The sequence below is a fragment of the Neomonachus schauinslandi genome, chromosome 1 (assembly GCF_002201575.2).
Source record: "Neomonachus schauinslandi chromosome 1, ASM220157v2, whole genome shotgun sequence".
Lineage (NCBI taxonomy): Eukaryota > Metazoa > Chordata > Mammalia > Carnivora > Phocidae > Neomonachus > Neomonachus schauinslandi.
Window position 1 is genome coordinate 163,617,394 of NC_058403.1, and position 215,196 is coordinate 163,832,589.

General features: G+C 48.7%; 17 protein-coding genes across 53 annotated transcripts in view; 7 read left to right on the forward strand and 10 right to left on the reverse strand.

Annotated features, from left to right (window-relative positions):
• Positions 1-7,553: 7,553 nt before the first annotated feature.
• Positions 7,554-11,287, forward strand: PRRT3 (proline rich transmembrane protein 3). The gene is made up of 3 exons (XM_021695161.1): positions 7,554-8,574; positions 8,787-8,942; positions 9,528-11,287. The coding sequence occupies exons 1-3, from the start codon at positions 7,554-7,556 to the stop codon at positions 11,285-11,287; spliced, it is 2,937 nt and encodes a 978-aa protein (XP_021550836.1).
• Positions 11,288-12,284: 997 nt separating this feature from the next.
• On the reverse strand, positions 12,285-20,184 carry CRELD1 (cysteine rich with EGF like domains 1). 3 transcript variants are annotated; one of them, XM_021694974.1, is made up of 11 exons: positions 20,036-20,184; positions 19,644-19,836; positions 19,328-19,410; positions 16,853-16,963; positions 16,429-16,520; positions 15,543-15,719; positions 15,363-15,458; positions 14,375-14,458; positions 14,073-14,168; positions 13,733-13,867; positions 12,285-12,923 (listed from the first exon to the last, which is right to left on the reverse strand). In XM_021694974.1, the coding sequence occupies exons 2-11, from the start codon at positions 19,815-19,817 to the stop codon at positions 12,709-12,711; spliced, it is 1,263 nt and encodes a 420-aa protein (XP_021550649.1). In that variant the 5' UTR covers positions 19,818-19,836; positions 20,036-20,184; the 3' UTR covers positions 12,285-12,708. The 3 variants fall into 3 exon arrangements, with proteins under 3 accessions (XP_021550649.1, XP_021550650.1, XP_021550651.1); XM_021694975.1 differs by lacking the exon at positions 20,036-20,184 and having other exon boundaries at positions 19,328-19,339; positions 19,371-19,410; positions 19,644-19,746; XM_021694976.1 differs by lacking the exon at positions 15,543-15,719.
• A 447-nt stretch (positions 20,185-20,631) lies between these two features.
• IL17RC (interleukin 17 receptor C) lies at positions 20,632-32,220 on the reverse strand. Of its 15 annotated transcripts, none has more exons than XM_021695053.1 (19): positions 31,875-32,220; positions 31,564-31,585; positions 31,214-31,366; positions 30,897-30,971; positions 30,696-30,805; positions 29,628-29,739; positions 29,245-29,289; positions 27,399-27,538; positions 27,115-27,174; positions 25,306-25,360; positions 25,038-25,219; positions 24,891-24,941; positions 23,983-24,028; positions 23,698-23,819; positions 23,389-23,448; positions 22,816-22,864; positions 21,506-21,601; positions 21,375-21,413; positions 20,632-21,279 (listed from the first exon to the last, which is right to left on the reverse strand). In XM_021695053.1, the coding sequence occupies exons 1-19, from the start codon at positions 32,049-32,051 to the stop codon at positions 20,660-20,662; spliced, it is 2,214 nt and encodes a 737-aa protein (XP_021550728.1). In that variant the 5' UTR covers positions 32,052-32,220; the 3' UTR covers positions 20,632-20,659. The 15 variants fall into 15 exon arrangements, with proteins under 15 accessions (XP_021550728.1, XP_021550723.1, XP_021550732.1 ...); XM_021695048.1 differs by having other exon boundaries at positions 23,389-23,511; positions 23,983-24,031; XM_021695057.1 differs by lacking the exon at positions 29,245-29,289.
• A 34-nt stretch (positions 32,221-32,254) lies between these two features.
• Positions 32,255-43,882, reverse strand: IL17RE (interleukin 17 receptor E). Of its 2 annotated transcripts, XM_044921108.1 has the most exons (17): positions 43,666-43,876; positions 43,305-43,320; positions 42,610-42,729; positions 41,693-41,790; positions 41,286-41,445; positions 41,051-41,190; positions 40,117-40,185; positions 39,147-39,213; positions 38,022-38,197; positions 37,888-37,935; positions 37,748-37,805; positions 37,440-37,588; positions 35,343-35,411; positions 34,792-34,843; positions 34,609-34,707; positions 33,517-34,092; positions 32,255-32,558 (listed from the first exon to the last, which is right to left on the reverse strand). In XM_044921108.1, the coding sequence occupies exons 1-17, from the start codon at positions 43,786-43,788 to the stop codon at positions 32,512-32,514; spliced, it is 2,067 nt and encodes a 688-aa protein (XP_044777043.1). In that variant the 5' UTR covers positions 43,789-43,876; the 3' UTR covers positions 32,255-32,511. The 2 variants fall into 2 exon arrangements, with proteins under 2 accessions (XP_044777043.1, XP_021550741.1); XM_021695066.2 differs by lacking the exons at positions 41,693-41,790; positions 42,610-42,729; positions 43,305-43,320 and having other exon boundaries at positions 37,440-37,805; positions 43,671-43,882.
• Positions 43,883-44,619: 737 nt separating this feature from the next.
• On the reverse strand, positions 44,620-52,028 carry JAGN1 (jagunal homolog 1). Of its 2 annotated transcripts, XR_006541213.1 has the most exons (3): positions 51,804-52,009; positions 49,544-50,069; positions 44,620-44,680 (listed from the first exon to the last, which is right to left on the reverse strand). XR_006541213.1 is itself a non-coding variant. In XM_021695047.2 (2 exons), exons 1-2 carry the CDS (start codon positions 51,890-51,892, stop codon positions 49,607-49,609), a joined length of 552 nt encoding a protein of 183 aa, XP_021550722.1. In that variant the 5' UTR covers positions 51,893-52,028; the 3' UTR covers positions 49,116-49,606. The 2 variants fall into 2 exon arrangements, 1 of the variants encoding a protein (XP_021550722.1); XM_021695047.2 differs by lacking the exon at positions 44,620-44,680 and having other exon boundaries at positions 49,116-50,069; positions 51,804-52,028.
• A 3,378-nt stretch (positions 52,029-55,406) lies between these two features.
• On the forward strand, positions 55,407-55,812 carry LOC110584911 (intraflagellar transport protein 20 homolog). Its single transcript, XM_044916480.1, has one exon. The coding sequence runs from the start codon at positions 55,407-55,409 to the stop codon at positions 55,737-55,739; it is 333 nt and encodes a 110-aa protein (XP_044772415.1). The 3' UTR covers positions 55,740-55,812.
• An 8,202-nt stretch (positions 55,813-64,014) lies between these two features.
• On the forward strand, positions 64,015-77,496 carry CIDEC (cell death inducing DFFA like effector c). The gene is made up of 6 exons (XM_021695088.1): positions 64,015-64,069; positions 64,334-64,411; positions 65,567-65,720; positions 72,626-72,784; positions 72,874-73,058; positions 76,835-77,496. Exons 1-6 carry the CDS (start codon positions 64,065-64,067, stop codon positions 76,995-76,997), a joined length of 744 nt encoding a protein of 247 aa, XP_021550763.1. The 5' UTR covers positions 64,015-64,064; the 3' UTR covers positions 76,998-77,496.
• A 3,773-nt stretch (positions 77,497-81,269) lies between these two features.
• On the forward strand, positions 81,270-88,230 carry RPUSD3 (RNA pseudouridine synthase D3). Of its 2 annotated transcripts, XM_021695041.2 has the most exons (9): positions 81,270-81,382; positions 81,702-81,841; positions 82,689-82,733; positions 82,864-82,963; positions 83,714-83,821; positions 83,902-83,986; positions 84,209-84,332; positions 86,713-86,852; positions 87,642-88,230. In XM_021695041.2, exons 1-9 carry the CDS (start codon positions 81,282-81,284, stop codon positions 87,831-87,833), a joined length of 1,035 nt encoding a protein of 344 aa, XP_021550716.1. In that variant the 5' UTR covers positions 81,270-81,281; the 3' UTR covers positions 87,834-88,230. The 2 variants fall into 2 exon arrangements, with proteins under 2 accessions (XP_021550716.1, XP_044772422.1); XM_044916487.1 differs by lacking the exon at positions 82,689-82,733.
• A 1,185-nt stretch (positions 88,231-89,415) lies between these two features.
• TTLL3 (tubulin tyrosine ligase like 3) lies at positions 89,416-115,808 on the reverse strand. Its single transcript, XM_044921118.1, is given in 15 exon segments — positions 89,416-90,168; positions 90,171-90,300; positions 90,303-90,428; positions 90,625-90,851; positions 91,839-91,983; positions 98,903-99,338; positions 100,549-100,792; positions 103,563-103,711; positions 107,539-107,734; positions 109,020-109,118; positions 109,856-109,970; positions 111,921-112,018; positions 112,160-112,328; positions 115,160-115,251; positions 115,451-115,808. Coding segments are annotated over 15 exon segments (2,670 nt in total). The 3' UTR covers positions 89,416-90,082.
• Positions 115,809-118,506: 2,698 nt separating this feature from the next.
• On the forward strand, positions 118,507-119,510 carry LOC123324046. The gene is made up of 2 exons (XM_044912711.1): positions 118,507-119,447; positions 119,495-119,510. The coding sequence occupies exons 1-2, from the start codon at positions 118,507-118,509 to the stop codon at positions 119,508-119,510; spliced, it is 957 nt and encodes a 318-aa protein (XP_044768646.1).
• Positions 118,599-129,866, reverse strand: ARPC4 (actin related protein 2/3 complex subunit 4). Its single transcript, XM_021695263.2, has 6 exons — positions 129,612-129,866; positions 126,094-126,212; positions 124,771-124,882; positions 123,112-123,207; positions 122,020-122,190; positions 118,599-119,547 (listed from the first exon to the last, which is right to left on the reverse strand). Exons 1-6 carry the CDS (start codon positions 129,612-129,614, stop codon positions 119,542-119,544), a joined length of 507 nt encoding a protein of 168 aa, XP_021550938.1. The 5' UTR covers positions 129,615-129,866; the 3' UTR covers positions 118,599-119,541.
• Positions 129,867-130,002: 136 nt separating this feature from the next.
• On the forward strand, positions 130,003-141,029 carry TADA3 (transcriptional adaptor 3). Of its 3 annotated transcripts, none has more exons than XM_021694953.1 (9): positions 130,003-130,505; positions 131,209-131,441; positions 132,769-133,019; positions 133,139-133,244; positions 134,503-134,644; positions 134,735-134,838; positions 136,048-136,157; positions 138,457-138,642; positions 140,496-141,029. In XM_021694953.1, exons 2-9 carry the CDS (start codon positions 131,235-131,237, stop codon positions 140,686-140,688), a joined length of 1,299 nt encoding a protein of 432 aa, XP_021550628.1. In that variant the 5' UTR covers positions 130,003-130,505; positions 131,209-131,234; the 3' UTR covers positions 140,689-141,029. The 3 variants fall into 3 exon arrangements, with proteins under 3 accessions (XP_021550628.1, XP_044772427.1, XP_021550629.1); XM_044916492.1 differs by having other exon boundaries at positions 130,091-130,120; XM_021694954.1 differs by having other exon boundaries at positions 130,296-130,331.
• A 12,191-nt stretch (positions 141,030-153,220) lies between these two features.
• Positions 153,221-164,376, forward strand: CAMK1 (calcium/calmodulin dependent protein kinase I). 4 transcript variants are annotated; one of them, XM_021694891.1, is made up of 12 exons: positions 153,221-153,337; positions 155,385-155,499; positions 157,889-158,020; positions 159,473-159,547; positions 159,633-159,771; positions 160,591-160,717; positions 160,812-160,887; positions 161,579-161,691; positions 162,282-162,360; positions 162,457-162,544; positions 163,881-163,998; positions 164,107-164,376. In XM_021694891.1, the coding sequence occupies exons 2-12, from the start codon at positions 155,417-155,419 to the stop codon at positions 164,187-164,189; spliced, it is 1,113 nt and encodes a 370-aa protein (XP_021550566.1). In that variant the 5' UTR covers positions 153,221-153,337; positions 155,385-155,416; the 3' UTR covers positions 164,190-164,376. The 4 variants fall into 4 exon arrangements, with proteins under 4 accessions (XP_021550566.1, XP_021550568.1, XP_021550567.1 ...); XM_021694893.1 differs by having other exon boundaries at positions 159,633-159,714; XM_021694892.1 differs by lacking the exon at positions 153,221-153,337 and adding an exon at positions 153,508-153,519.
• An 89-nt stretch (positions 164,377-164,465) lies between these two features.
• Positions 164,466-169,251, reverse strand: OGG1 (8-oxoguanine DNA glycosylase). Its single transcript, XM_021694894.1, has 7 exons — positions 169,145-169,251; positions 168,469-168,716; positions 167,704-167,883; positions 166,090-166,271; positions 165,115-165,265; positions 164,929-164,978; positions 164,466-164,657 (listed from the first exon to the last, which is right to left on the reverse strand). The coding sequence occupies exons 1-7, from the start codon at positions 169,249-169,251 to the stop codon at positions 164,550-164,552; spliced, it is 1,026 nt and encodes a 341-aa protein (XP_021550569.1). The 3' UTR covers positions 164,466-164,549.
• Positions 169,252-171,323: 2,072 nt separating this feature from the next.
• On the reverse strand, positions 171,324-184,637 carry BRPF1 (bromodomain and PHD finger containing 1). 7 transcript variants are annotated; one of them, XM_021694952.2, is made up of 13 exons: positions 183,977-184,637; positions 179,608-180,567; positions 178,416-178,578; positions 177,867-177,998; positions 177,342-177,470; positions 176,230-176,539; positions 175,577-175,897; positions 174,974-175,258; positions 174,322-174,469; positions 173,610-173,746; positions 173,389-173,507; positions 172,886-173,040; positions 171,324-172,166 (listed from the first exon to the last, which is right to left on the reverse strand). In XM_021694952.2, exons 1-13 carry the CDS (start codon positions 184,573-184,575, stop codon positions 171,983-171,985), a joined length of 3,642 nt encoding a protein of 1,213 aa, XP_021550627.1. In that variant the 5' UTR covers positions 184,576-184,637; the 3' UTR covers positions 171,324-171,982. The 7 variants fall into 7 exon arrangements, with proteins under 7 accessions (XP_021550627.1, XP_021550626.1, XP_021550625.1 ...); XM_021694951.2 differs by having other exon boundaries at positions 175,577-175,900; XM_021694950.2 differs by having other exon boundaries at positions 177,324-177,470.
• Positions 184,638-188,973: 4,336 nt separating this feature from the next.
• CPNE9 (copine family member 9) lies at positions 188,974-207,612 on the reverse strand. The gene is made up of 21 exons (XM_021695190.1): positions 207,545-207,612; positions 206,961-207,001; positions 206,800-206,846; positions 206,584-206,687; positions 206,049-206,085; positions 205,825-205,827; positions 205,470-205,546; positions 201,736-201,799; positions 201,517-201,620; positions 201,166-201,270; positions 199,527-199,568; positions 199,133-199,208; positions 198,971-199,024; positions 198,498-198,559; positions 197,712-197,758; positions 196,630-196,811; positions 196,244-196,371; positions 191,907-192,009; positions 191,254-191,311; positions 190,809-190,882; positions 188,974-189,159 (listed from the first exon to the last, which is right to left on the reverse strand). The coding sequence occupies exons 1-21, from the start codon at positions 207,610-207,612 to the stop codon at positions 188,974-188,976; spliced, it is 1,662 nt and encodes a 553-aa protein (XP_021550865.1).
• Positions 207,613-208,961: 1,349 nt separating this feature from the next.
• The window catches only part of MTMR14 (myotubularin related protein 14), a 46,898-nt gene continuing 40,663 nt past the window's right edge, over positions 208,962-215,196 (reverse strand). For 5 of the 7 annotated variants that reach the window (XM_044921130.1, XM_021694929.1, XM_021694928.1 and 2 more), the window contains 2 exons: positions 212,459-212,614; positions 208,962-209,563 (listed from right to left, as the gene is read on the reverse strand). In XM_044921130.1, the coding sequence (XP_044777065.1) occupies positions 209,380-209,563; positions 212,459-212,614 (340 nt within the window). In that variant the 3' untranslated portion in view covers positions 208,962-209,379. The remainder of the gene's footprint in view (positions 209,564-212,458; positions 212,615-215,196) is intronic. The other 2 variants (XM_044921137.1, XM_021694931.2) reach the window with 1 other exon arrangement.

The following is a 215,196-nucleotide window of genomic DNA, read 5'->3' on the forward strand; positions in this document are numbered from 1 at the left end:
CTTGGTGGTAATCAATAGGTAAAAATCTAAAACTGAAAAAAAAAATTAACATGAGCAGTACACATCTGGCACTTAGAGAACAGATACAAAAACCAGAAGAAATAATCAGAAATACCAGAAAGAGTTGAAAGGAATTGGAAGTGAGAGGGAATGGGATAGGGGACAGCTGGTTTTAAAGTATATACCAGATTATCAGATTTACTAACACAAAAAGTATCTTTTTAAAAGGTTCATTTAGCCGATATCCATGGAGGTTAACATCTGAGAAAGAATGAGTTAAAACTTGGGCGCCTGGGTGGCTCAGTTGGTTAAGCGACTGCCTTCGGCTCAGGTCATGATCCTGGAGTCCCGGGATCGAGTCCCGGGATCGAGTCCCGCATCGGGCTCCCTGCTCGGCAGGGAGTCTGCTTCTCCCTCTGACCCTCCTCCCTCTCATGCTCTCTGTCTCTCATTCTCTCTCTCTCTCAAATAGATAAATAAATCTTTAAAAAAAAAAAAAAAAAAAGAATGAGTTAAAACTCCAGGAACCTTGAGGCTGAATTTGGCAGGTTTAGTGAAAGAGTGGACCTGTCCACCTGCCCCACCCCAGTACAGGACAGTGGGCACAGAACAGAGAAGGTTCGCCAGGCTGCACCCTCTCCCACCTGTTCTGCCTTTTGTTTCTTTGCTCATGCCTGCCAGGGGCCAGCCAGATGGAAATGCCAGCCAACTGTCCTGGGCATGTCTAGGGAGGGGGCTTCAGCATTGCCAGCCACAACACCTTTGCCTTTTCCTTCGCTCTCCCCTTCCTTGGGACCTCCCAAGGTACTTTTGGGTGGGAGCTCTCAGCAACTCCCAAACCCTGTTGAAGTCCCTTCAAAGGAGAGTCCAAGTTGGAGGCCTATTTTCATAGACACACAGCAGGGCCACCTCGAAGGCCTGGGACGTTCATCTCACCACCTCCCCTCTCGGAGGTGCCTCAGGGGCAGGATGGTGCCATCAGTATTAAGAGTGCTGGTTCTAAAGTCAGATTTAGAGCTTGGCCTCTTACTTGCTGTGTGACCTTGAAGAAATTACTTAAGCTCTCTGAGCTTCAGTTGGGCAACTGTAAAATGGAGAGCATAATAATACATAGGTTGTCGTGAGGACTTAAAAAGAATAATGCATGTAATAAGGTGTGTAGCATAGCCCCTGACCCACTAAGTGCTTCGGAGACGGAGCTACTGACCATCTCCCGTATACTTAAATCATCCCCCACCCATCACTGCCCTCCCAGAGTCTCCAGGATGATGCCGGCAGCTGCTTTTGGAGCCAGGATACTCCCCACCTATACCTGGCACTCCATGTTCCCCACTTATATTCACCTCTACCCCCAGCCAGTCTCCTCTTTCCAGAGGATCAGCTTTCATCTTGGCCTCTGGCCAAAGGGATCATAATCTCTCTTGCCTTCGTTTGGAATCTTAAAACCCCTACCAATCCATGGTTTGGAAACACAATGGGATTGGGGCTCCTGTCTCTAAAGAGAGCAAGCCGGGAGCAGCTGGATTGTCCTCTGTGGACTGGGGGGTTGGGCACTGTCAGGCCAGTAAGACTTTGCAGGAATGAATGGGTAGTCCTCCTTGGGGGAAACTGAGGAAGGGAACCAGGCCAGCTCTGAGCCTGCTAGGGGAATCTCAACATCTCCAAAGAAATCTCACCAGAGAGCTCACAGGAGGCAATGAGAGGAGGGATCTGGACTCCTCAGCTTCTGTAGTGGACCCCTAGAGCTACCCTCCCTACAAGATTGCCCACGAGGGAGAAGGAAATTAGGATGTTACCAGGAAGAGAATTGGATCTTGGGCAATGCTAAAAAAAAAAAAAAAAAAAAAAAAGGCCAGTTATCTATTATATATAGAACCAGGATCCAGATGACTTCCCACAAGATCAGAACAACTGACTAGATCTAACAAGAGAAAAAAAACAAGAAACAAATGCTGAGTCCTACACTGAGGATCAAGAAACCAACTGCACACAAAGAAGTAGGGAAGACCTAGTAGATCAATACAAGGAGGCGGGGAAGACCTAGTAGGTCAATATTGGGCAACAAAGGGATGTGGCTGCCAGAATCTTAATTCAGTGTGAGGCCCCCATATTAATGGAGGAGAATCTAGGAAGGGAGGTGAAAGTCCAGCTTTGTTCCTAACTGGGTTCAGTTCCAAGAGTTATACTTTATTTTTTAAAATATTTATTTATTTATTTTAGAGAGAGAGAGCAAGAGCAGGAGGGACAGAGGGAGAGGGAGAGAGAGAGAATCTCAAGCAACCTCCATGCTGAGCACGGGGCCCGACCTAAAATCACGACCCGAGTTGAAACCATGAGTTGGACACCTAACTGAATGAGCCACCCAGGTCCCCCTTCAAGAGTTATACTTTAAGTTGGACATTGTTAACCAGGGAAGAAGCCAAAAGAGGAGAGATGTCACAATGGTGAGAGCCCAGAATCCTGTCCTTTGAGGAAAGGTCAAAAAACCCTGGAGGGTTTGGCCTGGAGGGAGAAAATTCTAGAGAAATGAGAGGTGTCTTTATAATTCTGAAGGGGTTCCCACAAAGAAAACAGTAGAGCTGGTCAGATGATAAAGTGAACCGGGAAAAGCCCAATCCTTCTCCTAGAGTCCAAAAAGCCTGATTCAGCCTCTGAGCATGCTTCGACCTGCAGCATGTCAGACACAGCTGAGGGCTGGGTGTTGCTCTTCTGTGAGACCCAGAGACCCAGGCAAGTACTGGGGGGTAAGCTCAGCTCAACCTTAGGAAGAATGTCTTTCTTTTTAAAATGATATTTATCATTCCTGTCTCTGATCACAAAAGAAATACACAGTTGTGTAGAATACTGGTAAACAGAAAAGCGAAATTAGATAAAATCACATCAACCACTATTTACCTCCTAATAATTAGGAATAGGATAGATAGGTAGGTAGGTAGATAGATGATAGATAGATAGATATTAACAAAAATGGGATCACACAAATAATTATCTGAGAGGATTTAGAGAATCACCATGTAAAGATGTATGTGTTGGTATGTAAGGTTGGTATGTAAGGATGTTTATTGCAGTATTGTTTCTAGTAGAAAAAAAATAGCTGTCAGCCAGCTATATCCCCTGCAGTAGGGGAATTTGGGAGTTTGAGTAAATGACAACGCACCCACACCGTGCAGCACCGCGTGGCTACTTGGAGGAAAAGGGTGCAGGTAATACGTATGTATTACTTTCAGAATCTTTCCAACATATATTGCCTAAAGCAAAAAAAATACTCAAGTTATAGGATAATATGCATAGTATGGTCCCATTTTTGTGAAAAGAAAGACATGCACATGTATGTTTTTAATTAAAAGAAGCAACATGATGCTAACAGCAGGCACATCTGGGGAGGCCGACTTGAAGAGGCCAAGAGTAAGACAGTGAATGTGTTCCTTGAACATTTCTGTGTCACTTAACTCGGGACAATCAGCATATATCATTTTTATATCAAATGACTGAAATTTAAATAAATAAACAACAATCTATCCTGGATATTTCTCCATGGCGTTAAGGATTTTACATCATATTTAATGACCACATCTATTCCTTGTGTAGATTTCTCTTAATGTTATTGAACCCAATCGTGGACATTTAGTACATCAGGAGCTGTCCAAAGAGGAACCAAGGACATTTGAGTGTCTATCAGACCTGAAAATGTGCAGACTCATAGGTCTAACCATACCATAGGTAGGAAATTATCTGATAGATACACCTAGTGCTTGTGCACGAAGAGGTCTATGCAGGAATGGTCCCTGCTTTATTATTCCTGCTAGCAAAAGACTAGAAACAATTTACATGTCCAACCTCAGGACTGCATCAATAAAAAATTACAGGCTGACTATATGCTTCAGTTCTCAACAGCAGATACAAGAAATAAGATGGATCTGTAGAAATTTACATGGAAAATGTGCCAGGATATTTTTCACAGTGAAGAGAAAAAAGGCAAGTTACAGAACAGTATGTACAGTATGATCTCATTTCTATTTAAAACGTATATGTGACTGTGCATTGAAAAAGATCTGAAGCTACCTCTGAAACTAATTTAAAAAAGTAAAATAAAATAAAGAAAAAGATCTGAGGGATAAACAGCAAGCCGTAGGTAGGATTTCCCTATAGGTAGGTATGTGTGTATGTATCCCTATATATGTATGTATGTATGTATAAAGGAAGTGAGCTCCACGTCCCATGGGGTGTGCAAACCAGGATTGGCTGTCCCTTATTCAGGGATACTGCGGAAGGGATTTCCAAATCTCTCGGAGGTACCTCGGTTCCCCTCTTAGCCCTGAGAATCTGTGTGAGAGGGGAGTTCGGGACTGGGAGAAGAATCCACCCCTAAGGGGAAAGGGTTAAGTGGGGATGGCGTTCCTGTGGGCGGGCTCCGCGATCGGCAGCGCCGGGCTCTGTTAGCCAAGTCTGAGCATCTCGGAGGATGCGGCGCGGCGAGCGGCTGCAGGGACGCGCGCAAGGTGAACGCGGGGGCTGCCGGCGCGACGCCCAGGTGAGGAGCTGGCCCAGGGAGGGGGCGATGGCGGGGCCCAGGCAGGGAGCGTGGCCGGCAGCCCCCTTTCTGGGCACGAGTGCCAGGGCCTGCACCAGCTCCCACCCCCACCCGGGACACTGCGGGAAGGCGCGGAGCCAGCGGAGAGAAGCCAGAGGAGGAGAGGTAACCCGAGATGGACCAGCTCCCGAGGCTGCCCTGCGGCGGCCCTCACCCTGCCCCCAGGCCGGCCTCTCCCCAGTCCCTAGGGCAGAGAGATACCCCCATCCCTCACCCCACCACCCAAAAAATCTCTCCTGTAGCGGGAACCCAGGACTGGGCAGCCCCGTCCTTGTCCACAGATGCCTACATCTCGTTTGAATTGCGGGTGGTGAGCAGATGGCATATGCTTATTGAAGGCCTAATCAACTGTCTCCTCTGGAAAGCTTTTGGACCCCCTGTTCAAAATGAGCCATTGCGGGTTTCACAACGCCTCGTGTGGCCATTCGCTGGCTGTGTGACCTTGGGCGATTTGCTAAACCTCTCTGAACCTCGCTTTCTTCCCCTATGATACGGTTATACCCACACCTGCTTGGGTTTGGAGGGTTGGATGAGATGGAGGACATGCAGCTAATCTTAGCGCAGGAGCCTAACTGGGTAAGTGCTCAACACAGGAGCACTATTATTAACCAGGACATGTGTTAGTGGCCGTTCAGTCCTTCCTCCTCAGCTGGCCCCAACTCCTGACACCAACTGAGGCTTCTCTGCGGGTCCCCAGCACCTAATTTGGGCTAGGAGCAGAGCATGGGGCTCAGTGAACATTTGAGAAATGAACTAACAAGACTTTAAGGCAGAATCTAAACTCAGTTTGGGGGATGGGTTTAAGAGATCTTTGAACCCCCTGAAATTGTCCACAACCTTTGATGAACCTGGGCATTTCCTGGAGTTTTCATTGGCTTCTCAAGGTGCATGTGAACCACCAAGGATGAGGAGCCAGGGAGCTCTGGGCACACCTGCTTCCCAGAGAGAAAAGGAGCAGGGCTTCTGCTCCGAAACACACCCCGGCCTCTCTTCTCTCACGGTTGCTGTGCTCCTGCCCTCTGTCTCCTAGCCATCGGGTCCCTTCCAGCCTCCCTGGCTTAACTAGGGACTCTCGGGAAGAGGAACCTTTAGGGGATATCTACCTGGGGCCAGGCATATGCAGGGGGCTGGAGATAAGAAATAAAGATGCAGATGCAGCCCTTGAGAAGCCCTAGGCCAGTGGAGGAGACAGGAGATTACATTATGTGGCCAGAGTGATGGGAAAGGGTAGAGGGGGTGTCAGGGAAAGAAATGTCTAAGCTGAAAAGAGCCACCATCATATCTTACCTGGATTTCTGGACTGGCCTCTCTCCCCCTTTTAAAGATCTTATTTATTTATTTTCTTTGAGAGAGACAGCGCGTTTGTGCATACGAGTGGGGCAGAGGGAGAGGGAAAGAATCTCAAGCAGATTCTGTGCTAACCACGGATCCCAACGTGGGGCTTGAGCTCACGACCCTGAGATCATGACGTGAGCCGAAGCCAAGAGTCAGACGCTTAATCGACTGAGACACCCAAGAGCCCCTCTTACCAGACCTTGTTGCCCCCATGCTTAACATCTGCATTGGCTTCCTGTGATACTTAGAATAAAATCCAGGTGCCTCCCTGTGGTTTACAAAGCCCCTTGTGATCTAGCCCTACCTTCCTGATTTTATCTCCCTCTGCTACTTTCTCTTTCATTTGCTATGCTCCAGCCACACTAGCCTTTTCATTTCTTGAATTCACTCGTTCATTCTGCATCAGGGCCTTAGCACTTTCTGTTCCCTTTGCCAAATACTTTTCCACCATATCTTCAAATGGCTGGCTCCTTCTTCTCATTCAGCATCTAGCTTAAATGTTACCCCAGAGAGGCCTCCTGCTACCCACTGTGTAAAGTAGCCCCCCATCCGTCTGTCTCTTAACCCTCTTTTATTTTCTTCATAGCTCCCCTTATTTAAAACTAGTCATTGTCTGTCTCTTACCCTAGAATGCCAGCTCCCTGAGGGCAGGAATCTTGTCGGTCTGTTCACGGCTTTATCCCCAGGGCCTGGCACAGAGTATGCGTTCAAATTATTTGTTGAAATAGTGAAGGGGGCTGGTGGGAAAGAAAGCTTTCTGGACAAAGGGAAAAGTAAAAGGGCTCTAATGCTTATTAAACCCCTATTATGGGCCTGGCCTATAATGTGTTTTGTTAGGTAAGTTTTGTAAGAGCTCCTTTGAGTTAGGTACCCATTTTACTGATGGAAAAAAACCACAATTTGGAGAGGTGAAGTAACTCACCCAGGAAATGGCGAAGCTGGGATTCAAACCCAGATCGCTCTGTCCCTCTCCCTCTCCACCTCTCTGATATTTGAGCCAGGCCTTTGAGAATAGGATTTCAGAGGGCATCTGGGTGGCTCAGTAGGTTAAGCATCCCAGAGTCCTGGGATCCAGCCCCACATCGGGGTCTCTGCTCAGTGGAGAGTCTGCTTTTCCCTCTGCCCCACCCCCTGCTTGTGCTCTCTCGCTCTCTCTGTCAAATAATAAAATAAAATCATTAAAAAAATAGGATTTCAGCCAGTGAAGGAGAAGAGAAAGGGCATTCCAGGCTGAGGGAACAGCAGGAGCAAAGGATTGGGGCATTGAACAGCCCAGTGGGTATTGAAGGATAGGTGAGCAGCCTGGTGTGGCCTTGGAAGGCTAGGAGAGGAACTTATATTCTTTCCTGAGGGTGATGGGGAGCCATTGAAGGTTTTGAAGTAGGGCAAGTGGCATGACCAGAGATGCAGTTTTAAAAGGTCACTCTGGGCAGCATGAAGAGGTTGAACAGGAAGGGGCTGCGGGAAGGGGAGTTTCTCGTGTCTCTCTTCTTTCTTTCCCACCATCCCTCTTGGGGCAGCTGTGGGCACTCCCAGTGTTCACACGTCATCCCCCTTCTCCTTGTTTCAGGCTCATCCAGAGAGGACTGGACGTTGAGTGTTCTGGGCCCAGGCATCAGAGTGGACCATGGCTCCTAGCCCGTGGGGCCGTGTCCGTGGCCCCCTGCTGCTGTGCCTGCTGCTGTCCCAGGGGGCTGGCCCTGCTCTGGGCCAGGGCCTTCCCAAGCCACTTGAGGACTCGGAACCACATCTGATCCCAGGAGACCACCCCCAGGGCCCTATGGGCACAGAGCCCCAGGCCCGCGACTTCCTCTGGGAGAAGTCCAGGGATGAGAGCCCCTGGAACTCCAATGTTCCCCAGGCCCCTGCCGAGAAAGTACCCGAGGAGCCCGCAGACTCTCCCCTTGGCCCAGCCCTGCATGGACCTAAAGCATCCCACAGGACTCAGAGAGGAGGACTCCCAGTAACTGATGACCTCCAGATGGCTCGAGGGTCAAGTTCTCATGGCTGGACAGGACCTCCTGACTCACAGGAGCCTATAGAGCAAGAAGCACCAGCCCCCCATCCAGTAGGCCTCCCCCATCTCACTTTCATCCCCATAACTCCCAGACTCCAACTTAGGATAGCCACAGTTCCTCCCTCCCCAGGGCCAGAGGAGCCTGGAGGCCAAGTGGAGCAACGACCACCTAGAGATGAGGGTCTGGTGGACAAAGCCATGATCAGAGTCTCAGAGATATCCCCCTTAGAGCACCAGGGCCCTCCTCACACTCTTGCTCCCCACTTGGGAACTACCAGGAGGCCAGTGCTGGAAGAACAGGGTGGGGGTGAGGACTTCCAGGAGGCAGCTCGAGGCCCCCTCTTCACCCAACAGGATCCAGCGGTCCCTCATGTTGGCTTGGTATCCCCAGCTGAGGTGGCATCCTCTCAGGAGCCTCGGTCCCAGCCACACCTGGTATTGACCAAAAGCCTTCCTCCTGCTGAGGAGCTGCCAGTTGAGCTCCCCAAGAAGACTGGAGGTGAAGAGACCTGGGAAGTCAGTCTTCCAAGCCCCTCGCCCAAACAGGCTGATCTTCCTGATGTTAGGGACTCACCAAGACCCCAGCCCTCAGGTCCCCCTGCCACAGAGACACCTGATGGGTCTAAGCCAGGTGGGTATCAACGTGAGGGTGCTGAGCAGTGCTGGGAGGGGGCAGTGTTACAGGGTAACTGGATGCCCCAGTTTCTGTGTGACCTCTGGTCCATCTGGGTACCATTTTCCTCATTCTGGCAAATGAGGGTGATTGTGCCTCCCTTTTGGGGGATTAGACCTTGGGGACTGCTGGAAGGTCAGGCAAAGTGATGACTGCTTTTGTTATTTCAGAAATAGCAGCAATGAATGGAGCAGACCCCATCTCCCCCCAGCGGGTGAGAGGAGCATTGGAGACCCCAGGTACCCCCAAGTCCCTCATCCCTGGCCCCTTGGACCCTGGCCCAGCTACAAATCGAACAGAGAGCCCTGTGGGGGCCCTGCAGCCAGGTGAGGGCATGGCTAGGGGTTTGGGAGACAGTGGGTACTCTAATAACTAAAAACCTGTGTGGGGTTTATGGAGGGAGTGAATGGGGACAAACACCTGCTTAAAGGAACTGGCCAGGACTTCCTTCAGAAAACTCAGGATAAATAAACTAATGCTCACTGGGTACTCTGGGACAAGTCATTTGCCCTTTGGGGGCTAGAATATTCTTAAATGTGACTTGGATGTATTTAGTGCAGTTTCTCTAACCCCTGCAAATCAGTGGAGGAGATTTTTTAAAATTCCAATACCCAGGCCCCATCGCAAGGAATTCTGATTCACTTGGTCTCCAGGTGATTCTAATGGGCAGCCAATGCTGAGAACTGCTGGTACATTATTAGTACAAGCCGTAGGTCACATCGTTTAACATTACTGGGTGTTGGGCACTATGCTAAACACTTAATCCTCCCCACAACCCAATGAGGTAGGCGCTATTACCATCCCCATTTTATAGATGTGCTTAGAAAAGTTAAATAACTTGTCCACCATACTAGAGAGTGTGAAAAATCAAAAGCACTTTTCAAAGGGCTATTTTGATATTGTTATTGCAGATGAAGCCGAGGAGTGGCCGGGGCGTCCCCAAAGCCATCCCCCAGCACCCCCAGTCCAGGCCCCCTCGACGTCACGCCGGGGCCTCATTCGGGTCACCACGCAGCGCGCCCTGGGCCAGCCACCCCCTCCGGAGCCCTCAGCCAGCTCCGTGGCATCAGCCCCAGCCACCAGTCCCCCGGCCAATGCCACCGCACCCCCTCTGCGCTGGGGTCCCCTGCGGCGGGTGCTGAGCTTTTCCTGGGAGCTGCACGTCTATGGGGTGGGGGTGCTCTTCCTGTTGCCCGCATTGTTGGCACTGGCCTCCCTGGCAGCCGCCCCTGCGGGGCCGCGGCTGGCTCTGGTGGCGGCCGTGCTGGTGCTCCTAGCATCTGGGCTTCGATCTGCCTACATGCTCGCCGACCCGTACGGCTCTCAGGCACGGCTGGGCTTACGCGCCGGCCTGGTACTCTACAACCTGCCCTTCCCCTTGCTGCTCACTGCGCTGGCGGCCCTGACCCTGCTCGGGCTGGGCGCGGGGCTGCCACAGCAGCTGCAGAACCCGCTCCTGCTGGGAGCGTTGGCGTTGGTGCACGGCGTGGGGTTGCTGACTACTGACCTGCTGTCGGTGAGTCCTGCGCTCAACCTCCTGGCTCAGGGCTTGTCGTGCGCCTGGGGCGCGACCGTGTCTCTGGGCACGCTCTGCCTTTGCCGTCGCCGCCTGCTGGACGGGCCTCGGGGCTGGGATGCCAGCCCGGGCCCGCGGCTGCTGGCCGTGGCGGGCGCGCTGGGGCTGCTGGCCAGTGGCTTGCAGCTGGCGGCTGCGCTCTGGCTATACCCGGGCCCAGGCCGGGTGGGTCGCTTTTCGTGGGCCTGGTGGGGCGTCCACTTCTGGCTGCGCCTGCTGGAGCTGACATGGGCCCTCACCCTGGCGCTGGCCGCTGTGGCCGCCGTGCGGCCCCGGCCGCCCACGGAGCACGCTTGCTGGGCGAAGTTGCTCCGCCTGGCGTGCCCCACGCCCTCGGGCAAGAGTGAGGTGCCTGAGCGACCCAACAACTGCTATGCGGGGCCCAGTGGCGTCGGCGCAGGCGGCTTGGACATCAGCAAGAGCCTCCTCCGCAACCCCGCGGAGGGTGGGCCGCCTGCCACGCCCAGTTCAGGCGCCTGGGGCTCGGCTGCGTCTTTGGGTCGCGGCCCCCAGGGTGGCCCGGGACTGTCCTGCAACAGCGTGGGGCCGGCGCCGTCGATGAGCGAGCTGGACCTGCGGCCGCCATCACCCATCAACCTGAGCCGCAGCATCGACGCCGCGCTCTTCCGAGAGCACTTGGTGCGAGACAGCGTATTCCGGCGCTGCGGCCTGCGCGGTCTGGCCTCCCCGCCGCCTGGGGGCGCGCTGCGGCCGCGGCGGGGCAGCCACCCCGACGCCGAGCTCGACGGCGCCGGCTCTTCGCTCCTGCGAGGCCGTTGCCACTCTCTCAGCGACGTGCGCGTGCGCGGCCCGGTCCCGCCACACGTCGCCGAACACCCTGGCCGGGCGGCTTCTCGCAGCTCCATGGACAGCTTTTCCCGGGGCTCGCTCAAGATCAGCTGGAACCCGTGGCGTCACGGGCTGTCATCGGTGGACAGTCTGCCCCTGGATGAGCTGCCCAGCACGGTGCAGCTACTGCCTGCCCCAGCCCCTGCCCCGCCCCCCGCCCGGCCCGGGGAACCTCAGAGCGAGGTCCAGCCTCGCTGCAAGCCCGGGGACTCCCGCAGCGCCTCCAGTGACACCATTGAGCTCTGAGGGGTCCAGGAATGCAGGACCAGGGCCCCACCCTCGATGGCCATATGGCGTGGCCCATTGGGACAGAGGAACATTTCAAAAACTGGCATTCCCGGGCTTCCACCTGACAGCCACCCCTGGAAACAGCCGGGCATGAACCTACCCCCGTTCTTTTGTTTGTTTTTTTTAATCTTTTTTTTTTTTTTTTCCAGCGGGTATTTTGCACAGAGGCTGTGACTTATGCGGAATACAGGGTGGACGTGCATGGATTTGGGTGTGGGATATGGGGTCCATGAACCCCCAGACACCCCTCCAGGCTCCCCAGTGTGGAGAGATGAGGCTTGCTTGTCCAGAATGACCTTCCTCTTTGTGCCAAAGAAATAAACCCTTAGGAGTTGGCTCATGCCTCCCTCTGGCCATGCCAGGATCCTGTTCAGAGAAGAGGTAGCAGTCCCCACCCTCCAGCAGTCCCAAGTCCTGTCTGTGTATGTTGGGGAGGGGATGACTTAAAAAGGAAAGCTACACCACAAGTGTAGCTGCCGTCTGTCACCTTACAAGGCTATTCCAGTACCTTTGGCCATACGCTGTGCTGACCCTGGGAGGCTTTTGGAGTAACGGCTACCAATATTTCATAGCACATCTGTCTGTCGTGCACTGTCTTCAGCTCTTCACATCCATCATCTTACTTCTCATATTAAGCCTGAGTCGAAAGCATTACCATGCCCGTTTTATAGATGGGAAGAGTGAAGTTCAGAGACAAAAGTCATTTGTCCAGGGTCTTTTGGCAAATGATAGCTGGCACTGAACCCAGGAAGTCCCACTCCAAAGCCTGGTTCCTCCATCCCCCTTCTAACACTACTTTAGGCCAAGCCTCTCTGTCCTCCCTCTACTGCTCATCCGTCAGGATAGCCCTCAATTTCCCAGGGTTTTCAAAAGTTTCCCCAAGGGCAGGGGCTCTCAGTAGCTCAGGCCCACCCATGGGGAGTAGGAGGCAGGCAGTGAGACTGAAGCGCCTCTCTTTTCCAAGACCTTTATTTCCTGAGATGAATAAATAACCAGTGGCTGAGGGGCAGGGCGTGAGTACGGGACAGGAGCTTGTGGCATGCTGCTGGCAGGAGGGGCTGTGACGGGCCCGCCCCTGGAGGGAACCCCCCTCATCCTGGGCAGGGGCCAAAGCCCATCAGCAGCCATCGCAAGGAGATACTTTTTAAAAATTCACACATGTTGTGAAGCCCGCCCACTTCCCCCAGGCCAGGATCTCATGGCATCCATATTTAGAGCTACTTTTTCACCCCAAGGGCCTCACCTGCCCAGGCCTGGTGGGTAGGGGGTGCTTACCCCGCTCAAATATAAAGCAAGCTGCCTCAAGTGTCCAGGCGGGAGAGAGGCCTGACCTCTGGGGACAGCCTGGATCGGAGGAGATCCTGCAGGTGTGGCAGGGATTATCTGCCCTTGATGAAGCCCTCCAGCACACGGTCACTGCGCTCCGACAACCAGTAGCCAGTCATGGCCGCCACAGCCCCAATGAAGATGGCGGTGAAGACCAAGTCGCCCTTGGCAGCCAGTGTGGCCAGCGCACAGATGATGACCCCAAAGAACATCTGCTGCAGCACCACCAGCTCGTCCTCTGTCATCTCCGAGAAGAAGCCTGCTGACTCTGTGAAGAACAAGAGAAGCACCTGTTACTCCTCTCCTATTCCTGGAGCTTCCCACATACCTCATCACTGCTGCCACATACCTGCCCGCCTGGCGCACGATGTCATTCACTGCTGAGAACAACTCCAACAGGGGCAGTCATCCCTATCTCACTAAGTGGGACACTGAGGCTCAGAAAAGGAAAGAGGTTTGCCCAAGGCCATGTGGTGGGCAAGTCAGGACAGAGCATGTGTACTAGGCCCAGCTCCAGAGCCAGACTGCCTGGCTTGGGACTCCCAGCTCTGCGACCTGCTTGTCATGTGGCCCTGGGCAAGTTATTTCATCTCTCTGCATCCTAGTTTCCGCTGTGTAAAATGAGGATGAGAATAACGCTAACAACACTGGATTTGTTTTAGAAGTGAAGGACGTTAATACATGCAACATGCTTGGAATAGCATCTGACACACGGTGAGAGCTGTGCAAGTGGTACCTATTGTCATCACTGTGATTGTCCTTCATCTCATCACACCTACGGCCTGCGACTGCTCTCAGCAGCCCAGGGCAAGGACTGGTCCCACTGGACAGATAAGAATGGAGGTAGGGAGATTTGACACCAAGTGGGATTTTCTTTCTACCTTGGGAGGTGTGAGGTGGCTAAAAGTCAGCCTGGAGATAAGATGTAGGGTTTGGGTCTCAGTGCAGCCTCTCCGGGGCGGCGTGGCCGTGGGGATCGGGCAGGGCCTGTGGTTGCCTGGAGAAGGGGCTTGCCTGCCTGCCCCCTGGATGAGCACCTCCCCTCCTAAGGCTTCTGGGGGCCACTCGGGGGCTCACCTGGGATCTGCTCCTTCACACAGACGCCCTCGATCTCTTTGTAGCCCTCGGCACAGACACAGCGATAGCTGCCCTCGGTGTTCTCGCACTGCTGGTTCTCTCCTGGACACACCTTTGTCTCACATTCGTCTACATCTGGAGGGAGGGTGAGGCGGGGTCAGGCCCCCACTGCCAGGGTCCCACACACAGCAGCCCTGACTCCCATCTCGCTCACATCCAGACACTCCAGACAACATTCCACCCTTCCTTCCCCTGCCCGGTCCATATGCCCCCAGCCATTCTCAGTTCGTGGTGGGCAAGGCACTGCCTGGTGTCTGTGCCCCACTGGCAGGAGACTCACCGAGACACTTGGAGCCCACCTGCTGGTAGCCAGGGCTACACTTCTTACAGCGGCCTGGCCCTGCCCCCATGCAGCCCAGGCAGGCCTTGGAACAGTCTGGAGAAGGAAGAGGAGAGAAAAGGCTGAGAGCTGCCCTTGGGCCCAGTGTGGATTATGGAGGGGGAAGCCCTAGACCAGAAGAGGTCGGCAGTGGGAGGGGAGGGGATGGGTCGGTGCCTGAGAAGGGAGAAATTCAGGGGGAAAGGCATGGAGCAGCTCCTCCTACCCTCCCCACACCCCTCCCCTACAGGATTGGCACTTACCTCGGCACTCATAGGAGCCCTCCGTGTTCACACAGAACTGGTCGGCTCCACAGCTGGCTCGCTCTGTGCCACACTCGTCAATGTCTGCAGAGAGGCCAGCAAGGTGGGAATTTCAGTCCCTACTGCAATGGCAGGGAAGCTGAGGCAGCGTTGTCGGGGAGTGGACCCGCCCACACTCAGACGGTGGGCCCGAGAGCGTGGGCTGTGCGGATGCACGGATGCCACTGGGCTTCGGGCCGCCCAGCCAGAGACTGCGTTTTCCAATCTGCCTCAAAGCTAAGTGTGGCCTGAACCTGAGTTCTGGCCAACAGGATGTAAACAGAAGTGATGTGCTCCACTTTTAGCTCGGCCTTAAAACTACAGAATTGGACTCCTCCATGCACTTTCTTCCCTTTCTCACTTCCTGAGTGTCAGGTCTGGGAACATGGGGGTACCTGTAACCCAACCTCGAACAACAGAAACATCCCCAGGGGATGACCACACAGTAAGACAGGAAGTACTAGGTCCCTGAATGATTGTAACAAGCAGAACTTCCCTGCCAACCTGGACCACTTGTTTCGAGACTGTGATAGGAGATAAAAATAAACCTCTATATTCTTTAAGCCACAGTCTTTGGTGATCTTTTTGTTATAGCAACTTAGCCTTTACTCTCGTCTATATAAATAGCAGGACAGAGACCAAACCAAGTCTTGAACCCAGGCTTCCTGATCCCAAGTTAAGTATCTTCATTTTCCTGGCTAATCCTTTCCTCAATTTTCAAGACTCGGCCGAAGTGGTACCTCCTCCAAGAAGCCTTTCCTGATTCCCCACCACCACAGAGCTGGCTCAGGGACATCTCTAACTGCACAAAGATGAGTCTGTACTCTAACTGCCTGCCTTTCCAACCAAGTTGAGATCTCCATGAAGATGGGGACTGTGGTGGTCTAGCCCAGAGATGTGTGTGTTGATGGGGACCACCTCCCCACACCTAGGGCCGGGCCTCACTCACCTACACACTTGAGGTGATGCAGGGCCCAGCCCTTCTTGCACTGTAAACAGTTTGATTCCTCAGGTCCAGAGCAGCGGGCACAGGGGCCAAAACAAGCTGGGGGCAACGGGGAAAGTGTGAGGATGCGCAGACAGGCACCCCATCTGCTCCTGCCCAGCCCCGCACCTCTTGGCTACCTACCCGAACATACCAGATGGCTGGCGTTGCGCTCGGCCTCAAAGTAGCCGAGGCCACACTGGCCACAGGCCTCGCCCCCGTAGCCGGCTTGGCAGTCACAGTGCCCGCTGCCCCCTCGCGTCCCTTCCCCTTCACACTGCCCGTAGCCACCGCAGGGCTTCTCTGCGCCCCCAGGACAGGCTGTGGGCAGACACCAAACCAGGTAACATCACAAATACAATCGTGAATACAGAGAATATTCCCCCATATCATTAAACATTTTTGGGGAGGAAACTTAATTTTCATGGCATCATAATACTTTGTGTGGCACGTTGTTAACCAATACCCTCCTGTGGAACAGATTATTTACAGATCTTTCCTTTTAGAAAGACTGAATTAATCATCTTTGTCACTAACTCCCTTTTTTGTTTGTTTTCAATTTATTTATTTTTTATTCTTTGTGTCACTAAGTGTTTATCTGAAGCTTCCAGAGAGATTTTTCTAAAAGGGGCTGGTAGTAGGTACAGCTCCTCCCTCAGGACTGTGTGTAGAAAAAGGTGACAATGGGGGCTTCAGAGCAGCACCTGCCTGTCCCCAGGGAGGTCACCTTAGTCCAGGGGATGGGCCTGATCTGATCCAGGCATGGGAAATGGGGGTGGGGGTGGGGGCATTTCTCACAGGCATGATAAAAACCCCAGTCCCATCTGACTGTCTAGCCCTCTTATCTTTTTTTCACAGCCATTCCCCCCTGATTTGCTCATCTCAACAGCCCTGTGAAGCAGGTAACTAACGTCCAGAGAAATTATCTGAGCAACCTGGGCTCACACAGCCAGCTATGGGACAGAGCCAGGATTGGATCCCTGGCTTTGGCAGTCCCCTCTCATACCCCGAGAGGAGCTTGAAAACTCACGAAGGCAGGAGGGCCCGAAGGTGCCTGAGGGGCAGCAGAGCTTCAGGGAATCTGAGCAGAGCCACTGGAAGAGGTCTGGGGCTTCCTGCTGCCTGAAGGGGGTGAGGGTGGGGTGGGGATGACAGTAAGGGGGGCTGAGACCGTGCCAGAGTTGCTGCCCAGCCCCCAGCCTCCCAAAGAATCTGTGATACAACCCACCTTGGATAGAAGACCCATAAGGCTACCTGACCAACACCCTCTCCCCATTGGCAGAGGAGTAAACTGAAGCTCAGAGTGAGAACCTGGATCCCCCCACCAAGTCCTTAGCAGATCTAGGTTTGGAAGAAGGAGCCAAACCAGGACACAGACCCAAGCATGCAACCCCCTCCTTTACCATCAGGCCCTGCCTGTGGCCCCCTCCCTGGGAAGCCCCCCAGCAACTCACTTGTGAAACCACCAGCTCTCCACCAGTTCCTCACTCAGCTCCAGCAGGCGGTGGCACTCAAAGTCCGACTTGCTGCACACGCTCTCGAGCACCTCTACCAGGCGGGTCTCGCTGACCAGACAGGTTGGGGTGATAGGACTATGTTCTACCCCATCCACCACCCTCCTTTAGGGTCTCCTCTCCCACCCCCCTCATGCCATGACATCAAAGGGAAGGCGAGAGGGCGTACTGATTTGGGGAGTCAGATACTGGGTTTGAATCTAGTTGAGTGACCTTGGGCAAGTCACTTAACCTCTCCTGAACCTCTGTTTTCTCATCTGTAAAATGGAGACAATATCTGCCCTGCGGATTTGTTGTAGGATACGTCAGTTCCTGCATTTGCACAATGGAATATAATACCCTTGCTGGGTATATGTGATTAAAAATACATCACATAACAAGTGTTGGCAAGGATGTGGAGAAATTAGAACCCTCCTACGTTGAAGATGGGAAAGAAAAATGGTGCAGCCACTGTGGAAAACAGTTTGGCTTCCTCAGTAGGTTACACATGGGATTACCATATGAATCAGTAATTCCACTCCTGGTTATATACCCCAAGGAATGGAAAACAGGTGTTCTAACAAAAACTTGTACACAAACATTTGTAGCAATACTATATACAATAGCCAAAAGGTAGAAACAACCCACATGTTCATCAACTAAAAAACGAATAAGCAAAATGTGGTAAACCCATACAATGAAATATTATTAAGCTTTCAAAAGGAATGAACTACTGACATATGTTCTGTTATGGACGAACCTTGAAAACAATACACTAAGTGAAAGAAGCCAGACACATGTAGATTCCAATGGAATCAGCAAATCCACAGACACAGACAGCAGAGTAATGGTTGCCAGGGGCTGGGGGAAGGGGAGAATGGGGAGTGACTGCTTAATAGGTAAGAAGTTCCTTTGTGGGGTGATTAAAAATGGTCTGGAATGAGACAGTGGTAAAGGTTGCAAAACACTGTAAATGTACTAAATGTCTCCAGTGGTAAATTTTACGTTATATATATTTTACTACGATAAATTTTTTAAAAATACATATATACATACACACATATATTACGTATTTAAAGGGTCTGGCATGTGCCTGGCATATAGGAGGAGAGGACTTAAAAACCAAACAAACAAAAAACAGGAGCCATTATACAGCTAGATGTGCCCTTCGGGTTATCCTTGGCCATTCCCCTCATTCCTAAATGAGGAAACTGAGGTCCATTAAGGGAAAGGAAAATGACCAATGTTACATAACAACAAAATCTTTTGTATCTAGTGGGCATCACAGTTTAATCCTTACCACAATCCTATGAAATAGGCAAAGCAAGTATTAATATCCCCATTTTACTGATGAGAAAACTGAGGCTCAGAGAGGTTAAGTGACCTTCCCAAGGGTACACAGGGTCAGAACTGACAACCAGGTCTGTCTAACTCCAAATCTTGCTGATTCCTTCTTAACTTGACTTTGAAGAGCAGGAGGGCCTAGGACTTAGGCCTTTCATCTCATGGTCTCATCTCATCCCATGGCTTTATGCTAATGACTCCCAAACTCGCGTTTCTAGCTCCTACTTTTCCCCTGAACCTCCGACACCTAAATTTAACTCTACTAGGCTGTATAATGGACATCACAGCCCAGTATGTTCAAGAACACCTAATCCCACCCCCCGCCAAATCCTCTCCTGCCTCACCTTCACCCATACCAGAAAACATTGCTCAGGCCCAAAACCTAGTAAGTACTTGTTATTCTTTTTCTCTCCTACCCCATAATGATTCCATCATCAAGTCCTATCAGTCCAGCTGCAAAATATACCTCGTATCTGACCCGTTCTCACCATGCCCACCACTAGACACCACACTAGCTCCCAAACGGTCTCCCTGCTTCCTCCATTCCAGCCCCTATAGCCATTTTGCTATATCGCAGTGAGTGATCTTTTAAAGGTAAAAATAAGACCACATCACTTCTCTGCTCCAAACCTTCCAATGGCTTCCCATTACACTCAGAACGAAATCTAAACACTGTTCTGTGACCTTCCAGGCACTCTGGCTTCATGTTCTACCACTCTCGTCTACTCAGTCCCAGCCAGCCTCTTCTCAAATACACCAAGCTCAGTCCCGCTCTGTCCAAATCCCTTCCCTGTCACATAGCTTGCTTCTTCACTTCAGGTTTCTGTTCAAACGTCACACCTTGAACTCCACGCCCCCCCCACCATTCTGTAGTCTACCCTGCTTTCCTGTTCTTCACTTGGTATGACATTATTTATTTACTTATTCACTGTCTTCTCAACTAGAATGTAAGCGCCGTGAAGATGGGGTTTTGCTTGCCTTATTTACTGCTGTACTATAGATGCTCAGTGATACTTGAGAGTCTCTAGGCTCCCACCAGTAGAGCGGAGATTGGGAGGTGAGGTATACAAACCCACCTCTCCAGCCCCTTACCTGTCTTTGTATTTGGACAATTTCTCCTCCTCCCAGGCAGTATTTCCACCTCCGAAGTTGTCCCGGATTGTTCTCTCCAGGCCCTGGAAATGGAGAACATGAGTAATAGCTAAGTACAGTGCCTGGCACATTCTAGCACTTCAGTATTTCACTGACCAGGGGACTGAGGCACAGAGAGGCAACCTGCCCAAGGTCATACAACTAGTAAGCAACCAAGCTGGTACTTGACTCATGCAGACTTGCATTCCACAACTCCTCTCAAACCCCTGTGCTATCATGGTTCAGCCATCTCCCACAAGGCTGCTGGTGCACCCACCTTGTTGAAGCTGTCGACCAGTCCCCGGCAGGTATGACATGGGTGCAGCTCAGTTGGCGGAGAAGACTGGGGAGGCGGAGAGGATTGGAGCCAGACGGGGCCTGGGAGGCTAAGGAAGAGACTCAAGCCCCAGAGCAGAGGTGGGACCAGGCCCCTCCGGGGCAGTGAGGCCATCTTTTCCCAGGCTGGGAACCTGTAAAGGGAATGGGAATGACTCACTGGAGGAGCCAGGTGAGAAAGAAGAGGGTTGGTTCGGGGGTGCCGCGGGTCTGGGAGCCCAGATGTGTGTTATTATAAGGAGGCTAGACTTGGGGGGACAGCCGGGGGAGGGGAAGTGGTGAGGAAGGAGCCTGTTCTGCAATTCCAAGACGGGAATAAGTTATCCTCCTCACCGTGGGAGAGGTGGCCTGAATTCTTAGCAAGGAAGAAGTCAACTCATTGTTTTAAAGTCTGAATATGGGTTATTAGGGCCAGGATCAGCGGAATTTGGGAGAATGGGTCAGAGTCCAAGCATTAGCGGAGTAGAGGCCGGATGGGCGGTCTCGGGGGGAGGAGTCCGGAAAGGAACCCGGGTCTAGAGGGGAGGAGCCCGGATCCGGATATGAAGAGAAGGGGGTGAGGCTCACGGCCGGCAGGCTGCAAAAGCGCGGCCGCTAGCAGGCAGGGGAGGATCCAGACCCGCGTAGGCTGCGTGGGAGGAAGAGACGACCCACCCAGCCCGCTGGCGCCGACCGCTCAGTCTCCCCAACGCCGCAGCAGCCGCTGCCTGCGTAAGACGTGCCGCCTCGGGCGGCTCCGCAGCCTGGGGGGCGGGGCCCGCCCCCCAGCCAATGGTGGCAGTCCATGTGCCATTGCGTCACCTCACGTCAGCCACCCGCCGGCGGTGCCGGGCTGCACCTGTCCGGGTGTTAAAGGGCCGCGGGCGTCGTGCTAGGCCTGCGACGCGGTCACAGACACATGCGGGAGACACGGGTAGAAAAATAGCGTCTGCCTTTATTCGAGTCGTCTCCCCTGCCTCACGTGCCATCCCGCGTGCAGTCCCCAGGAGCCCCGGGAGCCCCGGGAGCCTGAAGCAGCTGGTCCAGGGCGGGCTGCAGGGCCCGGGACACTTGCTTCGCCCTCTCCCCGAGCCGCCCGGGACGGGGGGCGGCAGGCCCCTGCAGGGTCCCCAGGAAGTCGGGCAACTGGGAGGGCAGGGAGAAGACCGGTACGCTGCGGAAAAGGGCGGGCACGGCCTCCGAGTGGAGCAGTCCGTCGAAGTAGGCCCCCACGTAGCGGCCGGGCGCCCGGCCCTGCAGGAAGTCGGGCAGCACGCAGCTCAGCGAGGCGGCAAAGGCGTCATGCGGGCCGTGCGGGGCGGACGCTGCCGCCCCGTCCTGCAGCCACTCGTGGCACAGCGCCACGGCCCCGGGCGAGAAGAGCAGGACTACCACGCCGCCGTCCTGCAGCGTCTGGCGCCGCTGCGCGTGGAACCAGGCGAGGGGTCCCTGCGCACTCAGTTCACGACGGCTCCAGAGGTCCACGGCCACCCGCAGCGGCAGCTGGCACAGCGCCGAGGCCAGGGCGCCCACCAAGCGCTCGAAGCCCGAGTCCTCCGCCGAGTAGAGGAGCAGAGCCGCGCGGCCCCTGGGGGCAGCTGCCAGAGAGAATAGAGGGGAAAGGAAGACGTGAGAGGGCCCGAGGCCCGGCCCGCTGGGGGCGGCCCCCCGCCCGGCACTTGCTCACACTCACCCCCCGCGCGGAGGTCCTCCTTCAAGAGCCTCAGCCACCCTGTTAGGGGAGAGGGGCGGGGCGGCCCATGAGTTCCGCCGCCACCTTCTCGAGGGGAACTCCCAGCCCTGGGGGGGTCGGGAAGTGCTCACCTTTCACGTGGTCCTTTTTGAAAAGGAAGAGAAGGAAAAGCACAGAGGCCAAGAGTAGGCAGGCCAGCCACACCAGGGCCCAGCGCTGGTGAACGTCTAGGCGACCCAGGGGAGAGGACAGCCTAGTTAGGTACCTCACACTTTCAACCCACTTCACGAAGGAGAAAACTCATTTAAAAGATCTCTGGGGCTGCCATGTGGCGACTGAACTGGCTCAGAGGAATATGGAAAGATTTCTCCCAAATCCACAGCATATAGTGTCAGAGTCAATATATGGACATAGATCCATCTATTTGGGTGAACTTGGACAAGTCACTTCACCTTTTGCCTCAATTTTCATCTCTGTAAAACTGGGTTCACAATAGTACCTACTTCATAGGGTTGTTGTGAGGACTACATATATTAATACACACAAAGCACTTATGCTGGGCATAGTAAGTGCTCAAATGTCAGCTAATATTGTCTCCTGAGCCTAGGGTTGCTGGGCCTTTGACCTCACTCTCTTGATGACTCCAACAGCCTTCTAACTGGAGTCCCTAACCTCTTTTTTACCTCCAAGTCCTTCACTACATGGCAGCCCCAGAGATCTTTTTAAAATACAAATCTGATTATAGCCTTTCAGGAAACTCCCACTGCTCTTAACATAAAATCCAATTTCCTAGGGGGCACCTGGGTGGCTTAGTCCATTAAGGGTCCGACTCTTGATTTTGGCTCAGGTCAGGATCTCAAGGTTGTGAGATCATGAGTGTGGACTCTGCTTAAGATTCTTTCTCTGCCCCTCCCCTCTCTTTCAAAAAAAAAAAAAAATCCAATTCCTTGCATCGGCTCCCAAAGTCCTAGATGGCCTTCGCATCCTTGTGATAGAGGTCTGCCTTCTAAGATCCTCCAGCCACCCTGGCTACCTTGGAGTTCCTCAAAAAAACATCTCTCCCCCCTTCACCTAGCTCAGCCTTCAGAACAGCCAGAACCTTTTCCTGGCCTCACCCCACCTAAATCAGTTCCCCAGTATATGCATTTATGGATTTGGACACTTTATAGTGAATGCTTCAATAGCTCACATTTACTCAATGTAAGTGATTGTTTAGCTAATGTCTTTCTAGCCTTCTATGGCTGCGGTGGGGACAGGGATTGTGTCTTTTTGGTGATGCTTGAATCTCTGTAAGCTCTCTTCTTGGTTTTTGAATGAAGGAAGGAATGTCCCTCTGATTGATCTGAGCCAGAGAAGGACAAGGCCATTGCACGTGCCCTGTAGGAATGTCTAGATTCCAGCTCTTGGTACTGAGGGGAAGGGCAGTTCTTGTAATACTCACACTTGTCCATGGGGCAGGCCCATAGTGCTCTCAGGTCATCTTCCCACAGCTGTAAGACACAAACAAAACCAAGGCCACAGCCCCAGAACACCCACCAAGTTCTGGCCAGCCTGATCTCCAAATTCCCAGCCTCAACTATGCATACTTCACACACATACACACACACACACTGTAGGTCCCTGCAAGCTGCTCTGCCTTTGATCACGCTATGCCTGCTCCATGCCAGATCTGGCCCATGTGAAATCACCCTTCCTTGAAGCTCTCCCTGGAACCCAATACTTAGCACATATGAATTTGGTTATCTGTTTACTGTTTTCTAGCCAGCAGTGAACAACTTGGGAACAGGAACTATGCTTCTTCAATTCTTGGCTTCCCCAGGGCTGGACACAAAATAAGCAGAAATAGATGGTGAGTGGGTACTAGAGGGACAGTGAGGAGGCCCCTGCCTAGGAATAGTGAGAGTTTCCCTGGTACCTTCAGCTAGGCACAGGAAAAGATGGAAGAAGTTAAATACAGAGTTTTAGGCCTATTGGCCCTGGGCATTGGGGCAGGGCCCTCCTGCCACCTACTCACCTGCAGACACTGGCCTGACTGCAGGTCTTGTAGTAACTGCTCTCCAAGGCGAGCAGCCCTCTGCCAAGCCAAAGGGAGGCTGTCACCTAGGGGCACCACACTTAGGAGACCATCAAGCTGCAGCTGAGCAGAATAGTGGTGGGGAGGGGCTAGAGACTTGTAAGAGGTCACTAAGAACGGGGTCTAGGTCTGAGTCACCCCCACATTCCCAGAGACCAGCACAGGGTCTGGCACAGAGGAGGGGAAATCTGAGGCCAGGCTTGAGATGGAACTGGAAAGGTACATGGAGGAGGGTCCCCTCATCCTCACCGTGGAGGCCCTGCTGAGTAGTGGGGTGCAGCCACTGGGCTCCAAGGCACAGAGTGATCTGTTGTCCTGGGGGCCTCGTGTCTCTACCAGCAGCATATCATCCTTGAGGGCCCCAAGGGAGTCTGGAGGGGTGAGAGCCCATTCTGAGTGAGACCCAACTATGCTGGAGGCGGCCACTTGCCCCCACCCCTTCCCATGCCTGACCTTCACCCCCATGAGGTGACTCTTCTAGGGTTCACCTCTATTGCAATAGCCCTGCCCCAGCCTTCCCCAGGCTTCACTCACCAGCCCACAAGCACTCCTGTAGCTGCAGCTTCTCCCAGCTGCTCACCTGCTTAGAAGGAGCCAAGGTTAGGGGCACAGGGAAAAGCAAGAGGCAAGGCCACAAAGAAGAGAAGAGAAGGACAGTAAGGGGAGGCCTCTCTGGCCGGGGTGGGGGGGGGGTGGGCGCGGGGTTCTGCATCCTGGACCTAATGTTAGGCAGATCAGGGTTCAAGGCTAGGTGATTAAGAGATGCTTTGTTTTTCTCAGCCTCAGCCTTGTGAGGGCATCTGTGCTAATGAGTCTTATGACCCTACATTAGCTCTTTTCATGTCTGGCAAAGCACTTCCTACACTCTTTCTCATCTAACCACCCTCACCAAGAGGCCTCATCTGACCACTCCACTTGGATACTGTATTATTCACTCAGTCTGAGTCTTCCTCCACTGTTTTCTTTTTAAGATTTTATTTATTTGTCAGAGAGAGAGAGCACAAACAGGGGGAGTGGCAGGCAGAGGGAGAAGCAGGCTCCTCCGCTGAGCAGGGAGCCCAATGCAGGACTCGATCCCAGGACCCTGGGATCGTAAACTGAGCCGAAGGCAGACACTCAAACAACTGAGTCACCCAGGCCCCCCTTTCTCCATTAGAACATAAGCTCTATAGGGTGGGAATATTTATTGGTTTTATTCACTACTGTGAAGTAGTTACTATCATCCCCATTAAACAGATGAGGAGACTGATGTTCAGAGTGGTGAAGTGACTTGCTCAGGGTCCCACAGCACTGCTAAATAAATAGTACAACTCCCAGAGGTAGCCCATAACAACTTTGCTCCAGTGACCCAAGGATAAATTGGGTCCAGAAGACAGTGAATTATCTGGGGGGGTCCACTTGGGGTCCTGCCCCTAGCCCAGAGCTCTTGTGCCCCTTCTTACCTGGACACAGAGGTTGGGGTGGGCATTCAGCAATGGCAACTGAAGTGTTTTCTGTGGAAAAAAGGGTCATGGGTGAGGTCAGGAAATGTGCTCCCCTGAGCTCCCCTTCCTTTCCTGATGCCAGGAGCCTCCCACCGCTTCACTTACATTTACAGTGACATTTGCTCGGGACAGCGGTGGGACCAGCGACTGGCAGGGGCCGCCGCCTGGTGCCTGCCAACACAGAGTGGCCTCAGCAAGCAGTGAACAGGGTGCATTTAGCTGCCAGCCCCGGGGGGGCAGTAGCCTCAGCCGGGCTGCACGCCAGAGGTTCCTGTGTGCCCGGGGATCTGCAAGGAAAGGGCTGGGTCACTGAGCGCCCAGCATGTGTCCACCTACACCATTCCCACCCTGGCCCCAGCCCTGGTCTTCTCACCCTCCCTAAAGGGGCAGAGGCTCGTCCTGACAGAGTCAGGCTCTAGAGGCCACACCTGGAAAAGAAACAGGGTTCTATTAGTCCATTCAACCCAGCTGACCCTCCAAGAGTATGTGCCAGGCCCTCTGCTAGGCACTGGGGATGCATTCATTCAACTAATATTTAATCAACACTTGCCCGGTCTTTCTGCCCTTTGTAAAGCCCTAGAGTTGCACACATTTATTTTTCCAGCAAACCCTATACCAATATCTGGCAACACCTTCATTCAACAGACCTTTAATGAGTACCTACTCTGTGTCTAAGCACCATAGTAGGCAGTGGGGATGTTGATAAATCCACAGTCACTTTATGTGAACCTACTATATGCCAGGTACTGTGCTAAGTGTTTATATACATATATAAATATAGTAAACTATATATATATAGTAACCTATACCCGCTGTGTGGGGCTCGAACTCATGACCCTGAGATCAAGAGTCACATGCTCTATCAACATGAACCAGCCAGGCACCCCATTTCTTTCAATAAACTTTTAAAGCACATCTATTCTGTGTTTAGCCCTGTGGTAAGCAGTAGAGATAATACATTAATCTATTCAGCAAACTTTTAATTAAGACCACCTACTATGTGGCAGGCATTGTGCTTGGCAGTAGGGATGTTTATATCAGAGCAAACATTTCATGAACATCTGTTATGTGCTCTATCACAGTGCTAGTTAGTAGAGTTTCATTCATTCATTCATTCTTTTAACAGACTTAATTAGCACCCACTACATGCTAGACATTGTGCAAGTTTCTAGGGGAGTTACTAAATTTGAATTAGGTATTATTTCCTTGCCTTCAAGGAAATTACAAAGTAAGGATAAAACATGTATAAATTAATAAACTGATCACTCATTTATTGAGCATCTGTTGTGTGCAAGAAGAAATGAGACAGGTGCCCAAATAAGAAAGGAAGTGATAAATGAACAAGAAAAGACAGAAGTGCAAGAAGATTGGAAGACAGGAGAGGCCAGACAGTTGAGGAAAAGCTTTGGGAAAGAGGTAACATTTGAGCTGGAAGGATTTGGTTGTATAGAAAAGAAGTGAGGGCATTTCAGGCAGTGGAAATGACAGGCATTAATGTCAGAGATAAAATAGATGGGACCTGATCACCATTTAAATGTGCAATCAGAAGAGGAAAGACAGGTGCCTGGCTGGCTCAGTTGGTAGAACATGCGACTTCTGACCTCAAGGTTGTTAAGTTCTAGCCCCACGTTGGCTGTAGAGATTACTTAAAAATAAAATCTTAAAAAAAAAAAAAAAAGAAGAAGAGGAAAGAGCCAACATATAGAAGCTTGGATACTTCCTTTTCTAACAGTCCTATGAGGCTGGTATTGTTATTTCCATTTTATAAATAAGAAACAGGCTCAGAGAGGTGAAGTGACTTGCACAAGATCACACAGTTAGCAAATGGCAAGAGTCAGGATTCAAACTGTCTGAGTTCACAGCACATGCTCTACTTTCCAGAAGAGTACAAAGAGGCAATTGGAGGATTAGGGGAAGCCTTCAAGGAGGAGGTGGCATTTGAATGGGGCCATGAAGAACAAGTAGGAGTTCTGTGGCTAGAGGATCAGGAAGAGCATTCAGAGACTGCAACAGGCAGAAGACAGGACAGCAAAGGTCAGGAAAGGACTAGTCACCTTAGGGAGCAACAGTTCCGACCTCAAAGAGGAATATGGAGGATGGCAAGACAAGGAGGGTAACGGCCACCCCCCTCACCAATTCCCCAATCCCCTTCCCCTGGCACCTAGCTGGACTCTTCTCTTACCTGAATACAAAGGCAGGGAAACAGGTCTGTGTGGTTCAAAGTAATGTTCTGTGGCCCGGTCTGTGGGACAAACAGGAGGCGAGAAGTTGGAGAAGATGAGGAGCAGGAAGGCCGGAAGCCAAAGTTGAGGAAACCAGGCAGGCAGCAGTGCCGCCACCAAGGTTCCTTGCTTGGGGTGTGGGTCGCTATATCCTCCTCAAGGGTCCCCTCTGATAATGCGCTCGCATCCTTAGCATGGGCCTCAGCCTAGAGTGGGAATGGACTTGGGGAGGGGGAGGCCTCACCAGGTTGCTGTGCCACCAGGGTTTTGTAGGGCCCTGGACCTGGTTCCAGTACAGGGAGAGGCCAAAGTGCTGCTCCTCAGAGACGTCCAGCACCAGGTGCACATCATCGCCATCGGCAGACACACTGAGCCAGGGCAGGGCTGGGGGGAGGCAAAGAGAGGGGGACTTCCTTCACCTCTTCTGCATACCCACCCCTGGCCATGCCCCTCCAACTGACCCTTTAGTTTCCTTCATATCCCTGAGACTGGAAGACCCCTGGAGGTGAGAGCCTGTGTCCTCATCTCTGACCAGACTTTGTCCCTAGCAGCCAGCCCAGTATCTTGACACAACTCTGCTCCTTCTGCAACCAGAAGGATCCTGTAACCACTGTAAGATATATCATCCTCCTCTGCTCAGAACCTTCTGATGACCCCCTGCCAAATTACTCCCAGAGTAAAAGCCAGAGTCCTTACAATGGCTTGCGAGACCCTACCCACTCTAACCTCATTTCCTAGCACTCTTGTCCTTAATTAATCTGCCACAGACACGCTGTCCTCTTTGCTCATACTTAAACACACCAGATATACTCCTGCTTCAGGCCCTTTGCACTGGCTCTTCCCTCTGCATATGGAATGCTTTTCCCTCAGATACCCACAGGGCTCCTCCCATACCTCCTCAGGGGTTTGCTCACCAGAGGGAAGCCATCCCTGACTGCTGCAACCCCCAACTCCCTTATCCTCCTTCCTTTCCCCAAATCTTCTCCATCACACTAGTCACATCTTATTGCATAGTTCACACCTCCATGTGTTTATTGTGTCCTCCATCACCCCTATCCTGACTCTGACTCTCATCTAGAATGTCCTCTCTGTAAGGCAAGGATTTTTGTCGGTTTTGTTTATTGACTTATCTCCAGTGCCTAGGATTATTTCTTGGGCAGAGTAACTACTCAATAAATATCTGTTGAATAAGTGAATCAGTGTCTACTGAATGAATGAAGACACGAGATGCATGATGTGTATTTGTGTCCTCAAAGCTCTGGTGCTGAGTAGTCTCTAATGAATTACCAAAGAGGCAGGCCAAACTTAAGGAACCAAAAAGGAAATAAAATTGAAAAAATTTAAGAGTTTGGGGTGCCTGGGTGGCTCAGTTGGTTGGGCATCTGCCTTCGGCTGAGGTCATGATCCCAGGGTCCTGGGATCCAGTCCCACGTCAGGCTCCCTGTTCAGCGGGGAGCCTGCTTCTCCCTCTGCCTGCCGCTCCCCCTGCTTGTGCTCTCTCTCTCTCTGACAAATAAATAAAATCTTTAAAAAAAAATATTTAAGAGTTCAAAAACAACACTGCTTATATCTTGATTATATCTTGATAGTTACGCAAGTGTATACATATGTAAAAATTAACTGAGCTGGACTTTAAAAGTAGTGCACTTTACACACTTTTCTGTATGTGTATTATACCACAGTAAAAAAGAAAATACAACACGAAAAATGAACAAAGCTAAAATAAAATTCAAATAGTGCCTGGGAAAAATCATCAGAGCCTTGACTTTCCTAGCCCTTATTTTATGGTTTAATATTATTTTTATTTTGATATATAGTAGATAGTGGGGTGTACCATAATCTTGACAATACTTTGGGCCTCTAGATGTCCCTGGTACTAGTAAATACATTTGTTATAAAGAGTGAGAGATTCACCTTCATATTCCCAACGCCTGGCACAGAGTAGGAGCTACTGCAGATGTGTGATGAATTAATGAGCGCTATGAGCATCTGGATTGTGGCAAGCCCAGACCTGAAGCCACCTCCAAGGGTCCCTCACACTCCAGACCCTGCCCCTCCCTCCTTCCAGCCCTACTGGCCATAGCCCCTACCCCAGCAGCTCTGGATGCTGTCCCGGACTTCAAGCCCCTTGCAGTCTGAGGAGAGATCACAGAAAAGCCTCCAGTGGGGCTGGGGGCCAAAGAAAGAAGGGGGGCAATCCAACCCATGGGGAGCACTGGGAAGGGCTCCTTGTCCCTTAAATACCACCCCATCTATCTAGTGCCCAAAGCACCTTCCTCAGGCATTGGGAAGCAATATCACCTGGGGAGAAGAGACAGAGGAACAGATTCTGGGGAAGATGGGAGCTCAGGCCCCTGCCTATGAGTGGATGGGACTAGGAAGGGGGTGAAAGCAGAATGGCAGTGGCCAGAGGAGAAAGAGACTGGTGGGGAGGGGCAGGACTTGGGGCCCCTGAGGCTCTGGGGCCACTTACCAGGCAACTGTTGTGTGAGGTTGAGTTCCTTCTGGTACCTGGGCTGAGTGTAGGACCAGAGTCGCACCTCAGCCCCCAGAGCAGCCTCAAAGCAGTCAAATACTACAGAACCCTGTGAGGAAAGGAGTGGCGGAAGGCTGGTGGTATAGGGCTCAGAATACGGGCCAAGGGCTCTGAGCTTCTCCGTGGACCACTCCACTCACCTCCTCCCCCAACCAATGACTCTATACTGTAAGGCCCGAAATTCTCCCACTAGTGTTTCCTTTAAAAGCCCCTAGCTCTAAAGCACACACCCTCAGTAGGGGTATCAGCTGCGCAGGGATAAGGGCCGTAGCTATCTGAGTCCCTGTCCCCACCCTTGTTGTCCCACATCACGTGGCCAAAGCTAAGGTGATCAGATACCCCAACACAAATGTGGGACACCCCTTCCCACACCCAATGCCTCAGTGGTCCTCACAACTACCCTTTGAGGTGGACCAGCAGATTTTCTCCCATTCTACAATTTTCCAGGCAAGAGGAGATTGGCTGGGAGCTGGGGGCAGGAGGGGAAGTCAAAGGGTTTGAGTGATTTGGCCCAAGTGGAGCTACATCTTCCAAACACATGTGGCCTCCTGAAGTAGGGAGAAGCCCCAACACCCCACACCACAGTCAACACACAGGGCAGACATGGTATAGCAGGAAGTCCAGAGAAGTGGATCCAGCCCACAGCCTTCCCCTCTCCAACCTCAGTTTCTCTCTCTGGAAAATGAGGGTAATAATAATGCCTAGTTCATGTGTACCTCTGACGATTACAAAAGAAAGGGAGAATGAAATCTCCTGAGACCCTTCAGTGCTGGGCATTACATCAGCTGTTTTACACATACCAACTCATCTTTTCCTCACAACAGCCATATGAGGTAGGATTATTCTTATTCCCGTTTTACAGACAGGAAAACAGAGGCGTAAAGGGCAGAAAGGGCTTGCCTACAGCCCTGCCAGAGTCAGCACACAGACATAACACGCACACGAGAGCACTTCAGGACGTCATACTTAGAAAACGGCTACTGCTACGATTATTATTTCGCATACCACAGACTGACCAGGCTGCGCGAGGGCAGCACGCACTTGCACCTCCAGCAGGACGCAGCGGGCAGTGGGGTAGGCCTGGAAGGAGAGCACCACTTGGGCCTGGAGAAAGGCTGTGAGCAACAGGGCGGGGCACTGGTCAGGCTCCAGGGCCGCAGGCAAGGCCCTGGCTTGGGGCAGTTGGGCCAGCCGGGTTCTCCTCACCGTTCCTAGGCTCCTCAAGCTCCGGATCAGCTGCTATTCCAAACTTGTCCTCATCTTTAGGCTCTTCCCAGTGCCCTAGAAGGACCCGAGAACAAGGCCCAGGTCAGGCCCCAGCTCTGGGCCGGCTTTGGGCTTGGCTTCCTTCCTGAAAGCCCAGTGCTGAGAAGCAGGGGCCAGGCCGACCTGGGGGTCCTTTGGCCGGTGTTCTCCAGGAGAACACTGAGGATGCACAGGACCGCCTGACAGATTCCCCAGTCCTTGTGCCCATCCCAGACACGCTGACATGTGCACATACAGTTAGGGGATGACCTGCTCACCATGCACAGCCAAGTGGATGGCCACACGCACGCAGAGGTCACAGTCAGTCTCCTGGTGGCACCTCAGCACCAGCTCTGTCTGCAGGCGCGTGGGCACCAGCACAGGGCCCGGGGCAGACACGATGCTCCCAGGCAGGCAGAGCACGTCACCATCTGTGCACGAAGGGTGGGGTGGGAGCTGAAGCTGTTCATCATCCAGAGGTTAGTTGCACCTGACACCCCCAGAGGGCCAAGGAGCTTTGGGCTCTTTCCTGGGCTGAGGGTGGGTGGTGGGGGCAGAGAACTGGAACATCTCCCCTCCCTCCGCCAACCTGGGCAGTTCTTTCCTTTCCAAAAGTACGGCTACTCACCCCAGAGGTGGCAGGAAAGACCCTGGGAAGGAGGTAAAGACGAGTCAGAGTTTATGCCACTGAATCTAGCCATTTTTTCCCTGCCTCGTATATCTGCCCACCCTTCTGGGGCTCCCCATTCAAGCCCCTCCCAGGAGAGAACAAATCCAGCTCTTGCCCCCTCCCCATTCTTCTCTTATCCCACAGCACCAGACAGACCAGCCAGGGCAGTTCTGGTGGTAGTGACAGTGACAGGAGCCAGGCTAGGGCCTCCGATAGGCAGCAGACTGAACCCTGAGCTGTCCCCAACCCTCCCAGTACCCCAGACTTACTGGAGAGCAGCGGGCAGTGTCCTGAGGCCCCATAAGCTTCTCCAAAGAGAGGACCATGGGGCTTCGGCCCAGTGCCAAGGACAACAGGAACCAAGGCACAGGCATCTTCCAGGTACCAGGAGGCACCAAGGCCCAAGGCCCTGTCCTGCCCCCCCCAAAGGGGGGGGCAGACACCATACCTCTGCTCCCACTCAGCCCCAAGCCTGTGGGCACGAGGGGCCGGAATCCCTCTTCAGCCTGGGGTCCCAGTGCGGGCTTGAGCACCCCCTCTCCCGGGAGTCCTGAATCCTGTCCCCGTCCAGCCGGAGTGCTTTCGGTTTGGCTCCCGGCAGGCAGCTGGCTGTTCCCGCCCCGCCCTGTCCCTCCCACCAACACCAGGCCTGGGAGCCAGCAGCCTTGGACTGGGGTGGTGGCCTCCTCTCCTTTCCCTCTCCTCCTCCTCCTTCTCCGCTGACACCTGGCTGGGAGGGGCCCCCGAAGAGGGTGGCGGCATCACAGCTGAGTGAGGGAGCTCTTACTCACCTTGGGAGTCCCTAAGGAAGAGGGCCTGGGCAATGCTGGGGCATTTCCACTGCCACCATGAATCCGGGATTTTGGTGCCCATTAGGTTCCCTCATACAGGGCACCCCCGGTCCCTTCACACATCTGCCCTGGGACTCAGTGACCCTTTATGGGACAGGAGCTCTAAAGGCAGGGACAAAGGGTATCAGAAAGTGGACTTTTCACCACTTCCTGGCCTCTGCTCAAGTGTGGTAGGGAGGGAAGGAACTCAGGACTCAGAGCCAGGCAGACAGGGGTCCCATTTGTGCTGTTGCCATGGGCTGGCTGCATGTCAAATGGACCTTTCTGAACCTGTTCACAGTGAGGATCAAGATTTCCAGGTCCTCCTTTGCCTTTTCAGAGGCTTTGCTTGTGAGAATGTGAAGGATGTGGTTGTGGGTGTGGACATGGAAGACTGGAGCCCACAAACAGAGGCATAACAATCCCCAGGCAGGGCTGTGCTGACCCCTCCTGCAACTCAGTACCCTGGGCACCCTAGAGAAGCACACCGTGTCTCTTAGCTTATCCATTATGTTGGCCTTTATTCATTTTTCTTGACCTTGGTTTCTACTGTCCCACCTCCGCCCTGGACACCCAGGGCCAAAACCTCTTTACCTGGGTCAGGCTCCCTCCCTCCCTCCATCCCCTGGGCAGGGCTCCAGTCCGGGAAAGCAGTATCCCTGCCCCGCCCCCCACCAAAGGGGTTTTCTCCCCTCCCCCCCACCCCCACTGGAGTTACGCCTCACTCAGAATGGCCATCGCTCCGGCCTCCCCTACCTCTGTCCCACACCTCTCTAGCTTGGACTGGAGCATGTGCAGACTACTCTTCCTGGAATTTTGAAGAAAAGAAGTGGGAAGATTCCCCCACCCCCAACAGAACTGGGAGCAGTGGAGCCCTCAGTAAACAGCGACTCTCCCTGCTGGTTCCGAAAGGGTAAACAGGAGGAAGAAACCAGACACGTAGGGAAGGGTCTGGGACAGCGAGGGAGGTGCTCTGCTCCCAGGCTAGCAGACAGAGCATAAGGATTTTTGGCCAGTAGTCCTGAGGAGGCACCCCAAGGATTCTAGGGTAGAAGGCTCATTCAGGGGATCCAGCCAGTACCCCTACGCCTGCCTCTGCTCAGCCTCGGTGGGCAAAATTTGGCGGCCTCGCGTTCCAGCCGGTGGCACAGCTCCAGGCGACCCCGCAGGCAAGGCCGATCCCCGAGGCGGCCTCGGCTGGTGGCTTCGGCGGAAGGCCGTGCGTCTAGCGCCCGCAGCAGGCGTGGCAGGTCGCGCAGCAGGCGGTAGCGGGGCAGGGCGCGCAGTGGCGGGGGAATGTCGCCCTTGGCACAGAGGCGACTGAAGTAAGCCAGCAGTAGCAGGGGGCGCGGGGCGGCGCGGAGCAGGGCGCGCAGGGGCGCCGAGTGGGGATCCCGGGCGCGGGCTGGACTGGGGCCGGCACTGCTCCACAGAAGCAGCACGGTGCCCCGCTCCCGCGCCACGCGCGCCCGCGCCGCCCACAGCCACGGCAGCGGGCCCACGCGCGCCACGCGCGTCCCCTCCCACAGGTCCACGATCACGTCGCGCCCGCCGCCCAGCGCCGCCCGCAGCAGTTCAGCCAGTGCTCCCACCAGGCGCCGCTGCGCCTCCGAGTCCGCCACGTGCAGGAGCAACACCGGCCGCGCTCGGCCAGGGCCTGGGGGCGGGAGCAGCAGATGAACAGGGTGGGGGGCTAAGGGAGAGCCCAGCACTTCCCCTCCTCTACTCCACCCCCATTCTACCCCTCCTCCCCGCCTTGGGGCTAACTCATCCGGTGCCCCACCTGGTTCCTTATCTGCACTGGGGGTGAGTACCCAAGGCAACTTTAGCCTATAGGGTGTCTTTGGCCTAATTAGATAAAAGCGCCCGGAAGGGGCCAGGTCTAGGGCGCCAGGCTTGGCGGGTGCAGCGCCCGCTGGATTTACGCCTTACTGGTCTCTTCCCAGAGACCATGAACAGTGAACCATCTGCTCAGAGGGACTTTTGCTCTGCCTTAACCACTCCTGACCACTAGGGGGCCTGAGGCTCACCACCTTGGGTAGCAGAGAGCCTGCCGCAGCAGCAGGGGCATGGCTCTTCCGCAAGGGAGCCTAGGCAGGGGAAGGGTGGGGGGGCAACTAGCTTAGGCACTGGGCAGATCTGAATCCTCAGGTTACCCCCAGAGTGAGCTTACCTGACAGTGGGCGCCGGCGGGTGAAGACCAGAACAATGCCCAACAGGGTGGCGAGGGCCAGCACTGCCAGGATCAAGAGCCCCAGATGTCTATGAGAGACTGAGTCAAGCAGGGTGAGGCCAAGCCAGGCTCCTCAGGGCCCAACCTCCTTTTTATCCCACCCCTCCTCTCCCAAGAACTCACCATCTGGACACAAGAGGTGCTTCCAGGAAAACTGAACATCTGACCTCCACACCTGAGGGCACAGAGCCCCCCCACTGTGAGCCAGGGTAGCCCCTCCTCCCAGGGGAAGTTGAGTGGGGACAGAGAAGGGGAGTCCCCCTAGATAGGGAATTTCTCCAGCGCAGGGTTTGTGTTTGGTCCAGCTCTGGCTGGGCACACAACAGGTCAAGAGTGGCAACCCAAAAAATAAACTTGAAGTTGGCCAGGGCGTCCATGAGGACCGGGAAGGCACAGGCCCTGAATGAAGTAATCAGATGCCACTGAGCTCAAGCGCATTGTCACCATGCCTGAATGTGGACACAGAGTACCAGGTTTTCTGATTTTTCCAGGAGAAGCCAGAAATCAGCTTTTTAAAATATGACCTCTCCAATATTTAAATGGTAGCAACTCATTCCAATTTCAAACACCATGCTGGCCAAACCAAACATTTTTGCAGACTGGATTTGCGCCATCTGCCACCTGTAGAGTAGATGCTAGGGGGCTGTGTACAGAGTGAGGGCAGGATTCCTTACCAGGACACAGCTCCCTGGCTTCAGGAAGGGAATGATGAGATCTAGTGTCACTGGGCTTGAGCCCTGAGTCTGTGGGAACAAAGAGCAGAATGACTGTCCCCATAGAGTCAAATCTGGCTCTGTCCAGTCTGAGTCTTTGCCCACACTCTTCTTCCTTTCTACCCTACCCCCCTCACCCAAATCCTACCCAGGCTTAAGGCCAAGTGTCACTGCTGACAAGAAACAAGTCTTCCGGGATGCCTGGGTGGCTCAGAGGGTTAAGCATCTGCCTTCAGCTCGGGTCATGATCCCAGGATCCTGGGATTGAGTCCCGCATCGGGCTCCTTGCCCAGAGGGGAACCTGTTTCTCCCTCTGCCTGCTTCTAGCTCTGCCTTTATTTATTTGAGAAAGAGAGTGAAAGAGCACAAGCAGGGGGAGAGGCAGGCAGAAAGAGAGGGAGAAGCAGGCTTCCCACCGAGCAGGAAGCCTGACGCGGGGCTCGATCCTAGGACCCAGGGATCATGACCTGAGCCAAAGGCAGACGCTTAACAACTGAGCCACCCAGGCGCCGCCAAAATAAATCTTAAAAAAAAAAAGAAGTCTTCCCCCTGCTTCATTCTCAACCATCCCACTGATCATTCCCAGATCAGGCAATCAGGCACACATCAACAAACATGCTCTGGGTGTCTACTTTGCGTCAAGCCCTGAATAAGAACACACAGATGTTGTCTCTGTCCTCCAGCAGCGCATAAACCAAGGAGCCTAACTATATAACCTGCCTTCCTTCTCTGTCCCGCATATCTGAAGGGATGGCTTGTTCACTGGAAAGAACCTAAGTTGTGAAGTCAGACCACAGTTTAAAAAGTCAGGTTTAACTATTGCCTTTGTGGTTCCTAGCTGTGTGATCTTTGTATGTATAGGTTCTCTCCCTCCCTGACCCTCAGTTTCTTCATTTGTATATGAGGACTAATAATCTTTATTTTACTGGGTTATTGAGAGCATCCCATGAGAATATGCATGTTAACACCCTTTATCATACACAGTGCAGGGTGTATTCCTTCAGTAGTAGTAGTTATTATTACACTGTGGACTCCTTAAGGGCAGAGACTGTGTTATATACTTTTCTTGTATCTCCCAGGGCCTAATACAGGGTAGGCACAGAGTAGGGATTCAATAAATGCATGCTAAATTGGACAGAATTGATCGCCATCTATATACAGGCAGGATATGGCTCCATCCTATGTTCTGGGTGTTGGTTAGGGAGTTGACCAGAATCTCCATCCAGCAGATGCTAACGCAGTGACTCTCAAACCATGGCTGAACTCAATGAAGGTGGTCTTCTCCCAGCTCACAGAAACAAATGAGTCCATGGATTTAGCTCTCAATTTTAGGTTATCCCATGGGACTTTGTCTTAAATCTTAAGCACGGCTTGGTGTTAAATCTTAAACATTCTTAAACATTTGCTACCACCTATCTGCTTGGGAGCTCTCATAGAATGCAAGACAAATAAGCAAGCTACAAGTGAGCGTTTAAGAAAGAATTGGAAAGAGCTAGTCATGCTTAGTCAGATTGGCGCTGTGGTTTGACGGATATATTTAATTGTGGTTTTTATATCAGATACACAGAAGAGAGTCTGCTAGTCAAACTGTTCTTAGTTCACATAATAAAGTTAAATCTGTCAGTAGTTCACAGTATTCTGCAAAGAGCACCTCAGCTTCCAGGGGCTCTGCTTCCCAAAATAGTCAGGGAAAGTCTGCCAAGTGCCTTGTGGAGACAAACAGGAACACAGGGGTAGAGGAAAGCTGGGTTCAAGAGAGGGCATTGGTACAAAATGTGGCAACAGACTGAGTGGGTCAGAGGACAGCTGGATGTGGGACGGCCAGTCTCTTGCCTCTGTTTATCTCCTGTAAGTTCAGAAACTAAAAGGATTAGAAACTGCTCCATGGAAGGCCTCACTGACTGGCAGAGGAACGAGCTGAAAAAAGGCTGATCAAGTAAATAAATAACCAGATGATATAAGTTAAATATTTGCTGGCCTCCACTTGCTGTGCTCTGAGCAACAAGGGGGGGGGGGGGGGGGGGGTGGGGGGTGAGGGGGGCCCTGGCTAGGCCATACCTGGCTGATGCTGTACACAGGGTGCACCAAGCTGTCCTGCCCCAAGCTTGGTTGGCTCCAGGCAGCACTGAAGGTGGCGTGAATCCTTGAGGAGAAGTGAAGGACCAGCTGCTGGGCCTGGGTATCCATGCTAACATTCCAGGATGGGGCTGCCAGGGTGGGAAAGGGCATCATGGGAGACATTCTGTTTGCAGGAGGTGATAGGAGCTGGGCTGTAGTTGCCAGAGAAATCAGAACAGGGCTCCAGTCTGGCTTGGTCACAGTTGGGTAAGGGTTCAGTGGTGGAAGGGGGTCCCAGCCAGGGTCACTTAACGGCTCACCAGTCCGGTGGGGGCATTCAACATGGCTGCTATTTCCAAACGAGAACTGAGAAATCCAAGAATGGCAAGTCAGCAAGCTCCAGGCACCATCCATACCCCTCCCCATTCACTGTCACCCACGCTTGTACCTTGAAGCAGAGCTGGGGGTGCAGGTCTACGCCCTCCAAGACATACCACTGTGGTAGGAGAAGGGGGTTAGTCAGGGAGCAGGGCCCTGGACCCCAGCCCTGCCCACTCAAGTCCCGGGGGGGGCCTGTCTCACCCCCTCTGACTCTTGAGCCGTGGCATTGGGGAGGTCTTCGCAGATGGTGTGCCAGCCCTGCCTCTGGCAGAGGGAGGCCTCCAGCTTCAGCGGGCAGCGGAGGGTCAGGGCCATGACCATCTGACTGTGCTGGCTGTAGTCAGTAAAGTGCACTGACTTCCAGAAGTCCGAGCCATCTGGGCGGGCGGCAGGCAGGGACAGAGAGTGAGGCCCGGGGAGGCATGGGCCCTGCTTTGGCCTCAGCGTCGTTTTGCATCCCCATCCCCGGGGGCACCAGGGGATGACTTTGTGAAGGTGCCCAGCACGGTTGCTGGTATGTCTAGGTATCCAATAAATGAGCATGCCTTCTCCAGACCTTTTATGACTTTTCCACTTCATTGTCTCACCTCCTTCCTGTGCCTCCATTCTGGCCAGCTCTCTGCTGTTCCCCAAAGTCAAAATCTGCAGATCTTTGCTTAGGTTCTTCTCAGAACCAGGGATGTTCCCCTTGCTACTCTCCTTTAGAAATACTGCCCCTTTTCTGAGCCCACCTCACATGTCACCTCCTGTAAGAGACCTCTGATCAGACCGCCTTCATGGGCTTCTCCCTTTGCTGAGCTCATGGCCTACAGCCCAGTCCTCAATTCTAACAGTGCCCTGGACTTTAGGCTACTTTGCGCTATTCATTTGCTGTGTTTCAGGGCCCTGTCTCTTTAACTTGGGGATGACAACATGCACAGAGCATTTCAGACATCACCAGCCACTTTCACATCCAATATCGATTGCAAGCCTCATCAACGGTTGGAAAGTAAGGCAGGGCAGGTATCACTACTTTACTGATGAAGAAACTGAGTTTCAGAGAAGAATAAGTGAGATGTGACCCCAGGACTTTGGGGCCATCCTCTTAGGACACTACCTCCTGGGTCTCATATTCCTGAACCTCTCACAGCGCCTAGTACAATGTTCAATACTCTGATTTATTGGCAGGTGATTGGTAGATACGGTAGCCCTTTCCCCCAACCAGCTCCAGGGAAAGTGCGTGCATGCCTTCTGGGGGCTTCCTCCACAACACAGGTGTGCAATGTGTGTGCGCGTGTGTGTAAGAGAGACTGGGAGAGGCTGTGAATGCACATGTGCAGCACTTACAGGCTTCAGGCCAGTTCCGGAAGGGACATTTTTTGCGCCTCATGGTGTCCTCTTGCAGGTAGGATGCCTGGGGGGACAGGGGAACAGTCGGGGAGGGTCATAGGAAATTCTTCTCCTCTATCACTCAGACCTGAAACTCCTGGCTTGACCTCGCTCTGATGCAAGCTGCCCGAGCCGGTGGGGCATGGAGGACGGGAAGCTGTGCAGGGTGTGGGCGAGGGTTGGTGGGGCATGACCAGAGTCTAGGAGCAAGATCAGTAAATGGGAGGCTGGGTCCTCTTCTCCCTCGACAGGAGAACCTATCCTCCCCAGAAAGAGGGGAGGTCCACATTCCTCCACTTTTAGCTTCCCTGGCTTCCCACGGAATGCCCTGTATGGACCCCTCCCTCTGGGCCGCCCAAACACCTGGGGGGTTGTCCACCCCGGCAGCTGCTCCCTGCCCCACGTGTCCTTTTGTACCTTCCCTTTTGTCTCCTCCTGGTCGACAAAGTCCCCTGCATTTTCTGTCTAGTCCAAAAAAATCTTAATGCTAGGCCCCTCAGCTTTGTAAGGAGTGGGAGACTGCCATTGAGGGCTCATGGGGATGAGACTTTTGGAGCCATACGGGACGTGGCAGTAGCCACACGTGCCCTCCCCGTCCCCCCCTCCCCCCGTGACTCCTCAGAACACACAGTGAAGGCAACTGTGTATTCTGTCTCTGTGGGCTGAGGCCAGTCTGAACCTAGGAAAGCTGGGTTCGGGTAGGACTGAGGTTGGAATCACCCACCCAAAATATCTCATGTTCAGCAGGACACTTCCATCTCTGACCCAGTGTGTGGCTCACAGTCAAGCTGGTAGCCATCTTCCCAAGCATCAACTCAACACCCAGTCTTTTTAAGACCTGACTTACTGGAGATACGGTTGACCAACTGTGCCTCTGGGAGACCTAGAAGTGGAGCCATGGACAACCCAGACCTTTTCCTCTGCTCACCTCTATGCATAGACAGGGCAGAAGGAATTCATAAGGCAGTTCTACGGCATGGCCCCCAGACACAATTTTCTGTTGACAAAGGAGCAAAAGGAGAGAAGAAATGCCTGATAAAGAGCTTAGGCACCCTGGACAAGGGCAGTAGGAAGCTGGGACCTTGGCCAACACACCCTATTTTTCCTCTTATCTGAGAAATTTCCTTTTGGGGTGGGAGGGCGTGTCCCTGGCTCTGTAGTCTATTATTTGCTCTAGGTATCTCAATATATGGAGTGGGGAGAGGGAGAGAATAGGGAAAGGATGATACATTTATGGAGCCCCTACTGTATGCCAGGTAGGGTGCTAGGTGCTAGAAGCATTAACTCAACTAACTGAACGCTAGCATCACAGTGATCTTCATTTAGAAATGAAGAGAGCTGAGAGCCTCTGAGGTACATCTCAGTCCCTGCAAATGGTACCAACCACATACCAGGGCATCTACAGCAACTGGAGGTTGAAGAGGGGTATGAGGCCTGGGCTGAGTGAATGGGGAACATCTCATTCTCTGAGGGGCTGCAGCAAAAGGAGGGAGATGGAAGGGTACCAAGACAGATGTGACCGCTTCTTGGGGGAACTGAAAAGCCTTCTAAATGCAACCAGGATCTCGCTGAGGGTCTTCTCACTGGGGATATATGCTGTATTCATTTCTCTGCTAGGCATTCATGGTTGCTCCAAGTCTCTCTTTGCCCTTTCCCTTCCTCTCCTCCTAGGTGACAAGGACCCCTGCATTTTCTGTCTAATCCAAAGAAGGCTTAATGCTAGGCACTTCGGACTTGTAGGGAGGTCTTAGACAATGACTGTCCCTCTCTGGGCCTTAGTCTCCCCATGTATACAATGGGGAGGTTCTTTTTGCTCCAGAACTGTGTGACCTGGCTTTTTAAAGGGAGACAACACTCCATACCTGGGAGTCGAAGGGACTGCTCAGCTCCTCACATTCTAGTACCCACTGGTGACAAAGACGCACGCTGACCTCAGGTCCCGGAGGAATGGTCACTTGAATAGCCCGTGCCTCAGGCAGCAAATCAAAGGAGAACTCGGGCCCTGGGGAGAAGGGAGACCTGGTAGCCTTGTCTCTTGGCCTAGGCCTAGGCACCAATACTTGGCTGCACCCATCTCTGGTCACACCCTATGCCTACCTTCATGCCTTTGTGAGCTGGGTCTGGGGAGACCTTCCAATGCCTTTAGATCTGAAGGTTGGGTCCTTTTAGAGCGCAACCCCTTGTGAGAGATGTCTGGGGAGGAGACAGCGATGTGATGACCCTTCTCAGACAGGCAACAGCTACTCAGCAGCTTCCTCTGTAGGCAGAGAACATGGTTGGCCTTAGGCCAGGAATCAGGCTTTTATTCCTGCTTCTGGAACCTGAGGCACCACAGGCAAGTCACTCAATCTTTAGACCTTGCTTTCGCTAACTGTGTAATGGACAGAATAGTCTACTTCATTGCCATGCTTTCTACCTTTCACGTGGCTAGAGAACAAAACAAGAGGCTGGGAATGAAAGGGTTGTGGGGTGGAGGGCAGGGCTGGAACTGGCAGGGGGAGTACCTGAGCAGATGTTGGCATGTTGTGTCTCCTACAGAACCGGAACTTATAGGACTTTTTGTATTTCTGCACCAGGAGGTGGAACCAGCCCTCCCGGAGGCCTGTGTAGGAAAGGACATATTTACTATCCAGCCCTTCACTGTCCCTCTCCTACCTGGAAATGTGGCCTGATGTTAGATAGTAAGTCATTTCAGATCATGGAGCGTAATGGTATCAAGTTCTTTAGTCTTGAAAGTTATGATACAGCCAAAAAAAGATTAATTCCTTAAGTAGAGAAAAAGCTATATATACGCAAAAGTGTCCATTGTAGCACTATTTACAACAGTGAACAATTAGAAACTGCGAATTCTTAAGCAGTGTTTGGACATTTAGCATGTGCCAGGCACTGAGCTAGGCAATGAAAATACAGAGTTGAATAAGAAAGATCGGGGCGCCTGGGTGGCTCAGTGTTAAGGCGTCTGCCTTCGGCTCAGGTCATGATCCCAAGGTCCTGGGATCGAGCCCCGCGTCAGGCTCCCTGCTCAGTGGGAAGCCTGCTTCTCCCTCTCCCACTCCCCCTGCTTGTGTCCCTCTTTTGCTGTGTCTCTCTCTGTCAAATAAATAAATAAAATCTTTAAAAAAAGATCTTACTTTGCAAATAGAATGTAATAATAGTAAACTCATAGAACTAAAACAATTTAATCTCAAGCATCCATACCAGTGGAAAGGAGAAATACCTTCACAAAATGATACAACTGAACCCATGAATATAATTCGTGGTATGCTATTTTAGGGTGACCTGTCTCTGTTGAGGTTGACAATAGGAGAGACATCTGTTCTAGTATGATAAATCCCACTTTCCTCAGCCTGGGCTTCCCCCCCCAAAAAAACCCCTAATTCACATCTCCACTGAGAATAGCCCAAAGGGCTGTTTTTCATACCTGAAGGATCTGACACCAGATGCAGGCACAGATAGGGGCAGAGCCAGAGCTGAGCACACCAAGGCTTTAGGGACACAGGAAAGGCCAACTGGGTATGGCAAGGAATATGGGCAAACCTTCCTGGGAAAGAGGAAAAGTAAATCAAATGGTAAGGTCCAAGGAGGTCCCTCCTGCCTCCGACAAGGTGGACTTGAAGCTGAGATGTGTGGCTTTGGGCAAGTTACGGACTGCTCTAAGCCTCAGCTTCCTTGTTTATAAAGTAGGACTGTTGTCAAGATCAAGTGAGGTAACGTGTGGGAAAATGATTTGTAAATCAGAATGTACCATTAGGTATGAAAGATCGTTGTTGTAGCACTGACAGGAGTGAGGAACCAGTTAAGGGCGAGTGCCTAGAGGTTATCCTGTCTCTCCTTTAATCCTCCCCACAGCTTAGGGGAGGTGCAATCATTTCTACAACCCTGCTCTACCCCTGGGAAACGGGGAGTCAGAGGGGCTAAGTGCACTGCCTTCAGCTACATGTGGAGTATGTGGTGGAAACGCAATGCAAACCCAGGCTTGTACTGATTCTAAACCCTGTGTTTTTTCCTTGATATGCTACTTCCCAAGTTGGGAGCCAAAAATTTGAATGGAAAGTTCGCTAGGGATCTGGAACAAAAGGGACGCAGAAGAGAAGCAGGGCAGGGAATGAGACTCACCAGTGAGAGTGTCTTCCTGAAGGCACAGGGCCCAGTAGGGGCAAGAAAGGAGAGAAGAATTATTAGTAGGGATTCCTATGGGGGTGGGGGATTCTCCCTGGGGTCTTTGCCTCAAATCACCTAATTCCAAGGCCCATAACCTAATAGCCCATCCACTCTGGCTCTTGTCTTCCCAGCTCGACCCTGCCCAGGCCCTCAGCACACAAGAACCTTGGCTACCCCTTCAAGACCAGATAGAGGACACACTGGGGCTGCTACCAGGGCACAGGGACTTGGGAAACATGAGAGGACAGGCAGAAGAGTGCGGAGCTTTACCAGCCTGTGGCAGGGAGATGTCCCTACTGGGCAGCGGCAGCATTACCTTACCATGTGGGAGGCCAGCAGACAGTGGGTGCTCCAGCGGGGCAGGTAGGGGCAGCCAATTCCGGCCGAGGCAGAGAGGCCAATGAGGAGCAGGAGGAGAAGCAGGAGCGAAGCTGCCCATCTGGGGCTCCCCATGGACTTCCGTGGGGTCAGAGCGCCCAGAACATGGCTGCACAGCCCGAAGGTGGGCAGCGGGCCCTTGCTGTGCAGCTGCGGGGAGGGCAGCGAGCAGGAGTCTTCGTCTCTGCCTGCCCTGCCCCGCCCTGCCCCAAAGCTCCTCCTCGATCCTAGATCCTAACCAGCCAGCCAGGCCACATTCCTTCTTCTCCTAGTGGAGGGACAGAAGGACGGTTGCCCCCCAGAAAGCCCTACTGCTCCCACTTGGAGGGCAAAGGGCTCCTGCTCTGGCAGAGAAATAACAGGAAAGAGGCCAGCACAGGGTTAGGGGGATGGAGGGCTGTCCCCACTTCTTAACCCCTCCTACTCCTGCGACACCCTGCAGATCTGACCCTCCCACTAACGCTCTTGGACTTGGAACTTCGTTGGAGATTTGCTTCATCCCCTCACTTAGAGAATTAACGGAACTATTAAGCACTATTCTACAATGGGGTCTGGAGACAGAGGTGACTGAGGCACCGTTTAGAGTTGAGCAGAGCAACAAAAAGTCACTGTAGGATGCACATAAACCTCACATGCCCCCATATGCATCCTACTCCCCACCTGGCTGAACCTCAAGACTATAGCCCAGCTTTCTGTCTCCACCCAGCTCTTCTGGGCAAAGGGCTCCATGCCAAAGGGGCCTCCAGCTTCAAGGATCCCCTAATCACTACCGTCTGCTCAGGAAGCCCCAGAGCACATAGCTGAGCCCTGGAGCTGAGGGAGCAGGCCCCACGCACTGACCTGGTTTCCTGTGGTTTCCGATGCTGACGAGGCTCCAGGCTTTGTGGGGACCCTCCCCATCATCCCACAGCTTCCTCCTGCTCATGGAGCGTTTGAGCTGCTTCTGTCCTTACCTTGGTGACACACATAGAAAGCAAGTTTGGGGCACACATACGGGTTTAAGTCATTTTGATATTGTTATTGTCCCTCTGCACCTTTCAGTAGCCTGGTCCTAGCCTCCCTGAAGCCAATTCTAGGTCCTCAGTCTTCAGGTCCACTGTCTGAAGACCCATCGTACTCATTATCCTAGAAATACCCTCTGGCTTTTGAGTTCCTTAGAAGATAAGGACCCTTTCCTATTCTTTACGTTCTCCAATGCCTAGCAGTGGATGTCAAGAAATAGGTGGTTTTGTAGTTGAATAACTGTAAATAATGGTACGTTTCATTTAAGCAGCAGTTTATCTGCTTCACATTTTACAAGCACTTTCATGTCTGATCCACCTAATCATCTTATGAGACAGGTAAGTGAGAATTTTTCTTTTCATTTAGTAAAGAGAGGAATAAGGAAGCAGAAAGAACAGTGACTTTGTCAAGGTCTCTAGCCCAGAGACCTCCAATTCTGCCACCTCTCATAGTTCATTTCTCTTTCTACCAACCTATGGTTTCTTTTCCCACCGCCTCACCTCCTTCTGCTCCTGGGAACCCAAAAGGCTTTGCCTGGCACAGTTCTGTGTTTTGGCCTCGGAGCCCATCACTTTGAAAATAGATCAGTAAGATACAAAGGAAGAAAAGGGTGGTCTGGCCATACTAAGAATGGTTAGGGACTCTTCCCCCTCAATTTTACCTAACCCACAGTGGTTTAGATCTACATAAATAATGCATTTTTCAATGCTGAGGGCATGAAGTGAGAAACTTGGTTCCATTCTAGAATACTTCTTTCTTTTTTTTTTTTTTTTTAAAGATTTCATCCATTTAGGGGCACCTGGGTGGCTCAGTCGGTAAGCATCTGCCTTCGGCTCAGGTCATGATCCCCGGGTCCTGGGATCATGACCCAAGCCGAAGGCAGACACCTAACCAACTGAGCCACCCAGGCATCCCTAGAATAATTCTCTTTCTTGACCTCTTGTATTTTCTGATCTGTCACTGAAAATATTTCCTTAATTGCTCCTGACCCTGGCTAAGGTATGGTAGGAGAAGCAGAAAAGAAATAAAGTGTCCCACATTCACACATACAAAAGAAAAAAAGAATAGAAAGGGAAGAAAATGAGAGCATAGAAAAGGAAAAGGAATTAAGGAGAGGAAGAAAGGGGGAAATAAGAGAGAAAAGGTTTGTGCTTTATTTATTGTCTTGCTGGTTTGCCTATTGATTGTGCCTATTGATTATTGATTGGGGAGCCTAAAAAAAGATTTAGGGTAATTAATTCTCCAGGCAAATTCAGGCACATCTGGGAAAGAGTAGGGAATCAGTTCAAGATTTGCTAAACTCTTACTATCAGACTGGAGGCCATATGCTTTGCCCACTTATCCCATTTTATTAGTACTACAACCCTTGAGGTCAGTCTTTTTAAATCATTCTACAGACTGGAAAACACTAGGAAGTTTAAGTAACTTGTCCAAACACAAAAATGGAGATCTGGGACTCAGCACCGTGTGTGCCAGAACATACTGCTTGGGGAGATCTGTGAGAAGTCAGAGGGTTTGTGAGCCCTAGAGTCCACAGAATTACTAGATTTAGCAGTGCAATGTAGTTGGCAGGGTTAACAATGTGAAGGAAGAATTTGGAATAGTTGAAAAGAACAAAGGGAAAGTAGGTCTTATGATAGTGAGTTAATGGTTCAGACTCCCAGACTAGTAGGAACTGTTTGGCAAGAGTCAACAAGGGAGGAGTATCCGTGGCTGGAATTCAAGGTAGCCAACTGTAATAAAAGCCAACTGCAGCACAGAGGCCCTGTCTTTTTGGAAGATGGCCGAAGCCTATCTTACCTGTGGTTTGTGTCTGAACAAGCTAACCCAGACTTCATGCTCAAATAACCTTTACTTGGGGACCAAGCCAGGAGCTCAGGAAGTCTTGGCAGGCCCCTGCACATGCTCAGAGAGAGAGCACACTGTGGGGGCCTTGGACAGCTGTTTTTCTTGAGCCTTACCCTTACGTGGACTCTTGTCAGACCATGCAGCAGCATCTCTAGGCTCTTTCTGTAACAGCTGATTCTTAAAGTCTCTTGGGGCAACTGGGCCTGTTAGGGCACCTTAGGCAGGAAGGGCCAACACATTAGACCAATGTAAACCAAGAGTGGACCAAGTGTTCCTTCTTTACTTCTGCTCTTCCAGTAGGGATCAACCTCCAGAATTCCAAGGCAAGAGATTATGCCTAAGAGGAGATAGGGACTCCCAGTCTGAAAGGGGAAAGTTAACAATGCTCATCAAGGGAAGGCATTTTGGTATTTACTCAGCACCTGCTATGTACTCGACTATTCATATACATTATTTAATCCTCACAATCTCAGTAGCTACTATGATCCCCGTGTGTCAGATCAAAATCAGAGACTCAAGTATCTTGCTTAAGGCAAAAGGCAGAATTCCAACCTAAGTCAGTCTAATATCAGAAGCTATATTCATTCCACTCTGCCACACTCCCTTTCTCACGGACTAGATGCTCTTTAAGAGTCCCTCCAATACCTATAGTCTAAATCTGCAAACATGAGGGAATAACCATTCCTCATATTTATATAGTGTTACATAGTTCACAAAGCACCTTCATAATACTTCACCTTATTTGATCTTCAAAACAATCCTGTGAAATAGGCAGTGTTGATTTTAGCCATATGATTAGGTGTGCTGGTACTCGAACCCGTCTTCCACCGTCCAAATACACCATTCTTCCCACTAAATCAAGATCTCTTTCAAAGGGGATCTTGTTTGCTTCAGGGAATGTAGTGTTAACACTGAATGTTAACACTACAACCATGAAGCAGGAAAAAAATTATTGGAAAAGCAGAATCCCAGTAACCCAACAAGGAGAAAACTAAAATAAACCAAATGGCTTTTTTTTTTTTTTTTTGCATTGACAGTAATTTCCATAATGGGTCTTCAAAAGCACTCTAAGACTGTAAAGTATCATTCCAATAATCAAAGAAAAGTTTGACTTAAACAAAAAATTATTTGCATCCCAATACTTTGAAAATTAGCAATTTGTGCCTGGTGCACATAATTCCATCACTCACACATTTCCATCTGCTTTCCTGTGCTCTCCAAATTCTACCCCTGCCTCAGTCTAATTCTTTCCTCTGTGCAATACATCCTGTCTTCGGTCTAGAATAGGACAAGTTACTTCATTCAATAGAGTGCACACTATGCATCAGGTACCGAGCAAGGGGTGAGGAAAAGACATCAACAAATAATTGTCAATAAGAGGTAAAATAAAAATGTCACACGGATTCAAAGAACTCTTACTCCTTGAATGGAAGCAACCGGAAGGCTCCTGAATTACCATATAAACTGAATCTTGAAGGATAAGTAATAAAGGCATATAAAGGTCTAAAAGGGAAGTTTTTAAACAAACTGGGAAAACATGAAAGTGATATGGGGATTCATGAGGTTCTATTGACTGAGAGACTGAGAGTATGGCAAGACAATGTAAGACTGGTGTGCACTGAAATCACACCTCGGAAACGTCTGAGAGATTAAGGTATTTTGATTGTTCAAAAAACAATGGCACCTAGTAGAGATTTGATGATGATCTAGAACTGTGCTTTTGGTATACTCACTTGCACACAGGGATGCAGGAAGAGGTATGGGTATGAGGTAGAAGACAAGGCGTTAAGTCTGGGACACACGGAGTTTGAGATGAGTCAGGACATGTAGAGGAAGAGGTTTTCCAGTATAAGCACTGCCAGTATCTAAGAGTGACCGAGTATATACCTAATGTTTATAGAATAAAAGGACTAAAAACAGACAAACAAACAAAGATGGCTAGAACTCTGGACAGGACAGAGGTCTGCAATTAGAGATCTGGACATCATCCAGAGACAATAAAGTCAAGTGGACAAGAACAAAGGGACACGCATCTTTCCTGCAGTAAACATTTACTGTGTCAGACTTTTAGATGTGAAAAGGGACTTGAGTTCACACATCTCTTTCCCACTTCCATTTTTAACTTATCTGCTCCATGCCATTAGATACTGTGTTTATTAGTTCCTTCACATGTATATCATGTTTCACCCAGATTACATGCAGGGATACTTTAAAATTCTTTTGGATACCATATTATTGGACACATAAATGACAATTTGTTAACACTGAATGATAAACATGAATATCCTAGAAGAGCCCATAACCCAAGCAGGGTAAATGAGAATGGACCATTTTACAGGTGGAGAGATTAAATGTATGGCCCATGGTAGTTTCTGTCAATCAGCCTCAAGGCTGCTGCTATGACTTAGGTTCCCTACACCCAGTTCACTTCTCTACTGCTACTTCCAGGTTTCTTGGGAAACTTCTACCTACCTCCTTGCGTCTACGGCCACTCAGGCAACATACCTTTCACAATTTATCAAATTCCAACACAAAGCACAGGGTTGACAAGGCAGTTGTAATTTTATTGAAGTTCTTTTTAATTAAAATGCTTTGCAGTAGAGACCACAGCCTGCAGGGGGAGCCTCCCAAATGTTTCCTGCCCCACCACCTACAGATTGAAGTAGAATTTGATTTATTCCCTATCTCTTTCAGTCTTGAGGGCTAAGGGGTAATGGATGGAAGCGGAGAGAATGACCAAGAAGAGGCAAGGATGAGACTCCGTCTTAAAGAAAAACCCTGAAGGGCCTCAACTTCAACCAGTTGAAGTTTGCTTTATAGTTGTTGATCACCCAGTTCCAGCCAACCAGGAATAAATTAAATATAGTTTTGCCACCTCAGCTGGTGGCAACAGGAGCTTTCCAGAACGTGGGCCTGGTTTGCACTAGCTGCCAAAATCACCAACAAGTTCAGAACAGCTCCTCTACCTTCTCACTAGGCTCAGTAAGAGGCCCAGGCTTCACCCCACAGAATAGTCCATCAGGCAGGCTTCATTTACGCTTCTTCTCCTGTGTGCTGGTGAACCAAGAGTCTAGGAGCTTCTTGCTGTAGTATAACTGCCAGGCATGCACTTGAACCGCCAGCACCAACACCAGGTACATGACAGAGACGGCAGAAAAACCAAAGAGGAAGCGGTAAGCCTTTCCATGGCGGTAGAGCTGCTGTGCAGCAGGGAACATCTCCATGCTGCCATAAATGAGGGGAGCTATGGAAAAGAGCCCCATGCTGATCATGGAGAGCACCAGGTAGCTAATGTTGTTTCGAGGGAAGGAGAGGAGGCCCAAGAGAGAGGGCACAATGCTCAGCAAATATGGGTATTCCCACTGATAGGGCATGGCCACCTGATCATGTGACAATAGCCTCAGGTGTCCCACGCTCATCTTGGCAACCAGCAGCAGCCATATGACCAGATGCACGTAGATCAGCTTCTTGATTTCATACTTGAGGGTCACACTGTGGGGCAGAGCAGAAGAAGTACCTTTCATTCAAAATTTTCTGACCACCAGCTATATGCCAGGCAATTATACTGGACACTGGGTTACAAACATGAGTAAGATATAGTCCCTGCCTGGACGCTTGGGGACAAGGAACAAAAGAAAAAATAAGGGGTGTCTGGGTGGCTCAGTCAGTTAAGCGTCTGACTCTTGATCTCAGCTCAGGTCTTGATCTCAGGGTTGTGAGTTTAAGACCCGCGTTGGGCTCCACACTAAGCATGGAGTCTACTTAAAAAAATAAAAAGAAAAAATAATTAGAAAATGAACTGGAAGAGCTCTAGTAAATATAGGTTGCCAGATATATGAATATCACAGGAAGGAGTAATCAGTTCAGCTTAGGATGGGATGTCTGAGAAGGCTATCTAGAGGACAGGGATATTTGAGATAGGCTCTGAAGGGTGGGTGGTAATTATCAGAGGTAAGAGCATGCAGGCAAAAAGACATAAGCATTGTGTTCCAGGAAAGCAGGTGGTGTGGCAGGAATACTTTGTAGTGGGAAGGGAAGAGCAGAATGTGAAGTTGCAAAGAGTGAGTCAGATTAAAGGCAAAAGAGTAACTCAGTGCTGTGTTTAGAGAGATGACTTTGATTGCACCGTAAGAATATAGCCTACAGGAAGGAGATACTGGCAGCAAGGAAATCAACTCAGGCTGCCCGTACTTCCCAAGCTAGACTAGATTTTATAGCCAAAGCAAGCACACATATTTCTCTCATTATTCTAATTCTCTCAGGTCCTAAATGTATTCTCTTCACACCCCCGAGGGCAGTTTCTGCTCTGGACAGTCATCAAAACACTTGCTTGGGTTGTGATATCCTCTTAGGTGGGGGTCTAAGGATAAGAATGAAATGAAGATCCAAAGAGCTTGTCATTCTTCAAAACTCTGGAAAGATGTGAAAAACATTCTGGGAGAGTTTGATGGATTTAAGGAAAGAAAATCTTTTTTTCAGTATTTTTATTTTAAAAATATTCATTATAGAAAATGAGGAAAGGTAGGGGGGGAAAGCCAGTCACCTGTAGACTTCATGATCCATGAAGGCAGGGACCAGTTTTGTCTTTTTTAAAGAAACTTTTTTTTATTGAAGGTATAACATGCATACAAAGACCAGATCTGTTTTTGCTTACTATTATATCCTCAGTGCCTAGCACAATGCCTGATGGGTAGAAACTCAATAAATATTTGTGGAACGAATAACGAAGTTGAAACACCCCTTACATGGGAGTGTTCCTAAAATTCATTTTAGGCGAGGAAAGGCTGGACTTTATGGTCCACATTCCCCAAAATGGCCCGAAATACAACAGCTACCATGTATTGGGCAGACCCTTTACACGAATTACTAGCTCACTAATTCTTCCCCAAACCTAAATAATGGATTGCTCTTCCCTTCACAGATGAGGAAAGTGGGTTTCGATTAAAAATTGGGTTTCCGAGGTCACAGCAAGGCCAGCATCGCTCAAGACTCCAGAGCCTAGGAGGCAGGGACTGGACCCTCCCAAGGCACAGGGCGGATCACGGGTGGTGCTTATGGGAGCGAAGGGGCTTCCCGAAATTGGGGACAGGGCCTGGGCCGTCACGGGAGGAGGTGCGCGAGGGCCGGCTGGGTGGGTAAGACCCCGAGGCCAGGCCTGTGTCGCTTTCCAGGCCCTCCGGGCTCTGGCTGGGGAGAGGCCTCCGTGCTCCTCGCCTCACTTCATACCTCATCTGGTAGTGCATGGCGACGCGCTCCCGGTGCTGAAAGTCGCTGCCGTCGGTACCGGCCGCTCGCGGGCCTGCCCGAGATGCCATTATCCCCGCCCAGAACCCCAGAGCCCCTCACGCCGACCCACTACCGTGCCGAGCTGCCTGCACACCCCGATAACGCCGACTCGGCTTGCCACCCTAACAGCCGCGCGATTCGGTGAGGCCAACTTCCGGCCTCTCTGTCTCAGGCCTCTCTGTCTCGGGAGGACCGACTCTGTGGTCACGCCCTCGCGCACGCGCACGTGCACGCTCTCGCGGCTCCGGCTTATCTCTGTCGGTTTGGAGTGCCCAAGAAATTAATCCGTCCCAAGAAATTAATCTGTAGGGATGGCATCTTTTTGCTTTCTGACTGGACCATATCACTTAGACTGTTGAGCACTTTCACCTTCTTTTTTTTTTTGTAATATTTTATTTATTTATTTGACAGAGAGAGACGCAGCGAGAGCAGGAACACAAGCAGTGGGAGTGGGAGAGAGAGAAGCAGGCTCCCGGCCGAGCAGAGAGACCGATGTGGGGCTCGATCCCAAGACCCTGGGATCATGACCTGAGCCGAAGGCATACGCTTAACGACTGAGCCACCCAGGCCCCCAACACTTTCACCTTCTTAAACTCTATTATGAGTTCAAGACACCGCTGTCCCCACTTCACAGATGGGGAAGTGATATTGAAAAGGGTTCTGTAACTCTCAATAGGACACATGATTGACCCAGTCTCAAAATATCTCCCCATGGGTTACTTAATCATTGCAAAGAGAAAATGGTAACTTTACAGTGGAGAAACCTGGGGTGCACTCCCTTAACGAAGTAATCAAAGTTAACTTGATCAGTAACGAGACAAACTTGACATCTGTCTCCTGTTACACTGAAGACACAGCATCACTTCTGTGATATTTCTGCCAAAGATACTTAATTTAACCTGAATCTAATCATGAAGCAATGATAGATAAATTGAAGGACTAGACTGTATTTTTAAAAATGTCAAGGCTATGGGGGTGCCTGGGTAGCCCAGTCTTTTGTTATCTGCTCAGATCTTGATCTCAGGGTGGTGAGTTCAAGCCCGTGGTGGGCTCCATGCTGGCTGGGTGTGGAGCTTATTTAAAAAATAAAAATGTCAAGGCTATGAAAGAAAAAAGAAAATTATGGGGTGCCTGGGTGGCTCAGTCGGTTAAGTGGCTGCCTTCGGCTCAGGTCATGATCCCAGGGTCCTGGGACATGTTGGGCTTCCTGCTCAGCGGGGAGCCTGCTTCTCCCTCTCCCTCTGCCTGCCGCTCTGCCTGCTGCTCTGCCTATCTGTGCTCTCTATCTCTATCAAATAAATAAATAAAATCTTAAAAAATACACAATTTTTTTCTTTTCTTTTTTTAAAAGATTTTATTTATTTGAGAGAGAGAGAGAACAAGTGGGGGGAGGGGCAGAGGGAGAGGGACAAGCAGACTCCCCGCTGAGCAGGGAGCCTGATGCAGAACTCGATCCCAGGACCTGGAGATCACGACCTGAACCGAAGGGGATGCTTACCCTACTGAGCCACCCAGATGCCACGAAGATTGCATTTCTTAAATAATAAGACTTGAAAGTCTAAATGACTGCCTGATCCAAGGGCTGCAGGATGCATGTTGTGTTAGCAGGCACGAAAACAACATTAATCTCATTATACATCTCTAGCAGAGCTCTTGGGTGACCAGGGGCATTGTCAGTGAACAGTAACATTTTGAAAGGAATCTTTTTTTCTAAGCAGTGGGTCTCAACAGTGGGCTTAAAGTATTCAGTAAACCACATTATAAGCAGACATGCTATCATCCAGGATTTACTCTTCCATGTACAGACCACAGTCAGAGTAGATTTAGTATAACTTTTAAGGGCCCTGGGACTTCCGGAATGGCAAATGAGCACTGGCTTCAACTTCAAGTCACCAGCTGCATTAGCCCCTAACAAGAGAGTCAGCTTGTCCTTTGAAGCTTTGAAGCCAGGCACTGACTTCTCTCTAGCTCTGAAAGTCCTAGGTGGTATCTTCGTCTAGTAGAAGGCTGTTTCATCTACACTGAAAATCTGTTGTTTAGTGTAGCCACCTTCATTAATGATTTCAGCTAGATCTTCTGGATAGCTTGCTGCAGCTTCTACTTGCTGCTTTATCTTGCACTTTGATGTTATAGAGATTCCTTAACTCTCATGAACCACCTCTGCCAGCTTCAGATTTCTCTTCTGTAGCTGGCTCACCTCTCTCAACCTTCACAGATTTGAAGAGAGTTAGGGCCTTGCTCTCGATTAGGCTTTGGCTTAAGGGAATGTTCTGGCTGGTCTGATCTTTTATCCAGACTACTAGAACTTTCCCTAGGTCAGCAGTAAGACTGTTTTACTTTCTTATCATTCCTGTATTCACTGAAGTAGCACTTTTACTTTCCTCCAAGAACTTTTCCTTTGTACCCACAATTTGGCTGTTTGGTGCAAGAGGCCTAGTTTTCAGTCTGTCTCAACTTTCAACGCGCCTTCCTCACTAAGCTGAATCATTTTTAGCTTTTGATTTAAAGTGGGAGACTTGTGGGCGCCTGGGTGGCTCAGTTGGTTAAGCGGCTGCCTTCGGCTCAGGTCATGATCCTGGAGTGCCCGGATCGAGTCCCGCATCAGGCTCCCTGCTCGGCGGGGAGTCTGCTTCTCCCTCTGACCCTCCTCCCTCTCATGCTCTCTGTCTCTCATTCTCTCTCTCTCAAATAAATAAATAAAATCTTAAGAAAAAAAAAAAGTGGGAGACTTGCGATTCTCCTTTCACTTGAACACTTAGAAGCCATTGTAGGATTATTAACTGGCCCAATTTCAATATTGTTTAGTCTTAGGAAATATGGAGGCCTGAGGAGAAGGAGGGAGATGGGGAGAGAAATGCCCATTTGGTGGGCAATCACAACACACAACGTTTGTCAATGAAGTTCTCTGTCTTATATAGGCATGGTTCGTGGTGCCGCCAAACAATTAAAATAGTAACGGCAAAGATCACTGATCACAGATCACCATAATAAAAAAATAATAATGAAAAAAATTGAAATATTGCAAGAATTACCCAAATGTGACACCGAGACATGAAGTGAGCAAATGCTGCTGGAAAAATGGCACCGATAGACTTGCTCAATGTAGGGCTGCCACAAGCCTTCAATTTATGAAAAATGCAGTATCTGTGGAGCTCAATAAAGTGAAGCACAGTGAAGTAAAGTAAGCCTGTATCTGTCTCCTCCCCATACACTCTCTAGAACATCTTTTCTTGCCCTCTGGAAATTCTGCTGACCCTTTAGAATCCATCTTATTACTCCAGCAAAAATCACCTACTCTGACATCAGCTCCCACGGCTCCTGCTCAGTAAGTTGCAGTGTTTGTTAAGCCTGGTTTAAGACCATCTGTAATAGAATCACCCAGGATTTTTTTTTTTTTAATCACCCAGGATTCTTATTAGAGGCATATATTTTGGTGGCAGCAGCTGAGGCCGGCGGGTGAGGTAAGATGCGGCTGACCCGGGAGAGAAGCCGCTGCCGGATTCAGCCTGCGCGGTAGCCCACCGCCACATGGGGTTGGCAGCTATGGCCAAGGACATCCTCAGTGAAGCGGGGCTGCACTTTGATGAGCTGGACAAGCTGCACATGTTGGACCCTGAGGTTACCCAGCAGACCATAGAACTCAAGGACGAGTACAAGGACTCTGTGGGAAAAATTGGCCAGTTTCAGAAAATAGTTGCTGGTTTACTTGAGCTTGTTGACCAACTTGCAAAAGAAGCAAAAAATGAGAAGATGAAGGCCATTGGTGCTCAGAACTTGCCCAAATCTATAGCAAAACAGAGAGAAGCCCGACAGCAGCAACTGCAAGCGCTGATAGCAGAAAAGAAAATGCAGCTTGAAAGGTATCAGGTTGAATAGGAAGCTTTGTGTAAAGTAGAAGCAGAACAAAATGAATTTATTGACCAATTTATTTTTCAGAAATGAACTGAAAATTTCATTTTATAGCTGGAGGGCCAAAAAACAAAACCAAACTCAAAAAACCTCTGTACTATTCCAGTGACTTGACTAATGACCCACATATGTCCTGAGAGATAGTGTGTAAGGAACGCAACATCTCTAAAGGCGGTAAACAAATCTGGGGGAGCTTGTTGCAGATGTCCATGCACATCTGCTTGTGAACACCCAGTGGCCACGGTGGTCCAGGCTTTCACCTCTCGGCATTCTTAGCCTGAACTGAGCAGTCTGTAAATGCTGATCCTTTTTTTTTTCTTTGTAAATTCACAAAGCTTTGGAAAGAAAGAGCAATAAATTATTGTTTAAAAAAATAAATAAAAATAAAAGCATATATATCTGGGGGTACTTAGGTGACTCAGTCAGTTAAGCGGCTGGCTCTTGATTTTGGCTCAGGTCATGGTTTCAGGGTCCTGGAATCGAGCCCCATGTGGGACTCTGCACTCAGTGGGGAGTCTGCTCGAGGATTCTCTCTCCCTTTCCCTCTGGCCCTCCCCTCATTTGTGCATGCACTCTCTCTCTCTCTCCCAAATAAATAAATAAATCTTAAAAAAAAACCCACATGGGGCACCTGGGTGGCTCACTTGGTTGAGCATCTGTTTTCTGCTCAGGTCGTGATCCCAGGGTCCTGGGATCGAGCCCCGCATCGGGCTCCCTGCTCCGCGGGAAGCCTGCTTCTCCCTCTCCCACTCCCCCTGCTTGTGTTCCCTCTCTCGCTGTGTCTCTCTCTGTCAAATAAATAAATAAAAATCTTTTTAAAAAACCACATATATTTCTGGGCCTTACCCTTACCCAAATAGATCATTCTTCAGAGTTGGGCCTGAGACTATTTTTAATCTAAAATGTTGACTAGGTAATGCATTTATGTGGTTTAGAAATCAAACAATATAATAAATTTATGCACAATAAGCACATGAAAAGATGTTCAGCACCATGAAAAGAGCCTGCATCGGGCTTATTGCTGGGTGGGGAGCCTGCTTCTCCTTCTGCCTGCCGCTCCCCCTGCTTGTGCTCTTTCCCTCTCTGGCAAATAAATAAATAAAATCCTTAAAAAAAATTTGTACACAAACGTTCATAGCAGCATTACTTATAATAGTCAAAAAGTGGAAACAACCCTATATTCATCAGCTGATGAATGGATAAAAAAGTAGCATCTCCATAAATGGAATATTATTTGGCAATGAAGAAGGATACATATTACTGCATGGGTAATATTACGCTAAGTGAAAAGCTAGTCATAAAGGACCCCATATTTTATTATTCCATTTATATGAAATATCCAGAATAGACAAAGTTATAAAGACCAAAAGTAGATGGGGCGCCTGGGTGGCTCAGTCGGTTGGGCGACTGCCTTCGGCTCAGGTCATGATCCTGGAGTCCCGGGATCGAGTCCCGCATCGGGCTCCCTGCTCGGTGGGGAGTCTGCTTCTCCCTCTGACCCTCCTCCCTCTCATTCCCTCTGTCTCAAATAAATAAATAAAATCTTAAAAAAAAAAAAAAAAGACCAAAAGTAGAGTAGTGGTTGACAGGAGGAAATAGGGAGTAATTGTAATAGGTATGCAGTTTCTTTTTGAGGGTGATAAAAATATTATACAATTATATAGTAATGATCATTGAAGAACTTTGTGAATATACTAAAAACTATTGAATTGTAGATCTTAAAAGGGTGAACTTAATCGTATGGGAATTATATCTCAATAAAGCTGTTATTTTATTTTTTTTAAGATTTTATTTATTTATTTGAGAGAAAGAGAGAGAGAGAGAGCAAGCATGAGCTGGGTGAGGGACAGAGGGAGAAGCAGGGATCCTGACGCGGGGCTCGATCCCAGGACCCTGGGATCATGACCTGAGCCGAAGGCAGACGTTTAACAGACTGAGCCACCCAGGCTCCCCAAAGCTGTTATTTTAAAATGCAAATGGTCACAGGGAAGGGCAATAATGGAAAGGTGTGATCATTTACAGCAGCAATTTGTTTTTGTTTGTTTTGTTTTTTTTAAGTAGGCTCCATGCCCAACATGGGGTTTGAACTCACAACCCCAAGATGAAGAGTCACATACCATACTGACTGAGCCAGCCAGGCTCCCCTAGAGCAGAGATTTGTAACTGCTTTTGTGCCATGGACATCCTTGGCAGCCTGGGGAACCATTCTCAGAATGAAGTTTATTTTGTTTTTTTTTTAAAGATTTTATTTATTTATTTGACAGAGAGAGACACAGAGAGAGCAGGAACACAAGCAGGGGGAGTGGGAGAGGGAGAAACAGGCTTCCCGTGGAGCAGGGAGCCCGATGTGGGGCTCAATCCCAGGACCCTGGGATCATGACCTGAGCCGAAGGCAGACGCTTAACAACTGAGCCACCCAGGTGCCCCCAGAATGAAGTTTTTGAATGTACAAAATAAAATATATAAGATTACAGTAAAAGCAAATTGTATCAAAATAAACTTCTCCAATTTAAAAAAGTATAGGCAGTGAAAACTCCTCCTCTCAACTCTGCTCCCCATCTTCCCAGGTCTCAACCCAGTCCACCCGACTCCACCCAACCAAGGAAACACTTTGTGGGTTTTTTAGTGTAGTTGTATGTATTTCCAGAGTTTCTTTAAGCACATACAAGTAAATGTAAAGTTATATTCTTATTTTACTCTTTCTTAAATACAGAGGGTACTGTATTATACACACTTAAAGACCTTGATTTTTTGTTTCCATGTAACAATATATCTTGGAGATTTTCCCCAGATCGGTACATAAAGAACATCCTTACTGTTTTTTTTCTTTTTTTGCTTCCTAGGTTTATTCCATTATATGAATATAAGATAATTTATTTAACCTGTCTCTCTTGTAGGACATTTGGATCATTTCCAATATTTTGCTATTACAAACAGCTTCAGTTAATAACCTTGTATACGTATCATTTCATTCATGGGCAAGTAGATCTATAGTCTGGAATCCCAGAAGTGGTATTGCTGGGTCAAAGAATATATGGTGTCTGTAATTTTGTTAGATCTGGACACATGGCCTTCCACAGAGGTTAGATCAATTACATTCTCACCAACAATGTGTGGGTGCGTCTGACTCCTTGCTTTCCCACAGCTTTGCCAACAACATTTGCTAGTCTGATGAGTGAAGAATCACATCTCTGCGTAGTTTTATGTCGCATTTCTATTTCTTTTTTTTATTTCTATTAGTGGGATTAAATGTCTTTTCATATGTTTAAGGATCATTTGTATTTCATTTCCCTGAACTATGTTCATATCCTTTGCCCATTTTTCTATTTGTGTTGTTGGTCTTAGTTTATATATAGAGGAAGGAAAACAGAATGAGGAAGAGGGAGAGAAAGATAGAGACAGAGAGAGGGAGAGAGGTCGGGAGAGAGGAAGAGAGGAGGAGAAAGAGAGAGAGAAGATCAGCATCTTGCCTATTTTAGGTGCAATATAGCTTTCTTTTTGTATGTCATTTAACTCTGCTCAGGTATGACAAGTTGAACATGCAGAATACATTTTTTTTTTTTAACTAGGCTCCATGCCCAGTGTGGAGCCCAATGAGGGGCTTGAACTCACAACGCTGAGATCAAGACCCAAGCTGCGATCAAGACTCAGACGCTTAACCGATTGAGCCACCCTGGTGCCCCCAGAATACTTTTTAAATATAATTGAATGCATAATCTTTTCTTTTATGGCTTCTCAACTTCAAGTCATAGCTAAAGTCCTTCTCCACTCCGAGGTATCTCAAATGATTTCTAGGCACTTTAAGGTTTGAAAACCATGCTCAGACATCTGCCTCTCCCACTAGAATATAAGGTCCCCAGACAGGGACAAGAACTGAGTCATCTGTGTCCCCAGCAGCCCATAGTGCCTGGCATAGTGTAAATGCTCAAGAAAATGCTTGTTGAATAAGTAAATCCCAACTGGTTCAAAACCATCCTCTTCTCCTAAGTACTGCGAAGAATCCTCAGGTTCATGGAGCCCCAAGGCAGATGACCTTTGGCTTTAGCCTGCAGTTATCTTTTTTTAAATCTGTGTCTGCTTCCCATGATGCCTTGGGAGTTCATCATCAGGGCCTGACTGCTTCTGAGTCATCCACTGACGCACAATCACATGTTAGATGTTCAATAAATGTTTGAAGCATGAATGTCCAAGGGAGGGGCCCAACCTGTTCCCCAGAACTTCTTTTCTGAAGTATTTGTTTGTACTTCTCTTCTGGCTCTTGGACTGCCTTCAAGTTTAATGACTTGTGTTGCTGTCTCCTAACCCTCCTCATTCCTATCCCAGATCCTTTGCACTGATGTTTCCTTTGCCTTGAATGTTTCCCCAGGACTTCAAAAGATTGGCTTCTCAGCAGTAGGATTTAGCTCAAAGCTCACCTCCTTTGAGGCCTTGCCTGAACCCACAAGCCAATGTATTATCATGCCACTTTGTTTGGTTTTTTTCCTAGAACATCATTATCTGAAATCCTTTTGTTTATTTGCATATTTGTACAAGATCTGAGTTCCCCTCTGCCCTAGGAATGTCAGCTCCTTGAAGTGTGGGACAAGGCTGTCTTCTTTCCCGCTGTATTCTCAGCCCCTGGGAGGGCTGGCACATAGTAAGTGCCTAATAAATATTTGCTGAATGAATGAATGATGGCTGTCTGGGAGCTTGTCCGGGGGGGGTTAGATATTGATAATAGGGGCACCTAGGTGGTTTGATTGGGTGTCCGACTCCTGATTTCGGTTCTGATTGTGGTCTCTGGTTCCTGGTATCGGGCTCCACACTCAGCAGGGAGTCTGCTTCTCTCCTTCTCCCTTTCACTTTCTGCTTGCTCGCTCACTCGCTCACATGCATGCTCACTCTCTCTCAAATAAATAAATCTTTAAAATAATAATAATAACAATAGTGATTTATTGAGCCCAAAGGATGCACTAAATTCTGCAGCAGGTACATTTCATGATTATCTCATTCAACCTTTATGACAACCCAATGGGGTAGGAGCTATTTTTAATCCCTATTTGTCAGATTCAACTGAAGTTTAGAAGAGTTACGTCACACAGCCAATGCTAGACCTCTGGCCCTCAGAGTGGGGTTCCTAGCAGTCACACCTTTAGGATCACCTAGGAACCTCTTAGAAGTGGTTTCTTAGGCTCCACCCCAGTCATACTGAGTTGGAGACTCTGGGGTGGAGCCCAGCAATATGAATTTTATCAAGCTCTCTAGGTGATGACACACAGGATGAAACACCTTAAGGTAAAAAAAGATGAGCTTGAACTCTTTTTTAAAAATTATTTTTATTTTTATTTTTTTTAAGATTTTATTTATTTATTTGAGAGAGAGAGAGAGAGTGAGAGAGAGCAGGGTGAAGGCCAGAGGGAGAAGCAGACCCCCGGCTGAGCAGGGAGTCTGATGCGGGACTTGATCCTGGAACTCCAGGATCATGACCTGAGTCGAAGGCAGACGCCCAACTGACTGAGCCACCCAGGCGCCCAAACTCTTTTTTTTTTTTTTTAACAGCTTTATGGATCACTTATAAAAGTAGAAATAAACAAATAACAGCTTTTGGGGGCGCCTGGGTGGCTCAGTCGTTAAGCGTCTGCCTTCGGCTCAGGTCATGATCCCAGGGTCCTGGGATCGAGTCCCACATCGGGCTCCCTCCTCGGCGGGAAGCCTGCTTCTCCCTCTCCCACTCCTGCTGCTTGTGTTCCTGCTCTCGCTATCTCTCTCTCTGTCAAATAAATAAATAAAATCTTAAAAAAAAAAATAACAGCTTTTTGGAGATATAATGCAGATCACCCACTCTAGTGATCAAGTCAATGGTTTTTAGTATATTTTCAGTGTCGTACAACTGTAGCCAAAATGGACTGTGATTAGATTAATTGATTAGAACCTTTTTGTCTCTCCTACAAGAAACCCCATCACTCCCTATTAAAATCATTCCCCATCCCTTCTTCTTCCCCAGCTCTAAGCAACCACTAATTTATTTTGTCTTTGTAGTTTTGCCTGTTCTGGACATTTCATATAACTGGAATCATATAAATATGTATGTGATCTTTTGTGACTGGCTTCTTTCACTTTGCATGTTTTCAAAGTTTATCCGTGTAGTAGCATGTAATCCTTTTATTGACAAATAATATTCCACTTATGGATATGCCACATTTAAGAAATCCGTTCATCGATTGATGAACATTTGAGTTGTTTCTGTCTTTTAGCTATTGTGAATAACACTATGAACATTTGTGTATATGTTTTGGTGTGGACATATGTTTTCATTTCTCTTGGATAATGTATACAGGAGCAGGATTGCTGGGTCAAGGGTAAGACCTTACACTATTAACCACTACACATTTCAGCTAGCCTTAGTCTCTACTATTATTAAATAATTATATTATCACACTCATATTCACTTCTACCTATGAATTATCTCTGTTGTAACGCCCTTTACTTTTATTTTTTTATTTTTTATTTTTTTTAAAGATTTTATTTATTTATTTGAGAGAGAGAATGAGATAGAGAGAGCATGAGAGGGGGGAGGGTCAGAGGGAGAAGCAGACTCCCCGCTGAGCAGGGAGCCCGATGCGGGACTCGATCCCGGGACTCCAGGATCATGACCTGAGCCGAAGGCAGTCGCTTAACCAACTGAGCCACCCAGGCGCCCCCGCCCTTTACTTTTATTATCACAAGTCCTCACCTCAATCCCCTAACACAGAAATCATTGTCGCTGTTATACAGGTGAGAGAAACTGGGGCTCACAGAAGTGGAGGCAGCTTGTCTACACTCAGTGAACTCTAATGCAGCTGGGACCACAACCCACATTGTGCCTGTTTTCTGTGCCCTCTGTGCCTGATATCACGTCCTGAGCCATACCCTGTCCCAAAGCTTTCGAAACTTGCCTCTTCCCCTCCTTTCGGACCTTTTCTGGAAGTTAGGCTGGCCTGAAGTCCCAAGGGTGAGAGCTACACACACTCACTCCCCATGCTCTTTACCCCAGCTGGGGCTGGAGGCCAGGGGAGGGGCTTCCCTGGGCGCTGGAAATAAAATGGAGGGAGGGCTGGGCTGTGCTGGGCAGTATCTTACTGGAGTTGTCTTACTGGAGGCTGTGAGGGGGAGGTAAGTGTTTTGTTTTGGGATTTGGGGGGAGGGGGCTCCTGGAGAGCAGGTGAGGTGGGCTTGGCATGGGGAGTGAAGAGTGAGGCTGAGACAAGCGGACTTGGGTAGTGCTAAGTGAGGGAGTTCACAGATAGGCTAGCCTAGGAAATTCCCCAAATTGTTAGAAGGAAAGAGTGCTTTTACCCGACTGGGAAGGGGGTTCCTTGTTCCATGACCACTCCCTGAGCTCCCTGCCTTGTTCCAGGCCCTCTCTGTACTGGGAATAGAGAGAACATCTCAGGGTGAGGCACCCAAGGATTGGTGGGGCTAAGGCAGAAACAGACACTGAGGCACGCTTGGCTTGGAAGTAGGAAGGGCAAGACGAAGGGGGAACTGTGCGAGCCATCTAAAAAGGCTTTCCAGAGCCTCTGCTTCCTTCGTTTATAGTGTTCTTGTCCGGTCCGTGTTGTCGATGTAAAACTTTTCTCATCAGTAAAAACTAAATTAATTAATTAATTAATTAATTAATTAAAATAATAAAAGGCTTTCCAAAGAGTGGAAAATAGTGAAATTGGGGCTTCAAGGCTGCATATGTTTAGCCCTGAGCTGGAAGAGGTCACTGCAGGCGGTGAGAGCTGCCAGCGCAAAGGCTTGGAGCATGCAAGAGCTGACGCAGAGAGGTTCAAGGAGAGAAAGCGGCAGTTGCGCCCAGGTATCAGCTATCTCTGCATTCAGGATGGTTGCCAGTAGCCATAAGCCACAGTGGCTATTTCAATTTAAATTAGTTAACATTAAACAAAGTTAAAAATGCAGCTCCTCAGTTGTACTAACCACATTTCAAGTGCTCAGTAGCCAATGAAGCCTAGCAGTTCTGGTACTGGGGAGAAAGGATATAGAACATCTCCAACATCCATCATCACAGAGTCCCTTTGGCCAGTGGGAAGCCTCAGAAGGGGTCCGGATTGCTTAAGGACACAGGAGAGAGCCTGTGTGAGCCTGGCCTTTGAGGTCTCTGGGCTATAGGTAAGGAAACAGTCTCCAGAAGAGGGGGGATGATGTGACTCACTTCCTGTCAGCATAAAATGGACTCTGCCCCCAGGGACAGGACCCAACCAGGCAGGGCCTTTTCAGCCCCAACTGGGGATCCCTGATCAGTGTGACCAGAGCCAGAGTCAGAGAAACATGGAGTGAGTAGTCCTGGGGAGGGAGGAGCAGCCGCTGAGTGAGGCTGAGCGTGGGCCCTGAGGGGGTTTCCAGCTTGGTCCCAGTTGGCATGTGTGGGATTGGACCAGAGAAGGGCTGGAAAGGTGTGTGTGGGAGTTGAGAGGAGAGACCAGAGTGGAGTTTAGCTGGATTGGGGGGGGGGGGAATGACACATTTGCACTATGTCAAATGATGAGTGAGAGGGAGCCTTCTATTCCTACCCTAACTAGCTTTCTGCTTCCTTCCAGGTCCAACACTATCCAGGTGACAAGGATGGAATATGCCATGAAGTCCCTTAGCCTTCTCTACCCCAAGTCCTTGTCCAGGTGAGGAGAGCCAAGGGTGGAAGCAAAGGAGAGCTACTTGTGAGCTGTAAGGCAGATCTTTTCAAACTTCAATGGGCTCATAAGTCACCTGGGCATCTTGTTAAATGCAGATGTTGATTTAGTAGGTCTGGAGTGAGACCCAAGATTTTGCACCTTTTTTTTTTTTAATTAGAGAGAAAGAGAGAGAGAGAGCAGAATGCTTGAGCGGCGGGGGGGGGGGGGGCGGCAGAGAGAGGGAGAGAGAATCTTAAGCAGGCTCCACACTCAGCGCAGAGCCCAAAGCAGGGCTCAATCTCACGGCCCTGAGATCATGACCTGAGCTGAAATCAAGAGTCGGAACACTTAACCAACTGAGCCACCCAGGCACCCACATTCTGGATCTCATTTAAACCTGATCACAACTTTGGGAAGTGGGGATTATTATACCAAATTAATAGATGGGGGCACTGAGGTACAGAGTGGGTGCTCTCAATCTCCTAGCAAATGGGTAGTGGAGCCAGGATTCAGGCTTGGGTCTGACTCAAAAACCCAGGCCCCTTCACCCCTTCATTTCACTTTACAGGTGGGAAGAGAGAGGCCAAGAGAGGAAAGTGGTACTGGGGGAATGTGGGATGTGTCCCCTACTCATCATGATCAGTGCCAAAAGGCAGCGTCAATGCTACTTCAAAACTTATTGGACATTTGAGGGGCACCTGGGTGGCTCAGTCGGTTAAGTGTCTGCCTTTGGCTCAGGTCATGATCCCAGGGTCCTGGGATCGAGTCCCGCATCGGGCTCCCTGCTCCGCGGGAAGCCTGTTTCTCCCTCTCCCACTCCCCCTGCTTGTGTTCCCTCTCTCGCTGTGTCTCTCTCCGTCAAATAAATAAAGAAAATCTTAAAAAAAAAACTTACTAGACATTTGGAATCCCAGACTCCACCCAGACCTACTGAATCAGATTCAGATCCCCAGAGGACATATATGTTCACTAAAGTTTGAGATGTACTGATCTAGCAGTCTTTGAGTAAGACTAGTAAGACTTAGAGCAGGCCTGGTGGGTGGTAGAGGAGGAGAAATATGATGAGCTCAACCTACAGGGGTAGGAGAGTCAGTTTCCTGCAGTGGGGTAAGGGCTAGGAGGCAGCAGACAGCTCATTCTAATGCTCCAAATTGTCCCCAGGCATGTGGCCGTGAGCACCTCAGGGGTGACCCAGGAGCTATTGTCCGAGTCCAGCCCGGAGGCCCCCAAGGCCCGGCCCTGCAGAGTAAGCAATGCTGACCGGAGTGTGCGGAAGGGAATCATGGCGCACAGTCTCAAGGACCTCCAGCACAAGGTGAGGGTCAGGACTGCCCTCAGCACAGCCCAACCCCTGGGACCGTGGCTGAGAGCTGGCCCTGCCAGCTACCTCTGTCCTCTGGGTCATGAGCTGGGAGTTCAGCCGGGATGGAGCGCATGAGTTGGATGGTGAGAAGATTTCCTTTCTGATGCCAGCCCGAATGAGTTGGTAGTGCCTGCCTGGAGTGCTGTTCAGTGGATTATTGACAGGGGGAGGCAGTATATTGTCATCCTATACTAACAGTAGGCCAGTGGTATTTTCAGAGTATATTTTTCTTATTGGGAGGACGCTTAGGTTCCCTTTTCCATTGTACACACACCTGGAAGTTGGGGAAATAGGCGAGATTTTAGAGATTCTCTTCCTCATCTTCTCCCTTCAGCCAGGGCAGGTCTTCAATCCATCTCCTACACTGGCTTTCCATGGAAGGCTTTGTTAATTGCTGTGGAAGATTTTCTTCAAACTATTGATCAGGTAAGCTTCCAGAGCAGGAAACCAAAGACACACGGCTCTTGTGGATAGCAGTTAATAGCAGTCAAGAATGACACCCTTCCCCATTTCCATGCTTCCTCTCTCCCATTGCGTTTCCTACAGCCTCATCTAATCTGGTTCCGTATTAATCTTGTGCCTCACTGCCCCATTAGCTTGTTAGCTAATAAGCTCCCTGTTCCTATGCAAGCCCAGTTGTCTGGCACAGATCATACATTTGGGTTAGGCTTCTGATTACTAGAGTCTAGAGTTTAACATATAGAAATCATAGCTGACCTAAACCTCTATTCCAGAGTCCCTCCCCTGTTTCTGTGAATTAGGTCTGTTTTTCTTTGTGAGAGCCCATTTCCCCTCTTGTGAGGCTTGGGGCTGGACACACCAATTTCTTATGCCCTGAATCAGAAAGTCTCTTTTGCACTTGAGTCTAGACTTGCTAGTGTTTTTCACCTGAGGTCTGACGACCACCTCCTGTACCAAAATGGACTTGTTGCACATGACTTCCCAGACTGCACTCCCTGGGACTGATTAGGTCATGAGTGAGGCTCAGGAGTTGTCATTTTCAGCAGGTTCTTCAGGAGATTCTTATCCACTGAGTTTGGGGACCCCAAGTTAGAGTCCTAACTCCAAAGGATGCAGGGAGGAACAACAGTGAGGGTCCATCTTTCCAGCATGGAACAAAGGTTAAAGGTGAATCTCGCCTGTCGAGCAGGGAGGACATCAACCTGTGTAGACTGCTTTTCCAAGTTTGGCAATATAAGGAAAGGAGCAGAGAGAGTGAGGGAAAAAGGGCAAATTGATATGGTTGGCAGTGACCAGATTATTAGTCCCTTATTGGCCATGGCAAAGAACAGAGGGGATTCATTTTAAAAGACCACAGTAAACCTTTGGAGGATTTTTTTAAAATTAATTTTGAAAGAATCTCAGACTAACAAAAGTTGTAAGAACAATACAAGACTTCCTAAGTCACTTGAGAGGAGGTTGCCAACCTGATGCTTCTATTCTTGGATACTTCAGTGTGTCTTTTCTACAAACAAGAATATTCTCCTATATAATTGAAATTACAACCATCAAAATCGGGAAACATCCAATGTTACATGACTACCATTTAATCCTGAGACTTCATTCAAGTGTTACTAATCATCCCAATAAAGTCCTTAATAGCAAAAGGATCCAAGTCAGGATTGAGTATTTTATTTAATTGTCTCTTTAGTCTCCTTCAATCTGGAACAGTTCGTCAATTTTCCTGAACTTTCATGGCCTTGACTGTTTTGAATATTATAAGCCTCTTGTTTTGTTTACTGTTCTTCAGTTTGGAATTGCTTATTTCCTCCATTCAGCCTGTATATCTGGCAGGAATATGATAAAAATAGGTTGTCACTGCCAAATTGCATATGATTTTGATTTGTCACATTGCTGTTTAACTTTGATTATCTGAATAAGGAGGTATATTCAGGCTTCCCTATGTAAAGTTACTATTTTTCCCTTTGTATTAATTATTTTCTAGAGAGGTACTTTGTATTAAATATACATCTCATTCTGCATCCAACTTTCAATTTCCTCATTTACTTATATCAGAAGGGATTCAAATATTCCTATTTTAATGGGATATGAGGATGGTAACAGATTATTTATTGATGCTCAAATGGTCCAAGATTTAGCCAGTGGGACTCCCTTCAGCCCAACTACTGTCCTTTTCCCATGTCCCTATCATTCTTCAGTGCTTTCTGACTTTCAATCACAACGAGGTATTGCAAGCTCATCTTGTACTTTACCTGCCCCAGCCCTTTAATTGGCCATTTTTCCTAAGGAAATCCGCTTCATTTTAGGGGAGAATGGTATTCAGAAACCAAGATCTGGGAGTTAGGTGTGTTCATTGCTATTGATGTGTTGCTGATCCCAGAACTTTACTGAAGGATTTTAAGCAGAAACACATGCTCTCTAGTGAATCCAAGCAAGAAAAGTAAAGTGAGAATTCTATGATCCCAAGATAGCTAATGATGTGGTTGTGAATGTCCTAAATAGTCTATCCTTATATTATCACTTACTTAAATGAGGTTATGTAGTATGCTGCCTGATTTTTCATTCTCTAGCATGAATGGGTCATGGGTCTCCTTCCATTTTATTATTTTTTTAAAGATATTTTTTATTTGTTTATTTGACAGAGAGATAGAGAGCACAAGTAGACAGAGTGGCAGGCAGAGGGAAAGGGAGAAGCAGGCTCTCTGCTGAGCAGGGAGCCGGATGCGGGGCTCGATCCCAGGACCCTGGGATCATGACCCGAGCCAAAGGCAGCTGCCCAACCAACTGAGCCACCCAGGCGCCCCTCCTTCCATTTTATTTTTTATTTATTTATTTATTTTTAAAGATTTTATTTATTTATTTGACAGAGAGAGAGATAGCGAGAGCAGGAACACAAGCAGGGGGAGTGGGAGAGGGAGAAGCAGGCTTCCTGCCGAGCAGGGAGCCCGATGTGGGACTCGATCCCAGGACCCTGGGACCATGACCTGAGCCGAAGGCAGACGCTTAATGACTGAGCCACCCAGGCGCCCCCCCTCCTTCCATTTTAATCAGTACAGTGTTAATTTAGTAAATGCATATTATAGATGATGTACTCTTCTAGGTAACTTATAGCATTTCTTGTAATCACAACCCTGAGGTAGTTACTACTATTTTCATTTTCTAGAAGCAGAAGCCAGGTTCATTCACTGGGATCTAAACCCAGGCTGTCATCTCATACACTTTTGCATTTAACCATTGTGAAGACTCTAAGACTATACTTGCCTCAACTTTTTGGATGATGAAACGAGTTCAGATTCATGAGATAACTTTCCTAAATTCAGAATAATAATGTAAGGGAGCTAGAATTCAAACCCAGGTCTCTTTAACTCTAGAGTTACACTATCCAATGCAGTAGTTACTAGTTACGTGTGGTTACTGAACTCTTGAAATGAGGCTAGTTGAAACTGAGATGTGCTTAATTATAAGTTACATACAGGATTTTGAAGACTTAATATAAAAAAATGTAAAATCATAAATTTTTATCCTGATTTTATGTTGAAATTGTATTTTAGATGGAATTAAATATATTACAAGTATCATGCAGCTATTAGAAAATTTAAAATTACATATGTGTGATACAGAGCATCTATGAAAAACTCACAGCTAACAACATACTCAATGGGAAATTCTGAAAACTTTCCACTTAAGATCAAGAATGAGATAAGGATATCTGCTCTTGCCACTTCTATACAACATGGTGCTGGAGGTTCTAGCCAGGCTAATTAGGCAAGAAAATAAAATAAAACGCACCCTGATTGAAAAGGAAGAGGTAAAACTATTCCTATTTGCAGCCAGAAAACCCTATAGAACACACACACACACACACACACACACAATAGCTAATAAATGAGTTCAGCAAGGTTGCATGATATAAGGTTGCAAGATATAAGATCAATATACAAAAATCAATTGTATTTCTATACACTGGCAATAAATAATCTGAAAATAAAATTAAGAAAATGAGGGGGCACCTGAGTGGCTCAATCGGTTAAGCGTCTGACTCTTGATCTCAACTCAGGTCTTGATCTCAGGGTCGTGAGTTCAGGCCCTGTGTTGGGCTCCATGCTGGGTGTGGAGCCTACCTTAAAAAAAAATTAGTGATAATAGCATAATAGCATCAATAAGAATAGAATGTTTAAGAATAACTTTAACAAAAATATATGACTTCTAGATTGAAAATTAACATTGGTAAAATAAATTAGATTGAAGGAAGACTTAAAGAAGACCTAAATAACAGACAGACAAATGTGCTCAAGGATTGAAAGACTTTATGTTGTTAAGATGGCAATACTCCCCAACTGGATCTGTAGATTCAATGCAATCTCCATCAAACTTCCAGCTACTCTTTTTGTAGATATTGACAAGCTGATGCTAAAATTTATATAGAAATATAATGGACCAAAAATAGCTAAAACAATCTTGGAAAAAGACAAAGTTGGAAGACTTACACTTCCTGATTCCAAAACTTAATACAAAGCTACAGTAATCAACTCTGTGGTATTGACATAAAGAAAGACAGACACACTCTATTAGTTTACTAGGGCTTCCATAACAAAGTACCATAGACTAATAGTTAAACAACAGAAATTTATGTTCTCTCAAATCTGGAGGATGGAAGTCTGAGATCAAGGTGCTGTCAGGGTTGGTTTCTTCCGAGACCTCTCTCCTTGACTTGCAGGTGGCTGTCTTCACATGTACATGGTCTTCCCTCTGGGTATGTTTCTTGGTCTCTAATCTCCCCTTCTTATAAGGACACCAGTAATATTGGATTAGGGCCCATCTTAATGACATCACTTTAATTTAATTACCTCTTTAAAGACCCTATCTCCAAATATAGTCAGATTCTGAGATCCTGGGGCTTAGGACTTCAATATGTGAGTTTGGGAGGTATACAATTCAGCACATAATACATACAAATCAATAGAATAGAATTGAAAGTCCAGAAGGAAGCCCGTGTATCTATGGTCAATTGATTTTTGACAGGAGAAAGAATAGTCTTTTCAATAATTGGTGCTGGGACAATGGAATATCCATATGCAAAATAGCAAAGTTGCATCCTTACCTCACACCATGAACAAAATTAAGTCAAAATGGATCAAAGAACTAAATGTAGAGCTCAAACTACCAAACTCTTAGAAGTAAACATAGATATAAGTCTTCATGACTTTGGTTTCTTTGATATGGCGTCAAAACACAAGCAATCAGAGGGAAAAAAAATCAAACTTCAGCAACATTAAACACTTCTGTGTATGTTATCAAAAAAATTAAATGACAACCTACAGAATGGGAGAAAATATTTGCAAATCTCATATATGATAAGGGTCTAATATCAAGAATATATACAGAACTCTTATAACTCAACAATAAAAACAGAACTCAATTAAAAATAGGTAAAGAGGGACACCTGGGTGGCTCAGTCGGTTGGGCATCTTCCTTCAGCTCAGGTCATGATCCCAAGGTCCTGGGATCGAGTCCACATCAGACTCCTTGCTTGGCAAGGAGCCTGCTTCTGCCTGCCTCTCTCCCTGCTTGTGCTCCCTCTCTCTCTCTCTTTCTCTCTCTGACAAATAAATAAATAAAATCTTTTTAAAAAAATAAAATAAATAAAAATGGGTAAAGAATTGAAATAGACATTTCTCTAAGGAAAATATATAAATGGCTAATAACATGTGAAAAGATGTTCAACATCATTAGTCATTAGGGAAATTCAAATCAAAACTACTTCATACCGACTAGAATGGCTAAAATAAAAGGCAGACAATAACAAGTGTTGATGAGGATGTGAAGAAATTGGAATCTTCATCCATTGCTGATGGGAATATAAAATGATGCAGCTGCTTTGGAAAACAGTACTGTAGTTCCTCAAAGAGTTAAACATACAGTTAATTGTGTGACTCAGTATTTTCACTCCTAGGTATATACCCAGGAAAACTGAAAACATATGTTCATTCACAAACTTGTACATGAGTACTCCTAACAGCAGTATTCATAATACTACAAAAATGGAAACAACCCAAATGTCTATAGCAACTGATGAATGGATTTAAAAAGTGATATATTGGGGCACCTGGGTGGCTCAGGTAGTTAAGTGTCTTCCTTCTGCTCAGGTCATGATCCCAGGGTCCTGGGATCCAGCCCCACGTTGGGCTCCCAGCTCAGCAGGGAGCCTGCTTCTCCCTCTGCCTGCCACTCCCCCTGCTTGTGCTCGTTTACTCTCTCTCAAATAAATAAATGAAATCTTTTTTTAAAATGTGGATATTATTCAGCCATAAAAATGGAATCATGTTACAACATAGAGGAAACTTGAAAACATACTGAGGAAAAGAAGTCAGTCTAAATAGACCACATATTGTATGATTCCATTTATATGAAATGTCCAGAATAGGCAAATCCATAGAGACAACCAGTAGAGGTTGCCATGGGTTGGGGGATGGGAAATGAGTGCTAATGGATAATGGGTTTCTTTTAGGATAAAGAAAATATTCTGAAATCAGATAATTGTGATGGTTGTACAACTTTGTGCATGTACTAAAAACCATGGAATTGTATACTTTAAAAGGGTGAATTTTATGGTATGTGAATTGTATCTCAATAAAAATTACATATGTGATTCCCATTATATTTTTATTGGACAGCACTGTTCTAGAACATAACCATGAATCCAGGTACCAAGAAGGACCATAATATAGAATCTTTGGATGGTGATCCCACAGCAAGAGCCTGGGTTCCAGTCCCATTTCCCATAGATCCTTATCCACTTGTTCTTTCCCTGGCAGTTGAGATGATGTAATATGGGTCTTCCTCGTGCTCTGTGTCTGCATGGGGATGGCAGAAGCATCACTGATCTTATTCTCCAGGTCCGGGACACCCTGATGCTGGCAGACAAGCCCTTCTTTCTGGTGCTGGAGGAAGATGGTACAACTGTAGAGACAGAAGAGTTTTTCCAAGCCCTGGCAGATGACACAGTGTTCATGGTCCTCCAGAAGGCACAGAAATGGCAGCCCCCATCAGAACTGGTGAGTTCCCACCCATGTAGTGGGGAGAACATTGGGAGCCTGGAAGAAGTCCTTGGGAGGATGCCAACCACAGCCTTGTCTTAATACAGGGTACTAGGTACCAACTTGCCCTCTCCCGTAAGCCTGCCAAGATTGATGTGGCTCGTGTAACCTTTGACCTATACAAGATGAACCCACAGGACTTCATTGGTTGCCTGAATATGAAGGCCACTCTGTATGGCACATACTCCCTTTCCTATGACCTGCACTGCTACCGGGCCAAGCGCATCATGAAGTGAGTGAATTGGGATTAGCTGGGGATAGGGTGGGTATTCAACAATGAGGGAGCCCCTCTCTGCTCACATGGACCTCAGCCTTCTAGGGCCTGGGACTAGTGTTGATTCTGACAAAGCATGACAGCTAACATTTGTCTAGAACTTTATGGCTGAATTAGTGCTTTAGCATATGCCAAAGGGATACACATACTCCTCCAGGTGGAACGGGGATATATTATTTTTCTAATTACCTTCCACTACAACAACTATTTTTTTTCACCTAAAATAGTAAGTTTTCCTAAGTAGTCTTCTAACCAATTTTTAAAAAGTGAACATACATCAAAGATTTTATTGAACTCATTAATTAAGGAGAGAACCAGCAAGAAGTTACAATCAGTTCAGAGAATTCAAAAACCCACCAATACATATAGGTCCATCAAGAATGCTGAGATAAGGGGCTCCTGGGTGGCTCAGTCGGTTGAGGGGCCAACTCTTGGTTTCGGCTCAGGTCATGATCTCAGGGTGATGGGATCGAGCCCCAGGTCGAGCTCTGCCCTCTGCCTAGGGAATCTGCTTGGGATTTTCTCTCTCCCTCTGCTTCTGCCCTCCCTCCTCCTTCAAAAATAAATAAATCTTGAAAGAAAAAAGAATGGGATAAATTCATAGATATGAAATTGGATATTTCTATGTGGGTGGGAGGGATGAAATAACTGTCCTTCTATAGAGGGAATTAATTTGCATGTCTGTGGACAATAGTCATTTGTATTATCTAATGAACTTCTTTTAAGCTTTTTACTTTACTTTTGAAAGTGTAATCAAGTAACACAGGAAGCATGAGAATATGTTAAATGATAAGACAAGGACCATTAGGGTGATGTTTCCCAATTTCAGCCGCTCCACTAGTGCTCTAGTGAATTCTTCCCCTATCAGGTGGATGCAGCCACTGAGGCAGAGGCATCCAGCTATTCCAAAGCCACAAAGCTAGGGAGTAGCAGGGCACGGCCTCTTGCCAGTTTCTTCTGACAGATTCTACTCCTCCCCAATTGCTTCATTTAGCATCTACTGAGCACCCACTGTGTGCCTGGCCCTATGATGTAAGCTAAAGATCCAGAGATAAACAAGACGTCAGAACAAGCTGCACAAACCCTCCAGTACCTTGATGAATGCTGGCACATAGCAGGAATTCAAATCATTGTAGAATGAATGAAGATGCATCTGATCCTTGTTCTTAGAGGCCTTCTGAGAAATCCTGCCCAGGGTCCCCAATGTTCTGCCAGAACATATGTAGCTAGAGTATACCGAACCTTCTTGGCTTTCTTTTTCTTCTTCTTTTTTTTAATCAGTTGTGTGTGTGTGTGTGTGTGTGTTTTAATATTTTATTTGTTTATTTGAGAGAGAGAGCACAAGCAGGGGGAGCGGCAGGCAGAGGGAGAAGCAGGCTCCCCATTGAGCAAGGAGCCCAATGCGGGACCTGATCCAAAGGCAGACGCTTAACTGACTGAGCCACCCAGGCGCCAGCCCCTTCTTGGCTTTCTGAGTTTCTTCTGTGCATAGCCAGTCTGGAGATGAGGGACCTGGGGTGTGTGGTTCTGTTTGCCAGAGATGACATCCAAATGACAGCCTTGCGCCTCGTTCTGTGGCTAGAAGTCCCATATTCCTCCTATACTTTATCATGTCCCATCTTGATCTGGGCTTGCTGCCGGTAGTTTTCTTTTTTTTTTTTTTTAAGATTTTATTTATTTATTTGAGAGAGAGCATGAGACAGGGGAGGGTCAGAGGGCGAAGCAGACTCCCTGCTGAGCAGGGAGCCCGATGCGGGACTCGATCCTGGGACTCCAGTATCATGACCTGGGCCGAGAAAGCAGTCGCTTAACCAACTGAGCCACCCAGGTGCCCTGCCGGTAGTTTTCAAATTTCAAAATCTAGAGCAAGAAGCTTCAGCCTTGAAACTCAGTGCATTTAGGGGAAGTACGACTCTCAGACCTAAACACAGTAGACATGTCGGTATCAAAAACACAGCAAGCTGGAGTAGGTGTGGTGACGTCGTGGTGTCAGCTAGTTTTATTATTACTGTTGTTGCTGTTGTAGTAAAACATACATAAAATTTACCATTTTAACCATTTTAAAGTGTACAATTCAGTGGCCTTAAGCACATTCACAATGTTGTGCAACAGTTACCACTATCAATTTCCAGAACTTTTTCATCATCTCAAACTGAAACTCTGTCCCCACTTTCCACTCCCCCTTCTTCCAGCCCCTGGTAACCTATGTGCTACTTTCTTTCTCTGTTAATTTGCCTGTTCTAGATATCTTATACAGTACTTGTCCTTTTGTGACTGGTTTATGTCACTGAGCATAATGTTTTCAAGGTTCATCCACGTTGTAGCGAGTGTCAGAATTTCATTCCTATTTATGGCTGGACCGCTGGTTTTAAGCCTCAGTTCTGTGATTTGAGAAATGGGTATACTTTTCAAGTATAGTCTCTAAAATTTTAAAGAAGGGGTGCCTGAGTGGCTCAGTTGGTTGAGTAACCAACTCTTGGTTTCAGCTCAAGTCATGATCTCAGGTTTGTGAGATCAAGCCCCTCATTGGGTTCTGCACTCAGCGGGGTGTCTGCTGGAGATTCTCTCTCTCCCTCTGCCCCTTCTCCCACTCATGCTCTCTCTCCCCCCACCTTTTTCTCTCTAAAATAGATAAATCTTTTAAAAAATAAATAAAATTTTATTTTATTATTTTATTATTTTTTAAAGATTTTATTTATTTATTTGAGAGAGAGAGAATGAGAGAGAGCACATGAGAGGGGGGAGGGTCAGAGGGAGAAGCAGACTCTCTGCCGAGCAGGGAGCCTGATGCGGGACTCGATCCAGGGACTCCAGGATCATGACCTGAGCCGAGAAAGCAGTCGCTTAACCAACTGAGCCACCCAGGCGCCCTCCACCAGCTACTCTTGACCCCACATTTTGCCCTACTCATCTACCGATTAGGCTCCCAGTGAAGTGACCTTATGTTGTTTCAACCTCATAACCCTGTGAGCCATCAAAATGGTAATGATCTTATTTGATAGATGGGAAAGCAGAAGCTCAGAAATCTAGTAGTTGGTCAAGCTTCACACAGCCAAGAAGACCCGATTAGAACTCTGGCCTATCTGATTCAAGTCCTAGTCTCAGTACGTTGCAACACAGGGCATGGGGATCTTCATGTCCAGCGCCCTGAAAATTAACTAGACTACACATGACTTGGAAAGGCCTCAGCATCTAGAACAGAGGTCATGAAGGACAGCGCCATGGTATGGAGGTTAATGTGGCTGGCCCAAAGTAGTACTTTTACGAAAAGTAAAGGTCTTATTAAATGAGCTTGAACTTTGCATGAGAAAATAGCGAGGTTATGGACATCTCAGTGAAAGTACAATGGCAGGCAATGCCTGTAGACCCTTTCCCATTTGCCGAAGGAGGGCAGCATCCATTCCTGTTGACACACCGCTCTACGGTTTCTGAAATTATGGAGGGGAAGACATTTTTTTTATATATATATATTTTTAAGATTTTATTTATTTGCGTGAGAGAGAATGAGAGACAGAGAACATGAGAGGGAGGAGGGTCAGAGGGAGAAGCAGACTCCCCGCTGAGCAGGGAGCCCGATGTGGGACTCGATCCCGGGACTCCAGGATCATGACCTGAGCCGAAGGCAGTCGCTTAACCAACTGAGCCACCCAGGCGCCCGGAGGGGGAGACATTTAGAGGATGCAGGGAAGGATTTTCTTTGTGTTCTGACTCTAGTGCCTTTTTCTTCCACCCAGGGAATTTCTTCGTTGGGTCCTCTTCAGCATGCAGACCACAGGCCATGTGCTGCTTGGCACCTCCTGTTATATGCAGCAGCTCCTGGATGCCACAGAGGGAGGGCAGCCCCCTGAGGGCAAGGCCCGATCGCTCATCCCGACCTGTCTAAAGATGCTGCAGTGAAGGCTCCAGTCCTTGGAGGCACTCCCCAGGCAAAGACTAGACTGTGGCCCCCATGCTCAGCTAGTAGCACCACAAACTGGCAGCTAGACACTTCTTACCTCGCCACGCCTTCCTCACCCATGCAGGACCATGAAGGAAGAAGGCTTCCTAGGGGGAAAGGCTAGAAACCTGAGGGTTCTTAGCCTGGCCCAGCCCTTCCTGTCCAGGGTAGCTTAGCTGACCAAGAAAGGTCACACCAGTAGGCTAGGCACGAAGTCTGCCCCTCAGCTACTGTCTTCATATGCTCCCCACCTCCTGGCCTCCCAGCCCTAATACTCCTTTGTGAACCACCAAGCCCACTAGTGTATGACATTAGAGAGCTCACATTACATTATTTATGCTGATACTTCTTTGCTTGTGTTCTTTGGGGGTGAGGGTGGGACTCTGTCTGGAAGGTTGGAAAGGTGTAAGGGAAGAGAGGAATCTGTTATCAAACCATTTTTCAAAATGTGGGGTTACAGGAAACAGGACTTTTTCTACCAACAAAAAAAAATTTTGATTCTGGAGCTAATGTCTGCTCAATCGGAGACTTGAGCAGACCATGTAATCAATACGATAAAGGACAATAAAATCTGCCTACCAGAAGGACTTTGAATGGCAAGGTGGGACTAAGGCACTCTTCTACTTTCTCAGTGTTACATTTTATTACAATCTTTTAAGCGTTTAGGTGGGAAAGGACTTGCCAGGCCATAACACAACCCTCCGTCAGTGCTCTCCCTAGCTTGCCAGAAGCTTATCTTTCATGTTCAGCACTATCAACTTCAGGATTTCAAAATGAGCTGTTACTTAGCCACAAAGAATATTGGTTTCTCATCAGTGAGAGCTGACATTTTTCGATCTAGAGCAACTCAAACAAGATAAGCAGGAAAGGCCAAGTTTGTAGGTGACTGTGCTTTAGTGCGTGACTCTCAGATTCAAAAACATGTCATTTCTGCCCCTGAATAGAAAGCCTTTTTGGGTTTTAGATACAAAGTCCTGTGTTACCAAAACTAGAGTCTGGAAAGTTACTGCTGCTGGCAGCTGATCCAAGCCTGCGGCCATGTGTGGGAGGAGCTGCAGAGCTAGCAAAAACAGACTTTCTATTCTGGGCTGTCTCCTGCTCTTGCATTTAAGGCCAGAGGCCTGGCTCAGTGCTCTCCTGGCTCTGTGGGGTAGGCCTTCCCTATGGAGGCATGATGTTTACATCAGCATAGAAGCTCCTCCTGGTCAACACTTGCAGAGGCTGCAGCCTACCTGCCCACCACCCCCCGCCTTTTTTAACATTTATGTATTTTTTTTAAGTAAATGCTACACCCAGTGCCCAATGTGGGGCTTGAGCTCACAACTCCAAGATCAAGAGTCGCACGCTCTACAAATTGAGCCAGCCAGGAGCCCTTATTTTTTTTTAAGTTTCTTTTAAATTTTTTAAAAAGATTTTACTTATTTATTTATTTATTTGTCAGAGAGAGAGAGAGAATGTACAAGTAGGAAGAGTGGCAGGCAGAGGGAGAAGCAGGCCCCCCGCTGAGCAGGGAGTCCGAGGCGGGACTCAATCCCAGGACCCTGGGATCATGACCTGAGCCGAAGGCAGATGCTTAACTGACTGAGCCACCCAGACGCCCCTTTTAAAATTTTTTTAAGTAAGCCATCTGCCCCTCTTGTGAAGTTAGTCACAAGTTAGTCACTCACAAGCTGAGTTGGGCTGGGGGTCCAGAAGTTTGGAATTTGTCCAAACGTCCCTCCTCCTAAGATTCAGAGTTTCACAAGTGAGTCTTAAGTGACTGACCAGGGTCTCTTGGCACTGAGCCCTCTCAGCCTACAGAAAATTAGGTTCTTTTCTTCCAGGAACTTGGGAGACTGACCAGTTGTCAGCACTGAACAGGATAGGGCAGACTTTGATGAGGCTGGGATATGAGAAAGGAAAATTCCAGAGAGCATAGGACCTCAGGAGAGCCAGAGGCCAGTCCAAATGGGGGAAAGGCCCTCCTGTGGCCAAGTGCCATAGTGGAGGAGAGGTCTGGTGCAGTTAAGGCACACTGTGTTCCAGCCCCTGGGCCTTAGTCTTTCCACTTTTGCTCAAGCTGGTACTTGCGAAAGCACAGGAGGCCTTTCAGAAGAGGGGTTCTAAAACGCCGTGGGGCCTTATGACAAAGCACAGTACTGTCTGAGCCCAAAACAGGATAAAAACCACTTGTATTCTTGCCAAATATCTTGCCAGATCTGTCTCTATTTGTGTACATCTACTAAAAAATTGATTGTTTAAGTCTTTGAATTAAAAAAATAAGTTTCTTGAGGTATAATTTACATACAATAACATTTTCCCTTTTAATGCATAGACAATTAAATTTGGGCAATGTTTTGTTTTGGTTTTGGTAATTTTTTAAAAGATTTTATTTATTTATTTAGAGAGAGGGAGAGAGAGCACGCACACACACACACACACACACACACACACTTGGGGGGAGAAGCAGAGGGAGAGGGAGACAGAATCTCAAGCAGACTGCACTGAGCATAAGCCTGATTTGGGGCTTGATCCCACGACCCCAAGATCATGACCTGAGCCGAAATCAAGAATCAGATGCCCAACTGACTGAGCCACACAGGCGCCCCAGTTTTGGCAAATCTATAAAGTTATGTAACCACCATTTCTAGCATACTGAAAAGTTCCCTTATGCCCTTTCTAATCCCCATCCCCCAGCCACCCCAAGCCCCGGGCAACCCCTGACTCTTTTCTACCAATATAGTTTGCTTTTTCTAAAATGTCATGTAAGTAGAATCATATAGTCTTTTTTAAAAAAATATTTCTACTTATTTTTATTTTTAAAAATTTGTTATTTAAAACATTTGATGAATCATACAGTCTTCCATATTTGGCTTCGATTTTTAAACCAGGTTTGCATGTGTGCATGTAGATGAAATATATCAATGAGATTTAAAAAAACCCACAATTCCAAAGGGTAAAAATCATTATTCATCTTCTCACTTCTGATTCCTTCTCCAGAAGCAAACATCATCTCATTTTTGTGAGTCTGTTCAGAAATGCAGAGACATAAAATGTATAATAAATATATATGTAAATCACATACACACACACATATGCATCTTCTAGTCACACTGTCCTTTTCTTTCCTTTTTTGCTTTAATATATATTTGGAGACTGTTTCATATCAGCACCTACAGACATACACATTCCTTGATTAATGGCTGTGTGGTATGGATATGTTACAACTGACTTAGCCAGTCCTTTGTTGATGAATTTAGGTTAATTTACATTCTTTTCCTAATGCAAACAGTGAATTGAAAGTTACAGTGCTCTTAGTAAATAAGTAAAATAATATACAGGTTGCATGTAACTTTTGTATAGTTGTAATTATAGGATAGAACCCATTTTGTTCCTTGCTCTCTCTCTCTCTTTTTTTTTTTTTTTACATAACATCTCATTTCTCTTGTTGTTCCCTGCCTCTGCCTCCCCTCCTCCCAATACCTTTTCCTCCTGGTGAATTTCTATTCGTTGTTCACAGCCCTTCCATCGCAACGCATGCTGGGACTAGCTCCTCTCCCTTCACCCTCTCAGCATCTGCGTAGGGTTTAGCAAGGTGGGCTGTGATGCTGTGATCTGTGTGCACTCGGTGATCTTCTTGTGGGCAGGGCCTCAGTCTTGTTGATTTCTGTGTTTCCAGCTCAAAGATGCCAGGGTCTGGCATAGAGTTAGCATTTAAAAAATGTTGACTCCGTGATGTATTAGATTTATTTCCCCTATAGAGCTAACCTAGGACAGTATGTTTCCAGTTTTGAGATTTGTTTTGGTTTTGTTTTGATAAATAATGTTGTAGTGAATCTCATTCTCCCTCTGGCCTTCTCCTTTTGGATTGATTATGCACCTGTCTTTTTTTGTTTGTTTGTTTTGTTTTTCCTTCTTCTCAATTTGCCTTACCCAAAATTGGGCACAACGGTGGTTTTTTGAAGTCAGAGGCTCCTACGAATTGGAATGGTAATCAGAGTACCTTAACCTTTCGTTCCTGTTTTGTCTTAAGAGAGGTCCTCTGATCCCGAGTAAATTCCTTCTCAGCTCCGTGCCTCAATTTCCCCAAAAACACAGACGTGAGGTAAAGCGTTTTCTTCCTGGGCGAAGGCGAAGCTCCGCCTTCTCAGGGCTCTGAGCCCGCCTGCTCGCTATTCCGGTCGACAGGCAATCTGACCAATCAGCGTGCTGTAGCCAAGCGGGTCAGCCCTTCCGGACACACGTGCGTTGTCGCCGCTCGGGAGATGAGTGGCTGTCGGGGTCTGGGCCACGTTTGGGGTGGTTGGCGGCGGGGGCCGGGGGTCCGCGCAGCGCCCGAGGCCGCAGGCTTTGGCACCGAAGCCGGGTGATTACGCCTCCCTCCGCCGCTTCGTGTGGGTGGGACGGTGGGGCCGGGTAAGGTGTGTGTGGGATCTGGAGTTAGGTAGGCGTGGGTGGGTTCTAATCCCGCCGCTACTGTGTGACCCTGAACTACTCACTTGGTTTCTCTGAGCTTCAGTTCCCTCCTCTGCAACATGGGGCCAGTTGGTCCTGAATTTTCGGGAAGCTCATCCAGGCATTTTGAGGCATTTGTAGGAGGTGACAGGATTTAAGGTGTGTGGCGATAAGAATGGACACACCTCAGGAAACAGTGATCTCCTTGTTGCTTACCCCACCTTTTCCAGGCATCAGCTGCGACGTCGAGGATCCAGGAAACGGTCGGGGCCCCTGGGGGACCAGCCGTTCCCGGGGCTGCTGCAGCTAGAGAACCTCAGTCGGGAGGGGCTGGTTGATGTGCTGAGGGCAGCCGTAGTGGACCAGAAAGGTGAGGGGTGGGAGGGGCAGCTGCACAGACATCTGGGAGGGGAGCCTGTGGCTCAGAGCCTTCTGGGGCTGACTGGGCTCCCAACCAAAGCCTTTGGGGGTCATATCCTGGTTCTGTCTCCCACTAGTAGTATGACCTGGAATCAGCCACGTAATCTGTCTGAGCCTTAGCATCATGGGCATGGGGATGTGAGGGTGCAAATAGAGCCTTGAACATAGTAGGCACTTGCTAATAGGAATTGCTATAATAAATTATTTATGGACAAAACACAGGCTTTGAAGTCAGATCTAGGCTCTGTAATCAGCTTACTGTGTGACTTTAGGAAAATAATTTCTGTGAGCCTGAGTCTCCAGTGATTTATTAATTTTCTTAACTATTTATTGAGCATAGGTTCTATTCCAGACACTGTTCCAGTTATACAGTGCTGAACAAGGTAAATATGGTTCCTGCTCTCAGGGAGCCAATGTTTTAGTGGGAGAAATGGATTAACCAGGAAATAAATGAACAAGGTACCTACTACTGATCAGTGCTATGAATAAGACAGGGTGTTATACCTGTGTGGCAGACATTAGATTGGAGATTCAGGCCTCTCTGTGGTAGTGACATTTGAGCCAAGAGGATATGAAAGAGCCAGACAGGTGAAAATCTGGGACTGAGGAAAATCAAGCAAGTATAAAAGGCTAAAGTGGCAACAAGCTTAGCATATGCCAAGGACTGAAAGAAGTTCAGTTTAGGGTGTGGTTGATAATTCATGTCTGAGAGTTGTAGTGGGGCCAGTTGAATTGAGAAAGTATAAACTCTAACTGCTGCTTTTGTGTCACTGATGCTCACATACTGTATGTTCTAGGACCTCTCGTGACACTGAATAAGCCACCGGGTCTACCAGTGACAGGTATGGGCAGGGGGCGGGAATGCAGTGGAACAGGATTTGATGGCGGGATAATGAAAAGAAGGAGATGGTGGCATGAAGCCAAAGGCCTCTGAGAGCAACTTGTACTTTTCCTTCTTTTTTTTTTCCCCAGGAAAACCAGGGGAGTTGACGTTGTTCTCGGTGCTGCCAGAGCTGAGCCAGTCCCTGGGGCTTAGAGATCGGGAGCTCCAGGTTGTCCAAGCATCTGGGAAGTAAGTGGTGGGGGGGGGGGGGGGGGGGGGGGGGGGGGGAGCAGTGGGTGATGGGAAGGTAGCCCGGCAGGCCTCCATCTTGGGTGAGGGAACAGTTGCTTGGAAATAGGCTGAGACATTTTTCATAGGCTGGTTTGGGATAGAGGAAGGATGCAAGGAAAAGGAGGGAACGGACAGATCTGGGTTCAAATCCATATGCACAAACTGTGATCTTAGGCAAAGCATGAAACCTCACTGAGCCTCAGTTCCTTAATCATAAAATAGAGCAAATCATACCTATGCTCAGTGTGCAGTCACTTCTCCAATCCCATAATCACGGCGGGCATTGCTAGTTGATCCATGATATTCTTTCCTCTAACTGCCATCAATTAGAGCTAGTACTGGAGATGAAATATTTCTGAAATTCCACAAACTCATAGGCTTGTGGGGGAGTTTAAATATTTATGAGCCAGTATACACAAAATTCCTACTATAGGGCCCTGTGCATTGTAGGCATTCAGCAGTGGATGGTAATCGTTACGACATTTGGCTTTAGCTACTTGGGGACCAGGGGAGAATGAGAAACCTTTAAATTATGTAGTCTTATTGTCAAACATGAGGAAGTCTTACTTGTTTCTCAGGAGGAAGTCTGGGTTATAGTTCTGGTGACCACTTGGCCTTAAGCAGATCTGTGTTCCTTCCAAGGGGTCTCCCTTTTTTGTGGGTGAGCCCAAGGGACTTTAACTTTTGTGATTTATCCTCTTTCTCCAGAGAGACTTCTGGGCTTGTACTCCTCTCCAGCTGCCCTCAGACAGCAAGCCGCCTCCAGAAGTTCTTCATCCACTCACGGAGAGCACAGAGACCCACAGCCACCTACTGGTGAGAGGTGCCGGGAGGCTCCTGGGGAGTAGGGGGGTCCTGGCAAGCCGCCTGGTGACCTCCTCCTGCCTCTCTCTCAGTGCTGTCACTGATGGGATCCCAGCTTCTTCTGAGGGGAATATCCAAGTCGCTCTGAAACTGGAACACATTGATGGCATTGATCTAGTGAGTCATGATCTGGGAGGGAACAGGAGGGGACTTTCCAAATATATTATCCCTACAGAGGAGTCAAGGGTATAGACTTGGGGTGGCTGGCTCTCCTGTCCCCTAAAATAGGCAAGTGACCACTGCTTATACTCTGGCTCCATCTTTTGGGAGGAGCAGAGAGGGTCTGGGTGTAGCTCCAGATGTGTGTGAAGCTTGTTCATTCTTGGGCTGACACTACAGGTAATTCCAGTGAAGTCCCCATCCCGAAAGGACTTGCAAGAAGGTGTCAAGAGGACCCTCAGCCACTTCCATGTGGTGGCCAGGGGCTCTGGCTGTGCCCTGGTCCAGCTGCAGCCACTGACAGGTGGGTCTGGAACCCTGGCCAGCCTTCACAACTGTATTTGGCTGGGGGAGGTAAGGAGGGTGGGAGGAAGGTGGTGGTGTTAATGGCAGCTTGGGGAGCATTTGATGGATTCCAAGGGTATAGCCCAGCTAGAGGAGACAGCGCTTCTGCTGCCAGTCTGATCATCATTCCTTTGTAGCCCATCTGTTTTCTTCTCTTAGTTGTTGGTCTCAGGATCTTCTCTTTGTCTTTGGTGTTCTGTGGTTTCACTGTGCTGAATCTAGGTGTGTGGGCTTAGTTTTATTTATCTTGCTTGGAATTCACTTTGCTTCCTGAATCTGAAAATTAATATGCTTCATCAATCCGAGAAAGTTCTTTCTCTTCAAATGTTGCACCTCTTGCATTTTCTCTATTCTCTTCCTTTTGAATGCCTAAGAGATGTGTCTGACCTTCTCATTCTACTTACTAAGTCTCTTTTCTTTCATATTTTTCATTTCTTCATCCCTGCTGCATTCTTGGTAATGTCTGTCTTTTTTTTTTTTTAAAGATTTTATCCATTTATTTATTAGCGAGTGAGCGAGAGAGAAACAGCATGAGAGGGGAGAGGGTCAGAGGGAGAAGCAGGCTCCCCGCTGAGCCAGGAGCCCGATGTGGGACTCGATCCCAGGACTCCGGGATCATGACCTGAGCCGAAGGGAGTCGTTTAACCAACTGAGCCACCCAGGCGCCCTTGGTAATTTCTTTAGATCTATTTTCCAGGTGAATAATTTTCTGTTCAGTTGGATCTAATCTGCCAGTTCAGCCCACCTGTTGACTGTATTTTTCTTTACTTGTAGAAGTTCTGTTTGGTTGTTTTACAAGTAAAAATGGCCTTATATAGCATTTTTTTTATCATATTATTTGTTCAGCTTAAATATACTGATACTGTATTTCTACATTTTCATTGTCTGAAATTCTGGAGGGCCTAATCCTATGATGTTTCATACTGACTCTCACACTTGGTAGATTGTTTCATTGCTCTGTGATTCAGGATTGTGAATTCAAGTTCAGCTGGGCCTTTAGCTGTGGAAAGCTTCTGTTGCCTCACTGTAGGTAGGGCCCTCGGGAGAGGTTCTGCCTTTGCTTCTGCCAAATGCCCCAGAGCTGTCACTGCTTCAGGATCTCCTTAAATATTAATGTCTTGGTTGGAAGTTCACAGATCACTCTGGTATTAATTTGGGTCCCAAGCCTGTGTGAGATCAGGCTCATGGTTGTGAATTCTTAGAGGAAAACTTCTTCATTCCCCTCGTCCACACCTATGGTGATCATCTGCCTTCATCGGTGGCTGGCTTTTTCTCCTGGTTCACCCCTTCACTGAAGATATAGCCCCTCTAGGATTTCATTTGGGTACCACGGCCTCAGCCCTGGCCCCTAGGTAGCTATTTAAACCGAAGACCCTTGGATACCAAGATTTGCAGCATCCCTAGAATAGATGAAACGTTGGCTCTTGTGTGCTGTGGATTTGTTTTCCATTGGTTTTGATCTTGGGGACCTTACTTTCCTATGCCCGGCTGCTATTTAAAAGGATGATTATTATATTTTTCTGGTGTTTCCAGGTGGTTTATAGAGAATTTTTAGATTATCCAGTCCACCATATTGCCAGACATGGAAGCAGAGCACAGCTCCTGGGTTTGAATCCCAGCCTATGGTGCTGGGCAAGTCATTTCTTTTTGAGCTTCAGTTTTCTGTGTATAAGATGGGAATGCTGATAGGACCCGCTTTATTGGGCCTTATTGGGCTGCCATGAGGATTAAATTAAATTAAATAAATTTACATATGTGAAGGACTTTGTACCATGCCTAGCACACCATAGCCCCCCATTCCTGTCTTTGTCAAGTTTTCCAAAAACCTGTTCAAATTGGGGTAGGCCAAAAACAGGGAATGTATTGGCTCCCCTAACTTAAAGTTTAGGTGTGGCTACATCTAGAGGCTCAGAGGATGTCCTCTGGAAGCTCTTTCTCCATTTCTTCTTGCCTCCTGCATGTTGGCTTTTCCCTCCCACAGGCTCTCCTCTGGGCAAGGTAGAGATGGCCAGGGGCTCTGGCAGCTCCAGGCCTGCACCCCACCAGTTTAGTACCCTAGCAGGAAAAAGCATTCCTTATTTCCAGTAGCTTCAGCAGTAAATTTGGGCTTGTATCTCTTCATGCGCGAATCCCACAGGCCAGGTGGATTGATGGTTATGACTGTGCTGACCTGGTCGTGCACTTGGAGGCAGGGGCAGGAGCACTGACCTCACTGAAACCACATGCCTGGGGAACAGGAGTGCAGTGGTGGTGTTTCCCCAGAGGAAAGGAGGAGGGAGGATCCTGGGTGGGACAGAAAGAGCAGCTGCCCACCATCTGTTCTGTCTCCTGTCCCCCAGTGTTCCCCAGTCAGCTGCAGGTACACCTGGTCCTGCAGCTCTGCCCTGTGCTTGGGGATCACACATACTCGGCCCGTGTGGGCACCGTCCTGGGCCAGCGCTTTCTACTGCCCGCTGAGAGCACCAAGCCCCAAAGACAGGTACCCACACCCACCGATCTGCTGTTTCCAGGGGTGGGCTGTGGGGTGAGGATGGGCAGCACCTTCAGACATTAGCTGTGAAGTCTGGGACTGAGTGGCAGTCCTCTTGGCTTCCAAGGCTATCCATAGGCTTTGAGCAAGTAACATCCCCTCTCTTAGGCCTCATTCTGCCCTTCTGTTCAATGAGGGACTTGAACTGGCTGATTTCTCAAGGCCCTTTTAAATCTGTTCTTTAAGTCCCTGGTATAAGGGCTAAACGTAACTGTGTGTGTGTGTGTTAGGGTAACTCTATCTGCTCTAACAGAGTAACCCCAACGTCCCAGAGTTTAACACAGTAGTTTCCCTCCACATTAAATCTAATGAATGGGGGTGGGGCAGGGGTGGGCTTTACTCCAAGCAGTCACTCAGGGATCCAGGCCACTGCTATCCAGCCAGCCCATGAAGGGAGACAGTGCAGTGCAGGTCCGTGTGGGAGGTTTTCACGAGCCAGGTCTGGAAGTGGCATATACTTGCCCTCCTGTTCCATTGGCTAAAACTATCACGTGGCCTCACCAAACTGCAAGAGGGACTCAGAAATGTTTAGCTGTGTGCCAGGTGGGAACTGATTTGGTGAACCCTAGCCAGTCTCTGCCATAGTGTGACGGTATGTGTCAGTGTGTGTGTAGAGAAGAAATGAATAAGAAACTATGGACATGGAGGGAGGGAGGAAGTACCTGCCTTACTTCCATTTTGGTTAGAGCTGGTTGGAACTCAACCTGGCTGAATGCTGACACGTCTCTCCCACCCCAGGTTCTGGATGAAGCCCTCCTCAGACGCCTCCACCTGACCCCAGCCCAGGCTGCCCAGCTGCCCTTGCATCTCCACCTGCATTGTCTCCATCTTCCAGGCATGAGGCCTAGGGAGGCCCCCATGAAGCTTCTGGCACCCCTGCCCCCTTATTTTTCCAGGACCCTACAGTGCCTGGGGCTCCACCAACAATAGTCCTCTTTCTGTTCCTTCTGTTTCCACTGGAAAGCAGTGGGGATGGGGTGGGGGGTGGGGCGGAAGGATGAACCTATGGTATCAGGCTTGAGGAGAATGCAGTCAGTGCACAACATGCACTAAGGCCATGCTTTAAGGTCCTGGGCTCTGCATTCGGACAAACCTAAGCTCAAAGCCTGGTTAGGCCACTTGCTGTATGGTATCAGGCAGATGACTTCATCTCTCTGGATGGGAGTTAATAAAAGTACCTACCTCATAGTGTGGTTTTGAGGATTTGCTGAGAAAGTAAACGTTTATCATGGAGCATGCTTTCTGCTGAGTTCAATATATGGTGTTTTTATTTGGCTGTTTCCCAGTTCTAGCTGAGAGGAAATGTCTGATTTTTTTGTTGTTTAATTGTGGTAAAATACACATAGCAAAATTTACCATCTTAACCATTTTTAAGTGAACAGTTCAGTGGCATTAAGTACATTCACATTGTGTTGCAACCGTCACATCCCATCATCTTGAAGAACTGAACCTCTGCCCCATTAAACACTGATGCCCCATCCACTCCTCCCAGCTCCCAGTAGCCGCCATTCTCCTCTGTCTCTACGAATCTGACTACTCTGGGGACTGCATGTAAGTGAAGATCTTAGATCTTTTACTTGAAAAAATTGTGAAATATATCAAACATACAAAGAGTACATAAATAGCTCTGTGATTTAAAGAATAATTACAAGGTGACACCCATATAACCACCACTCAGGGCACAAAATAGAAACATGCCTCTCCTTCCTTGTTAGGGTAGCAATTCTCAACGCTGGCCGTATATTAGAACTCCCTCAGCGAAGCTTTAAAAAAGCCCCTTCCTACCCTGGGATTCTGCACCCCAAAGATACCAATTTCATCAATCTGGGCTGGGGATCCTGACATCAATCTTTTTTAAAGCTCCTGAAGGGGTTCTATTGTTCAGTCTAGGTTGGAACCCCCTCCCCTGACTTGGGAGCTTTCCTTGCTTAAGTTTTTCCACATACATACACATCCCTAAACAATATATTTTGTTTTGCCCAATTCTGAAGTTTCCATAAATGGAGTCATGCTATATATGTATATTCTTTTGTGATTTGTTCTTGTTCCACACTGTGAAATGCATCTGTGATGCATGGTGGGTTTGAATGCCTGTGCATGACTATACCAGTTTATCCATTCTACTGTTAATGTCATCATTCAGCTGTTAGCACAACACTGGTGTGAACCTGCTTGTATGCATTTCCTGGTTCAATTATGCAAGAGATGCTGTCAGAGTATATGTATCTTCACTTGACTAGTGTGTTAGTTTCCCAGGACTGCTGTAACAAAATTAGCACAACCTGAGCAGTTCAAAATAACAGAAACTGATTTTCTCAGAGATCTGTTTGGAGGCCAGAAGGCTGAGATGAAGGTGTCGACAGGGCCGTGTCCTCTGAAGCCTCTAGAGATGAATCCTTGCCTCTTCCAGCTTCTGGTGGCTGCAAGCTTTGACTCATGGCTGCATCACGTCAGTCTGCCTTCATCTTCACGTGGTCTTCTTGTGTCTGTGTCTTCTCTTACAAGGACACTTGTCATTGGATTTAGGGCCCACCTGGATAATCCAGAGTACTCTCATCTCAAGATCTTTAACTTAATACATCTATGAAGACCATTTTTCCAAAGAAAGTTATTCACGGGTTCCAGGCAGATGTATCTTTTGCGGGGAGAGAGGCTACCATTCAACTCACTACAACTAAGAAATACCAAAGTTTTTCAGATGGGTATGGCTGGTTGGGTATTTCCTTTCTAGGTGACCATGGCCCCTTGCTGAGGAAGGGACAGACCAACTCCCTCTGGAGAAGGGCTGGTGTTTAGGCAAGGTCCATCCTTCCCCCATCTCATGTTGTAAATCTGATGCCCATTAGATGTCACTCTGCTGCCAGCCCAGGTTCTCCCCTGGGCTTGGGGCTTGGAGATCTCCCAGTGGTGAGCAGTCTGGCAATATGTCCTAGCCTTCTCACTGCCACATGATCTTGGGCAAGCCATGTCTCCTTGTTCAGACTCCGTTTCTTCATCTACAACGTGAGGCTTATCCCCCAATCCAAGATCGGAGATGCCAGAGAGTTCCTGCATAGAAAGCCCCATGTCTGTCACTAGGGGGTGGAGTTCTGGCCCTTTGCTTTGTGGAGAGGTTGCTGATGGCCTCCACAGCTCTCATTCTGGACCTTGGGGTTTAGGGCCCCAGCCTACCCTCTTCTTCACCCTCCAATAGAAATGGAGCCAAGCCCAGGATACTTCACTTGCTCCTTTTTATTTGGCGTTGCATCCAGGATAGGGGCAGTGAGGACCGAAGCAAGGGCTTTTCTAGCCTCACGTCCCCTATGCCCCCTAGCCCCTGGTATGCACTGATAAAGGGCAGGGGTCCTGGAAGGCTCAGTGTCTTCATGAGGCATGCCTCAGCCTCGGGTTTGTCACAGAGTCTGGTCTTGAACTTGCCTTTGGCCTTGACCTTCCTGTGGGTGCTAGGAAGATTTCCAACTTCAAAGGGTAGAGGCCACAGGCACCTCCAGGATGGGAACCACGAAGGCGCTGGGGAGCAACAGCCTCGGTGTGAAAGGGGGGAAGAGGTGGAAGAAATGATCAGGAAATATGTTCAGGAAGGGGGTTCTGAGGACAAAAGCCCTTCCCCTGGGGCTACAGCCAGCCTGGGACTTGCCCTTGCCTGGGCCCTCCAGCCCTGACCCCAGAGCCCAGGATTCAGCACTGCCCACCAGGGTGCCAGTCACAGCTCAAGGCCCACCTTTCTTGGTTTCAGGACGCTGGATGCCAACTTGAGCTCAGGGTTAGGTGGGAAGGAAATCAAAACCTTGGCAGTAGGTAGAGTCATCAAGGCCTTGCCTGTGGTCGACAGGGCCTTAGAGCCCACCAACTTGCTGTGTTGCAGTCTGAGGACCCGCCCCTGGGATCGGAGCACATGGGGAGAAGACAGCCGGGCCTTGGTGTGGAGGCTGGGGAAGTGGTAAGGGGCTGTGGGAGCAAAAGGGGCTATGAGGGCCTGGGGAGGGTCCAAGGCTAACCAGCTGCCCCTCAAGGAGAGCGTGGAGGGTGGGGAGGTGGGGGAAGATGAGGGCTGGGGTGTGAGATGGCAGGTGGAGCCCTCCCAGTTCCTCCTCCAGAGGCCGTGGGAAGAACACAGGATTTGGAGTCCAACAGACCTGGGCCTGCATCCCAGCTCTGCCCCTTCTGAGATGTGCAACCTCGGGCAACTTCCTCAAACTTCCTGATACCTCGGCTGGAAAATGGGGATAATAGCACCTACCTTGCTAGGTTGTGAGGACTAAAGGAGCTGGTTAGGTAGCGGCAGAGTGCAAACTGTTAAGTGCTGTACAAACATTAGCTCCTTCCCCCCAGAGGCAACTTTGCATGGAGGCAAAGGCAGAATACTGCAGCAGGAAAAGCTTGGGCTCTGGAGAGAGATGGGCCTGAGTCCTGGCATCTGAAGTAAGTCCAACTGCCTTGCGGGGTGGCTACTTTGGAGGGAACAATACTCATTTGGTCATGCATTTTTTAAAAATGCTTTTAAGTGGTGGCTTTTCCTTGCTACTGGTGTCTTTTTGGTGGGGCTATGGTGGGGGTGCAAATCCAGGTGGTTAGGAGGGGGGGCTTGGAGAGCAGGAAGAAATTGCCTTGGGACCCTGGGGTGTTTTGGGGGAATGGTCTTACCCAGGGCCTGGGGGTTCTTCAGACTCAATGGCAATCTATTCAAGGGGTGGGGTTGCCTGTCCCCACTAGCAAAGGTCATGGTGAAAATGCAGCCCATCCTGGTGCTGGGGGGCTCCCACTTCCGGAGATTGGGGTTGACCAGGGCTGTGGCACTTTTCGCCTTGCCTTTCTTCCCCTTTCCAGGGGCCGAGGTGGTGGCAGTGGAGGCTGGCTTCTCAGTGTGCCCCAGGCTCCTGGCCCCAGCAACTTTCCTAGGAGCTGACCTGTGGGTAAGGGTCCCCGAGTCCTTGCCTTCCCCAGAGCCTCTCTGGGTCAGCAGGTGAAGGAGTGCTGGGTGGACCCCCATCCGCCGGTGACACATTGCCAGGGGCTTCTTGATGGTGGAGCCCTCTACTAGGAGCCGGATACCCACATACTGGGGTACCTCCACGGCAGGCTGTGGGAAAGAAGAGGAGATGAGGCCTGTTCAGACAGTGATGCTGGAATTGTAGGCCCAGAAGGAATCAGGGCAAAGATGGATGGAATTAATTTCTGGGCTAAGAAACAGGAAGCCCACCTCTGTCCTCTAAGGAGTCTGGCTCCGTTGGCCTGAATCAGTACCTAGAAAGTCACAGAGCCCCTGGGATTAGTAACCCAGTGGAGTTAAGGAGTCTTAGCCATGCTACCACCAGCACCTCCTACCCTTTGCCCTCCCCTAAGCTCTCCCAGCCCCTGCTGGAATGTGAATGTCTCTGCTCCACAAGCCACTGGGGATGGACAGCTTCCTGAGTTAAGCCAGATTCTCTGCAGACAGAATTTGAGTTATGTCACCTAGACAGATAAGAGGCTTGGAGACTGCCTGGAGCCCTGCATGAACCCATTATGGGGAAGCAGAAATTAAGAGCCTTAATGAAGGCATTCGACTAAGAGAATGAAGTAGCAAATTTGCAGAAGGAGGCAGAGAAAAAGGTTCAAGAGAGGAGCTCCTGTATGACTTTCACAATTTTCACAATATTAAGCCAGCTGTACATCCTGTAGCTAGGCTCCAGGAGAGCCCCCTGTGTCTTGCTAATGACTCCCTTTAACCTTGAGCTACTTTGAGTTATTTTCTGTGTCAACAAAGGATCCTGATTAGAATCTATCTAAACATCAGAGTCACTTGGAGCTTGTTAAAAATACAAATATCAGAGCTCCCGCAAAGCCCAACTGATACAAGAGGCAAGAATCAAAACTGGGTATCAGAACAGGGCAGTGAAAAGGATAACAGGAAAATGTGTCATGTGCACACAGCCTAGGCATCACTTTACAAAGTAAGTGATCATTGCAAAAGGGAGGATCCAACTTACAATAGAGAGATCTGGTAGCCACCACCTTAACCCCGTGGCCAGACTTAGCATCACTAATCAGGAGACACTCCAACAGTGTGTGCCTTGTGATATCACATGGGGCACCCAGCATCACCTCTCAAGTGTTCTTGCCAAAAATGTTTAACCTGAACCTCATCAAGCTGTTTGGCCTAACTTCTAGTTTATAGGACATTGAGATAACAGAAGAACAAGCTAAACAGCACCACGAAGAAAAAATCAGATAAATCCAGAATGTGGGACAGTTCTACAAAACAACCAGCCTGGTCCCTTCAAAAGATCCAAACAAACCATGGGGAGGGGGGCGGGGGGAAGCAGTGCCGCTGCTCTAGATTAAAAGAGATGAAAGAGCACCCAAAGGAATACAAACCTGTAATAAATGTAATCAAGGAAGTGAAAGACCTGTACATTGAAAACTAAGATACCGACGAGAAAAACTGAAGACACAAATAAATGGAAAGATATTCTGTGCTCATGGATTGGAAGAATTAATGTTCCTAAAATGTCCACACGACCCAAAACAATCTACAAATTCAGTGCAATCTCTTTCAAAATTCCAATGGCATTTTTCACAAAAATAGAAAAACAATCCTAAATCTTATATGGAACCACAAAAGACCCTGCACAGTCCAAACAATTTTTTTTTTAAGATTTTTATTTTTAAGTCATCTCTACACCTAACATGGGGCTCAAACTCAGGACCCTGAGATCAAGAGTCACACACTCCACCGACTGAGCCAGCCAGGAGCCCCCAAACCAATTTTGAGAAAGAAGAACAAAGCTGGAAGCATCACACTCACTGACTTCAAACTATACTACAAAGCTATAGCAATCAAACAGTATGGTACTGGCATAAAAACAGACACCTAGATCAATTGAACAGAATACAGAGCTGCCCAGAAATAAACCCACACATACAAGGTGAACTAATTTATGGCAAAGGAGGTATGAGTATTCAATGGGGAAAGGACAGTCTCTTCAATAAATGGTGCTGGGAAAACTGGAAGCCACATTCAAAAGAATGAACCCAGACCACTATCTATAACACACATAAAAACCAACTCAAGATGGATTAAAGTGAATTTAAGACCTGAAACCATAAACCTCCTAGAAGAAAACACAGGCAGTACTAAGCTCCTTGACATCAGTCTTGGCAAGGATTTTTTGGATTTGATACGAAAAGCAAAGGTAACAAAAGCAAAAATAAACGCATGGGACTACAGCTAACTAAAAAGCTTCTGCACAACAAAGGAAACCATCAACAAAGTAAAAAGGCAACCTGCCAAACAGGATAAAATATTTGCAAATCATATATCTGATAAGGGGCTAATATCTAAAATATATAAAGAACTCCTACAAGTCAATGGCAAAAACACAAATAATCTGATTTAAAAATGGGCAGAGGATCTGAACAGATATTTTTCCAGAGATGACAGACAGATGGCCAACAGGCACATGAAAAGGTGCTCAACATCACTAATCATGGGAGAAATGGGATATCACCTCACATGTGTTAAAATGGCTATTTTCAAAAAGGTAAGAAACAACAAGTGTTGGTAAGGGTGTGAAGAAAAGGGAACCCTTGTGAGCTGTTAGTGAGAATATAAACTGGTGCAGCCCCTGTGCAAGATAGTATGGAGGCGCGCCTGGGTGGCTTGTTGTTAAGCGTCTGCCTTTGGCTCAGGTCATGATCCTGGGGTACTGGGATCGAGCCCCGCATCAGGCTCCCTGCTCCGCGAGAAGCCTTCTTCTCCCTCTCCCACTCCCCCTGCTTGTGTTCCCTCTCTCGCTGTCAAATAAATAAATAAGATCTTAAGAAAAAAAAAATAGTATGGAGCTTCCTCAAAAAATTAAAAATAGAACTACCACACGATCCACCAATTCCACTTCTGAGTATTTACCTGAAGGGGAAAAAAAAATTACTAACTTGAATAAATAATCTGCACCCCCATGTTCATGGCAGTATTATTTACAACAGCCAAGACATGGAAGCAACACAAGTGTCCATCAATGGATGGACGAATACAGAAAATGTGTCTGTCTGTTTAGCTAGCTAGCTAGCTAGCTATCATGGAATATTATTTAGACATAAAACAGAAGGAAATCTTGCCATTTGTGACAAAACGGCTGGGCTTTGAGGGCATTATGCTAAGTGAAATAAGTCAGGGAGAAAGACAAATATCTCATGATGTAAATTAAAGGTGGAATCTAAAATAAAAACAAAAACAAAACCCAAAACTCTGAACTCATAGATAGAGAACAGATTAGTAGTTGCCAGAGGCAGTAGGCAAAATGGATGAAGGGGGCCAAAAGGTACAAACATCCAGTTATAGAATAAGCAAATCACAGGGGTGCCTGGGTGGCTCAGTCAGTTAAGCGGCTGACTCTTGATTTCGACTCAGGTCATGATCTCAGGGTTATAAGATTGAGCCCCTGGTCAGTCTCCGTGCTGGGCATGGAGCCTGCTTAAAATTCTATCTCTCCCTCTCCCTCTGGCCCTCCCCACCCTGCTCTCTCTCTCTCCCTCTCTAAAAAAAAAAAAAAAAGTAAATCATAGATGTAATGTACAGCATCGTAACTATAGTTAATACTGTATTGCATATTTGAAAGTTGCTAAGAGAGTAGATCTTAAAAGTTTTCATCAGAAGAAAATAAAATTATAACTATGTGTGGTAATGGATGTTAGCTAGACTTATTGTGGTCGTCATTTCACAACATATACAAATATCAAATATATACATATACAAATATTGTATACTTTAAGTGAATATAAGACTGCATGTCAATTACACCTCAATAAGAAAAAAACTTCAGAGAGATCTAAGTCCTTTAAAGCAGCGACAGATCTTTTAAGCATTCCAAGGCATACCTACAGGTCTTATGTTTAAATCTTTAATACATTTTAAGTTAACAGGGAGGGTTATAGGCACTCTCTGTTAACAGCAGGGCTTCTGTAATTGTGAGGGCTGTTGTCCTACAGCAGCCTCATAGGAAGAAGAGTTCTAGGATTTGTGGATATGGATTTTGTGTAATAGAATAGATTATAAATTGATACCTAAGAAACCCACAATGTTTTTAAAATCCACTTGAACAGAAAGGGACAGATACAATATGAAATGAAAAAGGCTTTTGTATCCCCAAATTTCTATGAGCAGGTAACAGACTAAGAACTATTGAGGATGTTCATGGAAAAGGAAGGATGATTCAGGGCTGAACTGAGATCCCAATGGATGGAAGCAAGAGCCATGGAGAACTCCTAGGAAGTAACAATGGGTCTTAACAGCAAAACTGGAAATATGAGCAAGGCTAGATTTCAGAGTTGTTATGGACCAGTGCTTCCTGTGTACCTCCTACCCTGCCTCAATGCCAAGTGTGTATCTTGATTATATGTTAGTTTAAAAAACAAAAACAGGGGCGCTGGGGGACTCTGTCCACTGAGTATCTGATTCTTGATTTGGGCTTGGGTTGTGGTCTTGGAGTTGTGGGATTGAGCTCCGCATCAGGCTCCGTACTAGGCTCCGCACTCAGTGCAAAGTCTGCTTGAGAATCTCTCGCTCTCTCTCTCCCTCTGTCCCTCCTCCTGCTTATGCTCTCTCTCTCTCTCTAAAATAATTAAATTCTTTAAAAGATTATAAAAAACAAATAAGCTATAAAATTTTGGGGGGACAACTGGGACATCTGAAAAATGCAGATGTATAATCCCTAAACCAGACATTTCAGATCAGTCTCTGGGGTGTGGCTTCCTGACACCTGTATCTTTGGAAAGCTTGCCAGGTGATTCTGGCCTCTGAACCAGCATTTGGGAACCATTGTGCTAGAACATTCCCTTCTCCCTTGGTTTTGTCTTATTTTTCTGCCCTTATATTTCTTCACTTACGTTTGATTTTTAAGATTTATTTATTTATTTGCCAGAGAGGGAGAGCAAGTGCATGCAGAAGCAGACAGAGCGGTGTGCAGGCAAAGGGAGAAGCAGGCTCCCCGCTGAGCAGAGAGCCTGGGATCATGACCCCAGCAGTGAGCCACCCAGGCACCCCATGTTTTTCTTTTTAAGATTTTATTTATTTAGATGGGGCTCCGTAGCTCAGGGGTTAGAGCACTGGTCTCGTAAGATTTTATTTATTTGCCAGAAAGAAACAGCACAAGCAGGGGGAGAAGCAGGCAGAGGGAGAAGCAGGCTTCCCGCCGAGCAGGGAGCCCGATGTGGGACTCGATCCCAGGACCCTGGGACCATGACCTGAGCTGAAGGCAGCTGCTTAACCGACTGAGCCCCCCAGGCACCCCTCACTTATGTTTTTTGAAACCAAAGTGTCGATATTAATTTATGAACAGTAACGGTGACAAAGACCAGGACACTTGGGTCATGTGATCTGCACGTTCTCTACCTGTGGCCAAACTTTGGTAGAAGCTGAATCCTAATCAGAATGATATTTAGGATTAGGATACTTAATTTAACTGCCACCAGAGATTACTTGCAGAGTTCAGAAACCCTTGAAATTGGTTTTCTGACTGATTTTTAAAAATCTTATTCTAGGGGCGCCTGGGTGGCTCAGTCGTTAAGTGTCTGCCTTCGGCTCAGGTCATGGTCTCAGGGTCCTGGGATCGAGCCCCACATCGGGCTCCCTGCTCAGCGGGAAGCCTGCTTCTCCCTCTCCCACTCCCCCTGCTTGTGTTCCTTCTCTCGCTGTGTCTCTCTCTGTCAAATAAATAAATAAAATCTTTAAAAAAATAAAAATCTTATTCTATTCCAATAAGTAGACTCAAATCTCTTTCTGGAACAAGGGGAGTAAAATTATTACAAAAGTAGTAAAACAACAATAATAATAATAACAACAGCAGCAGCAGCAGCAGCAGCAGCAGCAGCAGCTTCCACTGACTCTTACTGTATTTCCAGGCATTATATGTGATGCCATCGTCAAACACCCGACAACCTTATTAGGTAGTAACAATAGCTAAAACCTGCAGCATTGACTATGTTCGGGCATTGTTCTGAAGGGCTTTACTTACGTCAACTCACTTAATTATCACAACCTTATGAGGCAGGGACTATCTGCAGTCCTGCTTTACAGATGAGAAAACTGAGTGCCCCAGGGGTCAGGAAATTGTCCAAAGCCACACAGCTCATAGTTACTGAGCAGGAATTTGAACCCAGGGAGGTTTTGCTTTTAACACTTTGCTATATGACTCTCCAGAAATATGATCCACATGTATATTTTTGTTGTTGTTAGTGTTACAATTTTTTTTAATTCCCGTGTAGTTAACATACAGTGTTATATTAGTTTCAGGTATACGATACAGCAATATAGCAATTCAACACTTCATGTATCACCCCGTGCTCATCACAAGTGCCTTCCTTAATCCCCATCACCTGTTTCACCCATCCACCACCCGCCTCCCCTCTGTAACTATCAGTTTGTTCTCTATAGTTAAGAGTCTGGTTTGGGGTTTGTCTTTTTTTCTTCCCTTTGTTCGTTTTTGTTTCGTTTCTTAAATTCCACATGTGATGAAATCATATGGTATTTGTCTTTCTCTTACAGGCTTATTTCACTTAGCATTATACTCTCCAGCTCCACCACGTTGTTGGAAATGGCAAGATTTCATTTTTGTGGCCGAATAATATTCCACTGTATATACCACATTTTCTTTATCTATTCATCTATCGATGGACACTTAGGCTATTCCCATAATTTGGCCATTGTAAATAATGCTGCAATAAACACAGGGTGCATGTATCCCTTCAAATTAGTGTTTTTGTATTCTTTGGGTAAATACCCAGTAGTGCAATGACTGGATCGTACAGATGATCCACACACATTAACTCATTTTCATGCTTCCAAAGCCTATGAGAAAGATGGTAATGGCATCTCCATTTTACAGATGAAGAAATGGAGGCTCAAGGTTAGAAGTGGCTGTACTGAGTCACTGTGGCAGGACCAGAACTTGAACCAGTTCTGTCTGACTGCAGTGCCCTGTGTTTCACTAGAGGGCCGCCTGGAAGAGGGGGCGCCACCTCACCTGCTTGTAGATGAGCTCAAAGGCTCCTGTGTCACAGCTGCGGTCTAGCCGCCGGTCGATGACCACACGCAGGGTGTCGGCTTGCACGCCTGCACAGAGCCGGGCGGTGACAGCAGTGGAGGGGGCCATGGTGGGGCTGGCATTGATCTCGATCAGCCAGGGCTGGAAGTCCTCACCAAACACGAAGTCAGCACCGTAGAGCTCGAAGCTGGCCTTCCGACACTGCACAGTGTCCTGGGAGGTCTGCAGGGCATGGATCACTGCAGCCTTCATGCCAGGCACGATGACAGTGGCCCAGGCGTCTGGGGCCCCCATCTCCTGCAGGTGCGCCTGGAACTTCTGGCTCGACCACATGTTGTCTGAGGGCAGCAGCGGGTGCCGATGGCATGAATTCTCCAGGTGCTTCTGAATGGAGTTGTTGCACAAGTGCACTGAGCTGGGGCAGAGAGCAGAAATCTGGGGTCTGGCTCCCTGTGCCACTCCCACCCAAACGTGGGGAGGGCAGGCAGAACCTGGAACCAGCCCTGGGCCATCCCAGACCATTCACCTTGAGATGGGGCTCTGCGGGGAAGCACAAGAAGGACAAAGGTCTGGGCCCTGCTACATTCTTCTAGGGCCAGAACCAGTCCCATCCCTCTGAGGGCACCCCCTACGGGGCCACAGTATTACGTGCTTTAGTCTCAGTTAGCCCTCCCACTGCCTGGAAGGTACAAAGGTGGGTAGGAGTGTGGGCCCTGTAGTCAACAAGACTGCTCAAAACAAAATCGAAAACAGAGACAAAAAACAAGACTGCTCGAGGCCTACCTTCACCACTGACTAGTTGTGAGATCTTTTCACCCAAATGCTCCTTCACATCTGTAAAACGGGGGTGGTACTAGGACCCATTTCACTGGGTTTTCATGAATGAGTGAGACAATATGCATGAAGTGCTTAGCAACTGTCACATATGAAGCATTCGGTAACCGATAGCTATGAGTTTCATAATACTGCCTCCATTCTTCAGATGTGAAAAATGAAGCTTCAATAGGTTTCATGTGACCAAAGTCACACAGCTTAGCAGCTGCAGAGATGGAATTTGAACCCAGGGCTCAACAAGGCTTTTCTCTCACCAACCCCCCGCCGAGTTAACGCTGCAACTTGCCTTTCTCCTTTTGCATTTCTCCTGAACCGTCTTACCCTGCTCTATGTTCTTTTTTTATATAACATATACCATCTTTCAACCTATTAGATAATTTTACTTATTACGTTCATTGCTTATCTATGAGTAACAGCATTAAAATGATGCCTTATGAGCATAACATACTTAACATCACTCATTATAAAAGAGATAAAATTAAGATAACCATTTTCTACTTAGAATGGCAAAGATAATCAACATTGTTGGGTAGGATGTAGGCAGACACATTTCATACTCGCCCAGCTTATGTGCGGGAATGTGAACTCTTGAGAACTGGGCTCTTATTTTGGTCACTGCTGTATCCCAGGTGCTTAGAACACCCTTGGTAGGTATCTGTTGGATGGATGGAGGACCTGACTGCCTGCAGAGTCTGTGTTTGGAGCCCAACATGGCACTGGGAAACCACCTGTTCCTTGTCAGCTCCCAAGCTAGACAGGGGAGCTCAGAGGAGATAAGGGATATGGCTCACTTGTCAAGGTTCTTCAAAGAAAAGGGCTGTGTGGAGAAGCGGATGTAGCTGTCACGGTAGAACCACACGGTAAGTGGGTTCCAGTCGGTCACCAGGAACCACTGTCTCAGGTCAAATTTGGTGCCAAAGATGAGCAGAGGCCGTTCAATATACTTCTGTACCACCCACTTGCCGTCCTTCATCATCATGGGGTTGCCATCAACCAGCTTCAGCATCTCCTCCAGGTGGTCCATACACATGATGCCTAAGGGGGAAACAGGGTGGTCAGGGATCAGGTCAGGCTTGGGCTAGGAGAAGGGCCAAGGGACCACGGACAGCTCATCTTAAGCCCTCATCCCTACAGAACCGATAGGGCCAAGTAGGTAAGGCTGCTTCCCTCAGAACCCTGTTCCCTTTGGGAAAGCTGAGGATCTGCTGAAGATTAAAACATTTTTTTTTAATTAACCACTTCTGTTTGATTGAAAAATAATATATGCACAGATAAAAATTCAAACCATATTGGGCTTTTTAAAAAACCATGTGCATATATGACTTTGATTAGTTTTTTCCCAATAATTAACAGAATATAAAATAACAAAAACAAAAAGCAGGCAGTACAAAAGGGTATACAATAAAAAATACTTCTTTCCCAGAGGCAGCCAACCGCTGCTTCCAGGTCCGACATATATCCTTCCAAGCTATGGGAGAGTCTACATGCCTTGCTTTGATAGGATTCTATACATCTGAACATGTTAAAGATTTAGAATAGTTCTTGACCCACGGTGAGCATTCAGCAAATGTTAATTCCTACCATTATTATTAGTTATCTGTAGAACAAATTTCTAGCTGTAGATTTGCTGGCTCCAGGGATATGTACATGTTTTCATTTTATATTACCCAAGATGTTCTACCAATTTGCACTTCCAGCAAAAGTGTATGAGATTATGTATCTGCCCACATCCTACCCAACACTACTGATTATTTTGGCTATTCTTCTAGGTAGAAAATGGTTATCTTATTTTAATTTTATCTCTTTTATAACAAGTGACATTAAGTATCTTATATTTATAAAGCATCATTTTAATGCTGATAATGATCAGAGTCATGTGGCAAACATATATATTCACAAATCAATCTCACTCCTTCATTCTTTGGTCCCCAAAGCAGCCCGATCACCTGCTAATGACACAGAGTAGCCTATGCCTGGTTCCCAAGCCAGAGCCTTTCTCAAATGGCCAGAATGATCACCAAGATTCCCAAGAACATGATGCTTGTGACCTTTTTTTTCCCTTTAAGATTTTTTTTATTGGGGAGCCTGGGTGGCTCAGTCAGTTGTCTGCCTTAGGCTCAGGTCATGATCCCAGGGTCCCACGTTGGGCTCTGCACTCAACAGAGAGTCTGCCTGAAGATCCTCTCCCTCTGCCCCTCCCCCCACTCGCGCCTGCATGTGCGCGCGCACTCTCTCTCTCTCAAATAAATAATCTTAAAAAAAAAAAAAACAGGAAGACTGTCCATAACAATAAGCTAAAAACAGGGAAAAAAAGGCAGATCTAGATATACTGAAATGAAGTGATCTCTAAGATTTATTGTTAAGAAAAAGAAAAATGCAAAAAAGAAATGAGTAATACTCATATGAGTAATACTCATTGAAATGAGTAATACTCAACTGATATGGAAAGATATAATAAATGTGATAGGATATAGAATAATATGTTGTTTAAAATAAAACACACATGCGCACACACACCCTCCCTTTCCCTCTCTCTCCTCAAATGCATAGAAGAAAGCCTAGAAAGAAACACACCAAACGGTTAATAGTAGCTATCTCAGTAAAACCAAGAGTAGCTTTTGCTTTCTTCTTTCTATGTGTCTGTAGTGCCTGGTCTTTTTTTTTTTTTTTTTTTGAGAGAGAGAAAGAGAGAGGGTGCACATGCACGCGAGAGCAGGATGGGGATGTAGAGGTGGGGGAGAGGGAGAAAGAGAATCCCAAGCAGACTCTGCATTCAGCACAGAGCCCAATGTGGGGCTTGATCTCACGACTCTGAGATCATGACCTGAGCCAAAACCAAGAGTCAGATGCTTAACTGACTGAGCCACCCAGGCACCCCTGGTCTTTCTTTTCTTTTTTTTTTAATAATACATATTTTCATAATTGGAAGAAAACCACACAAGTATTTTCAAGGTAGGAAAAGAAAAGACCAACATGCTGGTTTGAAGTGACATCCTCGAGAGGAGTGTCCCACAGTGTCTGTACCTTTCACTTGGACATGAACAAACTCATCCAAGAACAGTATTTGGAAGAATCTGGACGTCTGTTTTCCACATCTTGCTAGTCCTTAATCAGATTTTTTAGGCTGGGCTAATGCAGCTCCCCAACTTGCTGGCTCTCCTGTTATAATTCCACTCCCTGGGCTGAGCAGCCAGAATAACAGCTAAAAATTATAGCACTTACATAGCAGTTACTACATAAAAGCACATATTATACTTACTTAATCCTCTCTAGTAGGTAATATTGGTTCCATTTACCAAATGATGAAATGAGGTAGAGAAGAGGTTAACTATCCTGCGCCAAATCTTACAGATAGAAGGAGGCAAAGTTTGGGCTTGACCTGATGTAGTCTGGCTCTCAGCATCCCAAGGATGCACTGGTCAAATCAGAGAGCCCTTAGATGACAGCCTACTGCACACGAGTATCACCAGACACACCTAACGCATTAACCCAACTCTGAAAGCAGGAGAGGAGACGACACTCGTCACAGCAGCCAACGTTTATGGGGTGATTACTCTGTGTCAGGCACCACGGTGAGCTTTAGACACACAACCTCATTTAATCCTCACCTCACAGGATGAGGGAACTGAGATTCAGAGAGGTGATGTAACTTGCTCAAGGTCACACAGCATGTTATAGTAGCAAAGCTGGGATTCAAACCCAGGCAGTTTGGCCCCAGTACAGCCTGCACTATTAAGCTCCCTGGCCTCTAGTTGGAGAGGCAGGCTGTAGGGTGCTGGTGTAGGAAGCAGGGGCTGACTCCCACCTCGTCCTCGGGACTTGGCTCCCGGCTTCACGATCCAGATGTTGCGATCTCCTTCCATGTCCATCTGGGGCACCACAGCCCGCAGCTGCTGCAAGATGTCCTCACAGCGCTGGACCTGAGCGTCGAGGTGCCTGAGTTCTGCCCCCTCGCTGTGGGGAGATGATGGGACATGGGCAGGGCTGGGCCTGGCGGCAGCCTGGTGCACAAGACAAGAGGAGACACGAGACCACCCCCCGCCCCCGGCCATGGTCCAACCAGCCGGGATCATGCTTTTCCCCAAGAAACGCAGATAGGTCTCCTCCAAACCTCCACCCCACCCTCAAGCTGCCCCCCAAATTGTAACCAGCCCAGGGCGCCGTCTGAGAGTGCTGGAATAGGAGAGAAGAGGGAAAATTCCACATTTTACACACTGTCCCACTCTAATACTCCACCTTCTGCCACCTCCCTTCTATTACAATAAAACTGCCTTGGCAGAATTTAATCACACCAGCATCTGATGATGAGGCACCACTACACGCCGGGCACGGTGCCAGGGGCTTCACATATGTTATCATTAATCCTCTCTATGGCTCTGCCAAGGAGGTATTACTGGTCCCATTTTGGGACCATTCAGTGCCAACTGAATGGGAGAGTTCAGGGACTCGCCTAAGGCCACATATTGAGTTCAGTGGCTGAGCCAGGATGCAAACTCTGTCCTGCCTGATCCCTCCACCCACAGGTGCTTTTGGGGGTTCATTCCCCTCCAAACCTGGACCTGCAACTGGTTGACAGATGGGTCCCTTCCTGGTCTAATTCTTCCCAAGCACATCTGTATCACACAGCCCCTTGGCTTGTCTCTCATCCCAACCACCCCACACCTATGCTTATTTAGCTGCTGTCTGTTTCCCTTCACTGGAGTCTAAGCTCCGTAAGAGCAGGAACGTTGGTTAGCGTTTCCCCTCCCCCAGCAGTATACCTGGCACTTTTACATGCTCTCGACAAAGTCTGTTGACTGGATGAATGGTTGCCCGCCTCAGCACTGGGCTGTACAGATAAGGGTTCATGGACAAAGAGGGACTCTGTTCCCTATAGGACACAAACGTCCTGACCTAAACCAAGTCACGGAATACCTCACACGGCAGCCTCCTCCACACCCTCCCATTCCTCTCCCTCTGACTGAACAGGCAGGAAGCTTCCCTTAGATGCTAATCCCACTTTATATCTTAGCCTTACGAATGTTCCAGCCATGAAGAACTTCCAGTTCTCATCCTGAGGAGGCAGGAGCACCCAGTGAGCAGCACCAGGAGTAGAGAGAGCAGCCAGATGGAGGGGGCTCGGCAAGGCCTCTTAGGAACAGTCGCACCTGCTCCCTTTTCTGTGGGCCACGGCATGAGAATCTACTCAGTAAACCTGTGGTTTGGCCCAGGAAAGTGTCATATGAGGATGGCAGGGGCATGTGCAATTTGAAAAAGTCTATTAGATATGACAATGTGATTTTTGTATTTAACAAAAAAGAAAAAAGCAATCAGTGTTTTTGCAGGAAGTCAATCTTGATAAAAGCCTGGCTGGTGAGTCATGGATTTGTTTCAAAAAGTTGAAAACACAGCAGTAAATATTGAATGAATTAACAAAAGTTAATGATCTATAACTTCTGTGAGTGAACCACTTAACGCTATATATGTCATATCATGTAATTAAAAAAGATTTTTTTTAAAGATTTTATTTATTTATTTGACAGAGAGAGAATAAGCAGGAGGAGAGGCAGAGGCAGAGGGAGAAGCAGACTCACAGCTGAGCAGGGAGCCCACTGTGGAACTCGATCCCAGGACCCTAGGATCATGACCCGAGCTGAAGGCAGATGCTTAACTGAATGAGCCACGCAGGTGCCCCTAAAAAATATTTTTGACTGGGCGCCTGGGTGGCTCAGTTGGTTAAGCAACTGCCTTGGGCTCAGGTCATGATCCTGGAGTCCCGGGATCGAGTCCCACATTGGACTCCCTGCTCAGTGGGGAGTCTGCTTCTCCCTCTGATCCTCTTCCCTCTCGTGCTGTCTCTCATTCTCTCTCTCTCAAACAAATAAAATCTTTAAAAAATATATATATATTTTTGACAAATGTCCCCAAGGCAAATTTTTTTTAAGTAAGCTCCATGCCCATCGTGGGGCTTGAACTCACAACCCCAAGACCAAGAGTCACATGTTCTACCGACTGAGCCAGCCAGGCGTCCTTATATGATGTGATATTCTATGTAATCCCGACCTTTGAGGAGTGCCTATGGCCCTCTGGAACTTGCCCCAATCTAGGAATACAAAGGACTCATGTTCTTTACACTTAATGTTCTAACTCAGTCTTGATAATTCTTAGTTTAAGAAGGGTAGCTTTTTCTGGTACTTTTCTGGTAGTTAAGGGGAAAGTATAAGGTCATCTAGTTTTTAATTTCTAACATTTAAAAAAATTACAAATGAGGGCGCCTGGGTGGCTCAGTTGATTAAGCGACTGCCTTCGGCTCAGGTCATGATCCTGGAGTCCCGGGATCGAGTCCCATATCGGGCTCCTTGCTCAGCAGGGGGTCTGCTTCTCCCTCTGACCCTCCCCCCTCTCATGTGCTCTCTCTCTCTCATTCTCTCTCTCAAATAAATAAATAAAATCTTTAAAAAAAAATTACAAATGAATTATTTATCAAAGATGCAGGTTTGCTCAGTATGTCATTCATTCAAAGTTCACTTACTAGTTCTTTAGTCTCCCCTATAAAAATCATTAAGTCTGCCCATTCCTTTCTTTCTTTTTTTTTTTAAAGATTTTATTTATTTATTTGACAGAGAGAGACACAGCGAGAGAGGGAACACAAGCAGGGGGTAGTGGGAGAGGGAGAAGCAGGCTTCCCACAGAGCAGGGAGCCCGATGCGGGGCTCGATCCCAGAACCCTGGGATCATGACCTGAGCCGAAGGCAGACGCTTAATGACTGAGCCACCCAGGTGCCCCTGCCCATTCCTTTCTATTACCACGCGGGCTGAGGCCCTTAGCACTTCCACCTGGCTTGTGGCAAGCCTCCCCACTGAGCTGTGTGCCCCTTGAAGGCAGGGACTACACTTCATTTCTGGAGCCTGACACCATGCTGGGCACATAGGAAGTGCTCAATAAATGCTGGGTGTTCTCCTGGCTTCAGAGTGCTTCTCCCTTTCTCTCTGCTGCACACCTCTGCTGAATCGAATCCCAGTCTCGACTCAACTCCCTTCCTCTGATCAAGAACATTTTCCCAAAGTGTGTTCTGAAAATACAGCCCCCCAGGATGCCTGTGGTGGGGCGGGCGCTGGGGTAGTTTATCCTGAGGTCTACAGGATAAACTGCGCACGGTATCTCTCTTGGAGGTTAACGCCACCCACAGGTTCTGAAAAGTCCGGCGTCAAGGAATTAACTTTGCTTAACCTGATGTTTTCCAAATGCAATTGACCACAAAAGCCTTTCTTTCATAAAATTGATTTCTGCCCTGCAGAACTAAGCATCCTCTGTAACACACTTTGGGAAACACTGGCCTCCAGGATAAAACCTAAACAACTTAACAGATTCTCACTTTGTGAGTGAATACTATGAGTCTGTGCTGCGCACATAACACAAATTATCCTGTCTAATCCTACCTCTGAGGCAGACATCATTTTAAAATCTATTTTGCATGTGAAAAGTAAAGCTCAGAAAGATTAGTGACGTTGCCAAGGTCAAAGAGCCTGGAAGCTGCAAAGTCAGGACTCTCTGACGGCGCAGGCCATGATCTTAGTCATTATGCTAAGCCCAGATTCCGGAAGAATGGTTTGGAACCTATCATGAAGGCAGTGGGAGTCCCTGAGAGTTCTTGAGCAGGAGCAGCAAGGCAAACAAAAGGGGGAGGCCTGGGGAGGAGAGTGGGGCTGCATTACATATGCATCAGCTCAGAACACAGAAGCCCCCTGAGAGCAAGGGGAACCTGCCCACACCCCACAGTCCTAGCGGCAGAGGTACTCACTGGACCACTTGGTAGTAGCGCTGGAGGAAGACGGACCAGCCCTCAGGGCTGAGGTACAGCGGCGCCTCCAGGTCCTTGTCGATGTCCATGTGAGCCAGGTTGCTAAGGTGCTCCTCACAGGCGCACAGAGCCTCATCCACAAACTCTGGGGACACCATCACTGGCTTTTTCTCCTGTTTCTTGGGCTGTTTGTCTCCTGAAGATAGGAAGGGGCCTGTCACTAAGCGACATGCAAGGCATATAACATGATACAGGCCACAGCCCCCACTGCTCCAAGGCCTGTCATTTACCCGAGGCCTTACCTTGAATACACCTGAGGCTCAGCACACACCTGTATCCCCTACTGTCCTGGGACCTGTCACTTACCTGAGGGTTTGTTCTAAATTCCCCTGTGACCCTAGTACTCACCCTTGGCCCCCACTATCCCAGGGCCTGTCATTCACTTGAGGTTCCACCCTAAATGCCCCAGAGCTTCTCAGCTCTTGTAGCCCCAGCACACACCTGCAGCCTCTCTGTTCCTGGGACCTCTGACACACCTGAGGCCCTTGTGTCCCTGATCCTGGCACACAACAGTCTTCTTTGCACCTGACACACCCAGGAGACAGCAATGGAGAGATCTCTCTCTGGAAGAGGCAGGGATTTTCCTCTATCCAGTAGAGCTGTCCCTTACTTCCCTGAATCCATGGCTGATAGGCCCTTGGATTATAGGATGGGCACTTTGAGGTAGGAACTAAGTGCAGAGACAGAAAGGAAGAGCAAGCAATAGGTTGGGCCAACATGCAGTAGGGGATTCTCTGTGTCCCCCTCCACAAAGCACAAGGGGTCCTCAGACCACATGGAACTACATGGTTTCAGTGCTTCTTCCTCATCAGAGATGTGAGCTCCCCACAGGCAGGGATGGACCATGTCTTCTTAATCTGTCCTCTCTATAGTGCTTGGCCACATGCCAGGCCCATGGAGGGCTGAATGATGCAGTGGATGATTAACAAATGGGTCAGAAAACAGGTGGGTGGGTGGTTGGGACAGAAGAACAGATGAGTGGGTGGGGTGGAGGATACATGGGTGGTGGACAGGAGAACTCCTAAAAGCAGGGGGATAAATGGGTAGGTGGGTTTGTGGGAGAATAGGTAGGAAGGTGGGGGCGTGGACAGATGGATAAGGAGTGTGGAATGTGGAGCTGAGAGAAGGTAGGTGAATGAGTAGATCAATAGTGGGGGGATAGGTGGGGTGATGGGTGAATGAATGGATGGATGGATGGGCAGGTGAATGTGAGCTCAGTGGGGTAGGAGTAGGTCAGTAGTAAGGTAGATGGATGAGTAGATGTATGGATGGACAAGTGGGTGGGTAGATGTGGGGATGGGTGGGTGGGAAGGGGTGATGAAGGAGATGGATGTGGCTAATACATAGATAGCTGTATAAATAAACAGATGGATGGGTGAGAAGATAAATAGGTGGGGAGTGGAGGTAACCAGAGTACTTACCTGGGGACTCTTCCTCTTCTGCCTGGATAGAGTATGACTTCCATTCGGACTTTACCACCAGCTTGAGAACGTTGCGGGCAGCTGTCAGCCAGAAGTCCTCTGCTCCCGGGGCAGGAGATACCCTGCTCAGCCCCTAGGCTCGAAGCCTGTTCTGGTTCCGGAACCTGATCATAACCTGCCCCATTTTGGATCCGGAACCTAACTACCTTCCGACTCTACACTCTGGGGTTAGAACCTGGCTCCTGTTCAGTTGTAGAACCAGGCCTAGAATCTGACATGGCTCATATTCTGCCTTCAGAATCTTGCCTAGAACTGTCGTCTCATTTTCCCCTTCTGTTCCATATCCACTTTTGATACTCTAGCCTGAGAACCAGATCTGAGCACAAAACCAATGTCAGGTTTGGAGATGAATTTAAACCTAACATCTAATCTGAACACAAATTCTGACCTGAATTTAGAACATGTTCTGAAGTTGGAAACTATTCTGCCTTAAGAGCCCAAAGTCTAGAGCCTTTTCTAGATTTGGAACCCAATCTAGCCAATGGAATTTGACATAGGCCTGGAACACACTGTGGACTCCAAACTCAACCCATTGACCAACTTTTAGAACCTGCTTTAGAATGCAATCTAAGCTATCTAAGCTCTTCTGAAGGTCCGGGTTGACCAAGCTAGGAAGTTCATTAAGGGAGGCACATTAGGGAAAGGTAGGATAGAGGATGGAAGAGGAAATCTGCTGGAGTGGATGAGGGCATAAAGAGAGGCTTTTGCTCTCTAACATGAACCAGGGTTTTAGCCCTCATGCTTCGGCCTGGGGCATGGGGCTGGCATCTCCTTACCTATGAAGGCCTTTTTGTCATCCTCAGCCCCCAGGCGGTAGCAGCGCGGAAAGAAGGAGTCAGCATCAGCCTCATCAAACCATGGCAAATTCCGGAGATTGAGACATAGACCCACCTATGGAGTTAGCTGCTGAGGGGGCACAGTGGGACTTGCCCAGACACCTCTAAGGGACTCCCCACATTTGGCACACACCCAGACAGCTCAGGGAGATCCTGCTTGAGTGTTCTCAGAGCCTCTGCCGTACTTGCTAGGCCTGACTCACTCATATCCATCCCCATGTGTATGCCCACACAGTTTGCTCTGCCAAGAATGCCCCACATCCCTCCTATCCACCCTCTTACATTCTTAAAGACCTGCCTCCTCTGGGAAGCCTTCCCAGCCTACACCAATAACATAATAGCATGTTCCAATAATAAAGCCCTTCATTCCTATCACAACCCTACAAGATAGGTCCTCCTGGTGTTCTCATTTAAAGACAAGGAAACTGAGGCTCAGAGAGGTGAAATCACTTGTTAATAAACCCAGGTGAGACAGAATGGATCCAGCAGCCAGATATCCCTTGCTTAGTTGGTAAGGGCTCTCTTGTTTACAGTCATTGGATGTGGTGTTTTTCTGGCTCCAGATCCTGTTTGGATTCTGGAGTCTATTTTAGTCATTATGTCTACATGTGCCAGACATGCTGCAGGGGTTGGATTCAAACCCAGGCCTGCCTGACTCCAAATCCCACTGAATCATACACCTCTCTGCCTCCTGAGAACTCTCTCTTCCTGACAAGGAAAGCAAGGAGTGGAGTTGCCGGCCCAAGAGCTAGCAGGTTAGAAGCTACCCTGCCCGCTCCCGTGGGGAACCCACCTTTGTGGTAAAGGAGCCAGCCCGGGCATAGTGGTTTATCATTTGATCCTTGGAGAGGAAGCGACAGTCCAGCACATCCCGCCGAGTGGTCCAGATGAAATAGGGGACCTCGTTCCGAACCATGCGGGACTGGGGAGAGCCGAGGAGATAGGGGAGACTGGCATGGGCAGCACAAGGCCTGAGGAACCTTCTCCCCAGCCTGCTGAGCAGGGTGGGTGAATGGAAGGAGAAGATGCTTCCAAGGTGGCCTCTAGCCCACACCCCATCTTTGTGTATGTTAAGAAAAAAACATCTCTTCCTCCAGGGCACACACTTGTGAGCAGAGAATAGGCTGGCTTGCAGGACTCCTGTGGCCAGGTGCCCCTACTCAGTGACTAAGCCATACAACTGAATGCCACACTTTTGTTTCGGCCCATGGTTATCAGTGACTTGCTCAGTGGCAGGACCTGGACTCCAAGCTGATGGGCACAGAACATGTGATAAAGGTTCTCTCAGGGCTCTTCCTCCTCCATCCTTCCCACAGCTCTGGAGGGTAGGGTTACTAATAGGCAATGACATCCATGTGCCAGGCCCTGTTCTAAGTGCTTTTCTTTCTTCCTTCCTTTTAAAGTGCTTTTCATATCAACTCACTTAATCCTCACCACACTATGAAGTAGGTGCTACTGTTATCCCCCTTTCACAGATAAGGGAACTGAGGCACAGGGAGGGCAAGCGACTTGTCCAAGAGCTCACATGGTTGAGCCATATGAAATTGCCAGTGTTCAACCTTTCCTGACATACAAAAATGGCAATTTGGTACATTCAGCTTAGTAAGTGGTGGTGCCAAGATCCAAAGCCAAGTATCCTCACTTCAATACAGAGGTGTCCTCACCTCTACATCATCATATCAGCCTCTTTCAGAGCTTTTTAAGCCCTTCCTTCCAGCCTTCACTTGCCAAGGGCTGTTATTTGGAAGAGGGAATTACAAGGTGTGGAGGTTATGCTGGCTTCGTATAACCTAGCAGGGTTCTGATCCCAGGCCAGCCTTGTCTGAGCCTCACTGTGTCCCTCACCACTCTGCTGGCCCATCCAGGCTTTATAGAAGCAATCAGTTTTTACTACGGATAGGGAAAATGAGGCCCAGAGAAGGAAAGGACTTCTCTGAGGTCACCCAGCTGGATTCTAGTGCTCTCCCTCTCAGCCCCTCCCTGCCAGCCCCCCGGGGGCCCTCACCATCAGAGCATGTGTCCCATCTAGGTCATCAAATTCCAGTAAATCATCAAAGTCAAACAGCTGCGGTGGCCGAAATGCCTCGTCCTCTTCTTCATCCTCTGTGGATGTAGAGCCCAGGCCTGATGAGGCCCCTGTCCCTGCCCCATAGACCCATACCAAAGTCTCAACCCTGGGATAGCAGGAACCAAAGGAAAGGGACTCAGGAGGGGCAGCCTGTGGAAAGGGAGGGAACTGCTTACCATCCTCAGTGGTGTCACTATCACCCATTACTGAGCTATCCAGATCCTTCTGGGGTGGTGGCAGGGTGGTGCCCGAGTGATGGATCATCTTCTTTTCCACCCAGCCTCTCCGGCGCAAGAGGCACCGTATCACTGGGTAGCGGCCTTGGATCATAAAGATCTTTTTCTGCTGTAAGGTGAGAGAAGGATACTTGGTCAGTATCACCCAAGTGCCAGACATACGAGATATAGTGGTGAACCAGACAGTTCTGGTTTCTGCCTTCAGGAAATTTTTATGTTCCAGCAGGGGAAATAGATTATAACCAAGTAGAGAAATAAATATGTATAGTAATAATTATAATTGTAATAGCTAACAATTATTTTTATTTTTTTTTTAAAGATTTTATTTATTTATTTGAGACAGAGAGGATAAGAGACAGAGAGCATGAGAGGGAGGAGGGTCAGAGGGAGAAGCAGACTCCCCGCCGAGCAGGGAGCCCGATGCGGGACTCGATCCCGGGACTCCAGGATCATGACCTGAGCCGAAGGCAGTCACTTAACCAACTGAGCCACCCAGGCACCCCATAGCTAACAATTATTGAGTACCTACTATGTACTGCTTAGTTTATATATATTACTAGCAATATGTATTTTTTTAAATATTTATTTATTTATTTTAGAGAGAGAGACAGACAGAGCATGAGTGGGAGGGGTACAGGAAAAGGGAGAGAATCTCAAGCAGATTCTGCACTGAGTTCGAAGCCCAATGTGGGGCTCAATCTCAAGACCTTAGATCATGACCTGAGCTGAAACCAAGAGTCGGGTACCACCGAGGTGCCCCAATAATATGTATTTTTTAATAGATTTTATTTATTTATTTGACAGAGAGACACAGAGCGAGAGAGGGGACACAAGCAGGGAGAGTGGGAGAGGTAGAAGCAGGCTTCCCGCTGAGCAGGGAGCCCAATGTGGGGCTCGATCCCAGGACCCTGGGATCATTACTTGAGCCGAAGGCAGACACTTAACAACTGAGCCACCCAGGTGCCCCAATATGTATTTTTAATAGATGCTGTTATCCCCATTTAACTTGTTATGAAACAGAGGCATAGAGAGGTTGAATAGTTTGGCTACACAGTGATTAAGTGAAAGAGCAAGGATTTAAATCTAGGTTGGCTGCCTCCCAAAACTGGATACTTAATGGGGACTCGGACAGATTAAAAATACATGCATGGGAAGGATAAGAAGGAGCCATGAATGTACAGAGTTGGGCAAATGGCAGTTCAGGCAGAGAGAAACGCATGTGCAAAGGTCTTGAGGCTGGACAGAGGTCAGAAGAAACTGGAAGAAAGCCAGGGAGAATGGGGTGTGAAAAATGAGGGGAGAGCTCCTGAGGAAGCTGGTAGCAGCTAGACTGTGGAAGGTCCTGCAGGCCTTGAACAGACTTGGATTTAATATTAAGAGTAGCATGAAGCAATAAAGGCAAAGTGAGCATATGATTGGAGGCTTTATAAGTTGGCTTGCTGCTATACAAAGAACAGATGACGGGGCTGGGGAGGGAAGCAGGGAGACGAGTTAGAAAGCTGTTATAGGGGGCGCCTGGGTGGCTCAGTTGGTTAAGCGACTGCCTTCGGCTCAGGTCATGATCCCGGAGACCCGGGATCGAGTCCCGCATCGGGCTTCCTGCTCGGCAGGGAGTCTGCTTCGTCCTCTGACCCTATCCCCTCTCATGTGTTCTCTCTCTCTCAAATAAATAAATAAAATCTTTAAAAAAAAAAAAAAAAAAAAAAAAGAAAGCTGTTATAGGGCGCCTGGGTGGCTCAGTTGGTTAAGCGACTGTCTTCGGCTCAGGTCATGATCCTGGAGTCCCGGGATCGAGTCCCGCATCGGGCTCCCTGCTCGGCGGGGAGTCTGCTTCTCCCTCTGACCCTCCTCCCTCTCATGCTCTCTGTCTCTTATCCTCTCTGTCTCAAATAAATAAATAAAATCTTTAAAAAAAAAAAAAAAAAGAAAGCTGTTATAAAAAGAAAAGAAAAGGCTGTTGTGGTTTGTGCAGGAGAAAAACCACAATAGCTAAAATGAGGGTGAAAATGTGGAGAATGTGACAGATTAGAGACCTGTTTTGGAAACAGAGGTGACTGGTTTTGCTGATGGGATTAGATGTGTAGTAGGTGAACAGGGTGCCTGGCTGGCTCAGTCAGTACAGTATGCGACTCTTGATCTTGGGATTGTGAGTTCAAGCCCCATGTTGGGCATAGACCGGCTGTCTAGATGTGTGGGTGAACGAACAGAAAGATCATATTTCTGGCTTGAGCAACTGGTTGATGAGGAAGATGGGATATTAGGGAGAATGACAGGTTTAGGCAGGAAAATCAAGAGTATGGTTTGGAGCATGGGTTTGAAATGCTTCTAAATTCTCTCTGGATGGAGATGTCAAGTAGGGGGCTGGATCTAAGGCGTGTGGAGTCAGAGGAGAGACTGGGCTGGAAAGGGCACTTAGAGGGCGCAGCACATTTACTGGACTCACAGTCAAGGAGATAGGTGTGGGGAGGGATCCAGGGAACCAGGAAAGCTCCGAGGGGCCTTCAAAGGCAACTGAAAAGCAGCAGCCAGGGAGGGAGAAAGGAAAACTTGGTGTTGTGTCCAGACAAGGGGGCAGGGTATGTGGGTCAGCAGTGTAGAATGACACGAGGTACCAGACCAAGATTAGGACAGAAAAGGGGCTGCTGGATTTGCCTCCTTGGAGGTCATGAGTGACCTTGATTAGAGTGGTTCCCGATGAGAATGGGGAAAGGCTAGGAACCAGAGTGGTAAGAGCTGAAGGGGTGAATGCCAGGTAAAGAAGTTAGACAATTCCGCCACGAACGGGTATTGAAAAATTGGGAATATTTTAAGAGGGGTGTGGGATCAAGGTTTTTGGTTTTGTTCGTCTGTTTTTTAAAGGATGTAAGAAGACAGTTCAGGGAGGCAGGCTAAGCCACTCTGAGGGCCCTTTCAAGACACCCCCCCACACCCCCCTCCGACCTTGACAGCTCTCTCCACGTGGATCCTGGCGTTTCTGAGCCGGCCCATGTGGTGAGATGGCTTGGAGAATCCTCGCCAGAGGACAAGGGAACCTGCAGAAAGATGCAGCGTAGGGATGGGGCAGGCTGAAGGCTCAGCCTAGCGTCTCTCCCGGCCTCCGATGCCCACACTCCTTTCTCCACCCTTCATCCGGATGCCCACACTCTCCCGACCCCTCATTCCCTCCACCCCAAGTCTTCTCGTCCTTGCAACCACCTCCGACCACGATAGGCTGGCCGCAACGGGCCTCACCATCCGGCGACTGGGCATCATCCGGAGCCGGAGTGTGCGGGGACCCATGGGGGCGGAGATCAGCTGCGTTCTGGGTGTGGGTGCCTTGGGCCAGCGACTCGAAGGCATGGCCTAGGCGGCTCAAAGAGGGACTGCCGGCCCGGCCTTTGCCGCCAGCGCAAAGCCCCCCGGGACAGGCGGAGGCGGGCCCCGGCCAAGGCAGTGTCTCGGGAGGCCGGAACTCTGAGTGGCACGCCCAGGGCCATGGGGCGGGAGAACTGGTGCGGCTGTCCTCTTGGCAGTACCAGGCGGCGGAGCCCTGGTGCGCGACCCCCAGCTCCCCCGCGCTCCGGAGCAGCGCCGCGCCGGGGCCCTGCATGCGCCCCTCGCGGCGCACGCCCTCCAGCGCGCGAGAGCCCGCCTCCCCTCTGCGCACCGCCTCCTCTCAGGGGAGCAGGGCCCTCCGTTCCGAGGCCCCGCCCCCTGTTTGCTGTCGCCCTGGAAACCATTCCCCTGGCACAATCAAGCCTCTGGTAGGGGGTTCGAGTGCTCCCTCCTGCGGACTGAAATCCCGACCGCTAAGTGGGGTACCGAAGGTGGAAGCGCAGAGCACTGCGCTGCCAGTTAATTTCAGTGTCGTGGTTCCTGTGGCTTGAGTCATTCCACAGTATGGAGAGCAACCGTGCTAGGCAGTGGGCTAGGTGCTGGAGACTGGAAGAAGCTAGAGATGATCCCTGACCTCATGGATCTTACAGCCCAGTGGAGGGGAAACAAAAAGGAAGCAACAAAGGAATAAAACAGCTGTAGGTATGGTAAGGGCAATGAACAAGCAGCAAACTGAAACCAGGAAGGGGACATACGTTAGACAAGAAAAAGATATCCTTAAGAGGTGACATTTAAGCTGAAGCCTATGCAAAGGACGTCAGGAGTCGGCTAGGGAAGAGGGGTAGGAAGAGCATCCCAGACAGGAAAGTCTCAGCAACACCCCTGACAGAGGTAAGAATCTTTCCCTGGAACTAAAAGGTCGCCAGTGCGGCTGTAGCCTGGTGAGGTTGGACCAGATGTACAGGGCGTGGCGGATGGGCCTAGGGTAAGGTCCTTGGGGATTGATCTGAAAACCAGGGCAGTATAGGAGGAAAACAATGAGAAAGTAGAGTGCAGCACAATCCCCCCGCCCTCAATAACTTGGAAATAGAAAAACAGATAATCATTTTGAGTCAACTGCACAAAAAATATAATGGAACAGTTAGGCGCAGCCCTCAGGACTGTAAAAACTGTATGTAAGTAACCTTTTTGGAGGTTACTACTTTTTGGAGGTAGTGGCAAAGTATGATCCTCCGAAGTCATAAGTAATATAATCAAGGCACCAAAATGTTACTTTGCCTAAAATCACACAGCAGAGCCAGCAGTGGAACGCAGGTCTAACCGCAAAATCCCACTCTTCAACATAAACATTATTTAACCTTAGTACACAGTTATCACTTAGATGGATTACCTATTAGTCATGGATGTACTGAAGGAGCAATTTGAGGTGCAAATTCCAGCAGTGATCATTCAAGCAGAGTGCAGGTAAGAAAGTACTCTGGTCCAAAAACCCAGCTTTGTTAGCAGGGTAGATCTGCCGGTACAGTGAAGGTGGGTCCTCAACCTCACCATCCAGCCAATCTCTACCTGAGATCACTCTTCTCACCCCCCCTTGGTTGGAGCCTGGACTTCCCAAAAGGCATGCCCCCAAAAGAGGGCAGGCTGATTGGCAACCATCCAGTCTGTTCTTTCCCATCAGCCTGCAAATCTGGTTTTAGGGCCTCTGGATCCTGGGAGATGGATCTATGACAAACGGCTGGCTCACCTAGGCAATGCCGTCCTGTGAGTGTTGAGCGAGCAGCTGCCATACTCTCTTGAACCTCCAGCTTCACTGTGAGCACCTTTAACATTCACTGCAAAGCTAAAACATAGCTATGTGCCCCAGGGGGCACACCTAATTCTGTAAGACAGGAGGAGGAGGCCACAGAGATAATGTCATAAAGGGGATGATAGCTGTCCAAGTTGCTCCCACCCCCAACCCCTCCTCCCTTTAACATGACCTTGTCCTCCACCTCAAGAGACTTTTTGGTGACCTGGAAAGCTTTTGAAAGCTCAGCTCAAAGGCTGAAAATTTTCCTGACACCCACTTCCATAAATATACCCCGCCCACCTTGTAGACTACCACAGAATCAGTTTGTAAATATGAAACACAGAATCAGTTTGTAAATATGAAACACTTCAGTTGCACCTTCAGTTGAACACTTCAGTTCAACCTTCAACACTTCAGTTACACACCCAGCTTTCACTACCCACCCCCGTCTCTCCAAGACAGGGATAAGTTCACTCCCCCACCCCCCCAAGCCTAGCCCAATGAAAATTATCAGTTTGGATACTGGGCTGGTAGAAAGATCAGCTGTTGGTTTATTCAGTACCTATACCACAGGTACTGTGTCGGAGATAATTTACATTATCTCCACTTTATAGATTAAGAAACTGAAGCACAGAATATAAGGAACGCACGCAAATTCAGCCTCAAGAGTCAGGACTTGAGCACAAGTGTTTGTTCTTAAGGATTCACCAAGGTCTAGTGCTGTCCAATAGAACTTTCTCCAATGATGGAAATGTTCTATGTATGTACTCTGACATGGTAGGAATTAGTCATTTGCAGTTATTGAGCACCTGAAATGTCTCTGGTGGGAATGAGGAAGTGAATTTTAAGCTTTATTTAACTTTAGTAATTTAAATAGCTTCATGTGGCTAGGGATGACAGAGGCAGAAGCCATAGATTTGAAGTCTACCCTGTTGCTCACTAGCTGGGAGTTTTGGGGCAAGCTGCTACATCTCAAGGAACCGCAGTTTCTTTAGCCATATGGCATCATTATTTCTCTGAGGATACCTTTTAGCCCAAATGAGCTCATTATGTGAAAAGGACCAAAGCCTATGGGCACAGAGAGCAGTTTCAGAAATGAATGGTGCTTGGACGGTAATGGGGGTCTCTGGGTCGGGGCCCTTGGCACAGATAACATCAGAAACCAATCAGAAGACTACCTCTTATGGGGACCCCCAGGCCCAAGTACCAGCTACACGGTCTTGGGAAGAAAAAGCCCCACCGCCCCGCTCCTTTCATATACACAGTGCACAGACCTCATGCAGCCCCAAAGGGGCAAGAAGAGACTTTAATTAGGGGAGGAAGCGGGATCCACCAGAATAAGAAAAGGTACAGCGAGCGTGGGAGCAGAGGAGCCAGAGCAGGCGCAAGAGCCCCAGCTCAGGAAGCTCTGGAGGACTCACCCCTCCACCTCCAGCACAGGCACTGCACTGACAGACAAGGCAAAACAGCGGCCCCTCTCAGCTGGGAGGGCACAAAGTGGCCCCTGTGGCCAGAGGTGCCTGGCTTTCAGCGCCCAGCTCTGAGGCATGGCTGGTGGCCACCAGTTCAGCCCTTGTCCCCAGCCAGCACTGGGTGGCTATCTTCAGGCAGAGCTCAGGAAGCCAGCAGAGAGTCCCAACAACTTCTACTGGGCCTAAGGAGGCTCAGGAGTAAGAGGGCAAGGGAAAGGAAATGGGAGTCTGAAACCTTCCTCCTTCCCTCCCTCTCTCCCCACCTGGGGCTTCTGGGGGGGGGGAGGGAGGGGGGGGAGACACACAATAGTCGCCTTCTGGCTCCAGGCCCGCCCAGACCCACAGCGACCAATATGGTACAATCACTGGGACCAGTCACAGCCACTGGAGGTGGAGGTTGTTTTGTTAAAAAAAAAAAAAAAAAGACAAAAAGGTTACAGTCTCCTACAAGCACAGAATTTAAGTTTCAAGACGTTAAAAAAAATCTGTCCCAGCCCAGGGGACCGAACATCAGAAGCCAGCCTGACCAGGCACGTGTGGCCTTGGGGCAGGTCCACTGCTGCTTTGTTGCCCAGCTAGCAAGCATACCACCCACCTCCCGCATCGAATGCCCACCCCGACCCAGCACCCCCACCCTGCCGCCGCCGCCGCTGTCGCCGCCGCCGCTCTGGGGAGTAACTCCAGGATGCCTTCGCAGAGACGTGGGGGAGTCTGAGGGGGAAGACCTTGAGATCCAGCCAGACGGTTTAAAACTGTCAAAAGAACCAAGAGGCAGTGAATGGTGATTATTACTGTATCCTGAAAGGCCTGCTCTGGGGAGGTAGGCTGATCTGAGAGCTGCCACTGTTCTCAGATTTCTGAGGGATAGGATGGGTCCCAGCACACCTTGTGGGCACCCTTTTTCTAATTCAGCCTGCGCTGAGCAGTGACCTTCAGGGCACCAGCCTTAAACCTAGCACTAGACAAGACAGAAAAATTAAGGGTGAAGTGGGCTTTTCCACAGCTCCCCTTAACCATGTCATGGAGGCTGCTACAAAGCTCTATCACAGTGCCTTGCTTGAACTGAGGTTGCCTTCTTTAGAGATGGGGGCTCACGAGCAAGGGCTTGGGGACTAGGGGGCCAAGAGCAGAAGGACCGAGGATCTGGTACTTTGTGTCAAGCTGTGGGTGGTTCTCCAACCGTAACAGGCCCTTGGAAATATTTTCTGCCCTCAAGTATCCCCCATGGTGCCCAGAATAGCACCAGACAGTTTACAGATCAAAGATTGTGGACCAGTGGCCCACAAACTGAACCCAACCTAATAATGAGTGCTGGCTGGTCCACAAAGTATTTAAAAAAATATGAATTCACTGCCAACCTTGAAAATATAAGAGATGTCGCATACAAATCCAGATTTGGGGATTCTTTTGAAAAGCTGGAAGATGAAACTGTAACGGGCGGGAGCTCTGTGGTAGTGATCCTCTTCAGATGACGCATGTGCTTACCGGGTCCCCAACAGCCCACTTCACTCACATGCATTACCTCCCTGAGCCCTGCATGCACCTGAGTATGTGACCCCTGCCAAATGCTATGGTACTATCTTGATCTTTGATCTGAAAATCAAGTTCTAAGTCCCAGTTCCTCCTCTTACTGGCTGAGGGCCCCTGAGTAGGTGACTTGACTTCCAGAGCCCAGTTCACTCACCCATAAAATAGGGATAACACATGACTCAAAGATTGTTTCAAGGATTAAATGAGATATATAAATGTGCTTAGCTGTGTAACTACAGAAATGCAGTTACCATCTGAAACTAAGAGTGCACTGTATGTTGGCTAATTGAATTTAAATTTTTAAAAAAGGAAAGAAATTCAGTAACCATAATTAAATGACTGGTGAATGAGCCAAATATTAAATCAGGACAAGAACTATTTTCCTTTGCAGTTGAATGTAGAGGCCTCCTAGTGCCCTGGCCATAAAACTTTGGTGCTACAATACCTAGAAAGCTTACTATGTACCAGGTGATCTGCTCTGTATACATCTCCTCATTTAATACTCAACCGTACTAAAAGATACTATTAACAGTCTCGTTTCACAGCTGAGGAAACTGAGGCTTCGAGAGATTCAGCAACATGCCCAAGTAGGCAGTGAAGCTGGACGCACGCACAGGTGGTATGACCCCATAGCCTGTGTGATTTGAACAAGCACGCTACCCTGCGTGCACAGTAAAGCTACTTTGTACACTGACTGCCCTCAGTATAATTAAAGCCCAGGGGAAGAAGGCGTAATTTCCATTTTCAGGAATCTGAGCTCCTTCTGGGCTGGATCTGTATGCACTGGTAGGAGTAAACACTAAATCTACTATCTAGGGATTATGGTTAACTCTAAGCAGAACATGTCAACAAACCAAAGATTGTTTGGAAGAAGAAGAAAAAAAAGAAGAAGGCATGTCCTGAATATCTAAATAAGAACAACTGTGTCATCAGCTCATCAGTATAAACAATTCCTCCTCTTCAGAGGACTGCAGTTGGGGACACAAACAACCAAAGAGGGATCCGGAGGACTGAAGCCATGAAAGTAATGGAAAACCCGTCGAAAATATCATGACTTTAAGCCTGAGAAACAGATGCTGAAAACATTCAAATCTGGGGCGCCTGGGTGGCTCAGTCGTTAAGCGTCTGCCTTCGGCTCAGGTCATGATCCCAGGGTCCTGGGATCGAGTCCCACATCAGGCTCCCTGCTCAGCGGGAAGCCTGCTTCTCCCTCTCCCACTCCCCCTGCTTGTGTAGGATCCTGCTCTCGCTCTCTCTCTGTCAAATAAATAAATAAAATCTTTAAAAAAAAAAAACATTCAAATCTGTTTGAAAAGTAGAATTACACTGATTAACTGTTCTATATTCTTGGAAAATTCCCATGTAGATTTAACTTGCCTCACCTGGGGTTTGAGCTAGATACAGGGAAGGACTGTGTACATTTTGAGATGTAGAAAGGAGCGTCTAAGTCCCCATGAGAGACTAAGGGAGGTGTCTTCGAGGCACTCAAATACAGAAAATGCCAGGTCCCAAAGATGACCCCCAGGTCCTCCAGCCCCAATGCACCTGGCTGATGTGCCACCCACCAGAAGGTCCTATAGGCCTCAGCAAATATTCACACTGCTGGCACCACTTTACCACCAGATGCTAAGTTCTCAACCCACGACTCCTCCTACCTCTCTTCTAGAAGGACACCAAGAAGGCCCCCCACTTACATTCTTGAGGAACTCCTCGGCTACGATGCGCGCACGAGCGTTGACCGACAGCTTCATCTCACTGATCTCCTTGTCAATCTCCTCCATGAAGTGGATCACGAAGTCCACCAATTTGTGTTTGTACATCTGCTCTGTGTGGAAGTTGGTGATCAGAAAACTGATGTCATATCCCTGGGGAAGGAAGACAGTAGAGAGGAGAAAGAGAAGGAACAGGAGAGAATTAGCATCCCAGGGCACTTAGTTGGCCATGTCCTCTAGGGTCACTGAACTACATGCTTCCTACTGGCCGTCTTCTCCCAAGTCTCAAGACCTTCAGGCAGCAGCCTGCCTGCTCTGCTAGGGTGTCTATGCTGGGTCCAAGTAACTAACCCAGGTGAGAATTTTGTGTCTGTCAGGCCATCTCTGGAAAACTACCTGTCATAAAACAGTTGCATTCAGTCATGGGAGAGTGAAGAACTTGAAATCTTGTTACAGAAGAATCTAATGAAACAGGGAGAAGACATGCTGTGGGAGAAGGATGGGATTGGGTTGTGTGTGGAAGAGTAATCATTTGTTCTGGGTGGCCCCAGAGGCTAGATCTAGGACCGGGAAGAATGATTTTAGCTCAGGATGAGGATGAGCTTGGCCAACACATCTGATGGTGCATGCTGCCCTGCATAGTAGTTGCTCAGTCACTGGGAATATTTTAAGTTGATCTGGAAGGGAGTCTTTGGAGAGGACTCAAGTACAAAGTCAGACAACAACTGAGCCAATGTCAACTGTGGCCTTGAGAGAATGATTTAGTTGGTGACAAAGCTTACAAAGGATTTCTGATTCATTGTTCCCTTTCTGCCGTTAGACTGTAGGCTCTGGGAAGATAAGCAACACATATTTTTTTTCCTTTTCCCTGGTTGAGGCAGACCCAATTTTTCCTAATTCTGATACCCCTTATTCTCACTCCAGCTGAAATGAAGGCCAACTCTCAATTCAGGCAGTGGGTGTCCAACAGCTGGAGAAGCAGCAATCTGGTTCTACGAACAATCCCAGGCCAATGACAGTAGACTCGGTGGGAGAATCTTGGGTATGATGAACATGTGGATCACATGGTCTCACCTCCACTGGTTTCCTTCGAAGGATAAAAAAGTTCTCTGCTCGCATCATCATGAAGCGCATGAACTTGTGGCATAAAATCTTCTCGATCTCATCAGCCTAGTAAAAGATAAACAGGGCTCCCTAAATCTGACATTACAGGCCAACAGAAACCTGTAGCCTGGTCTTCTGACCTCAATTTCCCCCAGACTCGCTGCAGGTAGTGGGGTTTCACATGGGGAGCAATCACTGCATGAATCATGGGGCATATGATTGCCAACTGAATGTCTACTACATTAGAGCCTCTTCAACTCAACAGGGCATTATCATGATCTCATTTTTGCCCATTCCAGAAAGGTAATTCTGGCAAACCCAAGTCTTTTATCTGCTCCTTTGAGTCCGCACCTACATTCAAAGCTGCCTGTCCCTTTCCCATTTCACTAGTGCTGTGTTTCCCAAAGTCTATGATACGTACACCATCTGGAGTTATCAGAGAGAAACTTAGGTGGTCTCCGCTTTAACAACAATGACCATTAAATAATCCCCAAAGTTTTTCCCTGCTGAAAAATTATTTCTAGTGAAAGAATTTTGCAGCTAAGTGCTGGTATGTATGCCCTTAACACCTCCCAACACTTGTTAATCTCCCTTTAACAGAGCAGGGCCCAAGGATAGAGCTTTCTGTAGGAAACAGGGCCTAGTCTAAATAACAGCTTTGTTTTCTTTCACTGCAATTACTTTTTTAGAGTTCTCCCTATCTGACAAGTGATACTTTTTTCCACTATCGCATAAGGTTTCTTTTTCAAACAAATTTAAGTAAAAGAAAGCAAGTCAATTTAAGGAAATCCATTAAACAAATAACTGTCTGGGTGGTACACAAATAGGGCAAAAATTGTAAGAGTGGTGGGAATATCGGCGTGCCTGGGTGGCTCAGTCGTTAAGCGTCTGCCTTCGGCTCAGGTCATGATCCCAAGGTCCTGAGATCGAGCCCTGCATCGGGCTCCCTGCTCTGTGGGAGGCCTGCTTCTCCCTCTCCCACTCTCCCTACTTATGTTCCCTATCTCACTGTGTCTCTGTCAAATAATAAATAAAATCTTTAAAAAAAATTAAAAAAGGGCGCCTGGGTGGCTCAGATGGTTAAGCGTCTGCCTTCGGCTCAGGTCATGATCTCAGGGTCCTGGGATCGAGTCCCGCATCGGGCTCCCTGCTCCTTGGGAGCCTGCTTCTCGCTCTGCCTCTCTCTCTCTCATGAATAAATAAATAAAATCTTAAAAAAAAAAAAAAAAAAGAGTGGTGGGAACATCAACATCACCTAAAGTAACGTAAGAAATTACACTTTGTTTTTTACCCTAAATCTCTTTTTCAAAGTTTATGGTTATCAAATTGGTACTGGTACTATTTATTTTTCTGAACTGGACTTTTATCACTTATAAATGATTCTCTGACCTAACACCAAAATGGCCATGGCCTTGGCTGCTACTTTTCCCAACTTCTAATCTAGAGCAAGGGCTAGAAGATAGGGTTGCTATCTCTACTCTATTGACCTGCTGAATCTGGCAAATCATTCCCTGGGTACAGTCAAGGAAATAGAGCCTGGGTTTCCTTGCACCTTGAATCTGGCATGACGATCTTTCAGATGGGGATCCCTAGCCTCCTGAGGAGGCAGGGGCTCAGTGGTGAGCTCACCTGTTTCACAGCAATGCTGACCCGGACAGAGTTGATGGAGCCCTCAATCAGAACCTTTTCCTTCTCATTCCTGCTGATGGTCACAGGTTGTAACAGGAGCTCTTTGCTACTCCTGAAAACACAATGTCAGAGAGGCCTCTGTACTATAGAAGAACAGAATGCTCAAGGAAACCCCACAGCAGGCCCAGGAATCTCTATCTGAGACCACAGAGTCCAAGGAATAGGAGACTCACAAGTAGGGGTGCTCCAAGATGGGGGCCAGCGAGTGTGTTCTCCAACAGAAGGAGCAAGGCTCTGGAGTCAGGGTGATAAGGTTTTGAAATCCAGCCTCCTCTGTTACTTTCCTTGGACAAGTTACCCTGTTGGGATCTCAATTTCCTCATCTGTAAAATGACTGATTCCTATTTCACTGGCAAGGATTGAGAGAGATCAAAAAGGGTCAATTGTCTAATAGAGTGCCTGGCACATGGTAGGAGCTTTACAAATGACAGCTCTTATTTTAAATAACTACAGGCAAACCCATATACCATGTAGGGAATGAGAAGAGAGAGGCTGCCTTAAGGATAAGGACAAGCTAAAATCAGAGTTTAGCCTCCTTTAAATATCAATTCAGAATGATTCACTTATTCAGCATTAAGACCCCTCTCAGCTCAGCTCCCATTTTGATGCCTCTGAATCTCTAGGTATTTGTAATGGTAATTAAAATGCCCAGTGGAAATCATGTATGTTAAGTAGAGCAACATGAAACATGCTAACATCTTGTCAGTATTTTAAAATTCAAATCATTCCAACATGGTGTGGTAACACTGTTTATCTCAGTTATACATGTCTCAGATTAAACTTTAAAGGAGAACAACATTAATTTAACAAAACATAAACTAGATAAGAGAAAATAACCCAAAATATGGAAAATTTGGAGTAAGGAATGAGAGAGTCCAGGTTGGCAGGGAGGAAAAACATTCTTTGATCTTTAAATTACAAGAGAACGGAGATGGCACCTAACAAAATTCTCCACTCTCCTTAAACTGGGTTCAATAATGACACAGGATATACTTAACAAACAGCCCCACTCTGAGAAGTCACACTTTGTGTCAAGCAATCTTGGCTCCAGAGGAGCTTCTCCCCTGTGTTTTGTCCTGCCAACCCACTGACCCTATTTTCTGAACTGCAAATTGGGAACCATTGCTCATCGGGCAACAAGACAAAATATATGAACTATAGTTGTCTTGACAACTCCAGGATGGAAATTCGTGGCAGCCTCCAGACAACTGCCATCTCTGGGGCTGAACCCATCATCCCCACCCTGACCTTTCTCTTCCCTACCTGACTTCTACTTCCGGCTTGTTGTGTCGTTCCACAACCTGGGAGGAGAAATTCTCCAGGCAGAGGGCAGCCTGCAGTGTGGCCCGCACGGCACTCAGGTAGGGGCGGAGAGTGGCAGTCTGTAGGAAAAAAAACCCAAGGGAGAGTCAGGATCTGTCTTAGCAAACCCACTGGCCCCCTACTCCAGCTACATGGGAGCCAGGCAGTACTGAGAGTACCTGGCTCAGATACCACAGTGAACAAAACAGACTAGGCCTTCAAGGTGCCTTTCATTCTAAGTCTAGAACAGTGTTTCTCAACAGGGGACCATTTTTCTTGCCAGGGGACATTCTGCAATGTAGGGACATTTTTGACAGGACTTGGGGTGTGGTGGGAGTGCTACTGGCATCAAGTAGAGGCCCGGCATACTGTTAAACATCCTAAAATGCACAAAAAAGAATTATTCGGGGTGTCTGGGTGGCTCAGTCAGTTAAGTGTCTGACTCTTGATTTTGGATTGGGTCATGATCTCAGAGTTGTGGGATCTAGCCCCGAATCGGGCTGCATGCTCAGCGCGGAGTCTGCCTGATTCTCTCCCTGTTCCTCTGCCCCTTCCCCTTTCTCTGCCCCTCTCCCTATTTGCACGTGCTCTCTCTCTGTAAAATAAATCCAAAAAAAAAAAAAGACGAAAAGAATTATTCAACCCCAAATAGTGCTGAGGTTGAAAAATTCTGGTCTAAAGGCATACAGATGACAATGACTGTTCTCAAATCTGTCTTTTGAGCCAAGAATGGATAAGTCTACTGTGTGTTAGGTACTGATCTAAATGCTAAGATTTTATTTTTTTTTTTAAAGATTTTATTTATTTATTTGACAGAGATAGAGAGCACAAGTAGGCAGAGAGGCAGGCAGAGGGAGAGGGAGAAGCAGGCTCTCCGCTGAGCAAGGAGCCCGATGCGGGGCTCGATCCCAGGACTCTGAGATCATGACCTGAGCTGAAGGCAGCCCTTTAACTGAATGAGCCACCCAGGCGCCCCTAAATGCTAAGATTTTAAAGACCATCTCTACCTTTAAACAGCTCAACTGGGTAGAAAAGACAAAAAATAACTATGACATAAAGGAGAATGAAATGGAACAGAATTTGATTTATAAATTGTATTTCCAGAAGAGACTGGTTTGGACATAAAAATGAAGATAGGATTAGGAAGATTTTATAACAAAAAGTAAACTAAGGACATTCCCAGTAGAGGGATCAGCTTCTACCTACACTGGTGTATCTTCAGTTCCTTGTATTAACTAAGTTCTTTCTCACCTCAGGGCTTTACACATGCTGATCCATCTATCTGCAGGGTTTTCTTCCCTCTCTTGACCCAAGTCATCCCTCAGACCTTGGCTTATTCAGGGAAGGCCCCTTCCTTCCTCAGAGAGGCCATTCTTGACTTCCCCCTTCATAGCATTTATTATAATTTACATGACACATCCTTCATATTTCTTTAGTAAAGTGATTTCTTCTTCACTAGACTGTAAGCTTTGTGGTCAATAGACCATGTCTCTTTATTCAAATCTACATACCCTGCACCTAGCTCAATACCTAACATATGCAATGTCTTACTCCTTTCCTATAAAATATTATGTAGAATACCACAAGCAAGGTTAGAACAACACAAAAAAGACATTAAGAATTCCGTAAGTAGTGATGAGTAAAGTGTTGCTGTATACAGAAAGCACTTTAGATTCAGTAGATGAGGCTGCAATGGTGGCCTAAAGATTCATGGGTAATCTCAAATGCCAAGCTGTTCATTTTAGCTTTTCTTTTAAGGCAGTAAGGAACTGTTGGGACTTTCTGAGGAGGAAGTTATATGACTTCACCAGTTGCAGGGTGGCTCTATAGAGAATGGACTGGAGGGAAGTGAGACAAAAGGCAGAGAGGGTTATTCAAGGAACGCTGATGAGAGCCTGAGGCAGTGGAAAGGACAAGCAGAGGGTATCACAAGAGTTGGACTGTCATAAGATGTAGAGAATAATGGAATCAAAAAACACCTCCCAACAAACTGTGGTTCACCCATACGATGAAATACTATTCAGGAATAAAAAGGAATAACTAGTGATACATGCAGCATGGATGAATCTCAAATGCATTATGGTTAAGAAGCCACACTGGGACAACTGGCTGGTTCAGTCTGAAGAGCCTGTGACCCTTGATCTCAGGGTCGTGGGTTTGAGCCCCATGATGGGTGTAGAAAATACAAAAATAAATAAATAAACTTAATTTTTTTTAAAGCCACATCAAAAGGCCTACATCCTGAAAAATTCCATTTATATGACAATATCAAAAAGGCAAAACTATAGGAGAAAAAAAATCAGTGGTTGCCTGGAATGGGGAGAAGACAGGACTGGCAACAGAGGGACTTGAGGGAACTTTTTGAGGAAACATTGTTACCTTGGTTGTAGTAGTGGTTACATTATTGTGTTTGTCAAAATCCATAGATGACAAACTTAAAAAAAGGGTGATTTTTAGATGACAAGCCCCATGACACCTGCCCTTTCACAGATAAAATGCATTCTCATGTAATACCTCAATAAAGTTGACTTTTAAAAAATCCAAGTGGGATAGCCTCAATTAGAAAAATAGAAAATCCAGGCTTCTAGCAGAGGTACGAAGACACAAAGCCAGGATAAGCAACATAAAAAGAAAAGCAAGTTTAGGAGAGAAAATGATGTTTGATCTGAAGGCCTAATCTGAAGGTGTCTTCAAGATATCCAGGCAAACCTTAAAAGAGAACTAGGAAGACAGATTCAAGAGCCACCAGAACACACAAGGTCATCAAAGCCGGGACTAGACAGGTACCACTAGGAAAAATGTAAAGAGGAAGGTGGTGAGCCCAAGCCTCAACTCCCGGCAACACCCACATTTATCAAATGGGAGGATTTCCAGGAAGGGAGGGATCAGTAGTATCAGAGCTCACGTACTATGGTTAAGGTTAACGCGGTTTAATTTTGACCAGGAAGAGGTCTGGGTGGTGGGAGCATAAAAGAGATACTTCTGTGGCGTAGAAACAAGGCAGGGAGTAAGGAGAAGAGTGGGATAAGGAAGTGTAGACTCTTCCTCTGGAAAACTGGGGTCAAGCGGGCAGGAGAGGACAAGACAAGTGTACTTAGGGAAGTTCTCCTCTGGGTGAAGAGACTTTACTATGTGCCTCAGCGACCCTACTACGGGCAATGAGGCCTACTAAGTGCCTTCAAGGCGCTAACACCAGCCTAGGAGGTCCCACTTCCGGCGTCCTCTATGCCTCACAATTCCCCACCTGGATCGAAAGCCAAACCATGTAGCTGCAAGGCCTGCTTAAGAGGGCGTACCCCGCTCGCCCCTTCCTCATTTCGGCTCCCGCCCCGCCCTCTCTCTCCCAGCCACCTCGTGCCCCTACACCCAGCAGCATCCCTCAACCCCGGGCCTCTCCGCTGCAAAGCCGCATCTCCCCCAGACCCACAGCTCAGAGGCAAAACAGCAGGGGTCCCTGGACCGGGGCCCGGCTCTCTCACCATCGCGGGCGCTGGCTGGGCCGGAAAGCGGAAGTGCGGAAGTGGCCAGCCCCGCGACGCCTGCCCTTTCGCGAGAAGCGCAGCCTCAGTCTCCGCCCGGACTTCCGGACGGTACCATCTATGATCCGAGCGTAGAAGGGGGTGCTTAGGAACACTTGGTCCTTTGGAGGTTTCCCCGCTAGGGCTGTCTTGACATTTTTAGACTCCTGAAGTCTCAAAGCGCTACTCAAGCTTATCCCGTTATCGATGCAGGTCTCGCCTGTGACTTTGGCCTTCTTGTCTTTGCCACTGTCTTTCCCCATTGTCAGGCAATGGTGCAGCCCGGCCTCAGGTTGGGCACCATATTAGGACAAGGCGAGGCGGAGGAGCCCTTCGTTCCTTCCGGTTCTGCGCCCCTATCCTTTCTCTGAGCCCCTCCTACTTGCAGCCCCTGGGGCTCGGGGGGACTAACAGCCCGGCTGAGAACTCGGCTATCGAGCCCCGCCCCCAGCCTCAGGCTGTTCCTCAGAGTAGGCCTGAGGCATACCCTTCCCCCCGCCCACCTGCAGCGGGTTCGCTCGCGGCCTGTAAACCCTTCGCCGCAAGCCATATCGGGCTCTCCCTCGCGTCTCCCACCCGCCCCTAGCCAGTTCCGGGGCGGTTGCTCCCACCAACCGGAACTCCCCGCCCCCTCCCGTGGCCTGGGGGCCGTAGGAGGCAGCAGGAGGCTGCAGTGAGGAGGTAGAGGGGGCGGGGGCCGCGTTAGGGGGTCCCTAGAGGACGGGGACCCTGAAGGCAAGTCACTGGGGCGACCCACGGGAGGGGCCAGCCATTACACAGGCGCACTTCTGTGCCAGGCACTGAACTGGGCTCTTGACGAGCATCCTCTCTTAATCCTCAGAACATCCCGGGGAGGTAGGTACTGTTGTGATCCCCATTTTACAGATTCAGACTTCTTATGGGGAAACAGACTCAGATTTCTTTTGTCCCCATTTTGTAGATGGAAAAACCGAGACTCAGGAAGGGTAAATAATATGTTCAGAGCTACATAAATAGAGAATGGTAGAGGCTGGGCTTGAACCCAGGTATGTCTGGCTTACCAGCCCACATTCTTAACCACTGTCAGGGGCAAAGAGAAGGGACAAAGATGGGAGGGGGTAAGACAAGGAGAAGCTGGGAGGCACAGAGAACATTAACATTGTAAGAATGGGATGTTTGGAGCTCAGGGGCTTTGCAGAACTCGAGGAGTAGAACGGAAAAGCATCAGGAAGATAGGGCTTGGTATATCACGGAAATTAGTGGCACAGACTCACAACTACATCTTGGTAACCTTGGGCAGGTACCTACGCTTACAGAGTCTGAGTTTCCTTCACTGTAAAGTGTAGATCACCATTGTCCCTTCTCATGGGGTTGGGTGAGGAATTCAGTGAGAAGCCCCTAAAGTGTCTGTACCTAGCTTGATGTACAGTAAGTGCTCTGTGGGTAGGAGCAGTGCCATCAACCTTGTCAATAAGGTACTGAAGCCGGGCTTTCTCCTTGAGTCTGTCCCTGGATGAAGGGAGCTCTTGGACTTTTCTTGTGCCAGTTTATCTCCTACCAATGGCTCTCTCCTCTCCAGTTCCACAGGGTCCCGTATCCTGGGCCATGAGTGAACTGAAGGACTGCCCCTTGCAGTTCCATGACTTCAAGTCTGTGGACCACCTGAAGGTCTGTCCACGCTACACGGCCGTGCTAGCCCGCTCTGAGGATGACGGTATTGGCATCGAGGAGCTGGACACTCTGCAGCTGGAGCTTGAGACCCTGCTTTCCTCTGCCAGCCGGCGCCTGCGGGTTCTCGAGGCTGAAACCCAGGTGATACCCTACAGAGAGGATATCACCAGGGGTGGACTGTGACGAGTTATGGGATGGGTCATTGAGTTAGCCCCACCTGCAGAGGCCTGGGGTACAGGAGCTTAGAGGGCTAAGGAGAGACCCAAGCTGGGCTCACGTGACAAATAGAATATACAAGAATGTGCATGATCCTTATAAATGGCAAGATTTCCAATTTACTAAGCCTTTATTGACCCCAACCTGCATTATGTTCTGGGTCCTGTGCTAGTCATTAGAGAGAGGTAATTAGGACACTTCTGGCCTTCAGGGAGTTTGCCAAATAAAGGGAGGGAGAGGTCAGACAAGTACCAGGTGATGTTGTGTTATGGTTAGAAGTACCAGGGGAACTGGATTGAGAAGACCTGGATTTGAATCCTGGCTTAAGCACTTGCTTAGTGTTGCTGTTTCCTAGCTATGTGACTGGGAAAGTTGCCTCCCTTTGCATCAATTCCCTATCTGCAAACTGGGATACCTTTGAGCTTCTGTGAGGATTAAAAGAGAGGGGTTTTTTTTGCAAAGCCTCAGGCCGATATCTAACATTAAGTATTTCAGATGTTAATTATTGGTACTCTTCACTATGTAAACATCCCCTGAGCCCTGTGTGTCAGATGCTATGCCAAATCCTGGGGAGCAGACGTAGTTAAGATGAATTTCCTCATCTCTAGTAGCTTATAATCTAGTTGAAAAGACAAGGTATGCTGTTTATTCCAGTATGATCAAACAACACATTTAGGCCTGCAGTGGAGGTACAAAGTGTCAGAGACCCAGGGAGGACCAAGATGCCATTTTAATTGGACCTCAAAGGATGAATAGTTAACTTGTGGTCCCTGGGAGTGCACTGAAGCTTTTTGAGCAGGGCTGTGGCATATTCAGTTGTATTTTAGCATGTAAGAAGCTGGGTAACTGATGTGGAGAAGGCTTCCCAGTTGTGGTGACATTTGAAGCGAAGGTCTGCTGGGAGGCTTGTTTGCATTCACCAGAAAGTTACCAGCAGCATATTCCAGTGCTCATATGCACTGGGGCATGATCATTTGTTTGACCTAAACACTGTGTGACTGGCTTGAGTGATACAGAGGTGAATCAGTACAGACAAATGGAATGATGAGAAGTATATGAATAAAGTCCTGTGAGGTAGGCACAGTAAAGGAACTGAGTTTTGAAGGATGAGTAGGAGTTTGCTAAATAAAAGGGGTTGGATAAATAAGACTTTGGAGCCTTCTCAAGTTCTAGCTCCTAGTTCTTCACTAGGAGAAAAACTTGTCCTATGACTTCTCTTCTCCCCCTCAGTGATAGTCTCTGCAAATTTCAGATCCTCACTGACTGGCAGGATAAGAAAGGTGATCGACGATTCCTGAAGCTGGGTCGAGACCATGAGCTTGGAGCTCCCCCAAAACATGGAAAGCCGAAGAAGCAGAAACTGGAAGGGAAGGCGGGACATGGGCCAGGCCCTGGCCCTGGCCGGCCCAAATCCAAAAACCTTCAGCCCAAGATCCAGGAATATGAATTCACTGATGACCCAATTGACGTGCCACGGATCCCCAAGAATGATGCCCCCAACAGGTTCTGGGCCAGAAAATATAGAGGGGCCTTGGGATTCAGGCAGTAGAGGCTGTGGAGGGGCCTGGAGCTGAGGATGATGGGGCAGGAGGTGCCCATTCAGGATCTGCTTCTCCTTGCAGGTTCTGGGCTTCCGTAGAGCCCTACTGTGCTGATATCACCACTGAGGAGGTACGCACACTAGAGGAACTACTGAAACCCCCAGAGGACGAGGCTGAACATTACAAGGTAGAAACCCTGGGCCTTGGTAGACAGGGTGGTGAACAGGAGGGCTCAGAGGTGCCTCCGAATCAAAGATCCCAAAGTCATATATCATCTTCCTTCCCCTACTCTGCCCCTAGTCTAGTCAACCCACCCAGACACCCAGGCTCTGATTCTCAGCTCTCTTGCATTGCTTCCTCTACCCCATCCAAATGATCACATACATCCTGAGGCATCTACTTCAATGACACCGTCCTTTGTCCCAACATCTCTGTTACCTCTGCTTTGATTCAAGCCTTCATTAGCTTTCACCCAAATGGTCTCTTAATACTTCCCTGCCTCCAGACAGACTTTTTGTTTTCTTTTTTTAATATATTAAAGTTTTCTTATGATGTAAATAAAACTGGTTCCATTAAAGAAAATGTAGAAAATACAGAAAAGTGTCAGGGAGCACTCTCCTATAGGTCAGCTGTTGTGATCAGATGTGACGCAGGCCTACTCCCAGGCCTCCCCTGACTCCTGCACAAGATGGAGTCCAAGCATTTCGGTCCTTGGTGACACAGCCCTACTGCCCCTCTCCAGTTTCCTCAGCCATGCCCCCTCGTCGCTGCTGCATTTACCAGCCCTGCCAGGCACCTTGCCCTCACCCCAGGCCCACCCAGGCTCTTTGCTGGTCTCTGGGCCTCTGTACATGCTCTTTTTCCCTTAGCAAACTAATTCGTCCTTCAAATCACTGATCCCTTGTTATCTCCACCAGAACACCTTTGTAGACTCCCCGCAGAAAGTTTCTTTTTCATGTGCCGCAACACCTTGATCTACCTCTAGCACTTCAGTTCTTTGAATTTTTAAAAAAATTATTTGAAAAGTTAATTCATATAGGCAGTAGTAAATTCAGGTAATACAAATGAGAATTTCTTCTCCTGACACTAAGGCTCTTAGGTCTCTCTAGGGACAATAGCTATGACCTGAGATGATCCAGGTACATACACCATTCTGCACCTATATCTTGGAAATTGTTCCATACTGGCTCGCATGTGTGTCTTAGTTGGTTATGTACCTGTCTCTCTTACTAGACTGTGAGCATAGAGATTTTTATCTCCTTTGTTTCTTCCCACCTATGCAAGGCACGGGCTTAGCCCTGCGGTAAGTCCTTGGGAGACAGATAAGTGAAGGAATGAATGATGAGCCTATTGGCGGTGTCCCAAGTGCACAGAGAGCCCCCACTCACCCCGGGCATGGCTTGCCAGTGTTTACCCCTTTTGGGCCGGGTGGCATCTCCCCACAGATCCCACCCCTGGGGAAGCACTACTCCCAGCGGTGGGCGCAGGAGGACCTGCTGGAGGAACAGAAAGACGGGGCCCGAGCAGCAGCTGTGGCTGACAAGAAGAAAGGTCTCATGGGGCCACTGACCGAACTGGACACTAAAGGTAGGCCCCTCGCCTCCCTGCCCACCCCAGGCCAGGACTTGAGTTCCCAGATCTCAGCCCACCTGTCTACCGTCTCTCTGCCCACTTTAGATGTGGATGCCCTGCTGAAGAAGTCTGAGGCCCAGCATGAGCAGCCAGAAGATGGGTGCCCCTTTGGTGCTCTGACGCAGCGCCTCCTACAGGCCCTGGTGGAGGTGAGCACCCTAACTCAAAACAGGAATTGTGCTTACTTTCTGTTTTAATGTTTTATTTTGTGTTGAGGTATATCATACATTTAGAAAGGTACGTAGATCTTAAATGTATAGATTGATAAATTTTCACACATAAGCACACTTGTATATCTGGCCTCATGGTCACAAAATAAAGCATTGCCAGTGTCCTTGAGCCCCTCTCATGCCCCTCCCAGATTCTAGTCTCCCCCAAAAGTAGCCACTACACCACAGTTACTTTTGTTGAGTGGTAGCTAAGGGCTGAGCCCTGTGTAAGGGCTTTCCACACATCCTCCTGTTGGAGGCAAGGACAGTGGTTAGCCCCGTGTTGCATACTAGAAGATTGAAGCTCAGAAAAGGGAACTGTTTGCTTGAGGTTTTACAGCTGATAATTAGAAGGAGGACCCAAACCCCAGGTACAGAGTCCCCTTCTTTATGCCTACTGTCTGGCCTTAGGCGCATCCCTTCACCTCACTGAGCCTTAGTTTTCTCCCTGGCTCAAACACAGTAGTGTTTTTCTCTCGTTTAACAGTCTGGGGCATATGTTCCGGGTTGGCTGAGGTGGGAGTGAGGGGAGATCTCAGCCCCACACCATCAGACAAGGACCCCAGTTGTGGTGGCTTTTCCACCCTAAACATGCACTCTGTACAAGGTCATTCTGGATATGATTGCTACTCCAAGCCCACAGAAAAAGAGCAAGAAAGAATGGGTGAAGGAAGGCTTATGGGCCATGACTGGCTGTGGCTCTTACCTCTCCTGATCTCTTTTCACTGGAGAGAATTTGTCACATGACCACATCTGACTACAAGGGGAGCTGGGAAGTGTAGTGTAGCTAGGCAGCTCTAAGCCCAGCTACAGAAAGGTGAGAATGACTTTTGGACAGCCAGCAGCCCTGCCACATCGTGCTCAGCACGGTGCCTAGTACAGTGCAAATGCTTAGCTCTTCTCTTTACTGTTGTTGAGTATTATCATTGCTCATCTATGCTCCCTTCTTTTTGGTATCAGTACGAAAAAGGGGTTTCTAAAATGATCAGAGCTTTCTGGAATCAGTTTGGGAAGGCTTCCTAGAGGGATGGGAACAATAAAAGAGTTTTTCTGGTCTGTGAAGACTGAAGACTCTGACTGCAGGTTAGAGAGGAGCAAGAAAAATACTACAGCTCTTACTCCCTCCATCCCATTCCTGTGGTCTTCTAGGAAAATATTATTTCCCCTATGGAGGACTCTCCTATTCCCGACATGTCTGGGAAAGAATCGGGGGCCGACGGGGCAAGCACCTCTCCCCGCAATCAGAATAAGCCCTTCAGGTGAGTGACAACTCTGTCCATATCCTACTATCTGGCCCCTGCCTCTGTTGACTTCTTTCCATCCCAACATGAGGAGGTCTTCATTAAAAGAGAGGTTGAGGGCATTTTGACGAAACCCAATGGAAGTTTCAAACATGCATGCTGGCCCAGCATTTCTGCGTGCATAGATTTAAGTACAGGGTTGTTCATCATAGCACTGTTCATACTGTAAATGATCTAAATGTGCAACTGGCTAAATAGTTGTAATTCCACATGATGAAATAACTTGTAACTGTTAATCATCTTAGAGAAACCTGGTTAATTGACATGAAAAGATGTAACAAGAGAGTATTAAATGGAGAAAATGTGAGTTGAGCACAGTACAGTTTGATCCTGTTTTTACTCAGCATATATTTAAATGTGTGCGCATAGGGAAAAAAACCGAAAATAATGTGTAATAAAAGATTGGAAAAAACGTAACAAAATCTGTAATATATATGGTGTATAAGTAACATAAAATATGTAATTTTTGTTATGTGTAATGTTAATAACAGCAAAATAACAGTAATATTTTTAATAGTAACATAAAATAATAGTGGTTTTCTCTGAGTTGTTGGCATTACAGGTTTTTCTGTATTTTTTGACAATGGATATGTGTTGGCTTATGTTTGAAACAAGACCAGATGTGTGTCTCTATTTTTTTTCCAGCGTATTGTGCAATAATTGACATATATCCCTGTATGAGTTTAAGGTATACATGTACAAAACATATAGTGGTCTGATTTACGTATGTTGTGAAATGATTACCACAGGAGGTTCAGCTAACATCCATCTTCTCACATAGATACAATAAAGAAAAAAAAGGAAAAATATTTCTCCTTGTGATGAGAACTCATAGGATTTACACTCTGTATCATACTGTAGTGTTAGCTACGGTCGTTGTGTTGTATAAAATATCCTGGGACTTATTTATAATTGGAACTTTGTACCTTTTGATCACCTTCCTCCAGTTCTACCCCCCACCCACCCTCTGACTCTGGTAATGGGAAGTCTGATCTCTTTTTCTATGAATTTGTGTTTTTTTTTAGATTCCACATATAAGTGAGATTATGTGGTATTTGTTTTTCTCTCTCTGACTTATTTCACTTAGCATAATGCATTCAAAGTCTATCCATGTTGTCACAAATAGTAGGATTTCCTTGTTTTTTTTAAGGCTGAATAATAATCTCTTGTATATATACCACAATTTCTTTATCCATTCATCCATCAGTGGACACTGAGGTTGCTTCCATATCTTGACTATTGTAAATAATGCTGCTCTGTGGGGCGCCTGGGTGGCTCAGATGGTTAAGCGTCTGCCTTCGGCTCAGGTCGTGGTCCCGTGGTTCTGGGATCGAGTCCCGCATCGGGCTCCCGGCTCAGCGGGGAGCCTGCTTCTCCCTCTGACCCTCTCCCCTCTCATGCTGTTTCTCTCTCGCTCGCTCTCTAAAAAATAAATAAATAAAATCTTAAAAAAAATAATAATAATAATGCTGCTGTGAACATGGGGGTACAGATATGTTCTCCAGTTAGTATTACATTTCCTTTGTACATACTCCCAGAATTAGAGTACTGGATCATATGGTAGGCTCTGTTTTTAATTCTTTGAGGATCCTCCACACTGTGTTCCACAGTGTCTGCACCAGTTTACATTCCCACCAACAGTGCAGGAGGGTTCCTTTTTCTCCAGATTCTCACCAGCGTTTGTTGTCTCTTGTCTTTGTGATGATGGCCATTCTAACAGGCCAGAGGCGATAACTCATTGTGGTTTTAATTTGCATTTCTCTAATAACTAGGGATGTTGAGCATCTTTTCATGTACCTGTTGGCCTTTTATATATCTTCTTTGGAGAAATGTCTATTCAGGAACTTTGCCCATTTTTTTAATTGGGTGGGTTTATTGCTTTTGAGTTATAGGAGTTCTTTATATATGATGGTTATTAACTTCTCATCGGGTATATCGTTTGTGAATATTTTTCCCATTCCATAAGTTATCTTTTCACTTTGCTGATGATTTCTTTTGCTGTGCAGAAGTAGTTTTTTGATGTAGTCCTGATTGTTTATTTTTTGTTTTGTTGCTTGTGTTTAGGTGTCGTAGCCAAAAAGTCATTGCCAAGACCCATGTCAAGGAGCTTAGCTCTTAACATTTTCTCTTTTTTTTTTTATGCCTAGATAGAGAGGGGGTGCCCAAAGAGAAAAGAATGTGTTCACTAACCTTGGGAAGCTCTCCGGGGTTCCCCCTCTAAGCTGGCTCTTGAGCTAAGGACTCCCTTCCTCTGTAGTGTGCCACATACCAAGTCCCTGGAGAGCCGCATCAAGGAGGAGCTGATCGCGCAGGGCCTGCTGGAGTCGGAGGACCGCCCCGCAGAGGACTCGGAGGATGAGGTCCTGGCAGAGCTGCGCAAGCGGCAGGCCGAGCTGAAGGCACTCAGTGCCCACAACCGCACCAAGAAGCACGACCTGCTGAGGTGAGTGTGGCCAGGTGGCATGGGCCACTGCTGCTCGCCTTCTGGGGGCTTCACAACAGGGTTCCCAAACCCGGCAGGGCCTCTAAATCACCCAGAGAGCCTTGGGAAAAATACCATTGCCAGGCACCACAGACTCTAGGGCTCAGGCATCTGTGATTGATTTATTTACCTATTTGGAATTGTGGTGAAAAAAACGTATAATATAAAATGGATTCTTTCAACCTTGGTTATGTGTACAGTTCAGTGGTATTACCTATATTTACATTGCTGTGTGATTTATTTTAATTTTTTCATGCTTATTTTCGTTTTCCCCCAGCATATTTTTATGACAAATTTCATAAACACAGAACATCTGAAGGAGTAGTACGATAAACAGCAATATACTGTCTACCTGGATTTATCAACTGTTAACAATTTGGTTGGATATCTGTGATTATTATTGGTCCTTTACTGGAAATTGCCCAGTATTTTAGTATCAGTTCTTTAAGGAATTGGTCACAATAGCTTTCATTTTATATTGACTCCCATCCATCTTGCCCTGCATTGGTCATGACGAAAGTATAGTGACATCTGGAGGGAGATTATGTTAGTTGTTGCCCTTTTTGGAGGGAGGTAGAGAAGCAGCCTCACTGACAGGTGTATCTTCCCCTCACAGAGCCCCAGCAGGGCAGGGCACACTCGTTCATTTGGCCAGCTCTGCCTGTCTCTCGCACGTTGTACTGGGGGCTAGGAAGAGAGGCAGAGCAAAGGCTTGTGGTCTACAGGTGGGTTATTGGTAAAGAAGTGCACCATTGAAAGGAGAGGGAACTGCTGACAAGCTGCTAAGGGGCTGCTTAAGGATAAGGGTGCACTGAGTGCCTACGGTGCACCAGGGGCTTTATGTACATCCTCCTGTTTAATCGTGACTACTGTCCGAGGGTAGGCGGTATTTTCCCTGTTTCCTAGAAGAGGAAGTAAAGGGCCAATGAGGTGAGTGCTCTCCTGAAGGTCATACAGCCAGTAAACAACCGAGCTGCAACTTGAGCCCAAAGCTAAATACAAAGCCTCTTTCTAGTTCCCTTTCATGCAAGAGCAAGAAGAGGAAAATAACAGATGAAAGAGGTACTGAGTGGGGTGGAGGAGAGAGAGTGAGAGGGAGAAGCAAGGATGTGCAGATAGAGAGGTAGTGGACAGTGAACGAACTAGCTTGGGTTGTCAGAAGGCCAGAGTCCAGCCCTCAGTCCTGCTATGGACCAGCTGCAGGGCCTTAAGCAAGGTATCTCCTGTCCTGAGCAGCAGCTTCCCCTTCTAGAAAATTAACAGGTTGGACTAGGTCAGATCACTAAGCCACCTTCCAGCTCCACCAACAGAGGAATTTATCAGTCGGATTGCATTTACAGGGGTTGGTTTGGCATCTCACGTGCTTCATGTAGACCGCAGGCTGCCTAGACCCTTAGGTTGCTCTGGAATTTGGATACTGAAGTAAGCAGGTCTTTTGCTGACACTAGAACACCTTTTAAAGAAGGTTGTTTGGAGCCAGCCTGCCTTAATTCAGATCTCCTACTCACTAGTTGTGGGATCTTGGGGTGTTTCTTACTCTCCTTGACTTCTGTTTTATCATTGGTAACATTGGGATAATAGTACCTACCTCACAAGGTTGTTACGAGGATTAATTCTGCTGACATATTTGAAGGGCTTGAGATTATACCTAGCACGTAGTACCATATAAATGTGGTTCAGTAACTTTGCTTTTTGGTATGAAATGGTCCACAGGAGTGCCAACCTGGGGTGATGCGTGGGTTCAGTCTGAAATGGGGGGGGGGGCCACTGTGGAGGTGGGCTTCCCATGGCACCTGGCTGGCTGGTCCCCACAGGCTGGCAAAGGAGGAGGTAAGCCGGCAAGAGCTGAGGCAGCGGGTCCGCATGGCAGACAACGAGGTCATGGATGCCTTCCGGAAGATCATGGCTGCCCGGCAGAAGAAGCGGACCCCCACCAAGAAGGAGAAAGACCAGGCCTGGAAGACTCTGAAGGAGCGTGAGAGCATCCTAAAGCTGCTGGATGGGTAGCCCTCACCCCTGCCTCATGCTGCCTGCCCCTGGTCTGGGGAAGGAGGGGTGGGAAGCCCACTTCCTTCTCTGGGCTGCCCAAACCATAGGCCTGTGGCCACCTGTTAAATGTCAAATCGTGGCAGTCTCTAGAGGACTGTGGCCTTTCCCTGAGGTCTTGTGACCCAGCTCTGTTCAGCCAGGACATGGGAGGCCCTGCTGGGCTGGCCTGGGGCCCTGTCTGTGCTTCCCCCTCTTTACTATCCCCCACTCCCACACCTCTCTCCCTCAAGGACTTCTCCCTTGTGGTTTTGTAAAGTGCAAACCTAAAAGTAAAGTGACTGCTGTGGTTTTTAAAAAAGTACCCAGAATCTTTGAATGTCTGTTATTGTGGGGTAGAAAAGAACTGGTGTGGGTGGCAAAGGAGGGCATGCTTGGGGGCTCTCAGCCTTTGGCCACTCACCCATGTCATTCATTCAGGAAGAACTCTCTGAGGATACCTGTGGCTGCAGGTAACAGAATACCCTCAGCTCTGACTGGATTCACAACAAGGAAATGTGTTGGTTGGGGCCTCGGTGGTCCTGGGGCAGGGTGGCCCCCGGGGTTGGCCAAGCCAGCAACTCAACAGGACCATCAAGGGTCCAGCTATCTCTCTACTGCCCTCCACCATGTCAGCTTTTGCCTAAAGTAGGTTTTCCTCCAGCTGTGCAGCCACTGGCAGCTGACAGGGGCCAAATTGACATCTAGCACAGGAGAGGGCAGGAAGGAGCCAGCTGGCTTTCCTGGCCCACCCAAAAGGCACGATGCCTGTCCCAGATACCCTTCTGTCTCACTGGCCCAAGCTAAGTCCCGCATTCCCATTCCTGCACCAATCACTGTGGCAAGGGATGACTCTTCTGGGTTTTAACTAGAGAGAGTGGAGTCTGCTTCCCCACCAAGCCCAAGGCAGTGGGGAGAAATGGGGGAAACCCAACAAAAATCTGAAAGTAGGAAGTGGAAATGGATGTTGGATAGGCGACCAATCATGTCCCTTCCACAACCCGGGCAGGAAACTAGGCCTAGGCTATACAGATGAGCGAATGTGTTCTCATCCCTGCCTCGAGTTGTTCCCAGACTAGTCAGGGAGTCGGAAAATAATTTGCAATTTACTGTGGGAAAGCTGAAGTCCACATGGGAGAAGGGAGGGGAAGGTTCCCTGCGGAAGTGACCTGTGAACTGAGCCATAAAGAAAGATGGTGAGAACAGCCAACATTCTTGTGTGCACAGCACTTCTGTTAAGAGAACTGCCCCTTCACCATTTCATGTGGCTTTTGTGGGACTGTCGAACTAGGATGGATACATGACCCCAGCTTGGCCAGTCACAGCACCCTATTTTTTAGCCATGATAACTGGTCCAGAAAATGGACACGTGACCTGAGCTGGGTCAATCAGAGACCTTCCATAAGCTTACTCTATTGATGCTGAGAGAGGAGCGTGTCCCTTTTGGATCAAAAGCCTTAGAATGTAATCTTAGACTACCTGCTGACCCACTCTCTTGCCACATGGAAGAACCTGCCTGAGAAGAACGGCAGAGCCAGGAGATGGAGAAGGAGACAAAGTCCTTGTGGAGCCTCACGATCCTCCACTGGACCTTCAGTTACCTCAGCCCACAGGTGCTGCTTTGGGCTTAAGCTAGTTCCCCTTGGAGTTTCATCATTTGTCAACTAAAAAAAAAGGCCTGACTGATGAAAGTGGACTTTGGCAAAAAGAAGGCTAGAGTGGAGTTCTGAGAGAGGACAGCAGAGGCCCTGCCTCTCATTAGGTGCAGAGCCTAGCCACTGCAGTTTTTCAGTAATTCATGTCTTCTCAGAAAAGTCAAGTATACTTAATTTCATTAATGAATTTGATTAATGGATTTGATTAATGAATTAATGAAATTAAGTGCTCAGTAAATGTTAGCTCTGTACCAGGCGCTGTTCTAAACTCAGTTTACCGAATCTCCTCAGCTACCCCATGTGGTAGGTACTAATAACATCCCATTCACAGATGAGGAAACTTGAGTCTTAGGTGATTATATACCTTGCTTGGTCAAACAGTTGATAAGTGGTTGAGCCAAGATTCAAACTTAGTCCATTTGACTTGCAGACAGAGCTCCCTCTTTATGCAATTCATTGGGGCCCCACTCCCTTACAGTCTATATGAATGGTACTCCTAGGTTTGGGCAGTGCACAACCTATGCAGCCATACATGGCAGCTCTGCTTGCAGACCCCTTGCTTTTGACTAACCATTCGCTTCCATGGTCATCATTAATCCAGACCACAAGTAAGGTAGGCATCATTGGTAGAGAGTTCCAGAAGCAGAGACAGTTTTGTGGAGGAGGTATGATGAGAGTTGAGATCCCCAAATCAGGTAGAATTGTGAGAGGGGAATGCAGGTTTTATAAACAGAAGGAAGAACCCTAGAGGCACCCAGGTAGCTCAGCCAGTTAAGCGTCCGACTCTTGATCTCAGTTCAGTTCTTGATCTCGGGGTCGTAAGTTTGAGCCCCATGTTGGGCTCCGCACTGGGCACGGAGCCTACTTTTAAAATGGTGGGGGAGGAACCCTAGAAGTCTGAGTGGGCCTGATTCATTAGGGAAAAGACTTTCAAGGATCAGTTGTGAGAACACTAGTTATTCTCTATTGCACACCTAGTATCTGCCTGGTACTGTGTTGGGCCCTCTACTCCCATGTTTTATTTGATGCTCACCACACACCTACGAGGTGAATAGGAATATTCCCACCCTGCAGAAGAGGATGCTGAAGCTCAATGTGCAATGTGCAGAAGAGGACACTGAAGCTCAGAAGTGCAATGGCTTCTGAGACTACACAGCATTGGTGCAAGAACAGCTCAGCACCATGGCTGAGTTGACAACCACAGTGGCCCAGGGAGTCCCTTCTTAGGGCCACATCCGTGTCTGCTGGAGCCAGAGGAGGCCTCCTTTATGGGGTTTGGAGGAAGCTGTGTTCCCCATGAGGAGGGGGAGAGTAGTTTCAGCACCTCAAGCTTACAATTTTAATTTGAAACATCTCTGACACCTTATCACTAGTTGGGTGAAAAAGCCTTTTGTGTCTTGGCCCTGAGAAGCATCCACCATCATTGTTTCTCCAGTGTCCCAAATGTCTTATAACTGACTTTCAGAAACACCAGGGTGCATGAGAACAGGGAGGATTGAGTGGAGGTTAAGCCTTGATGTCAGGAACGTGACCCAGCATAGGTCCCCAGCCCCTCCCAGCTCCTGAGCACTCGGGGTTGGCGGGGGTGGGGGGGGTTGACTTGATGGATGCTGGGTCCCGGTTAACTCCCGCTTAGAAGGAAATGATGGCTGGAACTTTGTGGCAATGTGGTTAGAGTATAAATTCCCTTCCTACTATGGAACTCAGGACTTAATGGAGAGAACCAAACACAAATGGACCATAACTCACTCATTCATGTACTAACTCATCATTTCTTCTCTTCACTCACTTCCTTTGTTTATTCACTCCATCTACTTGCCTCCCTTCCTCATTCATACTTTTGTTTCCTCACGCATGACCCTGTTGCCATGGCTAAGAGCTCTGTACATGACTAGGGCTCCAGAGACAGGGAGGCAGCTGGAAAGACAAAACACAAGCCAATAAGAGCAATAACAGAAGAATGTACAAAGTCTGCAGGGACCTGGGGCACAGAATGACTTAACAACAGTTTAGAGGGTCAGGAAAAGCTTCAGGGAGGTTGTGGAACGGAAGTTGCCAGGCAAAAGGCATTGCAGACAAAAGGAACAGTGTGGCACAGAGGTGTGAACAGCTGGCCTGCTTAGAGAGAGGTGAGAACATCACTGTGACTGGAGCCCTAGGTGTGTGGAGGGGGCGGGGAAGGATAAGAGATGAAGGTGGAAAGTAGGTTGAGACCAGGCTGGCTGTGAATGGCCGGTTAAGGGGCATGGGCTTTATTCTCAAGGTCAGTGGTTCTCAAAGTGTGGTCCTTGGTGGTGGGGGTGCCTGGCTGGCTCAGATGGTAGAACATGTGACTCTTGATCTCAAGGTTGTGAGTTTGAGCCCCACATTGGGTGTAGAGATTTTATAAATAAAATCTCTAAAAAAAAAAAAAAGTGTGGTCCTTGGGCCAGCAGCAACTTTTGGGGGGGGGCGGGGCAGCAGCACATCACATTTATTGAGGGCCTGCCCCCAAGGAGTGCACAGCCTGGGGGCCAAGAGCCCACATGTGCTGGGGTGGGGGGGAGAGGTAAAGGCAAAAAGGAAGGCAATGCAGAGACAGTGTGGCCCAAGCAAGGGGGTGCAAAGCAGGCACAGGCAGGGAAAGGGGTGGGAGAGGAATGGCAGCCTGGCAAAGCCCTGCCTAGACCTGGGGACCATGGACCAAGCACCGGCTTGAAGGCTGCCCCCCCAGCCAGGTTGGTGCCACGCCAGCTCCTCCACCTGCCCTGAGGCAGGTCCCACAATGTCAGCCCTCTCCACCCAGGACTGGATCATGCAGACCCCTGATGGGAGGGCAGGCAGCTCAGGTTTGGGGGCCCAGACCGGGACAGCAAGGTGGAGTCAGGGCCTAGGAGGGAGCGGCCTGCAGCCTGGGCAGTCCTAGGTCCCTGGGCAAATCCTCCAAGGAACCTCCAAGATTCTCGTGGAAACCCCTGGGCCAGCTAAGGAGGGAAGGGGGATGGGTGCCTGAAGGGAACGAAGCAGGTAACCAGGAGGGGTCCCCAAGAGGCCTAGGCCCCTCAAAATTGCTCCTGGTAGGGAGGCTTGGGTGTGGACAGGTGGAAGGCCAAGAGGAACCCACCTGGGGGGGGGGCAGGGGGACAGCCGGATACATAGCAGCCAGGCAGGCGGCAGAGCAGGGACACGCACACACGCGGCTCACCACCAGCATCCCCTTTAATAAAATGTGGAAGGTTGCATGACAGGGAAGTGGGGGGGGGAGTGAAATACGACCATTTACAACCACAAAAAACCTCTGTACATGTCTAGTGCCTGGCAGAGGGGAGGGCAGGCAGGGCAGCGGCGGGCTGGGGCCAGCCCTATTTGTAGAGGATATCGCAGTGTCCAGGCCGATAGAGGTGCTACACCTTGGGCTCGGAGCCCTCAGGAAAGATGCCAGCATCACCTGGCAACTTACTAAAGATGCAAATTCTTGGGTCCTAGACCTACTGAATCAGAAACTCTGCTGGGAGGCTCCAGCCTTCTCCGTGTTAACGTGCTCTCCAGGTGATTCCTGATGCATATTAAAGTTTGTGAATCACTTTTCTACATAGTAGGGATTTAGGGGTGGTGTGTGAGCAGGGGAGTGCCATAATAGCACTCTGAATTGAAAAGCACTCTGATAGCAGCATGGAAGCCAGACTGATTAGAAGGGGTGAGAGTCAAACAGGGCCGACTGGAGTGCAATCATGTGCAAAGAAATACATCTGAGACAGTGGATGCTGCAGAAACTGGTAGATGTCCTCCAAAATCTGTTCTCCCTCGATAGTTAATAGAACCCCTGATTTTTAATGGGACATATGCCTCAAAGACTAAATATCCCAACTTCTCTTGCAGTTAGGGTGGTCATATGATGAAGTTTTGGCCAAAAGGATGTGAGTGGAAGAGATATGTGTAACTATGAGGTCATGAGTCTCAAAGGGTATGCCTTCAATGTTCCCATTTCCCCTGGCTAGGATGAGACATGGTGGCAAGCCATCCTGAAACATGTGGTCAGAGATAACCCCGTGGGAACAATGAGCAACAAGGTAAGAAGAAGCCAAGATCCCTCCTACCTGGTAGTCATCATGCCAGCCTCGGACTACTTATGATGGTCAGATTGGTATATACTTCCATTTTATTTAAATCACAACTATTTTGAGTGTCTATTAAGGAAACCAAACCTATATTTTAGCTGCTACAGTGGACCAAGTACTCTTTTCAAAGTATACCTGATTCCTTCCATTCTTTCCTCCCTCCCTCTCTTTTTCTCTTTCTTCCTTCTTTCCTCCCTTTCTTCCTTCTTTCCTTCCTTCCTCCTCTCTCTCTTTCTTTCTTTCTTCTTTCTTTCTTTCTTCCTTCCTTTCTTTCTTTTTCTCTGTCTCCTTCTTTCTTTCCTTCCTTCCTTCCCCAAAAGAATTTGAGAAAGCTTATAACTGAGGATGTGTACAATGGTTTTCATGAAATACAAATATAGAATTAAGCCAGTCAGGTTCAATGGAGCTGCTGTCATTAAGCATGAGATTTAGCTCTAAGCTTCCTGGAAGCCAAGACAAAAATGGAGATAAGATGAATCAGTCTCAGAACATTTGATATCAGAGGAAAGGGCATTTCCCAGTTTTCCCGACAAAAATTCCAGTAATTTCTCATGCTGGAGAAGTTTCTCCACTAGAGTCATATATTGATAATGTTCTCCACAAATTTGACAGCAAGTGGAAATTGAGTTTCACATGGTGATTCCTTATCACACCTTTTGATGAAAGCTCAGGTCACATTGTTGTAAGACAACTCTGGGAGGATGCTTCTGCAAGGGACTAAGCTAGGGTGGCACCAAGCATTTTACATGAATTCTCTGTGTCAGAGCAGGCAAGATCATTACCCTGTTTTACAGATGAGGAAACTAAGATACAGAAAGGGGAAGAGCCAGATCAGATAGCTGGTGGGGAACCAGTTTTGTAACCCAGTTTTGTAGACTCTAGAGGCCCTATTCTAAGCGTCCCTCTCTGGCCTGCCAGAACCACCACATACAAAATTATGGATTGATTATCAGAGAAAAGCACAATTGTCATTGCCCCAGAATTTGCCTGCTAGCCAGGAGAAATCAGTGAGATCTGATAAATATTGGAGGGACCTCTGAGCCTCCTGAGATGGGCTGCTCCTAATTGGATGAGAAGTAGGGGTAGGCACCATAAGGGCAGAAAGGAAACCCCACATTTGGAGCTTAACTAGACTATGTGGGGCTTCAAGAATGGAAGGAAAAATAATATTAAAAGCAGCTGTCCCAGGGCAGCCGATGTCTATAAAAGGAGAAGAAACCTCCTCCCTTCTATCTCATTTCTTTTTTTTTTTAAGATTTTACTTATTTATTTGACAGAGAGAGACACAGTGATAGAGGGAACACAAGCAGGGGGAGTGGGAGAGGGAGAAGCAGGCTTCCCGCCAAGCAGGGAGCCCAATGCGGGGCTCGATCCCAGGACCCTGGGATCATGACCTGAGCCGAAGGCAGACGCTTAACGACTGAGCCACCCAGGTGCCCCTCTTCTATCTCATTTCTTACTGAGCATCTATTATGCACCAGATACATGCTGGAAATCCAAGTGACAATGGCTGAAAGTCACTTTCTGTCTCATTCTCAAAATAACCTTACAAAGTAGGTATGCTTATCGGTATGATTATGCCATGTTATAGATGAAGAAACTGAGGCTCAGAATAGTTGAAATAATTTGTTCAAGGTCCCATAGCTGGTAAGGGTTAGAGATGGAGTTTGAACCCTGGTCTGTCTGACCCCAAAACTTCTTTTAATGAGCCATCACTGTTTCAATAGTAGGAGAGAAAAGAGTTGATGGATATGACATTTAAATCCATTCTATTTCTTTGTTGTTATTTTTTAAATAAAACTTTAAAAATTAAACACCAAGTTGGTACACACCCACCATCTTTTGGCATAATTTTTTTAAAGTGACTTTTTGACCATAAAGTTTGAACATATTCAACAAAGTTTGGAGAATATGGACCTATAGAGAGAAGTAAAAGAAACAAAACAAAAGCGGATAATTTTTGGACCATTATTATCATTTGTGGTGTTCCTCTCCTCTCTTTGCTATGAATAATGTATGGTTCACATTTTAAACTGAAGTTGCCAAACTGCGTATCTGCTTAACGTTACAAGCATTTTTATCCTTTTTTTAATATTATTTTTTTAAGATTTTATTTATTTATTTGACAGAGAGAGACACAGCGAGAGAGGGAACACAAGCAGGGGGAGTGGGAGAGGGAGAAGCAGGCTTCCCGCTGAGCAGGGAGCCCGATGCGGGGCTCGATCCCAGGACCCTGAGATCATGACCTGAGCTGAAGGCAGACGCTTAACGCTTAACGACTGAGCCACCCAGGCACCCCTATCCTTTTATTAAGTCGGTTGCATTACCATTAGTTTATGAACTGTGAAGTATTACATCTCATAGGCGTACCTTATGTTTTTAAATCACTCCCTTCTTTGTGATTTCTTCTAAATATTGCTGTTAGAAAAATATTTCTTCAAATATCTTGGAGTAGGGGCGCCTGGGTGGCTCAGTTGGTTGGGTGTCTGCCTTCGGCTCAGGTCATGATCCCAGGGTCCTGGGATCGAGCCCCGCACCGGGCCTGCTTCTCCCTCTCCCACTCCCCCTGCTTGTGTTCCCTCTCTCGCTGTCTCTCTCTCTGTGTCAAACAAATAAATAAAATCTTTAAAAAAAAAAATATCTTAGGGGCGCCTGAGTGGCTCAGTCGTTGGGCGTCTGCCTTCGGCTCGGGTCATGATCCCAGGGTCCTGGGATCACACCCCGCATTGGGCTCCCTGCTCGGCGGGAAGCCTGCTTCTCCCTCTCCCACTCCCTCTGCCTGTGTTCCCTCTCTCGCTGTGTCTCTGTTAAATAAATAAAAAATCTTAAAAAAAAAATATCTTGGAGTATATAGCTTTGTCTTAATTTAGGACTATTTCCCTGAAATTAATTCCCAGAAGAGGAATGCCTGGGTCAAAAGGCCTGGACATTTGTTTAAGCATCTGTGCTCAGCTCAGGTCTTGATCCCAGGGTCCTGGGATCGAGTCCGGCATCAGGCTCCCTGCTTAGTGGGGAGTCTGCTTCTCCCTCTACCCTCCGCCCCTGCTAGTGATCTCTTTCTCTCTCTCTCCCACTTTCTTAAGTAAATAAATAAAATCTTTTTTTTTTTTTTAAAGGCCTGGTCATTATTTAAGCCTTTGATGAATATTGCCAAATGGCTTTCCAAAAGATTTTAGCAAGTCCTTTTTCCACCAGAAATGTAGAAGTATCTGTTGTTCACACTGACAACAGTCTTCGGTGTCACCAGTTTTTTAAACTTCAAAATCGAAGGACTATAAATGGCCTTTTAGTTTGCACTGCTTTGGTTACTTATGTGAGGTAGAAAATGTCCCATGTTTATCGTGTTTTATCTGTCTCCGCTGACCAATTATTGGGTCCTTAGTCTGTTTGTTATCAATGTTAGGTGTTCTTCACATAATAGAAATATTATCCCATTGTCTGTAAGACATTTCCCCAGTCTGAAGTTTGCCCTTTAATGCTGGATATAATTTTGGAGTAGGGTAGGTTTTTTTGGTTTGTTTCCAGCAAGAGAAGTTAAAGAATGTTTTTCTGTTTTGTAAATAACCCTGTCCATCATTTCCATAAGAATTCTTCCATTTTCGGGTGCTTGGGTGGCTCAGTAGGTTAAGCGGCTGCCTTCAGCTCAGTTTGTGATCCCAGGGTTCTGGGATGGAGCCCCCCATCCCCCCCCACCCCACCCCCTCATCGGGCTCCCCACTCAACAGGGAGTGTGCTTGTCTCTCTCCCTCTCCCTCTGCCCCTCCCCCTGCTCCTGCTCTCTCTCTCAAATAAATAAAAATCTTTTTTTTTTAAAGATTTTATTTATGTATTTGACAGAGAGAGACACAGCGAGAGAGGGAACACAAGCAGGGGGAGTGGGAGAGGGAGAAGCAGGCTTCCCACTGAGCAGGGAGCCCAATGTGGGGCTCGATCCCAGGACCCTGAGATCATGACCTGAGCCAAAGGCAGACGCTTAACAACTGAGCCAACCAGGCGCCCCCCAAATAAATAAAAATCTTAAAAAAAAAAAAAAGAATTCTTCCATTTTCTCTAATCTTAGAAAACCGTTCACCCCTCCAGTTGTTTTGTCACCTTTTTAATAACAAAGGGGAGAAGAGGATTATTTCCTTTTTTCCTTCATATATTTGACTTTCCTTGACTTTTTGTTTTAGTACCTTGAAATATGCTCATTGGGGGTTGGGACTGTAGTAGGAAATGTGAATATGTATATGCATCCCAAAGAGTCTGGAGGAATATGTACCAAAAATACTAATACTGGTTATTTCTGATTGATGGGAGCAGGGCTGGGATGGATTTGTTATTCAAAGTGTGCTCAGCACCCTTATTTCCTTTTGGCAAGATACCCGTCTTCATCCCATAGTGTGGCTGCCCGTGACAGTACATTTGCCCAATATAGTACCTTATTTCCTTGGCAATAGTTTGTTTGGGGCCAAGCAGTAGGTATGTTACTCTAGCAGAACTCATCAGAGTCCTTCCCTGAGACTGATATATGAAACTGGGTATATAGCTCTGCTGCTGGGTTTATTTGGAAAGCTGGGTCTGCCTCACACCATGTTTTCTGCCAGGCAGAGAGATCACTCTGCAGAGGAAGGGAAGTCAACGTGCAGAGAAATCGAGACAGGAGAGAAGCAAGAAAGCAAATCCTGTGAGTCTTGTGTCTCCAGTTCCAGTCTCCAAGACCCTGATCCATGGTGTTCTTCCTTCAGTCTTGCAGTCACAGTTTCCTCTTCGATGAAGCTGGCTTTGGTTGGGATTCTGTTATTTGGCAAGTGAAAGAATCTGATCAGTGACAAGGATGGTCTTTGTGTGTTTTTAGTATCTGACGTAATTACTTGTTTGGTAGAAATATTTTAAAAATAAAAGAGAATGGGGCGCCTGGGTGGCTCAGTTGGGTAAGCGACTGCCTTCGGCTCAGGTCATGATCCTGGAGTCCCTGGATCGAGTCCCGCATCGGGCTCCCTGCTCGGCAGGGAGTCTGCTTCTCCCTCTGACCCTCCCCCCTCTCATGTGCTCTCTCTCTCTCTCATTCTCTCTGGCTCAAATAAATAAATAAAATCTTAAAAAATAAAAAATAAAAAAATAAAAAAAATAAAAGAGAATGTATTTGTTAAAAAAAGAAAGTGTAAGTGCCCTCAAACATGCTCAAAAGCAGGCAAAATGTAAAACAGAGTATGAAAGTTGTACAAGTCTTCAGGCAGAGACTACCTTATCACCTTAGGAATATTGTCAATGAGATAAACAGGAATTTGTGGTGAAACAATTCTAGCTCAATGGGTGGGTATAGGGGAGAGTAGGGGCTCAGCCCCAGGCAGGGAATGTGATTTTCCATGGACTAGGAAGTCTGAGATACTGAGATTCAGGGGAAGGAAATTGCCCCTTAGTCCCTTGCCCCTGGACAAATCAAGTCCCTTCTCGGAGCCTCAGTTTACACTAAGTCTAGCTCTCATATTTGAACCCCTACAATATTCCAGGCACTTCACATTCATTATCTCACAGAATTCTCAGGAGAATTCTGAATTGGTCGTCCATATTCCCATATTCCAGATGAAAAAACTGAGTCTCAGAGAGGTGAAGTGTGACTCAAGTCAGTCTTTAAAGCCTTTCTAGGAACCTCAGCCATCGTCCTCTCTCTGTAAAATGGGCATAACATCGACCACCCCTGACCTAGTCCCAAGGATAAGAGAGTAAAAGCCAGTGGAAATTGATTTGGGGTAAGCGTTGTCCTTTTCCCACGTCCCACTGGAAAATGCAGAAATTTGGGCAGTGGGAAGTGATGGAGGTGGAGTGGGGGGTCACAGCAATGTGCCTTCTCTGGCCCCAATCCAGCCCCACCCACACTTCCTTTGAATTCCTCCCTCTCTCCGCCTGCACCAAATTTCTTCCCAAGGAAAGACTTGCGCAAGAGGATCTCAGTCAGGTCCCTTGGCCCCCTGCCCACACCCCAGGAGCAATTTGTGCTCCCCCCTCACCCCAAACCTGGCCCCTAGCCATCAGCCTTTGGAACCCGCCCAGTCCCGTGGCACTTTGGTCTTCTTTGGCCTGCTTCCTCCAGGATCCTGATTTAATTCCCTCCCCCACTCTCCCCCTCCCTGTCCCAGTCCCTCGGGGGCACCACACCTATTTTGAGGGGCAGGTGCAGGGGACTGGAACAGGAACACCGGGTCTGTTTTCCTGCCTGTCAACTGGGGCCACCTCCCTATAACTGCCTCCTTTCTCTTCACTGTCTACTCTTGCTTTGCCCTTTCTCTACCCCTTCATCCCCGCCCCCATCAGTCTCCTGAGCCCTTTTGAGGGCCTAATTCCCTTTGGGGCACTGAGGGAAAGGGGGGGGTGAGCGGGAATGGGGAGAAAGAGCCCAAGATCCCCAAGGGAGCTCCCAGAACTGGTCTCAAACTCCACAAGACGGCTGGGTGGAACCCGCCAGTATCTGACATCACACAGACCTGGATTCGAATTCGATTTTTCCTCTGACCAACTGCTGATTTTGAACCCTTCAGCTCTCAGGGCCTCAGTTGTCCCCTCTGTGAAATGGGGGCTCCAGGAGAGAGGAGGGGAGGGAAGAGTCCAAAAGAGGACCTGACCTGAACTAGGGGATTCCTCCTCAACCACCGCGCCCCTTCCCCAGCCCGGGAGCGCAGCGGAGCCTCCCAGTCCCTCGTCCCCCCGCCGCAGGCTCCTCCTCCACTGACATCAGAGCCGCAGGCGGGCGGAGGGGGCCAGCAGAGCCCGAGCCGAGCGCCAGCGAGAGAGCGGGCGGGCGAGCCAGGAGCGGAGCGGCGGCGGACGGCAACCGGCAGCCAGAGCTCGGCGCCAGCCACCTCGGGCTTCCCAGCCAGCCCCGCGGCGGGGCAGCCGCAGGTACAGCCCAGGGGCCGCCCCGCCTGTGCTCCGGGGCGCGGAGGAGGGGTGGCCAGACGCCCCCAGTGGCTGGATACCCTCCCCCAAGGATGGGAGTGGGTGCCCCGACGGGCTGGGCTCTAGATGGGCAGGGAGAGGCAGGGCAGGGCCTTTCTCTCCAACCTCGGCCCGAGGCCCAGCAGGTGCCGGGCGGCTGTGGGGGAACTGAGTGGGTACTAGAGGAAGGTGGGGAGGGTGTGTGTATGTGTGTGTGTGTGTGTGTGTGTGTGTGCGCGCGCGCGCCTGTGTTCGGCTGGGCCTGAATATGGACGGACTTGACATTTGGAGCTATAGATGTGTGGGGGCTGTGTTGGGTTGTGCTAATGTCTTAGCACAGGCATGTGGATCAGATATGGAGTTGCGTGTAAGGGTATATTTATGGGTGGGGGTGTCTGGGAATCAGTTTTTGTTGCAGATGTGTGTCCAAGTGTTGTGCATGCTGGTATCTGGCTCAAGAGTAGTAAGAGTTGAGGCTATACGATTGTGTATTGAGGATGTTTGAAGTTAGGTGTGTAAGGAGTTGGGGTGCGGTTTGGAGCACAGGAGTTTCTAGGGTGTATAGAAACAGGATGAAGGGTATGAGTGAATCTGGGATGTCCGGTACATAGGTGAGGAAGGTGTGTGTGTGTGTGTGTGTGTGCAGATGTGTGTTTTGGGGTGGTGTAAGAGGGATCCGTGGGAGGGCTGTTTGGGTGTGAGGATGTGTGGGGGGAGTGTGTGTGTGGACATGTGTGCTGATGTCTGGGTTTCCATGTATGATCGGGTGTTGCGGTATCTGGGTATGGAATGTACTGAATTTTGGGGCAGGTATTCTGCTTCAGAGGTGTGGGTGGAGCTCGGTGTGTTCGGGTGTGTCTGTGGACCTGTGAGGGTTGCATTTGCCAAGCCTCCAGGTGGGTTTTAAAACTCTGCCTTGAGAGCTTACCATCATGTCTCCTTTCCTAAAAGTTTCTGCCCCTGGGATGGGTGGTCAGGCCCCTCCTGAGAACCAGGTCCCATCCAAGGAGTGGGATCTCACACCAGGGACTCTAGTCAGGACACCATCCCTCATTCTCCCACAGAGGAAACAGAAAGGGAAAGTGCCTTCCTTGAGGTCACACAGCATGCTGGGCTCTGCATGGGCCCCAATCTGGCTGCATATTGGAAAGACAAGCTGAGAGTGGCCCCATCAAAGTCCTTTGTCCTCAGCAAGCTTAGCTGGACCCCAGCCAATCATCATTTGGGCAAAGATGGACCCAGTCCCTATCCATTGCCAACCTCAGTCTCCCCATTGTCCATCTGATAAATGGGGAGAGAACTCCCACCCTCCGGCTGACAGAGGTCTCAATGGAGAAAGGTACAGGCTGGATCAGAGTCAGAAGAAGCCCATTTCTCAGGCTTCTGGGACCCAATCAGGGAGCCAGGAGGGAGAGGGGGTAATAGGAGGCCTGGGGAGCTCCAGCTGTGGCTGTTGTTGCCGTGGTAACAGTGCAAAAGGAGCTATTTAAAAACATGGCTGAGATATTGCTGGAAGCCCAGGCTGCCGGAAACTTGATTTCCGAGAGGCTGGGTGGGAGAAGAAAGAGGAAGGAGAGGAGACACCCCAGCAATTCCCAGGGTGGGGCTGAGACATTGCTGGTTCTGGGGATAGGGGGACCCTCCAGGACCCTGTGCTTCTACAAGCTGCTCTGGGGTCTTCTCTGCTGTCCTCCTGGGGGTCAGTGTCCACCTGAGTGTTTGGATTTGGAGAGGGAGAAACTGGGAGGTAAGCTAAATAAATTAGTGAACGAATGAGTTTGTTGAAAAAAGACTTTTGCTGCCACCCTGAAGGATTTTCCTCTAGGCATGAGGACTTGTGGGAAGAACAAATGACTGGTGAATGAATGAATTTGCTGAATAATTTTGTCAAATGAATGAATCAAGGAATGAATAAATGCAGGCTGAATGACTGAATGGGGCCTCAGTTCCCCAAGTTCCAACATAGAAGGCTGGGCCCCACTAAGTCTTTTCCCTCCATTCCCCTTCTCAGGAGCCCTGGCTGTGGCCAGGGGGCAGTGGGCCATGCCGGGGGCAGTGGACGACCCCAGCTGGAAGCAGGTGGAGGACATTAGTGACATTTATGACTTCCGTGATGTTCTGGGAACGTGAGTCTCAGGGCAGGCAAGCGGGGCTGGCGGGGGAGGCTGTCTCTGAACTAGGGGGTAGGTTGGGAAGGTCTTCACTCTTGGGCCTGGCTGGCTGGGAGACTGAGTCCAGGGTGGTACTTCCTCTGGTCAGTTGATCACCACTTCCTGTTTCCTATAGTCCCGGCCCCGTGGCAGCCTTGCCATGGCCCAGTCTGGCCCATGTTTTCACTTCTGGCTGACAGTGGGTAGAACAGACGCTGCTCTTGGCTGCAGCTCTGGGTTCCTGTGAAGAGAACGAAGTAGGGGAGAAGGAAGGAGCCAGTTTTTCCAATTTTTGGCCAAGAGCTGGGGGTTTTGGCCTAGGTTAGGAACTGAAGCTGGGCATGGTTCTTTTCTCAGTGGTGGGAATCCAGAAATAACTCAAACCTGATCTCTGCCCCTCAAGTCGATCCTAAACATGTGAGGGAAACACACCCAGGGAAAATGACAACAGGGTGTATGATGTGCTCCCGTTAAAGTCAGGAATGAGGACTTTGTAGAGCCCAGAATGGTGGCTTCTGCCTGGGGAAACCTTTCTGGAGAAGTGGGTATTTGAGCTAGGGACTGAAGGATAAGCAGAAATGCACTTGTCAGAGAGGGAGAAGGGCATTCTAGGCAGAAGGAAGAGCATAAGCAAAGGCTGAGAAGCAGGTTATGTATGGAAAGAGGAAAAGAATGATAGAGCTTATTATAATCAGAGACGGGGGAAGAGTGGAAGAAGAGGCTGAGAAGAGAGAACAGGTCATGTAAAGCCTTGAAAGCCAAGCTATGGAGGCTGGACTTTGTCTCATGAGCCATAGGAAGACATTTAAGACATTTTCGCAGGCTTGCAATTCAGGATGGTCACTCTGGCCAAAGCGTGGAGGGTAAATTGGAGAGGGACAAGACTGGAAACCAGCAATGAGGCTACCACAGTCACTAGTTTTTTTTTCCCCAAGATTTTATTTATTTATTTGAGAGAGAGAGCACAAGCCAGGGGAGAGGCAGAGGGAGAAGTAGGCTCCCCATGGAGCAGGGAGGCTGACATGGGGCTCGACCTTGGGACCCCGAGATCACGACCTGAACCAAAGGCAGATGTCCAACTGACTGAGCCATGCAGGCGCCCCCACAGTCACTAGTTATTCTGATGATTGAGATTTCACCACAAGAGATGCTTTTGACATATGACTTCCTCTTATCCCAGGGAAAGCAAAAAGTACTAGAAAAATACTCCAGTAAATCCTCCTTATCAGTGAACTCTAGTGCAAATGAGTTTGCTCTTTTCTAAGAGCTTGTTGTAAAATATTGCTTCTCAAATTTCAGTGAGCGTACAGATTACCTGAAGATCTTGTTAAAATGCAGATTCTGACTTAGTGGGTCTAGGGTTGAGACCTGAGATTCTGCACTCATAAAAAAGTTCCCAGGTGGGCGCCTGGGTGGCTCAGATGGTTAAGCGTCTGCCTTCAGCTCAGGTCATGATCCCAGGGTCCTGGGATTGAGTCCCGCATCGGGCTCCCTGCTCCTTGGGAGCCTGCTTCTCCCTCTGCCTCTCTCTCTCTCTCTGTCTCTGTCTCTCATGAATAAATAAATAAAATCTTAAAAAAAAAAAGTTCCCAGGTGATGCTGATGGTTCTTCAAGGATATAAAAGGTGTTAATAAACCATGACTCAAATTGACTATAGCAGAAAAAAATGAACCAGTTATGCATAAATCAATAAGCTGAGGGCATAAACGTCAGGCATGGCTGGATTCAGAGACTCACATGATGTTATTAGGAAATTGTCATCAGGAATTTCTTTTTTTTTTTTTATGATTTTATTTATTTGACAGAGAGAGAGACAGCGAGAGAGGGAACACAAGTGGGGGGAGTGGGAGAGGGAGAAGCAGGCCTCCCGCCCAGCAGGGAGCCCGATATGGGGCTCAATCCCAGGACTCCGAGATTATGACCTGAGCTGAAGGCAGACGCTTAACGACTGAGCCACCCAGGAGCCCCAGGAAATTGTCATCAGGAATTTCTTAGCTCTGATTTCCTTTGTGTTACCTTCATTCTCAAGCAGGCTCTTCTCAAGTGGTGGCAAAGATAACCACCATTAGCTCCAGGCTCGCATCTTACCAGCTTGGCAGGAAAGAGCAGCTCATTCTCAAAGTGCCAGTAACCTGGCTTGCATCACAGGACCCAATTACTGTGGCCAAGGATAGGCTACTCTTGATTGGCCAGACCTGGGTCATGTGACCACCGCACGGACCAGGGCGTGGAAGAGTGATGGAGGGAGGCTCATCCCACATCCTTAGTTCACAGGTGGTCACCTAACCCTTAGGGGTATGGAGGAGGGGCTGAAGGGAAGCTAAGGTTCCAGTTCCCCAGCTCATGAATCCCCTCTCTCTGCAGGGGGGCCTTCTCAGAGGTAATCCTGGCAGAAGATAAGAGAACTCACAAGCTGGTGGCCATCAAATGCATCGCCAAGAAGGCTCTGGAGGGCAAGGAGGGCAGCATGGAGAATGAGATCGCTGTCCTGCACAAGTGCGTGGGCCACAGTGTTTCTGCCGGGGTTGACCCTGCCTTGACTCCTCCCATTCTCTTCCTACCTCTGCTTTGGGCAAATCGTTTAACCTGTGAGCCTCAAATTGCTCATTTATAAAATGGGGTAATAATCTCCACTTGGCAGGGTTGTGGAGAACATTAGAGGTTCCTTTTTTTTTTTTTTAAAGTTTTATTTATTTATTTGTTAGAGAGAGCGTGGGCGAGAGAGAGTGAGCAAGAGCACAAGCAGGGGAGCTGCAGGCAGAGGGAGAAACAGGCTCCCTGCTGAGCAAGGAGCCCGATGCGGGACTCAATCCCAGGGCACCGGGATCATGACCTGAGCCAAAGGCAGCCGCCCAACCGACTGAGCCACCCAGGCGTCCCTAGAGGTTCCTTTATTTCATGTGTCTGGTGCAGCAGTTAACATGACAGATGTGACTGAAATGCCACTGCTTATTTACAGTGGTTTAATCTGTTCAGTCAGATCTAAAAGCCAATCCTTGAATGTGGCTTGAAGCAATGTATCTCAACTGGTGCGATCGTAGACCTACCTCAAGTTCCCCCCTATGTATTAAAGCCAAGCCACTCAGGAAGTTAAAAAATGCCTGTCTTATGACCCTCTGATTAAATAACCAACTAGTCTATGATTAGCTCATACTGATGTGAAACCTCCTGCCCTCACTGGAAAGCTGATAGAGAACCTTCACTTCCATCCTCTCTCCTGAGCTTTCCAACCACCCTGGGCAGGGATGAAATGATAATTTCCACTACTGGGTTCGGGAGGGGACTGAGGCCCAGAGAGGGTAAGGGATTCGCCCAAGGTCACACAGCAACTTTGTGGCAGAGCCATGGCTTCTGTCAAGCTCAGTCACCATCATTGGTTCATTTATTGAGCATTCACTGTGTACCAGGCATTATGCCGAGATTCTTATCTGCATTTTCTTATGTCATCCTCACCCCAACTCTTTGAGGGAAGTACTGAGGGAAGTCATTGGCTTCATATTATAGATATGGAAACTGAGGCTTAATATTCAATGAATAAGTAAGCACTTACTCTACCCCAGGTGTGGGAGGAACAATGGTAAGATAAAGCCCCTGGTCTCCTGGAGCTGGTGTTCTGGCGGCGGAGGCTGACAGACTTATAAACACAGAAACATTTTAAAATCGTGTATTGATCAGTGCTGCAAGGTGAAAAGACTTGCCCCCAAACAGCACGCACTAGAGGCAGGTGAGACCCAGTCCGATGGGTCCGACGCCAGGGCCCAGTGTTTGTTTATCTCTGTGCTCTCCTACCTTCCATTACATCATAATAAATTGTGGTAAATCAGCTTTTCCTTTTGGGACAGAACTCTGGTTTGTCCTGCCCAGGTCTGCAGTAGTGGCCTTTCGAGGTGAGGGTAGCAAAGTGGCTGAGCTGTCCTCAGCTCTGAACTACCTCATTTCTCCTTTCAGGATCAAGCACCCCAACATTGTAGCCCTGGATGACATCTATGAGAGTGGGGGTCACCTCTACCTCATCATGCAGCTGTGAGTGGCCTCACCCCTTGCTCACACCTCTTCCTGCTGCCCCTCCCTAGCCTCTGTGGCCAGACTGTCCTGTCCCCGGCTGCAGGGTGTCCGGCGGGGAGCTGTTTGACCGCATTGTGGAGAAAGGCTTCTACACGGAGCGGGACGCCAGCCGCCTCATCTTCCAGGTGCTAGATGCCGTCAAGTACCTGCACGACCTGGGCATCGTACACCGAGACCTCAAGGTGGGGTGAGAGGGTCTGTGGTGAGCTGGGGTGCCGGGTGGGGCCTCCGCAAACCCCTCACTGTATGACCTGGGACAACTCTTACCCCTTCCCTGAGCTTTGGCTTCCCTTCTGCAAAATGCACCCTGTAAAGCCTAAACTGCCTCCTCCCCTTCCAGTTTGGACACTTAAATGGATACAAAGGTGAATGGAGCTGGTATTTTGTCCAAATAACGGCTAGGTCTTTTTCTCATAATAAAAGTCCCCCTTGTTCTTTGTAGAAAACTTGGAGGAGACAGCAAAACATAAAGAAGGAAGCCAGAAACCCCTGAAATCCTACACCTCAGAGACTATGATGGATTCACATTTTGTAGTACATCTCCTCTGGTCTAGAAAAGCGCTGGGGTGAAACAGATCTGGGCTTGAATTCTGTCCCTACTACTCCCTAACTGTAGGTTCTCAGGCAAGTCACTTTGCTTCTCAAGGCATCAGTTTTCCCATCTGTAAAGGGGGATTATTCAGATTGGCCTGACGGGGATGTGGTAAGGATGAAATGAAATCAAGCTAGTGCTGGCACACAGTAGGTGCTCAAAAATTATTCAGGGCTCACAATATAAACCTGAAGTTTATAGAAAATTCCTTCTCACATTCCCGAGGCCCTTGTCCTTTCTGGTACTTTTAACCTCCTTGAGAACTTCCTTGAGTTTCATGTGCCTTCAACCAAGATGGCAGCCGTGAAGCCACAGTGGCTTTCTCAGTTTTTGAGGGGTGCTTGGGGAGGCAGATGGTTCTGCCAGCGTCTGGCCATCTCTGCCTCTTCCTTTCCCTCCCCCTTCCAAGCCAGAGAATCTGTTGTACTACAGCCTGGATGAAGACTCCAAGATCATGATCTCTGACTTTGGTCTCTCCAAGATGGAGGACCCTGGCAGTGTGCTCTCCACAGCCTGTGGAACCCCAGGATACGTGGGTATGGAGCATCCTGGGCTGGGGCCATGTGTAGGGGAGGAATCGGGAGCTGCAGGGCAGAGATTTGTCACCACCATGTCCCTTTCCCTCCATAGCCCCTGAGGTCCTGGCCCAGAAGCCCTACAGCAAGGCAGTGGATTGCTGGTCCATTGGGGTCATTGCCTACATTCTGTGAGTGGGGGCTTGGCCACTGGGGCATGTGGCTCCAGCATTCTCCTCTCCCCTACTTTGCTCTCTTCCTCCTCTCTGCTATTTCTTCTTTCCTGCCGCCTATGTTTATATCTACCAATTAATGACTAAGATTACTTCATTCAATACATACTATGTTTCTGGCACTATGCTAAGCACTGGGGATTTAGCAGAGAACAAAACAAAGTGCCTGCCCTCAGGGAGGAAAAACTCTAGTAGGGGAGATAGATAATAAACAAGTAAATAAATCTATAAAATAATGTCAGGTATTAAAATACTATGAAGAAAAATCAAGCAGGGTAGGGAGATGGGGATGGATGCCATTTTAGATAAGGAGGTCAGGAAAGTCCTTTCTTAGGAGGTGACATTTGAATAGCCTCCTGAATGAAGTGAGGGAGCCAGACATTCGAGGTGTGGGGGAAGAATGGTTTAGGCAGAAGGAACAGCAAGTGCAAAGGCCCTGAGGAAGGGAAGATGGTAGCAAATTAAGAAACAGAAAGGCTGGTGTAGCTGGACAGGAATGAAAAAAATCAGAGGGGCAGATATCCCCTCTTTGTAAAAGGGGGAACTCCTTCCTGTGGGTGCTGCCTGACCCGAGACTGCCCCAAAGCCCCATCCTGGAGCCAATGGGTGCACTGAAAGTGGATATGAGGATGAGTTTCTCCCTGCCCAGGCTCTGCGGTTACCCCCCCTTCTATGACGAGAATGATGCCAAACTCTTTGAACAGATTTTGAAGGCCGAGTACGAGTTTGACTCTCCTTACTGGGACGACATCTCTGACTCTGGTATTTGAGGCTTTGCCTTCTTCCCCTGGGCCCTACCTCTGGTGCCTTTCACATCTGTTTTGGGGTCTCTTCACTGCCTGCCTTTGGTCAGATTCCCCAGCCCCAAACTAAGAGCTGTCTTCAAGACCAGACACCCTACCCCAGGTGCTTCCCTCTGCCTAGCCCCTGGTCTGAGAAGCTTGTAGGCATGCATTCATTCAGCCTTCAAAAATAGTATTTTTGAAAATACCTCATCCATTTGACTTCCTAATGCCTAAAACACCACCATAAAGGTTTTCATCTGTCCTTTTGTGCCTATTAGGAGGCAAACCTATGAAGCCATTACCAGTCACTTACACATCAGTGTGAATACACTGAGTAGAATCTTCTTTAAGAACAAGTTTTTCATAAGGGAAAAAGAGAGCTGGAAGGCTGCGGTGGGCGGGGGGCTTAGAGAAAGAGTACAAGTGGGGTCGGGTGGTGGATGGACAGATCTGGCCTCTTGTCTTGCTTAAATGCCAGGCCAGACCTGAGGGGGTGGGTTTTGTCTTGGGGGTGTCCACAGGCACCACCATGCTGTTTCTGTCTTTGCTCTTGCCTTGGGGGTTCAGCCAAAGACTTCATCCAGCACTTGATGGAGAAGGATCCTGAAAAGAGGTTCACCTGTGAACAGGCCTTGCAGCACCCATGGTGAGAGCTCCCACAAGCTGCAAGCTGGGATGGGGTCTGGGGCCCTCAAGCCTGCCTCTGCCTTCACAGACAACCCTCCACACACCCCCATCCTAGGATTGCAGGAGATACGGCTCTAGATAAGAATATTCACCAGTCGGTGAGCGAGCAGATCAAGAAGAATTTTGCCAAGAGCAAGTGGAAGGTGAGTTCCTAATCCTGGGTCCCAGCCTCCCCAGGCGTCCTCCCCACCCCACTCCAGACCTCAGCTCCCACAGCACCTAGCATCAAGTCAAGCACACAGTGACTGCTCAGGGATGCTTACTAAAGAACCTCATTCATTCATTCATTCATTCATTCATTCATTCAACACTCCCTGACACCTACTCTATCCCAGTGAGAGTCTCTGACCTCCAAGTCTAGAGGGAGAACAGTATAACTCTTAGAGACATCTACTCCAATCTATGGGGTCCTGGAAGGATGCTGATGGCCTGACAGACCTATCCGACTCGACAGCTAGGTAGGAATTAGCCAGGTACAGCAGAATCATGTCTGAGGCAAAGGGAACTGGCATGCAGAGGGCCAGAGGCAAGAGAGGGAGAATGTGGCCATTCAGGGAGGTGCATGTGTTCAGTAAGCCTGGACGGACTGGAGGGGCTGCGGGGCAGGAGCCCAGACTGGAAATGCAGGTAGAGGCCTCGAGTGCCACAGTGGAGAACGGACTCAGTCCTGAAGATACCGGCGAGCCCCGGAAGGATTTTCAGCAGTAACCTGCCTTCCAGAAAGGGCTCTCAGGGTGCAGAGAGAGGCATGGAGTCACGGCTGGGAGGCTATAGCAGAGATGTGGGCAGGAGATGGTAAGGGCTTGGACCTGAGAACAGTGGATGGCTCAGAAGTCCTTTAGGAGGTAGAACTGACAACAAGTGATATATTTTGAGATGTTGGCAGAGAGAGATGTCAAAGGCTAGCCCAAGATTTTGGTTGGAGACATGGTGAATGGTGGTACTATCACTGAGATGGGGATCCCAGGGGTACACACTTGGGGGGGTAGGATTCTGGTTTTGGACCTGGTGAATTTGAGGGATGTGCCGGACGCCTTGGTGGATATGTTAAATAAAGAATGATACACACAGGCATGTGGGCAAGTTATTCAAACTCCCTGTGCCTCAGTTTTCTCCTGTGGCAATGGTGACACTAACAGAGCCCACCTCAAAGACCTTTGTGAAGATTAAATGAATTGCTAAATAAAGTGCTTAGAACAGTGCCTGACACATGCTGCTATATTAAGTGTTTGCGATGATGTGAACATGAATTAATTATAAAGGGTTATAATATATACTTGTCCATATACACACGTTTTATATATATGCATGTATGTGTGTGCAAATATATAACATGGCTGAGTGTCGTTTAATAAAGACTTGTAGAGGTTTCAGGGGCTTTAGTGGATCAACCACTAACACCTGAAGGAAAAGTAACAAAACCAGTGCAAGAATCCCACCACTAGACCCTCTCCCATGATCTCCCCCTTCTCCCCACAGCAAGCTTTCAATGCCACGGCCGTGGTGCGGCACATGAGGAAGCTCCAGCTGGGCACCAGCCAGGAGGGGCAGGGACCGACGGCGAGCCACGGGGACCTGCTGACACCAGCAGTTGGGGGTGAGGACCAGTGCTCTGTGCAAGGGCGTGAGTGGTCCATGAAGAGGCATCCAGGCTGGTGTAGAGGCTCTGCGCCTACGGCCAACTCTGTTCCTTCTCCTCATGCAGGGCCAGCGGCTGGCTGCTGCTGTCGAGACGGCTGCGCGGAGCCGGGTCCGGGACTGTCCCCTGCACTGCCCCCACAGCTCTAGGGCCCCGGATCCAGGGTCCGAACCCTTCGCGTTGGAGGGGTTGGGGCACCCTGCTCCCCTTCCCTCCCTGAATTGGAGAGTTACCCTGCCCCGCCGCCTCCCCACCCCTTTCCCTATCACTCCTCTGCTGCATTTTCCATACAAATGTTTCTATTTTATTGTTCTTTCTTGTAATAAAGGGAAGAGATAAAAACATAGGTAGCTCTGTCTCTCCAGAGAATCCCCACCCCACACTGCCTTGCAAACTACTTAATTTGAGTGCACCTGGTCCCTGAGGTAGTTGCAGGAAGCCCCCTTCCCAACACAAGACTGGATGGGGGGAGAGGTATTTGGGGAACCCCTTTGTCCAGTGCCCCCCACCTAGCCCTCTGGGTCTGTAGATCTCCTGCGCTTTGCTGGTGGCTCCTGAGCCCGGTGGGGTTGGTGCAGGTCAGCACTGAACAGTACCTGGGGGCAGCAGGGAGGACACTCTGGGGGATCAGGGTACACGGAGTCAGGGCTGGTGGGGCTGGTGGCAGTGTGGAGAGCTACAAGAGTTCATGGGGAGCAGGGTCAGGGCAAGGAGCGTCCACTAGAGTCAGGGCTGGGGTGGGTGAAGAGTCCTGGAGGACCACCTGCAATGGCGGTGGTGGTGGAGGAGTCAACTGGGTCAGGGCTGGGGAGGAGTCCTAAGGGGTCTGGGTGGGAGGAGGAGGAGGAGGAGGAGCAGGAGGAGGAAGAGAAGCTTCAGTACACTTACTGCTTGGGCCCAGCCAGCATAAGGTCCCCACAGGCTCCGGAAAAAGCTTCCTATACCAGAAGTGATAAGGTGAAATTAATTAGCCCTCCTACTCCCTATCCACAGGAGTGGGATTTTATGGAGAGGTGTGAAAAGTTTCTACCACCTCAGCCCACTACCAGCTCAAGTGTTGCACTCTCTCCTTACCCAGTTCCTTGTTAGCCTGGGGGCTTGGACCCTTGGCCTGGGACGTGGTGGGGTGCCAGCTGTAGTCACGCTGGGCAATCTGCCACATGTGGACATCCACGGGCACGGCCTGGGGCTTGTCTAGGGCCATCAAGCAGATGCAGTCAGCCACCTTTGAAAGAAAAAGAGTGAGCCACAGAGGAGGAATGGCAGGATCCAGCCAGCGGGCTGGCTGTTACCTTCACCACTCCGAGGTTACTATTATTTTACATTCTCCATCAATATACACCCTCTTGTAATAACTTTAAAAATAGCTATGATGAGATTTCTACTGTGTGAACACCCATGTGGGCCAGGTTCTCATCGTAACCTGGGAAGAAGGCAGTACTATATCCTTTCTGCAAACAAGAAAACAGGTTCAGAAAGGTGAAGTGACTTAGCCAAGGTTACATGGCTAGAAGAGGCAGAACCAAGATTCTCCGTTGGGCTGAAGTTCAGAGCACATTAAAAAAGGTTTTTAAACAAAAATCCATTTTTAATCTAGAGAGAAGTATAAAGAAGAAAACAATAAATGCCCAATTCCCAATCATTTTACTGCTAGCAAACCTTGTTGATATTAAACAAAAACTTTTATAAGTACATATAATTTCAAGATAAGAACAACATGAAAAGGAAAAACATCTTTCCACTTGTCTTCCCAAAGGTAACCACTATTAAGTTTCCTGTGGTTCCTTCTGGAAATTTTTGTACACATATAGCAGTGTATATGTGCACCTGAACAAATAGCCTTTTTAAAAATGCACTCAAGGGACAAAGTCCTTTATATTCCTTCTGCACTTTGCATTTTCTCTAATAAAACATCTGCTTGTATCCTTTCTCTTCCTGCCCTGCCTCCAGCAGCCAAGCATGTACCCAGCTCTCAGGCCTGCCTTATCTCCTTCTCTGCTATTCTCCACATGGGTGGTGAGGGTAGCTCCTATCCCAATGGGACCTCACCTTGGTGCCCACCCCGGGCAAGGTGCAGAGGGCCTTGTGGGCCTCCTCATAGGGGGCCATGTGCAGCTGCCGCAGCCAGGGTAGCCCGCCCTGTTCTTCTAGGATGGCTCGAGCACTGGCACTCACGTAGCGCGCACGGTACCCCAGGCCCAGCTTCCTGAGCTGAGCCTCTACCTCTGGCCCTGTTGGGAGTTGGGGACAGTGGGGGTCAGGCATCTTCAAATACTTCCTGTCTTCAAGCTAATGGGTGAGCCCTCTGCCCCACAGGAATGCTTTCCCTAGGCACCTCTCTCCCACCTCATTGCCCTTTGGGAGATGCCAGGACACTTACTTGTGCAAAGGCAAGGGTTAAAGCCTGGGTTCTGCCCCTCTACAAATGTTTTCTGAGCACCTACTACCCAGTCTTGGGCACTGGAGCAGGGACAAGAAGGACTTGCCCTGGTGGAACTCCCCAGTTGAGTTCTTTAACCTTTCCAAAGTGCATTCACATCTATGATCTCAAATAATAACCATAATAACAACAATAGCTTCTATTATCAAGTGCTGGGTATTGTGTGGGGGCAAAGTGCTTTAGGCACATTATTACACTTTTCTCAAGGACCCTGATGACAGCACTATTATTTAGGGTAGTAACTTGCTCAAGAAGGGACAAGGTGTAGATGGGATCTTGCACCCAGGTCTGGGAAATCAAAGCCCATGCTCTTAGACCCTTAGAGCACCCTGCGTCATGAATGCTTTACTCACCACTCAAACCCTTCTGAATAGAAACTGTTATTCCCATCCTACAAACAAGAGAAGCTCGGAGAGGTAAATGAATTCTTTTGGTCTTATGACTACTAAACTGGGAGCTGAGACACAAGACTGGGTTTCTATTCCTCAACCCCCCCAAGACGGGGTTTCTAAGTACCAAAAACATTCTTTTCTCTAGCTGGCCTGTTTCCTTACTATGCAGTCCCTAAGCACTTCTCTTCGCTTTATTCTCACATCTGCCAACTGATATATTTGCCTCTGTAAAATACTTGCCTTACAGGGCTGCTATGAAGAACACTAATGTTCTTGGATGCAAAATTTTTGGGTTCCCTTAGAGATGGCAACTTAAATTTTCTGCATAATTCCTGTATGTCAAATACACAGTATGTGTATTTCTTTACTTCACCCTTGTGGCAACTCTGATAGGTAGGTGCCATTATTATCTTGTTCCAGATGAAAAAACTGACACAGAGAGACTAAATAATGTGCTCAAGGTCATCCAGCTAGATGTCAAGTGCCAAAGGTAGAATTCAGACCTAGGCAGTCTGTCTCCAGAATGAGTGCTCTTAACCCCAAAGTACCATATACTATATATAGTTGGGTTTTTTTGTTTTTGTTTTTGTTTTGTTTTTTTGATGAAGCACTGAACCCATGGGGTATAAAGCAACGACTAGTGAGGTGCTGACATTTTAGGGACAGACAGGGAGGATTTGGTGGGGCTGATCAGACCAGGCAAGGTGGTTCTGGAAGAGGGCAGTGTTTGGGAAGGCAAGAAGCTTTGAGATGGGAGATGGGGACCAGGGCAGAAGTGACGAGACCCTGAAAGCTATTGGAGGGTCTGAGGGCAGGGACCCACCTACTCACCAGCCAGGGCCTGCAGGCTGGGGAAGCCATGGTAGGTGACATCATCAAGCTGGATGAGCCGAGGTCCGAAGGCCTGACAGAGCCGTTCTACCATGCCAGTTATGCGAGCAATGTTGTTGTTGGAGGAACAGATGAAGGAGAAAAGGCACTCGATAGGGTCCTGTTGCAGGAGTCGCACACCTAGGGAAAGGTAGGGGATAGGATACAGACCTGCTGTCAGGAGTGGCCTCTTCTCACCCTCAGATCCTAGGCACCAAAGACCTAGAAGCATCCAGGGGGAATGACGGACAGTGTTGTTAGGGAAAGCAACACCAGAACTCTCATTCCTCATAGAATCCATGAGGTCTGGGCTATCATTACATTTCACAGATAAAGAAGCCACAATGTAAACACTATGAGGATGGGGATTTGTGTCTGTTTTGTTCACTGCTGTATCCCCAGTCACATAGCAGATGCTATGTAAATATTTACAGAGTGAATGACGTCACCTGCCCTAGGTCACACAGCCAGGATTTGGTCCAATATCCTTGTCACTACACTGTGGTAATCAGCAGAACAATAATAATAGTAATAAATAATTACTATGTGTCAGGTACTATTCTAAGCAAAGCTTTACACGTTAAATTAACTCCTTTAATCCTTGTAAAATTCTGATTTACGAATCCTTGTAAAATTCTGTAATATAATCCCCATTTTACAGATGGTGAAACTGTAATTTAACCAAATTACAAGAACTCCAACCCCTGCCCCAATCCTTGAACTCACCTTGGAATTTCTGAGCCACCTCTTGAAAGTGGGGGTCCACAGAACTCCAATGGTGATATAGTTGAGCTAGGCTGACATCCAGCTGGAAGTACTGGTGCACAGTCTTTAGCTCTTCTGATGTAGGCCTGCCAACCCATCCCTTGTCGCCTCGGTACACAGTACAGTAGAGCTGCTCCTCAGTCTGGGTCAGTGTCCATACCTGGTTCGCCAGCACTCCAGTCCAGTGCGCAGGGTTTTGTTCCCTCCACCTGAGCCCCCAGGCACACAGCAGCCCTGGTACTCAGTTTTCCTTCTTGCACCCTTTGGGGCCCTCCCATCCTACAACAGCTTCATACACAAAACTGACTTAGGAAATGCCAAGTCATTTGATCCTCACAACAATACACTGGCTTTTTTTTTTAAGTTGGCTCCATGTCCAGCGTGGAGCCCAACGCGGGGCTTGAACTCATGACCCTGAGATCAAGACCTGAGCAGAGATCAAGAGTCGGATGCTTCCGACTGGGCCACCCAAGTGCCCCTGCACTGCTTTTTTACCTCCACTTTATAAAGGGGGTAAACAGGCTCACCACCCGTGCCTGTTTCCTCTTTTGTACCCTGAGGTTTCTTCCATCACCCCCAACATTCCTTTACACTCCAGACCTGCAGTGTCGAGGGTCCAGGAGTCAGGGTCACTCACCGGAAGGACTGTCCGGAAGCCAGAACCAGGTCCAGGCGCAGCTCCGAGCGTGGACAGGGGATGGAGGCCCACAGGGCCGGGAAAGAAGCTAGAGTACGATGCCCCATGCTGCATAGCAGAAGGGAGCGAAGAATTCCACGCCAGGCTCCGCCTCATAATGGCCCCGCCCACTCGGTACCAGCTCTCCCGTAGCCAAAAGACCACGCCCACAAAGACTACACATCCCTTAAGGCCTCGCCCACCAAGCCCTTGCCCCCTAGTTTACTTAAGGCCCGCCCAGTTTCATTTAATTCTTCCACTCCCCGTAGGCCCCGCCCCTTACGGTCCGCAAGGGCCCCTCCCCCCCAATCCTCCGTCCTTCCTCCTTACGTATCCTCCCCGGCCCCCGCCTCCCGCGCGGCGCGCACCACTGTCCTCCGAGCTGTCGCGACTTTGGGAAGCGCGCGTAAATGCACTCTTCCGGCTTCTCCAGGGGGCCAACCTCACTCTCCCCGGAAGTAGGACTCAGGCCTGGCTTATTGGATCCGGAGGTAGCCAATCCGCGAAGAAGTGAGAGGCGCCAATGAGAACAGGGTGTGGTGGTAGGTGGGCGGGTCTCTTCGAGGCGCCGCAGCGGTTGGCGCGCGCTGGGCTCGCTGCCCGCTCTCGGCCTTTTCTCTGGGGGATGTCTGCACTCGGCACGCCAGGGTGTCCAATCCCCACGCCCCGCGGACCGGCCGCAGAATGCGCCCTCGGGCCCCAATCCTCACGGCCTGATCTCCTCAGACCCTCGGGGTTCCTCAGGCTTCCCTGTCCGCAGAACCAAATCCTGTCCCTCACGGTCCTCAGAAAGACTTTCTCCACCGAGCTTCTCCAGTCAGATATTCGCCCTCTTGACCGAGAATCGGACCCGAACACCGCTCGGGCCCCTGCGAGCCCCAGTGAGGCGTCTCCACAGCGTCTGTCGCCTGCGGATCCTGTCTTCGCACCCGCCGGCTGGGCCGCTCCCCTCCAGAAGGCCTCACCGAGCCTCGACTTCGCAGTCAGGCCTCAAGACTTCACTCCATCAGAGGCCGGGCTCCTCGGACTGCCGTGCCCCGGCCGCAGCTGCGCTGCCCAGCTGCTCCCTTCAGACTCGGGGCATTCCTTCAACAGCACTCCCATCATCTCACACCCGTGCCTAGTGGGGCCTGTCTGCCTCGCCGTTTGCAGGGCTGGCTGCCTGGGCCGAGGAAAGATGTTTTAAGTAATTTCTTCCCTTGTGGAGGAACACAATGAGCATGGAGCTAGGAGACAGGAACTTTTATCTGGGCCACTTTTCACCTTGTAGCGCAGTGATTTGGGGTTACTGTGTCTGAATGAGTAGACTGCAGATTCCTCAGGGGCAAGATTTGCAGCTGATTTGTGTCCCACCCACAGTACCTAGTACGGAGCACCAGGAGCATGGTTATCATCAAATGGTGTTTTTGTCTGCTCCACTCCTCAGCAGCTGCAAGGCCCTTGAGCACCTACGTCCTGTGGCTGTCTCATCTCTAGGCGTGCCAGCCCACAGGTGCCTAGCACTTGGAAGGTATTCCTTCAGTAACTGTTTGAATCTGTAAAGGGGGTGCCAAGGTTGGGAATGAGTGAAAAGCAATCCTCTACATGCCTGCTCTGGCCCCCGTTAAACAGGTGAAGGTCACAGCTATAGAGACTCTGAAACACTTGGACTATCCTACTGGCAGAGAACTTGAAGCATCTGAAATTCATGAAGGGATGGGCAGTAGACTCTTCCTCCAGCAGTTCTGCGTGCTGGTTAAAGAGCCAGCTTGGCAGACAAACAGACCTGAGTTCAAATCCTAGCTCTGCGACTTCCTAGTTGTGGAAATTTAGGCAAGTTACTTAATTTTTCTTAACCTCAGTGTCTTTGTGGAGATAACCACTCTATTATTAACTTTCCCCAGAGTTATTGCAAGGATTACATGAAATCGTGTATCTAAAAGTGCTTAGAACAAGGCCTGCCACTCAGTTAAGTGCCTGGGAAATGGGAACTGTTATATCATCTTTGCTGTTATCTTACAAATGCAGCAGACACAGCAACCAGCAACCTCTTGAGCCCAATTATTTACCATCCCTGGGGGACTGAGCTTCCCTTTTTATCCCTTTGCCCTGGCAAGAGGTAAGAACCCAAGAATTCCAAACAGACCATTTATTTTCTAAGAATCAATATATTTTCTTCCTTTGAAATAAATACAAACCAGTTTGAAAGGTGGGGGAATCTATGGGGAAAAGGGAAGTGGGGACAGGCCCCAGTCTTTTTTAGTACCAAATGACTCTGGCGCGACCCGGAAACGCAGTTACAAATGAGAATAATTTAAATTCTCCGCTAATTACAGTATTTACAACAGCAGGGGAGGGGGTCACCTAGTGCCCCTCTTCCAGGCTGGACAGACATCAATCCCACTGCTAGGCTGGGCAGATGCCCGCTCACCTCACCACCTGCAGGGGGCCTCAGGCCACTAGGCAGTTACAGATTCTCCTGGAACAAGCAAAGCAGGCAAAGGTGGTGGGATGGCCTGTTTTATGCAGTGTCCTAACCTTGGCCTACCACCCTGCACTACAATGCTGTGAGGTCTCTGGAGCTTTCTGGCCAGTGGGACCTCCCCTCTCCTTGCGCAGAGCCACCATGGGCCCTTGGAGTGTTCTGTACAGTCCAGCTGCACTCAGGGCGGGAGGGACCTCCCCCACCCAGCTTCCCCTGAGACTGGCCCCAAGACCAGGAATGAGTCAGTGCAGAGGCCGGTGCCACTCCAGGACAGTGAGCAAAGGGGGGAGGAGAGAGGTGGCAGGGCACTGTAGGTTGGGCTGTGCTGGGCATTATCAGTCACTATCACTGGTCTCACTGCTCTGCTCGCCCTGCACCTTGCTGCGGTGCTGCAGAGCCCTGTGGTAGGCAATCTGCACTGACTTGCGGATGTTGGATTTGCGGCCCTCCAGCATCTTTTCCTTGTCGAGGTCCTGGTTCACGCCCAGAGGAACCAGCTTAGTTCTCGGCAGCCACTGCCTGTAGGACGAGGTGAGGATCACATAAGTCATCTCTGGGAAAGCAACAAGCATCAGCCTTCATCACACACTCATTCAAAAACACCTCCTGAGCACCCACTCTGAGCCAGGCTCTGTTGGGCAATGGGGTTACTGAGACTAAGAGAAACAGTCCCTGCCCTCTAGGAATGGCTCATAGTCTAGTGATGAAAAGAGCCCAGTCAACAGACCTACTACGGGGTAACCACAGGGTATTTCTGAGTGCAAAAAAGGCAGAGCCATGACCTAACCTGAAATAGGTACCCTGTCCCAGAGGCTCCTGGCAGACTTGACGGACATTAAATATCCTCTGCAGACAATGCACAAAAGCACACTACGTACATGTGACAGAACAGAGGTTCAGAGCGTGAATGTTTATGCTTGTTTTATCCCCATTTTGTCACCATGAAGGCAGAGGTGGGAAAACTAAGTCTAGAAGCCACCTAAGTCTGGGTGGGGAGCACACTTGTCATAGTCACTAATGGCCCTTTGGCTTCTAGCTATAGCTGTTTGTCAGCTGCTGCCCACTCAGGCTCTCAGACTTATGGTCAACACAACCCTTTTGCTCAAAGATCTAAGTCCCTCCTCCTCTGATTTGTGATAGCCCAGTCTGTCTTGCTGGAATTTCCTGGCAGCCAGCCCCTATACCCAGAGTTGCATCTGTGGCTGTGAATCACACCAAATGCTCCCCTCCCCCCTTACCAGGTTCGCTTGTTGTCAAAGAAGAGGACGAGGTAGAGATGCTCTCGGGCTTCCTGGGTCATCTGCTCCCCAAGTTTCAGCACCTCCAGTGGGGGCACAGGGATGGGAACCCCATGGTGGAACATACCTTCCCGGGGCATCTTTGGATCAATTATCTGAGGGTGTAATAAGACCTTTGTTTGGTTCAGTCCCCTTCTTCTGCACGGCTTACTCTACCTAAGAACTGGAAGAGTATCTCTGAAGTGGGGACAGAGAAAGGTTATGATGCCACAAGGCTGCAGTGCTGACCCTTGGCTTCTTCTCATGATGAACTATTTCAGACCCAAGGGTACAAAGGGAAGGAAAAGGGAGACATGGAACAACTAACCAGGAACCTCTTAAGTGTCTATCTGCCAAAGACCCTTGTTCTCTGCAGCTCAGCTGAGAGTAAGTAAAATTTGCTAACTGTGTCTGCCATCTGGTGTTGGGAGACAAGGGGTATGATAAGAAAAGGGGAAGCCTACCAGAGCTGGGTATGATGGATATCCTCGGCATTTGGCCCACACCAGGTCCAGCGCATCCAGGGGCGAGTCTTCATCCTCTGACAGCCAGCCAGCTCCCCGTCCCAGACTCTTCCTTACCACTTCACAGGAATGGGAGAGAGGGGGCGGATCAGCAGCCAGGGGGCTGGCAAGGCCCTGACACTGGGCCCCCGGCATCCCTGGCCTTGGGTGAGGGTACTTACTGCTGTGGCCCACGCCGCGGCCAGTGCCCACGGAGTAGGCCTCGTTCTCAGTGCCTGAGGTATCTTCACTGCTATCTTCCGGGAACGTGCCCCGAGAGAAGGAGGGCTTGCCCCGGCCTTGTTTTGAGGGTGTTGTGCTATGGACAAGACAATAAGAACTCAGCTTAAAGCAGGGGAAGAGTGGGTAATGGCACGGTAGATGTCCTCTCTTTAAACTGGGCCCCAAGGTCTAAGAATTTTTGAAAGCTGAGGCCACTTGAAAAATTTCAAATCCAAATGCCCTCAGGGGGTTGGCAGTGATGTGATGGACATGGGCTGGATTTAGCAGTGGTGGTGATGAGTACACCCCGTCTAAAGGCAGCACTGGCTAGATTTGCCAGATCTGATTTTTAAAGAGAATATAGACACTAGGAATTTTATGTGGGAGTACTGGTTTCATTTTTTTTTTAAACACCATGCTGGCCAAACAAAGTATGTATGCAGGCCAAATCCAGGCCCCAAGGCATCAGCTTACACTCTCTGCTCTGTCAGCTTAACCCAGGATGGTTCCCACTATTCCATTATGGTGACATTCTTATATATGCTGTTTATTTTGCAGAGAACCTTGGGTCTGAGCCATCTTAATCTAGGCTGAGGTGGCTGGCACCCCACTTCCCATAGGGAAACATGGAAGGGCATCCTGGAGACAGGCCTTGATCTGGAGGGCTGGTACCTGGTTCGGTCTGAGGCAGCGCTGCTGCTGCTACTGCTGCTGGACTCAGAGTCGGAGCTGCTCCGGGGAAGGCTGCAGTCATTACGATATACCAAGAAACTCTTCTTCACTGGCTGATTTCCACCGCTGAAGCCATTGGCTGGTAAGTCTTGGTTGGCGGGAGGGGGAGGAGGGAAGGAATCGGTCAGGAAGATGTAGATCAGAGATGGCACGGGGGTAGGGGGGACTAGGAGCTTAGCCTTCCCTTCTGTGCTGGAAAATTCCTCCAACTTTGGCCAACAGAGCCAGCTCTGGGCAGGGTCTGCCACAGTTGGCCATAGTCCTGCCCCACCCCTTGCACTTCCCTTGGCAGTTACTGGTCTTAAGACACAAATGGCTTAAAGGGCAGGAAATCCCCAAGGAGGGTGAGAAGAGAAAAGGTGAAGTGATACAATGGAGGGGACCCTGGATAGGAATCTAGCTGGGTCAGTGTTTTTGGACTTCAGTTTCCCCATCTGTAAAATGAGGGGACTGAATTAAAGGATCCCTAAGGGCCCTTCTAGCTCTGATATATTATAGGCAAATGAAGGGTAAGTGGGAGTTATGTTGGGGACGATGGCAGCTTAGCTCACTCTCTTGGGGAGGGGGGTGGCTGGGTGATGGTGAGGCTCACCCATTGGGGGGTCTTCTGTGGATTTATCACTGTCGCTGTCTGAGCTCGAACTGGGCCGGGGGCTCCTACCCCGCTTGCGCTGACGTAGGGAGCCCATGATGGGGAGCTGGGGGGGCCCCACAGGACTGCCTCCGTGGCTGGGGGTCATCTGGCTCTCCCGGTTTTTGGGGGGCCGGCCCGGCCTCTTGGGCGGTCCAGCCGTCTTCGGGTTCTTTTTGGAGAACAGAACTGAGGTTCTCCTGCCCACCTCATGTGCGGGGGTTGAGGACATGTTGGGACCCAGGCCTGGAGCAGAGAAAGAGAGAAGGAGAGTTGGTGAGGGGCCTGATGTGGGAAGGGTAGATGCCCAGGGTATGCCCTGGGTCTATAGGACCATTACTCCAGCTAGAGTTGGGAGATGATCTGGGGGATATGGAATTGGGAACATTGTCTCTTATACAAATAGCCAGAGAGGCAGCTGAGAGGCCCCTGAATGGGGAATGAGGGAGAAAGTACAGCTAGCTGTGTAGGAGAAACCTCTACCTGGGGATGGCAGGGGCTGAGTGTATGCTGCAGAGTCAAGTCTGGCTTGCTTTGGGGTCCACCTTGCTAGGGGGTTCAGACCTTTGCTTGTCTCCTGGCTGCTGCTCTCCTCGGCGGCACTGTCCGTCTGCCCGTCCTTGTCACAGGCTGCCGGGTGAGGTGTCAGGCTGCCCCGGCTCGTGGGGCCGTGCCGCTCAGGCCCATCCCTTCCAGTTTCCCGCTGGTGGGCAAGCTTTCGCCGCAGTGCTGTCATCTCTTTCTTGATCATCTTTGCACGCCGTGAACGGCCCACACTCTGCTTGCTGGCATTCACCTCATCCAGCCGCTCCAGCAACAACTTTAGCTGCTCCTCCACCGGCAGGTGCTTCTGGTTCTCCAGCAGGACCAGCCGCTCTTCCTCTGCTGCTAGGGGTGGACATGGGGAGGTGGGGAAAGGTCAGACTCAGGGCAGCCCTCTGGGCCCCCTGAACCTGGGCAGGCAGCAAGAAACCCAGTCTTTTCCCCTTGGCTTCTCACCAGGAACAGCTGTATAACAGCAGCACCAAGATGTGGAATGGCGGGCACTGCTATCCATTCACCCAGTCTGGCTTCTTGGGGAGCATTCCTGGGGACAGCTTGCCACTGCTCAGCCTAGCTACTTCCTGCCTACACTGCCCGTTCCCAGTAGGGGGCTTTTGGAAAGCTGTTCATCCCTGGCACTGGCCTCTATGTGTGTAGCATGACTTATCACCCACCATCTTCAGTGTGTTGTGGGGCTTCATCTCCAGGCAGGCTGTGGGGGATATGCATGCCCGTCTCAAAGTCAATGCCCATTTTTTCTGCCTGGCGCCGGGCCTGGCGGAGCACAGCGCCACCCTGTTCACGGAGCCGCACTGCTGCCCGGTAGAAGATGGTATCCTTGGCGTTATACTTGAGGCAGTTGCTGACGATAAGGTTGAAGTCCTCCTCAAAATCATCAAAGTTCAGGTAGCGGTAAGCCTCCAAGTTCTGCTTCATGGTGAAAAAGTCCATGGGCTTTTTGATGTGGTCTAGGTAGTCAGGTACCTGGGAGAGTAGGGTAGGTGTTGCTAAGTGGAGACACGCTCCTCATTCCCCCTGAACCCTTGCTCCTAATACCCCCACCCCCTGAAATGCATCCAGTAACCTCCTCCCACCACAGTTAGAGGCAGGCATATAGCACAGGGGAAAGGAAAGCTGGATTCTAGTCTTGACTTTACCAGTCACAAGCTGTGTGACCATGGCAAGTCTCTTAACCTCTCTGGGCCTTCTTTTCCTCGCCTGGAAAATGGTGATGAAATTACAGTGAAATCTACTTCCTACAGCCATATGAGGCTTCAGTAAGAAAATGGCTATGGCAATCCTCTGGAAATAACACCATCTTGCATTCCTATAGTTCTTTTTACTTATCATTAAGACTTATAAGGAGGCTACTGCCTCAGGCCTCTCATTTTATACCTTTTAGAGAGAAGAGTCTGCCAGTCAGGACCTAGGGCTTCAGAGCTGGTTCTTTAGGTGCTGAGCCTTCTAAAGTCTCCGTTCTAGGGTTCAGCACCCCGAAAGTGTCTTCCTGCCCTGGGGTTATTCATTTGGCAGACTCAGTCCCTGCCTCTGGGGAAGGAGTGCAGATTGCCTCCCATTCTGGGCCTTGGGGTATGACAGGGACAAGACAGAGTCCAGGTGATGCATGTGGCTCCAGTTCATCCTGGAGCCCCAGAGCCACCAGCCCCTCTCTTCATGGTCCCCTCCTAGTCCCTGGCCCAGACCTGCAGCAGGGGTCCAACTGGGAGAGGAACAGAAAGAAGGTGGAGTGAGGGGAAGGGATTCTTACTTCGTCCAATTCGGTTACCTCAGACAGAGGGACCGGCTCGCTGAAGATGTTGCCTGTGTCCTTTTCTTGGAGCTGCTCCAAGGTTTTGCGAAGGAGGATGAGGAAGGGGGTCAGCTGCATCTCCATGGCGATCTGCTGGACCTTGATCTGACACACATAAAGGCCCGATCAGCCAGGCCCGGGCCAGTCCCTTGGCAGAGGTCTGAGGGGATGGTAGCAGCTGGTTTGGGACATTGCCTTCCTTCTCCCCGGCCCACAGCTGGGTGTACTCACTCAGGTCTACTTTATAAAAAGGCCCAACTACTCTGGCTGGCCTTTCCCTTCCTTAAGCTCCCAGTGCCAGCTACCTATATCACATAATCTAGGGTCCCTTTCATACTCTCCTGTGACATTCTGCTTGCAGTGAGCTTGAGAACACACTGGGTGCCAGGAAACCTGACTCCAGCATCAGCCCTGTTACTTCCTGGCCAGGGGATACATGCTTTTCCTCGTCCCCGGACTGTTTTCTCTTCTGTAAGACAGAGTTGGCCCAGGAGCACTCACCGTCTCCCTTTTCAGTTTCTCCCGCTTGCGGATGAGCTCCACCAACAGCCGAGCTCGCTCCAGGTCGTGCCGGAGTCGCTGCCAGGACTTGAGCTGTTCTTTGAGGGCCCAGTTCTTATCCTCAGAATCTCTCTATAGAGGCAAAAAAGGAATTAGGAGATGATGAGGTAGCCAGAAGAAAGGCCAAAGGGGAGGAGAGCCCAGGAAGCCTGGGTCAAGGGTAGGTAAAGCTTAAGGAGGGAGCATAGTAGTTTATTGGCAGGATTGCTAGCTAAAGTGGGAGTTCCTCAACCTGTGTGCCCCCTAGTCCTGGCACAGAATCAGTGCTTGGTATATGCTTGTTGAGTGAATGGATGAATGAACACATAGGAACAGTGCCCTTCTAACGAGCAGATAATCTATAAGGATTTCGTCCTGAGCCTGGTTTGAGGGCTAGCTTAAAGGAGGAAATAGCCTAAGTCCTTGGACACTGAAAGCTACAGTCACAAATCTCAGTCCTTGTGTCCCCGGCCCCAGTTCCCAGAGCCCACAGGGAATCTGACACGGTACCCCGACTTGGTCACAATTCCTCTGAGACTGTAGGTGTGTCTGTAGGCGACGTAGCAGCGGGACTCCATTTCGGGACTGCCGTTTCAGCGTCCAGTAGCTATGTAACCTCTGCATGAACTGGCTCTTCCTTTGGATGGTCAAGCGGTTGGTGATTTTACTGAGCCTGGAAAGCAGGGAATAAAGAGATAAACCCACTGAGCCATGCTTTTCTTAAGCAGAACAGGGGTCTCTGGCTAGTGAGAATTCCTGAATGGGGCTGAATCGGGAATAAGTCTATTGTCAAAAAGGCCGTGACACTTGGCTTAATGCAAAGAAGAGCAAATGGTACCAGACAGGAAGCTAAGCTCCCAGCATGAAGCCAGATCCCTAACCCCGTTCACGAAGTTGGGTGGGGGAGGGGTATCAGGGAGCTTGGCCCCTAAGACTGCTCTTGTCACGGCAGCCTGGAGTACTATTTGACCCTGTGATACCCTGCTCAGATTGAGCCTTGGAAGGTTTTAGGATAAAGTACAATTGTAAAGCAGTAAACTATAGAAAATCAACCAGATAGCACAAGAGAGAGTTAAAAATAACTGATGATGGCAGCCCTCATCTGGATTCATTTGTGGCAGTGACCACTTTGCAACTCCTTGAGCGTTTCCTTCCCCCTTTTTTGTTCCATTTCTCCCTTCAGGGTCAGACCATTTCTGCCACTGTGGCTGGTAGCTACTCCATCCTCTTTCTTCCTAACCTAAATTAGACCATCAAAATGAAGGGCAGCTAAAACACTTATTAGGTCTACGATAAAAGTTGACGTTTGTGGCTCCTGATGTAAAAGTCAGGTGACCTGCTCGAGCTAAATTCTTTTGGAATCTGGTGTGATTTTTTTTTTTTTTTTAAAGATTTTATTTATTTATTTGAGAGAGAGAATGAGAGACAGAGAACATGAGAGGGAGGAGGGTCAGAGGGAGAAGCAGACTCCCCGCCGAGCAGGGAGCCCGATGCGGGACTCGATCCCGGGACTCCAGGATCATGACCTGAGCCGAAGGCAGTCGCTCAACCAACTGAGCCACCCAGGCGCCCTGATTTTTTTTTTTTTTAACTTCTTTGTAGCTCCTGGTAAAATAACCCAACCCTGTCACTCCACTTGGGCCTATCCATCTCTAGGAGGGCTTCTTCTTCCCTTACCAGCCTATATCCACTCCCCACATACCTGTGTGGTGGGATGCAAGGCACCGATACCACAGGTGCTGCTGCTCGCTTCTCTGCCAGGATTTTCCGTGCCTTCTTCATCTTGATCCGGGACTTGGCCTTGGCCTTCTTGACCTTCTCTGAGCTCCAACTCTTACCCTCATCCTCCTCCTCATCCTCATCCTCCTCACCCTCACTGTGGGACAGGGCAGGCAAGCGGCGTGCTGAACCTGGGGGCGTGTGGATGTCACAGTAGGCCGTCTTGCGGACGCTGAAAGAGGTGCCGTTGGCACCCGTCTCCCGCACAGGCTCCATCTTCATGTAAAGGCCAGCCTGCTGGGCACATGTCACGTGGAAGGCTGTGTAGCAGTTGGCCTTGTGGCACTGAATGCAGGCCCCTGAGCCCCGCTGTTTGCAAATATAGCAGGTCAGCTTCCAGCGAGCTGGCGGGATGTGCTCAATGCTGTCAATAGGCTCCAGGAAGACTGTGTTGGCGAAGCAGACTTCAGGGATCCACAGGGCACATACCACATGGGCCCAGCGCCCGTCATCTGTCTGCTTGAAGGCACCACCCTTGTTGGGGCACAGGGCACAGTCCACAGCGCGGGAGGGTGACTGTAGGCAGCGGCGGCACAGCCACTGGCCCTCAGGGATGTAGGGGACACCGTAGCACTCTTGGTGCACAGCCAGGTTGCACATGTCACAGAACAGGATGACATTGCTGTTCTGGCACTCCCCATCATTGCAGATACAGCACACAGCATCCTCGTCCACTAGTGCATTGGGGTCACCTTTATTGTGGCTTTCAAAGTAGGACTCCTTCTCCAGCCGGTCCATTAAGTACTCAAAGATCTCCTGTGGGATGGGACTCACACCCTCTGTCTTCCGCCGCTCGTTCATGATATCCAACCAGATGTAGTCCTCCTCGTCCATGTCATACTCTACTTCCTCGTCCAGCTCCTCTGCCGACTTCTCAATGTACCTGCAGTGCGCAGAGGCAGCTCAGCACCATATGGTTGAGATTTCCTTCCCTTAAAGACAATGGGCTACAATTGCTGGACACTTACTCAATGCCAGGCCTGTGCCTTTACTTATGCTGTCTCATTCCATCGTCATCTTAACCCCAGGTTTTGTAATTATTATGGTTTTGCATAAAAGGAAACCTAAGGTTTAGGGAGTTAGGAAGCTTGTGTACTAGCTACTACACCACCTCCTCTGACGTGCAGAGGTTCACTCAAACTCCTGAAGGGAGGAGGGTGGGACAGCTAGGACCTACTGCGTTGGTCTGGATGATGGTGCAGAGAGTCCGAAGGAAGGTTCTCACGTGTCACTTGCAAATTATATATCATTTTTAGTACCAGCTGGCAGTGTCCTGAATGGAGTTGCCATGGGTCTGCTGTCAGCTGGTGCAGCTCAGGGCTCCCTCAAACTCTAGGTATTGTGTTTGTTCTCTGGATAGCCTTGGAAGATAAAAGAATAGCTAAGATTTACTGAGCATTTACTGTGAGCCAAGCATTGTACTGTTATACATTTATTCTCACCAGAGCCATAGCATTAATGTTCTTATTGCCCTTATTTTGTGGATGAGGAAAATGAAGCTTTGAGAAGTTAATTAACTGCCCAACACAGATAGGTCATACAACCAGGAAGTGGCAGAGCTACAGTTCACACTCTACCCTACAGTACTCATTGGACCAGCAGGACTGGAGCTGAGGGCTGCTCCAGGTCTCTGGCATTACAGAGCAGACTTCCCATGCCCCCTGCTATGCTCTAGGTTGCCTGGACTCTGGTATTATAAAGCTACAGAGAGCTACAATGGAAAGAATGGGGCTTTGGCTTCTGACAAACATGGATTTAAATCCTGGCTCTGCCACTTTGTGACCTTCAAGTCATCACTGGTCTTTCCTGAACCTCAGTATTATTGATGATAAGATAAAGATGCTACCATTTTCTCCCAAAGACATTTATCAGGACTAAATGGAATTTAAAAAATGAATGGGCTAAATGAAGTGGCACAACATAGCGGGCCCTAAATGTTACTTTCTGTTCCTCCCTTCCCCTCTCCACAAGGGAAACGGGGTTCTGGGTGCTAAGAGCAGGCCAGGTAAGCATAGGCTCTGGAGCAATGCTCTGTACAATAGTAGTTAAATAAGGTGACCTCCCTGGGCCTCTCTTTCCTCATCTGCAAAGTGGTGATGCTAACCTGAACCTATTTCACACAGCTGTTGTGGGCATTAAATGAGTTAATACAGGTAAAGAACTTAGAACAGTACCTGGCATGATGCAAGTATTCAATAAACATTAGCTTTAGTATTAGCTTTTGTACAGCCCTGACCTATCTTGCCTTATATTCTAACTATTTATGTGTCTAACTCCTCCACTCTAGGCTAGAGGCAAGGATCATGTGTGATTCACTACACAGAAATAGGCACAGTGTTATTCATTTCAAAGGCATTTTGGGGGTGGAATGGAGGAGAGAAACTAAAATACTGTCTCTGTAGGAAGCAGTTTCTTCCTTTGCCCTTTACTTCTTCCCCAAAGTGACCACAATGTCCTCGTCCTCGAAAAAGGGTGTGGCTCAGAGCTTGTATGAACTATCCAGCCACTTCCAGGCCTTGGCACCTTTTCTCTGCCATGACACATGTGACATTACGTGATGGTGCATAACACACTCCCACAGTGTACCCAGATTACAGGCTGTGGCACAGATAGATAATGTAGGCTGCATGTCATGTATAATTCCTGGCACACCAGCCTACACTCCCCCCACTTTCCCCCTCAAGAAAGCATATCAGATGCAAGCAAGAGAAAATGGTGTTCTCAGAGAGATAACTTCAAATCTTCTCAAATTTATATATAAAAAATATCATTTACAAAACTTGGACAGTTCTGATAACAGTAGTAATAAATGATATGCAACATATCTCCCAGCTGATCGCAGTATACCTAGCTGAGCACTGCTCCCCTGGAGAACAGATTTGAACCCCAGGAAGAAAGAGTGAATCTGAGCAAAGGGAGGAAGAAATTGGGTGGAATGAATGGTCTGGATTGCCCATCAGAGGAGAGAGTGCTGAAGAGCCATTAGGAGGGAGGGCAGGCCCAGGCAGGGGTCTGTGTGTTGGGGGGTGGGCACAGCAGTGAGTGCTAACATAAAAGAGAAGAAGTGGAAAGCCAGAAGGGGGTGGAGCTGGGCTGGACAGATGAAAGAAAAGAAGAGAGGAAGAAGAGACTGGCTAACATATGAACAAGGGAGAGACCTAAGTGTCTTACTAGGCCAAATCACTTGAGTTCCCACAGGCTTGATTTTATTTATTTTTTTATATTTGTTTTTTTCCCTCCCAGACTTGATTTTAAAGAACTGAGACTGAGTATACCATCACATGGATTGCATTTTTGGTAAAAACTACCTTTCATATAAAAACCTTTACAAGTCCTTTTCAGAGATCAGGCTTTCTGATTAGTTGACACCAAACATTGCTCCTTAAACTTAGCCAAATGCCCTCTTTGCCTTGAATGCCAAGACTCAGAGAAGTTTTACACTTTGTTTTTGTACCATCCTTCAACTAAGGTTTCTGTATGTAGCTTCACCACCACACTGCCCCCATCCCTTCATTTTTTACCTTATGTTAAAGGAATTTAGCTTTATGCCCGTGACTTTGTTAGGAGCCACCATGACTAATTTTGGAAGGAAATGGGATGCCAAGAAACAATTAAATGATATAAATAAAAGGGCCAACAGAAGAGTACAAAACATAGGCAATGAAAATATTGCTTATACATGCCAAAGGATGGGTGACAGTAACAGAATAATGGGAAAATTACCTCTGCAGATTTACCAATTGCTTTCAGGACCTTATAAAATCAGTGTGCCTAGTCTTCTGCCTCTACTTGGCAGAGGAATATTATACATGCTTTGCAGATGGGGTCATTAGAACACCAGAAGCTTTTCTCAAGGTTACACAGTGATGGAGTGGAGAGGGTCAGCAACCAGACACATGATGTTTTGATACAGTGGAAACAGTATAGCTTTGGAGTCAGAGTAACCTAGATTTGAATTCCAGTTCAAATCTACTAGCATGTGACTTTCGGTCCCCTTTCTGGACTGTGGGTTCCTCATCTGTGAAATGAGAACAATACCTGCCTGAGCGAATTGTGAGAATAAAATAAGGGAGTGGCTATAAAGTACCCAGTGCAGGGCCTGGCATGTGGCAGTATATAGTAAGTACCACCATCATTAGCTGGGGCACTGTTCCTCTCACTGCCCTGGCAGGACCAGTGTGCTTCTGCTACCCTTTATCTCTGCCACTCTCCTCTCTGCTGCCTGTTACTTCTCCAGCTCCTGAGCCCTGCTTGACCAGTTTTCCAGAGTTGGGAGGTAGAGGTGGCCTTACCGGTAATAGGAAGTTGGCCGGGGCGGGGCATCAGGGGTGTCCTGCTCCAACTCCCGGTATACCACCTCTGGCAGCTTGGGAGTGGTGCTCACAGAAGCGTTATGGTGGTGGTGATGGTTGGAGTCCTTGCGCTTCTCCTTGTTCTTATGCTTGCCTGACTTGGGAGTAGCAGCTGGTGTCTCAGTGTTCTCCTTGTTGCTGCCATTTTCAGGAGCCTCCTCAGGGGCCTCCTCATCCTCTGACACCACATCCAGGTTGTCAAAAATGCTGATGCGGTGGACACGGCCATGCAGGTCCACCTCCACCATGCGCTGGGCCTGTGCGTAGCTCATCACCTCACGGCCCGGTGACTGGGATACCTCTGAGGGGCTGGGCGACTGCTTGTTGGCTGGGCGTGATTGGCGCCCCTTCTTCTTATGCTTGCGGAGTGGAGTCTGCTGCGGGGGCGGTGGGTTGTCGTGGTCATAGTGATATAGGTGGTACTCGATACCACTGTAACTCTTGTAGACCTTGCGGCAGGTCTCCACGGGGCACTCATACGGTGGCTTAGTTGCCCGCAAGTTGTGGCAGAAAGTCTTCACGTCAAAGTCCACCCCCATGCTGTCACATCTAGAATGTACAGATTAGTTAGCATAGGCCTGGGGACAAGCTCTTGGCCATCCACTCTACTCTCTCCAGCCCTCCTTCTCCCCAACGGTCCTGGCCAGCCCACCTCTATAGTGACTCCAAATGCCATCACCTCCACACATGGCCACAGTCTGGGCCTCATCACCTCCTGCCTAGTCATCCCGCCCTATATCTCAACTCTTCTAGCCTAATCTCACATAATGTGACAAGAGTAGCAACAATCATGTCAATCTTTGGATTAAAAACTTCCTGATGCTCCCCACTTATTTCAGGATAATATCCAAATTCCCTATGATGACATTCAAGGTACTCCTTTCATTGTCTGGCCCTAGTCCTCCTTTCCAGACTCTTCTCACTAGTTACAGCTGTGCTTCTGTCTACCCAGGGCAACTTGCCATTCCTGAATGTTATAACCTCTCATTCCTGCAAGATGATCTCTATTTGAAATGGCTTCCACCTGATTGGTGAGCTCCTACTCATTCTTCAAAACCCAACTCAAATGTCACTTCTTGTTATGATTTGTCTTTCCCATGGGGAGCTATGTTTCTACAGCATTCCATTCTCATCATTCCATCATGGTGGCATGGCACTTACCACACTGGAAGTTCTTTGTCTCCTCCCACTAGACGGTGCTATGCAGTGCAGACATCAGAGCCTACCCACCTCTATATATCCCCAGTACCTGGCATGTAGTGGATACTCAGTTTTTGGCAAATGAATGAAGAACTTGTTGAATGAATAGCTAAATGAAGGGATCACCAGATTTGGAGCTGACAGATGGATGAAGGCTAGTGTTAACCCATATAGAAGCTTGCTTGAATGGGTGGCCAATGATTTAATCCTGGGCACCAGCAGAAATCATTGCATTACAGAAAAAAGCAGTTCATTTCTGAGGTCTTTAGGGGAAGCCTATGCCCTGGCCCTGGCTCTGGGAGTGGTACCAGACTCTGGCCCTGGGAGTGATACCAGGTACTCAGGGTACAAACAGGAACATGACAATCTAGGCACACTCAGCTCCATGATGGTCCTCAGGGCCGTCCCTTCCTCCTCGCCAGTGTTCCTAGGTGAGCAGTGACAGCAGATGGCACCAGCCCCCAGGAAGCTCAGGTTGGTCAGAGACTGCCCCAATTTCTCCAGGCCTAGTTGAGTTCAACAATTCAGCTAGGGTGTTGGCACCATTCCAGGCAAAGCCAAACAGTGACCCCTCTTGGCCTCTCTCCAGCTACTTAGCTAAGCCAAGTGGGCTGCTCCAGCCTCTCTGTCAAAGCCCCTGACTTCTACGTTGGTAAAACTACTTCAACTTTTACTTCCTACCTGCAGCTGTGTCTTTAAACACAAACCAATCAGAGGAACACGCAAGCTCTTCTTTTTCAATGATGGGTCCCTGGTGTACTCTGCGGCTCTGTCGCCCTGGCTCCCAAAGTAGCACAGAGCCCCGGGCAGATGTCCCGCTGGGACTGGGCGGCAGAGGCACACGCGGTGGAGACAAGAACTCAGAATGGAAGCCCGTGAGGAAGGCACAGGGCCCACAGGGGTATGGCGGCAGAGCTCAGGGGGCTGGAGGAAGTAGGGGGCGGGGGCCGGAGCGATCAGGCCGGGCCCAGGCGGTGCCCGCAGCCCTCTCCCGGATGCGGCGACGTTTCCCTTTTGTCGAAGTGTAACATGTTAAACAAGGCTCCCCTCCTGCCATTGGCCCAGGCAGCCTGGAGGATACTCTGTTGCCCTGGGACGCGGGCTGGGAGGTAATGCACTGTCAGTTCTCCCGGCTGGAGTAGCCCAAGGGGCAGCCGGGCCAGACAGCTCAGCGCACGCCCCACGAAAGTAGTCTAGTCCTTCCCCGCTGGCCACTCCCGCCCCGGTCCCAGGCCCGCACTCACCGGCCACCTCGAGTCCGGGCTCATCGCCGGGGGCGCCCGCCGGGGCTCCGACCCCACTTGGGGAGGCCGGCGGGGAAAGACGGGCCGGGGAGAGAGAGCCCCAACTCCGGAGACCGCAGATCTCGCCACCCCGGCCCCCTGCCGCCCCACGCTCTGGCCCCGGCTCCCCGGGATTCCCGCGCTGACCCCTGCCGCTCCCGGTCCCGCCGGCGCCCTGGTGTCTCAACTCCGTCGGCCGCCGCCCGTTTCGAAAACCCCTAGGTTGTCCGGCCTCGGGACCCGACACCGCCGGGACAATGGAGGCTCCCGGAGGCAGCGCGGGGACAGTGGTGGCGGAGACCGTGGCGGCAAAGGCAGTGGCAGCGGCGGCGGCAGCAGCGGCGGCGACGGCGTCTGCGCAGGGTAAACTCGGCGCCTCGGCGCTGTCGAGCTGCACTTTCGCCACAGATCCCCGCCCGCCTGCTGAGTCTCGAGAGGCTATTCTCTGAGACTCAAAAGAGTCCCTGGACGCCCCACATGGCTTCTCTAGCAACTCCATCTTAGAGTTCAGTTTCTGTAGACTGAAGACGCGATATTCGGGATCCGGAGTAGTCGGGCCGTTTGTGGCGAATCTGCGGACACGGACGGTGAGCGCGGGGCTGGGCTTGAGGAGCCCGCCCTTCTCCCTTCCCCCTCTGCCTCCTCCCTCCCTCCTGCTGGCGCCTCGGCTGCAGTAGGGACCTGGCCTTGGTCTCCGAGAAAGGCGGCGAGGCGGGGCTGGAGCCATGGGGCGGGGCTGGGGGCAGGTCCGGGAGCAAGAGGGGCGCAGGCTGGAGCCTGAGGAAGGGCTCGGAGTTATGGGTAGGGGTGGGGCGGGTCTGGCGGAGAATAAACCAGTCCATGGGGCGGAGTTTGCGGAGAATGGGCGGGGACATCTGTAAAGCGGGCCTCAGTAAGGAGAATAGGGGCTGAACAGGGGTAAAAGGGTGGGGCTAAACAGAAGAGTGGGCCTCGGGAAAGAAAGGGAGGGGTTTTAGATGGGCCTGGAAGGCGCTGGGCTGGGGAGAAAGGACAGAGCTGGGAATAACGACGCGAGACTGAAGTGAAAGGGCGGGGCGTGGAAAAGGTAAAGGGGCGGGGCTGGAAGGAAAGGGCGGGACCAGGTTAAGGGTAACGGGAGTGGCTGGAGGAAAGGGAAGGAGCTTGGGAAAGGCAAATGAGCAGGACTGGAGGAAACGTGTGGATCTGAAGGAAGGGGCCGAATTTGGGGAGGTGTAAAAGGCTGGTGAAAAGACTTGTGCATGGTAAAATGGGATTCAGATGCTGGGAACCCTTTAGGGTTGGCGGGGAAATGCATCATGGCTATGGGTGGAAGGTTGGAAGACTGTCAAAACAGACAATTGTTTTTAATGTGACTGGGCCACTTAGTAGCTATGTGAACAAGTAGCAAGTTGTTAAATTCTTCCTACCTTAAATTCCGCATTTTTAAAAGAGGGCTCAAAAACTATTGTCAGTTCTTGGGGGTTTGGTCAGTTCTTGGGTGCTGGGAAGGGTCCACTTGTTAGGCAATGCTTGTTGCTGAGCCTCTTCAGTTTTGCCATCCAAAGAAGAGCGTGAAAGGGTCTTCCAGGGTTCTGGGGCAAAGCTCGGAGTAAATGGAAGCTTCTATTATATCTTAATGCAAACCTTGCATTCGACCCACTATAATGTATGTATTTTCATAAATAATGTTTTCTGTAAAACATCCTAATAAAAGCAACACTCCAGAAAGATGTTTGCTGGTTAAGATCTTGGGATCTGGAGTCAAACTGATGAGTTCTCTTCAAAAGCGACTTAACCCTTCTGAGCCTCAGTTTCCTGATGTATAAAGTGGAGATAAGATATAGTGCTCACCTCACAGGATTGTTGTGAGGATTAAATAAGAATATGCTTGTAAGTCGCCTCCATATGTAATGAATACTCAAGTATATAGCTGTTTTTATTATCCTCATTAAAAGATTCAGAATAAATGGATCAGAGCAGAATTAGACAGTCATTGGAAAGCTGACCCCTTTTGAGGTCAGGAATCCCTTTGAGAACCTGATGAAAGCTATGGGCCTCTCTTCAGAAAAAAACATGCACACAAAGTTTCACTTATCATTTCTTAAAGTGTTTGAAGAATGTCTGAAGAAGTGATTGGATGGATGGGTGATAGGATGGGGATGAACCCTAACTGAAGCTATTTTTGCTCACTTCTCTTGGTGTGGCCCCAGGCCCCCAGGTCCCCCACTCTCCTTCCCCAAGAACCATGAGACAGAGGTGGAGTAAAGATCAGTTTTATTATTGGCATGAAGGCAGGGAGGTGGTGACAGTGCCAGGCCCTTCTATGGGTGAGGGGACAGAGGGCTCGACCAGCCAGCACTGATCCTCTAAGCTGGACTCAGTAAGGTCCAGGGCTCCAGGTGCCTCTGGCTTTCAGCAGAAGCAGTGGGTGGGCAGGCAAGCAGGCTGCTAGTTACGGAATAGGTAGGCTCCTCAGGGCTGTTCTGGAGCGGGAGTTGGTCTGGAGTTGGCAGGAGGTGGGGGGCGAGGTTGGATATCCCTGGTGCGCATGTAGGACAGCAGCTGCTCTGGGATCTCAGCCAGCACGTCCTTGGCTAGTCGGGCCATACTCAGCACCTGGTTTCCTGACCGGTCAACATAGTCTCGGAATGGGACGAACTGGGACAGGCACAGACAACCAGGTGTGGGTAATGGCCGGGGAAGAGAGGAATGGGAAAGGGAGCAGTAAGGAGGTTTTCCTCTTTGACTCCTAACATCTCTTTCCAAATATCACACTATCTCTTCCACCTGCCCATTTTGGACAGCTTTCCACATTTACTTTCTCCCGCCCCCTTTTTTTCACCTTCTATTCACCTTCAACCCACTCCAGTTTGGCTTCACTCAGTACTGACACTGCTCTTGCCAGTGTAATAGCCCTTATGTTACCAAATCAGTCCAGTGGGCAATAGTTGTCAGTCTTCATCTTGCTTGACTTCTCTTTAGCTTTTCATTACATTTGACCATACTCTTCCTACTAGACACATCCCACTCTTGACATACCACACTCTTCTGGATTTTCTCGTTCCTTCCTGGATGCTCCTCCCTGTCACCCCCATTCCTCTGGGATCTACCTGATCCTAAACCTGGTCACTTCTCTCTCTCAGTTCTCTTCCTGGTTGATTTCATATACTTACATGACTTTTAAAACTGTACTCTGATGACTCCCAAATTTATACATCCATCCCTGGCCTCTTTTTTAAGGTCCAGAGCCACATATTTAGTTGCCCATATCACATCTCCGTTCACTTGTCTTAGATATCTCAAACCCAGTGTGTTCACAACTGAGTTCTGGCCCTTTCTTCCAAATCTGTTCCTCCCCCAGGCTTCCCCTTCCCAATAAATGGGACTATCACTCATTCAGTTGCTCAAGCTAGAAAACTGAGAGTCATCCTTAAAGCCGTCCTCACTCCTCATCACCATTTAATCAAAGCATCAACTCTTGTAAAATTTTCTTAAATAATCTTTTGAACCTGCTTCTTCTCTCCATCCTCATTGCTTCCATTCCTGTCCAGATCCCAGTCATCTCTCCTCTGCTACTTCAAAGGCTTCTTCACTGACAGGTCTGTCTACTTGCCATCTCTCTCAACCTGCTGCTGTCAACCCTCCATGCAGCAGAGCTCCTCTGAAAATGCAAGTCTGACCATCTCAGTCCCCTATGTAAAATCCTTCAAGAGATTTCTAATCCTTTAGAACAAAACTCCAAATCTTCATCATAACCAACAAGGCCTTGGTTCCCTCTTCTTCGCATTTCCTGGGATCCTGCCCCCTGGCCTCTCGCCTTTTCCATGTTTGGGCTTATTCTTCTGAGCTTCAGGGCCTTTGCATGTGCTGCTTCTCTAACTGCAGTGTTTAGGTAGAGCAACCCTCCTTTAGGTTTTAGCTCAAATGTCATTTCCTTATAGAAGCCTTCCCTGACTACCCTGCTAAATCAGGTCCCTGTTATAGGACCTACATATATATATAGTGGCATTTGCTGTTCCTCTGGAGCACTTGTCACAATCTAATAGAGATTTAGCTGTGTGATTATTATTGGTTGCCTCCACTAGAGGGTGGGGGCTTTGGGGATCTCCTATACTATGGATCCAGAATGGCTGCAGCAACCTGCCTGTTTCTCAAAAAGAATTTGTTCAATGAATGCAGGACAGCTGGAAGAGTAATGGGGAGAAAGGTAGATGATTAAGAAGACAGTATGGGAGAGTGGCTGCCAACTTAGCCTGTCTTTCCCACTGTGCCTTTTGGCTCCATGACTTCTCCCTGGTTAGATCTACCTGAACGATGTCCCGTTCTGCATAGCGTCCCCTAGAGGACACGCGCACGTCATCACCATCCAGCTCTTCCATTGCTGCAGAGAAGACACTCTTCAGCTGATTGCCCTCTCCCACACCAAACCCATGCTACCCCCCTCCTTGTTAGCTCCACTTCGGAGTCATCATGAGAATATTTAGTGGTTGTATTCAAGTCCTAACAAATTTTAGGCACTGTTATGGAGTTGTTATTATGCATTCCATCCACCAAGGAACCCCAAGAAGGAAGTATTCATATCGACAGCCTTGGTTATGATAAAGAAATAGGTTCAGAGAAGGTCTGTGACTTGGCCAAGGCCAACACAGGCATCCATCTTATCTTTTATGTTAGACAGGCCTGGGTGCCCAGATCCTCCCCTATTTTCCCCAGTTCTTGGTCTCATTCTTGGATACCCATGATCCTACTCACCTTCAAACATGGCTGGTCCCACACCGACAATAATGATAGACATGGGCAGTGAGGAGGCCTGTGAGGGAAAGAGGTTGAATGGTTGGGGTGAGCAATCATAACAATGGAGGTGACTACTGGGGACAATTCTCTGTGCATGTATCATGTTTCTGTACATCTTGCAAGCAGAGGCACTGATGCCCTTTGTTTCAGACTATCTTTTCAAGGACATCTGCATATCAAACAGCCTTGAAAGATAAAGTGTGTTCCTTTGGAGCAAAGGGCAGGTTTGTTTACTATTCAGTTTAATAAAGTATCTCACACCAGAACAAAGGGCAGGCATGCTTACTGCCCATTATAAAAGATTCAGATACCCTAAGCTCAGGGTTTCTGACCTACAGTGCATCCCACTGTGACTGCAGGTGTCATTTGACCCTCCTCACAACATCTTGTGGGGACTGGGACTTAGAATCAAAGCAAATGCTGATAATTGAGCTACTACTATGGCTGAGAATAACAAAGTCCTTTGTCTCCAATCCAGGAGTCTTGTGTCTTCTGCCAGCATCCATGAAACTGGAGGGCTAATTTGTTAGCTTGCAAGTAGGGTAAAACCTCAAACCCTTCACAGTTATTAACAGTGCCCCTCCCTGCCAAGCCCTCCTCCTTAGACTCACACTGACAATGGCCTCCTTGGTCTGTGTCATGTCAGAGATTACCCCATCAGTGATGATGAGCAGAACGTAGTACTGGGAACCATCAGAGATTTTGGCTGCAGCCCTGGTTGAGAGTCCAAGATCAGAATCCAGCTGAAAGTCCAGAGTCCAAGGGAACACCCTACCCCTAAAGCTTCCACCACCACTGTATAAGCAGTGGGCAAGGATTGGGGTTTCTGAAGCTCATGCTCCTTCCCTAAACCTGGATGCCTGCCCCTGCCTGATATCCCTCCAGTAACATTTATGGAGAACTTACTTTGGTAGTTACTGTGTTATGGTAGGCACTGGAGGTACACAATGAGACAAAACAAATTCATCCCAGCCATCTCGAGGGAGGACATTCATCCCAGAATCACAGAAATAGGTATAATTACTCTTGTGATGAGTACTGTGATGGAAAGGGACACCGCTATGACAGTGTCTAGTAGGGGATCCTGACATGGTCCAGCAGGTCAGTGAAGGCTTCTTTAAGGAAACAATGTTTAAGGATGAAGGAGAGGCTAAGCAAAGGGGAGGAACAAAGGGAACAGCACAGATAAGGGCCTTGTGATGGGACTGAAGGAGGCCCACTGTGTCTGGAGCCCAGAAAGTGAGGGAAGCAAAGTGGGCCATGTGGCTGAGGTGGGGTAGGGGCCAGATCACACAGGGCTTTGACAGCCCCTAGGAAGATTTTGGTTTTTATACAAGGGCAAGACCAAAGGCTAAAGGCCTCCTTTCTTCCCTTTCTCACCCATTTCTTCTTTCTTCCTTCTCCCCTCTGCTGACCACCTCCCACTGCCTATGCTGCTGGGTCCTTAGCCAGTCTAACAGCTGCTCCCAAGCTCCTTTCCCTTCTCTCACCATCAATCTTTGAATCCAAGATTTTTCTATCTGAAAAGGACTTCAGAAGCCATTGAGTCCAGTCCCCTTATTTTACATATAAGAAACATGAGACCTTCAGAGAGCACAAAGGTCATGGTACATCCTGGTCTCTTGACTCCCAGTCTTAGGCACTGAGTGGGTTGGAAAGGACGGAGTTGCACTACCTAGTAAGGCAGACCCTGGCCACATGTGACTACTGAAATTTAAATTAATTAAGTTAAATAGAAGTAAATATTTGGTTTCTTGTTCACCCAAGCTACATTTCAAATGCTCAGTAAAAGAGCCCAACTAAGCCTAAAGCCTGAGCTCTTGATTCCTTCACTCTCCATTCCTGGCCTGTTCTTTAGATACTTCTCCATATATGTGGTACATTCTTTTTTTTTTTTTTTAAAGATTTTATTTATTTATTTGAGAGAGAGAGAGAGTGAGCACGAGAGGGGGGAGCGGGAGAGGGAGAAGCAGACTCCCCGCTGAGCAGGGAGCCCGATGCGGGACTCGATCCCAGGACCCTGAGATCATGACCTGAGCTGAAGGCAGTCGCCCAACCAACTGAGCCACCCAGGCGCCCTATGTGGTACATTCTGGTCATAATATTACTGTTTACTGTTTCCTGAGCTTGCCTCTTTATGACTCTGTTTTTTCACATGCTGTTCCTTCTGCCAGGCCTACTCTGCATCTCTTTTTCTAATAAAGTCCAACTTGCCCTCTAGACCCAGCTAAGAATTCCCCTCCACAAGTTAGGCTCCCTTGGGTCTTTCAGACTAGGTTATACCCTCCCCTCCTCTCCCTCTGCCTTCTAGGATACCACCCACCAATTTGGGCTGTCAGCCCTTCCACATGGGTTTTCACACCCATGAGGGTACCAGCATGTGTGCCCAGGGAGACCCAAGGTCACAGGATACCTGGAGCATCCATTTTACTGTATGATCTGGTGGATAAAGCTAGATGACTCTAAGTATACTTAAAACACCTTTTTTCTCCTCCAAATTAAAGCAAACATGGACACAACATGAGGAGGATGTAAAATTTGCATGAATTTTTAAGATAAATATGGTGACTTCAAAGACATTTTCAGCCTGGTTGCTTTCAGCTGTGCCCCTAAGATTCCCCTGGGGGAAGTAATCACTTGCCTTTGCCAACAGGCAACTTGCTGGGAAAGTCTGGGAAGCTCTGGCCTATGGAAAGTAATGATTTATTTATATTTCTGTCTCCTGCACCAAGGCAGGAGCTCCCAAGGGCAGAGACTAGATGTGATTCATCTGTGAGTCTCCAGTGCCCCAGCAGAGAACTGAGCATACAGCAGATGCCCTTTGAATAGTAATAATGATAATAATAGTAACAGTAATAGCTGACACTTATAGCAGTTATGATGTGGCAGGCACTAAGAGCTTGACATATATTAATTTAGTTAACCTTCACAAAAACCCTATGATATTACTATTATTATTATCATTTTACAATTGAGGAAACAGGCATAGAAAGGTTCAGGGTCTTGCTCAAATTCACACAGCTAGGGAGTGGTAGAGTGGGTGTATCGACTTAGTCTGGCCCCACAGCCCACATTCATGCTACATTGCCTCTTTATTGAATGTTTATTCAATGAATGAATGAATGAACTAAGATAAAATTAAGAAATCTGTTTAATAACAACAAAAATATGCTCAGTCTCCAATACTAAGTGAAAAAATCAGTAGTGAACTATTACATGTATTTTTTTAAGTTTATTTATTTTTTAGTAATCTCTACACCCAGTGTGGGGCTCGAACTCACAATCCCGAGGCCAAGAGTCGCATGCTCTTCTGACTGAGCCAGCCAGGCCCCCCTGCATGTAGTTTGACTGCAATTATGGATTCATAAGGAAAAAACTGTCAAGAACTGTATATGCATCCATATTCCCATGGGCAGTATTCTGGGTGATCTCTTATTTTATTTCTCCATCCTTGAAATTTTTTACAGCAATGTTATGTTACTTTCATAATTGAAAGAAACTATTATATTCATTATGAATTACATAAACAATCTTTATCAGGGAAAAGGGAAGTCTATAGGCATATAAACCTCCCTGAAATCCTTCCATTTGTATTCTCTTTTTTTGCTTAATCTTTTTACTTTCAAGCTTTCTGAGGTACTTTGTTTTAGCTAGGTCTCTTCTATTCAGCATATTGTAGGATTTACTTACTATTTTATTGCTTTATTCAATCAGAGATTCTTTTTCTTTTAATAGGTGAACTTATCCAGTTTATGTTTAGTGACATATGTTTGGTTTTAGTTCTGTCATTTTATTTTATTTGCCTTTTAAAAAGTGATTTGATATGTGATGTTGTTTTTTTTTTATTCTGAAAATTTGGAGTTTTTTTTTTAAGTGTTTATTTATTTATTCATTTAAGTAATCTCTACATCCAACGTGGAGCTCAAACTCACAACTCTGAGGGGCGCCTGGGTGGCTCAGTCAGTTAAGGGGCTGCCTTTGGCTCAGGTCATGATCTCAGGGTCCTGGGATCAAGCCCCGCATCGGGCTCCCTGCTCGGCGGGAAGCCTGCTTCTCCCTCTCCCACTCCCCCTGCTTGTGTTCCCTCTCTCGCTGTGTCTCTCTCTGTTAAATAAATAAAATCTTAAAAAAATAATAAAAAAAATAAAAGTTAACAACCAATAGAGGGGCGCCTGGGTGGCTCAGTCATTAATCATCTGCCTTCGGCTCAGGTCATGATCCCAGAGTCCTGGGATAGAGCCCTGCATCAGGCTCCCTGCTCAATGGGAAGCCTGCTTCTCCCTCTCCCACTCCCCTGCTTGTGTTCCCTCTCTCGCTCTGTCTCTCTCTGTCAAATAAATAAATAAAATCTTTAAAAAAAAACAAAAAACAAAACAACTCACAACTCTGAGATCAAGAGTCACAGACTCTTCTGACTGAGCCATCCAGGTGCCCCTGGAGTTACTCTTTTATTTTTAGAAGTTACTTTCCTATTAATCTACCATTTATTGAGCACTTACTAAGGGCCAGACACTGTGCTAATAATTCTTAATTTGTTATCTAATTTTAACCTCCCAATAACCCTATAAAGAAGTGCTATTGTTATCCTTATACCCATTTGTAGGGATAAAATGGAGACTTAGGCTGAGTTGCTTAAGGTCACATGGTTGGTGAGGGGTGTAGCCAGGTCTGATGCCGAAGCTTGTGCCTTAATTATTGTGTTATAGGACCATCTCTCTTTTCCCCAAACTTGAGGCCTGAATTGTTGTTCCCAAAGAGTGGGGTTGGGGTAGTTTGTTCACACCCTCTCTACCCCAGAATAAGGCATTTATCTCTTTATATCAGAGCCTGGCCAACACTGAAAATTTTACCCTTTCGCCAAAGCCCAGGTTCACCCAAGAGTGGTCTTGACTATCCTTGGGAAGTCAGTCCCCTGTCGGTCCTCCCAGCCCCCACCCAGTTCCCTTACCTGGCAACCTGGTTGATGACAGGAGCAAAGTAGGTGGGCCCATAGAGCTGCACTGTGCGCAGGCTCTGAAAGTAGCTCTCCAACACACCTTCAATGCCCGCACAGTTGGGATCCTCATCGTTGTTGTTCTGTCAGGAAAGATGCCTTGCTAGGCTGAACCATGCTGCGTATACCCAGGAGAACTCTGATCCCAGCTCACTCCTTCTTTTTTCCATCTCTCTCTCTCTCATGCTCCCCTCCAAACTCCAGCCCTGCTCCCCTCCCTGCTCTGCTCCCCTCTCATAGTTTCCTGGTCCTCTGTAGGTACTTGATCCTGAGAAGAAATTCACCAACTTGAGTGGACCAGATGCCAGGGCATGGAGCGTAGGCTCCGGCCTATACTATACCAGGGGGAACTGGTGGGAGATCCGTCCCTCTGGAGGCAGTTTGGCCCCAAAGCCATAGGCTGGGAAGAGCTTGTCACTGTCATAGTCCTGGATGATTTCTCCCACTGCCTTGAGGGCCATGGCATAGGCGCTGAGTTGGTAGGGACTCATGTAGTGCAGGGAGGTGGGCTGCAGAGGATTCCCTGTAGGGACACAGGACCCCCAGCCTCATGGTCACCTTGATCATTTATCTATTCACCTGTCCATCCATGTATACATCCAACCACCTATCCATTCACCCACTCTTTACCCCCTCATTATTTTGCCCAGTCGTCCATATGTTCATTTATCCGTCTATCCATCCACCAACCCCTATATTTATCAATCAATTTATCCACTTACCCACATATCCATTCTTCCATCCACTGGACATAAATCCATCTTTCAATCTACCCATCCATTTCTAGCCATCTTCCTCTCCATTCTCTTATCCAGTATCTACCCAGCTACCACCCACCTATCATTCCTATTCATTTCCATTCATTCTGTCTTCATATGGATTCATCCACCTATCCACTCTCATTCATTATCCTGTCTACTTACCTGTTATTTCTCCAATTTAAACATCTGTCCATTTGTCCACCTGCATGCCTATTCATGCATCCACTTGTCCAACCTATTGTACTCACTCACTAACCCAACTACCTACTTGGTTTATTCATCTATTTACCTACCCAGTCATTACTCACTCACATTTACTGCTTCATTTCTCCTTACACTCCTATTATCTCCCATCCATTCATTTACTCAACCACTTCTTGAGGTATCTCTCCTTTCAACTTTTTAAAATTGACACACCTTTTTTCTTTTACCCTCTGTCCCCCATTATACCCAATAATCTCCTCCCAAAACTCCTGTCCCAGTACCAGCCTGGCTGGGCTTTGCCTCAAGCCTGGGCTTACTGGGTAGGTGAACTCTTAACTGACTGAGCCACCCAGGCACCCCTCGGTAGGTGAACTCTTATCCCCAGGTCAGAATCCAGGCCAATCCCTAATGAATTCCTTAGAATTCCTCCATACCCCATTCCCCCATCCATGCCTCACCATTAGAAGCTGTGAAGTCAATGGCTACTGTGAAGTTCAGCTGTGTCCTGTTGGGGAAGTAGATCAATTGAGAAGTGAGGGACATACTTATTATATCAGGATTTCTCAAACACTAGTGTGCATACGAATCACCTGGAGATAGTGTTAAAATGCAGATTCTGGTCTGGATGATCTATGTGGAGCCTGAAATTCTACATTTCTAACAAACTCCCAGATGATGCCGATGCTGCTGGTCCATGGAGCACACTCTGGGTAGCAGAATTAAATGCCTACTGTGTGACAAGTGTATGTAATTTATGTCATTTAACTTAATCTTTACTATAGCCCTGAAGTAGTAATTAACATTTCCATTTTGCATAGGAGAAAAGTGAGCTTCAGAGAAGCAAAGTACTTTACCCATGTCTGCCTACCACTACTGAGCCAAAAGGAATGTCCTCTTTGGTCTGCTTGGGTTTTCCCTCTCTCTTGGCCTCTTCCTGTTGCCTGGCCTGGCTCCTGTTGTCTGGATTTTTATTTGGACCCCAGTCAGGTTACTGGGGCCATCTTTGAAGACCACCTGTCTCGCATCTTCCCATGGGAGGACTGGAAGCTAGGGATGAAAGTCAGCTTCATGAAGAAAACTAAGATGGGCAACATTATGCATTTTACAGAGCACTTTATAGTTTGCCAAGTGTTTAAAAGTTTATCTCCATGGACCCTAACCATTCATAAATATGAAAACGGAGGCTTAGAACTGGGAGTAACTCAATGCTGGTCTTTCAGCCCAGAACCTGGCCTGTGACTCACCCTCCCTTGATGTAATCAACAAAAGTGAATTCAGAGTCCACAGAAAAGGAGAGCAGCGTCACCTGTGGGGCAAAGAGACAGCCCTGCTACTTTGGAAAGGGCAGTTGGGTGGCAGAAGGCAGAGAGGCACATGATTCTACCCCCTACTGCACACTCCCCAACCCTGTCTAATTTCTGAAAGGGCAAAAAAGAGGAAGCTGTCAGAAACATATTTGGATTTTCAAAAGTGTATTAAATTGGGAAATACAACTTAAGTTTAAAAAAAATCTGCAAAACAGTAATGAGCAAACAATTTTCCTCAGGTGAGAAATCAAAAGAAAACAAAAGAAACTTAAATGGAGCCACCTTGGGCCCAACGTTACTATATCCAAGTAATCTGTGCCCATAGCCTTCCCCCAACATTCATCATACTATGTCAGTGGGAATAGAAACAGAAGGATCTAGGGAGGGCCAGAGCTCCAGGGAACACTCACAGTTCCTGAATTGACATATTTCTTCTTCTTACATTTCTTCCGAGGGTTAAGTACCTAAGTGAAGAAGATAACAGTGATGGTGGGAAACAGAGGAAGGGAGCTACAGACTGAGCACACTGGGATGGAGGGCCTGGGCAACCTGGACAGAGCTGGAGTTCTCACCTCATACACTGTGAACTGGTTCTGGGCCTTGCTCAGCTCCCGGTAGCTGGTGGTGAACTCACCGATGAAGTCATGGCTGCAGTGAGGCCGGGGTGGGTGAGCAGCAGCTACTGTTGGCTTGGAACCAGCCCTGAAACTAGTCTTTTGCCCCCATTATCCCTTGCCTCTACTTGGGCTGCAGGGCACTGGGGTTGGGGCCAGAAGAGAGGCCAAGTTGAGGGGGAGAGAAGGAAGATCCAACTGAGAGGGTCAGTTGTACTCAAGGTCCTGGCATCTATTATCACCCTTCTTGACTCCCAAGACCACTTTGGTTTCCTAGTGAATGTACTACGTATTATAGGAAGCTGTTTAAATTAACTACAAAAGAAGGCAGTACTATGTGGGGCAGTTCTACCTTCCATCCCGGTCCCAGTCGTACACATCAATCTTCACTGTTCTGAAATGCAGGAGATAAACATAGGCTAGCGTGTATGAGAGACACCCTCACCTACTTAACCATTCACAAATCATCCTCCCATACACGCATCTGTTTTTCCTTCAACCTTCCTCCCATCAGTGCATCCAACCTATTTATTCATTCATCAGCCCATGCACATACCCAACTATCTATTGCCACTGCCATTATTTCTTCCACTGCTATTTGTATTACTATTCTTTACTACTACTTGTTGAGTCTTACTATATTCTAGGCATTGTTACCAGTGCTTTTGTAGATTGACTCATTTGATTTAACAACCATCCTAAAAAGTAAGCACTTACTATAAGGTAAATACTATTATTCTTATTTTTGGATAAGGAAACTGAGGTGCAAAAAAACAGTAACTTGACTAAGGACTATAACTAGTAAGTGATTGAGCTGAGATTTAAACTCAGACATCCTGGGGCGCCTGGGTGGCTCAGTTGGTTAAGCGACTGCCTTCGGCTCAGGTCATGATCCTGGAGTCCCAGGATCGAGTCCCGCATCGGGCTCCCTGCTCGGCAGGAAGTCTGCTTCTCCCTCTGACCCTTCCCCCCTCTCATGCTCTCTCTATCTCATTCTCTCTCTCAAATAAATAAATAAAATCTTTAAAAAAAAAATAAACTCAGACATCCTGGTTCCAAAGACTTTGTTCTTAAGTACTATGCCTAAGTCCTCCTATATGTCCATATATCTGTGTTGCAGTTACAACTATCTATCCACGTAGCCACCCACTTACCCATACATTAGCCAATCTAATTACTTTTTAATACCTATCTTTATCCACCCATCTAATTATACATCCAGGCATACACTGACTTACTGATGTATGCAAGCATCCATCTCTCTGTCCATTCAGCTATCTAACCAAACACCCATCTATCACATTTGTCCATATGATCATCCATTCACCTACATAACCAACCATGTATGTGCCCATCCATCCTTCCACCCACTTACCTATCTTTATACTGTCCATTTATTAGTTCATATGGTCAGCCTATCCATCTACTTTACACTCATTAATCAACTAATTAATCTACTGGTCCTTCCATCCATCTACCATCCATTCACCAATCCACCTTTTGCTCTACCTATTTATCCTCCTGCTTTTTTAGTCATCCCTCTGCCTCTCCAGCCATCTAACAATCTCTCATATACCCATCCATCTATTTGTTCATCCATTAATCTATCCATCATTTGTCCATCTGCTGATGTGCCCATCAGTCCACTTATCCACTTATCTGTTACCCATTCATCCATCTCCCCTTCTCCCCACCAGTCCTTTTACACATCCATCCATATACCCATCCATTCATTCACCAGCTTATCCATCCATCTGACCCTCCACCCATGTATCTGTTTATTCATTTGTTCATTTGCCCTTTCATCTACCCATCTACCCTTCCATCCTCCTATTCATCTATGTGGCCATCCATTTGCTTCCCCATCTACCTATCTCCATGCCCAAAACTCTGTTTCACCAGGCAGGATCCTCCAAAACTATTGTCTGGGGCTCAGGAATCCCATTCTCATGCCCTTGTTCCCTTACTCCCTAGTTTACACTGAAGCAGACCTGTCATAGTCTCCATTGCACAATGCCCGCACAGGGATGCTGAAGGGTTGCCACACAGGATTCAGTGTGTTTTTCACAACCTCCGTCTTGTGGCAGATGGTGAACCTGGAGAGGAGCAAGAGGACTGGAACCTGCCTTGGGGCAGGACTGAGCCCAGAGATAGGGCCTCATACTATTGGAGATTCCTGGGATTTCCCCACTTGTTAAGCACATATTGTGTGCTGCCTTGAGTGAATTCTGAGGTCAGGTCCTGGTAGAGTTTAAGATGCCCACATCCAGCCTGAGAGCCCTAATGGGCCCATGGTCACAGCAGGGCAGGGGTGGGTGCCACTGGAGAAGACATTAACTCACGTGCCATCCTCATTGCTCCTATAGAACACAAGGAAGGGGTCTGACTTTCCAAAGAAATCCTTCTTGTCCAGCTTGTTTGCACAAAGTTGCATGGTGGCAATGTCCTAGGGATGAAATTTGGCTGTTGACACCCAAATTGTTCATAGCCTCAAACAGTCCACTAAAGGGAGTTTAGGAGAGAAGGGAGCCTTGTGGGTCTAGTATATGGCCCTTACTGACCCGACAATTGCTAAGCTCCTCTGCAGTCAGCAGTATGGTCCCACACTTCTTGCCTGGTACACCCCTGGAAGCAGAAAAAGCCTCTTTGTCAGGGGAGTGAGAGTAGGCAACGAAGAATGGGGTAGCTAATCTGGGATTAGGTGGGCCAGGGGATTCAATATGCCATTTCCTGACAGTCCCCTAAATGTATCCCTTTCTGCCCTGTGTGGTTCCTTGTGGGGAAGGGCCTGACTTTGATAGGGAAAGGGTCTGTAGTCTGAAAGGAAGGGGCTAATCTGGCCTAGGTGGACGTGTTATAATGGTAGCATGGGAAAGACATAGGATTTAAAGTCCTGAGTAAGTTATTTCCTCTTTTGGGGGTCCTAGTTTCCTCTACTATGAAATGGGAATCATGCCTACCTGTCAGGGTTGTGAAAAGATCTGAATGAGTGCATGGAAGGACAAGCAATTGGGAAGCTTTATTGATATGAAGGTGGTTAAATTTGTCAAAGCAGACCTTGGTATCTACTATATGTCAGGCACTGTGCTAGGTATGAATTGGCCAGTTGGCACTCTCCAGTTCTGTTAGACTGTACCCTCGGTGAGCTTCCAGAGGGAGGTGGGATGTCAAAGCCAATAGGCAAGTAGAATGTGATGTAGCAGTCCTGAATGAGGGAGAGGATTTTCTATCCAGACCCAGGGCAAAAGGCTGTTTTGTTAGATCAAAGATGCTGGCTTTTGAAGAGTGAAATAAAATGTGAAGAGTGAAATAAAAAAGACAAGGGAAGCCTTATCCTCTCCTGACCCAAGAAGGGACACTTCCATGTATTTGAAGGGTACGTATTAGGACACCCATCCCCAAATTGCCTTGCCTTGGGTCTCCAAGTGGTCAGGGACCTTGCTGATATGGGCCTGTGAACCCTGACCCCAAAGGGATCCCAAGTGTGGCAGAGAGAAAGCTAGGTCAGAAGTGTTCTGGGTTCAAGTCCTGGCTCCAATTTATTATGTGATTTTTCCCATCTTTGACATGAATGTTGAACCATTTCTTTGGCTCTTTCAATTTTTGACTCTTTGTGCTTTAAAAAGAGTGTAAGGAGTAAGAGTGTAAGGACTCTTCACCTGCACACCCAGGAGGACCAAGTCTCTGATCTTACTGCTTTCTCTCTGTTCTTTGCCCCCTTAATGTTTTCCCTCACCTCCTTACCCAGTGTGAATTCCAGTCAATGATTATAATAATCGCTCCCTTGCATCCTACCTCTTATCCATTGCCTTTCTGTCACTTCAGTACACTTATTTGGCAGAACCACAGCCCTAGTTAAATCCCATTCTCTGCCTAGCCTGTACTGCACCTGTGCAACTGAATGAGGCCAGAGGAAAACACACAATCTTGTTAACTGGCCTCACTTTTTTTTTCTTTACATCTTATTTATTTAAATCATTTCTACACTCAACATGGGGCTCAAACTCATGACCCCGAGATCAAGAGTCACATGCTCTACTGACTGAGCCAGCCAGGCGCCCCTAACTGGTCTCATTTTAAATGCATGACCACAAACCTCAAGAGGGTCCTTAATCATACTTCACTCTCCAGTTCGGCTAGATGGCAGTTTCACTCCTCCTCTCTTCTCAAACCTGGAAAGCCTCCTCCCCCATCCTCACTCAGCCAATGACCTTGTTTCCTACTTCACTGACAAAACTGAAGCAACCAGAAGAGAATGTCCACAGACCTACCACCACACCTACCTTGCCTCCAGTATCTTCACCCACGCAACTGTTGCTATAAATGACTATCCATGTGCCTATTTATCCCTCCACTGTGTGCTACATTCCACACCCTCTTGCCTATACATGGACATCATTCCAGCAATTCTCTCCTTTTTTCTTTATTATGTCAATTTTTCAGTTTCTACTGGGTCATTCCCCTTAACATACAAATGTGGTATAATTTTTCTCATGTTAAAAAATGCAAACCTATTCTGACCTCACTTCCTTTTCCTAACCCTCCTTTTCTCTTCTCTTTGCAACAAAACCCCTTGGAAGATTTCTTGACTTTCATTCCTCTCTTCCATTCTCTTCTAAACCTCTCCAACCAGGCTGTCACCCCCACCTCTTCCTTCAGAACTTCAGACATGCAGCAGCATTTGACATGGCTGGTCACTCTCTCCTCAATACACAAACTTCACTTTGCCTCCAGGACAACACCCCTTCTCTTGGTCCTCCTTCTACTTCATTAATGCTCCTTCTTAGTCTCCTTTTCTAGTTCCAATTCATGGAGCCTTGGTGTTTGGTCTTTTCTTTCTCTGCCCACTCCTTTGGTGATTTCATCTAGTCTTCTGGTCTGAAAGAGCATCTACAACTCATGGATCTTATTGCCTATTTGACATATCTGCTAGGGTGTCTAATAAAAATTATCAAATTCAAAAGGAGTCAGAATGAACTCCTGATTAAATCCCCCTGCAATGTACTTCTCCCTCACTTTTTTTTTTAACCATCTTATTTATGGCAACTCCATCCTTCCAGGTGTTCAGGCCAAAGGGTTTGATGTCATCCTTGACTCCTCTTCCCCTCTCACATCCATATTCAACCTGTCAGGAATCTGTTGGCTATACTTTCAAGTTATATCCAGATCTGACCATTTCTTTCCTTCACTGCTGCCACCCTGGATTACTGTAATAGCCTCCCAATGGGATCCCTGCTACTATCTTCATCTACCCAAGGTTTATTCTCAGTCCAGAAGCCAGCATTATTCTTTGAAAACATGGTCAGATCATGTCACTCCTCTCTTCAGAGCCTTCCAGTGACTCCCAACTCAGAGTAAAAGCTAGTCTTTATAGTAGCTACAAGGCCCTAAACTGTTCTCCAATCTCGTCTCCTCCTTTCTTCCTCCTTGCTCACTTGGCTATAGCCACACTGGCCTCCTTGCTGCTTTGTGAACATATCAGGCTTTTGCACTGGCCAGCTTCCTCTGCGTGGAACATCCCACATCCAGATACCTGCATGGCTCACTTCCTTACTTCCTACAGGTCTTTGCTCTAAAGTTACCTCTCCATAAAACCTACTCAGCCACTCTGTAGAGTATTGCAAGTCCCACCCACCCAGCATTTCCAATCCTCCTAATTCTGCTCTACTTTGCCTTTTTCCCATAGCACTTAATGTCTTCCAATATATTATATAATTTACTTATTTGTTATGTCTATTTTGTAGTTTCTCCCCCAGCTTCTATAGTATAAGCTCCCCAAGGGCAGGAACCTTTGTTATGTTCACCATTACAACCCAAGCCCCTTGAACAGTGGCCGACATAGAGTATATGCCCAATAGTATTTATGGAATGGATGAGTCCCTGGTGCCTAGCACAGGGTATGGCATGCAAAACATGCTAATAAATATTTAGTGAGTAAATACAGTGGAAATTCCAGGGGTCTTGATTTAGTGAGGGGAAGCTTCTCGGAGGAAAAAAGCTTGGAAGTGGACCTTAAGGGTAGAATCAGACTTAGAAAAAGAGTGAGGTGAGAGAGACAGAGACAGACAGGTAGAGACAGAGACAGAGAGAGAGAGGACAAGACAAGACATATCAGGCCTAAGACTGACTTGAACGGAGCCCTGGAGATTGGTCTTTCCCAGGAAGATGATGGGAGCCATTGAAGTCTCCCAACCAGGGGAGTCCCAGCCTTCACAGCTATTGGGTCAGCAGTGTCCTTGGGAGGAAAATTTGGGGGCACCCACCCTTCCCCAGCACCCCTTCTTGTTCAGCTCACGTGAGGGGTCGCTCTACACGGCTGCCCTGGCCTCCGATCACCTCTCCCAGGGCCAGGAACGCTTGTCCCAGGAAATCCTGCACCAGGACATGGAGTCAAGAAGGCCAGGAGGGGCTGGGGATGCAGAGTCCCAGCCTAGCCCTGGTGATACTGCTGCACAGACCAGTGTGTTCCAGGATGGCAGAATGCTAGAAGCATCGCCCTGCCTGTGCTTTAAAGGAGGGGGAAGGAGTCCCCAGGCCAATTCTGCTTCTTGGTCCTGCTGTCAGTTTAAGCTGCTCTCCACAATGCCATCCCACACCTCACCTTCCATTCCACACCCCACCATCCCAAAGCCAGCCCCGTTCAGCCTCACCTTCTGTGTGTCCCACAGGTGGCCGAGAAGGAAGAGGAACAGTGAGTAAAAGGCATGGGTGGGAAACCAAGAGGCAGGACCATGAGAGGAGGGCCAGGAGGGTGGGTTTGGGGCCCAAGAAGGTGGAGTTGGGGTTGAGGGGTAGGAGGGTTCTAAGGAAGGTTGTTTAACACACTGAGCGCCTCCTGTGTGCCTGGCCAGCCTGCGAGGGGACGCTTGCTCACCGGTTTGGAGATGTTGGTTTTGGAGTCAATGTTGTATCTGGGAAGAGAGTGGAACCAGCATAAGGTGGGGCTGGTGAAAGACAGCCTGGAAAAGGGGTCGTGTTTTGAATACTGGTTAAGATTGTAGATAGAATGAGGGGCGGCCTTGGATCCAAATTCAGTCAGGATCTCCTTTAGGGCAGGAGTCAGGGTCACAGAAAGTCAGGGATGAGGCCAAGTCTGGGGCCTGCTGGGGGTGGGGTCATACCAGGGCGGGGACCTTGATGGAGCCTGAGCTAAATTAGGGTGCAAAGCTTTGGGCCCAGCTAGGTCTGGGGAGTGAACTGGATTGGATCTGACCTAAAGACAGGGCCAAGCTAGACTTGGGGACAGAGCTAAGACTAGAGTGGAGGCCTTCAGAATGGGACCAAACAGCCTGGTGGAGGAGCCAGGCTGGGAGGCCGGGCTGGGGAGGAGCGAGCCAGAATTTTGTGTGGATCCAGGTCGGGGGGCGGGGGCGGGGGGGATCCAACCCAGGATTCTGGGCGGGGCTTACACATCAAAGCGCAGGTTTTGCTTTTCCTCAAAGAAGTAGTCCAGGACGAATTTGCGCACAAAGTCTGGGTTCAGCGTGTTGTCAATCACCTCTGTCCGTCCGAACTGGATAGGGGGCGGAGAGTTAGCACGGGGCGGTCAGTGGGGGGGGAGGTGATTCGCGGGGGGTGGGGGTTGGGGGGGCGGCTCTTGGCTGGGAGAGGGCTCTTGGACTCACCTCTCGCCACTCCTGGCTGGCCCGGCTCTGCGTGTAAAGCACCACCACTGCAGGCGAAAGTGGAGGCGGGGAAGGAAGGATGTAAGATTGCCCTGAACCTCTCCCCACCCCTCAGTCACGCTCGGACCCTAGTTCCCCCTCCCGTCCCTGGCGCCTCCTACTGGGGTCGGACTTGGAGAAGGTGTCGAGGTCCAGCAGGTTCCTAGAGAAAGCGACAAACAGATGGACAGAGGGTGGGTCATTCTGGAGCCCAGTGCCTCGACACTGCCCTGAGTTGGGCACCCGGGGGAGGCATGGGGCTCAAATCGCATCTCCTTGCCTCATTACTACACCCAGTGGAGAGCTGTTGGGGGAGGGGGGGTGGGGGTGGGTGTGGGGGTCCACGTTGTCAGCACCCTGACAGCACCGGAAATATCAGCTCAAGAATCATTATCTATGCGTCCACCCTGTCTTCAAGGGCCCAGGAAAGAGGATTAGCCCCAGAACTTTGTCCTGCTGAGGCCCAGATCCTACTGGATCCCCATGACCCGCTCCTTGAACCCGCAGGCTGAGCTTTTATTTGCGGGTGGAGCTGTTCAAAGAAACCCCCTCCCCGAACCCGCCAGAGACTCTCCGAAGTCTGAATCTGAGATTTTCCGGCCCTGGATGCTTCTTTCCCCCGGGGGTCTGGCCCCTGTCCGCTCCAAGCCCCACAGCCGATTGGGGCAGGGGCAGTGCCTACGCCCTCCCCAGCGCGGCGGCTCACCGGCAGGACACGGTAATTTCAATCTTGGTGGCCGGGACGCTGCGCTCAGAGGCTCCGCTGAGAGACATGGCTGGTCGAGTGGCCGGAGCTGCGGGAGGCTGTGAGACGGGGGCCGCCGGCTCTAGGGGCGGCGGCAGCGGCGGGGCTGGTCCATGTGCCGCCGCTGTAGCGGCGGCGGCGGCGGCTGCACTCCCTCCAGCCCTGCTTGCACTCCCGCGATCGCTCCTTGACTGTGGCCGCCGGAGGCAGCGACTCCAGATGGTAACCTAGCCCCGCCCGGCCCTGCGGGTGGCCCCCGCCCCATTGGAGCAGCCTCGAGCCGGCCGGGAACCTAACCCCGACCCCAAATCCAGCCCAGACCGTGGGAGAGTCCTCCCTGCGCATTTCACCCAGACGAAATCCAAAAACCTTCTGAGAACTGTCCGCGGTACTGAAGGGTTTGGGGCACCTGGTGGGCGTTGGGGACGCTTCCTCTTCCTGAGCTGCTCCCTGAACAGTCTGCTTCTTCCCCTCCCCACTTCCGCCCTGCCTAGGTCTTCCAAATAGGAGTTTTACATTTATGCTTATTAGCTGTGTGACCTTGGGCAAGTTACTCAACATCTCTGTGCCTCAGTCTCATCAGTGAAAGGCCGGAATAGCACCTACTTGGGGTGTTGTAAAATTTTGAGATAATCCACATAAAGGACTTAGCTCAGGGGATTATACACAGTAAGTACTAAAGAAATGTTCACCATTATTTCCTTCCTCTGGGCAGTCACATGGGTGACCTCTTTTGTGTTCAGCCAGAACTCAGTAAATGACAGCTTGATAGCACTCTGAAAAGCCCTTTGCCCAAGTCTTTGAACTCTTGACTTCATGATGTTACAGATGCAGAAGACATACTGTGAAGATGCAATCTATCTAGGTCACAGTGCAGATGAGGGTGGTAGTCAGCCAGGTCCATTCTCCCCACACCAATTACTGCCTCCAAAGCCCCAGAAGCCAGTCCCTCCACCAAAGTCAGGGCTTCGTAGGGTAGGGGCCGTGAGTCACCTGTACCAGGACTGTGCTCCCTGCAGAACTTGTTAAAAATTAAGGATCCCCTCCCACACACACCTCCGCCCATTCCCGCTAAATGACCATCTCAGCAACCCTAAGTCTCAATTTCAGGCAGCCCTGGGAATCCGTGTGAATAAATGGGTTCCTAGGTGACTAGGGCCCAGTGACGCCTGAGGACCACTGCTCCCACCTTGACAACCTGTGACTACTTGTCCCCATCTCACTGAGACTGTCATGGCTCAGGAGTTAAGAGGCACAACCGAGTCTTCAGTTGTCTTTCTGCTTTATCTGACCCCCACCCCAACCCCTTCCAGCACAAGGAAAAACAGATAACTCCAAATAACTCCACAAAGACAGCAACCAAATGAGGATGCAAGAGAGCTGTTCAAAAAGATTTTTAATTTTGTGATCTGTCAAACTGCCTCATTCTCAGTGCAGGTGATCCCTCCTCTCCAGGAAACAAGAACAGGAAAAGGGGAGTCTTTTGTGAGGTCTCAGCCTCCACAAGGCCTCAGGGAAACCGCACACAGTTCTGAGAGTTGACGGGAATCCCAACCAAGACTAGGGTGGGTGGAAAGGCAGTGACAAGAGGGATGGTGGTCACCAGTCAGGAAGCTGGGGGTTGGAGAACCCTGTCCTTAGCCCTGCTCAGCTCTGGGGCTGCCATGTGCATGATGGAGGAGGAAGAGGAGGGAGAAGATGTCTCTCCTATCTTGAAGCACCCCTTGTCCGGGCATGGCTTTCATTCTGCTCAGGGCTCAGGTGAGAGAACAGGAAATTGTTGGGGGCTGGCTACTTCATAAGGTGCTGCTGCTGGTGCCCCGGAGTCCAACACCACGGACAAACTGCTCCAGCAGGCCTCCGATGGCACCAGAGGGACTGGGGGCTGCTGCTCGAAGCCCCACTGTGCTGCTGTACGTGGCCAAGAAAGCTGACCGTACTTCCTGCAGCCGAGTCTCCCGCTCGCTCAGGGCTGCAAGCCTGTGGGGAGGGAGGGAAGGAGGGAGAATGAATGCATTACCCTGGGCAGGATCCAACATCCTTATCCTCACACCATACTACCGATCCTTCTGCCTTTGCTAGCACAGGCCAGCACATGTCCTGTGGCCATACTACCCCTGCAGTTCAGGCCCTAAACATTTGGCCTTGTTCCCCTCCATAATCTTTCCTCTCAGCTCTCAGGCTACTGAGAACCTAGAACCAGCATGTTTTAATGGTGCACTGGGCAAGTGAGGGGGAAGGTGAGCAGGAGGGAGTTTGCCAACTGTTGGCTGCCATTCCTCAGTGAGAATAATATGAGGCACCAATCTGAGACTTAAGGAGAGACCACAAGATGAGGCATCAAGCCTTGGCTGACCAAAGGCTTAGCCTTCTTGTGGCCAGGACCTGGAGCATTCGGGGAGAAAGTTCTTGGCAGTGTCCTGGAGAGGCCAGGGTCCTCAACCGGAAACCCCTGAGGCTTCAGCTACATCTTTGGTCAACTGTGGTCCCTAGGGAAATAGCTAGCAGGGTGCTGGCTTTTCTAGCAGGATTCCTGTTCTGATTTTATTTGCTGTTCCTTCCCTGGCCTCTGCAGACACTGATCACAGAAGACGGGAAGCCCCTCTTCTCTCCTTGACCTGCAAATACAAGTCAAGAAGGGGAACAAGTAAAAAAAAACAAACAAAAACCCCTGAAGGGGAACAAGTGCATGAAAACTCAGGCTTATCAAAGAATGAATTCCATGAGGCTATTTGACACTTTGAAAGGTCTTTAATAGAAGAGGAGAAGAGACCTGAGGTACCAGCCACACCCAACCTATGAACTAAAAGGTATGCAGTCTAGGGGTGAGAGGGACATGGAATCAGAGGAAAGGTCAGGAACTCACATGGTATTCACCCTAACTGTCCCCTGGAGGGCTTTCTCCAGGGGCCACAGACCTATATGACACGAACCCTCATGTTCCCATCCACCTAAAAATCAAGACTAGCCCTGACCACTGACACCAAAATTTCCCCCCAAGAGACCAATCCCTGTGTAATCCCTCCAGGGAATTTGTCAGAAGTAGCAGCACTGTCTCCCAGTTCCCAAGCCCAAATGACTTGTACCCCAGGGCCTGGGGGAAATAGATGGAGGTATGAGGATAAATGGCAGTCCTGGGGTAGGTATGGGGAGAACAGACTGCAGGAAAGTAGACTGGTGGGAGTGGTAGGTATGAGTGGGTGACTACTGTGGGAGAGAGAGAGAAGCAGCAGGTCCTAGGGTGAGGGAAAGTCAAGTAGCTCTTGCAGCAACACTAGGAAAACGGAGCTGATACTGGATACTGGATTCCTGCAATACCGTGAAGAACTCCAAAGTCTGTCTTGGCATTTGGGGGAGACATGTGGCCCTAGTTCTTCTTTACACTCTAATTAGGTTTCACATAGGCTGTAGGCCATGTGTTCTTCTTCAGCTTTTCCTTAGGGCATATCATATAATTCAGATTAGTAGTTTGTATTCACAGGGAATATCCAAAGGTCCATACGTGTGCATTCTCACTGCCCCTTATTTCTGGGAGGCAGAAGAGGGAGGGATCAGCCTATTTAGAGATAAGAAAACTGAAGCCCAGAGAGGATAGGTGATTCACTTGAGGACACACAGCAGGTAAGGGGTAGGCAGGCAGAGATACTCTAGTGCCATTCTCTCTCAAGAGATGAGCCAGCAGGCTCAGAGAAGTAAGGGCTGACACCCCAAGACATAGCTGGTAAGGCAGAGCAGCCAGGAGTTTTGACTAAATTTCTCTGATAATAAAGCCCAAGCACTAAATCGACATACTGTATGACCTCAGCAGGAATCAACCCTGACCCCATCTCTACACTGCAATTTTGGAGGCCATGAGATCACACAGAACCTAGCTTTCTTCTGGGAACCACCCAGATGGTGGGGGTTTGCTAGGAGCTCAGAGCTGCCCGTTTCAGTGGTTAATGCCAGTTACGTGAGGGGTGCCATCAAGCAGGGGCAGAGATGTCTGCTTCCTCCAGAGATGGCTCTTGGGCCTATTCCATCCTGGAATCCCAAGGTCCGGCCTCTGCCTGCCCTCAGCAGGGATCCTTCTTAACACCCCAGGGCAACTCGCCTCTGACCTGTCAGCTCTGGTGGGTATGAGCCAGATTCTGGTGGGGACAATGAATGCCCAGCACCTGAAGTTCATTCAGCCCGTCGTGGGGAGGAGAGGCCTTGTTCCCCAGGCCACCAGAGGCTCTACCCGGCCTGACACCCATGAAGCAGTAAAGCGGGCAGGGGGCTGCCACAGAGGCAGCCACTCAAGCGGACACACTGTAAGACTTGAAAGCCCAGTGCTGGAGCCTTAAAGGGAGAGGATTTTACAGCCTTGGGACTTGGTATCCCCATCCAATTTTCTTACCTGACTGGAGGTAAAAGCAGAAGACAAGAGGAGGAAGGGGATGGCAAGGAACCCTTGGTTCTGCCTGGAGGAGCACATCCCTTGAGTTGACCTAGCTCCATTCTGGCTGTGGTCTCCACCATACACCTACCTTCACTACCCCACTGTTCTGATTTCAAAGGATTCTCATGTCAGGCAAAGCCTCGGACAGAAATAGAACCTTCTATAGTTACAGTCCAGACAGCTTTCCCTCAGGGTGTGCCCCGAGGCACCTGTGGACGGGTTTCGGAGGCTCAAGAGAGTGAACACACACCGCAACACACTTCCTGAGCAGCCCAGAAAGCCTCTTGCATACCTCAGGAGTCCAGGAGCAGTGAGGTATACTTAGCTGACACTGAGGAGGGGCAGGGATCCCGGGCCAGCTGCTGCCTCACTCCTTAGCCAACACTCCTGATGGCTCACCAGCTTCTGATATGGGCAGGGGAGCATCCTGCCTCCTCAAGCAAGACACTTACAGACAACTGTTAGGGAGCTCATCCGGGAAGCTGAAAGGGAGAGAGGAGTCTGTGTGCAGGACAGCCCGTTCCTGAATACTGCCACAGCCTGTTACCATCTGCCAGCTGCCAAAGTCTGTGGAGAGAGAGGATCCGGGCAGGGGATGGTCCACTGATCTGGGGCAGAGAGGAGAGAGAGGGGAGATGATGCATAGTCAGTCATATGCCTGACAGGGGAGGCCCTTTGGAGGAGTTGGGGTGGGGCTATGGTGGTCCTGGGCCACAGGCTCAGCTGTGAGGACAATGCTTCGTGCAAAGACTTACAGAAAAACAAGAGCAAAGCAGAATGAGAAGAGGTGAGCCAGCAACCAAAGCATCAGGTCAGGGCATGCCTGCCCCGGTGGCTGACACAGCAAGTACAGTCTCAGCAGCGCCAAAAGGAAGGAAGCAAGGCCGGATGCCCTAGGAACCAGGGAGGCAGGATCACCTCAAACACCCCTGGCATGCAGATTGGCAGGGTGGGCAAGGCAGAACCCAGGGGCCACTGAAGTCTTATCAGAGCGATGGGAGAATAAGCTTCCTGGAGACGGTGGAGGGTGGTGACCTAGACTGAAGAGTGAGGTGATGGGAGCCCTGAGGCGCCCTCCCACCCCACACACAGGCTTTCTCTGCAGCACCTTCCAGGAGCCATAGTTTGTATTCACACACATCAACCTGGCAAACTCACTGGTTATACCCTAAGGGATGAAATCAGGCAGGCAACTTGATAGCTTCATCAGGCCTTTTTCAGATGGAGATTTGGGCGGTGCAGGGAGAGGAAAGCTGTACTGGGAATCTACTGCGGCCACCACCTCGCTGACAGCTAACCTCTCTCTACTGTCTCAGGGCAGTAGCCCAGTCACTGGGGGTGGAGGAGGAAGGGAGATAGGAAGACATCAAACAAGGCCCTTTCATCAGCTACCCCAGGTCTCCATCCCCAGAGGTACATCATCTTTGATGTTTGACCCTTTATTCTTTAATTCAAGAATAGCAGAAAGTGCTTCTGTAGGGCCCTGGAACAGAGAAGCATGAATAGTGGTACAGGGGGTGGGAAACAGAGACATTCATTGACCTTGGCCCACCCAGTTAGCTAGCATCAGTGTCTCCCAAGTTTGAGGCAACAGCCCTCATGAGTGGCCACCCCAGCCTCATCCTCAAGCAGCTGCCACCTGAGTGATACTCTGGCCAGGTACTGCAGCTCTGGTAATCGTTAACCATCCTTATCTTAGAGACAGAGCGAGAAATGGCAGTCCAGACAGGTGAAGACACTTACTGAAGGTCCCACGCTAGTGAGTCCAAGAAGAGATTTTTAAAGCCAAGTTTGATTACAGATTTGTCCTACAACAGAACCACCTTGAGACCAGGGAAAACAGATGGTCTTCTACATTAAAGCTGCCATGAATAGGAACCCCCTGCAACACAGAGACTTCCACATTCATCATTCCTGCTCAACTCTGGAAGGCGTGTGACGGCATTAGGGATGAGAACAGGACATGGTCGGCTACTTGGTGGAAGCCCCTCATGCCCCACAAAGCAGGATTTCCTTGTTTCTAAACTTGGCAGGACTCAAGCAGTCTGTAAATCAAAGAGACAGCTGCCCAGGAGGGGCTAATCACATCACAGTCTGGTAGTTTCCCTGTACTTCCTCCAGGTTATGCTGGGCCTTCAGTCAGCATAACTCGACTGAGGTCAGCTTGGCTCCACAAATCTCATCTACTGTTGAAACTTTAAGGGCAGATTTTCTCTTCCAGTTTTAGCAGTCTGTAGGAAAACAACTGCTGAACCCCAGTGTTGAGGGAATGGAAGGGATGCTGAGTAGGATGGGGCACTCCTGGGGCTGGGAACATGGGAGGTTTCTTATGTTCTCCGTACCCCCCGCTCCCAGACTATGAGAGACTCAACTACCAATGGAAAACTGACAGGATGGAATGGGAGGATTCCTGGTCCCCTTAGGCTAGTCAGGTCCCTAGCACCTAGCAGTTAGCACCACCAGGCAAGGAACACATTTGGGGGAGCCAGGGGATAGCTGTGGAATGAAGTAGGCAGTACAGATAGCAACAGGGTATGTGATCCCAGGGGACATAAAGCCATCTCAGGAAGCAATCAGCTGCAGACAAATCTTCCTATTTGAGGCTTTTGTCAAAGAAAGGGTTGCAAAGCAGTTGTTCAGCTCCTGGGTTTGAGAGCAAGGGACTATGCTAAGCAGAAAGGTGCTCCTAAGTGCCGATCTGGATTAGCTGGCTGGAGGGGACACCTAAAGATGAAAGCAAACAGTCACCAGTAGTACCTGCACCTGCCTAATGAAAGAAGGAAAACTTTCAAGATAGTCTCAGTACACAGGTAACTTAACCAGCTTTATTAAGAACCCACACTCTACTGCCCTGCATCTTTACTCAAGCACAAACAAAGCAGGGGAAAAAAAAAAAGAGAGAGAAGTCTGAGTTCTAGCTCCTCCAATCTACCTACAGGGCCAGAGGGAACATGGGGCCAACCTACCCTCCAACTGGAGAACTGTGGAACCGATGATGCTTCCAAGGTCATCTGTCCACATCCCCAGGTCTCGGAAGGCTCACACCTCTGCCCAGGAGACTGGATTTTTGGCAACATTTCACTCCCTTATCTAGATATAGCCTAGGCCCCTCTTTATAGCACAAAAGAGCTGCAACTCCCACTCCCCCCCCCCCCCCCCTCCCCCCCCCCCCCACCCCCCCCCCCCACCC

Coding starts and splice junctions, on each gene's coding strand:
- PRRT3 (XM_021695161.1), top strand. CDS start 7,554: ATGGCTCCTAGCCCGTGGGGCCGTGTCCGTGGCCCCCTGCTGCTGTGC. Junction 8,575..8,786: donor ACCTGATGGGTCTAAGCCAG/GTGGGTATCAAC, acceptor TTGTTATTTCAG/AAATAGCAGCAATGAATGGA. Junction 8,943..9,527: donor TGTGGGGGCCCTGCAGCCAG/GTGAGGGCATGG, acceptor TTGTTATTGCAG/ATGAAGCCGAGGAGTGGCCG.
- CRELD1 (XM_021694974.1), bottom strand. CDS start 19,817: ATGGCCTCACTGCCCCGGAGGGGCCTGGTCCCACCTCTGCTCTGGGGC. Junction 13,868..14,072: donor GGTGGGCTCCAAGTGTCTCG/GTGAGTCTCCTG, acceptor CCCTCCCTCCAG/ATGTAGACGAATGTGAGACA. Junction 12,924..13,732: donor TGTGAAGGAGCAGATCCCAG/GTGAGCCCCCGA, acceptor TGTTCTTCACAG/AGTCAGCAGGCTTCTTCTCG.
- IL17RC (XM_021695048.1), bottom strand. CDS start 32,051: ATGGTGTCTGCCCCCCCCTTTGGGGGGGGCAGGACAGGGCCTTGGGCC. Junction 25,361..27,114: donor TTCCCTGCCTTTGTATTCAG/GTAAGAGAAGAG, acceptor TTTCTTTTCCAG/GTGTGGCCTCTAGAGCCTGA. Junction 23,512..23,697: donor TACTCAGCAGGGCCTCCACG/GTGAGGATGAGG, acceptor TATTCTGCTCAG/CTGCAGCTTGATGGTCTCCT.
- IL17RE (XM_044921108.1), bottom strand. CDS start 43,788: ATGGGCAGCTTCGCTCCTGCTTCTCCTCCTGCTCCTCATTGGCCTCTC. Junction 37,806..37,887: donor ACCCCCAGCTCTGCTTCAAG/GTACAAGCGTGG, acceptor TGGATTTCTCAG/TTCTCGTTTGGAAATAGCAG. Junction 35,412..37,439: donor CTGTGTACAGCATCAGCCAG/GTATGGCCTAGC, acceptor TTGTTCCCACAG/ACTCAGGGCTCAAGCCCAGT.
- JAGN1 (XM_021695047.2), bottom strand. CDS start 51,892: ATGGCATCTCGGGCAGGCCCGCGAGCGGCCGGTACCGACGGCAGCGAC. Junction 50,070..51,803: donor GCCATGCACTACCAGATGAG/GTATGAAGTGAG, acceptor TCTGCCCCACAG/TGTGACCCTCAAGTATGAAA.
- LOC110584911 (XM_044916480.1), top strand. CDS start 55,407: ATGGCCAAGGACATCCTCAGTGAAGCGGGGCTGCACTTTGATGAGCTG.
- CIDEC (XM_021695088.1), top strand. Junction 64,412..65,566: donor TACCCCAAGTCCTTGTCCAG/GTGAGGAGAGCC, acceptor AATTGTCCCCAG/GCATGTGGCCGTGAGCACCT. Junction 65,721..72,625: donor TCAAGGACCTCCAGCACAAG/GTGAGGGTCAGG, acceptor CTTATTCTCCAG/GTCCGGGACACCCTGATGCT.
- RPUSD3 (XM_021695041.2), top strand. CDS start 81,282: ATGAGTGGCTGTCGGGGTCTGGGCCACGTTTGGGGTGGTTGGCGGCGG. Junction 83,822..83,901: donor AGACCCACAGCCACCTACTG/GTGAGAGGTGCC, acceptor CCTCTCTCTCAG/TGCTGTCACTGATGGGATCC. Junction 84,333..86,712: donor CCAGCTGCAGCCACTGACAG/GTGGGTCTGGAA, acceptor CCTGTCCCCCAG/TGTTCCCCAGTCAGCTGCAG.
- LOC123324046 (XM_044912711.1), top strand. CDS start 118,507: ATGGGGACCCCCAGGCCCAAGTACCAGCTACACGGTCTTGGGAAGAAA.
- ARPC4 (XM_021695263.2), bottom strand. Junction 123,208..124,770: donor TCAGCATTGCTGTGAAACAG/GTGAGCTCACCA, acceptor ATCTTTTACTAG/GCTGATGAGATCGAGAAGAT. Junction 122,191..123,111: donor TTCGAAGGAAACCAGTGGAG/GTGAGACCATGT, acceptor TTCCTTCCCCAG/GGATATGACATCAGTTTTCT.
- TADA3 (XM_021694953.1), top strand. CDS start 131,235: ATGAGTGAACTGAAGGACTGCCCCTTGCAGTTCCATGACTTCAAGTCT. Junction 131,442..132,768: donor TTCTCGAGGCTGAAACCCAG/GTGATACCCTAC, acceptor TGCAAATTTCAG/ATCCTCACTGACTGGCAGGA. Junction 134,839..136,047: donor TCCTACAGGCCCTGGTGGAG/GTGAGCACCCTA, acceptor GTGGTCTTCTAG/GAAAATATTATTTCCCCTAT.
- CAMK1 (XM_044916496.1), top strand. CDS start 155,300: ATGACTGAATGGGGCCTCAGTTCCCCAAGTTCCAACATAGAAGGCTGG. Junction 155,500..157,888: donor TTCCGTGATGTTCTGGGAAC/GTGAGTCTCAGG, acceptor CTCTCTCTGCAG/GGGGGCCTTCTCAGAGGTAA. Junction 158,021..159,472: donor GAGATCGCTGTCCTGCACAA/GTGCGTGGGCCA, acceptor TTCTCCTTTCAG/GATCAAGCACCCCAACATTG.
- OGG1 (XM_021694894.1), bottom strand. CDS start 169,251: ATGGGGCATCGTACTCTAGCTTCTTTCCCGGCCCTGTGGGCCTCCATC. Junction 168,717..169,144: donor GCTTCCGGACAGTCCTTCCG/GTGAGTGACCCT, acceptor CTGGGGGCTCAG/GTGGAGGGAACAAAACCCTG. Junction 164,979..165,114: donor CCAGGCTAACAAGGAACTGG/GTAAGGAGAGAG, acceptor CTTCTGGTATAG/GAAGCTTTTTCCGGAGCCTG.
- BRPF1 (XM_021694947.1), bottom strand. CDS start 184,575: ATGGGGGTGGACTTTGACGTGAAGACTTTCTGCCACAACTTGCGGGCA. Junction 177,999..178,415: donor GGAATTGTGACCAAGTCGGG/GTACCGTGTCAG, acceptor TTGCCTCTATAG/AGAGATTCTGAGGATAAGAA. Junction 172,167..172,885: donor TTTGACAACAAGCGAACCTG/GTAAGGGGGGAG, acceptor CTCGTCCTACAG/GCAGTGGCTGCCGAGAACTA.
- CPNE9 (XM_021695190.1), bottom strand. CDS start 207,612: ATGTCTCTCAGCGGAGCCTCTGAGCGCAGCGTCCCGGCCACCAAGATT. Junction 201,800..205,469: donor CGTGTAGAGCGACCCCTCAC/GTGAGCTGAACA, acceptor TTCTGCTTCCAG/GGGTGTACCAGGCAAGAAGT. Junction 189,160..190,808: donor CAGAACGGGACATCGTTCAG/GTAGATCTAACC, acceptor TGCCTGTCCCAG/TTCGTCCCATTCCGAGACTA.